Genomic DNA, 271,739 nt, shown 5'->3' with positions numbered 1-271,739 from the left:
CAAATATTGCACTCACAGATATACAAGCAAAAAGAATCGAATCATGGAGCGTAATTGATCAAAGTTTACGGAATGCAAGTTACAAAAAAAATCCTTATGATGTGTTAGAGTTGTCACACTGATACTGAATTAGACATAGGCTTCGCATCAAATCTACCTGGAAAGTACAAATTTTGGAAATTTTTGTTGATGGCAATTAGGCAAATACATAGTTCAAAATGTATCAACACAATCAACAACCGAACAATCACGACCATAATCACACAATTCATCGTTGTAGGTTAGCGACGGGAAACGCGGTCTTTCTCGCGGCTCACTTCGAGATGACTCAACCTTTCACGAACATTTCGAATTATTGTTAATTAGGCGATTTAGGCAAATTTCAAATCTTAACCCCAATGACGCATTTACGGTCTGTTGCGTTTGCGAACTACGTTGAACAATTGTCTTGACCTTGACGAGGTTCAATGAGCTTGGAGGATGGATGGGAGATCAAGCTTCTCATCTCTTTTCTCCAGGACCCCCCGAACAACCTCTTTCCTGAAACTGCTCCACTCCGATTGTTCCTCCAACTGATGACGTATAAACTCCTCCGTCGGGTATCTCCCAACCATTCCGTTGACCGTGCGAAGAGTCTCCGCTCCTGCGTGTCTCTGGAAGAACTTCTTTGAGATGAAGATGCATTCCGCTCCGTCACTGAGCAGAGATAACCTTAGCCGTGTCCTCTTCATCAACTCTTCCATGCCCTTATAAGGAAGTAAGATGTTTTCCAGTGAAAATACGTCGACACTTTATATTGTGACGTAATGATGTGATATCAATGTACATCTATCCAGGTAACACTGCCTTAAATAAGTCGATAGCTTTTCATCATCGTTCACTTACAAACACTCGTCTCGCGGGTAGGATCGCGATTTGGGCGAACTTCGGTTCCGATCGAGACGAAGGTAATTTCGTCTTTTCACTGTTTGAGGACTTCTTCCATTTCTCAGAAATCAGGGGAGACGTCTTCTTCTTCGCAATTGCGTAAGGTGTGTCTTCGAAGATACTAGAAGCGCGAATGGAACGCCTCATCCTACTCAATCTACGGAATCAAAAGAGTTCAGTAAAATTAAGCATTGTTTGAGATGTTGCACAAACAAACGAACCTCTCAGTAGCGCCCACGTGCGGCAATTCAAGTCTGTTCGGAACAGACAGAGTGTTTTCGTGAATATGGGGCAAAGCGAGGCTGGTGCGATGTGGTCGTTTTAGGTTGCTTAAAGCATCAAGGTTTCTCTGCAAATAACTATTATTTTTTTACAAAATATTTTTTTAAGAAAGCATATTTGTTAAGATTTGTAAGTGAATGTTAGTTTTAAAATGGAATAAAGTTCTTACCGCTGTTAGTCGCCTTTTTACGTTGTTATATGAGTTTTTGACGTCATAATCACTTTTAAATTCGTGTCTAACTCCAGATTCCCGCTAAAAATATTTTAAAAACTTTGTATAACTTTATAAACAATAAATTTTTATTTAACCAAACCGGCAACTGCAAATGCAGAATGTACTTACTCGTTGTCTGGGAGTTTTCTCATCGACATCAGATAAATTATCTTCATCTCTGATTGCAGGGAGGTTGTTGCGGAAGGTGGAATGAAACCTGCTCTTCCCAGGTACGAGGGACACTGAAAAATGAAGAAGAACTGAGCAACAGAGATCCACAGAGATGATAAGATGGTGTCGAAAAGAAAACTTACTACTTCTCGACTGTAGGATCTCGGTCCGCGCGTTTTCGTCCAGAAGAGGAAGAAGAGTTCTGGAATTGATGCTTCGACTTCGCGGTTTCGTCGCGAACTCGTCACAGGACACTTGTAGAGTGCACACGACACGGCACTGCAGTTGGAGACATTATGACATAATAATACGTACCATACAAGGAAATGACGTAATAAGCTCACCTCCCCGGACTTAATAAAAACGAGAAAGTTTGACGTCATATTATCCTTGACCACTACAGCGCCAGGCCTGTAATATTGATACTGGAAGTTTGCGATGGACGCCTTGGTCAAAAGGTCAACTGGCCAGTTCCTGTTACAAACAATCAAGTGATTATGACAAACTTATTTATCGCTTGACGTAATAATTTACAAATGACGTGATAACGAGTTATATGAAAGAACATTCGGGTGTTGTACCTGTGAGGTAAACGATGAGATAATTAAATAATTATGACGTAATAATGAAAGTCTTACTTCAACAAGGTAAGCTCTTTCAAGTATTGCACAACTTCTTCGCGTTGTTTGTAGATGGGACCGCGAATTATGGCGTCAAAGTCGTCCTTGTAGATGACCAACAGCTCGACGTGATCTTTGCACACCACTGAAGCGGTTCGAGTTGTTTTGTTCAACAGCGCCACCTAACGAGTATAAATTGACACCCAAAACAGGTTTTTATAAGGACAACGACAACGAAAGAAAACGCTTGTTAATGAAATTGTAATAACTGGATCATTCTATAAAAATATCGTAAGCAACAGTTAAACTAAAGATATTATTAAATACAGCCAGCACCGTTTGAGAGAAATGGCTATACCCAAGTCAACCGCTATACAAAACAATCAAAGTTAAAGATATGGCTTCTCTTAAATAAGTTAATAAATGCAAGAAAGGAATCAAGTTACACAAGATACAGCATAAAATGAAGGTAGGTCATCAACACAATGAGATGGATGTATATAAGATATAGGATATGTAAGAGAGGGATATATATGGGATATAGGTTACATACGAGAGGGGTATATATAGGATATCTATGAGAGGGATATACGCCACTGCAACTACATGTCGCCCTTATCATCAGGGGGTGCCCACCTCCCCAAACACCTCGCCTTCTTTCAGTTCGTTCACGGTCTGTGTGGTCTCCCCGCCCTCCTCGTTGCTCTGCTCCTTCGTGTTGATCAGACAGGTCCCGGATAAAACGATGTAGAAAGCGGATGGCGGATGTCCTGGCAGACGACAACGCGATTGGTTAATTCCAAAAACAACAGCTATATTGCATGAAATACATCCCGGATGTACCTTGCTTTATGATGACTCGGCGGGATTCGTAACTTTGATAAATCATGACTTGGCACATTTTTAATCGAATATGAGCGGGATGCTTGGAGAAGGCGTTCTTGTTTTGCACAAGCGTGTGGATCTGGAATGAAACGATGCTAGTTGCCGTACAGAAAAGTTCACGGAAATAGCCGTAGACTGTCGTTGTATTCGCTTGCAGATAAATTGAGCAAGTGAGGAACTTTTGTTGTTTTAGCTCAACAAAATGTTTCAATATAATGCACAATGTTGAAGGTAATCGAACAGTTTTAACGCTTTGACGCGTAGAACTTAGTGCAAACCGGCTTGTCCCTTCTGTCAAAATCATGTCTCTCGACACAACATCAAAACCTCATTACCATAACAGTAGATGACCAGGCATTGTGACGTAAAAATAGTCTCGAAGAAAAGTCTTGTGTTTACCAAACTCACCATTTTAATGTGTTTCTTTGTTCTTGCTTCGGGGGCAATGGCCAACATTTTCTTCAACTTGCTGCTTCCTTTGTTCGCCTGCCAAAGAACGCGACAGGGTCAGCGCTGAAGTGACAATGTGACGTCATAATCACTTACCACGTACGAGGCGCTGTAGTAATGGGGGTTAAAGGTCAATTTCTTGTCGAGATCTTCCTGCAAGTTGAGTTGCATCTCCATCAAAGTGAGTTGGTCCTTCTTCCCATTCTGCACATACCTGAACGGGAAGTAACCCGGAAGTTAATGACGTCATGGGAAATTGCTATGTATTCTGACGTCACTTAGGACAGGGTTAAAAAATTCAACACGCTTTATTTTCTTCAAAATCCACGTTAAAAAACGGTGATCGCAGCACGAGCGAGAAATAACCTTTTGAGGGCGAGGCAGACCTCCACAATGATGAGAATACTTCTGAGGAAACGCCGCAGCTTTTCTATTGGCTGCGAACAAAAGCAAGAAGTATTTAAACAAATCGAACAAGATTTATTGACACTTGTTCAAGGGAAATGTTTACATAAAGACAGTTAATCCCATTTTAATTAAATTGGCTTTTTCCATTGTTGTACGTCAGTAGATGAAAATTCTATAAAATAAGACTCGACGTGTTCGAAAAGAAGGGGATAACCCGCGTCAAAGTGCCACTGAACGAATCGACGAAAACAAAGACAACATTGTGGCAAAGAGCTTTTTTGTTTGACTGAAGTGTCCAGGAAGAATGGAGCCTATATTACACTTTGGCCTTATAGGTTACAAAGCAAACTTTTTTATGGAAATGTGGCCCCGCCAAAGAAAACCTGAGGTTGCCACCGCAAACATGATTATACCTTCGTTTCCTTCGCCATATCCCCAGGTACATTCCGCCTTTCCGCATACGCTATTTTCCACATTTTCCGCCATTTTCGTGTACCTGTCGCAGAATTCCCGCTTTTTGTCGTAACGTCCGTGTTAGATCCGCGCGTCTCGTTTCCTTCGCAATTTATCGACGTTTCGCTTTCCGGACGTTGGCGTCGGTGTAAGGAGTCGGAAGATTTGTTGGAGCGGAGAGATGACTGTTTCGGAGTTGTTTTAAAACCGGATCTCGCTCTGACTGGAGCAGGCTCATGCGAAGGTGTGGTTTGAGCGGATAAATTCGTAAAATACGAAGAAGAAGCATTTTTTCTATTGCTAACGGCTCCGCTTCGAGTTTGTTCCGTCGGGAAAACTGACGAAGTGGATGCGGGAAATGCCTCAGGATCTGCATCGGTTGCAATTTCGGAGTTTGTTATGCTTCCAATAATGACAGGTTTGGAAAGACCAAACCCAGGCATCACATCCGCACTACAGGTCGTGGTCCGTCGGAGAAAATCGTCCCAAATTTCCGCCATGAAGATTGCCCAGTTTTCAAGTTGTGGACAAATCCTTATTAGCTACAAATTCCATAATCAACCAGCTCGTTACAAGCAGTGACATCAGCAAACAAGTTTGAAATATGCTTCATACGTTGTAAGACGGTAAATGTAGTAAAAAATCACAGCCAGACTGCACTAAGATAACTGGATCTAGCTAACGCAATGGTCGTGCTAACACAAAGCCTACTTTTAAGCCTTCCTGGTATACATTATGACTTCATAAAGCTAAGATTTAAAGTTAAAACCTGTGCTTTGCGACGACTGAGATTTTTATAAAATTAAAATACTCGGCTTAACCTTAAGGCAGCTGCATTCGAATAACTAATTCGCAGAACAATTACCATCTCGCGATGTGCCATAATGGCGTCCATCCCGACAAAATTAATATTTACCCAACTTTTCGCGTGTCGTTTGAACAAATTTAAAGCGATCTGTCAAAGCGTTACGGAACAGTAACCTTTATTTGTAACAATGACATTATAGAATTTCTTTGATCCAGCAGAGAACAATTAACCAGCAAGTGAACACGTTCATGAGATTTTAACAAAATTCAAAAATAGTAAAAGACTCAAGACATTTGCACTAATGCAAATGTCTGCTTTCACGTTATCTACAAGTACACAGTCGACTGACTTCCTTTAAGCCCCAGTCTTCAAAGAGTCGAAAGTATGTTTCAAAGCCGTCCGTTACGTGATTTTTTAGCATTTTGCCTTGAATTTGGACAGCCCTGTTAAACAAACATCAAAACCACAAGTTTTTGCGTCCACCACCAACACCTGGCAAAGTTATTTGAACAAAACAAGGCAGTGGTGCTGCTAGTTTGCGGCATTATGAAGTCATAGAAGAGCAATGAAGTGTGAAGTTACGTAAGAATTTGTATTATTTGCTAACAAGTGGAAAGAGAAATGAGATCCCATAAATCAATTATCGCCAATTTTTATTGAACAACCGAATTTGATATCAAGAAAGAGGTTTAATGAAAAAAGCGCAATTGTGACGACACAATTTCAGCAGAAAGCTGTCACAATCGCTTTCTGTATTGCCAATCAGTAAACAACAAGGTAGCAACAATATCAGCCGCACCAAAGCAACTTTGTGCGCTTGAATAAATGAAGCTGGTCAACGCAAAGTGAACAGCTTTCTCAAGTGTACAACGATTCAAACAAATAATACATACTTACAGATAGCTGCACATCTCGAAACGATATGAATTTCCGCTGCGATAATCTTCGGCGCCGCAGCCCTCCCTGCCTGCTGTGGTGGGGTGACGTCACTGTGAGAGAAGCATGACGTATTATGGTTATTGTTTATGCCAGTGAAAGCGGTAAAACAATTTGGCCTCAAAAGTAGGGGTGCGCCGAATCGAGTTTTTTTATCCGGACCGAAGCCGAATTTGGGCAATTTTTACCAGGTTCGACCTGTGACATTTCTATGCCGAAAATAAACATCACCTGCTGCTAATTGCCCAACTGCAAGGCCGTATTCCATCAAAACGCTTCAACTAGCTACTAGCCTACCACTATCTGAGTTCAAACGCTATGATCATCAAGCACGCTAACTTTACATTGTGACGTCATAGTTTCTGCCACCTTGTCATAATAAGCAGCAATTTTTCGATACATTTTCAGCAATAGCTGCTTAACCACTAAATACAATTAAACAATTCTGTCTCCAGTAAAGTTACTGACAACTTTTTTTCTGTTCAAGGTCAAATTGTTTTAGATCTTGATCACTTGAACCTTACTTTGAAAAAAGCAGACGTTGTTAGCACGGTTACTCACGTGATCCCAAGGAGCTTCGTCTAGTAAATGGATGGGGCTTGTTTGAGGGAACCATTAGTCTGTGTGACGTCAGCAATCGATCGCTTGATGACGAAACACAGGGTGTTGAAGCAACAGACGCGTTGCTTCTTACAGACATGTTGATTGCAATTGTATGACGTCGAAGCTTTTTGCTGCAAAGAACCTATAAAGTTTATGTCTAAAGCAAGTCACAAACTATTTTAAAAAGTAAATATTTTTATCGGCCATAAACAGCTGACCTTGCAAGAAAGGTTTTGGGTCAAGGAAAGCTGCAAAATATCTACTTCGTCTACTTCAACTATCCTTTGTCAATATAAAATTTACCTTATTCGACGTCACGAAAATACAGGAAAAGTGTAATGAAAGGGAATCTGATTTGCAAAATCTAAACCGGCTGTCAAAAGAACTAACTAGAGTTGTAGATGCCACGAATCCATTTAAAACTAGATAGTTTTTTCGTCGAAAACAACTCGCAAACACGGTGGAGATTGCTGGGATGTCGGCAAAACTGCGATTTTATTCGCTTCAATCAACGGAAAATTCGCGTTTCCAATCTTATTATAATCCTCCTTTCATTTGTGGCGTCACAATATCTTAAGCGGTTATTCACAAATGCTTGTGATGACAGCAGTCTTGTAGAATGTGATAAAATTACAAGATAGACAAGATTCTATAAGTTCGTGTTTACTCAGCGAGAATCTGAACGAGCGGAATGTTGATTCAGACAAGGCGTCAATTTTATAATCCGCGCGCTTTAAAGACATTTTATGCTGTCAAAATAGAGAATTTATATCGCACTATCTTCGAAAAAGTTCCTTTGGCAAGTATGGTGATAAACTTGGCAGCGTTCAGTATTATACTATATGTCGTTATGGAAATGTTACGAAACATCAACAAACTTCCAATAAATGGCGCAAATCTCATAATCCAAAGCATTGCTTGTGTACACATGCTTTGGAACATGCTGTGGTATTGAAGCGCTCTCTTCCTCCAGGTAGCGACTGCGAAAACAAAAAATATTTCATCAAGGTGACGCTCTGCAAACAACTGGCAAAAAAGTGGTGAAATGTGTAGCGGTTCGTGATTTTAATGCTAAGTTTGCGCAAGGATGCATCAGATAGAGCTCTATGGGGGAATAACTGCGGCAAAAAACTAATATTGTATGTAAGCCTAAGCGTTTGTGAATTCATATTTCATGGTTTTCTTTTGTACTTTCAAATAAACCGTCTCGGAACCGGATAAAAGTTACAATCCGTAAAAGCCTTTATAATTAAAGAAATTGATGAATAAGATAAATGAAGTGCCACAAACAATTAATTTCGTCTGCGAATGCAACAGAACACAAAGCACACAACGGGAACCCAAGTCTTGTTTTGCATTAATAGGCCAACGAGAGAGCCGTAGTAACCATATATACAGCAGAATAAGTTGTTCTTAAAATACGTTTTTTTTTTTTTACCGCAAATCACTTTACGTAACAAAAGTATGCGAAGACGATTCAATATGAGGGTTGGACCCCCTACAAGCGTTGCTGTGTAAGATTAGACGAGGCTAATTGTCATTTTGAAATCGAACACTTTTGTTCAAATCAACCAAAACATGTTCAAACGCATTTTTAAAACGACTGAGAAAATCCCTGCAAGGATTTCTAAATCCAAAGCGCCAGTCGTTATGAAAATGCGAGAAACGTAAATATTTAAATCTTGGATTTGTATATGTTGGTTGTAGCCGGCTTGTAACTATTCAAAGAGGGGCTAGTTCAGCTGGACCAGCAGACCAAATAGTCTGTAATCTATGGAATGACTGTAGACGGCCAAACAGTTCTAACAGTGAAACATAGAAACAGTGACAGCCAATGTGATTTTTATACGTAATTGTCGTGTGTTCGATCACAGCCAATTCGCACGATTTCTAAAGAACGACTGCTTTTCATTTCTGTCAGGTTCGGATCAGCCGGATCAAATAGTTTACTTTCTGCCAGCTTCGGGGTCAGTACAGCGAGGTTACTTGTGAAAAAGTCTCTCTACGAATATTGATTGTTGAAATACTGAGATTTACTATTTGAGCCGATAGAAGACGAGATGGAATTTGTTACGTATATAGAATTAGAAAAATGTTTTACTTCACAGTCCCTCTTTCTTTCTCCTCTGCCTTGTTCTGTCTGCGTTCAGTTCAGTTTTGTTTTTGTTTAAGAGTTAAAACGAGTTTGATAAATAAAGATTTTTCGTCATTGAAGAAATTTGTGGATGGAGTTTACTTTTATATTTTGCTGTTATTGTTTTAGTTTAGTATGGTTCACTCACAATAACTAATATTTTATCTCTTTACAGATTGCTGTATGTAAAAACACTGACCTTATATTTTGTTCGCTGATATATTTCCGCAACTGTAATTCATTGCGATTATTAAATGGCTTTTTTATTAAACGATTTTGCCCAGCGGAACGAGCTTTTTACGTTTTTTACAAATTTTTTACGTTAGCGGTTTAAGCCATTTTCATGTAAAAAAACTCATTCAATTTAACTTATTATATTTGCGTAGAACAGTTTTCTAAATAAGACAATTTTATTTACCAAGTCAGTTTCATAAATTCAACCGCTAGATGATGCTACTGGCACAAATCAATATCGACGTGTTTCTCCAAGAATGAGAAATATCAAAGTTTTTGCTCGGTTCCGTCGTCTGTCAGTCAGTAATGGTTCAGCGGAAATGAAAAAACTGATCTCTATTGATGCCTATTATGACGTAGGCCTAATTAATATAACAAACAAAGAAACAAGCAAACAAACAGCAAACGGCTACTATTGTTACACAACACGATGATATCGCGACCATTTGAAGAGGCAGACAGTGCCAGACATGCGCAGAAAGTTTGTTGCTAGGCAACAGCGCATGCAAGAAGCTACAAGATAGTTTGTTGATGGAAAGTTCTCATAGAAGTGACAAGTGATGAATTGTTCAACAAAACGACCCTAAAGAGACAATCCAAGTCAAAAGGAATTTAGTTAAAGCGCTGTGGTTCTGGGTCAGTTGACTCCAACGAGACAAAGAGTTAATTATGTAGCCCCTCTGTGTACGGGCCCATATTCCCCCTTGCTTTGGTGATAAGAACACTCGAAATGGTGTCGCGCTTGCCCACTATTATGTCATAGTGTTTGCCTTTCTCTTGAGAGCCTCATAGAGAGACAGAGTGGATCGTGATCCAGCAGCAAACAGTCAGACGCTCTCATTCCAAACTTGTAACATCTCATCGCTGTAACTCGTCGTTGGATAAGTTAAACCATACGTCACACTAAGCCGATTATGAGGTCATAGATGTATTACATCAGGCTAGAAGACGATTCATTCCAGAGTTTAGCTTAAGTCCCAGTTGACGATAATTACTTAGGGAATACCGAACTGGAAAAGTTAGTTAGTTGTGACATCATAGTAAAAGCATTATGACGAAACAGCAAGCTAACAACAAACGGAGTGAGTCGAGAAGACAGTCTTTGAATACAAGAGGTTTGTTGAATTATCGTTTTAGTTGAGCAAATCAAACATTTGTAGAAGTTAGAGTCCCCAAAAGGCTCATTTGCGGCAAACATGTCTTCGAAATAGCGTCAAAAATGTAGAATTGACTCAATTCGTGGATCGTTTTGGGATAAAATAAGCGAAGAATATTTAAAACGTTTTAAAAAAATGGAATGAAGTAATTTTGAAGTATAGAGGCCATGGTGACAATGACAATTGTGATGCAATAAGGAAATCAGCGACGGTGTGATTTTCTGCTATAATTCTCTGTTCGTGAGAAATCGCCGTCGAACACTTCCTAGAACGACAGATTGACAATCGCCTAATAATCAACCATTGTGACGTCCATTGTCGCTATCACGTCTCAATCGAACCATAATAATAAACGCACCGAGATCATCCGGATATGTCAGGTTCAGGTTACGAGAAAACTTGGACGCTAAAAGCCTTAAAATACATGTAAAAAGGTTCTAATTTTCATGACGGTGGATATTGTCACCAATATGTCCAACAACGATGTTGAAGTATTTGCGCCACCGACCCCGGTATCGTTGATTGATAACATCGAGTTTATACAAACAACGCAATATGTAGCGGTCGTAGCTTGTATTTACGTACATTGCTTTGTAATAATACTTAAGTTATTATTGACGCAATAGAGCCCAACAAGCGGCATTGTTGCGTCCGATCGCTTTGAGCATATAAATAGTCAGCATCCGAGCCATAAACAAATTGATATTTCGATGAAATTTCTATGGCATCCAGTGTCGTAACAAAAACATTCCCCTCTTAATACAAAGTGTTAACAGACGCCACAGCAGGATCGACAATGACCATTATGACAACAAACGGGTCTGTCCAGGTGTCATTCGAGTCACGTTGAACATGACTCCACGAAATGGAAAATTCGAAACAGAAAATGTTTTCAAGATTATTAATTTTTTTCGGTTCTCGCTCGGGCAAAATCGTCATCTGTATGTCAAACTCTCAGTTCTGATTGGCTGATATACCAATGACGTAGGAAGATGTCGTAGTTATATTTTACAAAAAAGAGCAATAAAGAGCGTCATAATGGGGACGCGCGGTGAACAATTCAAACTGCAATCAACCCCAAGGGGAGAAATGCCCCAAACTCCGGTTATCAACATAAATTCCCCATCCCCTCAGGGCGAGGATCGAACCCGGCACGTAAAATTTGTCTCGTATCCTTCGTCGAGCGACTTAACCAAGAAAGAAGATGAAGAACTTCTGCAAATAAGTGAGTTTCTTCAAGGGACGCAACAATATGGTGGAAGTGACGCAACAGTATGGTTGAATTGACGTAATAGTTGAAAATTGTAGAAGGCGAAATAGCGATTCCAAAAATAGGTAATCGAAATCGGCGTTAACGGTTGGCGCGCTTGTTTGGAACGTTCAAGAGCTCTCAGCTTGAAAGCGACCGCGAAGCATCGCGTCGAGAAGAACTTACCGCACTTGGCATTATTCATCGGGTGCCATGGCAACAAAATATTCGTCATCAAAACGCGCCGATCTGTGATTTAGAATTCCTGCTGTTAAGATTTTTTTCATTTATTGTCGATCTGATTATTGGGTCACGACCTTAATTAAAGTTAAAAATCTCACAAACAGAACTCTGGAATTTTTACTTTTAGCCGGCTATCGAGTTTCCCTGCTTTTTTGAGCGAAAAATACCCCGCCCCTTTCAATTCAAGGTGTCACAATATAACATTGTTTATAATTTAATCCGAGTGATCAAAACAATGTTGGAATGAGATTGATGAGTTGTTGACTCCTTGTTTTGAACAATAGCAAGGCATTGTGAGCTGTAAATACGTAACAATGGACAAACACAAAAGGGCACTAAAGTTTCCTCTGCACGTAGTTAGGTGGATGATGACTTATTATTCTATGGGGCCGTTGCTTCGCTTAACTTTTGCTGGAAAAATTACCCATCCGTGAACGTGACGTCATTTTTGATGACGTAAATGATTATCGACATCTTCTTTGCAGCATCGGGAGAATCCCAAAGAAGATCGGTCCCAAATATCCATGGACCCCCTACGACCCGGAGAGCCTTCGTGGGGTCGGTGGGAGGGGCTAGAAGGGCTTCGATGTTCGCCAGGAACTATCACCCCTCCGACAACGTCAACAAACCAATCACGTGCATTCCGGTAAACGTCACAAAAGGATCCGTTTTTGTTATAGAAACGGTTTTGAGGCGTCATAAGTATATAATTCTATTTCAGCCGATTTTGAGGTTTCGAAGAGCAGCAAAGATCGTGCGTCTGCTCTGCATGGTCTGCATCGCTTGTAAAAAGTGAGTGCGTCACTTTTATTCTATTATGACGTCATTAGTTTATTCAGTTCTGTCGAATTCACTTTGAATACATGAACAACATATTGCTGTAGGAGCATGACCTTTTCTGTTTCGCAAAACAACTGGGTGGCGCTAAAGGAGGCTTTGTTACGTGAGAGTGACGTCAGCAAGGATCAAGACAAAGAGAAATCCAAAGGTGGAGTCGCCTGGTCAAGTGCTCTAAGAAAGGTTAAGTCTAAATACAACAAAGTTATTTTTTATTGATCTTTCCAGGTTTGAACACCGATGACCCCGAGCTCACCTTTGACCTGAGCAAGTTCAAAAGGGCGAGTAAGGATCATGACGAAATGCCGCTGAAAATCAAAGAACTTCTGCGAAAGAAACCGAAGGACAGAACGAGCGAGGAAAACAGCAATGTATGACGTCATTTTAGTAGGGATATAAAAAAGATGAGATGGAAACCTCATGCATTTTACCACAGATCGTCAGAAACATGCAAAAGTTGGAACTCTTCGCGCGTTTTCCGCTCAACGTCCAAAAGAGATTGTGTTCCATGGCCTGGCTCGAGTCGTTCGATTCGAACCGCGTCATCATCCGGGGAGGACATCGACCCTCCTGCTTCTATTTCATCATTTCTGGGAGACGTAAAAAGCCTTATGACGTAACAAATAAACTATGACGCAAATCTTAATAAAACAGCAAAAGAGCGGGAAAAACACCTTTGGTTGATTCTATTGAAGCAAAATTGTCAAAATCGCCTAACAAAAATATGACGAAATAATGAGCATTGTTATGTTTCAGTGGTGGCCAATGAGGAAGAAGAAGGCGGTCACACGGTGACGACACTGCTCAAGCGCGGAGACAAGTTCGGAGAGGAGGAGCTGGCTTTAGGAGAGAAGAGGAGAGCAACCATCATGAGTCAGGATGACGTAGAACTCTTTGCCGTTCACGGTGACGTAAGTCTGACGTGGTCTGTGACGTATTGCGAAAGAAAACACTGATAATAATAATCTTTGCAGGAATACAGGGATATTTGTCTGGCGAAAGGGGCCAAGGATATCGACAGTTTAGAAATTTGCAAAAAGAATCCGGTTTTTAATCACTGGCCGTTTAAGAAACTGATCGAGAACCCAGGGTCGTGGACAATGCAGAACTATAAGCCAGGTGCCTTGCTCCTTTCTAACATCATATCAAGTTTGACTGAATTAAGCACGTCATAATATTTTCTTTTATGACGTAACAGGCATATTGATAGTGGAAGACAGTGGGAGGTGTGAGTGGGTGTACGTCATAAAGTCCGGTCAGTGCAAAGTGGTGAAGTGCCTGAGACCAAAAGAGCCGGAAGAAGACCCGGCCCAAATCCGGAAGATCATGGCAAAGCGGGCCCGGGACCAACTGGTAGAACAGATCAAGTCGAACAGCGTGTCTAAAGCAAACGGTACGAGCCTATCTGCCCGCCTTTTATTTGTGGAATTGTAAGTGACGTTTGGGATGATGTCATCAACATTGATTTCACAGCTGATGACGTCAGTGGGTCGGGTCTAGCACCGTCTTCAACATTTTTCACAACACCGTTGTCCAGACCCCAAACTTTCGACAACCCCGACCCGGCTGTACAAGCCAGCATCCGGGTAAGTTAACGTTTGATGACGTAATCGCGAGATGACGCAAGCAACCGGTTGTGAAAAACACTTCCTACTTGCCCAGGAAGCGATGCGAGCCCAGATAGCAACCAATATGGGGAATTTCCCTTTTCTTTCTTCTTTATATGGATTTAACCTCGACCAAGTTGCCTACGTAGCACTGGAAGTTCTTGGACCTGGAGACAGCTTTGTAAGCGCTCGTGTGACCTTTAAATGACGTCACAATTGCTGATGACGTAACTAACGTGTGTTTTTAGGGATTTCTGGCAGTTCTTCCGAAGGAGCAGCGTGGATCGAGCGTAAGTCTTATCAGTTGTGGAGCGGAAGTGATCCAGATAAATAAGAAATTCTTCCAGAAATTTGCAGATGAAACGGTCTACAGTCTCATTAACATGAAGGTTCTCCTCCACGCTTTCTCCGAAGCAAAAATGTTTCACAGCTTTTAATTATTTTTCTTTTGCTCTTAGTTTCCGCCTTTTCCGAAGCAGCACGACATCTTGCGGAACCTGAAACAATCGTTTGAATGGAAAGATTACAAACGAAGAACAATACAGGACGCCCTGGGCAGACTTTACAGGCCGCTTGTCAAGCCATGAACTTGATAATTTTAAATATTTATTTCTTTGACACAATTATTTCGTCATCCCGACCATTTTTATGCATTTCCCTTGATATCAGACAAGAAACAGTTCGTTTTTTTGTAATCATTCATTCTGTTAATTTCACGGTGTCCTAACAAACTGACATCACTTGGAAAAGAAAAAATTGTTGACACTAACCGCTATAAAAAAACCACCTCTATGTGGTCATTGTCCACTAGGCACGAGATAGCAATATTTCATGTCTGTGACCGTCGACTGAAACAAAATTGCAAAACCTTTCATAACAGCGCAACGGGTTCATCATTATTCGAAGGTATATGGGCAGATTAAGAACTGAACAACCGTATCTGTAGCGCCACGCAACGATTGGCGACTAAACTTATTATAGACGGTAGAAGTCGCTAAAATGGGTGTGCAGAACAACTTTAAGGTGTAAGTTTGGAAGGAATCAAATTTCTTCGTCTAGCTACGACGAATGCAAAAAGTTTGCTAACTAAAAATCGAAGCAAAATGTTACTTCAGTTCAGCAGGAAAAAAACACAAAGCACCAAAGAAAAAGTATAAAGTTTTATTTTGCAAATAAAATACGTCATCCTGGGAAAGATGAAATTCCATCCAGATCACATGGAGACGTCCTTGGATTTCTCAAGAAGAAGTTCATCAATTTCAACGAAAAGATCACAGTGAATCGATGACATCATCAATACTGTTCAAGCAAATAGTTTAGGAACTGGGTAAAATTACTGGGAAGAAAAAGACATTAAACAACCGTTGAATGACATCAAATTGCTGCTTTTATACTTAAATTCAGGAAAAATAAAGGGGGCCAGGAGTCATTGGCATAAAGCCTTACAGTAGATATTTTGGTCTGGAATCGTATCAACGAGCAAAATGTACCACGTTTTCTGCAATTTATCGTTATTTGTCATCTTTTACTGAGCACAGGCAACTGCTCCGGATATTTATCACTAAAGTTCTAACCTCATCCACAAAATGATTTTCATGATGATCTCTGGGAGGAAGAGCGACGTAGATCCTTTGCTCTACTTCCATCGGAAGATTGCTCTTCAAGGCTTCCCGAACCTTCTTCGACGCGTGCTTCTTGTGATACAAAACATTCTTGGAAATCTAAAACAACTTGGCAACATGAAGAACTCCACTTTACTTTATGGAGTCGGTTAGAACTCTTGTGGAACATTAAACATTTTCTATAAAAGCACGATAAGAGCAATCAAAATCAGAGCGCGGTATGGTTGCTGTCGTTTCAAGCATGGGGATTACCCCAGCAGTTGGCAGGTTTCCAGGTTGCATGTAGAATGTCTGATAGTAACAAAACGGCACGAACATAGGTGAAATGTTTTTTTTGACCAAAAAATCCGCTACAGAAGATTGAGGTATGTGATTTCTGACCGAGTTTCATGAAATATTAGCCTTGCCCTAAGACATGCTATAACCATGTGACAAATTTCACAAAAACCCCATGTGAAGCATTTTGAGTGATAGATTTTGTAGTAATTTCAGTACGTGAACAAACGAGAAAATTAGCAATTTTTTATTGTTTACTGAGATCATGTAAGCATCAGGTATGTTCCTACTAATGGCAGCATGTAGCTTGCTGGCAAGCAATGTTCAATACACTCACCAATGAAGCTGAGTTGTAAGCACTAACTCCAATTGAATTAAAATATATTCATTCAGTGTTTTGACATATCCCATTTTCACACGATTATATCTGTCCATAGTTTGCAAATTAAAACACACAGGAAGGTTAACAAACAACGCAGCCACGATTTGGAGCAAACTCACCTTGTACTGTGGAAAGAGAACAATTTCTCTCATTGTCACTTTTGCAGGACAGTTTCGTTTAAAGGAAGGCTGCAAGGATGATCTACTTTTGTTCAGGAGTTTGTTCTGGAAAATAACTTGCTCATTGCAAAGATTGAAATTCAACATAATCGTGACATACTGAGAATATCAAGCTTGTGGCGCTACCGCTACCTTTAATTTCTTCTCCCGTTTCTGTTCAAAATGTCTGTCGATGCCATACTGACACTCATACACTCGACTTGCAAGTGCGATGAATGGTATTCCAAGATAAGGCACAGTTGGAACGTTCGTCTTTGAAGTTATCCCTTCAAAGCGTATCTGATGATTTGCAGCGTTGATGTCTGGAATGCAAGTGATGATGATTGACGAAACGAAACAGCCACGAAGCCTATATCAGGCATTATCTTTATCACAGCGGTGTGATATGTAGATTACCCAAATCACCAAAGAACTTTTCTTTTTTCAAAACCACAAATTTCGAGCTGGTGGCTTGCTCAAATGCTCGCAACACTCTTTGGGCATCCTCGACGGTAAAACAATATCCGAAGTACGGTTGGTGCTCTGCTTGCACACCGTGTACCCACCATGAGGTTGATTTCTGTTTTAATTCATCTGAAAAATATCACAAAGTTACTTAGATATAATCAAAAGTTGAAAATTCAGCATTGCACAGCAGTTTTGTCATAACAACAAAAGTAAATAGATTAACATAGATGTGGGTTGTACTAATAATAATGTGGAAAAGTTGTCCTAGAAAAATAAAGAATGGTTTACAGAAATAACTGGCTTCGAAAATTTTATAAGTAATCTGTTGCAAGTATGGGAGTTAATATAAATACTTGAGACCGTTGGTAGATGTTCCCGCTTCTCTGTGGTGTCATTTGTATCAATCTCTATGACAGTGACATTTCTTGAGATATCTTCATCTTTGCCGTCAATTTCTTCTTTAAAACTGTTATCAAATTGTTCATCATTCCCATCACAAAGATTAGAATCTTCCTCCATCTGGCATCTGTCAAACTTCTCTTCTAAAGTCTTTGCCATTCGCGTCGCTTTTGTGAAGTCCAGATCTTCTTCTTTTAACAACGTATGTTGGATTTTTTTATTCCATAAACCGAAAACAAACTGCTGTGTTATGGCATCATCATAAAAATCGCCATATTTGCAACTCTCAGCGAGTTCAAAAAGAGCAGTTTTGTACTCGGCGACAGTCTCATTGGGAAGTTGTTTTCTTTTAAGAAAAACACATCTTTTATGAATCTTTGTTGAATGGCAATGTACTGACATTTTCAGCAAAAAATGAAGAAGTTGATCAAATAATTACATAGTTGGTTGACTCATTGTACACCAGATATCCTCAATAATTGATTTGAATAATTTTATGTCCTATGACACAGAATGTAACACATGAATTGGATGGATTGACAAATCAAACTAACAAATTAACTCAAGTTGCATATATATACATTAGCCCATATGCTGGCCTACAGATAGGAAAAGTGCAATGTTCTTAAACAACTACAACAATGAAAGCAAACCCTAATTAACCTTAAAAATATTGCTGATTAGCAAGAGAGTGAAAATGTACATGTCACTACACTCGAGAACTAAAGGCTTATACGTTGACTGTGGAGCCATTATTATAAAATTGTCACTAAACAAATATATGCGGCACATATAAATATATACGGAAATGCTTGAAACATAAAAACAAAAAGTATTTCCCCTAGCTAGATGGAATTGTCAGTTAAATATTTCAATTTTTAACATTCAGTACTTCACAGTTTTTCAGTTTTACAATGTTTGTATAATATACTGTGTATACCCTGTACACAAAAGGTCACATACAAATAACAACATGTATGTAAGTCAGCAAGCACAAATTGTCCATCAAAACCAGAAATAAGAGAACAATGTTCACTTGATTCAAACAAAGAAGCCAATCCAACATTTCCTAATAACACCTAAACTGTACTATTTTATTAGTTTAGTTGACAATAGAAGAAAAATGTTCAATTAACGTTCAATGCACATTGCAATACCCATGCCACCCCCTATGCATAGGGAAACTACACCCTTTTTTGACCCACGCCCCTCCATAGCGTAGAGCAGGGTAACAAGGCAACGTGCACCCGATGCGCCAAGTGGGTGACCAAGTGCGATTGAGCCCCCATTCACATTCACCTTATCCATGTCTATGCCCAGTTCACGAACAATAGCTAAGCTTTGTGAAGCAAAAGCTTCATTTATTTCAAACAAGTCAACATCTTCGAGCTTCCAGCCGGCTTTAGACACTGCTTTTCTGATCGCTGATATGGGTCCTGTTCCCATTATCAATGGGTCGACTCCCACATGCGCCCAAGATGCGATCTTTCCCAAAGTTGGCAGGGAACGTTTTTTCGCTTCTTCAAGCGACATCACTACAACAGCAGCGGCACCGTCATTAAGTCCCGTAGCATTTCCAGGGGTAACTGTTCCAATGATACCTTTCTCCTTGTCAGCAGGACTAACAAAGACTGGTTTCAAGTGAGCAAGGCTCTCCATGTCGCTGTTTGGTTTTGGAAATTCATCTTCTTCAAAAGTGACCTCAGAGCGTTTGCTCTTAACCATAACAGAAACAATTTCCTTTTTAAATTTTCCTTCTTTCTGAGCTTGGCCGGCCTTCCTTTGCGAAGACAGGGCAAAGGCATCTTGCTCTTCCCTGCTTATCTTCCACTGTGATGCGACAGTTTCCGCTGTTGAACCCATGGAACATTTATGGAAGCAATCTGTCAAACCATCTTCCATCATACTGTCAATCAAGTTGACTGCACCAAGACTGATTCCACGTCTCATATGAACACAGTGGGGGGCCAAACTCATGCTTTCCTGCCCCCCTGCCACAACAACACTTGCATCGCCGCACTTAATGGCCTGGCTCGCAATGGCAACTGCCCTTATACTTGAACCACAAACTTGATTGATCAGACATGTCGGTACTGATACTGGCAATCCAGCCAATACCGCGGCATGCCGTGAGGGGTTCATGCCCTGCCCAGCGGTAAGTACTTGTCCCAAAATAACTTCGCTGACTTCAGCGGGAAGCAACTTTGCTCTCTTCAGAACTTCAGCAATCACAACAGATCCCAGCTGGTGGGCTGGCAAAGTAGACAACGCACCATTTATATTTCCGATCGCTGTTCGAGCTGCGCTAACAATCACTACCTCACTTGCATCAGATGCCATTATATTTGCCTGATCTGGTTCACTGTAGATGAAGAGTTGAACAGAGTCATCAAATGTAATGATTGCATGTGACCACATTCACTGGTGATTCTATGCATGTAAAGTGCTTTGAAGTCAAAATGATAAAACAATTTTGATGATATTTTTACCCATTGCCAAATCATGAAAATAACTACGTGAGAGTCAAAACAAAGGTTTAATGCGTTTAAAGAGGTGATTATCTCACTGTGATGTAGGTCACACAGGCCAAGGCCGAATTTTATACAAAATTCATTTTAGTCCAGCTCATTTTTAATAAAATTAAACACACACACACACACAAACTCAACTCTCTCATTATAATGCAGTCTAAGGCAGAAATGCACGGCCACACTATCGCACGATATATTTTGTATACTAGAATCCAGCCATTCAAGTTATTGAAAACGTGTATTATGAATTGGATTGCAAATATCGTTTTTTGTTGGATTTAACTAAGTATCAGTTTAGTGGCCAAGCTAGTTGTTACCAGCAAATATCAATGATATTTTTCTTGAGAACGTTTTAAGCCTTTTTGGCTTTGTCACTTTTTACTGTTCATTGGCACGTGTTAGTAACAACTGGCTTGATTTTTTGTCCACATCGCCCTTTTGACGAAAAATAAAATGACTGATTGATTGCATTTTTAACTGTTAATAGTGTTCCCAATATCATTTGCATGAATCCTTGTTGCTTGGAAGCAGTTCCACTCCGTTTGTAATCCCGTCTTCTGTTATCAGTTATCAAGCAATACAGCCCGACATTGAAGTGACCATTATCCATTTATCTCAGTTAGCTACGCAATAGACTGCTGACATGTAACCTAGTGTAAAGTAAAATACGTACAGATGTACGGTGTAGCAGCTGTAAACTCAAAACTCAAACAGGCTCGTACAGTGGTAACTAAACACTCTCCCTATTATTTCAACATGGATAATTTTACAAAATGAAAAAAGTTGGCCTACTGGTCAATTTGGTATCATAGGCCTACCAGTTTTATTTAGCATTAACTCAATACCTGACCGTCTACTCAGCATTACGCCATTAAGTGGCTCATATCTTTTCAGTGAGCCATGGTTTGTAAACTTTATTCACAAATCACTAAAATATGAAGACGACGTAAAACATGGTACAGACAAGAGTGAGGAAACCTTTTCAGCAAAAGCAAAATGCGCAGCAATTGTGCTTAAAACACGTCTATACAAACATAGGCGTAACTAGTGTCTATACTCTATCTCAGTGGTTCTCAAACTGTGGTACGCGTACCACTAGTGGTATGCGAGAGCTTTTTAAGTGGTACCGCGTACCGCTGAACATGATTTTCGATGTGCTGTGAGTAATGTGTTGCCCCGGATAGACAAGCTTGTGCAGAAGAAACAGTTGCTTCTATCAAATTAAATTGTGTTTTCTTGCTATTCATTGGTGTTATAGTATAGTAATAACGGTAATAACTAATAAATACCGGTACATTTGAGTAAAATAAGTCATTCAGGAGCCAGGTGGTACGCAGTGTAGCAAAAAAAACGAACGAGTGGTACGCGATCGCAAAAAGTTTGAGAAACACTGCTCTATCTATAGGATTCTGATTTGCTGGCTACGCCACTGTACACCAATGGACTTCACTATCCATACTACCATAAGACCATACTAGTAAATGGTAACTGCCAACATTGACAACTGTAAAACTGATTGTTAGTTTTATGGTAAACTATGCTGCCAACCAAAGGTGCGAGAGTTTATGCTCTCCACGCAACAGCAGTTACCAATTTACCATCGAAGTCTCTCTATAAACATTTCTACAAATTTTGACTATGAGATTTCTATGATCTTTGGTTACGAAAATTATTTACTTTGCATAAAGGTATATTTACTAATTCTTCAGTAGCGTATGGTTTAATTTTAAAAGGTTAAAAGCGTAAGGCAAAAAGCAGAAACTAGAAGCTACTAGTATATAAAGTACAAATAATTTAAAATATTAAGGTAAAAAGTATTTACTTAAATTTGTTCAGAAACTTTATATTTATATAAAAAGTTTGTTGCACTTCTTTTACTTTATGTTAATTTATTGATTTGTAAAACTTTATTTAAAATTACCAAATGACCCATACAGTCTGGTAAAGGTACTTGATTACACAACAAAATTGGAAGTTGAAAATCTACGAAACTAAAATCATCAGAAAATTTGTTTGATATTGTCGTGGGGGCTGTTAAATGAAAACAGCTTAAAATAAGAATATTTTCCACCCATACCATAGATATCTATGACCCATACGAAGTTAAGTAAGGACAAGTACACAGAAAAAACATAAAACTTGTAAAATTCAATTTAATTTTCCTAAAAATAATGTAAAGTGTATTTATGTAGCCTAATTGGCATATATAGTTTGATATAAGTTACTGTGTAGTTTTTACAGACTACTTGTCTAATCTAATATAACTACTATTCCAAAAACATATGAAAATTATTTCAACACCTTACAGCCTACTTATATAAATGCTTTTGAAAATTTGTGAACATTTTTTTACTTTTTCAAATGAGACCTTTCACTGTTCCACTCCTGAGAGCAGTCCAGTCAACTTATTTACAAGGATTAATTATTTACATGCAGGGTCTAGGGTTGATTTTTAGAAGACAACTTTTGCACCATTTCGTTCCGCTACTATTCTAATAAATCATGTTTTGCTGGAGATTTGCGACAAATTACCTCAAAAGGTTAACAGCAGAAAGAAATGAAAAATCAGGTGATATATTTCTATTTGAAAGACAAAGAAATTTTAAAGTTATGTAAAAATCTTTATTAGAGGCCAAAGGAGCGATAAGTCGGATAAGACGAATAATAATATCGACTTACGTACACACACACACACACACACACACACACACACTGTATCCGCACATAGGCTGCTGTGCTTTCGTGACTAATCCCGAATGATACAATTTGCATTGTTTATCGCGCATATTAGCGTGAATGTGCACGCGCGAGAATATGCTTATGCGTGCGTGTGCGCGCTCCTCCGTTTTACTTTGTTTAAATTACATGCCATGTTCGGTTGTTCGAAAACAATCGGAATTGTTCAATTTCCGCAATCCGTTAATTAAATCACGTTAATCAGGCGTTGGTTTGGAGCAGAACACCTTTTAGCAAGATAGCTGGGTAGTAGTATATTGGACATTAACAACCCTTTTCACTGACTGAATAAAATGGAGGTTTTAGGGAACAAGATTTTTGTTTGAAAACTGTCATAGAAATGGGAGAAAAATTTATCACAACACAAAAAATTCGCGACCGACAGAAATAGCGTATTTTCAAACAGCGCTCTCTCGGCAGATATGCATTAAATATTGGTGTCGAAACGTAAACAAAAATAAAACAAAAAGTTTGTTTTTTTTATCTCAGGTAGGAAGTCACACGAGCAGCACAAAAGCATTAAACTATTATACAGCAGCTTATTCAGTCGTGACGAAAGGAAAGTTAAAACACATCAGTTCCAGAAATTCCGCAAGATTCGAGTACATTCTCGTGGTCACTTGGTGTTACTACACACAGTACAATATTTCGCAGATAAGTTAGGGAAAGGATATTTAGAGAATGAAGAAGTTTGTGATACTTTGGTTACTTTTCGTCAACGCCAAAACGATCAAAGGTACGGCTCCGTTTTCTTGTATGAGCTTTGCGGGTTTCAAATGAACTCAAAGTAAACTTGTGCACTCCAGGTCAAACGCCAGGTCAAACACCATGCGAAATGAAAGGATGTGACAACTGTATATATCGAGGACCCAATACGGAGGCGGAGTGCGTATGTCCCTGTCCTCAGATGCTAGCCCAAAATGGGGCGACATGCGAACAGGCACCATGTGACGTTGATCTTTATGCCTTGATTGATTCGACAAAACACTCTGATTATACGAATTGCCTTATACCCTTCCTCAACCCGACTTATACCAATTGGCTGGTAACCAGCGTTTGTATTTTGCAAAGCATAAAACATCATACACATGCATGTATTGAATACTTATAAAGCATTCCGAGCATTTCTGGAGCCTTCATCCTAATTACCTTAGTGCCAAGTCGTTAGGTTAAAGTGGTCAACATAAGGTTCTTGTTCCAGAGCTGGAGAGATACCTTCGTGACTTTCTTTTCTACTTTTGTGAATGACACGAACATACGAACTGGGCTGCAGTTGTTGGGAGAGCAAACGCTGGAAACACAAAACACGTAAGTCCATTTTACAAAAGCGTGACAATTTTGAATTAGCTACGACCTCAGTTGTTGAAAACAATTGAGTAAAAATTATTTACAAATAAACAATATACAATCAGTTAAAAATTAAGTAATAATTGAGACACAACTGCAACTCTGTCGTTTGGCTTTCTCAGTTTTCTGTTCGCCGATCGAAACATTTTGCACTTAGGCAAATAGAGGATATTTTGTCTGCCAATAATTGATTTTGCTTGAAGCTGATCGATGGACTTGTCAGCATTTCTTACGCATTCTGCTGAATTTTACAGTTACAGTCAGTCCCTTCAAGTCGGTCTCGATCTGGTTTCTTCAAAAGACAGGCCGATGTGTGGAGTGGCCAGTTACATCAGATTAATGGAACAGGTGGTAGAGGTCAGAGAAGTGGTCGCAAACAACCCGTATAACGGACCAGGACCTCGTCGGGACAACAGAACCACGACTAGAGTAGGTCGGTCATTTTGATATGTTGGTTCAGTTGTTTTGCAAATGTACTCACTAGACGTAGCTATTCATTTGTCCGATAAAACGACCAAATGCTTTTTCCGTAAAGAGTGCATTTTATTAATTTAATTGCTTTAACATTCGATTTATTTCATCGTCACAGCCATCGTCGGCGTCGCGGGTTATTCTCTTATTCAGGACGATCCTGCGGCAAGGTTTCACACAGAAGTGAGCAGTCAGTTTGACCGCATCATCGTCATTTCCAAGGACGCATCTGACGCAAATGCGGACAGACTCAACAGGTAGATTTGCAAATGCCACATCAAACCAGATAACTAAAAGCGCAGCTTAATTGGAAGGCATTAAATAAATGGAATAAACGGAAAAAATCCAGGTTGGTGGCTTGTGGAGATTTTGATTCGACGAGTTGCAAGTACTTATTTTATTTGGATCGGGAGAACGATTTCGGGTTAGAGTTCAATAGATCAAATGTCGACTCCGTGATAAACTACCAAGCTTGCACTAGCAGACGTCCGAATACTTTTGGTGAGTTATCATGATTGTGAGTTGTCACCGACATGATTGGCTAATCACGGTTTCATGCGGTGAGTTTATGAAAAGCGAGTACCTACACAATTCTTTTCCAGTTATACCGAACGCGACATACGAGTGCGGAAGCAATTCCATCGTCGTCACCGTCCCGAAATGCGCCCTCGGTGGTATGGTACCTAACGACCTTGAATTGCTTGACACGACTTGCTCTATCAATTACGTGACTGATGCAACAGGCGAATCGTGGCTGGTGACCGTTGGTTTGTTTGATTGTGGGATAATCAGCGAGGTCGGCTTACTAACCCTTGCCCATTGTGCTTAACACTCGGAATTTTTTGACAGCTTCACGCTTGCATTGTTTTCAGATTGTCGGAAGCTCCCTCCGCTTAACGCAAGTTCTGAGCACAAGAAATTACTCCGCAGACCAGGTGTTGCCGGACATAACTATCTCGATGGAATGTAGCTACCCTTCACCTACTCCAATACGCCGTCCGCCTGCAACTATAAGCGGTAGTTTTGCGGCACAAGGTGGCGCGGGTGGAGGAGATTCGGTCCAAATGTCGGTATTTTCCGAATCGTCATTTAGCTCAGCTGTCAATCTATCCTCGCAGGTGAATGTCGGAAGCAAAAACGCGTTTAAGGCGTCAGTTGTTTTTGATTTGAATCCAGGTTGATGTCAGGCATCAACACCATTGATTGTTCTGCTCAGGTTTTGGTGGGCGAGGCTCGTTATTTCGAAATCAACACCGACATCCCGAGCAACTTAAGAGCTAACCTGTACAGCTGCCTCGCCACTTCGACCGAAAATGTCACGGGAGAGCCTCGGTACGAATTTATTTCCGGAACCTGCGTTTCAGATGAAACTTTCGAGCTTGTAGAAGTATCCGGTGGCACCATCCGCTTTAAGATCGACATGTTTGAGTTTGTGCAGACGTTTTCAGAGGTATTTCTCTTGCCAGAAATGGTACGCTTATTTCCCACGCAGAAATGCTTTGGTTGATGCAAAGTTTTCTGCACGCAGATCGACGAAAACAAACTTCCGGTATTCTTCTACTGTTCAGTAGCGTCGTGCATCGACAGTGATACGACCGATCGCTGCGTCTGTGCAACCAGAAGGCGAAGATCGGTCGACGTTTCTCGTCTCGTTTCGCGTTCGCTCATCTCGCCAATGACCGGTTAGTTCCGACAAAATCTTCGTGTATTCGTTCTAGAATGATCTTTTAAGCTTCTTATTCCCAAACGCAGAGTTGGAAGAGGATGTGAAGAGCCTTGAAGAAAGAGCGGAAGACGTTCTCTTGCATCCAGAAGATCGAATCAAAAACATGTTGTCAGAGAATCAAACCGTCATCAACGGAATCATCTACGTGTAAGTCCTCGAGATCCGCATAAAACACAAAACGCTTTCAAGTTACAGGTGAAGTTAAGTTACCGCGCCAGCATCCATGCGCGTAAAAACACCAATGGAAAGAGATTTTTTTCAAAACTTTTTTAAATAAATAAATTTATCGCGAATTAAGCCGATAATGATGTTTTCAAACCATAACGCCCGATCTGTTTAGGACGGTACTTATCGTTTTGGTGCTGATAGCACTCAAGTGGGTAGCAAATGATGAGGACTACAACATCGGTGAGTTCCTTAGGAAGAGTCCAGAAATTTTTCATTCAAGATCAGCCAGGAAATTCACTTTCTAATGTTTTTGTAGATCTCTCAAAGCAAAAGGCATCTCTTGGTTCAGTCCAGTCCGATGAAATGAAAGCGTGAAGTGGTGGAAATGTTAGAGCGAAATTAATTCGTGCGATGTAATATGTTGCTTTAGACGGAATAAAACCGACCGGTTGTACATGTTGTGCGACAGACTTACATTTGGGCGATTTGCGCGGCACTGCGTGGAATGACATGGGTGAGAATCAACAACATTAGTAAAACCCGCTAACCCACCTACTTGTTTGCATTCATTCGTGAGGGGATTAAGTAATCACACGAGACATGTGCAGCAAAACAACCAATTGAAAAAGTAGCGATTGATTGAGTCCCCGTCTATAAGGTCACTAGCCAGTCGTTTAGCGGCAGGAAAGAGCGTACGATTAAATGGATTTATGTCCGACAATCTACGTCATAGGTGTCAAACTCCCGGCCCGCTTTACAATAAAACTTGGCCCGCGTAGTTATTTTATACATTGAACTATTTCCGGCCCGTGAGATCATTGTACAGTTTAACTTGCTTTTTTCAAGCAAGAAACAAGATTATAACAAATCGCACAATACAGCAGTTGCCCCACCATGCGATAGAATAAATCGATTTATTCTAACGCTTGGAATCTGGGCTGCTTTTCTCTTTATTGTTTGTTAATTATTTAATGCTTTTGCAAGGAAATGAATGAAACATAATGATGTAAGAGAAGAATAATCAAAAATAGCCCAGTCAAAAATCATCAAAAACTACAAAAATTTGGCGTTGTTTCGCTGCATGTTCCAATTCATGTACTCGTGTCACGAAACGTTCAATCAAGATTTATCCTTACGGCCGTGGCGTTAAGTAAGTTTTGAGTTTTGGTCCCTGGTGCGATTGAGTTTGACACCCCTGATCTACGTGATTGAACGTGAAAGCTCTTCTTGATGAGTGCTTCCCAGGCAGAACAAACTTTCAACACTAAGCAATAAAAACTTTATTTGCAGCCGGATGAAGGAAAATTGAGACTATAAGCTTTAAAGCAAAGCAATCAACGAAAGAATTAGGCGAAAATTGAGAAATGAAAGAAAACGTTCTAAGGAGGGAACTCACGGTCTTGGCACTGGCCGTGCAATAATGATGATAATGAATAATTTGTTGTAGCAAGATACCCTGCATTGCCGGAGTGCATGGCTTCTTGTGTTTCAACAGAAGTTGTTCAATCGAAGAAGCATATCTATTGGAGACGGGAAATCTAAATTGTTGTTCAATTCCAGGATCTTGCAGGCGAGAGACATTAAAACATGGTACACTGAATCATGCGTTACCTTCGAGTCATAGCTTTAGCTTAGTAACTATACCAGAAGATGACTTTCATTGCCCAGCTCAACTTTTTGTAATCGACAGTTGGAGGTGGGAGTTCCCCTACGGCAAGACAGGAATATGTTGTCGATGGCTTGCGCGTCCTACCAATACAAAACCTCAGGTACAGGGATGCTTTCTTTGCATAGTTATCTGCGACCAACATATCGTGACAGCCACAGACAGATAGGAGACGGCAATTAGATGCGACAAAATTTGAATTCATTTACTACTATACGTGCTGTTGCCTTGTGGAACCAAGCAACTGAAACACGGCCACAGCCTACCAGCAATTTAGAGTAGGGTTACCATATTTTCGTGGCCTAAAATCCGGACACTCTTTAGTGCCCACTAGCGGTTTTTTAAATGAGGTATGAACACATTGTCTGTCAATATGACGTCGCACTAGCAATGCTTTGCCTATCCATTGTATACCGGAGTGGATTTTTGAACATAGTGTCGTTAATTCACTAGGGTATTGGGTCATCTCTGAGTTGACCTCCGGTGATCTCAAAATTACAAATTAAATTACAAAACAAAACATACAAAACAAAATTAAATCTTAGCACTTAACATATTCGGCTCGCATCTTCAACTAGAACAGGGGTTCTAAAACTTATGGAGAGGCACCCCACCTTGACGGTGCGAACAAAACCCGCGGCCCACTTCGAAATCATTAAGCATTAAACAAACGACAATTTCCTTGGTATTCTCATTTGGTCTGCAACAGACTTGTTGTTGCCCTAATTTTCTACTGCTTTATAATTTTCTTCAGCGAATATACGCTCTTATCGTTTCAGACATGTTCTAAATTTTGCAATATCGACCAAGATATAAGGCCTTCAGCTACTACCGGTAGCCCAGCTCCACTCATCCATGTAGCCCAGGGGTTCTTAAACTTTTTGGCACACGCCCCCCCTTGACGGTACCTAAAAAATCCGGGCCCCACCTCATTACAAAATAAAAAAGCATTAAACAAAACAACAATTTCTTTTCAATTAACTTTCATTAATGTGACGGATGTGAAGGATGTAGTTGTTTTTGGGAAACCAAACGTTTAATTCGAGGCTGTGTAGAAGATAATTCACATCTTTAATGAAGAATGTAGAAGATAATGCACATTTGTTATTTATCGCGCCCCCCTTATGAATCTTACACGCCCCCCAAGGGGGGCGCACCCCCCAGTTTAAGAACCACTGATGTAGCCTATCATTGTATCCCAAATAGAGCGCTGTATTGTCGTTTATGACGTAACAATGAAATTATTACCCGTAACGCAACAAAAAATTTAAAAAAATTCCGGACATTTAAGCATATTTTAGCATTTCCCCCCGGACGCAGTTTGAACACTAAAATTCCGTACATGTCCGGGGAAATCCGGACATATGGCAACCCTAATTTAGACACTCATCGCAATTTTTAAAACAATGTGACGTCCTCGGTTGATCTTTAATCATGTTTAACTCCTAAGAAATGGACCTAATGGTACACAGTAATATCTCGGTTTGCCTAAGCGCCGAAAAAATTTATTACAAAATCTTTATTTAACTTTTTCCGAAGTGTGTTGATATTTAAAAAAGGAATTCATGGATTTAATTATCAGTTGATGAATCTATTGTGCATATTTTGTTAAAAAAATTTGTAGATTGTACGTAGGAAAGAGTTAGGCTAGTTTCAGTCAAGGCGTCCATCAGTATTACTGATTACCGCATTCAGCTTTGCTATTTCTGATACATACATTACGTAGTAATTCGCCTATTGTATAGCTACTGTATATACAAAACTATAACTTGTATCGACACATTTGTATTTTTAGCCTCTAATATCTTGTGAGGTGGTCGGTGCGGTTAATCCTGTTTAGGTGTAGGACATGTGGCTGGGTTCCCATATATTTTGGCGTTCATACTCACACCTATAGAAACATCAACCGCATTTTGACAGCAGAAGCGTATGGAGTCACAATCTACTGAGTGGTTCAAACCTGAATTGGACACTGGGCTTTAGAGCAATAAGAGTATGACAGAATGTGGTTAATATTAAATTCAAACACCAAGTTTCTTCAATTTGACCCATTTTAAGACTTAGATCACACTGCTCATGCAAGCAATCATGCTAGCGGAGATAGCTTTATGATGTAACAAATCAACGATCGTGGCATACCAACGTTTAAAGCGTCAAAAGTTGGCGTTAATATTTATTTCATATTTGGATAAACAAACCTGAGGCCAAACGGGGCGTAACGAAGGCAATGCAATCTCTATCACTGTATTTCGCGAACCGGCTCACGGCGGAAACTGCTCACAGTGGTTGCATTGTTCTGTAAACATTTCCGTATTGTGACTCATAATGCCGATTATTGGGCAACACATGCGCGCAGGTGATCCGTATGCTTATACAGCTTGCAAAAGATAACAGAATTGTAATAATGTGTTCGTACGTAAGGGACCGTCATAGTATTTTACTAAATTAGATGGAGTGATCATGATGAAAATAAAAGATAGTTCTTCATAAGTTCGCCTGAGACCACAAGGCATCGTCTCATAAGAAAGCCTCCCTTCATAGAATAGGGAAATGTCATATTAAAATATGCTCAATATAATTCTGAGGGTAATTCGTTCTACAATTCGACGATGATAAAACCACAAGAAGCAGCATCAGTGCGAATAACACAACACACTTTAACGGTTTTGTTTCCAATTTACAGTTTTCCACCCACATTAAGTTAACAGCAGTTGAAGTCAGGGAAACTTTTGCTTATTTGGAAGTTGAGAGCAGTCGGACGATGAGGCTTTTGTTTTTCGCCGCTATCACTGCGGCATTGATCGTATCCGTCTTGGCAGGTAAAGGACTGAGGACGCAGGCCAGAAACATTCGGTAATTGTTGTTATATGTTGCTTCAAACTCTGTTCATTGCTTCTACCAGCCGATCCCTGCCTAACCGACAACGGAGGTTGTTCTTTCCAGTGCTTATCCAGGGGTAACGATGACGTCAGATGCGGGTGTCCCTGTGGCTTCACGTCATCGGACAATGGCGTCACCTGTTTGCCGGATGTCCCTTGCGACCTTGACCTTCTTTTCTTAGTCGACTTGAGGAGCACCATCGACGATTCGTGCTTGCAATTTTTTCTCGGACCAGCAAACTTGGATTTCTCCCAGTTCGAGGTTAATATGCTTGTTCTGATATATCGTAAAAGGCTACTGTGCTACACGGAGGATAGCATCATACTTGACGAATTAAGTCTGTTCTGTAAAATGCAGCACTAACCTTAGTCGTACGTAGTATGAAGGAAGGTAACGTTTGTTCCACAGGCGTGGCGAGATAGGGTTGCTCCAATCCTGAGCGGCTTCACCAGCGAGGACGACACCGCGCAAACAAACGTCGGTCTCCAGTTTTTTTTCCAATTGCAGAATCCACTGACTGGCGCAAAGTACAGAAATTCTTACGTCATTGCAAGGGATAGGTGATTTCTATGGGTTACCATCGGCTTGTGTTTCAGCTATTTATCGTCACCCACGCTGACCGATGCTGTGACGTATCTGTCGGCTCGAGAATACCCTGAATGCCAACACAGTAACGCCGATTTCGTCACCGCCTTGGAAGATGCACTCAGGGTACATCCCCGACTTACGGGTCAACCCTTCCGTGGCCCTACAGGGGGGCGTTATGACACAAATACGACAAGATACCGTAAGTATTACACGGAGTCGTAGTCAAGTCATCAAAGTTGTGTGACAATTAAGTGAAGTACTTTCTTAGACCGAAGTTAGGTCGAGTTTTTCGGAAGAATTGACTCGAGTAAAGTCACTGGCTAGATTCAGTACGCCTTCGGTATAACATTTAATTATCAATATAAAACAGATCTAATGCGGTCAATATGCTACCATCATATTAATCGACATACTTTTAGTTGTCATTTTTTCCCACACCTTCGCAAGTCCCGATGTTGTGGACCTGATGCGAGCCAGGATTGAAGCTATGAAAGATTTTGACGGGATAATCTTTATAACGAGGGAGCAGAGAAACGACATGTTGGACGAAATGAGTAGAAGTAAAGGCAGGTGAGGTCTTAAATAAACGGCGGTAACAATTGCACAGTCGTCTTGATTTTTTCTGCTTTTTAAACACTACAAGATTGCTTGCGTGTGGCGATTCAACTCTTCCCTGCGAGAACCTACTTTTTATCGACCAGCCAAACGAATTTGGCGTCATCACCAACGCACAGACGATTGGAGCCCTGATCCAACGAGACGCGTGTCGTCTTCGGCAGTTTGAGAGTGAGAAATGCAACACCTGGCGGCTGACTTGTAAAACTGTGACCGCACTACCTGAAACCTAAGTCCAGTCCAATTTTTTTAGATGTGATGTTCGTGTCTAGTTTGACCTGTAATGGCGCAATGGTCATCGTTTTGGAGACCTGTCCGCTTCAAGGAATGACCACCGAAGATCTTTCCTTTAATGACGTAGCGTGCAACGTAACGCAATACGCTACCTACTCCGCCGACGGAACACAAATTACCATCGAACTGGAGTTTGGAGCATGCGGAATGACAACGGACGTAAGAATGTTTTGGAATTTTTTTTGACGTAACTGGCGGTCTGTATGACGTCTAACGCATTGCAGACAGACGTGGGGAATACCACCACGTTCTCTCAGCAAATAAGGACCCGGATGTTCAACGCAATCCAGACCCTAATCGACGTTGACATCAACGCGACGTGCTCGGTCGTCAACGATTTCAGCTACAACTTTCAACTTCGACCTCTCTCAAATCGCGTCAAGGCCAACGCAACAGCAGTTGGAACTTTTCCACTGGATCTAAATTTGTTCCCCGACAACACATTCGGCAGCGCGTTTACTGAACAAGCGACGGTAAGATGTCTATTGTTTGGTTTCAACGCGTGACCTCCCGTGACGTGGCATCCCGTACCACCCGGTTTGAGAGATTTGTGTCGGCGTCTTATTTGTGGCCGAGTTTATCATTTTCAATGCCATCCGTCAAAGACTTGATAACACTGTGACGTCATAACTGGCATTGTTAGTGGATTGGTCCCAGCATACATCCGGGAAGTTGCAATGTGTCGGCGTAAGTTGATTTTCTTTCCGTTCCAGATCAGAGTCGGCGAGCGAGTTTACGGGGAGCTGTCTAGTGTTCTTCCCGCCGATCTGAACCTAGTTCTCCGGTCTTGTGTCGCCACGCCGAGTCCGAATCCCAACGACGCGACAAGCTATACATTGGCGGACAACGGCTGCCCGGTCGACGAAACTTTTTTGTTCGAGTCCGAAATAATTAACAGCGCTGTTCGATTTTCCTTTGAGATGTTCGCATTCGTTTCCGGGGTAAAGAGCAAAATAATTCCGAGTGTCGCGATGTCCGGAGTTTTCGAGATAGTCTCATTTAATTCGATGAAATTTGCAGAACGGTACCGAATCAGCTCTTTACATCAATTGCGCCGCTCTCGTCTGCGAAATGTCCGATGCGTCGGCCGCTTGCAACCCGAGTTGCGGGAAGAGAAAGCGCCGAGACGTGGCCGACGAGGACGAACAAGCCCTGATCTCCAAAACCATCGGACCGTTTAGAGGTAAAAATAAAACCGCTGTTTTAATATTTAATTATTTCTGCCTTAAAAAAGTTTAACGAGCGTCTTCACGATAAGTAAGTTGCTTTTTCAGTGGTATCGAAAGAAACACATGTCGGGAAAAAAGCGACCGACGACGGCGAAGCGGGCGCTGACAAAGATGATGACGTCGACAATGACGTATTCAGGAGAGCGAACCCGATACAACTCGTCATACCGAAGGCGGCAAACTCTACGTTTAACTTCGTTTTCAACTTCGTTATCATGTAAAGAGTTTCTAAGTTTTTCACAATTCATTTTAACTAACCGACCGTGTGCTAGCATATAACAATGACGTCACAATCGGCAGGAAATAGGAAGACGATTGTTTGCAAACAAAGCAGTATTTGTAAACGATTGACTGCAACTCCGCCAAACGCAAACCTGACCACTTGTAAAAACGCACAAGAGCAGTTTAGAAATAAATCTCCAATTACGACTTTTTGCAAAATGGCGAAACCGCTTAAGTTTTAAGACGCGACTATGTCGATTAACAGGGCGGTCGGAGTTTTCGGCATCGCTTACCTTTTCCGCTCGATCAACCGCCGTCTCCAGCTCACGTTTGACCTCTTCCACAACCAGCCGGGGGTGGTCCCGTATTTCCACTGCGCCAAACACCAGGTCGAGCTGACAAGTAAGTATGACGTCATATTCACGCAAGCGTGCCCGGGTCACGTGATTATTTAAGCTAATTTGTTTTGAAAGCCGCATCGGCTGGAAATGGGACTGTATGCAGGGCTTGCGCTCAGCACGACGCATCCGCTCAACGCGTTGAAGGCGAGGAAGTGACGTCAGAAGAGGAAGCACCTCCGGAATACAGAGCTTAATCGCGACCAGCAGAGAGCGCCCGAAAGACGATTTCGACTGGAATTTGTCCAGAAAATATAATAAAAGAAATATTTGAAGACTCTAACTACCGTAAAAAGAAACTTTCTGTTTGTGTATATTCTTGAAAGACTGCTTTGTTCATGTTAATCGGATTCAACAATAAATAACGTCAAAAAACTTTTCTCCTTGAAATCTCCATCCAAATGCTGCTGCTGCTACTGCTACTCGCAACGAAGACAATGAATCTTTACGTCACTGTTGATTGTTATTTTCAATCGAATATTGAATATTTTGAACCTTTCGGCAAAACATCAATTACGAACAATTTACGAACGCTTTGAAAAAAACGAATTTTAGCACATATGACAATAACTATGACAATTAACATATCTAACACCTGGCCATCATTGTGATTAACTTAAATTTCTTTATGATTATTAGGCCACTCATAGGCAGGTTGTAGTGTATCGTAGGCCAACCATTCATAAACAGAATATTTTCGGGAAATCCCCCTCGAAATTTTTTTCTCGCCTTTTCTTGTGCATTTCACAAAAAACATGCTCGCAGGCATCGTATCAAAGAGGCTTGCTTGGGTAAATGGTGATTAATATTGCAATATGTAAAGCAGAGGTGACGAACCTGCGGCCCGCCAAACAATTTTGTGCGGCCCACCAAACGATTTGACAAACGCCCATACATGCAAGGCATATAGGACTTATAGGAAATTAGGGTTGCCATACCGTCCGGAAAATTCCGGACATGTCCGGAATTTAGGGTTAAATTTTGCGTCCGGGAGACCAGCAGTCTTGAACGAAGCGTCCGGTGAGACCAGCAGTCTTGAACTTTCTTTCACCTGTTTCTAATCTTTGCGCAATGCGATATCAAAAGCTGATAGCACAATTGAGTCGCAGCAGTATGTCTTCAATAGATTGCCGCACTCAATCGATGTATTTTTTGCGGCCGCGGGAGCAGCTAAAAATCTGCCAAATGAAGCGGTTGTGCTTGAATGCTAACTATTATGCAAAATGTTAAAAAAATTGTGCGGCCCGCTTGCTCAGCCGTAACTGACAAAGTGGCCCGCGTCATCGAATAGGTTCGTCACCCCTGGTAAAGTGACATTGTTAGTTGTTTTTGCGTCACATGAGCTTCCTTTAAACGGACACACACTTCATCCGTCAATTTCGTGGCTGGACTTGGATACGGCACTGGCTTGTTGAGTGTCCATAGATCTCCGTTATGCACTTTTAAGGAACCGATAAGGCTTGAGTCTTGCGTCACTGCTTCGTTAACGTCTGGAGTGAAATGTTCGTTTTGCAACTTCAGTCTTCAACGTCGCTCGCGGGGTATACAGGTGTATGGCTTCAATGCTTTGCGTACGCTTGGATCTTTCGGTGACATAATGTTTTAATCACGTGATGTACTGGTTGAAAACGTCACCATCAGTTGCTCAAAGGGATAAGTGGAGCGGATGAACAATGACTTGTTGCGTAAGAAGGTATCTCGAATTGATCTCGATGTTATAGCACTGATACTATATCGTGATTGCAACAATACGTTATTAAATTAGGGCGATTATTTTTTGACTTGTCAAAAAAAAAAAAAAATTTGTCAAATTTACAGCGTTAGGTCAAAAATTGTTAAAATTATTTACAAAGTCAAAATTTTTTACCAAATCAAAATTGTTTACAAATGCATTTTTGTGGTGTCATAGAGGTTGCACTGTAGGTGAACATTTTACATTGTACGCTTTGTAGCCTACTTTATACTGTTCTAAATGGCCCATTGTCTACTTATTGTAAATCAGCTCTAGCTTCGGTTTTGCTTTAGAATTTAGATAGTTCAATAACTTCATGTATCTTTAGTTTAGACAAATGTATTGAACAGTTTTTGTTATGTCTTAGTTGCAGTTTTTTTGGCAGTGATTTGTAATTAGCTCATTTCCCTTTTCAGAATAGGCTAGGTCTGCGTTCACATTTTTGCTCTTCTTTACTACAATAAATTTTCAATTTTTGTACAATAATGCGTAATTTAACTACTTGAGTTCTTCATATGTCAAAATTTGTCAAAAAAAAGTTTTTTAATATCAAAATCTGTCAAAATTTTCAATTTTTAGGTCAAAAAATAATCACCCTAGTTATTATACAGTATGTTTTTAATGACTCCGTAAATACTAGAGGTCATGTCATCAATACATTTATTACGACATAAACGAGTTCAATTGTGAACACAAAGATGGTGGATTTCATAAGAATCTATGTCTGCGGGAGATACAGCTGACATGGAGATATTTTGCGTTAAGATGCCGCAATCTTCTTAACACAGATGCAAACTAGCTTTTAATACCCCGACAATTGCAGATATTATGCGTCATCATCAGCTGTTCACCCATTTCCATCCATTCACTCGTCACAAACACCCAACCTAAACCTTTCCACCACACACTGCTATTGATTGAAGCAAAATATACGAAGACAAAAAAATCGGAATTTAAAAATGAAACTATCGGGGACAGTTTTATTGCATTTATGCTTTTTGCTTGGACGTTGCATGAACTCAGAAAATGGAAATAAATCGCGATGTTTTGATTATGACGACACAAACCCGCGCCGTGGAAGCCAAGTCCGAATCGAGGAAGTTGCCAGAAATAAAATTCAAGTATGACGCAACAAACCAGGAGCTTTCGATTGGAACAATTTTTGTGGAAAGTGCAGTGAAGTTTTGCCCAAACAAACAGGACCATTGTGACGCAAAAGAAAAAACATATTATGAGGTAATATTACATAAACATCTATAAAAGTAACAGTGCTCTTTCCTATAAGTAACCTTTTATATTACAAGAAAGTGTATTGCTTTTTCCCGAAAGCTACAAAACTCCAGTAATCTGCTAACTCAAAGTTAACAAAAGAACATTTCTTCTTTGTCAATTACGCCATAGGCTGTTTGTTCTTGGCAATGGTCAATGTGAACACGTTCTAGGTTTGGTGGCGCTGCTACACCTTCTGCCGTTAGTGCAGTGTAGTTATTGCCTTGCACGCTTCAAAACGGGGGGCTAGTCCAAATACAAGTTCGCCTTAAATCAAAGAGTAGTTTATCGCATATATATTGGGAAAGGATTTGTACTAATATGTCGTGGTTAAGCAGTCATTGCCATAAACAAGTGGTAAAAAATCATCTTATTGTCAACTAATCTTTGATTTAAGGACAACTTGTTTTTGGACTTGCCCCTCGCTTTAAACTTCCGGGTTTTTTATTGCTTCTTCCATTGGTTGATCGACTGTGAGCATCTTTCTTGTTAAGTTGTATTTTGTTAAAACAGGGTCGGTGCCATTCCTTTTGCTCTCCACAGACAATGGCGAAGAATTACTAATCGATACGATTTTTGTATCAGATGGCTGCGTTCATAAACTCTGATTCTGTTGTTTTTTTTTTAACAGAAAACGTTTAATTTGGCCTTTTTTTGTGAATTTGAGTAAAGACAGTCATACCTTGATAAATTAGGAAAGTTAGAGAAGATGTTTTTTTTGAGACCGATTCTAGGAAACTAAATGTCAAGATACTAAAATTTCCAGCCAAAAATGTTCCTACAACGAATGAGTGTAAACAATAATCGAATATTTATTTATATTTCAACAAAATTTTCAGCTCGATCCAGTAAGCTGGGACCGCAAGCAACATTGTCAGCTTTTTGGAGACTGGGGCTGTGACATTGGTCAGTTGGTATCGCATAACAATGACACATATTATTGCGTCACTATTGCTACAAGTAGCAGTTGAAGCATCTCTTAAAATCTTTAGAAAAGGACTTTCTCAAGTCTATCTCCAACGACAATTACCTTGATACACTGACGTCAGCACTACAAGCAACTACATCGGACGGTGATTTCCCGAAGGTGACGTCATCACAACCTTGCAATTTTCGAGATTATGACGTAAGAGAAACCGTTAACTCTTTAATTAGAGAGACTCTATGTACACTGGTTGGCAGAAAGCGGTTTTGTGCAATAACAAATTTGCACATTTTTAGGGAGGAATAGGGCTTCCTCACGCAACTTCAAAAGTTACATCGCCGTTAGTGGGCGCTCAAAGGCAACAAAGTAAAGAAAGACGCATCTCAAAGAGGTAACACGCGATGATTCTCAATCAATGATCTTTAATAATTAAATCACCGCTTTTTCTAAGGTCACAAAAATATAAACAGAAATACTCCAAAATTGACGACACAAGCAAAACGTCAGCCAGCGTTCGCGAGCGGCGACGAATCCAGAACATCAACTCAGCGTTCGAGAACCTTCGACAAAGCGTCCCGCGATTCCCGTACGAAAAGAAAACGTCAAAGGTAAAACTTCTACTATTGGGTATAATTGCATTACAGGTAAGTTGCCAGATTTAGTGGCAACAACATTCTCTTTTTTACTTTGCTTTAAGATCATCCAGATTAAGTTTAACTGAACATTCGACAGATCGACACTTTAAGGCTGGCGATCACGTACATAGCTTTGCTCAAAGACATCCTAGAAAGCGGCCAAATACCATGGACTTATGTTCGACAATGTCTAGACGGGTTCCGAGATCTTCATCCTGATTGGATAACGAGTGGTTTGTGCAACAATAGCAATATTGTGACGTAATATACAAGGAAACCTTGCATGTCATATTTCAGGTTTATCAGCAAGGTTACCGTGGATTGGTTGGTACAGCGACATGACGTCAACTTGGCCAACCAATAGCATCCCGTTTTCGAATAACTTCAACCTTATTGGCGACAGAAGGTGATGTCACTTCCTACGTCATAATAATAAAAGAACAGGATTCGTTCTACGGCTTAACAATGCAAAGAATTCTTTCACTGCAATTATAAGCTGATTGTGTGGCCGCTTTCCTTAAACTGCGTCGTCTTATTTAATAAAGGAAATTTGACTTTATAATAACAGATCTTTTCAACTTATACCGCTGTGCTGTCATATTCTTGTTGCGTTACGTTTGTCAGGATTATTTGAAGACAATTCACAGTGTTGGGATATTTATGAAAAGTTGAAGATGTGTGAAAGAAACGCTGTGACGAAAAGTCATCTCGCGGTGGCTTCGATTAAATCGCGGGAGCCGCCCATAAACACAGACTCCTCACTAACCACACCCCTATTCCGCCCCAACTGTGTCTCTTCGCGTCTTACCACCCTCGATTCACCCCTCTGCGACCCAGAAAGCAGGGGAATCCCCTTGTGTTGGGGCTGACGCATTCCTATAGACGACGACCTGGTTAGCGAATACGGGTCAAAGTTGACGGCAGTGGCCCCGTTGGGGTGTTCCCCCGAGAACAGGGGATTCCGGGAGTGGGGGATGTTGGCGACGTCGATCTCAGACACGTTGCTGGTCGCCGACTCCTTCCACACCTCGAGGTAGTCGTCGAAATTAAGCGCCGTCGTCCACTGCAAGAGTTCATCGACCTGAAGTAGAAACTCGGTTAAAAAACTTGACCCGGCAATCGGACAGTCCTGTGGCCACCTGTCTCTACTTTTGTAACCTCATGTGAGGTTTGTATATTCAGCAATTAGGATGTAATTTTCTTGTACGCCAATCGGCTCACTACGTATGTCGGACTCAATACGAGCCATACTCTCAGAAAAGCGGCCGGGAAAATAATTAATTAATCGGCACTTATTTTGTTAAGACTGTTCCACTGTCAGCAACTCACGGCATTAGTCGTCTGTGGGTTGTGATCCATCTCTGGGATCAGTCTGTGGCTGTTATTTAAGTAGATTTCAGCAGCTCTGCGCGTATCTAATGGCATATGCTACCACACTACGTCATCAGAAAAATTATATCACCTCCCAATCCATGACGGCTTCCGATCCTTGCGTGTTGACGGTGTTGACCAAACCCCGGGCTGCTTTCTGGACAAGCTCGGTAGTATCGGAGTCGTTTTCCCGCGCTTTTAACATCCCTTCCCTGATGTGCAAAGCGTGGTGTAAAATAAAGCCCGCCATAGACTTTCAAAAACAAGGCAGAGACTTACTTGTACATTTTCTTCATCCATTCAATTTTTCTTTGTCTTCTTCGGTGTTCAACGTCCGTCTTACGTTGCAACTTCACGTGGTGAAATTGCACTTTTTTCCTTGAGCTCTCCCAAGTTACCGGGTCCTAGATAACAAAAACAAATCACTGCTTGTAAATGTTCCTTGCCGGAACAAGACCCTTAACAGCAAGGACCATTCCTCTCCGTCTCACCATCGAAGCATATATGAGACGATCTGATACAAGCCGCCAACCATTATTCTCATATCTCTCATACCAACCGTCTGCTTCTGTGTATGAATGCATGGGAAGGTTCCTGGTGAGGAAAGAAAGTCGTGAAAGGATTCGTGAAGTACGCAAATGCTTCATGTTTGGTTATTCTACAAAGTAAGGGCCCTGGCGATGCCACGGACCATTTATTAACTTTAAAAAATTCGGGCAGAGTTGAAATGCTTACCAAACAAAGACCACAAGCTGATAACAGTTGTTACTTCAGTAACTAACCTTGTATGAGTTTGCTTGGCTGTGGCTGTCTTAGTGCCAGGTTTCGTGTAATCCTTAGGACTGTTGGCGCACATGTCCACAATGTGCCGATGTGTGTAAATCTTGTAATAGATGTTTGGGGGAAACTTCTCCTAAAAATGGAATTAGCAAGGACTTGCTTGCGGAAGAGTTTAGCCAAACAATTTGAAACAGCGATGATAAAACTCATACTCCTGCCAGTCGAAAACGAACATGAATCCCTGACGCTGCATCCAGAAGCTTCGCTTCATTAGGATTTATGCATCGGAGCATAAGAGCTGGATCACCCTGACCTCGAAAATTGATCAAATCTCGATAATATCGAAAGACTTGCATGTCCTGTAATTGCATTACATTTACTTGCAGTTTAAAGGAATTATACATATGTGTTGGTGTAGGAATAGAAACATTTGACCAGCTAAGAGCTCTTAGCAACTAAATATTTTGTTATCATTAACTGAAAACGTGTATCAAAGAATTTGGAGCAAAATGTTTGGTAATAAATTAGTTCAAGAAAATTTGTTACTCTGTTATTCGTTTTAATACTTGAATAATTTGTTTTCTTGAAAGACTTTGTGGTCTAGCGCAACATGAGTTGCTGATGAAACTTTTTTCATCCAATTTCTTAGTAACAAATAACAGCTTTGCTGCAGTTAACCATGTGACATGACAATTAACAACTATGGCAGTTAACTGCCAGCTGACAGATATTCGGCCATCGAGCTAATGGCTGAAGAAAAGTGGTTAAATTTCGAACCCGAGAAGGCTACCTGTGCACCAGACCACCACAATATTATGACGTCATAATAATGTGTCAATTGACAGACCGAATTAACAACTTACCGTAATAACTTTTTGACTTACTTTTAATTAATTCTATCCACCAACAATTGCTTAGCATATACATAAAAACTTACAATATGTCGTCTCCAAGCTCTCTGAATTACAGTTGCAGCATCTGACTTTCCTGATTTGGTCTTAAACACTTTCTTAGACTTTGGTTGGGCGTCTCGTATTTGTTCTAAATTAATGATAACCTTATTTATAATATGCATTACGACCACCTACAGTGAGCATCACTCATCTAATTGTGATCATCAAAAGAAATCTTCACAAACCCGGGGCAACTGATTTTGCTGACGTGACTTTAATCACTTCTCTAAACTTTGGTGGAGTGTCTTGTCTTTGTACTAAAATATATGAAAGCAACATTATTAGCAGTTATCATACACATTCCACTATTTAAGCAGCACCATCTATCCAAATAAATCTTACTGACCTTGGGTATCTGAGACTTCACTTTTTCCATCTTGGGAAAGCACCTTTGATCAAAAAGAATACCGTTTTGCAGTTATTTTAGAATGTTTAAAGAATTAAAGATTTAAAGACTATTTTCCTAGAAAAATTCACCTCTTCATGAAAATGAAAACTTTCGTTTGAATGTTTCGCATCAGGCAAAGCTGGTGACTTTCTTTCTATTTCAAACTTTGTGACTGGTTGGGTTGTGAAATCCTCATCTGATTTAAATTTTATTTGACCGCTTTGTTGGTGATGGGTGAAAACTTTTTTACACTTTTTCCTGGATTGTAATAAAATATGTATTGCTCAAACAGGCAGAAGAAAGAATAATTTTAGTACAATTAATTAAAAGCACTAGTTCAGATTTGTTGAATAAAAACTAGAAAGCATGAGTACTAATTAAACTTTTTTATGGTCACTAAAGTTCAGACAATGAAAGTGAAGTAAAGTTCCTGAAAAAAAGGAATCACCTGCAACTGTATCCTCTCCATATCCTTGATATTTCGATGGCTGCACTTACCAGCTTTTCTAACACATCACCATCGCTCAGAAAGTGCTTCTGTCTTTTCGTTTTTCCCGCTCGAGCCAACGCAAATGTAACTGCATCCACATTATCATGTGTCGACTTGAATGCGACTCCCGCCAATATTGATGTCGCTTCTTTCTTCTTCATCGTAATGATCAAACTTGTTGCATGCTAAAGTGCTTGGACCACATCAGTACTTGACAGCATGGGGATAATTTATTTCATGTATAACCCGAAGCAAATACAGTCAAGCCATGGACTAAGTGCAAGTTAAAATCAGTGCATAATACTGTAAACAGTTATAGTATTGATAATCGTCACGAGCAAACACCTGTCAACAGCAGAAAGTGGGTGATGTAAGTTAAGCCAACATGCCTACAGCTTTCTTCAGAGTTTACCAGACTCTATCCAGTCTGGGTTGGTTTTCTCTTTAGTATTGGGTTAAGCAAATGGAATGTAGACTGCCACGATAAACTATATAGGGTTAAGGTTTAAGCGTACAGCCTACCGCATGCATAAAAATACTATTCTGATTGAAAAGTATGGCAGTTTTCAACAAAAAATGCAAATACGATGCGTTCAACATGCAAATTATGGTGTGGCAGTATGCACTGAAAGATAATTTTTTTGTTAATTTATTATAAAATCTATAAATAGACGTGAAGATAAAAAGTTCGTCGTTCTTGTTGGTGAATCTCGTGTGTGCAGGTGCCACACTTTCCACCATGGCATACGCCATACGGTGTGACCACATTGGCCAGACAGCATTTTTTCGGCGTTTTCAACCAGATTTTGGGTGGGCAAAATATCTGAGGTTTCACTTCAAGTGCGCACTTACGGGCAGCCCGGTGCTGGTTTTAATGCTTTAGCAAGCCTCTGTCAGCCTATGTATTTCTAAAACCCATGCTATATAGGCTACAAATCTTGTAAAAATGCATAAAGACTGTGTCCAAAAATGGTTAAATATACACAAAATTCAGCTAAGCGCACATAATTGTGCACCTGAAAAGCGCTAATTAATGTAATTATAACCGCACTTGAGTATGCTCTTGCCTATATAAGCCTAGCAGTAAGACACTGGTAGGCTACCAGTGGCTGGTACAAAAATGTTGTACTGAAGTTAGACCAAAAACGATGGCAGATGTCCATCTTTGCATGCAATGCAGTATAAGATCAAGTAGCTAAGCTTTAAAAATATTCTTAAAGAGTAAAAGTTGATAGTTGCGCATAAACTTAAGCCTAAATTTGTTTGCCGTTAAACAGGTCATAAGAGTTGCTGCTAACACCAAGTTTCTTGTAGAAATCGGCGTCACTTATCTCCCTGGGAACTTTTCTTGTGGTAACCTGCACGTAAATTTTTTACAAATTTTAAGGGAAAATTTAAAAAAAATATACCATATGAGCGGCAATAACTTTGTTTAGTTAGCTTTTATTTTTTGCCATTAATTGTGAGGTTAACTGTTGTTAGAGCACTAATGAAAAAATGCTCATACACAATTAATGGGTGGAAAAAAGTGATAAAGCTCCGAGAACTCAAAAAAAAAAAGATGTAATAGAAGAGAGTGACTTATTTCACTGAAAGGAGATCACGCAGCCCATGGTTAAAGTGTTTCTGCAGTGAAATCTTTTTATTTCTTAGTTAGAAAGTACTAGTAGTACGGAAAATAATGATCGGCCGAAATTATTAAAATCGGTTGAAAATCACCAAAATAATACAAATTCTAAATTCAACCAACTGCAGCAATTCACCTTTTCGAGCGTGGCGAGAATGTTTGCTTGCGGCCGAGGCTATAACGCCAAGTTGCCCAAATGCACCTCGATGAAAGGCCTTTTTATTACAGGTCCAGGTAGGGTGTGTTCCGATAAGTTTACAGTTGTAATTGCGAGTAATTGTCTAATTATTATCATTGTACTTATTTGCATTGCCACATTAAGAAGGCAACACAGACGCAAAGTCTACGCAGCTTATTAACGTATATGTTTGATCATTGGTGATAACTACCAAGGTGTTAGTCGGCCTCATGTCTTTGGATAATATCAAGCCCAATCACTACAACATAAAAGTCTTCTTTCCTTAAAGACAAGAAAAAAGATTGTACAAGAACACGTGTTGGTAGTTAGGAAAATGTTTAATTTACGAAACGATGACATCTTACAAAGAGTCAGAAAAGAATGAAAACTGGCAATGAATAATAACAACACGAAAGCAGGCTTCAGAATAAAGCAACAATGTGTTTCACAATACTAAAAAATGACATAGAACTTGTTCTGCTGAGAAAAATCTTAAAAAATCTAGCCACTGAAACTCAATTTAAAATTGGGCAGAATCTCTAACAAAACCAAGCCAATATGTTATCAATCTAAAAAAGGACAATAATTATGGACATAAAAAAATGCATAGAACAAAAGGAAAAATCGATTACAAAAATAACAACTTATTAAAAAAGTGAGACGAAAATATACTTGAAAAAAACAGAAATAAGAAACTTTAACACCATTATTTTAGCATTTTGCATCAGAAATCTATTATTAATTAATAGTGTGAAAATTTTTTTGCTGTGAAGGCAAATGAATGATCAATGCAAGCATAATAAGGCACGATAGAAATATGTCAACACAATCTGACATGCTGGCAAGAAAAGAGAAACGATAACGAACAAAATGTGAAGTTTTACTGCCTTTCTTCATCCCTTTTCATGTCAGCGATTAGGCATTCCTTTGTTGCAGGAGAAAGCCTCGCTACCATTTCAATGCTTTGGGCATAGTCCTGTAATTTGTCGTACACCTCTCTGTGTTCTGTCTTCCACGTGAATGTGTAGGTTTCACTGCCCGGGTTACTCTGTTTTGGCTGACTGCCACTTATGGCAGCTGGGTTTGGTCTCTTCAGCTTTTTGGTCTCTTCACTTCTCTTCTTGAACAGTTTCGTTTCTTCTTTTGTGCGATCTCGGCCCGGGCATGTGCAGATGCAAAGGTCAACGACCTGCCTGCCTAAAACATCACCAGTCGGTGATTCAAGATGAAACTTCAAGACCAGTGGACGGCGATTGATACCGTCTTTACAGCTCGAGAGGCAGGTGAATTTGAAATGGAGCACACTAGTCATCATTCCTATCTGTGGTGGTTCATACGGCATGCTCACATATTCCCGGCCTTCGGTGGTCAAGCCGTACTGAACATCCGACAAATGAGGCATGTTTGCAAGCACAAGGTGGTTGGGATTTTCCCCATTGACGTCAGATGCTCTATGGTTGCTGCATTTAGTTACCAACTTGCTGATATCTGCTGATTTCTTATAGACGAGTAATGCTTTGATTCTGCAGTTTTCTGGAGGAGGAAATGTGCACCTATATTCAACGGGTACGATTTCTAGCATTTGAGCAAAAATCTTGTTTAATTGGACTGAATATGTGTAATGAACACTTTTTGGGGCATTCTCAGTGTGCTCTCCGAAGCTGATCCGGAACCCATAGTCCCCTTCATAATTATTTGTTGCTGGAAAATGGTTGACAGATTGCGGCCAATGCAAGTCCATCTGTAGAAAATCTTCTGCAACATGAACCTGATCATCCATTGTATCATTTGTATTGAGGTTTACATCAACAAGTTTTTCAGGTGGTTCACATTTCATCACCAGTTGACCAAATGGCTCAGAGTACTTTGCGCAGGATTGCACAGCATCAAGCTGAGGCGGAACAACTTGCTGGTAAAATGCATCCTTTGCATCAGCCGTTGGTAGGTAAGAAGAACTTGTCTGTGGAAGAGATTCTAGAGCTAACGACTGGGAAGTATCAGACATGACAGTTTGGGTGAAGTGTTGTTGAGATGTGTTGGAAGGATTCTGATAGCTCGGGGAAGTGTTGCTTTTCTCTTCAACTGGAGTAACATTACTAACATCTGGAAATAAATCCGCTTCTTCGTAATGAAATTGTTTCGACCAAATTGCAGAAAATGGAGTTTTATCTACAGGATGCCGACAGGATTTTCTCATGTTTTTACGCGACCTTATTCTCTTGAAACTATGAAAAAAACACTGCAAAAAAGATACAAATTAACATTGGCAAATAAATCAGGATTTTTTAAAAATAATTCAACAAAAACTAAAATAAAACAGAATAAGCCTGGCAACATGGCAGATATGTTTGAAGTGAAAAATGTGGCACAAACATCGAAACTTCCCACGATGCCATTGCACAACCCGTTATTTTCAAAGCATCTTAATAAGGAAAAATCGAAAGTCGTACAATCCTGCTCAACAAACTTGTAATTTTGTTTAAATCTACTGCTAGTCTATTATTTTAAACTTTGCTTGAAATGAAAATTGACAAAATTCCATGAGTCCAGAGATACCACGCTCTGTATGGAAAGTTAATATGACTTGACAAAGATTCCTAGCATGGTGAAGGAATAAAAATCATTACGCCACCGGAGTAAGTACAACCTTTCTAGTGTGGCATTATAAATCATGTCACAAGAAAAATGCATACAAAGATTATATTAAGTGCAGTGAAATTCCCTTTAGTTTTATTTCTTAAGAAACCATATATGCTGAAATTCTCTGATTTCCATGGTGTTGTTGGACGCTCTACGTAATGGTTAAAAATAGTGTGTGAGACCAATCAGAGGCCAGTATGGCCGGTGTTGTTCTTCAGTGCAGGGATCACCCCAGCAAACGACGCGTTAAAGACTTCCAGGTTGCATGTTTACACTAGCCTAAATTCTAGGTGAAAAGTGATAAAATTTAACTTTTTTGGCCTAAAATTGACAATTTCATTGTTCAACAATTGTTTCAGTCAACAATTTTTATCGTTAAGTACAGGGGATCGAAAAAAATTTTGCGACTGAAAAACAAGACGGCGGCATTAACTTGAGAAAGACCTGCAGGAAAATATGAGTTGCATATAAGACAGTTGACTACAAAGTACGGCAGTTTTTGACAAAAAAATCATGTGTGCAAACGCGCAAATTTAGGCGTGTACTGAAACTTCAATTCTTTCCTTATTTATTATAAATTGGCATTCAAACAATCAGTTTTTCTTTATTTATACACCAGTGTGATAAGTGAGATATTTGGAGTGCACATCGATGAATCTTCTGCGTACAGTTGCCATGCTTTCCACTAGACTTTGGCGGAACGATTATGCCATTGCTATTTCACACTGAGTCGATGTCAAGATATGCCCAGGGATCAAATTTACATGCCCATGGAAGCAAAATGATGAAACCAGACCAATGATCTCAGAATGGTCTTCTATCTTACTGATTTTGAATTACAAATGATTTACTTACTTATTTCAGTAACTAGCCACCGGTAAAATTATATATTCACCGGCGTTCGAAGCTTATCTCCCGTAGTTAGTGCCCAAAGCATAATTGCCGAATAAGTCTGGAAGTTACAGGCTTATACAGCCCCGGTACCGTAAATGTAGATGCCTGAGGCTAACTTGCCCTGTGTATGCCAATGCCATATTGATATAAAAGAAAGCAGAGAATTTGAATAGCTCATCCGTGGGGCTAAAACTGTCAACATTTATTCTTATGATAACGAAAACACCCAAGATTTTTGTCCTGAAATGGGCAACATTTATTTTGCGAGCTACCTTGCCAAGAAAAAAAACAAATACTGTACCACGAGGTGCACTTTTGGCGGGAAATGAAGATTTCCAATATGTTTTCAACAAATACCATACACAACTAAATTTTAAGCAAAGTAGATTATAGTTGAAAAAATACATGTTGTAACTTTAGTTTTTATTATTTTTGTTTTAATAGTTATTAAAATATGAACTTTTATTTGTTATCATTTGGCGGAAAATATACTTTGGCAACATGATTCTACTTGATTACGTCATTTCCTACAGGTTCTTTCCCTCGGGGAAGACAGTTGGGACCATAGATATCCTATAAAACACTAGATCGCTCAACTCGCCTCTGAAATTGAAGCCAAATTGAAACTTTGCGAATCCGCCATTAAGGGACCCAGTCAGTCAGTCGCAACAGTGGTGCTGAATTGTGATGGAGTTGTATCGACAATTGTCTTGTCTCCAGTACGGTATATTTGTAAAAATAGCCTAGTTCTAACGTTATGCAGAACTTATACGGGCTAGGACTCTTTATACATCGTAGGACACGCCGATGCCGTATGTAGCCTGGACTACCGTATACTTTGAAAATTCATAGCTTTAGCACGATATTATTTTAGAGATAGGCTACTGGAATAATCGGAGATGGGCATTGATACAGTACCTTCGTACATTACTTTGTAATACCATGTTCCGAATCCCAGACAGAAATGTGTTACATTGTAAGCTATACCGTCAATACCGGATTAATTTTTTCTTTTAGTCGTCTCAACAGCTAGGCTAGTCGCCATTGGTACTTTTATAGTGATAGTTTCAAGATTTTGAGAGATTTATGCCTACGCTAGTTTTGGTGCTATGTCAGTACTTTCAAAGTCAAAGTATTGACTGCCCACATCTGGAAATATGTTCAGTTAACTGTAGTCTATAGGCCTAGTTTTCTATTGTGCCACACTTTAACTACAAATAAGAATCTGATTTGTTGGACCATATTGTAAAACGTGTAAAATTTGGTAAAAAAGGACATAAACATTTAGCCAAATTTATTTACATGTACAATTTTACAAAACAAAAGAGATAAAACAAAACCATTCACTAATCACTACTACATACATTACTATGTCAATGACTGACATTTGAAATTAAACAGTAACGAGTCATCCACTTGTCACTACTGATGGCTGAATAGTACAAGTTTGTTAAATTTTTTTTGTATCTTTTTGCAGGTAATTTCTTTATTGTACTCTTTTCCAAGGTCGTAAAGTCGAATTTTGCAGTATGCTTTTGAAACTAACTTTATAAGGTCAAAGATATAGTTGTTGGTGACACTTGTGTCTAACATATGATATTGAAGATTGCAGAATGCTAAAGATAGGTTGATATTAGCCGGAACAGATGTTGCAATACCTTCTGATACTTCTTTTTCTAAACCGACATAACAAATTCAAGGTATATATGATACTGTATATAATCTTCTATATTTTTTGTAATTATGCAAGTAAGCTGTGTTTACATATATATCAGATAAATATAAATTATTTTGCTACATTTTACCTTGGGGAAGTTTTCCTCTTGTAGTTTTAAGAAGACGTTGAAAACTGTTTTTCAGTTTCCTCGCAAACTACTACTACACTTTCGGAAGGTTTAAATAATTTGCCTTTATCTTTCATTTGCAGGAAGTCAGACACTGGAAAACTGGTTGTTGAACCAAGAGCTTGACTACAATGACTCCAAAATATTTGCTTATCAACCATTTTGCTAACATAGCCAGCTATGTATGAAATGGCAGCTTTTATGTATTCAGACAAACCAAGAATGTTTGGAATTTCACTGAGGCTATGATCTTCGTCGACTTCTAGATCCTGTCCAAGTAGGTCATATTTTCTTATGATATGAGCACCTGATTCTGTCAGCTGAGGGTTACTAGTTGAAGCACCATTGAATATATATATGCAAAATTTCAATTGGTAACTTTTGTTCACAGTTACCAACTCCACCTTTAATATCACTTCTTAGAAGTAAGCACTTATAAGCTGCTGTAAACTGCTGGCTTGTCGGGTTGTTGTTGAAACCTCCTGCTGACCTTGCTAAGCTTGTAAGTTAAGATATATCTTAGTGGAGATTGATTTTGCCCAACTAAATCTTCAAACAACTCTTTTATACTTCTTATTGCCATCAAGAATCCCAGAAAGCCTGTTTTCCGTCTTGTTTTAAGCATTTGTACCCCAGCAGTGTCCTTCAACTTGAGAATGTAATCAAAAAAAAAATCAAGAAATGGCCTCCAGCTGGACTCATTGCTTCTTTTCAAAGGTGATTTGAATCCTTTAGCACAGGGGTGTGCAACCCGCGGCCCGCGGAGAAGTGACAATTTTGAACGGTGTGCGGCCCGCGAAACGAGTTTTAATTTAGTTTAGTCTGCTATGTGCAATCAATTCCAATCCCCTTGCAGTGCTGAATCAAACCTTGGCTGAATGTGTGTGACGCAACAATACCCTTACCGTTAGGGTATTGTTGCGTCACATACAGACGATTAGGGCCTAACGGCTAGCTTGTGCAAAGCAAGAACGCAATTCACAAAGATGTCAATTGCTGAGCAGTTAGCATTTCAAGGAAAATGTAGACGCTGTTAAATAAGTAAGAAAGGGCAATTGAAGGTTAAGCAATTAGTAAATAGTCTGAGAGATACAGTAGCTAAAGTATGTAACAGTCTTAACTAGCACCTTGAAATGACTGACTTACTGTAAACTGGTTTTCAGGTACAAACTTTTCACTCTGATTGATTTTGTGCTTTTAACTACGTGTATGTTAATTAAAGGTGTGGCCCGCGGTTTCAACCAGTTGTTGGGATCTGGCCCTCTTGTACAAAAGGTTGCACACCCCTGCTTTAGCACATGGATTTCTGGAATTGCATATATCAAATAAGCGATCAAAAATACGTAAAAACCTAACAGTTGCCGCCAAACTTTGGAACTGTTGTAGTTTCAATGTGTTGCTGCAGTACTCAATGGCATCAGCTACACTTGCACTTATTGCTTGAGCTGCCAAGTTAACCTTCATTTTTTGTTGTTTCCAGTTTATATGGGCCAACTTAAGTTTGTTTGCAAGGCGTAACCCTTCTTTTTTAAGTTTCAGCAGCTGAACCAAGTATTCCCATTTCACTTTCTTTCCTTCAAAATCTACAAGTATGCCACCTTCACCAAAGGTATTGCGTATAAGTTTAAGCATATGGCACACATCTAACAACATATATATTTTGGAATTTTCATCTGCAGGATGGTTAAAATAAGTTTGGAAGTTATCTATGTCTAAAGACAAACTAAGTTCATTCATCATAGCAAGATGACTGGAAGGACCATCACATGTCACAGAAGAAACTACTACTCCTATATCATGGAGCCGCCCAATACAAACATTTACAAGGTTAGCTTTCTCTTTACCAGTCTGACTGTCAGTAAAAAAATAGCCACAAGGAATTTTCCATGAATTGTTTAACGAAACAACAATTAGCACTAAATCATCTTTTGCAACAGGTGAGGAATCATCTGCTGGCATTTCCACACCAATATCAACAAAACCTCGGAAACGATGGCCATCCCAAGAAACATGCTTCTTAATGGCCATTTCATCCAGCATTAAAGCACAAATTACTTGCTTGTTTTTCTTCTTTTCTTCTTCAACTCGGCTGAATGCAGGTTCTGTAAAACCAGGTTCAGCCGACTCTTTGGTGTACCATTTTCTAATGGTTGATTGTGCTGGCAAAGCTAAGTTGAAGGTTTTTCTGACATACTCATATGCCTTGGAAGAGTAAAACTGAAGGGTTAGTGCAAATGCCTTCAATTCCGTGGAATACTTGCAACCTTTAGAAGAATGCAGTTGTTTCTATTACTATTTTCTGTTTAAATCTACGTGACTTTTGCTGACTGAGTTTTAAATTTTTTCGAATTGCTGCAATTTGTTTGCTTCGTGACTGGATTTTCGTATTCAATTTAGTGGGTGAATTGCTTATGCTGTATGTAATCACTTGTTTTATCTTTACTACCGGAACTGCATTGTGACCGCAAACCAGTTTTCGTATTTCGTGTATATGGTTTCTTCCTTTCATGACCAGCCTACAGTGAATCAATTCAAAGTTATACTGCCAGTATATATATTAGTATATTATATCAGTGCCTGTATACTTACCAGTATATTATAGCCAATAATTTCCAATAATTATTAAAATAACTGTCTTAATAATAATAAAATAATTTGTGACGATTACGTCACGACTCACGAGTTGTTTTCGAGATGTTTGAAATTTAATTTGGGATCTTGTAATTCAGTTGTTTACCAGACTTGAGTTTTCCTTAATGACGTCAGATACCTCGATTACCTTGCTTGAACTGGTGTGCCATATATATATCGATGCAATGTTTACAATCTTTCCTTTTTACGTGATTGGTTTCACTGGTTACTACAGCGCTATGTAACATTCAGTAAGCTTTGCCCGAAGGCAAAAGCCTTTGTGTTATAATAAATAAAATGGCAACTTTATAATTTAGTAATTTGTATAGACAGAATCAAGCAACTAACAGCATAGTCGTGCAATTTGAGAAATGAGAACTCATATCATCGAAGCGGAAGTAAAACAAGTTATCAATCGTCCTCGCTCATATTCTAACAATAACCGCCAGCATTCGCGGTCTTTATGACAGATGAGTTTATTGTGTAATACTTCACACAAGTAATACACAAGCAAACAAAAATTTGTCATAAACTTATTAACTGCCAATAATTACTGGAATTTATAACCTTACTTTTTTAAGATGTTGTGGAAATTTCTTAAAACGAGTTGGTACTGTTGTACATATACTTGGTACTATAAACATATGTTTTAATAAAAATATGTCATCGAATGTATCTGAGACTGTTCGGGTGCACTTTTAGCTGAGGTAAGTTATTGGTTGAACGCCATGCCAATACACAACAGCTGCAATGTTAATGAGATGTTCAGAACTTACAGCTCATTAAATTGAACGACTGGTGCAAAGACACGATTAAATAATAATTCCTGTTGCACAAAAACACCTGCCAGTACTAGGCTACTACACTATTGCTCTTTGCAACTCAGTTTTCAGCAACTAACCTGTAGCCTGTATACCTGGCATATAAAGGCTGTGGTTATCGCACCGCTGTAGTTGTTTAACATCTGCAGGTTTTAAAGTTTCATATGGGGGCCATTTTGCTGCTTGTGGTCTTGTTTTAGCAAGGTATAACAACATTAGCACCACTCTTTTCGAGGAATTTCCTGTCAATGGGCCACTGAGATATTTAATAAATAGACGACTTTGGAAAAAAATTGATCACTTATCAACTTCTATGTTAGCCTAGTAGTAAGAGAGTAGTTACTTTTGGCGTGCATTATTGGTGATGGTTATGGTGAAGAATGGAGTTATCAGCTTGAAAAGGCACAATACCGCCAATATGCCTCTAGGAAGCATGAAGTTGAATAAGAGGTACAGTTAGACTATAGACCGTATACATATAGACATAAGTAGCATATTTAACACCTTAAGCAATGAGAAAAGAGCTTTCAGTTACAGGACTTTATGTCAGTGCCAGTAGGCTAGGCTACGCTACAGTTTACATACGGTACCGGTATTAACGTTAAACCAAGAAAAACATTAGTTGTAGGTAATTATTATTATGCACAAAAAATGCTTACGCATGGAAGGTTCTTGGATGACAAATTTTCTTTCTTGTCTCATCATCCGAACTCCCTTCACTGGCACTTCTTTCCATTAACTTATCGCTTACTGTAGCGCTATTAACTCTTTTTTTCCTTTTTCCACAACCGTAAGCACAGTATTGAGTTCCCCTTTTATCCATGTTTTATATAGATTACAAATTGACGAAGAAATCTCACAATTTAACGTTGGACCTAACAGCTTAAAAGCCTTATAAAATCGTGTTCAAAGCCCAGTTTGGGTCCCTTACTGTTCCCGCCAAATCTGTTCAATTGGCTTCATTTTTGGTTGGTCGAAAACAGTAAGAAGAGCGATCTAGTGTTTTATAGGATATCTATGGTTGGGACTGGTTCGGGAAGATTTGGCTTGGTGTCAGACGTATAGTTTAGGAAACGAAACTTTGGAGAACAGTAGAGCATTTTACCGTTGTGATGTCATCAGTTCTGTAAGGGCTTATCCCCCACCTGAAACAATGGGCTGCCTCACCCTTAGCGCAGCTTTACTGTTTTTAAAACTGTCAACTTCTCACTCAGCTATTTCACAAAAAAAACGTACACGATTGAAATTCCTTTGCTCAGTTTTTTTATTAACCTCACGAGTCCTAATAAATTCATTTTATCCCATTCCTACCTCTTTGACCTTTTCGATATGGTCTTTGGTCATGTTGGAGATTTATTTTTGGCCAGATGCTGAATTTGTCAACTGTTTTGCATGGACGATTTTTTGTTTTATCTTACTGAAAAGTTAAGCATTATTTTAACATAAATATATACTTCTCGGTGTTTTGAGTTATCTAAAGTTGACAAATTCTGCATTGTTGTAAGAAAAAAAGCACTGTTTAAGTCAGGGATCGGGAAAATTTTGGCTAATGCAGGCATGACAGGCCGGCTCCATCTTGATGGTGACACAACGCTTATGTTCTACCAAACTATCAACGTAACTTTTGTTTTATATTAAATGTGTTTAATTTACATGTTTTGTGTAAAATTATGTTTTAATAACGTCTTTATAATTTGGGTTTGGTGGCCCTGCTGACGCTAATAACTTTTTTACATTCCCTCATCGGTTCGTAATGCACCTTTTTGCCTTCGAGGCCTTGTCACATTTTTCCCATCCAATCAGTGGAAAATATCGATAACTACTAATATGTTTGCAACAACCTGCGTCAGCACAATTTTTTTCGTTCCCTGAAGACTAAAAATGAAATGAATGAAAGCTTCATATTTTCAATTGTATTTCCGTGAGAGCCATATAATATTTTTCAACACTTAATGCAACTAACGTGTGCATTTATAAGCAAACCAACAATTATAGACAATGGTAAATGTCTGAATTTACTCTTTAATAACATGCTTCATGCTGTTAATGCGATTTACAATTACAGAAAAAGTTTTATATGTAACAATTGTGCTAAGAAACGCCAGCTTAGATTTATCTGCGAGCCAGATGCCGTCATCAAGATAACAACATCTGGCTCGCGAGCCCGAGGTTCCCGACCTCTGGTATAAGTAAAAATATTAATTAAAACATAGGCTAAGGTACTAATAAACATCATTATCTTCAAATCTTTACTTACCCAATTATGTTTTTTGTAAATATTTGCGAAGCTCAGATAATTGATTTACTTTTCTTACTCATATGTGCTTGTTTGATTGACAGACACGTCCAATTTGTTCGCAGCAATTTAAAAATGATTGCTCCAGACATAGCCGCTGTGCTTGATGAGGCTTTTCAACAGGAGAAGGATTTAATTCTAAGAATTCGCGACATTAACGAACACATCGTGTGTGCATTGTGTGCTGGATATTTCATCGATGCTACGACAATATCAGAGTGTTCTCACACATTCTGCAAGAGCTGTATTGTGAAGCATTTGCAAACCAAAAAGTCATGTCCCGAATGTGGACAAAAGATCCATGAAACCCAGCCGCTGCTGAGCTTAAGAAGCGACAGAGTAATGCAAGATGTTGTCTACAAGGTTGTTCCTAATCTCTTTCAAGGAGAACAACAAAGAGAAGCGGAATTTTATCGTTCCCGTGGAATCGACTTTGCTCTCAGTGGCAGTCATCTACTTAATATTGGAACTCCATTGAAGTATACACAGCAGAAGGTGATTCGTGAATCAATATCTGGACAAGAAGTTTATGACAGGGACGTTCACAAAATTCCAAACCTAAACACAGCACATCGTTATGAGTACGATGAAAAAATATGTTTACAGTTTTCTTTGCATGAGACGATGAAAGATAAACTCGATGAAAGTGGAGAAGTTCAACTTGAAAATTTTCATTTTTTTCCGATAAAAGAAAAATTTGTCAGATGCCCAACCCGTGCCACTGTGTGGCATTTGAAAAAGATTGTCTCTCATCTGATTAATTTCTCTGTTAATGATTGCAGATACGAAGTTTGTTTATCATATTGTGGTCATGATTTGCATGAATCAACTTGCGTGAAAAAACTTCTGATGCTTCACTGGTATAAAAACACAAACCATGAGAAACGATATATTCCAATGATTGAATATCAGTTGCTTGAAAGGCCTTAGTGATATTTTGTTGTACTTTGGAGTACGTACAGTTACAAATATGCCCAATTTCAGTTGTTTTTTTCATTCTTTTATTTTGGTGACATTAAGTGGAAATGAAGTTTTCCTTATATCAAAGCAGTTGTGTATTACATCATGTTTGCTAAAAATGTGTGTATTTGTAAACTTTTGCAGTACGTCATCATGGGTCTGTGTTTATAAGAGAAGAAAAAATGGTTAGATGTTGTGTGCCACAATGCAATAGCTACGATGAGAAAGTGTACGAATTTCCTGAGAACACGGCTTTGTGTCAGCTATGGATAGAGATGATCCTGGCCCAACATAAAGAGTGCAAGCACGCCATCGGTTGGAAGATGACGAGCGAATCCAGAATTTGTGCTCGACATTTTACCAGATCTGATTTCTCTACTCTAAAGCTTGGAGGTAAAAAACTTTTTGGAAGATCACAGCGATCTGATGTTCTTGAGTCCATGCATTGTTAGAAAACTTCTCATTGGTATCTTTTTGCTTCCGTCAGATGCTGAAGTACTGACTCACCAGCTAAACCCAGACGCAATTCCAAGCAAGCTAGTCAACTGTCGAAAAATTCGAAAGTGTAAGGTCCTAGCATCTACGTACAATGGTGATATATTTGATTACCTGGTCGACGATCCAATTCCTGCCACCCCACCCGAAAGTGCAGAAGAGTTTATTTTTGAAACTGGTCATCATTGCTTTCTTTGTTATCATAGAAACATTGTGGATAATGTCGTCTTTATTACATCTCACTGTTTTCTTGTGTAAAAGGAACCGCTTAACTTTAAATTTTCTGTCTAGGCGACAACCTCATCACAGTTAACACACAGCTGAAAAATGAGAACAACAAAATGGCCGACGAACATGCCAAGTTCAAGAACATGCTCGACTCAGCATTTATTGACAGGAAAAATATTACTGATGACTCTATACTGTGTGCACTCACTGGAGTTGCGTCGAACAAGGAATTCGACTGTCTACTTTGGAAGGTAGTCGGCCATGTAGAACTTGAATGTGATGTCAACTTGGGCAAGGAGACACAGATGATGCTCGTGTTAATCAAAATGAAAATGAACATTCCCGATGATCTTCTCTCCCTTGTGTACTCAGTTTCCATGGACGTACTTCACAAAATCTACATTGCGTGGATGAAAGCTTTTTTGAAAGTAGCGGAGGCAATGATACAGTGGAAATTGTCGACTGCGACATGTGTCAATCGTGACAACCCGTCATTAAGCCTTCTGTGGTATCTCTTGGCGGATTTTGTCGAAATTGCCCAAATAGAGGAATATTCACGAACATCAAGATCATCCTGGAAAAATGCTCGCAAAAGCGAGCCGGACACTGGCTCGGAAAAAGTGCTCTGTCTCTTTAGGCCGTCTGGTGCAGTGTTTTACATATCTGAGATTTTACCGGGGGACTGTACCCTGTTGTCTGCTCTGCGACAAGTTAAAGGCTTGTCAGAATTCACGGACCAACACAAAATATACTTCGTCTCGACCCGCCAAGTAGTCTTGAAGAAAGACATCGAACTGGGGGTCATGCTGGATAACGACGACTTTCAAACTGCGGTTTTAGTAAATCCACTTTTTCGAGCTTCCTTGAATAAAGTGGAAACTGTTTTAGAAAGTTTGAGAGCGTTTACGATTTTCACCTCTGGCTTCGATGCCCCTTTCACCGAGTATAAAGGAAGTCTTGTTAGAATTTGTATCACTGTTGTAAACGGTGGATTTGAAATTCCGAACCGAAGCGGTGGTCAAGCCATGAACCGAAGGATTTGAAATTCAGCAAAAAAAGCGACTCAACCTCAGATCGAAACTTGTACAGAAATGCTTACTAGCATTTGTGATTGCAACTGAAAATCAACATCAAATAAAAGAGTATTTCGTTTTATTGTGTAACAGATTGTTGTGACTTGTAAGTGTTTTTAATCGTTTCAACTAACCTTGAATAAGAGTAAGAATGCTGTATGTCGAAGTACAAATCTGCTAAAACTTAAAACTGGGCTGTTATTGCTGCATTTCCAAAGTCAAGAGCCCAACCAGTCGACCGCAAAGCCATTAGAAAAAATAAAATTTTACGTGTAACTGTTTGTTCTGTGAGTTACCAAGTAATTCAGTAAACGTTAAATAATTCGTGTTATTCATTTTTAACAGGCTTCTGTTGACAACTGTTCTTTGTTACCAATAACTAATAGGCCTATTCCGGCTGGTTCCAATTAACCACGCGTGTGGGACGATATAATCGATTACTTGTCATTCACTTTCCTAGGCTCGAATTATAATCGTAAAGCGGTATTTTTAATTCAAATACAGTTTATAAAATCGTTGCATTAGTTTCGACATCGCATGAAACATAGCTTTGCTTATGACAGGTGTTCTAAAATGTCACATTCAAGTGACAGGCGGCATTAAAGAGATACTGTAGAGTGAAAAAACGTCCGTCGACTATGGTTAGCCATATGTGTCAGAGTTCGCTTCTTCTGACGCGTTCGTAACTTGGAAACATGTTCATAAATTGCGTAGGCAAGTGTATGTAATTTACCAACGCGTTATTATGACCCTTGCGGCCAAGCAAAACACCTTACTTATGCGTTCGTAATTTGTGAACATGTTTCCAAGTTACAAACGTGTCGGAAGAAGCGAATTCTGACACATATGGCTAACCATAGTCGACCGCACCGCTTCTAACAGTTTTGTAGCAAACCCCCTTTACCAACTATTCATTTAACAGTGTTGCTATTATACTACGTAGGCACTTCGCGTTGTCCTGTGTTTGCCCTCACCAGGAGAGAAACTTAAATCGCGGGAAGGAATTCTATGCAAAGAACGAAATCGATTTCGTTGCTTTATCGCTTCTGCACGAATATCATTTTACCGTATTAAGCAATGATTGAATTTCTAAATAGGCTAAATGAGTTTCGTAACGAAAATTTTACATTTTCTATGTATGATGTATGAAGGAAAAGCGAAAACGATGTGTGTAGATTTGTGATACGCCATTGATGCTAAACTGGTTGTCCGCGGCAGGTCGGCTATTTAAAGGTCGCTCTTGAGGAAAAAAGGTTGGGCACCCTTGGCCTAAGTGGTTGGCCTGTGCAAACTTATATCCACACACACATTTCAAAAAGCTTGTCATTTGATAAGAAGTAACAAACAGGTAGTTAAACACGAAACCAGTCGACAAGTTGTGCGTGAAACTGAAATCACCGACAGTTTTAAAATCATAAGTTGCTGCAATATTGTGTAAATGATTTCGTGTAAACCTCTCTCATTATTGGTACTCAACATACATCAAAAAGTGGTTTGAATCGAGTTTCACGTGGGTCATCATTTACTTGCCAAGGTTCACAGCAGAAGCACTGAAACTGGAAGGCTTGTCTTACGTTGCCCATTATTCTGTATTCCATTTTATGCTGTGAGTGAAGTTGAGAACCGTGAGATCCACAAACAAGGGCAGTGTTAGCGATGAAAAGGAAATCAAAATCATGAAAAGGTTGAAAAAAGGTGTTGAACATTTTGTCGATCAAATTCTTTCAAAATTTTCCTCGCGGCGATCGTCGAGATGTTTTTCACAGATCGTTGCGTAAAGGTCACGTTTAAGCAGCTTGTACGCAGTGTACAATAACATCTTTGACATTTTGTTTAAGTATCTGCAAAAGAAACAATCTCACAAAAATTACATAACATCTTTCACAGAAATGCGACTCAATACCAAATAGTGGACATTTTGTTCGATTATCTCTAAATGTGTTTGACGTTTCATTGGTTAATTAAAAGCTTAGACAACAAGTTAATGCATTTTTAAGTTAATTTAGTAATATCAAGTAAAAATCAAAAACCAAGTTAATAGAAATTAACCACCTTGAACCATAACAGAAAAGGTCCACTCCAAACTCAAGTCCCATTCCATAGTCGCACTCATCGTTTGCGAATTGAATGTAATTGACCACTTCCTGGATGGGATCAAATGCCAACATCCTCTCATCATCATTCTTTGCGTCAGCAATCTTCTTTAGAAGCCGCTTCAGATCTCCTGTATCCAAAGAAGTGGGATTAAGATAGACTCTTCATCTGGATTAGACATCATTCTCACCATCATGATGATGCAGTGGACGGTAGCCAACGTCATTGACGATCGGAACAACGATCCCAGCTCCATGAAAACTTTTTGCGACAACTTTCTTCAGTCGATCTTTCACGGTGGCACTCTTCACTTCCAAACTGAAGCTCTCCTTCATGAAAATTTGATTAAAAGGAGCAATATCATGATCTTTTGAGCAAAACTACGCAACCAGTTTATTAACATAATACAGCAGTGGTTAGTGGTTACGATAAAACAAAATACAAGCCAAAACCATTCAATTGCTTAAACACACTCATTGACTACTTTCAAAATCCACTGGTTGCCGTAAAAACAAAAAAGATTAACAGACTGGATAAATTTATACTGGTTAACTGGTTTTGAACGGTACAATATTATATTTGAATTGTTGCTTTATGGAAATTACTTTTTCTGCAAACATTTCCAACGTTTTCTGTAAAGTTGAAAGTTTCGCTTTGTTACTTTTCTTTTCTCTTAAAGCTTTTTTAATTTCACCACTGCAAGGGAGAATGATTAAAATCAAAATTTAACCAAAACACAAAATAAGTTGAAGAATGAATAGAAAATTAATTTCAAAATAGAAACATTAGAAACTCCATTAACTAGTGTATTGAGACGTGAAGTTCAAATTGAGTTAAAGTCACAGCTGATAAGTTGCAACAGTATTTATTTTGTAAGAAATACCTGACAGCTGCAAACAAGTTATCCCCTACAATGTTTAATCTAGCATCGTTTCCGCTGTTGGTTGCCACGACACAGTTTTCTGGTGTATCCGGGTCATCACGAAAATAACCAATGTGAAACAAAGACTTTTTTGGATCACTTGATGTGACGGCTGTGAGAAATTCTGGGCAGTCGTAGAAGTATCTCCACTTCATATGGTAGTGAAACGGCCGTTTGTACGGTTTCTTTTCAGGTGTGTTCAAATAATGAAAGGGGCCAACCAACTGAAGGTTCAAAATGTCCAGCGCACCTTTATTAAACATACTACGGAAAAATGTCAGATCAAACGCGCAAATGAAAAGATCAAGTTTTAAGTTAAATACTAAGAACAAAACACCAACTGCACAATACCATATGCAACAATAATAAAAAATAATAACAATAATTCCTTTAAATAGTTAGCGTTAACAAAGTTCATGGTGTTACTCAGTGACCAAAAGCATTCAAACTTTATTGGGAAAGTAAGAACTGAAAACATTGATGTTTAACCTTTGGAGGCACAAGAAATAAGATGAGCATTGATTGTAGACATTCAAGCAAGCCAAGTAAAATAAGTCTATTTCGTTTAAACAGGAAAAAACCTACCACATGGGTCTTTCTCGTTAACTGTCTGACAGAATTTCCAAAAATGAATCAGGTCACGGGGCATTGTCATCCCATACATAACATTGATGACATCACAATCTCCTTTGCCAAATTCTGAAGATCGCTTTTGTTTTGCATCTTTTTGTGTCAGTCTCTGTGAACTTTTTCGCTTTCCAGGCATCACTAATATGATTTCTTTATATGACTGCAGGCAGGCTTGTTTGTACTGGAACCAGTCACAACCAAAAGAATGTAACCTATGGTAAGTTAACAATTGAAGATTTACAGAGTACAAGAGTGGCCAGCTTCATTTAAAAACAAAAAGCATTAATGCAAACATGGATCTCTTTGGTATTGTAACTTGGGGTGGGAGGAAATAGTTTTACCAAACTTTTGCAATCAATAAAACAAATAGAGATATTACATATTCAAAACAAATGTAAATAAACAGATGTATTTGCAAAAATAAAATGTTTCCAATTTTAACAAGTGTCATCAAAGTATACTCCGCAAAAACATCTTGGACAAAGTTTGTTGTGACAGATTTAAACTGTTGTATTGCAACAGGTGACATAAAAGATTAAGTGATGTAATGCAGTCTGTAGCAAGCATGTAAATACTTTGCACACGTTAAAGCCCTAAGCTTGCAGGTCAGGCGTAGTGTAAAGTATGATACAATGGCCAGAACGCCTGTAATTTAAACAAGAATCCAAGTGGGTCTTGATAAGTTTCAGTGTTAAGTATGAGTGATTGAAAAAATCTTGCCACCCAAAAAATTTGGGGTGGTAACTGGAAAAGGGTCTATACCTGCGTAAAGACATATGCTTGGCAGTCGGCTTGTAGGGTAGCTTATCCGCTTTATTTTTAGTCAAGGGTGGCACTAGAATCAGTCCGCAATCTTTCAGACAGGTTGTCGCAAGATTACAGGTTTATGTATTCAATTTCTATCATAACGCTGGTTCGCGGTTTCAGTATTTTGTTATTTTTAAGCCGACGCTCGAGTCTCATTTACATTACGGTTTTTGCCTATACCTTTACCCGTTTACCGTAATGTAACAAATAGATGGCTCTAGTCTAATTCTTAAATGTTGTGGTTGCGTTTATAAAGCTAAACCAGGCAAAAGCAAATGGTTAAGGTAGCAAGAATAATAAGGTAACTCCAATGGCGCGAAAGCTATCCGGGGAATAGTTCTAAATCCCGGTAATTTGTTATGAATTTATTTAGAAGCTGAAAAAACATCATATAAAGCATTTGATTACGGTTTAGTATAGATATTACATGGGCCTACCATATTTTCATCGCCAAAAAAGAGGACAATTTCTCCAGCAAGTACTATGCAAATAAAGTTTTACGTTTAAAGAATTTATCACATGTTTTTGGATAATTATACACATATGCACAAGTAATGCATTCAGCTTCAAAATCATTATGTCCTTTTCTGAAACAAGGATAGTTCTGCCGCAGTTCATCAGAAAACACAGTGTTCCTCTTTGGCATTATTGCTTAGCTTTATTTAGATTTTATGTTTTTCTAAATTAAAACAATGATAAGAAAAATGATTAGACCTCATGCTGTCGCTGAAAAGTCATTTGACTTGACTTAGGCCTCATGCCGAAAAGTCACATAAACATATAATTCTGTTGAAAATATAAGCAAGAAAGCGCAAATGCAAAAAAGGAGGACATTTGGGCATTTTTCATTGTCCTCGGAGGACAATTCATTTTTCTTTAGAAAAGCGAACAAATCCTCCTAAAAGAGGACATATGGTAGCCCTATTTAAATCATGTTCGACTATCCAACCCTCAATGAACGAATTAATAGATCTGTCGGTATCGTAGCAATTAATCGTTGCCCAGAATTTATCTCTTATTGTTAACAATAACTTTATTGTTGCGTCATAAAGGTGGTATCAAGTTTGTATTTAAAGGAAATTTCTTCGACCTTTTAATCTGACATAATTCACATTGATCAGATGACGTCATTACAACGCACCTCATTCGTCTACTTTCCACCCATTAAAATGATCCAGAGTACGGGAAGTTTTTCCCATTCCAATGGTTGAAAGTATGCCTTTCATACCCTAGAGAAAGATATATGCCTTTGGAATGGGGAGAATTTTACTTCGGCACAAGTATGGTTTGTTGTCCCCATTCGTCTATTTTTCCGCCCATTAAAACGAACCTGCTTTCAGCAATGGGGTTTCCCCACAAACCATATTTCTGCCGAAGTAAACATCTCCCCATTCCAAATGCATATATCTTACTCTAGGCCAGGGTAAGAAAGGCATACTTCCTGCCATTCGAATGGTAAATATTACCGCATTTTTACCCATTTTAATGGGCGGAAAGCAGACGAATCGGGTGCACAGTGACGCGGTTTGTTGCGCAGGCAGCAAAAAGCAACAGTCATTGTCTTGGTGACGTAATCCACAGGTTTATTAGGTCATAGAATCTATCTAGATTAGCAGAAATATGGGGAAACAAAGGTGGAGAGATGAATCTGCATCAAGCAGCCCCCATGCGTCGACCTATGCGTAAGTTATGGGAAGGTTGAGAATTAAACAGCGGATAGTGTTTCGGATGATAATTTGCCCACAAATCTGTCTTCATTAAGCTGTCACCTGCAATCATGTTGGTACTTACAACATTGTTTGAAATTCGTCTTGAAGACCAACCGGGTAATTTGCTATATGACGTAAATACAACGTAATAAAAGTGATTTGGTGATAATGAAGGAACAATGATTGACAATTTATCACTGTTATGTTATGATAGTTATGTGTTATGTGATGTTTATGAATGTTTTTGGGGCAGAATTTTTTGTTTAAACTTGAAGGAAAATTGAAAGTGTTTTAAAACGTCACAAGTTTTCAAGCTCGCAAGCATCCACGAGTGAAGAATTACCTTCGGTGTGTTTCCTTCAAAATGAAGGTGATCCGAAGTACGTGTTCCCATAAAAATATGTGATGCATTAACTTCGACGCTCCTGTGAGTATTGGGTTTAATTAAGGATTAGTGATCTGGCCTGGTTGTTTAGCCTCAGTAGTTTGTCTCAAAAATTGAAGTCTTTTCTGAAGACTTCTGATCTTCCAGGCTCGTTACTCTGCAAAGAAAACGATTTCGATAAATCACTTTCAAGTAAAGATTTTAAAACTGGAATGGAAGTAGCTGAGAGTGCGATGTGCCATAAACCAGTTTCAGCCGATCGTGTTGTCTTTGTGATTCCTCTGCTCAGCCGCTATCAAGCTCTTGAACAATTCATGTCCAGGTACGAATCAGAATTTCTGCAAAACCGTAAATCAAAATCGAGTCGGGTTCTCTTAGTTGTGATTTTATTTGGAAATAACGACAATGACGATGAACTCGGCTTAAATCGAGCAGCTTTGCATCTTCTCAAAAGTTACCATAAGCTCTACGGCCCTGATCTTCTGCAATATCATGTTGCCAACGGCGATAATCATAAATTCTCTCGAGGAGCTGGGATGCAACTTGGATCCCGAGTCTGACGACATCCTATTCTTCATGGATATAGACATGATTGTGACAGAACAATTGGTGTCTCAGTGCAGGAACAATGTTGAGTCAAATAGAACGGTCTGGTACCCAATACCGTTTAGCCAATATGACCCTAATAGACTCTGCATGGATGACACAAGCAGAAACGATTTGAATCTTTTTAAAATGATCCGTAAAGTCCGGGATAGCAATGGTGGGAGAAATGATGGAAAGAACATCATTAAGCAGACGCCTTTGCTGCTAAAGGAAAATCGAGGATTCTGGCGAGATTATGGCTTTGGTATAGCGTGTATGTATAAGTTGGATTTTTTAAAGGCTGGAGGATTTGATTTAACAATTGAAGAATGGGAGGAGGAAGACATCAGGATGTATCTCTCCCTCCTCAGATACGGTCTCGATGTGAAGAGGTGGAAGCAGGAAGACCTGGTGCACATCTTCCACACGAAAGTCTGTCATTCCACTTTGGTTGGGGAGCAGGCGTTATCCTGTCGTCGTACTATAAGCGAGTCATTATGCAAGCTTGAAGTGCTTAGCTCAACATTTCTTCGAACGTCACCTGTGAAATCTATTTGTTATTCAGTGTTTTTATTTGTTTGTTTGTGAAGAATTTCAATGTCATTATGTCGATATCATAATTTCAATGTAATGTTTGTGTTATAAGCATCGACATCTTATATGTCACAGCAACTTGCTTACCAAACACCGTGTTGCTGTGTTTTTTTATTGCCTATAGAGGCCTGTTACTCCTTTTTTTATCTGTGACTTGTTTATAAATAATTATGAATCTGTAATAGTTTACTTTGAATGTAATCATATGTTTCTTTATTCTTTCAACAGCCAGACTGTGTTGTCTTTGTGCTATTTTTATATCACTATGCACTTATCTAATATGTACTAAAATTTACAAACCAACACTCAGCTTCGTGCTTGCAAACTAAGTATATAGTTGCCAGAATAGCTTTGTACGCTGCTCACAAAATTTATCATGCATTGGTACTAGTTGAAGTTTTTGTTAAAAATTTGTGCTGCTTTTGACCCATTCCCACTGTGCATTACTTGCAGTGAATATGTTAAGGTTTGCAGGTCTTTTATCAACAGCAAGAAATGTTGCAAATTGTGTAAAGTATTGAATTTTTTTCGGGTAGTATCAGTATGTACCGGTGGTGCAAACATATCTTAAGGCCAGCTTGCATTTTTTATAAAGTGAATGCGCCATCAAACCTGCACAAAAGCTGTCTGCCCACTTTAATTTCACCAAGACAGTTCAAAGGTAAACCTGAATTGAGCACATAATCGTTTTCACACTTGCGTTCTATCATCTTCATGTGTTGTTCTAAGAAGGTGGTGTGAAATCTTACCTCCGTTCAGTTCTGTATTGTTATGTCGTAATCTGCTTAGTGCTATATTAATAGATGTCGGTTTTGATCACGAGTGTTTCATGCTTTGCCAAGTATTTTGTGAAATCAGGAAATTACTGTAAATGGTTGAATAATTCTGGCATTTTATTACTAAAAGGAATTAACCGCCAGAAGTAATTGATTAAGCGACTATAATTACAAGTTGCAGTTGCTCTTTATAACATGCATTATTTTTTCTAATTATTGTTATCGCCTTAATCATTGAACTAATCTTAAATGCTTCACGTGTCCACAATGTCAGTTACCATATTAGTAATATTTATATGAAATATTGAGTTGTTTTCAAAGTTTTATAACCTGATCTTAATATCGTACTTTGCATACTAGAATAAATGGTATTTATTTGGCTGTCCAGCAATATATTTGTAAATTGAGGTCTTAAGTAAGACTGCAGACTTTTTCCACACATGTGATAAGTTTATTTCAAATATGGGGTTGTAGTTTCTGTGATGAACATTCCTTGAAATACTTTTGAGTCAATATTTGTAAGTTTGTGATAATTAACCAGCGCATCTGTCTCATAGGACCGACAATATCTGTTTCAAGAAATAGCAAAGCGCCCTGGTTGGTTTATAACATTCCTGCTGCTTATATTAACCAATCAGTGAAGATGCCTGAAGCATTGCAAGGACAGAACTGGGATTGTTCGGCCAATGAAATTTCAGCAAGAACAGAGAAGTTGATTGATGTGACGAGAGCTGTATATGATAAAGTTGGAAGCATCCCGCTAGACGAAGTCAATTATGACAACACAATTAAACCCATTGCTGACTCAGATTGTTCATTTGCTGTTGAAAGGTCAAAATTTTGTCATACGTTGTTCCCTCTGTCATTCATTCAATTCTTGATAAATGTTGATATTTCAGGAACAACTTGGATTTCTACCAGCACATTCACCCATGCAAAGAACTCCGAGATGCCAGCACCACTTCCGATAAAAAATTGTCGGATTTTGAGGTTGAATTGAGCATGAGACAAGATATCTACGACAGGTTCATTAAATCCCGTCATCAAGTTTCTTCGTCGATGCTGTCACTTCAAACGATGACTAATGAAGAGGGTTTTAAATGTTCAGGGTTGTGGGCGTGAGTCAAATCCCAGATTTAATGTGTTCCACTGAAGGAAGAAGACTAATTGAAAGGATGATTAAGTTGGGAGGAAGAAATGGACTTCATCTTGAAAAAGACATTCAGGAAAAAATCAAAGTAAACCATTGCTTTCTGTCGTCATAAACAATCGTGACATTTATCTCCAACACACAAGCTTATTTCTAATTCTTTTAACAGACAATCAAAAAACGAATTTCCGAAATTGGAATCGATTTCCAGAAAAATTTGAACGAGGAAAACGAAACGTTCGAGTTCAGTGGATCAGAGCTGCAGGGTCTGCCTGAAGGTGAGCTGAGTGTTGATCCATGGTGGTCATTAAATGAATGAACAAAGCATTGAACGACTGTAAACTAAAAGCTTTTGTGTGCTCAGATTTTATTACATCTTTGGAGAAAAGTGACCAGGGCAAACACAAATTGACGTTAAAATACCCTCATTATTTTCCTTTGATGAAAAAATGTTCTGTCTCGAATACGAGGAAAGTGATGGAACACGCGTTCAACAGCCGATGCAAGAAAGTGAGAAATAATTCGGTTTATCGTTTTTGTTGCAACATAGAAGTTCCACTCAAAGTGTTTGTTACATTTTTCCCGTTTTCACCAAACTGTGATGTAATAATGAAATCTGTTTGCAGGAGAACACGGCAATACTGTCCGAGTTGGTTCGACTGAGAGCGGAGAAGGCAAAGTTGTTGGGATTCGAGAACCACGCAGCGTTCATCCACGACATGAGGATGGCAAAACATCCAGACAACGTTCGGGAATTTTACTCATCACTTGCAAGTAAGAATCCTTGGGATCAGATCATCTCTGTGATGAAAATTCACCAATGTGACACTTACTACGATATTTTCTAAAATTAATCAAAAGCAGAAAAAAAGCAAAATGAAAATGTAAATTTATCGGAACTTGCACAAAGGACAAGTCTGGTAACTGGGGCTCGAACGATGAGGAATCATCGTCGGGTTTAAGTTGTGCAAAGACTTTCCCCAACCTTAGAATGATGATTGTGGTGCCGTCTACTCACATGCTGTAATATTATAATATTCTGTTTAGGCAAACTGAAGCCTCTTGGTGATGCGGATCTTGAAGAGATGTTGCGAATTAAAGAGAAGGAGGCAAAGAGCTCCGGAGAAGAATTTGATGGAAAGATTAATATGTGGGACCTCAGGTTCGTATGTGAGATCATTCCATGAGATTCTCCCTCCTGATGTCAAACCACATCTTTGCTCCAGGTATTACATGACAAAGATCGAGGAGCAAAAATACTCAATCGACCACAACAAACTGAAAGAATACTTCCCACTAGATGTCGTCACAGTGGGATTGCTCGAGATTTACCAGGATTTGCTCGGATTAAAGTGAGCGAGAAGAATTACGAACAAATATTTATTGTTATGTCATAAAAGGCCTTGACTTGACCACGGATGCGTGACCAGGTACAAGAAGGTTAAAAATCCGCACATCTGGCATGATGATGTCACCCTTTATGAGGTCAGAGATACAGAAAGTGGGCATCTTCTCGGGCACTTCTTCCTCGATCTTCATCCTCGAGAGGACAAGTACGGACACGCAGCTTGCTTCGGTTTGGTTCCCGGTTGCTTGAAGGCAGATGGGAGCAGGCAGCTCGGTGAGTGAATGGTTAAGAAGGTTACATCGTGTTCAACTGTCATAGAATGGCGACAGCGTTCCTTATTTTTATTTGCTCTGCATTGTTTTATCTTGGTCGTTGCAGCGGTGGCGGCGATGGTAACAAATTTCACAAAACCGACTGAAAACGCCACGTCACTGCTCACCCACGACGAGGTCCAATCCTTCTTTCATGAGTTTGGTCACGTGATGCATCAGATCTGCGCACAGGTCGTTGTATTCACATGTTGTGTTTATAAAAGCTGGATGGCAACTTGATATCTGCTCAAATTTTAAGTTTGTTGTTGGTAGACAGAGTACGCCGTGTTCAGCGAAACGAACGTGGAGCGGGATTTCGTGGAAGCGCCGTCACAGATGCTCGAAAACTGGTGTTGGGAAGAGGAGCCACTGAGAAAGATGTCGAAGCACTACAAGGTATTGACGTCATAAATGAAGCTTTGATGACGAGTTGAGATAAAGAACTTCTCTGCTGACTCAGCGTTTCCTCCCAGGACGGCAGCGAATTGCCGAGTCAGATGATCGAGCTGTTGGTGAAATCTCGAAACGCCAACACTGGAGTCCTCTACCTTCGAAAAATCACTCTCGGAACTCTCGATCTCAACATCCACACCAGGGATCAGGCCGACGTCTGTCAGGTAATTTATGACGTCACCATACAACTCTGACGACACGCAGGTGAGGTCACAATGGGTGTAGATATTAGGAGGTTGTTCAGGTTTATGCGGACGCCTGTGATGAGTTTTTGAAGATCCCGGCGAGTCCCGGCACTTGCATGCCGGCAACATTCGGCCACCTCGCAGGCGGCTATGACGCCCAGTACTACGGCTATCTGTGGAGTAAGGTTTTCTGCTTCGACATGTTCTACACAAGGCAAGTGCTTACCATGGTCATTCATTGAAGGTCGCTTTCATAAAATAATTCTTGATTTTGTGAAATAATATTTGAATTCATCAATTGACTCGTGATTTTGTGAAATGACCCGTGATGTGATCCAGGTTCAAAGCGGAAGGTATAATGAATGCGGAGGTGGGCAGGGATTATCGCGAGAAAATTCTGAAACCAGGAGGGTCCATCGACGCGAACGAGATGTTGAGAGCGTTCTTGAAACGAGACCCGCAGCAAGACGCCTTCCTCTGCGCGAAAGGTCTCACAAGCACCGCATCCAAGGATTAGAACCGCTTGGTGGTGCACTTTACCGCATCTTCAGTCACGTGGTGGTCCTTAATTGCTTCTTGGTTCAGTGTATTTATGGTTATGCTGCTGTTGCGTCATGGTTACAAAACAATTGCTTATTTGGGCGAAGTAGCAAGAAATGCAAATCACAAGTTAAGCCGATGCTCATGACAAATCCACGTCACAGCAGCAATTAACTCAAATGACCTCCATTGATTTTGATCTTTAAAATATTGGATCAATTTTTTATTTCACGTTTTAAGGGCAATTATGTCGTCATAATTTTATGCTATTTCGCGGCGAACTGTTGATGAGGAAAGCTTTGGTTGTTTCGTTGCACTATGGGGAATGATGGTGTGGATTGCTTTTAGGCTGGCCTGAAGCCAAGCCTGATAGTCTTACTGTTTGACTCCGAAATGATTATCTTTGACTCCGTTGCGTTTACTGTCTCTGTATTGCTTCTTAAATCAACACCAACTTCATAAAGTCTAATTGTTATATTGTCCGAATAGGTTGTATCGAATTAGAAACATTTACACCATCTTTCCACATTTAAACCAAGCTATAACTCGAATTCAGTAATCATTCCAATTCCCAATAATTCAGCAATCTTCAATTCAGCAGAACAGAAGTACTAATTCAGAGAGAAGAGTAGAGCGAAGAACGATTTTACCCAAACAGTAGTTTTTATACTCTCGTTTTTGACCAATCAGAAAATAACATGTCATTTTGCATTTTGCTACGTAACCTATTTAAATCTAACATTATTCTATTGTCACCGAAGCTTTTGACCAAGTACCATCAAAACGTTACACTGTAAAAATACAATGCTACTTGAAACACTTCAAAGCGTCGGTTTTAGAACTCTTTGTTTGAATAAGAGCTTAGCACGAACTACGCAGCTTTGCAAACATTATACATTATCTAAACTGGAGAAAATACAAAAACTCATACAAAATGCCAATTTTGTATAAATTATTGCAATTATTAAATTATCACGAACGCCACAGCACAGTGACGTGACAGTGCTGGAAAGGTTTGATTGGTCAATGCATCGGCTTTCGTTTGTAGCCAAAACATAAAGAGCAATGAATGAATCCTGTCGGATTATTTTATTTCTCGACTCAAGTCAAGTAGGTGTTTCCGCTATTGTGCTACTGCGGAAATGGGAAAGCGAAATGACATTTTAGTGATGTCACAATGGACGTTTTGCAGATTCAGGTTATGTACAGGCAATGATTTCGATTTCCGAGCAGTTTGTCGTCACAGTGACTTGGTTTAAAATAAGCGCAGATAATCAGGGAAAGCAGCTGTGTGTAGTAGTTAATGGTTAAGTCGTTGTCATGCAATGATTACTTGGAAATATCGAAGTCTCATTTCTCAAGCATCGATTCAACCAATCCCAGCGAGAAGTCGAAGAAACAAGATCTAGACTTGAAAGGTGATGGCGAGAAATCATCGCAATCATCTTTCAAGTCTTTGTAAGTCAACTTCAGCAAAGGTCGCCACGGCTTTAAATTAGGCCTATCATATTTTCATCGCCAAAAAAGAGGACAATTTCTCCAGCAAGTACAATGCAAATAAAGTTTTACGTTTAAAAAATTTATCACATGTTTTTGGATAATTATACGCATATGCAAAAGTAATGCATTCAGCTTCAAAATCATTATGTCCTTTTCTGAAACAAGGATAGTTCTGCCGCAGTTCATCAGAAAACACAGTGTTCCTCTTTGGCATTATTGCTTAGCTTTATTTAGATTTTATGTTTGTCTATATTAAAACAATGATAAGAAAAATGATTGAACCTCATGCTGTCGCTGAAAAGTCATTTGACTTGACTTAGTCCTCATGCCGAAAAGTCACATAAACATATAATTCTGTTGAAAATATAAGCAAGAAAGCGCAAAATGCAAAAAAGGTGAACATTTGGGCATTTTTCAGTGTCCTCGGAGGACAATTCATTTTTCTTTAGAAAAGAGGACAAATCCTCCTAAAAGAGGACATATGGTAGCCCTAATATTACATCACATGTAATGTATAATTAATCTATGGGTTTAGAACCTACCAACAACGCAGTTTGATGACTAATCGAATAGAAAAAGTCGGATTGGACTCAGGTTAACTAATTCCGTATTAAAATTGAATTTACTACTTTGCCTGAGCTGCCGGCGCCTGACTTATCCAAAGTTGCCAGACTTATTTATTTCATAAAGTGTTCATAAAAGCACCCAGTTTCTTTAAACATGAAGTTCAACCTACTTAATTTTAAAAGCATTTTGATGATGAAAAAGTTAAAAGTTACAGAGAATATTGCAACATATTATCGCAAAAACTAATTATGAAACAAAAATTATTGATATAAATTAGAAATATTGTGGCAATATTAATAAGAAAGTTGTATTGTCTTTCGTTGGTCATCTCATTCAAACATTTAATTTTTAAAAGCGTAAATAGTTGCCGAGTTTCAATCAATAGATAGTTTTGGGAAGTGCTTTTGGTACACTCGGACTAAAACGAATTTAGAAGTGTTCTTGTTGACACAGCTCTGTGACGTAAATAGTGTTGTCAAAATGTTAGTGGTTACAAAGAAAATATTCTGTGACACATCGATGTGTAGAACCGATGGCCTTAGCTGATTGGCCATATCAAAAGCAATAAATAGAATTGATCTTGGTTTAATCATTCTTTTTATAAAATCTCTCTTCTGGAAACTTTGAAGTTTACTAAATTTTTGAAATATAAGAATTCGAACTTTAAAATTGTTACAATATTAAATCACAAATTGGATAAATTGACAATAAAAATAAACAGAAAACGGTATATGTCATAGGCCTACAAGAGACAAATGACCGTAATGATGCGGATACAAAAACAAGCCAAAATTGCTCAAAACGCAGCTTTACAAATATAGCGAGTTTTCAAAATTTCATCATCGGTGCTGTAAGTACGGTTTCGAGTCATTATAGTCGCGTCATTGTTTTACCGAAAACTTAAAAAAATGCAACTCTCAACGTTCTCGCTATGCATCGGCCTCAAATCCTCAAATCTCAAAGTCTCAAATATTGAAGTGAGAGGCAATAATGGCGTGTGTGCCACGTCACAATGTATCACGTTCAATCAGCCAGATTAATTCACCAAGTTGTGTTGTGATGTGGCCGCCACATCTTGTATGAAAAACATGGTTAACACTAAAAAGTTGAGAGCCCGCCGGCAAATGTGCTTTTCTAAAAACATTCTTGTTCCTTTTATGACTTGCATTATTAAATTCCTGTAGTGTTATTTACTTGTATGGATCCGGCCGTTGAAAACCACCCGGCATACGTTGTACAGTATCTTATGCCGTTGAGCTGCAAACTTTTCGCAGATATGTTAGCGAAATCATATAATTCAATACCCACAAAGATTTAACAAAGGTGAATTTTACGTTTGTTTCGTACACCCAGCTCGCTTCCTAGTCCGCTCGACTAGACTATAGTAAATCAAATGTAAATTCGCTTGCATGAAATCTGTGTGAATCTGCTGCCAGATTATTAAGTAGTTAGTTACTCGGATGTGAAAGCTGTCTGAATTAAACAATAAATTTCTGCATTACACGTCCCACCATCTTCTTGGTCAACACACAGCATCAAAATGCTCATAGATTTTTTTTATTATCAAGAACTCTGTAACCAAATAGCGAGCTAACTACAAACAGCTCAAAGTAACAGGTTGACAAACTGCTATGTGCTGTAAGTGTAAGAATTTGAAAAACACAAAAAAGTTATTAAAGCTTACGCATTCACAATCACGCCCTCCTAAATAAATGGTGTCAATATGTGACATTGATTACTGAGAACTCAGCTTTTGTATTGTAACGTTCGCTACCCTGTCCGCTAGGTAGCGGCAGGACACCACATTTATTTGCCGAAAAAGTCGTTATGTTTTTTTGTCTATTTCACAGTTTGCATTTCTAGCAACTCGTCGTTATGTCAAGGAGGAACACAGACGCTCTTTTTTTGAGACGTATCTTCGCGTCAAGTTATGCCTGTGCTTCGGAGATTGTTATTTGCCAATGAAATAATATCAAGTTAGCCGCAGTCATGGATCAGTAACAGCTTAACAACATACATATAGAATTTATAGATTATAGAGGAATGTTTTACGCTGCGCTATACTAGCACCGTTATGCCAAGCTGATAAATATCCGAGTTTAATTTCCAACTAAGTAATTAATGATCAATAATTCACGGAAAGCGTATCACTGCAGATCCCACTTTAGGCTTTGCTTAGGTCACGTATCAACTCTGATGTAAATTATTGTTCATGATGTCTATGCGATATATTTTCCATTTGAGTTTGGTTTACCTGGTGGATTTTAGGGGTTTTCCCCTCGGGGAAACACAACATATTTTTCCCCAAGATATTTCCAATCATACAATGTTCAATCGGTTCCTCTTTTCGCTTCCTCCAATTAAAGCAGATGTTGGTTAGGCAGCCACTGTAGATTTTATCAAAACCACTATCTAAGAGCCTTTTATAATTTTGTAGCAACGTTGTAATAAACATGACTTTTGTTATAGCTGGGCTATTATTTAATTAATTTGTACTGTTCCTGCGATTTGTTTTCTCGTTACCTCTTCCTTAGCTGCTTGGCCTAAGGTTCATGAGTCATCTTCTGACGTGTTGTATGTATTAGCTTTTTTAGTGAATTGTGCACTTTGTCAGTTTAATGCACATGATGTTAATACTATAAACGGAGGTGACAAAAATTGCAACAATCGTCTTGTTGACAACAAAACCACAGCACCGTCTACTTTATAAAGTTAACTCACTTTTTTTATCATTAGTAGTTGCAAAGATAGAGCAAAATATGTAGTATAACAGTGCTTATTATATATTTCTTTTTTGACACATACAGACATACGTTCTTGTGCTTACGATAGTGATGCAAAGAAAATACCATGGACCATATGCGAGTGAGTTGTTGTATTGTATTGGAATATTCATTTTTGAACTTAGTATAAATTGAACTTGGCAACGCTTTCTCGACTGTGCGAGCTGTGGTTATAGAGTTTGCATATCACTTTGTAATTTTCTGTGACCAGAATTTTATGAAGTGACCAATTTCTGTCAGAATTTCTTTCTCTTCCCCACAAAGCTGGATTTAAACCCTGGCTCAGCATCAATACAACTTTGACTGTAAAGGGTTGAATCAAACTTGTTTTGCTTACTTTTTAGTCTTTTTACTATGCAGATTTTTTGGATTAAATTGGGTTGTTATTTTGATCAATTCCACAATTAACGGAATTAGGTGCATTTTATTCCGAGTTAGTGTTTATTTCCTGACGTCATACATTTAAGCCTACTTCAGTTTTGCAAAATTTTCTTTGCTTTTATTTAGTAGACCCGCTTCACATTACGGGAAAAAGAGAATAAAATTATTTTGAAATCATCGTAATGCATGTTTTCTCTTTTTGCCTTTTTTCTTTAAAGCTCATTTTCTCTTTATTATTATTATTTATTATTTTTTTTCTCCACATTATGCCCACCCCTGATTTAACCAATTTTTTACTAAATAACATGTTGCTCTGATAAGAAGTGTGACAACAGACCAAAAGTTGCTAAGAATAACTGAGTTTCATTTTGCCAGTTTTAAAGTAACAGATTTCAACCAAACCCTGTAACTGTGTAAATGTTAATTTCATATCAAAGAACAGTACAATAATGCGTGAAGAACCGACAACGAAGTCATCCTGTGAACTTGAAATAACAAGTTATCGGCCTAAATTATAGATTTCAAACTATTTAAACGTCTTTTTCTGTGCATTGTTAATGAATTAATGCTTAGGTTCAAATTGGCACAAGGTATTGAATGAAACCCTTGATAAAATAAATATTTTGATTATCTTTTTTTTTGTTGATGAAACAACACAACTTCAATTAGGATCTATTAATTAGGATTCATCTATTGGTAGTAGTACAACTACTTTTTCTGGGTGCTTTGCACATAGGCCACAAGAAATTGTGAAACAATTTGGGCAGTTGCGGATGCACCTTTCAACTGATAAATTGTATACATTATAAAGTGTTGCTTTTAGTTAACAGTAACATATGCTTGTAGGTAAGGTTTAAGGCATTCACAGTGGAAGACATTAAGCCAGATGGTTTCAATTGGTCAGAATTAATGAAAAAGGTAAGTCTATTGCACTGATATTATAACTTTTGTGGCAAGCTGTGCAATTTCCAAATAAAAATGGTTGTTTACTGGTTCATTTATTTCAATACAAATTTAAGTTTTTTATACGTTAATGGATGTTTTCTTTATTAAAATGCTTTTTCTAATTCTATTTAAAAAAATCTTGATATTAAGTTCAGAATTAAATTTACTCTCTAGCTAAGCACTTTATGATTTTGATGATAAGTAAACCTAAGTTTTCTAAATACTTCAATAAATGTGCAAGTATGATAACATGAGAAATGAAGGTACTTTAAGCAGTACCCTTTCAACGAAAACTCGTACCATTATCACTATGATACTTATTTATCATATTGCAGTGCTTTCAACTCAGACATTCAATGTAGATATTACCGGGAAGGTACAGAATGGATACAGAGTATAAGTGGATTTTATAATGTCACGACTCATACAACATGTTTAGATTTATACCGTGTGTGTTTTTATCCCTCTGCAGAATTCAATTTTGATCTCCAATGACGATGCTTCTGATTATGACGTTTCTGGTGACTTGGCTAAAACTTGCTGCACTGGGCTGAAGCAACAATCTACCAATTTCAATGATTTGAAGTCCACTTTATTGCCATTTTCAGTTGTTTCTAAAACACTCAAAGCTCCTGAAGCCAAACAAAATAAAAAAAGAAGCTCTTATGTCGTGGAAAGTTTCAGTTTTGGTATAACAGCATGGAAAAGAGAATCAGGTAGTGTAAGATTCATCATTTTATTAAACTTAAAATAATGTGTGTTAGTGCAAACGAAAAACTCATGCCATTGAAAAAAAATAAAGGAAGTCAAAAATTGATTGAATTTGCTCCATAAATGTAAAATTGGTGTTTTCTGTAGGTTAACATAATCCTTGATGCCAAAAGATGACTGTAAAATGGTTGGCTAAATATTTCCTGTTATGATTAAAGCTTTTTGTCTTCAGCAGTTTTCTATGTATTGTGATCATTATGGAATGTCAATGTTGTGTCGCCATTGTCGTTTGAGTCAGATAGTTTGTTAGCTAAAATTTAGACATACAGTAGAATTCGTTTAATTCGTCACCTCTTTATATCTCCGAGAAACATTTTGTTCAGCTAATTCGTCATTCGCAGATTCGATTCATGCGTTCAAGTGTTATTGACAACTTTGTTAGTTACTGCAACATGGATTAATTCGCGCAGTGTCATTAGTTGGATCTGTGTACTGCATAATTTGTGTTTTGTATAAGAGCATTGTATTCAACAATAAACGTCACACACTGCATTAACAGCAAGTAAATGCTCCATGCATATGAGTCGTTAGTACAGTAGTTTTGACCTGTTCGCCTAATTCGTCATTTTTGCTAATCTCCTTGATGTGACAAAATAAGTGAATTCTACTGCATTAGTCACTGGTATTAGATTTTGAGGCAGGAATCGAGCCACTGGGCCGTGTTCTCATACAGAACTAAGTGCCCAGTATGTGCTTGGACTGGGGACATGGTGGATGGAGCAGTTAGATAAGACATCAAACTCTCAGGCCTTAAAGTTCCATTCCAGTTTCCATTCCTTATCTCTAAAGATTTGAGCAGAATTGGTCCATATCAATATGCAGGCAGTTGAGGCAATTTTGGCAACATAAGTCTGCTATGGTGAGGATCAGTGTCGAGGATAAAATTACAAAGTCTTGCAGTGTTTTCTGCCACAAACAGCAGCACTGTGGCCAGGAAAATAAGTGTCTTGATTTTAGTTGTCGATACGGAGGTGTCACAAGGTAAATTATTTAGGCCCACACGAACAGGACAAATCCCAAATATATTTCTATTAGCACTAGGGTTAGTTCGGATATCAATAATTTTTACTATCCGGATAACGGATATATCCGTATATTTGGAATTTATCTAACCGGTTAACCGGATAATAACTGCTAAGTGAGACAATCGATTTCACGAGGTTTGCATGGAAAATGGATTGTAAAATCATTACACAGTTTTATTGTAGATCTACGTACACGCGCAGTACGAGCGAATACGAGAAAAATCACGCAAATTTAATGTTCACTGCTTCTGCAACGCCCTCCTTATAAAGCACAATGCATCAATTGTGGAATCTTGTAGACGGGACCGGAGTTTTTTAGTAGCCCCAAATTGGATTATCACTTTTGAAACGTTTAAATTCCATCTCTTAAATTTAGTCACTTCAAACTAGGTTGTAGTCAAAGCTTTTCAACTGACACTTCACAGACTTTACCTTGCCATGAGAATGCAGTCTTCTATTAAAAGAATCATTCATTATGCTTTCTTTGTGACTTGTTAGTAAATTTCACTCGTGCATTTTACGAGTACCTTAGTTGAAAGTATAAGACAATAGAAGTGTGAACAAAGGTTTAATTGCGCTCAGCGGGAGTCAGCCTCTACGTAACAAAGAATGTTCAAACTTATTAAAAAGTGTAAAATGCATTAGCAACGGTACTCTTTTAACCGGTTAACCGGCAGAATTATACATATCCGGATATCAGGTAGAAAAAAAACCTGCGGTTAATCAGTTAACCGTTATCCGGATAATCCAACCCTAATTAGCACCAAATGTCAAAATTTCATGAACCTGAAGTCATTTATTAAAAAGCCTATGTAAACTAAGCCAACAAGCTACATCATCAAAGTCAGAAAATCTTTTCAGCTAGGCCAGGTACTCTCTGTTGGTTTTGTATCAATTGACTTCATAACTGCTGTTTCATTTTATACAGTTTTGAAAAGGATCACTCCCATCACTTGTCTTGGTGTTTGTGAATCTCATGTGCTGGGACTAAAATTGGAATATTGTGCCAGCGAGGTGGTTCGTATGGGTTTGAAGCCGGGATATTTTTGGCTAGCTCAAGATTTATTCCGCCAGATTGCTGATTTTGATGCTGGAGCAAAAGCGTATCAGTCCTACATCAGAAGTCTACGATGTAAACTTGCTTCCGGTGAAATTATCCCAACAAGTTGTTCGGAAACTTCTCCCTTCATAAACCATCTAAAAGCCTCGATGAAAAAGACAGCAGGTGACATATCAAATAAACCTTAAAAAATTTAATGAGATAATCATAACAGAAGTCGAAATATGTTTGATTTACCTGCACAAACGTTTTGTACTTAAGTTATTTGATGTGTTTTGTACTTGATGTAATAATGTAAGGTGGGAACCTCTGGAAAAGATATTTAAAGTGAATGCAATAATTGGTGTGAATCGGGATCTAGTTCCCTGGTTACTTATTCAATATCAGCAAATATCTTTTTTTAGAATAATTAAATAAATAAGTAACTATGTGGTCAAGTCAACTACACATGCAAAAGAAAAACTGAATAAAAAAACCCCACGATAGGTAACCAAAGTTATGTTTCGAATAAGTAACAAAAGGACCAGTAACCAGCTTCACACTGTTAATGCAATAAATCTGCTGTTCATCACAATAGACATATGTACGATATATAATTTTTCAGCGGTTACATTAAACTATTTGTGCTGTATTACTTGTGTCGTTACATTGCAATATTACTACTGTTGTTATTTTTTGGTTAGCACACTGCGAACGCAAGTCCAAAGAATCAGCTGGGGAGGCCCTGGAGTTATGGTCCAGTATATTTCAAAATTGGTGAGCAAAACTTGAATTAGTTCAAACTTAAGATATTTTCGTTTTTATCTGATCTGTTTACCCTCTACAGTATTACAATTTATGAGATTTTTTATGTAGGAAATATAGAATGGATGAGTTGGAAGCATTCGAAGATGTATTTGAAACTTTGAAGAGTTGGACAAATGTACATTGCAAAAAAGAGGTGATTACGGAACCTAAGCCTCAGAAAGTTCAAAAAGAGGAGAGTTTTGATCCTGACTGGCAGTATGACATGAGACATCGAGAAAGGGGATGCTTTGTTATTTTTAACCAAAAGGTACAATGTACATCATTATCTTTTTCCTCATGTTATTCTGCTTTGGTATTTCATAGCAACTTCAATCAATCTTGTATAAAACACCAAGTTTACGTTTTGGCTACGCCCTTTCTTGACATGACTTGAATCGTTCCTACTGTACAGTAGATCCATGTACGTAATTTCCATAACACACTTTGTATATTATGGCGTGTGCAAATAGTTATGGACTGACATGTCTATGCAACTATATTGGCATATCCTTGCCTTAGTTTAACGATTCGTGCCACACTTCTTTTTTCTGTGTCATTCAAACATCCTATCATAGACATTTTTCGTATTATTAATCACCTTCAGTTACTCTTACTGACGCTTGACTATTGAGCTAATTGTTGAAGAAACAAGTTTAGTAAATAGGTCATGTCTCTCTCATTTTATAACACATTTCATTTTCAAAACCCACTTCTTCCTCTCAGGATTGTGGGGGCAGTAGCTCTATAAGCTCATTAAACAATTCATGCTTTTTTGCCACATCTGCCATTTTGTCTGAGGGGCTCAACCTTTGAAGAGTCAAAGATTTAAATGCACCACATTTGATCTATTAGTGTTACGTCATGAACCACATTTCTTCACCTTATACTGCAAGAACACTCTATTTTTGAGGCCTTCAACTGTGTGTACTTTTTTGGCTATTATCCAAGATTCGAGATCGAATTATGACCTTGACGATTTTAGAAAGCCCTCACTCCACAGCAACTGAATGTTGGCAATATAAAAACAGAACTTGACTTTCTGATTCGTGTGACACCCTCTTTGAAATTTGGTGGCATGTGACATGTCACAGGTGACAACACACACTCTGGGTGGAATCCGACATTAACAGTGAACAGTTTTGATTTTTTATAAGACAGCCAAACAGCCTCATCTCCAAGCCAAGTTTATACGTACAATAATTTAATTGCTACCGGTAGTGGCTCTCCGGAACTGTTACGGAGAGACCCAATCATGAAAGCAGGGGAGACATCTTTTACATGCTCCTTAGACTTCTTACAAATTTGCTTGGGAGTGCAATTCCGAAAAAAAAATTTTCAAACAAAATTGAAATTTTTGAATTTTGAAACAACACTTTTTTGAAAATCCGTCTGTATCTGCATCCACACAATCCTCCAACTTGGGTTTTGAGAGTGCCTGGGCTGGAACTGTTAGGTTAGCACCCAGTTACAAGAATTTTCACTTAACAGCCAACTAAATAGTTCCAGGGCCAAGCCGCTTTATTCAACAGCCAGCCTACAATGTTTGTCTTTTTAACTAGTTCCTACACCTTTCTTGTCAGAAAAAATGCCAGTTTCCAAATTTCAGCTTTTGATAGATTTCTGAGCAAATCTGTGAAGAAGCCAAGAATAGAAATACTGATTCGTCACTTGTCACCAGTGCTGTAATCAGTCATTTTTTAAGTCTCGAGTCAAGTTAAGTGGTTTGGGAAGTTGACTTAAGTCAAGTCGAGTCAAGTTACTAATTTGATCAAGTCAAATCAGGTTAAAATATAATGTAAGTCAAATGAAGTTATGTCATTCGTTATACCTTTAACCGATCGTTCACAACAAAATCAAATGTCTGCAATTCAGTTGGTCAATAAATTAACAACTAAGATTTCATGACTTGCGTCAAGTTACTTTCCGAGACTAGAGTCAAGCCAAGTAATTTAAAACGTGACTCAAGTCAATGACTTCACTCGAGTCATTACAACACTGCTTGTCACCTCGAATGCATTGGTTGGCTTTCGATTACGGGCGGTTTGTAAAAAAGAATTTGCTTACTTTCTAACCGAGTCCCTTTATCTAGAGCTCGAATCTGTTCCTTGTTAACTCGGTTGGCACATAATTGACATCTTATTGTGTACTTGTTGTCGTTGGACCAATTTTTTTCAGGTCTACTACTTTTGAGACCCATGGAAATATATTAACTGTGTATTACATTTATTTTTCAGCGTTTTGATTCCCATCTCAGAATAAAGTTTCGCGAGCATAATGACTCCGATGCCATGAATCTTAAGAATACTGTGAAGAAACTTGGATTTGAACATGTTTGTATTATTAATGATGCAGGAAGATCTGAGATTTTGCATTTACTAAAAATCTGTAAGCAAAGTTTTTTACTGAGAGGGTTAAAAAAAGCACTAAGCACAGTTAACCACAAATTTCTGCAATTTATGACCTTCTTAGTCCATGAATTATATTCATAGTATCAAAGTCTGACCACTCTGATTATGACTGTTTTGGATGTGCCATACTGACCCATGGGGGTGATAATGACGACTTATTTGTGAGAGATGCAAAGATGAACCTAAAGGAACTCACCCAACCTTTTCACTCAGCGAATTGCCCAAGTTTGGCAGGAAAACCCAAAATGTTCTTTATCCAGGTAAATTCCAAGTTCAAGTTCATTAAAATCATATTAAAGCCAAAACCTTCTAACCTTGACTATGGCAGGCATGTCGTGGTTATATGTCTGATGATAAGGCTAAAATGAGGGACCAATCAGACGTAAAGTTTGATGAAGTACATGTAGCAGATCCAGCCAGTGACACCTGTGATAAAAATAACAAACTCTTTACAACTGCTGATTTTCTTATTGCCAACTCAGCTGTACCAGGTGATAGACGTTTGCCTGTATGTTTGTAAATAACTATGTTTGCACAGTTAACTAAGTCATATTAATATAACATAGCATACATACATTAATATTTAATGTTAATTGTGTTTATTATACACATATGATATACAAATGAAACTTTGAGGCATGGTCGAAACTTTTTCTTGATGCTTTAAGATTTTTAGGCCTAATTTTAGATTTAATTTTTGGACTTACTGTTAATTTTTCTTGTTTATCACACTTTTCAATTATTTTTACATGCTGCAAAGAATACTACTCATGGCGCAATAAAAACAATTCATCTATTTTCATCCAAAGTTTGTGCATTGTTCTAAATAAGTATGGAAATTCCATGGATTTGTTGCAGGTACGTTGTCTAGTTTCTGTTATATTACATCGTGTTCTTTATAACATGAACCGAGTTTATTTATGTTTGACGCTTGTTGCTTGAATTATAATTTGCAGATGCTGATCGTTGTCAATCGACTCATTGCGAAGCAACTTATTGATGTTAAACAATCATCGGAATGGAAGAAGAGCAGTCAAATTCCTTTTATATTGTCCATGCTAACTTCAGAAGTGTACTTTGCAACAGGCGAGCCTCAAAGCAAGAAAAGAACAAACCCCCAAAAGAAGAGCGGACCTCAAAAGTCAATTACCCAACCCCTAAAGGTATGTTAGTTCTTCTTGTGTGTCGGTGTTTTCGTCTTCTTGCAAACATTACGCCACAGTAAACTCTCTTTGAATCATTGAAGGGTTGTTTCAGTATGAGTTTGATTACTGGAAGAAAGCAACATTTTCAAAAGTTTTCTGGTCAATTAGTGGTTTGTATACATTGCTTACACCCAATTGCACATGTCAAATGATACAATTAAAGTTTTAGAAGGTATAAATTGTATTGTACTTTGATACCTTAGTTTGTCCTTGTTACACCAGTGTGGAAACTTAGCCAGGTGTTGATGTTATTTCGCTTTGTCATAAAAGGCACAAAGAACATTAAGTAAGTAGGGTGCATGGACACCTTGATGATCATCACAATCAGTTCTCGAAAGTCTTGTTTATTGATTAGCGATGCCAAAAGTTTTTGTTGCTCTGTGCTTGCGTGGGCCAGGGCAGATGCGGACGTCCATCCTTGGGGAAGCTTCTTGGGGCAGGAACATTGAGCAGCTGATGCGCAGGTACACTAGGAACCAGGCGGGCAACATGGTCAGGTAGGCTCATGTTACGGCGTCTGCTAATGATAGTCAGTGGCACAAGTTGGTTTGCTTGGCGTTCCACTTTGACATTGGGAACAAAATCAAACTGACGAATATTTAGAATTCTCTGGCAGCATCTGTATTGCAATGTATTGAGGTGAGAGAAAGTCCTAGCTGTCAGGATTTAGATGTCAGATGCATAAAATAGGACCAGCACAACGACAGAGTTTAACAAGCAAATTTTTTATTCACAGCTTCCATGTCTTCATTGTTAACAGCGATGGTTTGGGGAAGTTTCGAGGTGAAGTCAGACATAAACTGGATTTTGGTCTTTTTCCAGTGAATAGTCAGACCTAGCGAAGCCTAGCTTCCTTCATACCTTACTTCAGATAGTAAGGCATCAAGCACTCTGGCTAATAAATCTGCTTTTTCAGCGAAGATTACTACATCATCTGCATATCGGAGATCGGTTATTCAGCAGTGATATAATATGCCGAGACTGGTAGAAAATTTTGAGCATACGATACTAAGCCAATCGCAACGTTAAATCAGTTGTGTGCAGCAACACATCCCTGTCTCCCACCGGTTCTGGTAGCGAATGAGTTCGATGTGAGCACACCGGCTCTTACTTCGCAGGTGGTACATCGGTATAGTGCTTGGAGTATAAATATGTTAAGTAGCAGGAAGCATAGCCAAGTCAGGTTCATCTCTCGCTGCTGTCATATGCTACTGTCGCTGTTTGCTGAAACTCGCATCGACGCATCGTGTCTGTGCCAGGGTATTGTAAACGAATATGCAATCTGCTGTGGATCGTTTCGGCATGCATCCAAATTATTGAGGTCGTCTGTATTGCAGCAGGTGATTTTGGATACAATGGAGTATGACGGAGATTACTAACGTGGATGAAATTAAGAGTAGAGTAATCAGCATTCAACTACAGGGCGACCGGCGATCCCCTTTGTTCCTGTAGAACGGTTGAATGCTGCCTTCTTTCCAGTCTTCAGATACTTCTTTCCAGTCGTTAGATACATTTTTGATATTCCAGACACCACGCCCGAGGTTGGTTAAGCGAAGTGCCACATTGTCAAGTGCGGCTTTGAGCATCTTGGCTGTGATACCATATTGACCAGGAACACAACCTCTGGGAAGTTGCACGATGGTGCATTTCACCTCTTCAAGGGACGTTGGCTCCTGTGAGAGTTCTTCGGAAGGGCTTCCATTCTCGCTAAAGTCTAACAGACGGCTCTAGAGCAGCAAGTGGTTTGTTCAAAAGTTGGATTCACACCATCTCTTTATCTTGTCTGCAGGCTGTGAAGCTGCTCAGCTGCAGCTCTGCAGGCTTTTGCTTGCAGACTAGAAAGAACATTGCCTGCATTTTAAATGATACTATTGATACATTAACATTTAATAATTTAGTTATTATTTTAGCATTAAATTTCAAACTATTTTCTCCAGAAAAATGCAGCTGATACATTGACCAAACAAGTCATGGACACTTATATAAAGGTGTGGTGTTTGATTAAATTTGTAAGTTTTAAAATTATTTTAAAACTGGTAGTCATACATCTCAAAAGTAGACAAACAGACAACTAGACCTTTTATTGTATACTTTAAAGTATCATATGACCTCGGTTGTAAGACATGGCTTATAGTTATTTCCATGTCGCCCTTGTGTGTTTCACCCCAATACTTGAGTTAACACATTTAGCTTACTATATTTACACAGCTTATAGTCATGTATGTAGTGTACAGTGTCTTTATACATATCTAAAACATTTACGTACATGCCTTCCATATACTTGTATCCATATCTTTCAACTTATTCTTTGTTTTTGCACTCTAGGACATAATGACGGAATCCCGGGTCAAGTATTTTGACCCCAAAAAAATTTTCATTCCAATCAGTGTTGCAGCTGCTACAAACCAAGAGCATACCAACAGTTCTTGCGTTGGCTTTCATGAAATGTTTGGTGTTTTAGGCTTGAAACGTCTAGATAATCAAGATTTGTTATGGACGAGTCGTGGGTTTCGTTTAAGGTACATACAGTTTGTAGAAAAATATAGATATAATGATAATGCGTTTCTCAATCGTTGTGTTACTTTTTGTAGATTGAAGGAGTGTCTTACTACCTTAGCGGAGGCATCTCATCCAAATGTGTTGCGTTTATTTGGGTTTACGTTGTGGAAATCGTCAATTACAGCTGTCACAGAGTATCCAGCTGCAGGAAACTTGGAAGATTTGTTATTCAGGAAGATTGGAGATCAGTTTAAAGTTCCCCATATCCCTGCCTTGACAAAGCTGCGTTTCTGCACGGAAATTATACACGGCATTGCATTTCTGCATTCATTAGATCTGAAACTGTACTCAGACTTAAGGCCACGACGCATTATGTTAACAGACAGCCTGCGTTGTAAGATCAGTTATTTTGATGGGGCTTATCAGCAGCCTGCTTTCACATCCGACACCTTTTCATCTTATTATCCTGAAATTTTGGAAAAGCGTCGTCTTGCCTTTGATAAGGCATGCGACATATATTCCTTTGGTTTGCTCTTATATGTAATTTTAACACGCCGAGCCTGCTCAAATTGCTCTCATGATATCTTTCCTGAGGGTGGAAACCTCCAAGAAGAAGACATAATCTCCATCCTGCGTGATGAAGTGACAATGTGCAGGGCTGAACCTGGCAGAAGACCAATGTCGCTTGAGATTTACAACCGATTGTCTAATTGCCTTTCAACAAAAAATCCATGTCTTATATATCAACAAGTTGCAGACATTGCACAGAACTTTGCTGCATCTCATCCATACCAAAAGCAATTTCAGTGTGTTCCACTGACGTAGAGGGAACTTTCCACTTTCAATTTTTGCTCACTTGATGCATTCTAGCCACAATGCTATTCTAGTTCATGATTTGAAAAACAACACGATTGTTTTTTCGATTAAATCTGTATTGTTTTTTGACTGATTTAAATATACTTTAGTTTTGTTTTATTCCTTTTTAATGCTTTTAGCCATTAATGGCACTATTTTATTTGATTAACATAATTTCAAGTTTTACAGTAGTTGTGGTGTTGTTGTTAGTTTAACTTTTGAAATTGTGTGCAAATGTATTGTGAGCTCATTTGTTACCACTTGTAATGATGATACATTACGTTTTACAGCTTTCTTTTTATTTACAGGTATTGTGAACAAGTGAGGCTCAATGTTTTATTTGATTGCAATTATGTTTTTGTAACATTATCTGAAACTTAAGATCAGTTATAAATTTGTAAATTTCTCTCCACTTACAAAATTTGTAAATTTTCAAATTTTTATTGTGCACTAGGTGTTTAAGGAAGTTTAATAATCATTTTATATATTTTTGGTGCTAAAGTGTACTGTCATACTAACTGCTGGTCCAAGTAAGTATGTTTCTGTTTCATGAAAATTGCACCATAGTCTTACTGATATGGTGTCTTAGTTTTTGTTTCTCATAATTACTTAAAATATATATGTAACCTAATATTTAACAGCACTTTTTAATTGTTCTTCATAAAATCATGGATCTTGGACGAAATAGACATTTATAAACAATATAAAGTTTTGCTTGTTATATGTGGCATTACTTTGTAACAGATAACAAAAGAGTACGATGTCTGACGCAAGTGTAATGTCCACTACCCAGATGCAGGTGAGCCGGTATCTTGTGAACAGTTTTATTGCTTTATGAAGTCCATTTTTAACTGTTTATCAATTTCAGGATAAAGGAAACAAGCAGTTGGCTCTAGTGTGGGGTAAAAGTATCTGGTTATACAAACAACACATGAAGAATGTGAGAATATGAACACATTGTAGCGTTTATAACGACGAAAATTTTTCATTGAATTATAAAAGTGCTTTCATACCAGGGGTGGGCAACCTGTGACTCGCACAGCTGTAATTTTGCCGTAAGTTTTCTCCTGGCTCGCCTGTAAAAATTTAAAAACCAAAGCGGCCCTCAGATTCAAAACGGATGTCCACCTCTGTTTTATACCATCTGGAAGGCTCTTGTGATCTATCATAACTTATGGTTTGAAGCACGTGGGACTACTGCTTGATACAATGTTAGTGATTTTTCTAAATTTCACTAAATGTAAAAATATTTCGTTGTTATTATGCAGGCATTATGTAATCAGCATCTTTGCCATGAGGAATTTCTGCAATCACACGAAGATGCCATGGAGCTGGCATACCGGCATCTTCAAAACAATGGTGAAGTGGAAACATGGGGCCAGCTGAGAGAACTTATTTTAATGGAAAAAGATGACTTTCAGAATAAAAATGAAGTATGCAATATGTGCGGTTGATGAGCATTGTAGTAACCATTCATGTACTGCTGTAGATGGACATAGTGTGTCTCTATTCCACTTGATGCTGCCAAAAATCCTTACCAATTGTAACAATTTTTCAATGACAGAGGGTTTTGTAGTCCTTATCCAAGTGTGTTACCGTACAGGCCTTAACTGGGTGGTCCGTGCCCTGAACAAGGGCATTACCTATAGGGTAGTTGGGAAGATTTCTTTCTTATATTTCATGGACTTAACTGTGCATTTTTTAGCTCGCGTTACTTTAATTCCATTGGTTTTTTAAAACTCAGTTTTTTTTTAAACTAAATGATTATCTTCCTACTGGTTGATGCACAATACTCATTTTAAAAACGATTTGCGTTATCTAGATTTAAAACTAATGTTAATACTAGTTAAGTCAAAAAGTAAAACTTCTTTGAATTAGTGGTTATGATGTATAGTTAATTACTTCACCAAATAGAAGCTATGTGTTAAACAATTTTAATGTTGTTGATAATATAACCAGTCAAATTTATGCATAACTTGTATGCAGGAGCAGCTTAAGGATGAACAAAACAAAAAACAGCTGGAGAAAGCACGAGAAGCAACCAAACTCTGGGTGAAGGAGCATTATTTTTTAGTTATGAAATTCTAAACCGTACATTGTTTATTATTTTAAGTTTGCAAGCTATTCCAAAATCTGAAACAAAACTTTTTTAAAACTGACTGTTTAACTTTTTTAGAACATCGGGAGATTTTACCCTTCTGATCAGATTGACATAAAATCAAACGGGCACGATAAAGGGGTGAAGATTTCTACCAAAGGGGCAATTGGTCATTTATATGAAGCCTACGATAGTGTTCTTACCCCAATGGCGTTAAAGCTTATACTACCTCAAAACAAAGATAAATTTACTAATGCAGAACTAGACAAGTAAGGGCAATTACATTATTTGCACTCAGATTTCTGTATTTTGAAATACATCTTCATATGAAGCAATATGTTGCAACTAATACAATAAACGCTGTAATATTCATAGTGTTTTTACAAAACTATCATTTTTTAAACTATGAAAGTTTCTCATCAGAGCACGCAAAGTTAAAATATTAGAAGGATAAAGCGTTAAACTGGTCGGGGGTTATTCATCGCTTAAGCCCAAGTAATCAAGCAATTCTTAGTTTGGTTTCTCATTGATAAAGTAATGTTATTTATTTGGTTTTAGAAATGCATTTAACATGTATTCTTGTTATTCGTTAATCAAGTCAGCCGAGGACGCAGCAACATAACACCGCTTTCATAACGTGTCCCATACTTGGGTAACAGTGAGATATAAGTTGTAAGCAGGAATGTACAATTTGTCCACGACCAATTTAAGCTAAGCATGCCAGTATGCGCACGTGCTTTTTACAAAGTCACAAATAATTTCTGCAATAAATCTTCTGCGTCCATTGCATTGAGGGTGAGCAAAATTTTTCAAAAGCCAGGTCAAAAATATGCAAGTTTCTTCCTTACATTATGAATATATCTGCATTCGTTGTATTAATTGCAACAATTTGGTTCAGCAAAATTACTTCAACCTTATCCAAGTTAGAATAAATTGTTAATTTGTACCTGCAGTTGCACTTAAATTTGTTGTAGTTACTTATTGCTTGCCTTTTTACTGCCTGTAAATTGTTTAAAATATGAACAATTTGTACATCGTATAGATTTCGCAAGGAATGCAAGATAATGATGCTTGCCGCACATCCTAACATTGTCCAGTACTTGGGATGGACATCTAGAATGGGAGCATTAGGTATTCTCATGGAATATCTTCCTGGGGGCAACCTGCATGACTTCTTGCTAGGCGGAGAAAAAAAGAGCATTCAATTGGTGATGAAGCTACAATTTATAGCCGATATTGCCTGTGGCCTTGCTTATCTCCACACTTGTTTCACCACGGATCCCAACATTGTACATGGTGACATCAAGTTGTTAAATATCTTGCTGAGTTGCGATGCGCACTGCAAGCTATGTGACTTTGGTGGAGCCGCATGCTGTGATGACTTGAGCTCCACTTCCACTGGTGGCAGCTATGAATTTACCTCAATTTATGCTCCTCCTGAAAGACTTAAAAACAATCAGTTAAAACCAACCAAGGAAATGGACGTTTTTAGTTTTGGCATCCTTATGTTGACAATTCTGCTGAGCGAGTTTCCGTGGATAGGCCAAGATCTTACAACACATTTGCAGGCCATTATAAGAGGTCAACGTCCCGTTCTATGTGGTACTCAAAATTTTCATTTTGAAACTGACAAGATGATAATTGAACTTTTGAACAAATTAATTCAAAATTGCTGGCACCAAAATCCAAACCAAAGGCATAAAATGCAGGAGCTGTCTTCCAAAATTCGAGATCACCTTTCAATGATTCAAAATAACCCGGACATTGAGTTTAATAAAAAGCGTCTAGATACCCTTCAGCAATTGGCCATTGTGACGTACCAACCAAAATCTTCAATTTGTAAACTTGACCAGATGCAGTTGTTTTAAATTGTTGCAAGCAACCATTGTTTTTCTGGTTTAACGTTAATTGCCTGAATGTCAATGAGTTACATTAACTTATTATTATTTATTTTGGATGTTCGGTACCTTGAAGTAGATACTGTTCTGTGATAACATCAAAATTCCACAGACTCGTTGCATCCGAGCAATCGCATCACTATTTCTATGCAGTATTACTTGTGTTCTTAGAAGCAATGACTTATGTTAGGCAACTTTAAACAATCCATAACAAAAGTTTTGTTTTCAGCCATCAAATGTATGGAGTGAAGAGGATACGGTGCTGACCTCTGTAGCACAATAAAATTATGCTCACTTTAACAAAAAGTGTGATAAATGTGCCAATTTTTATTGATCGTAAGCTATTTTCCTGGGATATTTGACCACCAACTGAATTGCCTTCAAATAAAACTCTAACATAACAAGGCTCAGTTAATGGTATTAATCAAAATACTTCGTTTTAGTCGGGAATAAAAGATAGATTACCTCATTCAACCAATATCAGCGTAGAAATAAAAGATGCCGGCAGAAAATTCTGCTTCGAAATGGTAGTCTTCAATGTTTTCGCATTATTCAACAGCAAAAACTATAGCCTTACGGTTACAAGATAACCTACACTCTACCCACAAAACTCTTAAAAATGAATGTATTTTAAATATACAAACGAAACCTACAATTCTCTAAATACACAACAAACAATTTTCATCTGCGTTACCGCGCATGGCCAGAGTTACTCTAAATTACGGCAGTTAATGCCTTGGCCAAAAAGTAGCAATGCTGGGAAGCATGAGGAGGAATCGATCGCTTGCTTGCCAATCTGACACACTTACCACCCTTAATAAATACGTCACATGGATTGCACGTTGTGTGTCTGTGTGATAAAGGTCTGTATTTACATACATTGCTAGTCAATCGATTCTTCAAGCAAGCCGTACTTGGCCGTTACGAGAAAGCATGTTTTTGCTCTTTGTCCGATACCTTTTGTTCCATAATAAAACAGTTATAATCTCCCCCCCACTATATGTCGGTCATTTCATGGCCCTGACGGTAGACCCAATAAAACGACTGGAAGATAAGTATGTGATATTCTAGCGATCTGCAAGTCATCTATATTAGAGCACTAATAACTAATGAGCATTTACCACGCTTTGAAATTAGACTCGTTAACACCGAGGGACAGCTTGGATGTTACTGCAATACGCCAACTACCACGATACGCAACCTACATTTGTAGTACGCCGCACGATGGCGCCAACGTTAACCTGTACAGCCCACTGTGTAGAATTAATCAAGTAACAACATACATTACCGTACGGTCAACGTCTCATCGTCGTGCTTGTAGAAGGCCATAATAGCTCCTTTACACCGAACGCCATTTCGCTGCGTTCAATAACTTTGTCCGACCAACCGAGGGATGCAAAGAGTATTTCTGGCGAAGACCACTACGTCACTTTCAAAATATATCAAATATTTTTTTCATCGGGCAAATTATTCGTAAGCGGGCCAAGCCTTTATGAGACCCACTTTGTTTTGGGCTTGTATTCAGTCGTTTCCGTGTTTGACGTTGTCAACATGGGTAGTCTGTGGTTGTTCTTCGGCAACATGTCTACGTTTTTTTGAAAACGTGTTCAAAGTACAGTACTAGGTCAATAATTAGGTGATGGTAAGAATTTAATAATGATGTTCTACAGCAGACATGTGCAACCAGTGGCCCGCGGGCCGCACTGTGGCCCGCCAGGTTGTTACGTGCGGCTCGCGTGGTGCTCAGCAAAATGTTAGAACTTCATAGTGGCCATCACTATTTCATGCAGTTTACATCATTTAGTTTCCTCATCTTCCATCGACAATTATTCACAGTTTTTCAATAAATTGTCGCACAAGTGTGTCGTAGACTGCATTAAATCTATTTCTTAACTACATAAACTGCATAGGAAAGTCGTTTTACGATACTAATTTTTTCTGAAAAAATCATGTGGCCCGCGTTGTCATTCAAAATTTTGTATTTGACCCTCCAGTGAAAAAGGTTGCACATGCCTGTTCTACAGCATTACATAGACCTGGTAGTTTGAATCAACCCAAGTAGTTACAGTATTTTGTAATGGACTGTCAAAAGTTCTGAGCGCTGGTCAAATCAAATTAATGTTTCGGATTTGCTGCAAGCGAATAATATTTAACCCTTGTTTCATTGTGGACTGGTAATCCGACTTCATACATTTAATCCTTAGAATATTTTGTTGCTAAATTACTGTACAGTGTAGGCTACAGTTAACTTGTATTCCTGCCGAAGAATCGTAATTTACTTCACCTAATGGCGACTTTTTTGAAGACGAAGTTTGACATCACTGTCACAAAAGCTTTTAGCATGACAAAGCAAAAAAGCAAAACAATAAATTTGAAAATATTTATTTTGGCGGTAAAACTCAGAACATTGTCACACAAACACGTCATAAAGGTATAAAACTACTTATCAGCAGCACGCAGCGTGCTGACGTCACATCACAAAAGGCACCACGAATATGTTTACGTCACCAATTTTCGTTGAAACAAAGCGCCTGGGAAACGTTTTATTGTAGATCGTCGAAAACGATTCAAGTCAAGCAGGTTTGGAAGAGACAATTAGTCTACAAAGAGAAACTAAATTTACTATCTATTGGTCCCATTACGTAATGGTACTGAGGTTTTTGAGTTACTCCGCCGAATTCTAGTTTTTGTAAAGTTCAACAAAAACACGTCATCCGCACCGGGGAATCACCGCAAAGAAAAGTTAAAAAAAATCGGTAAAATTTTGAGGTTTCTTCTTTCGCTTTCGATACAGCACAGCGCGACTCCACTTCATACCTGTATCAACCTACGCGCTTGCTTTAGGCATAGTGGCTGTATTACCCATTATGAGGTCACGTCGCTTGTTTATAAGGCGAACGCCGCTGTGGAAACTTCTTTGACATTCGAAGACGAGCAGCGCGATTCATCTGCACGCTGCTCCGTAGCGCAGGGGAGCCGGCCGGCTGTTTGAAATCGTCAGAAGCGACGGAGAGTCTGTCGTCATTGAGGTTTGTTTCTTTCATGATCCGGGAATTTTGCTCGTCGACTTCCTGGGATGGGTCTTTTTTATCGGATCCCGCAACGTCTGTATCTTTCAGTTGCTTTCTAGCGCCTCCAGCGGGCGTAAAAGTTGATTTTGAATAACATTTTGCAGTGGGTTTGTCGCAAGAAAGTTTGGTGACATTTTTAGAAGTTTTCGGAGTAAGTTTATTTGCTGCCGTTGTACCAGGTTTGGAAACCCGGCTGCCTTTGGCTGGAGTCGTGGTTTCCGCACCACGCTGGGTACCAGGTGACGTGAATCGGGATAACGGTTTCACGCCGGGAGAAGAGGAGGGTCCCGGAGGTTTCCTTTCTCTTTGATTCTGACTTGGGGTCTGGGGAGCTACGAGACCGGAAGATCTAGAGGCCGGTCTCGATAGAATCGGTTTTGATTTTGGGGAATTAGGTGAGATAGCTGGCTTGTGGGTCGACGATGAAGTTGTCTTTATTGGTCTGCTAGGTGATGAGGACAGAGTCATGTTAGGAGCTGAGTACCTACTGGGTGACGGGGTTTTTCTGGACGATGGTGACTTTCGTCTTGGGGTGAGATTAGATTTAGATGATAACGCGGTAGTAGGCGAGGGTTTTCGCGTCTCTGTCTTTGCCCTTGTTGGCGTGCTGGTATTTGATTTCGATGGAGTCACCGATGTGACTGGTTTTTTGTTGTCACTTTTATCCCTGACATTAACATTTTTCTTTTTCTTCTCCTCATATTCCGCCTTTTCGGTTTCCTCCTTAACTTGTTCTCCGTACTCCGCTTCCGTTTCTTTCCTTTTTCCAGACTGCGCGAGTTTTTTTATGAAAGTTTTTACTCCGCTGCTGGAAATTCGTCTCGACGGAGACTTGTCAACCTCCTTCTTTCCAATAGGGGGCTTTTTTGCCAAACTCGATGACGCGCTCGGCAGCGACGTCGTGGATGAAGTCATCAGGCGATCTGGTGAAGTCCCGGTAGGTGAAGTTTTGGGCTTAGGGACGCGCCAGGTGAGAGCGGAGCCGCTTTTATACAAAGTGCTTTTGCGCCTGCGCAAGGTGGGCACGGAAGCTGATTGGGAGGAGGGAACTTTGGATTCGGGGGATTCTGGAGTTTCGGAGATTTTCGACTTCTCATCGGCGACTTGTTGATGTTGAACCGCAATTTTTTCCTCGTGTTCATCGTTGATCATTTGTTCTGGAAGTTGCTTGTCGGTGACGTCACGATCGTTTTCTTCCGAGTGTTCACGCATGGATGACAATCGCGTCGTCGACAATTTCTCGAATATCCGGGATCTTTCACCCGCGAAGGTTGCCCGTCTGCTCAGTGAAGATCTTTTCCCCTCTGCAATTCCATCGCTTGATGACGTGAGAGTGAGGATGTTTCCCGTTGAAGCTGCGGCGGAAGTGACGTAATGATACATTTATAAACGTAAAATGGTGGTTTTATCGCCTCATGTAACCTACCAACGAAAATCACAGATCGTTAAATATATAGGAATTGTTACGTCACATACCTGCTCGGTCGATGGCGAACTCTGCCAGTGAGCTACTGCTGCTGCTGCTTCTTCTACTACGATCCAGTGAGGAAAAGTCTTCGTTCGATGAAGCCGACTCCTTGTAGCGCTTGATGCGTTCTCTGATGTCACTATGACGTGTTGGTTTGTTGACGTCATCAAGAACGCGAGACGCAGTCTCCGAGTAGACGTCAACGTCATCATTAGGTGATAGCGAAAACGACTGATCGGATATGGAAGCCAGGGGAGATGTTTTTCGCTGCCATGTACGCCTTCTTCCGTCTGATGACGTCATCAGAGCGTCTTCACTTACGTCATCAGACTTAACAGTCTCAGTATCGCTGAAATCGTCGGATTGGCTTCTAGGAAGCAGGGTGTATGACCTTCTGAGCTGGGTTCTCTGGAACATTCGAGTCCTTTCTCGACTAACGAAGCGATCCATGGACGTCTCGAGGTCGTCCTTGGATGTTTCCTCTTCCTCCTGGGTGTTGGATCCTACCTCAATCATGCTGCTCGGCCTCGCCCGGCTCCTCACGCTACCGGTCCTACGACGTAACATCACCGGGGTGTCAGCCTCGGTAATGCTGACGTTATTGGATACGTCACCGTCCTTTGATTTAGACGCAGGGGACGCGCTTGACTTCAAGTGATCCGTCTTGGTTTCGGGAGATTGCTCCTTCCATGCTTCTCTGCGTTGGCCAACCGGAGGTCGATCTTCCTCGTAGAGTCTGACCACCTCGTTCGGTGACGGTTTCGTTCGTGACACGCGACGTAAGAAGGAACTGTCCTGTTTGCGTAATCCTGATGACGTATATTTTACGTCATCGGACTTCTGTCGCCGGGAAAGTCCCTTATATCTTTGATGAGGAGTCACCAACGAGTTACTCCTCTTCAAAGGACTGATGGTATCGATTAAAATGTCTTTTGTTCCGTCTACTGTGAGGATTGTTTGTGACATGTCCTGTTGCTCGCTGCCCTCTCGTTTGTTCCTTTGTTGGGGGTTTCTGTTATTGTTCAAGTTGTTTTCTCTGCAGGATATAACGAACGTATCAAAAAAGTTCCTAACTTAATACCGATGCCGGAATAACAAAAGCTAGATAATGCGAATCATAACTAAAATTTTTTGGTGAATTCTTCTGTTTAAAATTTACAATATATCGCCTGAACTGTCCCAAGTTCTCAAAAACATCCAAAAATTTTGAATCATTTAAGAAGTTTCTATTTTGAAATTGCTATCTATCTTGCCCAGTGAGATTATTCCGGTCCAGGTACCTTGCTCGGCTTCCACGTAAAGCCCGAGCTATATACTCATATGAAGCCTATATCTTGGCGGTGAATGAGAATCACAAATACAGCGCAATGCCGAACTTATACGAACCTTGATTATTGCGTAATATGAAAAAGACATTCTTATATCATACTCTAACCAACCACCGTCCAATCATCTTCAACCATTTATTTTATGAAAGTAAAAGGTTGTGACGTCATACCTCTTTTTCGCGACCTTTTCTCTCTTCGCGTTATCCTCGGCCGCTTTCTCGAATTTACTACGGAATTCTGTGACCATCTGGAAGCAGAAATTGAGGGAAAAACGGTCGGAATTTTCGCAGAGGTACGTGGCAAGCTCTTTGGTGGCATCCGCGAGGCGTCGCGCTTGTGTTGCCACGTCACCCAAACGCGAAAGTGAATTCTGTTCAAGGAAAACAAACATGTATTGTGCATATGGATCACAACAGATGAATAAGTAAGTTTTTGTTAATTAGAAAGGGCCGATATATTTCGAAATTTAGCTGGAATTGAAAGTTGCAAGCATTTCTATCGTGAAGCAAGAATCATTGCGATAAGACGCTTTCGATAGAAGACCCTGGCATGGCGTGGCGTGGTCACCTCGAGAAAATCTCCGGCATTTTCTTTCAGGTCATCGTCTGCTTCCTCGAGCACTTTCTTCTTTAGCGACAACACGCGGTTTTTGTAGTTAGCAATTTCTTCTCTCACTTCCTCTTCGGAAATTCTGTAAGCGTGCTCTACTGACGTAACTTCCTTTGTCCATTGCATCATTTCCGGGTCGTTCTTCTTCAGTTCCTGATAAATGTTCGATATGAAAAGATATGACTTGTATGTATGACAGCGTTAATTCAGATTACGACCACGATATCAAAATTAGTTTCCAGCCAGTGCTTTTAACCGGTCTACGTCATACCATGGCGACGTAATGCATGAGGGTAATTCCCGGTTTATTCGCTTTTGTGTCTGTGAGGGCTTTTAGGGCCGTAAGTCTGAACCCTGAGGCGTTTCCGAAAGAAGCTCCTCTGTTTAGGTAATTCCCCGCTTGCAGTACCAAGTGCAGGATTGTGGGCAGGGCGTAGCATTGACGTATTTCTGAAAGGACGTATTTGATGACGACACGGTTATCTTCAAAATTATGAATGATGACATCATAGGATTGATGTCATATATTGATTTCACCTTTTATCGCTTTTTGAAGATCTTTGATTGACTGTTCGACTTGCGCCATCGCGTGGTCAAACTCTTCTCTCAACAAAACGACATCAATCCTTAATTTATAATGCGGAACCGAGATTATGCAAAGTAGGAAGTGGTCTGCGGTGTCGAGATGGGAGGAATTCCCCTGAAAATCTGATATTAAATTACATAATTGAAAACAAAACAATAATGGCCTGTAGCCAAATAATACGTAATAAACTTGATCGGTGACGCACTATTACACAACAATACCTTGTAAAACCTTCAGTTCCTGTTTATCCGGAAGTAGTTTACGTAATGCTCGAAGTTTATCTGAGTTCATGAAAGATACGTCACAAGCGCGGATGGAATCGGCCAACACGGTAGTCGACCTGGAAAAATATGATGTTTCTATGGTTAATTATAAGTTGAATGTTTCGTGCAATTTTACTTTAATACTCATCAAATATAAGGCACTAGTGGGCACAACTTTATTGTCTGCCGATGTTTCATTAACCCATTCGAGTTAACTTCATCAGTTGGCAAACTGCCTGATTGTAACCATAGTATATTCACTTTAATATTTTCAACTCATATTTCTAGAAAGAGTCAAATTATCAAAATCGCTTTTAAGATTCACAATTGCTAAAACCTGACGTACACAAATTTATATTTGACGTTAATGCTACGTCACATGAAATAGCAATAAAACAACAACCTTTGATTAAACGAGAAATCTAGATTACAAGGTTAATCATTGACCAGCAGCACGTTTGTCAGACTGCACGTCTACTGCTATTATGATGCCATAATGTGGACCAGGCAAGGGACCAGTTAACTGTAGATTTTCCAACATGCTCCCATAAGAATACAACAGAAAAAGGAAAGCAAAATACACTCAGAAGTTACTACTTAAAAGAATGATTTTTCATAGTTCTTCTAATGAAGACCAAACTATCTCAGTGAGTAAATTATATCAACAAACCATTCCAAGTAGTTTTTGCCAACGGTGGAAAACCCAGATAACGTCAATTTTTCTATTGAAAGTTGGCAGCACCTGTACATTGGGTTAAGCGCTGGAGTGCAGCGACTAGGTTTAGAGGCGACCACCGATGAATTACGACTGTTTGATGAATAGGTGGTGGCTGATCGATCGGGTTTTAATTACAAGACGCTGCGAGATTGACGTTCTTTAAACACCGCGTCGTGATAACGCGCGCGCCGATACAACAAACACCATCGGAGGGGCGTTTATGCACGTGACCCGAAACAAAAAACAGCTTCAAAATAACACAGCGGGGGTTGCCTATTAAGAACTCGGATAAAAGCAACTGTTTGAACTCGACGCTTTTTATCTTTCAGAGTTTCCCACGTTAACCGGTAGATGACGCTGTATAACATAAAGACCTCAAAGTGAACTTGCCCCGACTTGCTTTGAACCTCGTCATAATTACATGTGTTTGTGATGTCACAGAGTTGTTTGCACGTCATGAGTTTCGTTCCCAAAACTCGCATGATTTATGAGATGGACAAACATAGTTAGATTACAGAGTCAGACATTTAATATCGCGCCATGAGCATTGTGATGTAATAAAAGCAATTTAAATTTTTTACCTTTCACCAAACTGGTCATGTTTCGTTAATAACGGCGGAAAGTAATTCTGATCGAAACAACGGACGCTGGGATTTTATTATGTCATAATGATGCGCCCTCAAACGCCAAACTATGCATTACTGCGAAGTCGTGTAATAAGGTTCCTTTAATAAAATAGTGACTTAATAATACTGCACCTGGGCAATATTAAAACGTAATGAATTCCTGAAATCTTGATAAAATAATCACTGATAAGAAATTCATTCATCATGACTTTCAAAGAAAGTCTATAAAAGTTCAATAAAAGACTTGCGGGTGAAACTCTTGTCTCTCTAAGTCAAGTTGAAAAGGCCCACACTTATTAGCGTCGAATCACGCAGCGCCTCCCAGCGGGATGAAGCACGCAACAATAAACGCGGAAACATGTTCTAGGTCATTCGGAAATCGAAGCAATGTTACGTGGAGATTCGCAGGGAAATTTGTCTGGAAGTTGAGGAAATATTCACAATCTGCTTCATACAGAAGCTCAACGCAATAAAGGTCGAGCCGCTTATGTGTTGTCGCGAACGCCACTATTTTATGATAATCACCATGGCAACAATCCAACTGTTTATACAAATGTGCTTTTAACAGATTTCAAGTTTACACAACGTAACAATACACAATTGTTACCCGCAAACCGCAAACGCTTGGCCAAGTGTACATTTTTGACGCGACCAAGTTCCAAAATCTCTATCTTGTCATGTTGATCGCAAAAATAAACAGGACATTGTATTAGACAGAGACAAGCAAAATGACGTGTCGAATCCCAAGAGCGTCGTCGCCAGTCTACTATGGCATCATAATATTTATGTTATGACGTCACAATAGCACAGTAGTAGAATTTAACCGGACAAAAAGTTGTAACGGCAACAACATAAACGGTGGTTAGCGGACGACAGCAATAAAATTTGACTAATCTGAGTAAGCTCAAAGCTACTCTCACGCGATTCTATTATGATGTCACAAACGAAGTGTTAAAGAAAAACAAGAAAAATATTTTGTTTTGGTTAAACAGAGATAAACCCAACGTGCCTATACCTGCGCATAGAGCAAGTACTGGGTCGACCAAAGGGTTAAAGAAAACACAATGGACATTATTGCGAAGTGATAAGCCTTTGTGAAGTCATGTAATAAATTACTGTTAAATTGATCCACGTTAAAATGTAATAGATTTCGAAATACTTTCAAATGCTACGGTTAAGGCAGGAACCGGAACCCTTTGATATTTTCACCTCAAAAAGCTGCGACCACTTAAAGCGCATATCCTCCAAGCCCCTATAAACCCCTTAAGCTGATGAAAAGCTGGCGAATGAGACAAGTGCTTTGCGTAATCCACTATCAAGTTCAAAGTTTGGACAGTAACAGACTTAAGCACTTGAAGAAACCAGGCTATCTTGGGTGCGCTGACGATACATATGAGACATATAAGCTCGCTTGATTCTTCTGGACGCAGATACAGGAAAGCGCTCGCGTAATCGCGTCCTTTTTAGACTTGATTTTATGAAATGTGCAAAATTGCTTTTGGGATTTGAGTAACTGGAATATATTGGTAAATGGTGAAACTGTGACAAAAATGTCTTGCATTCGTTACAGGCGATGCGTTACGCTACGGACAGCGTTGCGCGTTGTCATGTTTCTAGGTTACCAACTGCATGAAAGAATGGACGGAAAATCTCAAATAAGCCAACAAGCTGTTGTCACATAATTATATAATTAACTCGACAATGAAACTGTTTAAAAGAACAACTTAAGTGGCCTCGCTATAGGATACATTCAGCTTTGTCAAAATCTTAGGTTCCACTCAAAGAAATCTTATAACGAGACTAACCTGGGCCTTTAATTACAAAAAAGCGATAATTAGAAGCAATTAACTCTGTGAAGAGGTTTTTATTCAGTTTTTATGACGTCATGTTGAGCTTTATCACCCCGCTTTAGAAGCTGGGTAATTCAATACCCCACTGAAAGGGTGAGGCGTGGTGACGACACAGCCCCTACATGGGAGCGTGTGATGAAGGGTTAGTTTGGAAATTAGACCAAATTTACGATTTTTAAAACGGCTGAAAACTTGACTGTTCTGATTTAACGTAATAAAGTCGGCTTGGCCTTGACCATGTATAGACATCCACTTAAATTCCTACACTAATCGGAATCGAGCAAAATTTTGTCCTTTCTAAACTTTTAATTTCATTTAAGAAAGAGAATTAAAACTTACCTTTTAAACTGACGTAGAAATATGTTGACATTGAGGCTTCGCTTTGCATCGATAAGGCAGATCTGAATGAGAAAGAAAAAACTTGGATTAAATCGAACAACTTCAGGGGTTTAACACAAAAACCTTTTCATATGTTTTTATACTAGAATTATCACCCAAACAAACTTGAAACGCACAACTTGGACTTTTGCCGATCGAGGGGCTTTTAACTAACTTGAATGAAATACAAAACAGTTGAGTCATAAGCAAGGGCTGATTGAATTATGATCGAACAACTGATTATCATTGAGTAGTTTAAGCACGTATTTAAGTAGCGCAAAGTGGAAAAGTTGGAAAATCTCTAAAAAAGGCTGAGAGTATCCTAGAATTCAGGTGAAGCTACCTTTGTAACCGGCCAGTGAAAGTCGTTTTCAAACTTCAAACAATTTCAAGACGAACTTCTTTAAGATCTAACCCGCGATAAGTATTTACATATTGTTACGTCATCAAAACATTCTAGAAAAAAAAAACGTTTACCACGAACGACCAACACTTCAAAACCATCCTGTTAATTACGCTTTTAAAGCCGAAGTTAGGGCCGGTACACGAATTCAAGTGGTGGGCAAGTTGTAAGCCTTAACAAGCTTATTCAGAAATTGTGGCAAATAACGATGGCAAGGAATATGACACAACAATGTTATCTTTATTACCGAATCACACATTATGGTGTGACGTCATATGGCTTCGAGTAACTTCAGTCCAAGACGACCAACAACAATGAGTTAAAATAGGTCGCCCCCCTAGATCACACTCCGATTTTTAAAAGCGGAGAAGCATGTCCATTGTAGTGCTTTGATTGTAGGAGAAATAGGAAGTTTATTTTGGCAAAACTCAACACCGTGGACCGTTCCTCAACATTTCTCACTCGCGTTAAATTTTGTCAGGTTTGTCCTGATTCGGGACAGTAGCCTGAAATAACCTTTAAGCAGTAGTGACGTCACTTGCCTTTGAAAATAACCAGTTGAAGGAAGACGTTAATTAAGCAAAGTCTTTTGTGACGACATAAAGCGGTTTTTGTTGTGTAATGCATTGATCTTTTATAAAGGGGTGATCTGGCAACGATTCGCACATAGGTGGGAAATGATGTGGGTCTTGGATTACAACTTTGAAAATCAAGATTTTCAAACAATAGCGAGCGCGCGACAGCAAATCGATGAACAACTTCGAGCTCGGTGACGTGCTGATGCCATGTTGGTGAGTATTAATTAGTAAGTTACATGTTCCAAAACCAACCAAGCCGAATGATTTTAAACTTAATGCAGTGTCACATAATAATACAACCTATAATTAGATACAAACACCCATATAAGCAAACAAACGCGATTATGAGGTCACACAACGGAGAGTGGAAAAGAATGACGCAAAACGACCCGGTGTGCACATATTGCTGCCAACTCCATGTTGGGAGAAGCAATCGTCATAAATGGGAAATAGGAATAAAGCACGGTCAGACGCATCTTTCCACACTACGGCTTACATAATTAATTATCTTGCTCCGGAATAACGGATATTTCCCATATTAAGTTAAACAAGCTTGATGACGTCGTCCCTACCTTGCCTTTGACGTCATCAGAGTTTGACGAATCGGAATCGTTTTGCGTTTGTGAGGACGGAGGGGCGCTGGGAGAACGTCTCCTGATTGGTCGATCTTCTACAGCAAACAGATCCTCAATCGCCTGAAAATCGACCTGGATATGGCCTTGGCCTCCAGCCCAGATGCTGTTGTCAGCTTTCATTATCTGAACATCCGGGATCTTTTCCCAGTTTAGCCTGCAATGAAATACGAGCGTGACTTGCAGGTTTATCGGTCGTCAACTGCGGCATGCTGCGTGTTTACGATGAATAAACACAGGTAAATAGTGAGCGACGCCCTTTCATATTTGCCCTGACCAGCGCTTTCTGCCCAACCTACCGTCTTAGTTTGGTTTTCGTAGGCTCATCCCTTGACAGATGCGGGCTTCGTATTCCAACATTACTCAGGGGCGGTATACCCAACAACGGAGGGGGCGGTGGAGGAGGAGGGGGTGGGGGAGGAGGGGGAACACCTTTAACGGACGAAATATTGAACAAGGCCGGGCGTGAGGTAGTATCGGGTCCGGTTGAAACTTTCTGCGGCAAGCAGGCGTCGGATTTCCGGTCAAAGCAATCTGAATCGCTTGGGCTGCGATGCGAGTCCGTTTCAGTGGTCGAGTCAAAACTGCTTTCCAGGGAGGTAGATGTGGTACCAAGGTCCGGGGCAAGATAGTCATTCTGGGGTAGAATGGACGGCGCTTCCATCCTGTTAACTTATACACCTTACCCTAGCATAGTCGCTGCAAAACATAGAAATACCCACATTATGAAATGCATCTGCACGTGTACTGCATTTATTAAATTGTATGGTATCGGAATTTTTATTCTCGAACTCAGCAAAGTCTTTGCACAACTTAAACTCGTGGCATTACAATTGGACATTCGTGGAAACAACTAATATATTATAATATTTTAACGTATTCCTTAAATGGCTTTCAAACTGAATATCTTGAGCGTTTACCAGCTATCATCAAACCTAAAGCACCGTGCTATAACAGAGTAGCCTTCCAACAGCAAAAGCACAACGCCAATAAACAACTCAAAGTTCTGCTAAAACTCACGCAAATCTATCTGCTGAAAAATTCATATTAGGATCTTTTCCCAACTCTCCGTCTCCCTCTGGGCACGACAAAATGTGTTGCTTTATAATCCGATTATTACATCACGATGCAAACACAATTCGTTTTGTTTATAAACACTTTGGATTTGAGCGAAAACATTCAAAAGAAAAACATTCCCTGCGGGACAACAGTAACTTTAAAAACTTCATAAATACCGATTTTTTGCAGTTAGACACTTTTTAATGTCCGTAACAAAATAAAAGGCTACTGCTCGGCTGGTTTAATAGCCTGGCAACAGAAAGATTGCCAAGCGTCAACCAACGGCGCCCGAATAAGGCGTTTAATTTAACCTACATAGGCATGTACCGACCTATGACACAGCTGATTACACGCAGGACACAGCACGCCAAATATTCAATCAAGCGAAACGAAATTAAAAGCGAAATTCCTGACCGGTTTCACCTATTCTCTGCAAATAACAAACTGAAACATTTAAATTACCGTACAGGTACGTTATTTCGTTACGTTTCTTTTGACTGATAAATGAAAGTAACGTCATCAGAACTCAAATTAAACCACAATTCTGCTCGTAAAGAATTAGTTTTAACCTAAGGTTTTGATTATTTAATGTTGAACTTATTATCATTTTCATAACTTGCCATGATTTTTTCCTCTTCTCTTTACTGGGCCATGAGTTTTTTTACCAGTTTTTACATCATAAAGCAGCCTGTGCCAAACAACTTTGGAATTCGTCCAAGCATTGCTAAGTTATTTTATTATGGTGTTAGCTATCGTTCTAAGCCACTCCTACAACCCTAAAGCTTATTTTATCGATGACAAACGCGCTTTTGTTATTTCTACGTGTCTTTCATCTAGGCTACAAGTACAGGGAGCCTTCAGCAGGCCCAGCTCAGCAATTCGAATTTGTTTGTTTAACGCCAATATATTGAACCAAATTGTTGCCCGCTCAAGTAATATATCGCCAGTTTCATAACATAACTGCATGGACATCTCAAACGTCCATTTAAACTAGAACAACGGATTAAAAAATTGAAATGAGCAAAAAACGTGTCACACATCGACAACCCTTGCTGACAACACTCCGCACCGGCTCATGCACCATTATGAGGTCACAGAAGTATATTTACTTTGTAATCATAACGATTAAAGTATTCCATTGTGTTAATCGGTTTCAAAGGCAACAGAATAAAAACTACGGTTTTGAAATGTCGCTTTCGTAATTAATGTTTAAAGTTCTAAAATTTTAATCTTAGAAATTACAGACTACAATTTTTCCTTAAATATAGCAGCGCTGTGAAGAATGACCTTAGTTAATATTAAAGTTCTACTAAGTAACCAAAAAACACAACTCCAACCAGATGCAGCTGTGGTCGGAGTTAATGCTCTTAAAACAACACTCCTTTCTTAGGCACAAGTGTATTTGTGATGTCATAATAGCCCTCAACCTTTGGTGACTTACATTTTATTGGGATGACAATAGCTATGTGACTACCAATGAAATATTTGTAAACATTTCCTAACAGCTTCTGGGTGTGTGTCATATCCCCATGGCAACATTTTCTTTCATGATCAGTCGTTATGAGTGCACCTCTTTAAAAAAATCATTTAGCGTGGTAGTTAAAAATCTTTACTGATTTGAAAGCTTTCAATATCTGAATAAGTTTAAATTTTATCAAGATCTACGCAAACGGTAAATGCAAAAAACAGCAAGAGTTGACAGGAATATGTTTTCCAGTATTGGTGAGAATTGCATCACTAAAACATCGGCGATAATTATACGTACCGTACCGTACCGTACCGTACCGTACCGTACCGTACCGTACCGTACCGTACCGTACCGTACCGTACCGTACCGTACCGTTCATACCGTTCGAACCCCGGAAAGGCAATTTTCGATGGAGGCTTTCACTTTTTTTCTTGTGCCCTTCCCGGTTTCATTGATTCGAAAACCGGCAAAAAATAACTTTTGCGATTAGACAAGGATTTCAAATCAACTCGTGATTTGTGGCGTGATTTTTTAATTGCAACCAATTTCGTTTTGCTTAAAAGCCCAGAATAAAAACTTTGGGTATAACATAGCAAGCGTAGCATTTATTAAATAGAATAATAATGGATGGTCGGCTAGTTCAGGGCTCCTCAACTTTTTTTTTGACTCCATTTAAAAAAATAAATTTCTGTGCGACCCCTTGATGGGTAACCTACGCGTTAATGATGTTAAAACAATAAACGTTCCGTCACACATTTCAAGTGATATTTTTGTCTCCAGCGAAATCATACAAATGCACACAATCCAGGAAAGTAAATTTACAGTAATAGAAGAACCGCTTAATGGAAGCAGTAAAGCGAATAAACAAAAACAATTCAATTCATAAAAGTTTAGTTTCTTTCACGACCCTAAATTACATCTTGCAACCCCAAACAGGGTCACGACCCATAGTTTGGTAAACCCTGGGCTAGATGATATATCTGTGCATCACCCCGGACGTAAGTTGAACAAGTGTCTATTGCGTTATTGTTGCCATTATGACCACAAAAGGGTCATTCTTTTTTAACCTACCTTGTTAATCACTAATTGAGATACTTAAGCAGCTTAAAATAGAGCAGGCCTAAATTTAACCAGTGCCTGTTTGCAAGTTACGAAAACCAACTCTTTCGTAAAGGGTTTGTAACAACTGATTCTATTAGTTCATAAAAGCGTCGAGGAGGACCGCTGAGATGCTGGGTGCGACCTCTGAGAAGACAATTGCTGTAGCCTAATAGCTAAGCTAAACAATCAGCAACTAAATAAACGTGATGTAGGAAGTTACTGCATGAAGGTAGAGAGACGCAGGAGTGTGTAAAAAAATATCAAAGGAAGACAGTAAATCAAGCGACAAAACGAAAAGTTAGAATGTCCAAGTGGCGTGGCGCTTGCAGCCATTAGCCCCGTGTACAAATAGATATTAACTGCCCGCGTTAAATCTGGTAACTTTCAAAAATAACTTAAAACGATTCACTAACAACTAAAGTAGTTACTGATGTCCAATGTGCAACTATCACAAAATACACAAGGTCTTAATACTACTGCATGTAAGTGTCAGAGCTTGATTATAATTTGCAACATATCACGCAGCAAAACTTTTTTGTAGTATCTCGCGTAACTCGCAATCAGGCAATGTCTCCGTGCTGTTTTCTAGCGGCCAACTATATTTTATAATTTAGTCACGAAGTGTCGCTCCTGTCATTTTCAAACCCTAGCTACGAAAAATGTTTTGCAAGAACGTTTTGTGTATTAATAATATGTTGAAAGAAATATAATATTAAAAGTGTTATAAAAATAATTTTAATTTTGTGTATTTTTTTATTTTGCATTTGAACTTTGCGGTTGTGAAATGGTTTACATTAATTAATTAAAATGGAATTATATGATTTAGTTTCACATAATAAGCAGCTGACAATGACGTCATAATTCAGGAAATAAATGTTTACATCGGCAGAGCAAGGAAAGCGACGCAACCAAAAAAAAGCGATGGAAGTTTTGTATTTTGTTGAGAGGCGGCTTAATCAAGCCAGAATTAAACATTTAACTAGTTTAGCCGGCAAATTTCCCGAGTTTAGAGTTACCCAAAACCCACAGGATGCAACTTTGTGGGTTGCCCAGGAAAGCAATTGTGAAGAGGTGATCGAATTTCTTGTGAAAAAGAAGAAAGTTTCCGGAAATACGATTGCTGAAAACAAAAAGCTTGTTGACATTTCCTGGTTCATTGGTTGTATGAAGGAAAAAAAACTTATGGATATTCAACCTAGTCAGCTTCTCAAGCGCAAACTTGATGTAGACGATGGACCCTCAACAAAGAAATCTCGAGATTCGGGAGACGAAGTAGGCATTAAAACAACCGTGTCTATGTACGCTTGCCAGAGATGTACACCTCTGAACCATTTTAACAAAAAGTTAACCGATGCTCTTGAAATATTAGAAGAACATGCTTTGTTTCGAGGCGATGCAAACGCAGAAGCTCGGGCACTTGCCTTCCGTCGCGGTTCAGCAACTTTAAAGGCTCATCCAAAAGAAATTGTGTGTGAAGAAGATTTGAAAAATCTACCCTACATTGGTTTAAATAATTCAGCGAAGGCAGGCCACTGTAAGATGGTTGCGATGGAGATTTTAAGCGAAGGTTTTTCCGACGAAGTTGAAGATGTTTTAAATGGTTCATTTTATAAAAGTATGAAGTTATTTACAGGAATATTTGGCATTGGGCCACAAACTGCACGGAAATGGTATCATGATTTAGGCATGAGAACACTTGAGGATGTTAAAGGCAAAAACATCTCTCTAACTTATGAGCAAAGCTTGGGAATGGAGCATTACGATGATCTCAACACCCCCATAAAACTTGAAGAAGCTGAGTGTATTATAAAAATGGTCGAAAAAGCTTGTAATGAAGTCTGTGATGAGTTAACCATGACTTTAGTTGGTGGGTTTCGAAGGGGGAAATCCCAGGGTCACGACCTGGACTTGTTTATTTCTCACCCCGAAGATGGAAAGGAGAAAGGAAAGTTGGTATTAATTATTGAGAAATTAAAAGAACATTTCATATACACTGGTCGTAAAATGGATGTCGGCAACAATCTGAACAAGGGCAATTTTGCTTCTTCAACAATGGACAACTTTGAAAAATGTTTCAGTATTTTCAAGTTTAACAAATCGTGGTTAAATTCAAACTTGGAAGGCAAAGCTGAATGGAAAGCGGTTAGACTCGATTTGATTGTTGTCCCTTCACATCAGTTTGCGTATGCACTCTTAGGTTGGACCGGTACGAAACATTTCGAACGGGAAATACGCCGATATGCGAGGACTGAAATGAAGATTGTGCTAACCAGTCACGGAATGCATTCACTGGACACAAAGCAAAACTTTCCTGCAGAAACCGAGGAAGAAATATTTCAGAAATTGCAGTTAGAATATAGAGCACCCAGTGAACGATGTTGCTAATTTGTTATACAAACTGGTTTTACTGTGAAGTAACTGGGGATCCTTCTTGTGGATTGGATATATGTTTGTTAAATTTAGTTTGAATATTTTTTAATTCTCTTTTGGCTTTTCTTCTACTTACTACCAGAGGTGTATTGCGCTTAATCCATCTACAATCAACTCCTTTGTGCAAAAATATATCTATTTTATCATAGAAACTTATTAAGAAATTCAAAACTTTTAAAATGATGCATACAGATTATTTTTATAACAATTTACAGGTTTTTTCAAATGGTAAACCAGTTTGTTAACAATGAAGATGTTTTATTGCTGACAGTTGGTTGCTTTATGTCACTTGTTCTAGAAAATTCAAGATGGACGAGGAAAATGAGCCTGAAGGTTGGTAGTTTTTTATTGAAACAGCGTCTTTTACTGAGTTTAAGGTAACATAAGCGTTGATATTATTGCTCACTAAAATAACCGTCAGTTTGCCTAAAAGTATTCCATATCGTTGAGAAGCACAATGTCATCATTTTTTTCTGTTTAGCGCCAAGTTCACGGTTGATTCTACGAGGTTGGAGATATTGGATACGACCCATTGTCATCGTGATTTATCTTCTCATATTACTTGTTGCATTGCCTTTGCTTGTTGTAGATCTCATTGACAATGAAGTAATATACTGGCACCAGTTTATCTGGCCAACAAATTTTGTTTTTAAAGTCGTTATTGTCGGATTAATGCCGTGATGCTGTGAACTGAACTAATAATATTTGAGGACATTGCATCCCTGTGGCGTTGAAAATCAGTAACGCATTAAAGCACATTTGGCAGGGTGGAATAGATAGATTTTAAGTCCAGTCAAAACTATATGTGTTAAACAAAGTAGCTTAAGTCACCGCTAAAGAACTTTAAAATGTTGTTTTAAATTTTTCAGGCCAAGCCACACACAGTGGCCTGGTTCATTGCCGGGATATTTGTCATCGTTACAATTCCAATCTCGCTCTGGACGATTTTACACCATCTCATATACTTCACCCAACCAGAACTCCAGAAGCCAATCATGCGAATTCTCTGGATGGCCCCAGTCTACGCAATCGACAGTGTAAGTGGAACGTTGAACTTACAGCGACCTTATGTTTGCGTCCACTTGACACACATCCTTGTAGTAGCTGACGTTAAGTAAAAACTTTAAAGTGGTTGGTTCAATTGTAATATAAACAATTCAACAGTTGCTTGTGGTAAGGGTACTGTAAGATAATGGACCAATTGACAAAAAGTACACAACATATACAAACATCAGATTATCTAAAGGTAGAGGCACCGGCGCATATAAATGAAATGCAATCAAACACAAGCAATGAATTATTTATCAACTTTTTTCAATAGTGGTTTGCAATTAAATTCCCGAACGCAGCAATATATTTTGACACGGTACGAGAGTGCTACGAAGCTTACGTCATCTACAACTTTATGGCTTACCTTTTGAATTACCTCACCAGGGAATACGAACTTGCTGGGACTCTTGGAAGCAAACCTCAGGTTTATTTTTGTGTTTCACAGCATTTGTGTGAAAATAGATTACATTTTATCATTTTGCACATTTCTCCACCTCACTTTAACACCTTTTGAATGTTTACAGCAAAAACACATTTTCCCATTCTGTTGCTTTCCAGTCTGGCCAATGGGTGGGATATTCATACAGAGATGCAAGCAAGGTGTTCTGCAATACACACTTATTCGACCAATCACAACGCTCATAGCCTTGTAAGTACAGTAAATGGAAATTTGCTGTTGAAAATTCCTTTTCCTATAGTTCTCAATAAGCTATTTAGGACTAATTGTTGTTTAGTGATTGCAAATTATGTTGACAGTATTTTCGATTTCAGTATCTGCCAGATGACAAACACTTACCATGAAGGTAAATTTGAAACAAAGTATGCCTGGCTCTGGCTCATGATAATCAACAATATGTCACAAATCGTAAGATTTCACATCAAAGTTTTGCTTGCATCTGCCGAAAATGGACGTATCAGTAATGCAGTCTTTTGTTTCCACTAGTGGGCGATGTATTGCCTTTTCTTATTCTATCTCGCGACGAAAGAAGAATTGAAACCAATCAAACCAGTTGGAAAGTTTATCTGCGTTAAGCTTGTTGTTTTCGCATCTTTTTGGTATACATGTTTGTGTACAAATCATGGCAGATTGTGAAATGTTGAAAAGTTTTCAGTTTTCGATAATATCGAAAGCAAAATGTAAAATTTCTGAATATTCTTTGTAAGTGGTTGAACCTAGTCTTAGAAATGCAGAGATACATTGAAAATGTGTCAAATCTCACCTTTGTTCCACACCAGGCAAGGTATTGCAATCGCCGTGCTTGTTGAACTAATTCATATCGATATAAAATGGGGATGGAGCACCAAGGAACAATTTGCAAATGGGATCCAGGACCTGCTCATATGTTTCGGTAATATCAATTTTTCACCAATCACTGTTATTCAATACTTGCGGAAGAAACTATTGTCACCTGATGAATGCTGTTGACTAAAATGCTATGTAGAAACTTTTACAACTCTGTGTGCCATTAAGGATATTTTTATCACCAGATTTGTCGTGGGTGGTTATATTCTGATCTAATGCAGTCACATTAATTAATTATTCATGCAAAACTTTGAGTATTAAATTGTCACTTTGCCCTGCAGAGATGTTCTTTGCTGCAATAGCCCATCACTACACATTCTCGTATCAACCATTCGTCATCGCCGGGCATAACATACCCTGGTATCGATCGATAAAGAACATGTTTGACATATCCGATGTCCGTGATGATGTCACTGATCACGTGAAGAGAGTCGGTGAGTTTTTTTATTGGTTCAGTCTATGACGTCATAGTTGCCAGGTGTTGTTATCATATCTTATTGGTCTCTCAGGGGATCAGGTTCGTGAAGTTCGACCTCCATGGAGAAGAAAACCGAAAGATATTTCATCTGTCGATGAAAGGACAAATTTATTGACCCCATCGTCTTCAGACGGGGAGATGGCTAATGTCCTGGGGTACGGACCCAGCCCATATGGGTCAAACTCGGCCTTAGCGTCTGAAGAACCCACCAGTGTGGTCGATGATGATCCCCGCATAGATGGTGAGATCAAGGAAAATTAAGGCTCCAGTTTTTCCTGAGGTTCACTGCAGCACAACAGCACAGATCAAGCAAATTTTTGAACACACTGTTTTCAGAATTATACAACAATTTGCATATCGCACTTTAATGTCATCGAGAGTGTTAAGTGACACCATGCTTGATGGAAACAGACTTGCCAGACTAATTTCGCCTTAAAACGATAAACTAAGATTGTTTGTCAAAATATTTTTATTGTCCTTTTGTCGATGATTTTTTTCTACACAAGTTTAAGTTGAATTTTTTGATATCTATTCAACATACAACCCACATTAAAATAGTGGCATCACTTGGGGCCCTGTAATGCATTTTGGTTGGACATAGTAGGCAGATATGGGCTTCACAAACCTTACCAAGTGTATGTAAACACTATTTTTAAACACAGTTGATTGAAGTCGTTTAATTTTTTTCTTCCCGTTATTGGAAATTATGGTTTTAATTTTATTGAAAATTTTAACCAATTTGAAGTTTCCAGTTTTGCATGAGACCTACTACGCCGTGACTGTGAATGGATTTAATTATTTGCGTATCTTATATTCACTGTATACTTGTACATTTTTTCGATTACATGGAATAGAAGCATTCTGTACCAACTACTATTTGCTAGTATTTTGATGTTAGGAGTGCATCTGATGTTAGGACAGCGTGCAATTTAATCATTTGTGTTCTGTGTTACTTTCCCTACAATGAGATTATCCATGTATTGATATATATTGCAAGCATACAAACAAGGGTCTTTACCTCGGAACCTTTCGTTTGCAATTTATCAAGTATCTGAAGCTTTATTTGTATAAAGATCATCAATACTTAAAAAGTAAATCTTGCCAAAGAATTATGGCCGATAGGCACACTTGCATTTCACCTTGAATCTCTAGCAAAAAAAACGTTGAAAATTCTTTTCTTTAGTCGCCAGTTAAGATGGAAATAGTTTTTAATGGCTTCTGTCTACTGGTATGCCACATTATGAAAGGAACATATTGAGATTTAGAAGAATACATTTGTGATGAACAAAACGTGGTATATTGGCTATAATGTGTGCAATTGTCTTTTGAAGTACAATCCTACTTTTACAAATAAGTACGACAGAAAATGCTGTTAGAAATGTCTCCAGATGTAATATTTAATAAAATATTTTAAATATTCTCACAGCACTGTGAATCTAAGTTATACAACAATTTCAATTTGGGGATTTCGCAAAATCAGCCCACATGTATATATTTCTGAAATGAAAACTAAGGGCTTACGAGCTGGGTCAAAAAGTAAAAAATTTTCAACCAATTTTTTTTGCAAATTTAGTTTGGGTTGAAACAGAGTGAAATTAGTCTATTTAACTTGTTAAACATGCCCAAAATATGAACAACCCTCCAGCCTGTAGGCTATAAGAAAGTGTGGCGTTGACATCACTTGGAATGCGGTTCGCATAGTTTAGAGTCCGGCGCTCTAACCAGTGTTTTGGGGGACCGAAACGGTCCCCCAAATTTCTCCAGCGGTTTCCCAAAATTTGGACTTGCAAATATTGCTATTTTTTGGTATTTAAATGAAACACTTGCGGTCTCTTAAAACTACTTAGCGGTCACCCAAACCAAACCTTAAAAAAAAACCTGGCTCTAACCACAGCATTAGTGAGCTGGCATGCACAGTCTACAGATATTGTGTAACATTCTGTACAGCAACAACCAGTGCTGGAAAATATCACACATCAACGTCACCTGATGGTGGTGACGGAAGTCATGAACTTCTTAGAATTTTTATTGAACGAACCATGTGAAATATTTCTAAAAACAAGAACTTCAAAACGAAAATCATAAACATTTTTAAAAACAAAAACAGGAAATATGTACATTTATGATGTCAATGTTGATGATGACAAATTTGTAGAATTTGGTAAAATGCTGGTGTGTGTATAATTGTAAGAATATCAATCAAGGGTCATATAAGAATCGTTGACAGTTTAAGTCACAACATTGTAAATTCCATTTATTGTATATGCTTGTTTAAAATTAATTGAAGAATAATTTGAAGAAATGATATAAAGAACGACTCTTGAAATTATTTTCTCACATAAAAATATGTCGCCTATTAAATCTTAAAATCAAACTTTATCGTAGCGATTTTTAGATAAATGCATTAGTTGGATTTGGTTAGTCCAATGTGATTGCAGTGATCAAATTACATCCGAATATTTCAGAAAGCTGATTATTGCATGTCCAGCCGTTATTAACTATTTTATCTTCGATAAAAACAAATATGATTGTCTTAAAAATTGTTTGATTGAGCAAAAATATCATTGACAACCGATCGTCGATCAGTGTTCGAACTAACGAAGTAAAATTTCACAGAAAATTTCTATCGGAACGCTAAAATCATTAAAAACAAAAGCTGTTGAAATAAATTGCAAACGTTAAATCTGGCAAGTTGAAATTCAAGCAACCTGTAGAGTTATAGAGTAATGCGTCCATCGTAGTAGCTCACAGGCCACCACAAGGTGGAGCTAATCCATTGTATGATGAAGCGCGTCTTTGAAGAAGGCCGATCGCATCAGATATACCGGGAGATGAAGTGAGGCTGTCGGTAAAGGAACAGCCAATAGATTGCTGGGGAAAAAATTAATAACATTAAAACAACTAATTTGCAAAAAACTGCTTTCAAACTACCTTTTTGTCTATTACACGGAATGTGAATAAACAAACAGCTAAAGCAGTACTGGTAGAAAAACAAGAAACTTTAGCAAATAATGCATCTTAGTATAACTTAAAGGTGGGTAGAACTCACAGAGAGCTGCTGCCCAGCGCTCCCCTTCATCTGATTCCAGACGCTATCCACAAGTTTAGATGAAGATGACGTTGTGTTGTTTAGGAACTTGCTTGGCGGCATTGTGAAATTCCCCAACAAACTACCAGCTAGTAAGTTGTTTGTTGAAGCATCTTGACTCTCACAAAGACTGTTTGCGCTTGGAAGCGTAATGTTTCCTAGCAATCCATTTGCACTCCTAGCTGGTTGAGTACCTAGCAATCCATTCGAAGCAGAGACCTGTATACCGCTTAGCAACCCATTATTAGATTGTGACAATGTTCCAAGTAAACCGTTGCTGGTGGGTGGTGGCAGACTGGCACGAAATCCATTATTTCCATTAAAGTCATTCGAAAGAGAAGGTAGTGGCTTCTTGATTGCGTGACATAAACAAAATAAAATTCTGTTGATAATCTGATTTTTTTGATGGAGAACATAAAATGTAAATACATTTGCCATTCCCCAAAGTGCGACAGCATTAGAAGTAGGTTGCCTTGCATTGGAAGGAGGTGGTTGGGTTTTAACAACATTGCTCATCACCAATTCTGACATTTTCTTCTTCAACCAGGGATCTGAGAGAAAGAAATTGTGAGGAATTCAGAATTATAGCAGTGTTGTTTTCATCACAAACAAAATGGCTGTAGAGTGTTTGCTACTAAATTTACAGTGACTTTTGGCTCATGAACACAAGGATATTGAATTGATATTAAATTCAAGTTGGCTCTGCTTTAGACCAAGACCCAGTGAGATGAACAGTGAACACCTCAACAATGAAACCAGTTTTTCTAGCTACCAAGGGTGGTCGTGTAACTTAGGTTTCCCTGTACGGCCAAGACTACAAGTACTTAACAGTTAACAAACATGAATTGAACATATTGCACATACAGATACTTTAGAGATATATTTGTATTTCACAATCACAATATATTTATATAATTATATGTCCATGTGTGTGTTCACAAAACTCTAACCGATATCTATGAGGGACTAAGTCGAAAAATACAGACTCACCAATCTGTTTGATGACGTATTCTGCAGCGATCATTCTTGCTTCCGACACATCATTTGAATACTGGTTGGTGGGTGGCATGTAACGCTCCCCAAGGAAAGTGATACGATAAACGTATCGTGCAATTCCATTAGAATTTTCGCAATACAATTCATAAATAGGTCGAATACCATTGTTAAATCTTGTGCTAATTTCATCCAAATATACCTAAAATCATACAGGAACACTAGTTAAAGACAAGCAAAATTGTAACACTAATTTACTGCAAATCCAGCAACACATCTAGCAGCTTATTTAAACAAATAAAATTTCCCACTACACACACAATGTAAATTCACAAGCGTTAAAGTTTGAACAGTGGTGCAATTAGACAGGAGTTGTATAGCAACACCGTTTAGTCAAAGAAAGAATCTGAATAGGTCACATAGATTTACTCATAAAGCTCTTGTAATATTCTCACCACAGGGCATTGGATCTTTGCAATGTGGTCCAATGTAGATACAGGAGTCAGTTCATTTGGGTTCACCACCTGTCTACCATTGCAAATACACTCTATTGTACTTGCAGTGCCAGATGCCTGGCTGCTATTTACATATCCTGGAATGGTTGAAGGAATGCTCCTTGAAACTGCAGTTGAAGACTGGAGTACTGGGGGCGGGAGAGACCTCAAGGATTGCTGCAACTTGGCGGCCGTTTGCTTGCAAAGCACAACATTTACTTCCAAAGTTGAAATAATCACAGGCAAGACAATGCTTTTATATATATATACACACTATGTAATATTATTAAAAAGTCAAAAAATAGCCTAAAGCAAGTGCTGTGCTGTCATTTATCGATTAATCTATTTACCCAGCTCATTAAACAGTGACTGGAAATTAAACCAAAATCGCAAACCGAAGTATTGGGTTTAATCGACTTTATTATGACATTTTCTAGAATCCACAATTACACAGTAATTTAAAAAAGTTAGTCCCGCTACTTCATGCAATTCATACCGCTCTAATCAGATTGTTGTAGTCCGATGTTGGCTGGCTGTTGTATTGTTGCAGAGGGTTGTTCTGTATCTGTGAGGCTTGACCAGGCCGGGTCATCATCAAACCATTAATTCGACCGAACGCTTGCGATTGGTTGATGCCTGTGACATCTAAGAAGGCTCAAAATATTTTCTAGTTTTTTTTCAAAATAGAAACTATTTCATTGGTACAACTTTAAGTTACTCATGGTGAGGAAAATAATGCGAGCTACTTACTACTGGAGTGTGTGAGGGTTGGAAGAAGGGGGTTCCCGGTGTCGTGTTTGTTGGAAGGAGGTTTGGCAAGCGAGACTTGCACCTCCTGACCATCTATCTTCTGACCATTCATAACCTGTCCCACAAGCACATACTTTTAAATGAAGCTGAACAAACTGAAAAATCGATATTCGGCTTACGTAGTTAAAGTGATTTTTACGCATGGATTGCAATTTACGTCACTTTTTAAGCTTTCTGTTCACATCCGTTCCAACTACCAACTTTATATTATCATTGATTCAAACTATCTCCTCACAAAGCTAAATCGCAATAAAATATAAACTGCCTGAACTAACTTACACTTCATTCGTCACTAAGTTTCTCATTATATAATATCGATAACCTGAACGGCATATAATGCATCTTCACGATGAAGGAAATGCACAAATGCATAATCTTTATCCTCTATCTTCTTAACTTTCTCAATTGCTCCTGGTCTCAATACATTGAATGCTGAGAAAACTGTGTGTTCACTCGTGGTAATCTTGAGGTTCCGAACATAAACATTCTTGATTCTGCTTAGACTTTCATTTGCCTGCACAAGAAGCTTTTACATTCCCGATATAAAATATTACATCATAGCGACCTGTAAAACTACAGAAGAATCATTTGCTTACGTCAACTTCTGGTTCTGCCCAATCAGTTACTATTTCATTTCCAAATAAAGTAATTCGGCCTGGAATTAATTTTCTTCGTGCCATTGCAGCCGATCTGTGGGTTTTATATTCCACAAATGCAAAACCTCGATTTTGTTCATCTAAAACAAAAGCAGCTTTTTGTTACTTTCGCTGAAAACGGTGTGTGCCATTTTTATCTGTGTACTTTTAACTAAAACAAAAACGCAAATGAACATAAACTAAGATTACTACTCCTGAATATGAGAACAAAACAGATAATAAATTCTGAAAGGGTTTAAAATTCTCCTGAGTTTTCAATTTTTGTTCCAAATATTTAACTACCCAGTTCACTTCCTGGATATACTATGACATCACTGACATCTTCGGAAATCTCACACATGGCTAGTTTGATCTCATGCTGAGTCTTGTTCTTTGGGATGCCGCCCACAAACAACCTATGTAGCAAATCCATCCAGGTTCATGCTAACACACTCACGTATGATTTTACAATTTGTTTTTTTAAAAGGTATGTATATACACTTTGCAAATACAAAACTTGAAACTTGCTACAAACTACACATTAGTGGGATTGATTGAATTAAACCAGTTTAATTTCATGCTTACACACTTTCCACTGTTATACAGTCGATAACCTGCATTACCTGCAATTGTCAACACTTCTGCAAACCCCAATCCTCATTCCAGGACGAATTTCATAATTATCAAGACGACTGATTGCAAGCTGTGCATGCTCATGAGTTGTGAAGCAAACAAAAGCATAGCCACGGTTGTAGCCACTAAAATCCATCATCAATCTCAATTCATATATCTCTCCCATCTGGCATAAATATAAACATTAGCAACAAATTGGTGGCATACGAACCTTTTCATTAGTAAATATACCAGTGGAGTACTAATGGTCCCAATGGCATAAAGTTAAGGTTGCGATATGGTGACTTTGAACTGACTATAAACTACGGCATGCAACTGTGCTGCTTTGTTAATCATTATCAATAGTAACACACAAAACCTAGCCTGGATGTAACTAGACAACTGCTGCTGTTACATTACTTTTTCAAATACAGGGACAAGTTCATCTTCAAAGAGATTTCTTGGAATTTTTCCAACAAAAACTTCACATCCTCTAGGTGGCGTCGGCTTGTCCCAGTTCGGATTCCAAAATTTGCGTTGACCATTGAATTGTTGCATTCCTGTTAAAATTGACAGTAGATAACAGGATAAAATACAATAATATATGTTGAGCAAAGTGGGTTGGCAATAATTTGTGGCGTTACTTCAAGCAAGAGCACAGATGTAACATCAAGAACAATGTTTTTGAAAATACGACATGTTAAGAAAGATATGACAACTTTAAATATCAGCATAATTATTCTGCTAACTTACGATATCCAGTCCTGTTTTCAAGAGCCAACAACTTGGCCATTGTCTCATTGGCATCGATCGCAGGATTCGAAGACATGATTATAGAAATAGTAATGATTGATTTAAAATCAAATTTTATTTAGTTTCAATAAAATTTATCAAACTTGGGCTGTCATTACAAGGAAATCATAAAGTTTTCATAGCAAAGTATATACATGCGAGGAACATAAATATAGAAAAAGTAGAGTCTAGGTTTGAGTACACACTGTCTGCATTATTTCAGCCACGAATCAGTACTACAGTGTCACATGATCAAAACCTACAGCCAGTACATATCTGTGATGGGATGTTCCCTATTCATTGGGCTTTGTTCTCTCAATATTGAAACTTGCAATATTGCCTAGTGCTAGTTTCATGTCATTTGTCAGAGGTGCAACTGGACTTTTTTCTTTAATTTCAAACAAAATTTCTTCACTCCACCATATTACCGGTATGTCCTTATTTAACCAAACAAAATTAATATTATGTTGCATATTCTGCGTTGTAGTTATTGTATGGTGTTTAATGATGCATTTGAGACAGAAGTGGGAAAAGTGTGATTTTTTCGAGAGGTTTGTGCAGCCTTTTGCTTCCAAAAAAAGAACAAAACCAACCTTTGCACTATTTAGTGTGGGAGCTACAGCCTAACTGACCCAAAGATAACTGAAATGCGTCCTTCGATTAAGAAAGGTTTCCCCACTTCTGATTTTAAGATTACAGTAAACACTCATTAACTGGACTTTGGTTTACAACAGGGGTGACGAACCTATTCGATGACGCGGGCCACTTTGTCAGTTACGGCTGAGCAAGCGGGCGCACAATTTTTTTAACATTTTGCATAATAATTAGCATTCAAGCACAACCGCTTCATTTGGCAGATTTTTAGCTGCTCCCGCGGCCGCAAAAAATACATCGATTGAGTGCGGCAATCTATTGAAGACATACTGCTGCGACTCAATTGTGCTATCAGTTTTTGATATCGCATTGCGCAAAGATTAGAAACAGGTGAAAGAAAGTTCAAGACTGCTGGTCTCACCGGACGCTTCGTTCAAGACTGCTTGTCTCCCGGACGCAAAATTTAACCCTAAATTCCGGACATGTCCGGAATTTTCTGGACGGTATGGCAACCCTATTTCCTATAAGTCCTATATGCCTTGCATGTATGGGCGTTTGTCAAATCGTACAAAATTGTTTGGCGGGCCGCAGGTTCGTCACCTCTGGTTTACAAGAATGTGTCACGTACCGAAAGATTATTCGAATTCAAACCATGAATATAAAATAGGTCGACAGGAACAAGACTCAAATTACTTAGTATCATTATCTAACAATAAAAGTTCATCAATATGTTCCTTAACTGGCTTGTACAATAACGCAATCAATAAATAATTAAGTTTAAATATTATTGTTTCAAAAATATGATCAAAGTTTCGATTTGAGTACCAAAGTTCGTTATGTAAATGACATTCATTGTAAGGAATCTTATCCTTACCAGCACATAAGCAATTCACAAAATAGGATCGCCATTTTCCAAGTCAAGAAATCGAAAGTAGGCTGAAGATAATGTTACAGTTATGTTTGCCAGTGTTACGATTAAACTAAACTCTCCATTTGGATGGTATTTTATTTGTATCCTTAATCAAAAATATACTTTACTCAAAAATTTGAATAACAACTCGCTAAGTACCAACTTTGCTCGTCCTGGCAAAATGTCCATCAAAACGCATGTAAAGACGGTAAAGTGAGGTAAATTCGTGTTTGGTGCGGAAGGACACAACCCATGTCACAATTTGGGGAGCAAGGGTCCAGTAAACAAATATCTCAGGTGGTTGAGTATTTCTACACCGACACCACTAACATAAACCATAAATATTAACCCTTGAACCATGTGTCTTGCTGGAGCGGAAAGTAGGGCAGCTTTCGACAAGAAAATGGGCATGCAAAGTCATAGCATATGAATTTCTTCACGGTGTAAAGAAATTCATATGCTACCCACCTAAGCGAAACTTCGCAAGCCAATGCTTGGAACGTTTGCAATTTAAAAAAGTCAAACTGGATCAACAATTTTCATTGTTAAGTGAAGGCGATAGAAAAAATCTTGCCATCCAGAACAAGATGACGGCCATAACTCGGAAAGGGTATGGAATTGTATTTTCCAGTATGGAATGTAAGTTTTTTGTGCACGGAACAACGTAACTTTCAAAGACTACATGGTGTGTACCTGTAGGTAACAAATACTGTGCACCGGTATGCGCAAGTGTGCACCGGTATGCGCAAGTGTGCACCACAAGTCACTGTTTGGGAATTAGTTGGCCTACAAAATAGATCTTTTGACCCATTTTGTGCACCAGATGGCCTAGCTATTTTGCGCAAAGTGCGGTGCACATTGCAGTTGCACAACGCTTTCTTTCCATACGGGCCCGTGCTAAAGTAGGCCTAGGCTACCAAATCTCAAAATAAACTTGGCTGAAAAACCGAGAAGTATTTAAGATACTTCTACAAACTTGCTTGAAAGTGAGCAAATGATTCAGTTCTTTGACTCGTTGACTGCCGCCCCTGACCTTTCTTGGCAAAACCCCTCGACCGAGCCCGTAAAATAGCAAAATTATTTTAGGTGACGTCGTTGAGTGGCAGCGGACAAAAGTTCAAAGTATCTGTCATGTGACCTCTAGAATATGCCTAGATCATGTGATTATTAGGTAGAGAAATCGTATTGTTTATTTATTCCTATAAATTATTTTCAAATTTTCAACAAAAAAACAAAAGTTTCAACTTTGGGATAATATGTACTATTTTTTTAATAATAATCATATTTAAATTTTGTTTATTGCTCTCAATACTGATATAAATTGTCAAGAATCAATCAAAATATCGAAATTACCTATTAATTTGAATTTTGATTGTGCCGCCTGATTTGTAGTTGGATTATGTCGGAGTAGATTGCAGATATTTGCTTCCAAGAAAACTTGGTGTCTGGTCATTACGTGTTGTAGATGTTCTATGATTGTAGTTTGAAGACAGTTCATTCTATTGCACACGCATTTTAAAGTGTTTTTACCGTACAATCAAAATCATTGGGCTCGTTTGCGTATGTTATTGATGTAGTTAAATATATAGAATACATTTTGGTATTTCACAGAAATTTTAGTGATCCATTTGATGGTTTTTGTACAACTGCTTTCAAACTTTGCAATGCATGCACAGTCTGAGTCACTTCTATATAAATGGCACCTTACACCTTTTCAAGGCACAAACGTCCACCACGCCACGATAAACCCGGCCCCTCGATATTTCAATTAAATCATGTTGGTTCTTGAGCTTGTATAGCGAATTCGAATGATACAGGATATACTGTAAATGATATAGATAAATCTTCCCTTTTGTTTCCTGATGGGAGGAAATATGGTTTGCCAAAATAGAAATAAGATCTAGTTGCACGTTTTCAAGAAGTAGAGGGTATTGTGACGTAAATGTGTAAATAGAACACCGAGGACATTCTAGATATGGTGACTGGCCGTAAGCGGGATGAATCGGGCCAATAAAATTATGACTGACTGGAAAACAAAATGAGCAAACAAACCTTGACCAGGTGTTAGTAAATAGCACTGGATTATATATTTAGGCGATTATGATCAGCGCTATATCTAAGGTTTGCTTCTCATTTTGTAAACGTCTGTTTTCGTGTATAAGCCACAAGCTACTTTGATAGCGTAAAATATTACCTAAGTCAGGGATGTCCAACCTGCGGCTCGCGGGCCACAGTGCGGCCCGCCTGAGATTTTTGTGCGGCCCGCTAGTCATGTTCACTCCAAAAGTATGTACTTTATGTACCCATTTTTCTTGAAATTTAATAGGTTTTGCGGCCCATTTAATTATTTCAAGTGACAATGCGGCCCACTTTAATGAAAGGTTGGACATCCCTGACCTAAGTAATACAAAACGAATTTTCATTTATTTCGATTCCGCTTGTAAAAAAATGAAATTGGGTCATTACTCCGGTGATTTTGATTTTAAAGTATAGGAAAAAGCTTTCTTAAACATTTACATGACACAAAACAGCTGAGAACTTGCTCAAAACCAGAGTTAAATGAGCTACACCACAAATTAGTTATAGATATTTTATTTTGACTATCCTTCTCAAACAATTATGTCAATGGGTCATCAAAGAAATCAACAGAAGGAACCAGGGCAATCACAAGGTACAAGGTGAGTTTTATGAACGGTTAACAATAAAATAGATAAAGCCTGTGAGGCCTTTAAAAAGTTTCCGATGACCATGTTTTCGTGATTATATTTACCTGTTTCAAAAGCTATTTGCAGTTTCATGATATTGTGTTTTGTTTTTCTAAAATAGATTGCATCATATACAGTATAAGTGAATTGCGCGACAGTTTTGAAATAGTCTTGTTTCTATATTGTCATTTGACATGCATCTTTTCCATGAAGCCTTCATTGTTATAAAGCACTCTTCATCATTGTAAATGATGTAACATTTCCATTAAAAGAACTGTTGTTTTTTGAATGAGATCACGTTTCAGCTTAACACATGTTATAAAACTCTAGATTGTTTCGCTTTTGTTTCGCATTGTCACCTGAAACAATGTTGTAATATTATTCAAGCGTTTCAATGACGTAGGTTTTCCTTGGGCATGTAGCCTATAAGTCATGTTATTCTTTGTCAAGTTATGCAGAGCAGAGTTGAACCATCAATGAGCATTTCTTAAAAAATTTAACAAGTCAGATCCATACAAAAGGTTTGTACACTATAAAATCAATTATTATAAACTACGGAGAACTCAAACTTTGAAAAATTCGAACTTTAACTTCAAGCTTACGAGCCTTAATTTTATTTGTTTCATGTTTTATTTTAGTTCCATAATTTATAAGTTAGAAAACAGCAAAATGGTGCGACATACCTTTTCGTACGTTGAGAAGAAAGGAAAAACTTTCTTAAGTTTTTACAAAATGAATGCTCGCTAAAAGATGGACGGACGACAAAGCTGGACAGCGTGTACCGACAAGGCAAACGCAAGACGCCATATTTTGGGAAGATATTGTATGTCATGAGTAAAACATCACGTCTGCGAGTCACCAGATATAACGGGATTGACTGTGTCATTTTTTATTCTTCAAAGTGAGTTGGATAACTCCTTTTTAGTTTATATAAGCATTATTCAGATAATGCATTCCGTCATCACATACTTTAACAAAATATCGAATCTGGTGCCGCGTTGTTTTACGTAAACCACAATATTAAGTCATCAAAAATATATCCATAAGTAAAACCAATAACTTACAACTCGGTCGTTGGAATTGGTGAACTGGTCGACTCAGCGAGTAATCGCTATTTTAACTCTTTGCAAATAATGTTCAAACTAAACAAATATGTACATATGCAGTATGTAGTTACAGATAGTAGTGCTGAAAGGATCCTACGCTTGACCCAAAACTGAAGACTTAAGTGGCGCTGGTGGTGATGTTGCAATCCAGTAACTGGTTCCAGTCTTTTATCTTGAAAATATGTAAAAGCGATCTGCAGTATTTGCAGTAAATATCCGAAATAGTTGTGTAAAAAGTGTTGTAAATTTACAAGTTACTTAATGAATAAACAGACTGACGTATAACTTTCTTAATCTGATTCAAAATTTCCAATACCATCATCTCATCAAAGTGCTTTATCAAAAGCTAGGCCTACTTGTCGTGCGCATGCTGGATGCTTACTGCCTATGTCTAGAGTTTGGCAACAACAAATTTGGTGGCAGGTGGTTGAGGAAAGTTTTAACCATTTTGAAGTTAAAGGAAAGACGCAGCAAGTGAATGCGTTTCCAAAATTCAGTGACACCTTGCCAACAAACGTACATTAGTGAAATACAATTGCAAATACATACATAATAGAGAAAAACAAGTGTATAGTGCAATAAAATATATAAAAGTGCTTGGTGCTGGAGTGCAGATTTACACAGCGCATAATTACAACTGTCGCATAGTGTCATGCAGTGTGACGATGAAGCAAAATAACTTTTTGATTTTTTATAAAAAATTGTCTTATTTTCCAAAAGTTTCAAATCATTAGGCAGAGAATTCCAAAATTTTGGTCCCATGTATCGAATAGTTTGTTGGGTTAAGGATTTACTGCAGAAGTGAAGGCAAACATTGTTTTGATTTCTTAGCGAATTGGCATATCTTGATGAATTTATTTGGAAATAATCTGAAATAATGGAGGAAGCAATTGATGGTTGGCTTTGAACGTGGGGGTGCATATTTCATTTTCAAATAAGCTATTTATAGATAAAAAATTGTAGTCCTTTAAAGGGTTTGAATAAACTTTGGTTTTATAACCACATTTTAGCTCGGCATACTTCTTGCGTATTTTCTGAATGTTTCAAAACAGATTGGTGGCCATGTTTCCAAACTGGAATACAGTACCGTAAATGACAGTCTATGAGAGTGTGATATAAAGACATCAGTGCAGCTTTATTTAAATAAGGTTTAAGTTTTCTCGTCATAACTAAGTTTGTTCTTAGTTTACGTAGTAAATAATTCACATGTGGCTTCCAAGATTGATTTTCCTTTGAAATTATTCCTAAGAACATGATTTCCTTAACCCTTTGAATTGGAGAGTTGTAAATCAAAAGCAGTTTAGTTTGATCAAAACTTTTTGACGAGGTTGAAAAGATCATATATTTTGTTTTGTCTATATTCAAAGATAAATTGTTTGCTGAGAGCCAGTTGGATATGTTTAGGTCCGGTACGGTCAAAAATTCTTAACCCGTCCAACTCATGTGGCGTAGGACTGTACAATGAACAGCCAAGCACAAAGCCTCCAGTTATGGTGCCTAATCTAGTAAGCAAAACAGTTGCTTAGAAACAAGAGCTTGCTTGAACTATCGAATAACTTTTGTATTCTAGCTGTAGTCTTGCCTATTGTTTGTATCAGTTATGACCGACACCAACCACTGCTTAGAACAACAAGCTTTCATCAAGGTGCATATTTAATTGTGAAAATACTTTTCAATACATCATTTAATAAATATCTTTGCCCAAACAACAACAAGTAGAACCAACGACGCAATTTCAGAGCAATCTCATTCAACTGCCTTTGCCGTGACTGTGACACGAATCAAGTTGTCGGAGGTGTCTCTTGCATCTGTTTGAACAACGAGGCTGCCGGTGTATGTGCCCTTGCTACGTGCTTGGAAGGTCACGGGAAGGTTAGCGCAATGCATTGCTCTGGTGAAAAATTAATATGAATTGAAACAATATTGTTGCAAGCATATTCAGTTTATCTGCACGTTACCGTATGGTGTGTCTTTGGTGAGTTATGTGGAAGGGCGGCCTGATATTGATGAACTGCACCTGGGTACATGACCTTGGTTACTTTAGAAATACAAAGAAGGCAACCGGCTGCCCAACATGATCGCAAATTTGTTATTTGCATAAGTTGCTAAAGTACAAGGTGGGTTTTGGCTCACTGTTTGCGGGGACTTCCCCTTATTCTTGATAGGAATTTTGATGACGGAAGATTTGCCGACGACAGTGTCCGGGAAGAGGAAATGATCGGAGATGAAAATGTCGCTTCTACGCAACAAACAGTTTGTCAACGTCACAATCGTGAGGTCATCCATGCATGAAATGAACTCCTAAGGTATAATGTCTCAAAACATGATTACGTCACAAAGACAAAGATTCATACTTGGTGGTGGTTGGTGGTGGCTTGTGGTATGATTCCACAACTTTCGGTGTCGTCGCCTGAAAGGTCAAAATGTTGGGATCGTGAATTATTCGAAAACAAACTAAAAATCGATGACGTCATACCTGCCCATGAAGTTCAATCTTTTCTTTGTTCAACGAGAACGCCGCGTTGTCATTAGCAACGTGGAACTTTAAACAAAACTAAAATTGTAACTTTTACATTCGTTGCTTTGGTGTAGAAAATGAAGTCATAATGCCTTCAGTTTCGTCACTATGGCTGCCTACGTCACCTGCAGCTCCCAGTGTTGCGAGTAAGTGCCAACGTTGAACGGGTTGAAGGTGACGGGAATCTGGGCGCCAGCTCCAGGCTCAAGTTGACCGGATTTATGGGAGAAGACAAACGCCGCGTAAGTTGAACGGAAAATTTTTCCCGAATCTGCATTGATTTTATCCATGATGTCACTTTAAATGAGGTGATTTGAAAATATGCGAAGCTTACCCGCGCCCGTCCCAGCCTTAACGTAAGGTGGCGACAAAGAGGCCAACACCCAACTCAAAGGAATTTTCGACATGTTTCGGAATTCAAGTTGTTTCACTGTAATAGAAAATCAACCTCTTAATGACGTCATATCGGGTCCAGCATAAACAACGTGGTGTTTGCCGGCGACCATTTCATGTTATTAACCAGCAGGAAAAGTAAGTTGACATTGAACATGGCATAATATGCGGCACATACTTGCATTTTTTCCTATCACCACATCCTCAAAGTTTATCGACTTCTGACCAATCTTCAGGGAAATTTTTTCTTCACAAATTGCGACGTCATTCAAACTCTGTTTTTCCATCTTAACACCCGCAAGCACCGCATCTTGGGATGGTTTGCTGGTGTTTTGTTTGATTTGGACGTAGATGGTCTTTGACTGGTTTCTGCCACCAGGGCCACCGCAAGTTGCCACGAACATGACCTGGCCGCACCATGGCACAATGTTCTTCTTGGTGGCGAGTGACGGATTTGCCGATACGAGAACAACCGCCACAGACCTGCCATGAAAAGAACAATCTGGTTAATTTGGTTCAAATGAAACTATTCTGTAAATTTTTACGATCTTTAAAAAGAACTTTGTTGATTTATTTAAAAAATTTTGGATCAATAGAACAAATAATAGTTTTTTTTAAATCAAAGATAAAACTTTTTTCACGTGTCAAGGCTTCAGCAAATAGACTGCTGTTTGTTTTAGGCACAACTTATATGTTGGACTTACTCAGGTTCCACACAACCACGGTTCGGTGTAATGGTCAAGTAATGACCCGGCCACATGACGTCATAAAGCAGTGATGCCACTGATCTGTTGATTATTTTCACTCGAACCGGGTCATGAGTTCTCAATTTTCCAAGCAGGTCCGGTGGGGGCACATCGAGGGTGATGTGGGTGGGAGATACATCCCAGGTTGTCGTGGGTGGGTTCTCGTGCAAGGGCTCAATCAATCTCGGCTGTGTGGATAATTTGGGCTGAATATTTCATGTATAGTCATTAAGAACGGGAAGCAATGAAGAAACACAAGTTTCTATTATTAAATATTTTACACCCACAATTTAGGCCACTCAAGACCGTGGCTAGCTTAAAGCCAATAAATAGAAAACTTCATTGTTATTTAGTTGTGTAATACAGGAAAGTTTCAGGAACATCTTCAAATAAATGAGACAAATTTTTCACCTTTGAACTTTCCGCAACAAACAAACCGACATCTCGCTCCGGTTCAAGGCTTCTCCGTACGTGGGAAGATTTCGGTGTCACTCCACTTGATGTCGACGAATCAACCAATCGTTGTTGAGTGTCGTGTGAGGTTGAAGCGACAACTTCGATCTTCGTCATTCTGAGGTTGTTATAGAAGAGTTGCACATCTGAAGGATGAGACTCAAAACTTGTCAAATCCTCCTCGGAGCTCGCATCTGGAAGACACGGACAAGTGAAGTTTACAACGTGTGCTAAAAAACTACAACCACTGATAATAAATGTTTTTCTCTCAACGTTTTGAGCAAAGCATGGAAGTAGTCTATGGCGGTGCATGATACATCTACGCTTCACTACGAACCTTCGCCATCAAACGTTTCGTCGAACGAGATCTTCCTCAAGAATGAAAAAGACTTCGGCACACATCTCGCCACCAGTGACGAATGATGACTCAACGATAATTTCAAAAGTTGTCGTGACAACTCGTCACCATGCCTACGAAATTAGTTTGTTGTCAAATTTTTCAAAAACCATAAACCATATTGCAATAGGAACAAACCAAATGCATATGAATGGAGACTTGGAGGTTCTCGAAGCAGACTTCAGGTAAATGACTCGCGAAGAACGATCGCGAAGAACAAATTGGTCAGGTGTGCAAGTCAGTGATGATTTCTCCATTGAATTTGAGTCACTGAAAATATGCTTTGTAAAAATTACCTCATATTACAAGAAGCTTGGCTTTATTGAGCCCAATTAGTAAGAGTTTATTCAGCAAAACTATTTTGATCGCTTAACTCAGTAAAAAAAAAACAGAATAACTTAAAATTTAATCAACATTATATGAAAATACTCATAAAGCAGGATCTTCACAAATGCTATTCTACATCCACGATTGGCCAAAGTGAAACCTGCAGAAATATTCCCAAGGATTATCTCATTTATTCAACAATCTGTGACATTTGAGTAATTTATTTCTGGTTAAAGCCATCGCTAGGTACTGCAACCATATATATATAAAATTTAAGAAGCACGACATGTTTTGGTGGAAATAAAATCATAACTTAACACAACAATTTACTACGAGGCCGCTTACGCATATTCCAGTTTTCTTTCGCCGGCATCTCATAGACATCACACACATTATCATTGAACAGCAAAGTTGGTTTCTTCTCACTTCGTTGCAAACCATCCACCACGACCTCACTTGAGCCACCATATCCAACCAACGGGATGGTGTATTTTGTGGTTGGTAGCTCATCTGCGGACATTCAGATTTTATGATGGAATCTCAGTCAACTTAACAAATTAATTTTAATCAAAGCCATCTACCATCTGAAAATCTTACCAATTGGTGTCTTGATTTCAAGTTTGGCACGAACCATTTGTTTGCGGGTTGGTGCAAAGAGCAGCGTGATGGTTTCATCCAGACCAGGTTGAATGGATCTATCGCATTTTTTGCAAAGTTCTTCGCTGCCAGACTTTGTAGTAAGTATCTAAAGAGGAGTAATTCATTAAATTATGCTTTGGCAGAAATAAAACAACCAGCTTTTGTTAAGTTCTAATAATTACAGATAATTTGGTTTAAGCAGACGGCAAGTAAATAAAAACACATGAATTTTTTTCATCACAATTAAATTTACTCAACCAAAGTTATTTAACCCAAAATCTCCCAAATAGCGGTCTCTGATTCTGTATTGATTTATGAAGTGATGGTAAAAAAATGACCACACTGAAAGCATCTCTGATCCACAGCAGCCGAAGCAAAGAAATTGCAGTTCATGTGGTTATGAAGGAGCCATCGCAGGCGATATCCAAGTGAGCAAGGTGCAAACCACTTGGACAAATCATGAAGTTGTGCCGTAACATTGACATCAGCAATAGAAGCAATGTTGGTGATGATTTACCTGGAAACTTGAGCCGTCTCCTTTCACTGAAGCTCGGACTGTGGTTGGGACTCTTCGCTCTTCCCTGCATTTCAACATCAACTTCTGTTTGGAGGACTGGCCCACACTGACTCCTCCCCACCTGAGAGAGGTCTTGTTGGTGAGGAGACCCGGTCCTTCCTGCACGGATTCGGATGTTTTCAACACAACAGCGGTCACATTCACTTCAAACTGGGGACCGGTTGGCAAAATCTAACAATAATTGCCGTAAACATACTGAAGCAATCCCACGACATTGATACAAGCATGGGTTGAACAAAGCAAGTAGTAGCTCCGTCATTGCTTTCACGGCAATCTTTCAATTACTATCAAACATCAACATTCTTACATTCATGACGATCAAGGCCGAAAGCTCCTCGCCAACTCTGGTTGGCTCAAATGTTAACGGAGGGCTGCATTCCACGGTCAGCTCAACGTGGCCACCAGGTGTTAGTAAAGCAGTGGTGGGCTTAACACTGAAAATCTCGGAATGGTTATCTGGGGCAAATGCAACTTGGACGGGGAGGTTTCCGGCGTTTTTGACAGGAAAAGTTTTGGATTGTTTGCGACCTGGAACAAGAGCGGGAGATTTAGAGAAAATATCGAAAAGTCGTGAGCAGCTGACTACCTTTGTTGACTTGAAACGACAGGAGTTGTTGACTCTTCGGAGCATGCAGTTTACCGACTCCCAACAATGCCGACACCGGAACAGAGTCGAGTGAAAGATTTGGTACGATCGGAGAAGCGAGGATGACTTCAACCTGACCATCGACTTTGGTTGGCTTCTCGTCTGTCATTTCATTCAAATTGAAAAGTTTGCAGCAAGAGCCGAACCGTAATGCTAAACTGCGCAAAAATTACCCAATGATGCCCTGCCGAAAGAAGGGTGAAAATGGAGCCACACAGTCAGCGGTTGAATGCTAACCGGCAGAGTTTTGTGGAGTGTGTTCCGGGCTCCCGTGTCTTCATGAAAAAACAAAAATAAAATTATCTAAAATGAGTTAGCGATGAAGAAAAATGCCATCTCAGTTAAAATTGAGATCGCTGCGGCAAAAACTCACCAGAGTCCTTGACATAAGTCGATGACATGGAGAGAGAGAAAGAAGATCGATCGTGGAAAGAAGACCAGAAAACGATTCTGACGGCAGTTTCCGCTTTACCCTCGTTCAAAATCCTGCAGAAAATATATTATATATTAGCTATATTAACTTGTCTAGTCTTGTCTGTCTAGTGAGTGGAAAATAGTCTAATTAAACAAAAAACAAGTAAAGTGTGTCCGACTGCACAGTGTTACCTAATTGACAGAGACTTGGTCGAACCATAGAAAACATCACCAAAGTCGGCCGATTCGCTCCGTTTCTTGTTCTTTGGTGAATCTGATCCAGCAAACACAGAGACAGCCGGTGCTTCAACATTAGCGCAAATACTCATTTGACTCGACCCAAATCTTGGGTCCAAGGGCTGAATTCCCTCCACGGCTATAAACATGCTCTCAGCCTGTGGTTGAGCACAAATCATTGCTCAAATGTAGCGGGTAGCTTAGACTTTTGTTTAAGTTGCTCTGGTGGTTATTAGTATTTATATGGATTAATTTAGCAATGATTTCTGGAACCATTTCAAAGTTTGAAGAAAACAACCGAGTGCGCAAAGTGGTCCACAAGCCAAAAATAATTCAGAAGAACAAGCACAGATCTGGTCTAAATGACTTGAGCCGCACCCACCTTGATGGTGATGATGAACCTTCCGGGCTTGCACCCGTTCACCACCACGTCGGTCACCTCAGTGGAGTTCGGTCCGATGATGTGCTTCGTCTTCATCGAGATCAAAGTTTCTATGTCGATCATGACATCACAATGGTTGATTGTCACAGACAAGGTGCGAAGTTCAACCTGAAACATTCAACTTAGACTTGTTTACACATGCTTGATATGAAACATCAAAAATGATTTTATGAAACTAACTGTCACAACATCCAGTGGTTTGTATCAAAGCACCTGCATCCATCTTGATGTGCTGTTCCTCAATGGGATTTGTTTCGTGGCCGGGATTCCAACACACAACGTTTCATCGAACTCGACTTGGCTCGGCAGAACAAGGGCAGGTTGTGAAACTAAATAAATTGATGTGTCTGCTGTCAACCTTGGGTAGACTTAACTTGAATTTAACTCAGTTAAAACACAATCAGCATCAACTGATATTCGCACACTGCATGAGGTTGAGCAGGATCTCACCAATGTTCATTCCTCTCATGGCAGGCAGGTGTTGGCATGGAAGCATGTGAGGATAAGAGATGTCCACTCCTTGAGATTGAGCTGCACACAGCGCGGTGTCAAACGCACGACTGTCGTCCATATAGTGACCTATAAACCACATGACTATGTGAAGCGACCAATGGACAGATGATTCTATTAAGCTTGGGGTTACGGCAATCGTGAGTATTATGTGGTGAGAAATCGGGCAAAATTGAACTATGGGAAATAGCTTTGCAAGTACGACTGTATCTGGTGAAATATCAAGAAAACTGAACCAGGGACTTGTAAATAACAATCATAATCAAACAAAACCCTTCTGCACCAGTTTTTCTGCAGAAAACGACGCAATTAACAAAGCAACGTTTTACCATCAAAGCTTTAATTTCTAACTGAAAACCAAAGTGACATTACGGATATGTGAAAAGTTTTCCAAGAACAAGGGTGAAAACCTTGAAACACTTATGCAATATATTTACATGACGCTCAGCTCTATGCCGACATCATCAAACAGCAAAGCAATAACAATATCACTCATCGACGAACCCACCTGTGGTGCTGGCTTGTTGCGATGGGTGGTTCCCCCGCATGATGGGGTGTCCGTGGTAGAGGGGACCCCCCTGGAGCAAGAGCGGCTGATTGAAGTACATGGCCGGCAGGGAGGAGAAATGTGTGATTGTGTTGAGGTGGCTGAGGTGTGCGGACGGTACAAGTCGAACCGAGTCACTACCCAATGACTCTTCTTTAGAGCTAATCGACTCCACACTCGATCGACTTTCTTCGATTGTTGTGAGATGTCTATGGCCTGTAGCATTGTCATGGTCGTCAATCTCACTTTCAGCCATGGTCATCATCTCACTGAAACTCGTAGAAGGGATAAGTTGGTGGAAGGCAGAAGACAACCGGGTCAGGTTAACGTCATTTTCCATCGTCTCGTCGCTACGAAGTGATGATCTTGAGACTGGCGGCACCATGTGGCTGATAAAGTTCAAAACATTTAATCCCTGATAATTCAGGTGCATGCGTTTAGATTGTGACAAAACGGGAAAATATTGTTCATAGAAATCAAATTCAATGCAATGCTTTCAACAATAAGATTGTGACGAATCAGAAATCAGCTCACTTCACCGGAGAGTCCTTCAAAGTTTGGTCATCGCTTAAAATTGGAAACGGCATTGTTGCCTTCCTGGTTGCAATTGATGACCGGTTTGAAACAACATCGGGAAGAATGAGATCTTGATCGAAGCCTGATAAGGAACAAGATTTTATCAGAGTAATATTCGTATAAGATGTTTATGGAAGCATTCGAGACCTACCGTAAAACCTCTATTTGAGCGCCACCTCTAATAGAACGCCACTTTTAAACAAGAGTTGAAAAATAGAGCGCCTCCCTCTAATTCAGGGGTGACGAACCTATTCGATGACGCGGGCCACTTTGTCAGTTACGGCTGAGCAAGCGGGCCGCACAATTTTTTTAACATTTTGCATAATAATTAGCATTCAAGCACAACCGCTTCATTTGGCAGATTTTTAGCTGCTCCCGCGGCCGCAAAAAATACATCGATTGAGTGCGGCAATCTATTGAAGACATACTGCTGCGACTCAATTGTGCTATCAGCTTTTGATATCGCATTGCGCAAAGATTAGAAACAGGTGAAAGAAAGTTCAAGACTGCTGGTCTCCCGGACGCAAAATTTAACCCTAATTCCGGACATGTCCGGAATTTTCCGGACGGTATGGCAACCCTATTTCCTATAAGTCCTATATGCCTTGCATGTATGGGCGTTTGTCAAATTGTTTGGTGGGCCGCACGAAATTGTTTGGCGGGCCGCATGCGGCCCGCGGGCCGCAGGTTCGTCACCTCTGCTCTAATTGAACGCCACCTCTAATAGAACACCACTTTTAGTATATACCGGTAAATGTGTTTGGTGTTTTTTCTTTTCATTAATAAACTTTATTTCAAAATTCTGACCAGCTAGTCGAAAAATAGAGCGCCAACCTCTAATTGAACGTCACCTCTAATAGAATGCCACTTTTAAACAAGAGTTGAAAAATAGAGCGCCATGGTGGTGAAATAGAGGTTTTACGGTATATTACGATGAAGTCGTCGTATCACTGGGCAAATCATATAATTGGTCTAACTCGCAAACAGTCAAAACTTAGGTGAATAATTATAATGTTAGCAAATGTTGTTATCAAATAAAACTATACAAGCTCACCAGACTCTGTACTTGTGGCTCGTCCACGCATCCTCAACTTCTTATGCAACTCCTCTATGCTCTCCCTGTCAATAAGTTAAATATAAACCACAAATCCCATAAACAAAAAACAATTTCATTGACTTTATCAATCTCATTAAAGTGAGGGGCAAGTCCTAAAACAAGTTGGCTTTAAATCAAGGAGTAGTTGCCAGTAAATATACTGGAGAAAGGATTCTTAATAATATGGAGTGGATAAGCAGTTTTAGTCGTTGTATTTCAAATTTGGTCTACCGTTATGACGAGTAGAGCGGTCATCATGACGTTAACAGTTAGTTTGGGCTTATTTAACGCAAAATGTTCCTGCTATACAGTCAAACCACCACTAGCGCCATCAAGTGATGACAAACCTGCTCAAAGATCCTCGGGTGAGGGAGAGGTTAGATCTGGTGGAAGAAAGCAGCTGCCTGGATAAAAAATCGGACGAGATCGTAGTTTCATGATTTGGCAGGGGGAAAACTTCATCACAGGCTTCATTATGGTCAATTCTCCCTGTCGGTCATAAAACGAGGTGTTATATGATTTCTATTAAGCATTACATGGTTCCATGTTCAACGAGGTACTTTAGAAATCACCATGAATAGGTTGCTGCCTTTGTGAGGAATCAGATGGCACTGTTTTTGAAATCGATATCTCGTTTTCAACTAGCATGTTATTCACATAGACATCAGATTCTCTCAAAGAAGTGATAGCAGACTTTTCCAAGCTTTCTCCTCTGGATTCGAATGAATTGACTGCATGAACAAACAAATTCTTGTGATAAGTCACGTGGCTGTTGTTTGTTCTACCTCACCGCACGACAGGAATGGAAAAGAATTAGCAAACGTACCAACACTGGATGGCGCTTCATTCAAATCATCTTTTGTTTGTCTGATGAAAAGAATGAAAAGTGATCAATGCACGACCGCTTCCAAGTGGAAGTTATGACATAAATAAAATAATTAATGAACTTTCAAAAATATATTGCTCACTGTAAACTTCGTTCTTTAGATTGAGTTTGTTGTTTTTCTTCAATTTTTTTATTGGAGAGCGCGATGATTAATTTAGCGAGCTCCTCATTGTTCAAGCTGGTTGACATTTCCGATATTGCCTTTGATAAGGTTGACATCATCGATTGGTCAACCGTCTCATCTGCAAATCACAACTTCACTATGACGGCTTAAGTTACTCAACCAACCAAGTTTCAATGTGACCCAGGGCAAGAATATAAATTTTTTATGATTATTTATAATTACCGATGGAAAGGGAACAGAAATTTTTCTCCAGGATGGAATTGGCGTTTGTGATCGTGGTATCTATGGAAGTCTCTTGCAGAGTTGATTCTAATAACCACAGTAAAACATAAGGCAAGAATGAAAGATCAATATTCAGTGGCACTTGCACAACAACTAATCACCAGGATCAAGTGCACTAAGTTTGGACGCATCTGCAAGGTTGAAAGGTTTCTTCGGAGATGGCGTCTTTATTTTTAGCCCAAAACTTGGTCGTTCTTTGGAGACGTCCCCTCCTAAATCACCGAGCTTGCATGATCTTATTGCCATGTACGCACCAATCGACACTTTCCCCAGCTCGTCTACACATTTAACAAATTATTACAAACATGTTCGTGCATAAAACAACTGCAGCCATTCATGTAAGTTTGCAAGTATTGCTCTGACATCTGTTTGGATCAGCTGAAAAACTCCTTTGTAGTTACAAACTTCTAGAGTAAGTAGTTGCTTGACTCTTTCATAATATTCCAATGCTTAACAATTGCATCAGAACCCACCAGCAGTTTGTTCGCTCATCATCGAGGTGCGATAGTCCGAGAAGTCATTGACGTTGCTGCTTGATTGCTCTTTTCCAGCAAAATTATCCTCCAGCTTCAGATGATTCTGTTCTTCAAATAACTTTTCCTCCTGGTCCATTATATGGAGAGCATCACCTGTTAATCATCAACAATGCAACAATCACCTGTCAATCAACAATCCATAAGAAATTCATTCGATGTTATTAAACATAAACCTGCATTCACAGTGATATCTTAGAAATAAAATTTTAAAGAGCAGTGAACAACAATTACTATCATACTATTTGAAGTGATCAGTTGAAACCAAACAAACTAACATAGTAAGCACTTTGCATTCAAAAACAATAAAGAGGAGTCAAAATGCACAGTCACTGACTTTCTAAAAAATTTTCAGATCCAAACAATTGCTGTTGAAGTCTGGAGTCTTGTTCAAATTCAATGCCAGAAAATTCAAGTGGTGCTGTACACTAGGAGGAACAATTCCAAGGTTAACTGGTTGTAGTTGTTGGATTCTAGTCACACAGAGACTGCTAGAAGGTGCAGGCAATACAAGATCCAAGAAACACAAATGTGTTTGCAGAAGGTTGAAAAAACTTTCATTTGCATCTTGCTTCATGCAGGCGGCAGGTTTATAAAGCATTTGAGGAATTTTTATTTTAACAATGTCATTTCATTTACAATTACACATCAATATTTCATTCCATGCCACTTACAATCAGGTAAATGCAACAGTGATTTATTTAGCCCTGCTTGTGTAAGCGCTCGTGTTTACTCAAATCGCATCTGTTCAATTTAAAGATCAAAAATACCTGCCAGTTGTCGAAGGCATTTCTCATTGATGTTGATTGTTGTTGTTGATGGGGGGAGGCTGAAAAAGTTGCAGCACCACCTGCTGGCACCTGGTGATGAAACTGCTTTGATATTAGACTTTTAACTCTTCCATTTCTACCTCCGTGATTAAGGAGTGTTAGCTCATTGGGATGAACCAAAGCAGAAGTAACATTTAATAAGGAGGAAGGCGGCACGTTGTCGAGCTACTTCGCTTTACCTTTAATGTGGACGGAGTCTGAGGAAAAGTTATTCGTTGGAGGAAGTCGGAAGTTGTTGTTCCTGCGCTTTCTGCGTCATGAAGAATTCTATCTGCTATTGTTGACAAACGAGAAGAGGTATTTTTTATTATAAGAAAACTTTGATTCTTGAGCAAAAACATGACGGAATATAAACCCTTAAATGTCTATCTGGGTGCTCAACAACTTGAGAGTTCTTGAGAGAATTTAAAAAATCTCACTTTGCTCAGTGATGATGTCGCCATCTTGTGGTTCACCCTTCATTGTTTCATCAAGTTCAGTTTGTACTGGGATGTCAAAGTCAATGTCACCGTTGAATTCATTGTCCTACGACAGAGGTTAAAATACAATTATCTCTCTGCACACATTGACATAAAACAATCAAGCCATTCATTCCGGCCAAAGTGATGATAAAATTCTTTACAACAAAAATTCTCACAGAGTCGTCACTCTCAGGCTGACATTCAACTTCCAAGAACTTCTCATGATCGTCAAATCTAAAAGCAATCAGACGTGAATACACCAGGAAAGATGCTCACAAGACATGCAACAAAATTTAAAGATACCATTTGTGCAAAGTCATGTACAGTCTGATTTTGTTCCTACCGTCAGCAAATAATCACATCATATGACATCACAATGGTTGGATAATCTTGACAAACTAGACACAGAAAATTACCTCGACATAACGGTGGGATGGAGGTTGAATTGACTGGAAGTTGCAGCAGGGCCTCCCGGATGCTTTGAATCGTCATCAAAGCACTGATCCAGCCAACTTCCGATGCTGCTGCACTTGCTGGTCACGTGAACAAGACTCACTGACTTCCGAGCATCTGGATGGAATGCTTCAAGTTATACTGTGCATTCGATATAGAGAAATATGGTTATTTAACCAAACATAATGTGAAACTAACCTGGCATTGCGTTAAGATCCAGTGCGCTAAGTGACGAGTCATCTCGGAAGTTACTTGATAAGCTTGACTCATCACTTTGAGAATTGGGCCTGAGAAAATGATATGTTATGAAGCCACGTTTAACTGCTTTACATGAACTGATACAGTGAAGTTCCGACCTTTATTTCGACTTCTAGGTCAATTAAGTCAACTAAAAAAACCAACATTTCAAAACAGTAAAAAATTTCATACCACATCAGGCATTGTTCGCGTGGAGCGTAACTTCCTCTAAAATCTGCGTTTGGAATATTTGTGTTTTCGCCTTCATCACAAACTGATTCAACATTTCTCCTGGAACAAAGAATTTATTGTCAATGTGCAACAAACAAGGCTCCAGCATTTCTTAAATAACAATATGTGGCCAGTGCAGTGTAACTGTAAAGTACCATCTTCGCCTCAAATGCCACTTTTCTACAGTACAAGTATTTTATTGTGCACATGTTTCAGGCGATACTACAACTGCTGTTAATGTACCAGACAATCAGCTACACAGCAAGGTTTTACCAATGCCGACTAAAGTGACTGGAAAAAACTATAGACAAGGACGGTGTCATGACTTTAAAACATAGAAGCATTAATAGCACTAAACAGGGCCTAGCCTCTCTGAGGTCATTGTTACAGTATAGTCGTCTCAACTGTGGTTATCTTAGTCAGTGAACCAAAACGTGAATTGATAAACATCTCCCGTCTCTCTTCACTCTCTCGTATTTCAACAAAATTGATTAAACAAATTTTGGGGTCGGTCTAGATTGGAAAATGGTTTTATGGCACTTAGTTTTAGTTTCAAGTAGAACTTTGATGAACTTCTTACTTCACTTTGTGAGCTGTTGAAGCAAATATTGGCTCAGGAATTTCATCATTTAAAAGACTCAACTCTCTGAGGTTCTTATCCATAAAATCAAGAGAATTTTCATCAAGAGGTAAATTATCCAGCTCCATCTAGGCTATATCTCTATATGATATTCTCCTTTAAAACAAGTGAGTAATATTTTCAAAGTTAAAGACATCAATCAGACCATTGTCCAAATTAAGAGTGGCACAAACAAGACTCGACAAAACGCACATTAAACACCACCCACTCGCCAAATCAGCTGTCAGCTCCGTTGAGGACAAATCTTGTTCAAATATAATTATACAGTCCGAGCTCAATACCCAGTTATGTAACCTTGAGCAAGGTATTAACAATTTGCTTCTGTTTAGTTGTCCAGTTGAGCAGCTCAATTTCGGGAAAAAATAATATAAAGAAGCTGTAACTATGCGAGCTTGCAATCGAATGCAAAAGGAACACCGGCCACACAGCAGAGTATGAAAATATTCACGGTATTTAGCACGACCACTAAACCTATACTTGGTTAAATCCATAAAACATAAGTTGAAAAAGCGAAAATTAAGCGGACGAGCAGGTGGTGTGTTCAAGCAACTGATGAATGAAAATTCTTTCAATGCTGTACATACAGTATCTTCCTCTTAATCTGAGTATTATATGTAAGTATGTATGAGTATATTAATCTGATTAATCTTAAACTCCAATAAACCTTAAACAGATTAAATCAGCTTTTTTGCATACCCATTCTCTCAGCTTATCTTTAACAAAAGGCTGCGTTACCTAGGCTATATATAAGCTGTCGGCTATAGATAAGGTGGCCACTTCTAAATTTTAATCAACATTCTTTCGAACTCGCGCGAGTTCAGCTTCGATGTTTCTAAATGCAAACCAACACAGACACAGGCACAGCAAAGCACTTTTCGAACACGGTCGACGGACCATTGTTGGAGTGAAAACTATTTTATTGGCTCCAGAGAGTTTTATTAAACTTGTGATAAATATATCAATTAATGTAATATAAAATTGTGTAAAACATAGAATTCTCGTCTATCGAATCAGCGAAGCATAACACTGCGTGACGTAATCGATTGCTTCCCCTGTGCGTGCATTACGAGTTATCACTTTTTCAGTCGTATGTTCAACGCCGCAACATGTCTTTATGCTGTTGCTGTTACAATGTTCTATCTTGATTTATTCGTTCAATGAAGCTTCAATATAATCAAAATATATAGTTGTCGAGGTGTACAATTAATTCTAAGATTAAGAGAAGCGAAACAACGACCTGAGACTCATTTACCATCGAGGACATTAAACAATTCAACAGACAAACTTTGTAATTGAAGTGGTCGCCCTCACAGGCTAAGGAACGATAAACAATCATTTCATTACAAACTACTACAATAATTCTTAAACACTATTTTAAAATTAAAATTGGACGTAGTAGGATAGCGAAAGATATTAAGATTATCATAGCCAAAATGTTAAAATTTTCGATAAGATGCTTCATACTATAACAGTATAACGTATAAGGTACCTGTACCGAATAAGGCCCGGTCCCTAATAAGGCCCATTGCTCATATTTCGCAAACCCGTGCAAATAAATGAAAGATTTTGTCCCTACATAAAAACTAATATAAATTCATGATGGTTTACCAGATTTCATCCTTGTCACGTGATCAACCGATTCGCTAGAGCACAACAAAAATTTGATATTTGCAGTTAAGGTGGTTTTGTTAATTTAGAAAAAAAGTAAGTGAGAATTTGGCCGGTTAAATGAACTGTTGTCAGCCGGCTGAAGTTTTCATGTAACAACCAACTTAGTATTGAAAAGGATAATGCACTTTTTTTGCTAAAATTTTTCTGATGATAAAAATGTGACATTTTTTTCGTGGATGCCACATGCGCCTAATAAGGCCCATACAAGATGCTTGGCTAATTGATGTCCAGACTTCAAGAGTGGTTCCAGTCATCAGTTGGCAAATTGTTGCAGTTACTTTGATGCGCCTAGTGGAATCTTTTTAAATGTTTGTACAACTTAAAATGTGAAATTTCTAATAATGTTATATGTTGTCTATTACTATGTTTTGAATCAAAATACTCACAAAATTGGTGGGCCTTATTAGGAGCCTATGCTCCTAATAAGGCCCATTTTTTGGAATTTTTAATTTCTTTATAAAAATTTTTTGGGGGGTTGTCAGGTATTGTGGTTTTAATATGTTGTAGTCATATACCCTCACTAATAGAATACGATTTTTCAGTCTATTCTCATTTATGGTTCTTGAGTTATTTTCAAAAAAGTGTTAGGTGGGCCTTATTCGGTACAGGTACCTTAGACTTCAGAGGATGATTTCACTAGGAATTTTTTGTAGCCGAAAACATTACGTCCAATATAATTGGGTGTGATTTCTTGGCGTCTAAGTGTTTGCTTGTGGATTTATGTCTTAGGTGTTTGACGAAAGCCTCAAACACGGCTTACTGTACACCAGACAACTCTTTTTCACAAACTTCGCATTTTTCTGCTGATGCTGAACAGAGCCAACCGAGTAACGAGTTTGACTTTGTTTATCAGAAATATTCGAAAGTATTTGACATCACTAATTTTTCTCAACGTGCAATACCGGGCGTGACTCACCATATTGTTACCGATCCTCAAGCAGCACCAATCAAGCAGAAAATGTTTCGTTTCTCAGAAGTTCAGTTACAAGCTGTGTCATCTTCAAAGACAATCAGCATTTAAGCCGAACAATTAACTCAGAGGGCTAGAAAATCATTACAAACTTTTCCGTCTTGAAATTAAGTCACTAGGTGTGTCAATCCACAACAGGGTGCCATGTCCTCTACTGGTAAGGACATGTCTCCATGACACAGCAACATGCATACTTGGCGGACTTATACTGGTTCCCTTCAGTTGCAATCGCATCAACACATTGCAAGTTGCTCGGGATTCATTTAAAACTTGCGCATGCTGGACGTCCAAGTAGATGGCCGAGGACTTCATTAGGGAATAAAGGGCCTATGACATAGAAAATGTCAGCCAGAAATTACTGGATTTGGCATTCTAAGTAATGGATATCACTCGTGAGATGATGAAATGCTTATTTAGTGAGATCTGTTGCTTCATTCAACAAATAAGCTTCTGCAGCATACATAGAAAACTATGTAAAGGAATCGCAGTTTCGCAAATTTCTATGTATACGATATAACTACACCCTGACCAGACGCCACAATGACCCTCACTCCATTACTCCGTCCTTGGTGAATGTAGAAGCTTCAATGCCCACCCTTGATTTCTCTTCAGTCATCAACTTCTTTCCTGGCAACATTGATGGACATGATGATCTCAGTGGAATTCTGGAAGTAGTCAGTCAAACACGCCTCATATGGGATAAGCTTTACACTTTTCTTGGGGGCACACCCCAAGCTAATACCCAAGCTGATTTATCCTATATTCAGAATACTGTTTCTAATACCTTTAAAAACACCTTTTTACAAATGATTTCTAGTATTATCTCCCCAGTCATCAGTGGTATTTTCTCGATCTTGCTTATTTTATCACTTGTCTGGACCATTGTTTGGACTTTCTGGCTTTTCAAAATTGTCATTCTCTTTTTGGTGAAATTGACATGTAATAAGCTTTCTCGCCTTGAACGAACTCCCCAATCCAGCTCTAATCCCAACTCCCACCCAACAACTCCCCAATCCAGCTCCTCGGTTCTGGAGAGGAGCAAATCCCTCTAGAGTCTGGATCAGCGTGGTCCAACTGCAGGCCCGCGGGCCAAAGTTGGCCCGCGAACTGATAGTCCGCTTTGATAGTCGCTATTGTTGAGGAAGAACCTCGACCGCAGATGTCACATTGATCAGCATTTAATAGCTAAATTTTGAACTATTTTAATTTCAGTTTTAATAAAAAAGAGAACTTTTTTCAGTTCTAATATCAATGTCACATTGTTCTTCAGTTCTAATTTAAAAACATTGGCCCGCAAGATAAAAAAATTTCAGATTTTGGCCCGCGATGAAAAGAAGTAGGAAGACGCTGGTCTAGATCAAGAGAATACTGATAATGATCGTACTGAAAAGATACACCAGAACTTGTCTGACAATTAAATGTGATGTACATACTTTTATTTATGCTTGAATATTGATGTGGTTTCGGCTCCTGTTACTCTACAAATATGTATCATGCCATGTATTATTACTTTGAGCATATTTAGGCTTACCATAATTTTGTGGCTTCAAAACGGGACGCTTTCAAACAACCTAAACCCCTTAGCTGTGATTTTTTAACTTGACATTTTTCGGAATTATTACGTAGGCCTACATTTAAAACCACCCTAGCTGTCTTCATTGACCATATTGCCATCGAAAGTTCAAGTGCTTGTTCTCTAAATATCGGTTTCAATTCGAAAAATAGGAAGGAATTGACGTTAACGATACAAAGATGTTTGCCTCTATTTCACCGGAAAATTACCGTACCAATTATCCGCTAACAATAACGTCACAATAACATTTTTATCGAATACAATGAAATAAATAACAAACAAGATGTCGAATTCTTCTTCAAGAAGTACCGGTACGCTACACAGCAAAAACAATAATAAGAACATGCTAATGTTCGTGTATGGCTTCTATGCGGTATGCCTATGCTGGCTGACTGAATGCCAAACCGGGACGTTTGGCCGACCGATCGGGACGCCGGGACAAGACGTTAAAAAGGGGGACTGCTCCGGCTAAAACGGGACGTATGGTAAATCTAAGCATATTCCACATTCCATATATGTTATATTTCCATATTCCATATATATTATACCTGTAACTATCTGCTTGTGTTTGTGATATTACTAGTCGATATGCTTTTGAGTTTCAGACATTGTATCTTAAATGTTCGCCTACGTCGTGAAGGAACCTTGATTACAGAGCGATGCTTCTTCTCTTGTGCTATTCATTGATTCTTCCGTCCTTTTGCTCCGGTTGCCCGCTCCCTCTGCAAAAACGTTCCTACGTCACGTTCCGGTCCAGGGTGGAGAGTTATGTGACAACCGAACCATAACCACGTAACTCTATGCTACGTCATAAGCCACGTTTGGAAAACATCTGCTTCGGAAACGATCATGTGAAGACCTCGTGATCAAAAACGAAGAAAATAGAACCGGTACAACAATTTGAAAACATATGCGTCAGAATTGAGAGGTCAGGGTTGGCTAAGATGGTGCAACTTTTCGAAGTCAACAACGAAACGAACAGAAGAAAGATTTATGCATTACAAAGAAGTTAGGTGACCATATCAATAAGCGAGGCAGTCTATTTTCAAGAGAGAAGAAAAACCTGAAGCAATCGAGAGAGACGATTTATGCTAAAAGGAATCAATTATTATTTGCGAGTCTGCCAAGTTACTTTTTATATAGTGAACCGAGTACATTCAAAGCGAAACGTGATTACTTTGACAATATTATCGGGCGACTGGAAGCTGTAAATAAATGTGTATTCTGTTTGCTGCTGTGGTGTTCATTTCTTCGCAGGCAATCTAATCGGTAAGCAAGTGTACGTTAAATCGCATTTACATATTGATATATACGGAGCAATCACATTTCATGGTCAGAAGAGAGAGACTCATCACTCAAACTTTTGTTTCACCTGTATATGCCCTTTAAGCAAATCGAAACTTTAGTTTCACCTGTATATGCCCTTTAAGCAAATAACTCCTCGCTACCTTGAGCCAACATGCATTGAACTTTAAGAATGTTTTTTCTCGTCGTACAATTGCTTAGAAAACCAATAAAGCATGAACCCACACTAAGCTATGGCAACCATATATTGCACATGATGAGCTGAACTATTTTCAACAGTAGTTTAGCAAGTGAAGCACAGAACTGACATAAATGTTAGAAATTAGCGCACTATCATGCCGCAGCAAAGTTTTTACTGAAAAATCTAAGTTGGACATGCCGCAATTTTTTGCAGGTAACCAGAATATACGTATACAGCTGTGACATGCATGACGTCATGTCTCGAACAGATGTCAATCACATTAAAAAACTAACAGTATGTTTGATGTTTACTTATAGCTTACGATAAACTGGTACAAAAACGAAGACTGTGTTGTTTGAGACTCGAAATACAGCAGACAAAGAAATATATCATACAGATATGTCCTTCAAAACGAATGAGTATTGTATGAAAGTTAGGAAACAAATTTAAGCTTTCCATTCTGCTCTAACAGTACGTTTAGACTAAATCTGTAGAAAAATCGCTCAATTAGATGCACGATTTTGCCGAGGTAACATGGCTGGCAAAACAGAAAGAGCATACACGAGGTCATAGCCGGGAACAACTTTAGCTTAAAATTTGAACGACTGATTATATTTGCTGGCTGCGTTAAACATAAGAAATTATTTAAAATTGCGAACGCTGTGCTTAAGCATCTGTATCACAACAAAAAATTGGGATTGTTGTGATTGTAGTTTAAGGTTTAAAAGCAGAAAATGGGAAAATATTCCGACGATTTCGTTGCTAAAGTAGGAAAAAGATTTCTTGAATATTTGTGCGAAACAAATCAGCTGAGAACTTGGTCTAAACCGGAGTTGAATGAAATATATCAAGAGTTCAGAGAAAGCAAGTGGACAACACCATGCTTCAGCAGAATGCTGTTTATTGTCGCCAGGAAATCATCTTTGCTTATTGTCAAGAATGGTTGCGTCATTTTCAAGGGAACTGCTGATTGGTCAAGCGCGAAGTGAGTTTGGTACAAAATGTTCAGGTCCGATGTTGTAAGCTAAACGTTGTTCCAAACGTGTTCACCTCTTGGTCTTTTTCCAGCTCATCGAATCCAATTCGGAGATTTGTTTCGCACGAAATACAAAGTGAAAGACAAAAAATCATCATCGCCCTGCGAGAAGCGAAAGCTAAGTAAGTTTTGTTTATGAAGTTAATGAGCCTAAGTCTTGGATAATAATTTGCTTTTTAACCAGCCTATAAATACTTCACAACTACCAGTGTAGCCTATATAAACTTAATTAGGCTAAACACGACAAGAGTGAAATTGTCTTGTCTCGTACCTTGCTTTTAACGTAGCACAATAAGACACGTGATAACATTTTAGTGAGTCGTAGCGTCATGAAAGTGCTCAGTCTAGAGCGAACGTTTTGAAAAATGAAACTTTTGATGCTGCAACGCACGAAGAAGCGAAGACGAACATAAAAATTAGTCTTATTTATAAAATATTTACACAGCGCTATAATATCGACAAACGATTTTTTATTTGCAATTATACTCTAAAATGTAGCAGCAAAACCCAATCCTCCGTTCCTATTTTATCACACTGGTTAGACGAAAAAAGGATTAAATCGACCTATATCGCATATAGTCGGTTTAAAAATTTGTTACTGATTCCTCATTTCTAGTGACTTTTTTAATATACTCGAAATAAATAGCAAGTATGATTCCAACATCGTCATAACATCTGTCAATTTGGCCTAAGTGAGCCGAATGACATCATTTACTTCTATACAGGTTAAAGTTTGTAACTGTCTGCAGGGTTATCACCACAAATTATACACTATACAGCAATCTAAAAGGGAATTTACCAGTTTGGTTTTGCAGGGATTCCTTTCTTGTCTCATCTGAAGTGGAAATTTCGGCCGATCGTGGCGATGTGGAATCATCACCCGGGTATTTCGTATGTGATCTTGACGTAAGTGGTGGTCACTAGTCAATAAAAAGAGGCCTTTCCTTCGGCAACGTTGTGTAGGATTTTACCTTTTCAACATTTTCATTTCGATAATAATCTGGAGTGAAGTGCGCAAAAACTTCAATACCTTAATGCAAACAGTTATAGCGGGTACACCTTTGCAGGACAAAACTGAGACAACATTTAAGATGGTGGTCACAAGTAAGAGTGGAAGACGCATTCAACTTGAAAAATGTCTTTTCTTGAAAGAAAACGCGGCGATGACACTATCAGATGACTCGGGGTGTACTTCACTGACTGAACCACAACCTGTCATGATTGAACCATGTAATATCATTTTAAATTTGCTTATAAGCCAACATGTATAGCTTGGTAGTTTGTATATGACTTTAAAGTTGGTGTCAACTCATGTAATGAATAATGAAATAATGAAAGGGCGTTGACCAACTGCCTACAGTAAGTGAAAGACCACAATAACTGCTCTACTTTATGCGGAGCCGGCAAATATGTATGATTTCTCGAATTAAATTCAACGCAAAGGGAAAACTTTTAAACCAAACTGACATTATTAGCAGCAGTTGTGTTTAAATTTTGTTTCCCACATTAGGCTATAGTTGGTTCACGTCGTTCATTGCGCATTTATATAGTGGTACAACTGCAACAAAGAAGTGTTCGACGATTTATTTTCAAACTGTTCACAGATTCTCAGCATACTATCACCGTGTCTTGTAAAATTAAAGAAAATGTGGGTTCGTACTGTGGCGATGTTTTCTTTCGATGTCGTACGTACGGCTCAATGACGTCATTGTTGGTGATGCGCTACCTCCGCTGCTTTCGATCTGATGACGTCACCACAATGCTGATGCCAACATCTGCATTTGTAAAAAGAAGATACGCAAAAGATGGAGACGTTGAAACGATTCCCGGTGAAAGATTGGAAAGGTGACGGTTGTAATGAAATTTCTTAAATTAATTCATTTCTGTCAGTCATAGTCATACTATTATCACATACACGTGACACTGTGTGAATAAGAAATTACCCATTTTGAAAATGTTTTGATGCAGAGTTTTTTATGGAAATCAACTTACATTATCACGTGAATTAAAAACCTATGATGTGGAAAAATCCGTCTGTAGTGCATTCTGCAGACAAGTTTTTTCCCATAAAGCTGGTTACCTTCTTGAGCCTGATAAGCGAAAAATGTGAGTGACCAAAATCAGTTTAAGAACGCATCTCTAGCCTGTATTTGCTTCCTTTCGATTTCGATTTTCGTTCGATTTCGAAATTTTGATCTTAATCGACGGTAAGCTTTTCTCTGTTGCAGATCTTTGCTAGAAAAAAACTTGACAATCTCTTCCTATGCTGCAAAATTTTCTTTGCTCATACAAATTGAAGAGAAACAGGCAGAGCGTGACATTCGGTTTTATGACCTAACACAAATTACAGTTTCAAAACAAGGAAAACGTTTTTTGTTAAAGGTAAAAGCTACCGCATTGTTTAGAATAAATACTTAAATTACAGTTATATAATAAATATGTATAAACTTTTTATGTAGGTCCCTGGTTTGGCAGAAAAAAGGCCGTCTGTACTTAAAGGTGACAGAATTTGCTTGAGGCAATCAGGCCTAAATGGAGACTCGTATGGGAAGAGATACGAAGGTTTTGTACATAAAGTAAAACTGGATGAAGTTGAACTTGGTCTAAATAGCAAGTAAGTTTCAGCGAAAATACATTGCTGAAATACCTGACACAAATTCCAGCTATCGGTGCACAATATAATCATAAGTTATACTACATGTTGCTGCTACACGCCTGTTTCACTGCGTGTATTTGACGGTCAAGCCTATGTCAACTTTTTTTTATAGATTCAATGATGTGTTCGTGAACAAACAAAAATTCAACGTTAGATTCAGTTTCAACAGACTTCCAATTCGTCTGCAGCAACGTGCAGTGGAAGACCTCCAATATGAGTCAATGGAAAAACTTTTGTTTCCAAACCATCAAGGCATAATCGCACCCCCGGCAACTAAACTAAGGTTTTCAGACTGACTAAGCCCATACACGTTATTTTACTTACACTGATAACAACCAAAAAACTCAGTTACCACAAAAATATTTAGAATGTACAACAGATATATTGAAGGAAATAAGCAACAGTCAACTGCAGTGAAGAGAATAGTGGATGGAATATCAACGGATCCTTACATAGTGTATGGGCCTCCTGGAACTGGCAAAACAATGACAATTGTGGAAGCAATTAAACAGGTCCCCTTAGAAAACTCTACTGAATGTGTCAAGCTATTTTTTCACAAAAAGTAGTAAATCAATGACACTTTAGTAGTGAAGTCGTTATACGCTTTTTATCCAGTAAACTGATTAGTTCTTGAAACTAGCTCGCCTACAGTAGATCATAACATTTTATAAATGACACGAAGTGATTATTTTCGAAGTGATTATTTAAAGATTGTCCGAATGAAACGAAAGCGTGTTCTAGTTTGTGCGCCATCCAACAGCGCTTGTGATTTGCTCACTGAGAGATTGCTGGAGCATGTTGATAAAAAAGAGATATTTCGAATGCACGCCATGTCAAGACCCGTTATGGATGTTCCAGACGTAGTATTGGTGAGTATTTTCGACTCAATATATATGAAAACATTCACTGTGGGTACCGATAATCTTACGGGTGAAAAATAGTCACAATCCAATTGCATAAAAACTAACTTACAGAACATAGCAATTGAGCAAGCTGAAACTTTCCATCAAATAATTTTTAGGAAGTTTCCAATTATGACAAATTTACGGAGGACTACTACTATCCCTCGATACAAACAATCATGGATTTCTATTTGGTGATTACAACACTAATTACAGCTGGAAGGTATTGGCAAATCTCTTGTGTGTTTAACAAGCAAAAAAAATGACGTAATACAAAAAAATATGGCCATGGCGTCGTTGGCCATGGCAAAAAAAAAACATGGCCAACGACCAGACCCGTAATTGGCTTGGAGCACCAAAGGAAGCAAAGAATTTAATGAAGGAAGCTAAACATCAACTAGCTTACTGTGTGTTCCAAACACAGTATGCATTATACTTAAACATTACATTCTAGAATTTCCCCAAAGTGGGGAATGCTTTTTCCAAGAGGAGTTAAGCATATGGGACCCGTATAGTTATGAGCCTGTCAAGTAAATCACTACAAAAAATAAAAAATAGACTTGGCGCAATTTTTGTATGCAGGTTGTCATCAGCAGAAATACCGAGCAATCATTTCGATTACATTTTCATTGATGAAGCCGGCCAGTCGGTGGAGCCGGAGTGCATTATTCCCATTGAAAGTTTGTTGGTAAATACGTAGTAAAATAAATTTTGTGCGCAAATATAAAGGCAAAGGCTACAATGCATTATTCTCAACTTTACTCTGTACACTGCTAGGGTGGAGATGGAAGACTGGTACTGGCAGGTGACCCAAAACAACTGGGTCCAATACTTCGTTCGCAAGCTGCCATTGAATATGGTTTAGGTTTGCTATTTTTTGAGTGGAGCCGAAATTTTCTTGTATTTTGTCAAAACATAAACATGAAAGATCATCATGTACATGTATTACGTCAAAGTCGATGTTGTCTGAACCGCTGAACCGTGTTAACCAAATTTTAAAACAAAATAAAAAAACAGGATATAGTTAGGCACTCTTAAGGTTAACTTTATATTTTTTATGAAAAAAAAAAGAAATATATAAATATATATAAAGTTAACCTTCACAGTGCCAAACTATATCCTGTTTATCATTTTAATTCAAAGGCGATGTCTTTGTAGGCAAATCCCTCCTTGAAAGATTGATGGAGAGTGATGCGTATAAACCAAATGAGAGCGTTTATCCTGAGCAGAGAATTACAAAGCTGTTGAGCAACTACAGATCACATGAGGGTAGCTTACTTCTCACATCCTTCAGTGAATAGCTGCATACCTTGAATAAGATCTATGCTATTGTTTGTCTATGGTGCACAATTTCATGGTGTACTATCTCATGCCTCAGCAATTCTGAAAACATCAAATGAGTGCTTCTATGACAACGAACTCAAAGTCGAGGCAGATGTTTTCTTGCGTGAGCAATTTTACAACTGGGAGCACTTACCAAAGAGGGGATTTCCAGTCATTTTTCATGGGGTCAAAGGTGAAGATCAACGTGAGGAAAACAGTCCTTCGTATTTCAACCCACAGGAGGCTTCAGAAGTCAGTTCTCATTATTTTCCTAATTGAATACATTAATTTTGAGTGGAAACAGATTGTTTCGTGATTGGCAATAAACAACAATATGTATTTATTTAATACAGGTTTATAACTATGTGAAAAAGATTCTAGAAAGCCGTCAAAACCCAGTAAAGCCAAAACAGATTGGTATTATATCGCCATACAGAAAACAGGTTTGGAACATTTTATGATTTCATCAGATGGAATTTTTCTTTTTCTTTCTCATATGTAGCGCTAAATCTTGATATGGGTTGTGGCCTAGGTTGTGCTTCTGCTTATTGGTTTCCCAAACTTAGGCCGAAGCTTGTAATCAGGTCATGGTCGTGTGTTTCATGCGCAATTACACGTGCAATTTGATTGACCATTTGCTAGGTTCAAAAGATACGACAAGTGCTGAATCGTGAAAAGTTGCCTATCAGCAAAAAGATTAAGGTTGGCAGCTAAAATGGTATCATATCACTATTGTATGGAAAACAAATATTTTACACTTCTTGCAGATACCATGCATCACTGCATCTTGTAATATATTTTCCTTTCCACATGTCTTGTGATTTGTTAAGGCGCAAAAAATGCGCCGAGTGCCGGAGGACATGGAAGATAATTCTGATTTCAAAGAGATCAAGGTCGGAAGCGTGGAAGAGTTTCAGGGTCAGGAGAGAAGAGTCATCATCATCAGCACAGTGAGGAGTAATTGTCGGCATCTTCCTCAAGATGAAAAGTTTCAGCTTGGATTTTTAAGAAACCCAAAGGTCATTGATCCCAGTAATGACTCAGTCACGTTTTCAACTAGCCATTTGACTCGACTCGGAAAAAATTCTATTTGGTTGCAACTCTGGTTCAGCGATAAAACTCATTTCACAATGATTGGTATCCATTAATACAACAAAACTTTCATTCAGCCAATACATCTTATTTATATTTCTTAGATCACTTTTGTTTTAGCAATTTAACTTCTGATAAAATCCACAGAGATTTAATGTCGCCGTGACAAGAGCAATGTCACTTCTTATTGTTATTGGAAACCCTGAAATTCTTTGCACAGATGAGCACTGGAATAAACTTCTCACATATTGCATTGAAAAAGGAGGTTATACTGGAGCGAACTTCACACCAGGTAACCGAACCAAAAATTAATTTATTTAACAGATGTTTAAAAATATTTATAAACTTTACCTCATATGTTTCCATGACAACAGATCATCAAGATGACATCACAATGAGAATGAATTCCTTAGGTCTAAATGAAGAATTCCTGGATAACAATACGACGGAAGACGTCAGCAAATTACAAGGAGAGGTTGACCCACCTTGGCGTGATGATATTTAACTCTTTACTTATAATATTAAAGTTCGTAACATAAAATGCAGTCATCAATTTGACTTGATAAAGTGACAGTACGAACCCTGATAATAAAGATCTGCAAAACGTTTCATTTTAATTTTGCAAAATCCTTTTTTGTTGTATAAAAATCTGTCAAAAATACTGCGCATGACATGCAAGCAGCACTCTTAACTTCTTGTTCAACATGACGTCTTGTCGACGTTTTAAAAAATCCTATACTAACTGTATTAATCTTTAAAATTTTACATTGTACGAGTTTCGCACCAGCATTGATTCGGTTCATATGGTTTTGCTCATGGTCAAATTTAAAATTATTGTCTAAAAATATTATAATTTTCAGTGTGCAGTACCATGTCAGTATGGGCTTTCATAAGTTCATTTATATATAACTGTTTGTTTCGGTGTATGTGGAAATTGGGAATGTTTCTACGCTTAACATATCTTTTTTCTCATAAAGGTAGGCCTACAAACATTTGGCTGATTCGTGAAATGTACTTTTACATAGCATATTGTATATAGCCTAACTATTTTTCAAAATCTTATTGTCATTCATCTAGCTGTATATACACATAGTATAATATTTTATGAAGCTGTATTTTGTGCAAGATGCTGTATTGTATATAGCCTATACTGTTACTATTTTGTGAACTTTATTGTCATAGCTATCAGCAGCAGCAGCTAACAGAATTCTTCAACATTAATAAAGATGCTACTAATTTCTGGAAAGTAAAGATGTGCAAGAAATTACAGAATATTTAAGTTAAATTTTTTTTGTAGTTGCGATGCATACAAGTATCACACACTTCAGTTTTAAAAGCTTTTCCAAAAGGTTTCGTTTCGGTAAAAATTTGTCTTTGTATCAAAAATATCTTTTTGGCACAAGCCAACCATAATTAAGTAGATGCTGTTTGTGGTGTGTTACAGTGGAAACTTGAATGATAAAGTAAGGCCAGCCTCCCATCTGTCCCTATGTTCGCAGTTCGCCAGAAAACATGACACATGCCACTTAGCCGGTTATTGTCATGATTGTGTTAGTTACTATAGTCACTCAGCAGCATGCCATTCAAGTAAGGTGAAGTATTGGTATACGGTTTAACAAACAACATGCACTCTTGGCTTTTAAACGGGTTGCAAATTAAACAATTAGATGTGATAATTTTACGTTAGATTTAGAGCTGACGACATCAATGTACAAAATGAGGGGATTACCCATACAACGCCGTATGATAGAGTAGAGCAGGGCTTCCCAAACTTTTTCGCTCGCGACCCCTTTCAAATTTCTGAAGTTTTCCGGGATCCTTCACGTTTAAATTGATTAGCAGTGCGAAATATACATTAGTCATTAGTGACATTTATTGAGATGCAAAGACTTGTGATAAATATATCGATTAATGTAACATAAAATTGTGTACTACATAGAATTCTCACACGTTGTAATGGAATGATTGGTTATTGTTGTTGAACTTGACTGTACCAGTCACTCCAATACAATCTTTGATTGTCTGAGTGTTTATTGTCTTCGATATAATGAGCCTCAAGGTCGTTGTTTGCTTAATCAATCCTAGACTCGATTGTTCAGCTAAAAGCTGATTGTCTTGTGAAGCCGACAAGCAGAGTTGTCTGACTTAACACTGAGCTTATCTTAAGTTGTACTGTTCAGTAGTTTGCACAAATTTGTTGTTTGTATAAACTGGTTATATTGTTTCTTCGTTATACGATTACAAATTGACAGAACATTGGCACATCAACAGTACTTCATTCAACAGTTAATGTAATAGCATTTTGGCTTAGCTATATTCAACTGCATTAAATTGCTGATTATTCACAAACTTGTTACTTCGTACTGTCATACGCTAACACAGTAACATTTGGCAAACGAAACGCATGCGAGAAAGGCACAAATATTACGTCACAACAATAGTACAGGAAATGATTGTGTCTCGTGTTACTCTTTGCTAAAACGACACATAAAGTACGAGAATTGTAAATCTTACATAATCTGTATATTAATTTTGGTTATTATCACAGACTGAATTCAAGCAACCAGAACTCAAAGCCTACTTACTACTTTACACCTATGTAGGCTACTGGAAACAAAAAAGCACACACATTTATTCAGTGTGATTGGTGCGACTGCTTTCTGCTACAAAGCAAGTCCAGCCGTGGCTCAATATCTGTTAATGCTGGTCTCAAGGCGGTTTCAATGTTGATTAGGCTGGAACGATATTTTGTTTTGATTGTATTTTATACTTCGTGTAAAATTGGTATACGCTGTGCGACTCCTGAAGTTCGTTACGCGACCCCTTGCGGGGTCGCGACCCCCAGTTTGGGAAGCCCTGGAGTAGAGTACTTCAATTTCATGCTTCACGCTACAGACAGACTCAGATGCTGTAAATTACTAATTTTAGTGTGTCGTGGATCACTAAAATTGATAAAATACCGTACCTTATTTTACTGTTTATTGTTGAGGCATCTTTCCGCGGTGATAGGCTTCTTTCTTCCGCAAAAGTCAGCTGTCTTCTGACTCCTCAGAAGGGGCTGATTACTAAGCATCGCAATCGGTAATACGACAAAACTTACTAATAATGGACAATTGGAAGAGGTGTGGTTCACTCAGTTCAACTTAAACAATATTAAAAAAGTTAACTTGCTTTGAGCCTGCACATTTGTGTGAATGACTGCTGTTGAGAAAGACGATCGAAACAAAAAATGCTAAAATCGTTGCAGCGATAATAGACATCAAACCTGAAAAAACAAAAATGCCAAAAGCCATTTTAAGGGTAACCACCGGTTCTAGGTCGATCCAACCCACGGACGATAGAATTGAGCACTAGATCCAAAATAATGAAGCCAGTATTCAATATCGAGTAATGCTCTATTGCTGTAATGCCTTTGTGCTCCTGTTCAGAAGACCTGGTGCACCAGGTGGGAAGTGTGTGCACCCTGGGTTGAATCGTCCGACCACCGTAACCACCACATATATTAACTTTGATGAAGCACAACATATCTAGTGTAATGTCAGTATTAAAACATAAAATTAGTTTGGCCTTCTGGTACTTCCCGTTCCGCAGATAGGTGTTGTTAGCACATGGCCCAACTAGCTGTGGTTTGGAGTAACATGGATGTGAAGTGAATTTCTTTGGAAATGCCTTTCAAAAGTCAACACATAAGTAATGGCAGACAAAGCATGTTACCACATTTATCAATTCACTATAGAAAAGCTTTATAATTTTCAACTTTGTTTTGACCGCTTCTGACATCCCAGTTTCATGACTTCGTGAAATGTGCGGACGTTCGGTTGTGTAAGCCACTCCTTCTGGAACTTAAGTCAACCGTTCTTTTAGGATGAGCGCATTTATTACACAGCACTGCTCTCCACCTAAACCAAAGTAGCTAACCTTTTTTGGCATCGTTCGCCATAACATCGTAGTCAATCAATCCTAGCGCACACTAGTGTGTAACCCGACACTTTTTTGTATCTCAACATCGGAGCAGTTACCTTTTTAAAACATTTTTGATATCTGGATGTTTTTGAGACATAAATTCCCAACTTCATCCGGTGACTCGGAACTGGTATTTGTATCCAAACGCGGAGGAAAACTTTTTCCAAATCAAAATATCACAGGATTAAAATTATGCACAAGACACTTTTGTTCTAGGCTGGTAGAAAGAGGGGGTTCAAAATGTGGTACAAAGTATAGCATTCTTTAATACTGTTCAATTACTGGTTAACAGCTAGTTGTGAGGATAAGGCAAAATCACTTCCAAAATTACGGCCAGTGCAATGCAGCTTATTGTGATTAAAAACTTATAGTAAAGTGCTTGGAATAAATGGATGCTGCAAAAATCGCATCCGCTTTTATTGCAAGTATAAATCTTTTGCTGACTGCAACATTTACTCTGTTGGTGATGAAAAATCGAACTTTTTAAACCTTGATTCAAACTGCAACGTCCTCTTCGTTTGTTCACCCAACTCTTCCTCCTTTGGTTTTCTCCAGAGAAGAGGCTCTGCGCTCAACATCCCTCCGACAATCTCTCTTCCGAAGTACGATGGGAAACGAATCTCATCCTCAATAACGTGAGCAAATCCACCATCCATGCCAAAGTCGACTGCAAAATATGGTAAGCCCACCGGTACTTTCCCTTTTACACTCCTACCCCGAGTGTCAATCAAAGCTTTGTTCTGGGCCCACTCCCCTTCACATTCTTGGATCGCTTTCTTGAAGTAAATCGGAGCTAAATCCCCAATTTCTTTCGGCATCGGAATACATTCAATGAAAAAATGAGGCGAGTGTTTTAAGCCCATGCAAGTCTGCAGGAAAACACAATCTTCGTCTTCTTCCATGAACATCCTACACAACGCACGCATAAATTGTCTTATCTCCTCCCAGACATCTTCATCAAGGGAAGTTCCAGTAGCACAATGGTGCATCGGAGCAATGATACAGTGTCCAGGCTGAAGAGCACGGTGAGATGGCAGTTTGAGATACGACACTCTTCCAATTGCAATGATCAAGTGTTTCGGATTCTCTCTGTTTCCAAAGCAGTGTTTACATTTTTCCAAACGACGCATTAATTTCTTCTGCTCGCTGATTGCTCTTCTTCGATTTTTTTCCTCTTCCTGTGCTTTGCAGTTCACCTTCCCCGCCTGTGATTCAAACATGTCATCCAGTGTGAAGTTATCACCATCTGTCTTCCTGAAGAGTTTTGAGCTCAATCGGGATAAAGTTTCAGTTTGGTCTTCTGCCAAGCCATTTCTCTCTCGTTCGACCAAGTCCTTCAGAGTGTATCGGTCATCATCAGCAAAGTACTTCTCTCTCTGTCCTTCTTCATCGTGGACCTTCACTTTCTTGTGTTTCAGTTTTTTGGCCATTTTACTGGACAGTGGCATTTCACTCTCTGTAATTGGCCACTCCTGACCAGATTTGGTCATTCTGGTTAGAATGATGGCCCCGTCTTCATCAGAATCACCACTGTCTGAGTTGACACGCTTATAACCCGATTCACTTTTATCAACATTTCCACTTTTCATCACCGCTTCAGCTTCTTTAGACAACTCCAACTTCTTTTTTAATTTTTTCACAAGCTTGTCATTGCTCATCATCTCGGCCCTGATTATTTTTGCACCAATCACGTTCTTTTCTTGTTCGGAAAGAATTTTTACTTTGTTTGTATCTGGTGAGACTACAGTAGGTTGATCCTGTTTAGCTTTTTTCCCCTCATCAGCACAAGGAACAAGTTCAAGGACTTGGGATGGCTTATTTGTAGGAAAATTTTGATCTTCATTCTTCTGGTGCCCCACTTTTTCCGGCGGATCTCCCTTGACAGATTGTTGCAATGGTTTCTTCCATGACTTTGAACTGGTGTTTCTGCGCATATCTCGTCCACTTCGGGAATGATACCTTTCTTGAGGTTTGTAATCGTCAGATGGTTTCATGAATCTTCTTCCAGAAGATCTTCTCCTCTCAGACTCCTCCCTTCTTCTACTGCTTGACTTTCCTGCTTTGGTTTCAGCTTTATCCAAAAGCTGTTGAAAAGCCTTCCAAGAACCATAGCGTTCAGCTGCAATAGATTCGATGCCGCGTCCAGATTCCTTGCTTTGTTCCTGCATCCGCCTCAGAGATGACTGAAGCCACGATAGGTCTGGAATCATTTCAGGCTTCTTGGTCTCTTGCATCTCAGAGGGTAACCCGTCTCCCCCCATCTTCCAGTAGGGGTTAAGCTCCTTTTTATGTTGACCCATCTGGTCAATGGTCTGGAGACTTTTCAGAGACGGAATGTTGGCTTCAGTTTTCGCTTTAGCTTGCTCTTTTGCTTCCTTGGAGGAAATTGTCCGAATTCCTGACAGGAAGTCCTCCTGCATCCACTGCTCTTTGGGCAGAGGGTTCCCCTTTTCCACCCACTCGTCCTGATCGGACTCGTTACTTGACCTTGACTCTTCTCGGTGATTCTTCTTGTGATGCTTCTTTTTCTTTGTTTCAACATCCATTTTAAATGTGACTTTAATGAAGGAAGTTAGGTGGCCTTTTTATAAGTTCTACACCTGCCAAACCTGCAAGAAAAAATAATCAAATAAGATAATCACTTCCAGGTTAATACCGGCAAATGATAAATATAAAAATCTGAAACATTTCTCTTGTTTCAAGTCAGTACGAAAATATACAACACAGTTAAATCAATATTTAAAGCATTTTCGCATAGCTTGAAAAACTTTAATAAACTGTATATATATATACCATATTATACTGGCACAACACTACTAAATGTTCTTATAAAAAAGTTCTTGTAGATTCAGATTGTGTGACATTTATCATGTTTCGTTACAAAAACTGCTTATGGAAGTCCAAATATGCACTACATAGTTGGACCACTGACAACAAGATCAGAAATTAAATATAATACTAACATTGCCAGTACGTACTCTCTGTATACAATAACAACAATATTTCAAACAATTAAAGTAAGGAACAAATCTTATCCTTATAGGCAAAATTTTGAAACCTACAGAACTTTAAACATAAGAATTTTAAAAATAAGACAATTGTGAAATTTTTTTTGATTTTCTAAATGATTTTACTATTCCAGTGAAATTCCATCAGGTTTACTGTCTTAGTACTACGAATTCATCCCATAAAAAATTTCCTATAAAGTGCAATTACAGTTGAAAATATATAACCTATGCAAAAACAAATTGGCACAAATTAGTAAAGTTTGTAACCAGAATTCTTGTTATCTGGTTCTGTGTAAAATATGCTGAGTTAGATCTGCCAAACTCTCTCTTTCAACAGATGGCATAATTTTGTTTAAGTGATTTACTGCATAGTCACAATATTGTTTCGCTAAAATTCTTGTTTCATTCAAGCAGTCGCTATTATGGACGGCATTTAAAGCAAATTCGACGTCACCAGGCTTCTGAAATCGACGAAGAATCATCGAATGCAACTCTGGAAACTTTTCACATGCAAATAATACCGGAGCTGTAGCGAGGCCTAGTTTTAAATCTGCTGCTGATGGTTTGCCAAGATTCTCAGCTGTTGAAACAAAGTCTAACATATCGTCCACCAGTTGAAAAGCAATACCAATATTTTTGCCAAACTGATACATTGCTTCAATCACCGGGGCGTCAGAATTGCTCAAGTGGGCAGCTGCTTTACAGCAATTAGCAATCAGACTGGCAGTCTTTTTGTAGGTTTTCTTTAAATAATGTTCAAAGTGACCCTGATTGTCTTGTTGCATAAGTTCTCCACGAACAAGATCGCCGATGATATGTGATATTATTGACGTCACTTCAGTATCATCTATAGTTGAAAGTAAACATGATGCGTTTGAGACCACAAAATTTCCAGCCATAACCGCATTTCTGTCGCCACACATCGAATTAACTGAAGATTTCCCACGTCGAATGTCTGATGTATCAACCACGTCGTCATGTATCAGACTTCCAATGTGGATCATTTCCGATATTAAAGCAACTTTCTTTTGCTCATTCGAAACAAAACTCCTGCCAACATTGTGATAGTTACAAGCCCTAGATGTCCAAAACACTATCAGTGGCCTTATAGCCTTCCCTTTACCATCAAAGTAATAATGACACATTTGGTCCAATTTGTAGATGTCTGTTCGAAGCAGGCTTCTTATTTCTTCGTAGATTCCGGTGAGATCTTCATGTAAACCTTGCTTGGAATGTGCAAAAGACACTGGGTGTACTTGAGACATAGAAAAGCAAATCTGACGATTTAACCACTTCGACAAGAGGCCTTTTTGTGTAGAATTTCCAACTCTACAGATATTAGGTAGAATAACCGGTGGTTTATTGCACCAATTATGAAGTTCTGATATTGATGAAAAGCGTCTTGAACTGACAACTGATTCAGCCGGTAAGCCTCCATGTAGAATACCTTGACGAATTCTTCCAAAAACAGATCGTGGCAAAATCATTTTACATTCCTTCAAACACGATCTTTATTATGTTTCTAATGCTTTACCATTCTCACTCTTTAGTTCCTAGATTATGTGCAAATATATATATATGTAACAAGTTTATATAGCACCAAGGTTTTCCTTGAAAATGACATTTGAAGGAATGTAAGTTGTTGTTTACTGGTGTAGTAAAAATCAAACTTTAATAAGGGAATCAATAAATTTTTCATTACAACAACATAACATACACCTAAAACATGGTATATTAGACACTATAACACAATGACTGAATATGTACAAAAATTTCCATAACTAAATAGACGAGCAAGCAAAGAGATAAAAAATAGAATTATGAAAAGTAAAGTCAACTACAATTTCATAATAAGTAAATTCAGAATCAGAATCTTAGAATACCAGTAGTAAAACAGAACAAGGTGTGACTAACCTGATATAAAAGTTCCTAAGTTTAAATTGGCCCTATGGTCAAAGGCTATTATATTTAGCCATGTGCTTGGCAGAGTAACTGACAACTCAGAAAACTTTCTGCAATCAAATTTGGGAAATTGAAAACATTGTGAACAAAGATTACTTTTAAAATGTAGAAATTTTTAACCACCTAGGCCTAGTGTTTTCCACCATGTTTTTAAAAACCAAGATTTCTTTTTTAGCTTAAAATTGCATTGGCTTTAACCTGCTTGCATATATATTTATATTAAGACTGACATTGGCTGACAAAGCACTCGTGTTTAGATGCTTTCACATGGCCAACTAGCCTATTTCATGTTCGGAAGAATGTTGTGCTGAGATTAGAACAGATTTTGGATTCAAAACCAGTGTAAAATGTGATAATAGTCTGTCTACAGTCCAAAACAAGTATTAAGTCACACAACCTAGGTCTAAGGAAAAAAACCTACTTCTGTGCTTGACAACAGATTGCTTTTGAGCTAAGAAATTGTACGAGCAACTGATGAAGATGAGGACATCCTGAGGATGAAGGATATCATATTATTATTATCCTAGGATTAAGATTTCAATACCATACCATGGAGACGAAGAGATAACCAACTGATGGCACTTCATAAGGATAGTCAGATAGTGAAAAGTATGGCATGAACTTCATATATGTGCGAGACTAATTAATAAGAAAGTTGCACCTTTCACGTTCATAATGATTTATAATAAATAAAAAATACAAGTTACCGGTCGGCCTAGTTGTTTGAAATCCAAATGAAAAAAGAATTAAGGTTTTAGTGCAAGTCATCAATCAAAATTTGTGCCTCCACAGATACAAATTCTCAACAAAACCTAGGCTAACAGCCAATCAAATTGTCCAGTTTAAAGGCATATGGCCGAAAATAAGTAGGCTATCTTTTGCAGGCAAAAAATTTGCAGTCACGTTTTCAGACAATTTTACAAGTCTCTTATTGAACCATAATTCTTATATGGTCTGCTACAACAAACGTAATGCTGTTATAAAATTACTGCCATCTGACATATAAAGCATCACGTACTCACGTCGTCCTATCAACAGCTTAGCCTTAGGCTGTGCCAACGTCTCTGTCGTGATCTGTGTCCAGCGACACTCTTCGTGAATTAAGTTCGGACACGACTTATCGATTGTGGCTGGCGTCTTATAAAACCACTTCACTCCAAACTACGCTTGAAACTGCTTTAAACAAATGCAGCAATGCCGTATGTAGATAGCTTACGCAACTGCACAAAGCTTATTCCTTATAAAAACGTTTCCACATGATTTATTCAAATATTTTTACATAACACATTGTGGCGTCACAGGTGTCACGGATTCCCATACGTTAAGACACTGGCGCGTATGTTTATAGGCACACGTAGGCTTTGTCCCGGCGTCCCGCTTTGGAATTTAGTCAGCCAGCATTGCCCCACACTATTAGCATGCTCTGATAGGTCTGGTCTGATAGATAGGGTAATAGGTCCAGTAGTGAGTTGATTGTTAGCGCATTCGCTAGTTCAGTAATAGCAGGCTAAACGTGCAACAATTAACTGGGGAAATACTTTCTAACTAGATCATTCTTTGCTTAAGTGATGCCCACAAGGGCATCGGATTAAGATTAAGTGGTAGACTCAATAAGCAGCCACAACACGTTAAACATTGGTTTAATATAATGGAGAGAGCATATTAAAGAATGAGTTACAACACATACAAAAACATTTAATGATTACATGTGTTAGAAAGAGTAAAAATGTTTACATAAATATTGAAGGTTCGAAACGATTCAAAGTCACGGAACTATTTATCAACTAAAAGTCGCATCACTAAATGAGAATCAGTTCTATTGAATATGTTCAGCTCTTAAATTAAATATATTGGTAATCAACTCATTTAGTTGGGCCCAAGCTGCAAGCAATAATTCAACATCAGCCACAGATGTCATTAAAATATTATCAATTCGCAACTTGGCATTAAACAAAAATATGACAATTTAATCACACAACAGTAAATATTTCAAGCTATGGGTTGCATATTTATACATATATACAGCACTTTGAAAAGTTCTTAACATAAAAATAGTAAATTTATGAGATTAGGACACTGTGGTTGGGAACTATTGAACTGTTACGTCCAACAAATTTTAAAACAAACTGGAACTTGAGCAGAACTTACAGAAATCATCTGCAGAAAACTTGTACCATAAACATACCAACGCTGCACTTTGATGTTTGTGTGTAATTGACGACAGTTGCATTCATCAAATTCCTGGATAAAACACATGTTTCTAAAAAAAACACATTTGGGTGTTGGATAAGTTTTCATTGACAAATAATAATGGATCAGAAATCGTGTGCTTAACATGTTGGCATGTCTATGAGATGCACCATATAAAGATGTATCTATAACACACGAGCAAGAGAAAACAGAAAATGATTAAACTGAACACTGCAAATTCATGAAACCAAACAGGAGATAGGCTGACAAAATGTAATCTTAGAAAATAATAATTCTGTTGCAACCCTTTTCTTACCAAGTTTATTGTGTTGATAGCTTAAGGTGGGCAATTGTTCATCTAATAGATTCTAATTAAAAAACATAGCACTGCATAATAAACAAAGCGTACACTGCCGAGTTTGAAAGAATTACCATAAAGTACATTACAGTAGATGCCATGTTGGCAATTAATAAAAACAGCATTATCCGCCACAGGCAGATAAAAAGCGAATAAAAAACTTTTTTTTCAACAAGTTCTCTGGCAAAGATATGTGCAAGAAATTTGCTTTTAACGGTTTCTGTATGAAGTTACTTAGATAATAAAGTGTCGAAAAATACAAAGTTAACCTTAAGAATGCCAAACTATATCCTGTTTTTTATTTTACTTTAGATAATTTAGTAATTAAATTTTTTTCTAAACCTTAAAATGCTTTTAAAGGTATGACTATGTCGTGAGATATGCATGAATGCCAAAATTTTTTCAAACTGAGAAGCAGACCCATTGTAGTGACTGATTCAATTTCAAAGGCTTTAAATTGGAAACTTTAGTTAGACACAAAAAACTTGCAAAACACTGGTATTCTTAGCAAAAGAAAAGTGTAAAATATGTAATTAAATACGAGAACACATGGTAACCTGCACAAAAACCAATTAAGACAACATAACTCGCTTTCAAACACCCAGACAAAATAAAACAGTGATTTAAAACCACCCACTTCATGCATTTCAATAATTGGTAATAATACATTGAATTGTTACATCACAATCGACACAACAGCATTTATTTGTCAGGAAGCTGACTGGCAACAGTAGCTCTTTGATTGAGAAAAGCACTAAATTCATCGGTCACATTTTCCGACTCTGGGGGATTACCCAAAGCTGATCCATCGCTTGACAGCCATTGCTCAATTTCGTTTTCTGATGCACCAAGGTCAAGAACTTCCTTTGGGGTATCATCAAATGCTGCTAACTGCTCACTAAGTGTTAGCTGCGATGATGGCTGGCTCTTTGCTGGACTTTCCCCATTCAAGCTGATCCCGGCAACCTCACTGGACAGTTCCTTTTGGGGAATAGTGTTACTGGTGGGTGTGTCATCACCGAAATCGATCAAGTCACTAACAACCGGTGTCGGTTGTTCAGTGTCGGAGTAGCTAGGTGGTGGTTCAACTGGATTGGGGGTTGGGAAGTTATGAGCAGTGGATGGCACTGGATAGCTGGGACTCGCAGAGGCGGGAGGCTTGTGTGGTTCAGAGGATGCCTCTTTGGTTGATTTATATCTTTCAAACCTCTCGTGACGAAGAAAGACATTGTTAAGATCATCGTTGAGTCGAAGCAGGTCCACCGTAAGATCTTCATTGGTTACCTGGCCAATAAGCTCAACAATACGTTGTTGCATCGCACGACAGGTGCGGCTAAGTTCCTGCAAAAGTTCATATTCAGCGGGGTCACAATTTTGCGGGCTCAATTCGGTAAGCATCTCTGAAAACACCTTGATATTTCCATTCACAATCGCCATATCTTTTCGCAGCTTGGCTTGTTGTTCATTTGACATTTTAACAGGACTTCCAGGATTACTCGCAGCAGATCTCTGGGGTGGTTCTGATGGATGGGAAGAGCGATGCGGTTCTCCAGGGGGACGATCTCCTCTCGAAGTGCTTTGAGGTTTGGGGCCATATTTAAGCATTCCTTTCAATGAAGTTGTTTTGGGAAAATCGTAACCTTTCTCCACCAGTTCGTCATAAACAGCCTTTACACCAGACATCATAGGGTTGGAACCAAATGTTTCAGCATACTGCTTGATCAACCCCAACACCCGTTGTTGCAAAACTAGAGGCGGATTATTTTTTGGCTGAATAAGTTTCAGAAGTGTGTCATTGCAGAATTCCTTGCTTGTGACTAGGATATGGAATTGGCCTCCACAATTTTTCACACATGTTTCAAGCAAAGAAAGGGTGATGCTGATTTGATTGAAATTCTTGCTACTTGACAATCTCTTCTTTATTGCCCGTACACCATCTTTAGGACCCTCCGAATAGCTGTTTATTGTGTCGCATGCTTCCATGTTAATGTTCCATTCTTCTTCATTAAGCGCAGAGGCAGTCGCCTTATCCACCAGCTGCCCAGCTGGTGAATGGAAAGCATTACTAAACATTGAATGAACTCTTTCCATAGTTTCAACACTAAAATCTGTTCAACAAAGTTGCTTAAATTTCAGCCAGAGAAAAACACAAAGCCTGCAGCCAGAGCAGTATGCGCTATCGTAACCACAACCGAAGATTTACGTACAAATGTACACACACGAACCTAAATATAGTTTTACAAATAATAATTAAATTAAAGAGACAAAGAGCAGGGGAGCATCGGACTCATAAAAAATGCACTCTGGCAGCCTGCCAGACTACAGAGTATGGCCGTTTTCAGCAAGATCTTACATGTACCAAATAATGCAAAATGACAAGTGTGGTTGCAAAAATGTTTGGACGAACAGGAAGTGCGCAAATGCACAGTGAAGTGCTCAGTTTGACTTATTCATTCTCGAAATCAAACTAAAATTGGGTGCGTAGAAGCTCAGCCCAAGTTATTAAGCGCGCAAAAACGCACCTAAAGTCAGAAATTGTGCCACTGTATAACTCGTAATGGAAAATAGTGCTGAGTGCACCTTTGCCAAAGTCTGCATTCTGGGTATCAACCTGCATGTCTTTGATTAGGTGATTTGGCTACTATCAGTTAAGCTAGGCTTAGTAATGTTGTGAGTAATATACCCTTAGCCTTAGGCAAGGCATGAATAACACTTAATGCTTCTGTTTAAAGGTCCTGTTAAACAGTTCCCAACTTAGGAAATACAATATAAAAAACGTGACTATTTCACCGTATGGGTGATGCAGCCTGGTGTTAAAGATAGGCGGTAAGGTAAGAAGAATGGGTATGCAAACAGTTGGTTGCAGTTATTTAAGGTATCATTGGAGTGAGATTTAGATTAAAAGGAAGATTTCAATTAAGTTTAGGTTACAATGTTCTAACATACGGGTTAATTTAAGATGAAACTGAGAAGAATAGCTTCAAACGCACAATTTTTTTCCAGTGAAATAGTGGCATCCTGTAAAAAATCAAAAAGCAACTGAAAATGTTTGTCAATCAACCCTATGTTGCACAAAGGCTAGCTTAGGACACACTAAAAGCCTGAAGGGGCTGAAGTTGAAAACAGTGTTTCCCAACTAGGCCTATTTTCTTCGTTTCAGCCGTTCTTGATTTTAGTGAGATCCGCTAGCTTTTGTAAACAGTAACTTGGGCTCGAGCGATGAGAAATCATCACTGAGTTTCAATTGTTTAAAAACTTTCCTCAGTCCCGTTTTTCTATTTTGCATTATTTAGTGTAGTCTGAGGATAAAAACTGTGACAGCCTTCCCGACTAGGCTATACCTTAGACAGCATAAGAGGAGGCCCAGCGGAAGCATACGGTATGTGATTAGCTACCTAGCCTAATTAGTTACATCTGTACATTACGTGTATCAGTTACATACACCTCGCAACATTTTTTGTAGCCTAAATAATCCTGGCTCAAAGTGATTCATAAATACGCTCATCCGCAGAGCCTTATTAACAAGAGCTCAAAACCTCTGATCGCAAGAAAAACACGAAGTTGTAACCGTCTGGAGCCACTTAGGCGTTGCCATCATGTGGCTTATATCTTTTTAGTCAAGTCGCATTTATAATGAGTTGATTATTATAATCTTTTACCTTGGTATTACTTTGTTAGTTTTATTAACCTAATAATCACTTAATAGTGCTTTGTTTTCTTTACCGTTTAAAAATGATTATGTAACTAGAACTAAGATTGGTAAAAAACTGTTGGTAATTCGCCCGCTAGATAGCGACAACCAACATAAACTAAAGCTTGAAATCGAGCGGTGGATTTCGAATGATACAAGGCTACATGAAAAAGGTAAGCGACATTTAGGCCTACAGTAAACTTTCAGTTGTTATCCTACATCGACGGTAAATAACGTCTACACACAAATTATTTTCAAAGCAATTGTCTTTTTTTCGAATATTTTTTGCTTAGCAAAGCATTTTGGTGCAAAGAGAGCTCTGTGATCTTTGGAAATCAAAAGACAGCCGCATTTAAAATGAAAAACTTTCTAGACATTTATGACTTTAAAATGTTTATGAGTAAACAGACATAAAATGACTCATTTATTTCTGCGTCACAGTCTTTAATTGTTATCACAACAGAAAATTAGCCTAATTTTTTTTTGAACTGCTTTGAGGTCATATTCATGCCTTTCAAAACAATTTTATTTTCATTTTATGTTGTGATTAAGAGATTATTAAAACAGACTTCTAAGTTTAAACTAATCTCCAGCAATGTGACCTTGCTCTTTTGCCCAAATCTTTGGTTTCGATGAGATATTCTGATTCAGGGAAATATGCAGACTGCAATTACTTCAGTTGACAGCAAGTTAAACAGCGAATGGAAACAATTTTACATTAAATTACAACCCGTGCTCGTGGTTTTATCAAAGACAATAGGGTAAACTATTAGCATTGACGCAGATAGACTGGACATCCTTTAGTTTAGGGAAGGGTTGCCGATAACAAGTTGACCATAATTTACTAATTTTGACTCAGTGAGATAATAATGACAATATTTGTGTCATCAATTGGAATTTCTCGTTATTGGACGCAAATTGTTTATAAAGAAACACTCAGATTGAAATTATTGAGTTAAAAGGGACTTTTTATGCCTTATCGAGAAACTTTGTAAACCACATAAGCTTATCTTTTATACCACGAAAGTTTAGCTTTCAAAAGTCAAAGCTCAATCAGTTCGGGTGTTGTTGATGTTGCATTGATGGAACATTTGGTTATGTTGAAACAGAAGTTGTCTCCGGTAAGATTCAGAATAATCTCAGTGGGATTATGGCTCTTCGGAGCGCTAGCTTCGCGTGAAACAATTTTTTTGTTGCTATTTAGCTTCAAATGTCGCTTTGCTTTAATTTAACCACAGACTTTGCGGAACTTTTAGGTTTTTTTTTATCAAGTAACCACGTTTGGTGTTAGGTAAGAATAGCCTATAATATTTTTAATGTTTTGTGTTGAATGCGCACAGACCGTTTGGCGTTTCAAGTTTCAGCCGTTATCTGACGCCGTGTTACCGGCGGCGGAATTCTTTCTCAGCCGTGGTCAATGTCGCCGCTACCATTTGTGCCACCAACCTTGATTTCTTTTGTAAAAAGAATGAATAAAATAAGGTTATTAAGGAAATGTTAACTAAAAATATCTTTGGACTGCGTTAGCCATTTGCTGTAACTACATTCGTTTTTATTTGAGAATTGATCTAGTATTCTTTTTAGTTATTACTTATTAGTTATTAGTTATTACTTTACGTAATTGCATGTCCTTGAGCTTTATTCTTTCAGCGACTAACGATTTATTTTTCTTGACGGATGAAACAGATGATATAAGGACTACTTTAACATTATAAGAATTCGACAAAGTTGAGATGTCAGCGAAAATAAGCGGTTTTAAAGTACCCCGGAAACGGATGTAATTAATTTTTGACATCTCACAAATGAAGCGAAAGATTACCAGTTTGGAGTAATTTCGCATAGTTTAATAAATACTGCTACGTATTAACAACCGCCCATGATTACGGTAGTTTCAAAGCAAAATATATTTAAAGTTTAATGACATTTACGTGGCCATAAAAACATAGTTTTGATGCGTTTCCTTTTCAAAGTAATATTGCGATGATCTACACCTCACAACTTTTGTGGGACGCATGATTTTCGTGACGTGATTTTCAATGAAGCGTGACTGTGGTGCATGGCGTAAAATTTCCTGGGACCAGAGATGAAGTTTGCTTTCAAACAATTGCAGCAGGTATGACGTCACACATAAGATAACAATGAATGGGTAAAGTTTCCAAATATATCAAGCAGACCGTGAAATAGCAAAACATTTACTCTGCATCGCTGAGTAAAGGCCTATTTTTCACAAAAAAAGCTGGTCAATTCGATTAAGTGTGAGCAAAACGAGCAAAACAAGAGTATTTTTTGCAACTGAGAGTATTTTTAGGACGGTTTTAAGCTAGAAATTAGTTTTGCGCTATTTTAGTCCGGGTCCATTAGATCCGAAATTTAATGGAAAATTTTAAATCAAGTTTCGCCGAAACTTGGGGACATCTTAAGCGTATCTTAAGCATCGGCATTCAGAGCGAATTAATGTTTAGTCGATTTACCAACAACCAATGTCATAATTTCATCGTTTTCTAAAATTTTGTTGAACTTTTTTAGCACTGTGTGCTCGTTCAAAATTTATATACATACAAAATGACGATATAAGCGATTTTAGATGTGCAATATGCTTGCAATATGTCTTGACAAATACCTACAGACATTATTATATCATTTTATGCAACGAATGGCCACTTTCAAAAAGGATTACTTCACACAGGACCGTTTACTTCTGTATTATGACGTACGTCACATGCAATCGATAAAGTTATCGCCGCAAAATCAGTGGTCGTTTGAAATGGCGCGATTATGGCGGTTAATGGAGTAAATCACACTCATAATTGTGACGTAAAATGTTTTGTGACATCATAATGGTCTTCGGGCGGTGTTTTGTTTTGCTGGCGGCGATTTAGCGACGATCGTTACAAGACGAATCTTTCACAACAACGAACATGATAAATTCACGATTTTGAACACGACGTCAAAACATGCTCGGCCGCGACTTCATAAATTCATTTTCTCTCAGCTTCGCATTTGGAGGTGAAAAGACGTAAATACCCGAAACGTGAAAGACGGACTTTGCATTGTTCGCTAACAGAGCAACATTCTGACGTCAAATGCACTTGAATGTCGTCCATCTATTTTAAGCGTTGGCGTCTATTTAAGAATTCTGCTTCCTAAAACTTCTAAAGCGATGTGGTTATGGATGAAGGGAAAAAATAGAGCAACTTGTTTAAATGTATTTACCGCTTGCTTACTTGTTTTAGTTACCATTTGCATTTCGTGCACAAACTGTTACGTAACAAAGATGTACCGACAGATATAAGGCGAAATTAAATCCGGTAAATATGCTGGCGACCTGCCCCCAGACCTGGCCAGGCACAAAAATAAAAGGAGGTAGTTTCTGTTCGGCGGAGGGCTTTAGTTCAGTTGCAAATGAAATGGACGAGAAGAAAGCATCTCAAGCTAAAAAGACGACCAATGACGTGTTTTTGTGCGGTAACCTAGCAACAAGCAATCAGCAAGCTGAGTCATACTTTATCAGCAAAGACATGACCGATTTCACAATGGACGCAATCGCAAGAGGTATTATGTCGTCACAATCAACAGATGAGTCCACCGTTTTCTCTGACCCTTTGATGACCCCGCTCTCTGAGTCAGCCGGTCACGTGATACTAGACGAGAGAATTGGCGGCGACGACGAAGAAAGGAAATTGATACTGGCCAGCGTCGAACATGTTGACTGCAAAGACTTTCCATTCGAAGAGGTTTTATCCTTAGAAGACGCAGTCAAAGAAGAGATGCGTCATTGCGCTAACAAACGATTACGATTACGTAATAATGAGTCGGATCACGTGATCATTAGTCAGAAGGGCACGGGAATTATTAAGGAAAAGTCCATCGGGGGCAAAGCGGGCAGGGCAGGTAGAAAGAACAGGCCCCCGTTGTTAAAGTGTCCCACCTGGCCTGAGAGCTACGACCAGCAGATTGAGATTGCTGGATCCGACAGTTCGAAAAAAGCGACACAAGAATCAAAACTCGATTCCCCCTCTTTCTACTCCAAGACCGCGATCGACTTCTCAGCGATCTCACATCTCTCGGAGGAGCACGACCGGATCCTTGCGCAGGAGAAGGCGGAAAAGGAGGGCTCAAAATCGTCTCTCATCTCCGAAACGACAAAGGAGAAGCTTTATGGCAAAGCAACACAAAGGAGAAATTCCATGAATGGAAACGCCAAAGCACACGCCAGGCCAGATCGCACCGGGCAACAGCACGTGGTGTTTACCGTGAGTTCGGAAGCCATAAACCCGACCCTTATTAGCGGACTCGCCCCTGTGACAAATAAGAGGCATTCCACATGTGGAGTTCAGAAAATGAGTAATTTACTCTGCGATTCCGCAAAGAAAACGACAAAATCCGCAATATCTCCGCTCGAGAAGGCGTTTAGAAAAAGATATGCTTCGACGTCCGGTGTCACAGTGACGAGCTTGCCGCTATCATCCCTGCAGAATGAGGGGAAATCCCTCCCAAGTACCCCAACCCACCAAGCAAAGCCAGACATTGAATCTCTTTTGGTCCCTGTCGACAGAAGCGAAGGAGCAAAAAAGCAGCAACATGCCGGGCTTGAGAAGCAGCCTCTCCCGCCGGAGGGCTTCAAAATTAGCCGATACCCTCTGACCAACAAGAATCCCTCAACACCGAAAGTCGTCTCTCCGGATTCGTGTGAAAAGGTAAGGAGATATCCATGTAATTTTACAAGTATTTGGGACACAGCACATGCCCTGATTGTGGAGGAAACCGGGAAAGCCAGGGTTGGGATTTAATTTTATATTTGAGCGGAAAAGGTGGTCCGACCAGTAAAATGCCGAACGTGACATGTAATTATAACCGAGGTCAAAGCCAAAGTTGTCTCAACCGCTGATGTTTTGGTCGCTCGCCCAAACTAAATAAAATCGTTTAAGAACGCAGATGCCTTGGGGGTAAATATACGGGATTATATACTGCGCGAGACGAAATTTGGTTGAATAATTTACAGGTTTGTTTAATCAGTTCAAACACTTTACCTGCCAGCTTGATATTTTGGGTTAGCATAAGTCAATATTTATTAACTTGCAAAGGAAATTTTGCACAAAAGCGATTCCGGAGTGGAAATTTTTAAAACCGCAAAACAAAGCGGACCGAGCTTTCACGATCTTATCGCTCTGGTTCGCCGCAAGAGATTGCGATTTTGGTCTAATCCATCGCAATCTCGTGGTACTAACTCGCCCGATTTGTTTTCGTTCCACTTATCGGTATAAGGCGCCGTCGTCACGGCCTTACACTAATCGGACGGTGGAAGTTTCTCTCCTAATTCACTAAAATCCTGCATTATGCACGTCATGGCGTCGGGAGTTCAGCCACGCATCGCTTTGTGTAAAAATATCTTTGTTTTATTCTAGAATTTGTTCGGAGAAGCGGAATTGCTGCGGATAATATCGGAACTGCGGAAGCAGCTTGAAAAAGCGGAAGAGCGGATCTCGGAAGTGGAGAAAGAAGCGAAAGAGTGGAAGGAGAGAGCGCAAGAGATTTTTCGAGCCAAACAAACCGTCAAAGAGAGTGAAGCGGGAAAGGTGAAAACACTTGTCAAACGTCTTGATGACTTTATATAACTTATAATTAAACATGGTATGGAAATAACGTTGATAACCAAAAATCCCCACATGTAAATGATTTATGATCACTTATACACGCATTTCATTGAAAACATGTTTTTAACGTGAGTTTAATTCCACCGCAGAAAAGAGGAATTTTTTTGGATAACCCGAAGAACTGCGAAAGTGGAATTAAGTATGACGTCACTCATTCCAAACATTGTAAGATCGACGAAAGAACGAACGTGCGACGATGGAGCGACGAAACATTGTTTGTTAAACACGACGTCAACAATAACAATCCGACTTGTCTCCATCCAATAGATGGAAATTTACCCGGGAATTCCCCTGAAGTGAGCCACATTCGAGCGGGAGGTTGCCAGAAGAGGGTGGCCACGGGAGATGGTGCTTTCCAGAGGAAGAGACAAAGAATGTCGGATGTTAATCAACATCTCTCGGAGGAGAAACATCGGAGCATGTTAGAGTGGCTTTCAAATACGGAGCCGGATGAGGAAATCGATTACATGTCTTTCCTCGGAGCTTCGACTCCGCCTAATAAGGATAACCCTCCAATATCTGTCAACAATACCGCTACGGGCACTAAAATGTCAGTAAATTTTACCACGCATGCCACGCAGAGGTCGCTGTCGCACGAGGAAGTGCGGAAAGCTTTGAGGGCGAAAGTAGAAGGAACAAAATGTGAAGTGATGAAGCAAGACATCACAAAGATGCCGCTTAGACCTAAAGATTCTATCGACAGGTTCTTGGACACTCTGACCGCTTCGCCCATGAACAATTCCGAACGGGAGCAGCAAAAACAATGCCCCTCCGATTCTATGTCCCCCGTTTCCGATAAACTCCCCAGAGATCAGATTTCTGATGCATCCCCGCCGTCTCTACTTCATTCTTTATCCGACTCCGAGCTGCAGAGCATAGATGGGAGAAGGACATCCGCGGATCCAGCTCCGCCCACGGCTCCCATTTTTAGGACGATCAGCAACTCCGAGAGCTTCCCCAACCTCAGCAAAGCGACAGGGGCGACCGATTGTCATGAAAACGCCGATTTTCTCTCTCAACTGGGCTACATTCTTGACCTTTGACCTTAATATAAAGGAATTTTTTCCACCGACTGGATTTTCTCCATCATCGTAACATTCCACTCCGACAAAGATTACCTAATCTGCGTTTCGACTTTTTCGTTTTTTGCCTGTGGTTTTGTAAAATAAACAACTTACTTACGTCATCACCTTGCTTGGTCGTCTCACGATGAAAACTTCGCCAAACAGTTTGTGCGACAACTTTATCTTACACAACGTAGGTGACGTATTAGAGGGAGGGAGCGCCACAAAAACAAAATAACTGGTTTTGTGACGTCATCATAACGGGCGAGGCAGCGATCACGATCAACTTTGAAAAAATGCGAACTCATTCCGGGTCAATTGTGACGTAAGCAGACAAAATGGCGCATTTACGGGGAAAACGCAAGAGTTTATTTTGCGAAGATTGCAGCTAAAAATTTAAAACATTCAATAAAACGTAATAGAAATCATGCGAACGTGGATAAAAACAATATCTAGGATTACATACAAAATACACACGCACGAAATACGACAATACATCACAGTGCGCTACCGGTCCGACAGAAGCTTACAACTAACGCAATCACTAACGGTTCTGTACGGAACGATAAATGATTTCAGTTGATACGAGCACCGCATGAATTTGCACCAATCCCAGTCAACCACGTCATCGCCTGCGTCACACGATCATCTGCATTTCGCAGAAGTTGTACAACTGGTCGATGACACGTTTCGCGGCAGCTGACGACTTGGACGCGTAATATTGTTGATCTTCGCTGCTCAGCTTAGCGATGACGTCATGACAGACTTTGACGCAATCGTCCCCGTTGAACTCCAGACCAATCACGGGACCTGTGAGAAAACATGAGACTCTTTGAAAATTACAAACCTCAGTGTAAGCAGCTGTGCTATGATAATAATATTTATCCTTGGACTGAGTCTTTGCACGACTTAAATCCATGATTCGTCATCGCTCATAACCTTTGTACAAGTTCCGATTGTCGCATATTTCTTTGTTCGTTGTTTGTTTATAATTTTATAAAAGTGTAAAGTTAGTGTTGTATCTATTCGTCAGGTCCACTAAGCAGGAGCAAGCGTCGTTAATGCTTTGAGAAGGGTATCACAGCGATAGCGCCATTGAGTGTTGAACAATGACCGCTATAATGCAAACCAGGCGCGATATTATTAGAAGCCTTTCCTGATCTATCATAACCTGATGTAGATGTAATATGTTGCAACCGCTCCTAGGATGATTTAGTACAGGGAAATAACAGAGAAAAAAGCATTCTCCACAACCAAGAAAGATCTCATTAAGAAAGATTACTTGTTTCATATTCTCATCTGAAACTAGCTTTAAAACCGATAAACCTTGTAACAACATATTACTTAGTTAAATTATACCCTGAATACTTTCTAATCTTGGTAATTTAAAGAATAATGCTTTATGATAAATTTTCTACCTCTCTGGGTTGACTTCCACATGGATGGGGAGTCCGCAAAGATGCGGGATGCCTCATCCGGACTCAGTGTCGCTTCTTTCGTCTGAATCAGATCAACTTTATCTTTAACCGCTTCAAGAAAATCTTTCGAGGCCTGCACAAAAAGTAGATCTTACTTATCGGGAGCACCCAACATAACCAACCGATAACCATCAAACAAGATTATAGTAAATAAAAGTTTGAAATTTATTTAAAGTCGCCCGCTATATAACATCACTTGAATAATTACATTTGCTTTCATCACAGTATCTATTATCTCTGAATCAATGTACAAGTTATCAAGTATTTTTTTCTGTCTTTCACGACATTAATACGTGAGCCACTCGGCTGCTAAGGGATTAACTCGAAATGAATCTATTTCCAAGTTTTTCTTCATTGAAATCATAAAAACAAACCTTGAAGGAATTTGCTGAATGAAATACGACCACCAAGCACGAGTCGTCGTATCTCTTCTCTCTGGCACCTCTGGTGAGTGGAACAACACTGTCTTCATTTTTAAATGTAAGTTTCAACTCACTAACCCCATCTAGTGTTGAACCTACAAAAATAAAGCAAAATCACTTAACTCAATTTAATTTTTTTAATTGTAGGGCAATTCAATTTTATTTTGTCGGTAGGTTTTTGTTTACAGTAGTTATGAAAAGCACATCATAACTTAAGAGTGATAAAATAAGAACTTTATCTGGACAGAATTTCCTACCAACAGTATTATCACCATTGCCTTGCTCCGACCGTGGATTTGAATTCACTTGAAAAAGTTCCGACAAAGACACATCCTCATGGATCATTTTCCAATTTTTCGACTGCGGTGTTGGAGTAAAGTCGTGTATATTGCTCCAGTTATTGTTGTACACACTTAGCATAGCTTGTTCAAACTGCTCAAGCAATCCTTGGTATGCGAGCTGATAACAGCCAAAGCGCATTCGAGCCTGCAAGGTCAAAACATTTTTAAATTAGATTTCTATGGGATGACGTCACAATCTAGCTGCTACATCAAAATTCCTGTGAATTGTAGTGTCAGTTAAGTACTATAGATAGATATATTTTAATGATGCCCACTGAAGACTCCATGATGGGCTGCGTCGTGCAACTTAGAAAAACATCAACTTTCTGGCAATCTCTCGTCCGAAATTGTTGGCAAGCAACAATGCATTTGCAATCCTGGCAATCTCGAAGAAATATGGAAGACCTAAAATTTGAATTAAAATTGTATAGGAATAGATTTATCGATGCAATGTTTTTAATGATGGGAATTTGGTTAGTTTGCATCTTAATGAGAAATGGTATGTAGGATTATTGGATAGGTGTAACTTGGTATTTTATGATGTTAGAAGACCCTTGTAAAAGACATTGACCTAAAAATTGTAATAACGGTGCAATTACAGTTTACAATCTAATAAACAATTTCAAATAAAGCGTACTTGACGGCCCCAATAACAAAGACACAACCAGTGCAATCATCAACGGTAATTGTTGCAACGTGGTCAAGCAAATATATCTTTGAATTCTTGCAGTTTTGTACGACAAACTGTTGGCCATTGATGGTACCAGGTTTACGGATTATCGTATCATCAACTGCTCCATCAATGATGAAATCTTTCGGATCAATCTGGAGAAATTGGCAAGAAATGTTTGAAATTACGTTTCAAAAAACTGTTCAAATGTAAAGTTTAACTCAAACAAAAAACAGCGGCATGAAAAACATTGATTGCCAATAAAAAGTGATGGTGTCAGATGTGAGGTAGATGGCAACAATGTCAACTGCAAAATGTAACTATGCAGCATCATTGTGTCAACAGCATATCTAAAAGTATTTAAGTATTCTCTACTCAAAACAAAAATAGATTAATGCATATTTTGGGGAATAGTCATGATACTAATGGTAGTCACTAACTACCAGTTCACAAAGCATATATTTAAGGGCATATTTTGACTTTTGTTTCGTTAAGTTAACAGGAAAAGTTAGATCGACTGTAAAATAGTACAATCATATACAAATGATGTCAAACTTCGGTAGCAGGTGTCAAGTGCTTGTGCATTATTATTTACTTATAATAAATCATAAGTTATAATGTAGCAATCTGAAGCTGGTCTAAGTCTAGCTGCAACTGTTTGCTTTAAATCAATACTATTGATATATTCAAGTAAAATCAACAAATCACATACCAACTCGTTGCAACAAGTACTTACAATAAAATAATCACTTCCAATACTAAAACCCTGACATTGACAACTAAATCTTTGAATGTACAGTATGCACAAATAAAAGAAATACTAATAACTGCACGATTAAAAATATACAGTATCCTCTATAGTCACTAGATAGTTGTGTAATAACGCCATCTTGATTCTGAGGAGTTCCCGGCAAAGACTCTACACTGGGTTGCTCAGTTATCAGATCATTTCATAATTGCATTCGTACAGAACTTATATATATATACAAAAATAACCCAATTTGGTGGGTGTTCCTAACCATTTCATTCACAATTGCTTGCGGTATATCTATAGAGCTAATAGAAAATGTTAAAATTCTACCAAGTACTTGCAATGGAAAATTACAATATCTGATACCGGTACTATACTCTGGCGAAAGTGCCACACAATTTATGATATTTACAGAAGGTGAAACGCTGACAACAGCCGATAAGCTAAGATAATAGTAAAACAGCAAAAAATGACAATCACCTCATTATTTCTCTTATCCCAGCTGTATTGTTTTTTCTCTGGAATTTTATCCTTTGCTTTCATCTTTGAACGACAGCACCCCATGGTTTTAAGACGGTATTTATTCCAACTTCAGTGTAACTAAATTAAACTGATGTTGAACAAAGCTTTACATCTTTCAATGCATGAGAAATGACTACATATTGCCTAATACTACTAATTCCTATCAAGTAGCTAGTACAGTTAGCCTACTTTATGAAATTTCAGCATTTTCATATATAAGGATTAGGTTAACCTTTAGACATAAGCCCAACAGCCAAAACATGATTATGTTATACATGGTTCAGTGATTACACCGTATGCTGGTATTATTTCGTTAATTACATTTTTTACATGGTAATCTAGGTAGCCTACGCACTAATTGCTGTCAGTTTATGTTTGTCTATGGACTTTAATCTATAAAAAATTTATAACTAGCCTATCACAAAACTTACGACAGACGGGTAAGTAAAGCCGTTCCGTTGTTGTGAGCCTGTGAAATCGTTCCGTACCGTAGGCTAGGCTACTTGGCAAAATTGAACCACGATATCAATCAAATAATAGTTTCTTTCACTACGATAAGGTTTTGTGATATCAAACAAACTAGGTTAAATATTTAAGACATTTTTTGCGTAAACCACCTTACATAGGTTGCAATTCACTTCACAAAAAAACAACGGATCTCTAAGTTTAACAAAACACAACCACAACTACATTGGCGTCGGTGCCAACCCGTCAAAGTTAATCTTAACCATAACTTGCCACCAAATTGTATTACCCTGTGACGCTTGCCACTTGGTCTTTGTAACGTAACCAGTTGTTCAATTTTCGATATTGACTGTTTGGAGTGAAAATATTGTGCTTACCTTACTACAATAAAAATAAATTAAGTTCACAAAGAATCAATGAACGGGATAAATTTAGCAAGGCCCCAAAAGCTTAAATCGTTAATCTAAAATTGCCTGCAGGAATGAAATAAACTTGTTATCTGGTGATTGGTTGGTAGAGCTCTCACCGCATGAGAGCGCCATGGTATTTCACACTTTATGAAAAAGTTTTTATTGTGATTTCTATGCTTTCAATTTATTCAGTGTACAGTATATCCTTTTTTCAGAAACGGAAATATACAAACGATCTTTGCAGACGACTCTACAAATTAAGTCTGCCTGTGTTTCGATGCATGATGTTGTTTAAAACAGAATCAATGTCAATTATAACTTATTTGCAATAAGAGCATAACACGACTGACAAAAAGCACTGTGCAATATAATTTTTTCTATGGTCACAATATAATCATAAACGAAAATGCAGTTGTGCTTAAATAAGACCGTATAACAAACCCTACAGGCGTTCGATTAAAAAGTGAAATATTTCTTCAACGCAGCTGTATTATTTGGATTCATAAACAAGGTGTAAATAGGTTACCTAGTTTTTATATAGATGTGCATCGTGCAACAAAATGTTAAAAATTCCCGCAACCAGACCAAATTCCAAGCAAGGTTAATATTTGAACTTACAGCACATCACTAGTTTCAGCTAGCGTAACGGTGTCGCGTAAGGTTGAACCTGCTCCGAGTGCAGAAAATTTGTAGTACTGATTGGAAAAGCAATTACTTCCATGGTCTTTACAGCAAAATCGAACTGAAATAAACCTTATCACGAACAAGCAGATAAGTGTGCATAGCAGTGTCAAAGCAACGGCTATAACTAAGTCTCGCGTTGTGTAGAGTCCATTGCCGCCTGTTACTGTTGTCGGTTCTAGTAAGAATTGTTAGCGTTTTAGAAACATTTTTCTTCCAAATGAACATAACCACCTATTTCACTAACGTACCTGCGTTTTCACTGTGGCTATCGCCGTCACTGCAAGTGTAATCGGAAGGTTGTGTTTGGTCAGATGTTTTTCCTCTCATTCGCATAGGCCCCTCGCATCGAAATCTAATTTCGGTTGCTGGATCATGATGTTTCATCTACAGAATGGTATTCCATGAACATTGTGTTGGGGCCACGTAGGTATTCAGTGGCTTGTTTTAACTGAGTCAAACCAGACAAGATGCTTTGCTATAACTAAGTCAACCGTGGCAACATCTACAAAAAACTATCAGAAAATTTCATTTCAGGAATTGCCGGTACCTGCTTGATCCAAACAACAAACCAATGAATGTGGCAATCACACTGAATCGGGTTCTGCCACAGTTCAACGTGTGAGAGGTACTTGTTTACCGAAAATAAGCCTTGAGGCAGTTTTGTAAAGAAGTTTTCAGAGAGATCGACATGTTCTAAGTTTGGCAGCTGCCTGAAATGGATTATTTCATTTACGTTCTATTTCACGTTCATTGTAGGTTACCAATCACTTTCGCAAAAGCCAATAAGCAACGCTTGAAACTGGAAATAATTTTGAAAGAAAATTTACTTGAATACGTTTTCTTCAATAAAGCTGATGTTATTATTCTCCAACGAAATCTCCGTGATTGATGACGCATTCATGAAATCATCGTGATGCAATTTGATGACATAGTTATCACTAAGGTCAACCTTCACTAAGTAAACCTACAAAATGATAAACCTACGTCATAATCCGATAAGAATAAATATAAACACACTTAACAATAGATACAATTTGTACATAATAGAAACGTATAATTTTAATATGCATTCATCAGCACCTTATTCTTGATGAAGTCTGGCACAGAATGTAGCCCCATACCTCTTAAACCAACGTTCACCAAGACAGTGGAGTTTTGTAAACATTTTCCTTCGAAACCACTTACTGGGTTGGGCCCCAGAAACACTTTGCTTAAAGCCCTGAATTCAAAATTTGACTCTTTTGTCACCATTTACACAGTTGCAAGAAAGCGCATTATGACGTACGGGTTTTGAAGGAAGAGGTCGTCAGGAAATGTCTTGATTTGGTTATTAAAAATCCGAAGCTTTTTAAGTTTGGGAAAACTTGATAGAAACTCTCTTGACACAGAAGTGATGAGATTTCCTTCCAAGGACACAACTGTTACGTCATCAAAAACAACATCTTTAGCCGGAAGCAAGGATCGAATTTTATTGTCTGAAAAGTAATTGATGTCCATGTCGCGATTGCTGAACAGTCGAGAAAAACGTGATCTAGATTCTAGGGCTAACAAGCATGTTACACGAAAAAACAAACCGGGGCAAGAAATAGATCGGAGCGAGCGAAATTTGCTGATGGAACTAAGGTCAAGTTGATCCAGAATCCCGTTGCTCATAACAACACCGCTTAGATCTTGTCTTGCTTGGTTCGGTATCGATGTGTGTTTGCTTCCCATGCACCGCAGAAGTGGGAACCAGATGTCAAAATCTTCCGGTCGACCTGGCATAAATAAACACTTTGTTGGTAAACGTTTCCTTACCATGTCCTTTTATTTTTTGCCATTGGCAATGGGAACGAAAAGTTGGTGTTCTCCTTCTTACGTTGCAGTAAAACAATAAATAAACGCTCACAAACAATCAATAAACGAGAAAAGGTGACAAAGCTCCGAAAGGTTAATAAAACGTAGGCTGCGGTGCTATAACCGCATTGAAAGTCGCAGTACCACCACCAAACTCAAACACGGTAAGTTTTGCTTTGTAATTTTATTACCTACAGTACTCTGCGACTTTTCAAACTACCTCGATATGACAAAGACGCGTCAATCTTACGTGTAAAGTGCATGAGGTAATCCTGCCTGCTTGCATAGCATTCGCACTGCTCAGGACATTCAACCTTAAGCTGGAAGACATCACTAACAGGCGGAGGGGAAGGCCCAGGTGTGAGAATCGCTTTAGGGGCTGTTGTGGTTGTTGATGACGTCGTTGTAAATGTTGATGCAAAAACATTACTGCCACCTAGTATAAATTATTGAATAAAAATACTTAACGTTCAAATTTTGAAAAGAGCTTTAAACAAAAACTGCGCACCAGTCCACTTGGTGTCAGTAGAGAGACAAGTAAGGTCCTGGGCTTGAATTCCTTCGGGACGGGCTTGATAGGTGTGGACAGGGGAAAACTTTTTACCGTGGTTTCGCGAGGGATTGTGACATTTTAATCGGATGTCCGGGTAACTTCCGTATCGTGCTAACTAAAAGCAGAAGAAAATACTTCAAAAATAAGCTACAGTAACGACATTGCTTCCGGTGAAGGCGTTGTGTGATTCACGTGAAAAGTGACCCTTACATTCGTCGTCCAATCAAACAACCAAAGCAATTTGCAATCGCAGATGAACGGATTCTCCCAGAGTTCTACGGTAAGTTCATCGATCGGGCTATAATCGAATGTTCCCTGGTAGAGTGTTTCCAACTTATTTTCGGTCAAATCAATTAATCTCAAATTCACTGTTCCTGCAAGTGGAAACACGTTTTTTTCCAGAAAAAAAAAATGGCAAGAATATAATTCATCCCAACTTCATAATACTGAATTTAACTATGATTATAACAAGCGGATAAAAAACGCCACAAAAATACCTTTGAAAGCTTTGAAATGAATGTCGGAAATGTCGTTATTTGCCATGACTAATGTTCTCAAATTTGCAGCTTTCCCAAAGGATTTTGTGTCTATTCTTGTAATTTTATTATCGGAAAGATCCAGAAACTCTAAATCTAAATCGTTGGTTCAATGGGCAACGAATTCATGAAAAATAAGACAAACCTTATTATTAGTTATTTGTCATTAAATCGGTAAAATAGCCCAAGAAATTTTTACTTAATTTCACCACAGCCGCTTATGGGTTATCGTCGACCTACATTTCGCTTTCTTAAATGCTTTTGACACATCCATCCATCCAGTGGCGCGAAGGCTTAGACTTTTAAGATTGACAGCTGACGATAACCAAGTCGTGTTGACGACACTTTCATTCAAAGGGTTGTAAGCCAAATTAAGATACTGAAAAAAGGAAGAAAAGCAAACGATGAAATAAAATGTCGCAGCTTCAGCATCAGATTTACAATCGACTGCATGATACCTTAAGCCTGGGACACGTGATTAGGATATCCCCGGGAAGGCTGGTGACGTTGTTGCGTGTCAAGGTCAGCTGAGTGAGATTGGGAAAAGACTGGAGGAGGTCGGTCGGAAATTTACCCAAAGAGTTCTCTCTATAAGAATTCAAGACTACCGCTTAATGGTTGCCAAACACAAAGCGAAAAACGCTAAAAAGATACTGCAAAATACGTCATAACTTACGTAACAGTTAAACTGAAAACGCGATGAAAAGCTTGCTTTGTCTGCGTCGACCTCATCTCCATTCCTTCATTTCCACGAAACTCGACTGTTTCCAGGTTGGGGAAAACACCCAGATTATCGATGTCGAAACTCGTCATGTTTCCCATTCTTACGTCAAAAAATTTTGTTTGAAGAAAATGAATAACATATAGTTAAAGCGATAACGTGTAAAGCTATTCTTCACCTCATTGGTTTGCACAGAAGCCGAAGTCAGCAGACCGTGACCCGGTGAGATAATAATTTCATCAATAAGGTTATAGTTATTTTAATAAAGGAGAAAAACAAATATGCTCACTGAATCAAAAACCCTTGTACTTCTGAGTGGTTTAGTTGAGAAGTCTTCAGCGCATTTATATCTATCTGACTACAGTTGAGGACTGGGTAAGACCTTTCCGGCATTCTGAAGACGAATTCACAAAATAGGTTTTAGGCCATGCCAGTTGTTATCAACAGTTATTACGATTATTATTTTCGTGCACTTTTTCCCGCTTCTTAATTTTTTTTTCATCAGCGCATTGTAATAACAACTACCCTTGTTTTTTATTCCAACCGCGCTAATGTTGAAAAATATAATAGGTCATTGAATAAACTCCAACAATTAATGAAAGAGTTTTCTGCAGTTGATCAAATACTTACGCATTTTCGTCCGTTTCTTCTCTGATGTCACGCTCATCCAGTCGAACTAGAACGCATGAACTGGTAATTTGCGTGAGATTGAAACTTTCTTCCTCAAGGCAGTCAGATAACGCTACCAGCAGCACATAGGTGACAAGTATTTCCTTCCACCCACACTGCTTGATCCACATATTTACATTCACTACACTGTCCTAGTATTTGACAAGCTCAATTTAAAACTTTTGAGGGATTTTGAGATTTCATGCAAAACGCCTTGGGCCGGGAAACGGTTGTTGCTTTTGGCGTTGTTGCTCTGAAACTAACGTATCAATTGCGTTTGTTATCACACAATTAGTCATCTGCTGGTTAACGCGCTGACATGAGAAATACAGTTGTACTTTATTTCTATGTAGAAGACAAAAATTGGGCAATGGCATGTTTTGCTAAATTACACTTGGCCTTGTCGCTTTACCACAACCAAGCCCATGTTAAATAAATGCTAACAGTAACATAATCTTGACATTTCTAACTCAGCACCAAAGTCTCTCATGAAACTGGAAAATCTAAATCTGTCTACTTGAAGCCAGCTATTCACAAATATGGATTTATTTCCTAAACTTTCCCAGAATTTTGCCGAAACCTAACATGAACAGCCGTCACCAGACAGAGGAAGCTTTAATTCTGATCTTGTCGTGAAAAATCAAATGGCCTTAAGCTCTTTTACTCGATTCGACACCAGTTTACCAGATACGTCACGTCCCAGCATTGAAGACATTATTTACAAACAACTACGCTTGATACGTCACTTACAACTGCATAAAAAATACGATTGGTTAATCTGATAAAGACTTGTTGTTGATCGATCTGCAATGAATGTGACAAAATAAACTGCTATTGTTTATAGTCCGGAATAGACCGACGCCCAGAGAAACAAAAATCACAGCAATCATGGCACGATTTCTAAAACGAGCCAGCGTTAGCTACACAACGAAAGGAAAGACTTAGTTTATGTGTTCGTTCTCGGCAATAACAAATACTTGCTTCTTTGCGAGTGCACAGTTTGTTGTACATAAAGCCAACTCCTGGCGTTGGTTGAGGTAAAAATTAAAAAGCTGTTTTCATTTCTAATTTGAGAATTCTGTTTGCCACTATTCTTAAGCAGTTTTGGATTCGACAATCAACGTATTATTTTCGACTTTATTTCAAATCGCTGATGTCAACTGGAAATACTCCATGAACTATGAATCAAAACACTTGGTATCTTAAGAAGTGCCCGCTATAATTATAATAATTGAGCCTGTACATAGAAAAGAAACCAATTTACGAGAGGTTCAAAATTTTTTTAAAAAACCGAGCAAAATTTCCTGGTACGCCTTGAATGACGATGTAGCTATTATCCAAAAAAAGAAGTTGCTCATCGAAAATTTTTATTAAGTACGAGCTCACTCTAGCGGCACGGGAATGGTCACAAAGCAAAACTCTGAACCTAACAAACCAGCTACAACAGACAAAAACTCTTTGCAGAACATATAATGCAATAGATGACAAAGGTAGTAGAAAGATTGGAAAATTCAGCGGCATTCAAGTATTTTCGTAACCGCTTTGTGTAAAGCTTGCTTAAAAGCCGTATATAATAATGTCAAGGAACATGTGAATCTGCATGGTCACAATTTTGAATCGCCAATTGGTTGGGGGAAATCCCCACTATGTTTCCATTTTTATGACAGTAACGATCAGTTTTGAGATCTTGCCGAAGCGGTAAGACCAGTGTTGTAATGACTAGAGTCAGTGATTGATTGCATCTTCTCACGAATGGACTTGAGTTAAACGTCCTAAATGACTTGAGTCAGAGCCCAAAATGATTCCAGTCATTTTGGTAATCTTGGTAACGTGACGGTCGTGACGAGAAAAAAATGCAGGTTTAGGCAACAAAATCGAATAATTTTCTAAAAAATATCACTTGTTTGAAAAAATGCCAACCAAACTAATTTGGACACAGCGATGACGAGCCACTTAAATTGACCCCAGATCATTCAAATTTTTATAAGAACATTTCCAGCAATGGCAGCAGCAAGACTAGGTAAGTGTTGCATAATTATAATACAATCGGCTTCAAATATTCACAAACTGAAGAATACGATGTTAAAATTAATAAACAGAATTAGAAAAACAGTGCAGAGTAGATTATAACTTACGAGTGGTTCTTTCGAACAAACTGACAAGGAAACAAAAACACTTTCAATAACCTTAAGCTAGAACAAATGAACTAATTTGGTCACAATAGAATGTTATTGGCCAATCATAGCAAAGCCATAATTAATTGGAAAGGGAATGTAGTAGCGGTAGTTTAAAAAAATAATAATGCCTAAATGCCGCAATAGGGTTAGAGGGATAAATTTATAAAATATCGGGATGAAACGTAAGGTCATGCGAAGGGAAATCCCCTTGCACAGTGCTACCATGAAGCATCGTGGTTTGACGCAACCTGCCGCAATAAGGAGATATGATTTGCATATAGGTTCAAGTCTTTTCTTATGTCCATCCATCGCACAGAACCTGCGTCATCGCCTGCATTCAGCGGCAAACGCCCCGCGCTTTCACCTGAAACAGAAAGAGGACAAACATGGTGCAATAAGTGGAACCTCACATTCTCTTCACAACGGGCCTTGACGTGAGTTATTCCACCAAAGTGGTTCCACTCGCTCTGTTAGTGCACAATGAATATTCTTAATAGACACTACCTACTATTATAGGCATCCAGTGATGCTCTTCTACCACTGTGATAAATACGCCAGACAATTAATCTTGAGTCACATGAGGTTAATTTTAAGACTTGGGTTATCTTAGGAATTGTGACGTGGACATCACTGTTTGCCTTCTTCGAATGATGTAACTTCGCAAACAACTATTTCGCGATAAGCGTGCGCGTATGATGGAACACCGCACTGACATGTGTAGTTATGAATAGATAGTGTATTGTTCTAGAACGCAAAATTTCCACGAGATATACACTATGGCTGATACCAATGAAAAGAGTTTGCAGTCAACCCGGACTTGTCTCCAAACAATCGCCAGCTTTCCTGCCGAGATGTTTTTACAAAATCAGGATATTTTTTGTCCTGTCAACTTTTTGCTCGTTATTCAATGACTCATTTAATGATCAAACACAACACTAGTTCTTTTTCAACGTCACTGTCAATAAATATTGCAACCTGATAGTGCGGTAGTGACGCAACAATAGGAGAGTATGACTCATACCTGACTCATCGTGAAAATTGACTGCCACTGTCTCCATCCACGAGTTGTCTGTATTCCTGGGGTCATCCATATAGCCTTTGTAAATCTAACCACGAGAAAAAAATGATAACAGCAACTCCAGAGGATCTATGTTTGGTTGAAAAGCTCGATTTTCTCACCAATTTTCCTTCTTTCTCGAACAAATCTGACAACAAGGATTCGAGTTTTTTCTTTTCCTCTTGTGGTGCTTCTAACGTATTCAGCGCCTCTTCACCAAATTCACGCTTCAAAGTCAAGGACACAGTTTCCTCTGCATCCACCATCCCCTTAATAAGACGAAGATGTTTTCCTGCCGGATCATTTCAAAATAATCATTGTGTCTCTTACCCCGGGTATCGCCCAGTCTTGATCGCCATCCTTCCTTCGAATCGCAACAAACTGGAGGATCTTTTTCTTTGTCTTATTCTCAGTTACAGTGTTATTTTCATCATCTCGCTTCCACCTAAAGGGACAAGTTTTGGTTAAATTTCAAATTCGTCTTTATTCGTTGGAGTTGTAGAAATGAAGAAACAATGCCAGCTTTGAAAGCGCTACGCGTTCAAATACATGTAAAAATGAAATCAAGATCAGTTTAAACGGTGAGAAATTTCAATGGAAAATTGTGTTCTTCCGGCTGAAGAGTAACTGACCTTGTTACAATGGGGTCAGCTGCGTGGTTAGGTCCCCATTTACCCAATAAGCCTCGACCGCTGATTCCCGTGCGGCCTTCAGGATTTTGGGGTTTGTTGTCAACTATCTTTAAAGTGTTGACGAATGCAAATAAACGGAATATTAAGAGAGTAACAAAAACACAGGTTCCATACACATTGGTGAAAGTCGATAAATTAAATCCTTCTACCGAGGTCAGCACAAGCTTCTATAGTCTACAGACTATAGAAACTACTCTAATTTTCATTCCATTAGCTAATGACAAAAGCACCGAGCTTACACGGGAGTGATATGAAATTAACTGATAAAATGTACTCAAACCTCGTAATTTCCTGTAAAACTTTTTCTATTGACGGAACCATCAAGCGAGTTAAACTTGATATTTTCATAGAGGTCGTCTCTAGAAATAGAAATTGATGACGTTGATACAAAAAATTAAGACGATGAGACAACAATGAGCTTCATACAGGAAATCAGGGTCCGCCCAGGTTGGTCCCTTCAGAACAGATGGTGCCGTGTATTCAACAGGTTTATATTCATAGGTGACAGACCAATCCACTTTCTTATTCGGAACTTTGAATCGCTCAACGTCCGAGTTAGGATAAACCGGGGTCCGAGCTAAAACAGAGAGAAATATATTGAAATCTCAGTAAGGCAATTTCATAGGTTACGTGATTTCATATTTTTCATCATAATGCATTATTTTCCTCTTGGATCTCTGTCACTTTGCTTTCCCACTGCTTACCTTGCATACAAATGAACTTGAGAAACCCATATGTCAAGCGATTTAAGCAAAACCGTTGACGTGAGGTTTCAGAAAGATACGAGCTTAGATAACACAGAATAATTTTTATAGCTTAGACCAGGCGTCACCAAAATTTTTTCACAAAGGCCCAAATAATCATGAAAACTGACAAACGCGGGCCAAATTCCCACTACGATCAATAGGCTACCACACAATAAGTTCTTTGTGGTTCAGTGAGGCGGACAGGAGAAATAAAACTTAGACTAAACAGGTGACTAGTATACTCAGGAACATGTTTCTTATAAAATGTTAAGAAAACATTATTCTTATAGGCTACACTTGTGGGTTTGGTGACCACGCTAACCTACCATCTTATAGCACAGACGCACAGTTGTATCATTGCTATCTTGCATGTTTTAAATCCTTTGATTTGTTAATTTTCCTGTACATTATATTTTCGTGAGCAGGCTCTTCGTTGCACTATTGTGGTTAGCCTCGCACTTTTTCAAGGCTACTGGAGAAAAAGAATTGATTTGGTATGAGAAATCAAGTATATTTCGGTCCTACTAAGCTTAGCTGAAAGAGGAGGGACAGTGCCAACTACTTGAGTTAAACTCCCTTCTTGAAAAAGATTGCTCCAATACTAGTGTGTAACGCATGCCATCACTGAAAATTGGATCAAATTTAGGTTACTATTTAGCTTATCCACCCATGTTCTATTAATAAATTAATTCAACAGCTTTCAACGTTGTTTAAATTTTGGGAATCAAAAATAAAAGTTTGAGGCATATATCAGGGTGGTGTGTACCGCCCTTGCGCAAAGCCACAAACTTTAAATTGTCAGCGCGCACTGAAACTTTAATTCTTTGTGTATGTACTGCATATTGGCGCTCAAAGGATCAAGTATGCCTTGTTTATTTATAAGGAATCATCGTGAACAAGAAAAAGTTCAGCATGCACACTGATGTGTACACTTAGTGCATGGGTGTGGTACACTTTCCACTGTATATAGTATGGCTGTCGAAGGATTTAGTTGACTTGGCAGCCTGGATTGAATTGTCCTTCTCATAGCTCAAGTTCCTAGGTGTAGTATGGAAATGCACAACCATGTCAAAGTGCTCTGCTAGCCTATACACAGGTGTCAGACTAACTAAATTGTGACCATTCCTGACTTGTGGTGTCTTTGATGCAGTGGAAAACTTGACTGGCAGGTTTAAGTGTGAACGAATCTCATGTTTTATCATCTCCAGGCATGATTGTTTCTCACTTACCTCGAAAAAATATCATTGTACATGGAACTTAACTTTACGAAACATCGGAATTAAAAGCTGAAGACAGTTTTTTCTCATTAATAAGCCTAAAAGACCTGACAACGCCGTTTTTAATAAAAAATCGTGTACATAAAGACACACATTTTGGGGTGATGGCATGCATTGAACCTTCAATTCTGTGTTTATAAGTTTCAAACAACCAACATTTCCTTGTTTGTTATGAATTGGTGTAAAGATAGAAATTTCGGCGTGCACATTAGTCTACTATATGCTAAAGTACAAAATTCCGATTAGATTAAATTTTAAATTAATAAATACCTTTACTGTGATAAGACGTAGGCTTTTCCATTCCACAAAGTCTCCTGATAAACCCCGACATATGGAAATGGTGTTATGACGCGCCAGGTAATTAGTTAATCCAATCACAATAGTTTTCTTTGTATTATTCGAAATTCGTCACAACCAGGTCACAACTAGAGAAATGGTTATTATGGAATACCAGTGAATAAGCAAAGCTCCCAAAATAATGCTACCACCACACAATAGATTCTCTTGAAGAGAAAGATGGTGAAAAAATAGGAACTTTATTAATACTCAATTCGAAAATGTTGGGTTAATTTCCTTAAATTAATTTAGTTTGGGCATAGACACTACATTAACCGTTGATATTGTCTGAACCGTGTTAACCAAATTTTAAAGTACAGTAAAATAAAAAACAAGGTATAGTTTGGCACTCTGAAAGTTAACTTTATGTTTTTCGACACGATCTTTCGCAAGCATAAGCTTGCTTCTTCAGGTGTACTGTGAAAATGATTAACCGTGTTTAATTTACATTAACCGTGTTTGTGTAACATCTATGGTTTGAGCATGGCATGGGTATAGAAGCTACAGTAATATAGGAGTTTTTATTCTCCATAAAAATACCAAAATGAATAAATAAAATCTTGCTTTCATGAAATATGTAAGTTGCCTTTGAATGGAACCCGTAAAATTATTTAATATTAAGGTACAAAAAACTTTATAAGTCAGGGCTTAAAATCAAATAAATATATAGAAAGCTGAAATAAACAAACATCGAAACAATTACAATGCCGCAGAAAAAAATTATAGTAGAAATGTTAAACACGAAAGAAGTGTGATGCCTCCATAACTATGTAATCAGCAATCACAAATGACGCTACGATCGATTGAAAGTCTGGGTTTGTCTGAGATTTGTGTAAGACCAAAATTATTAATCAAAGTTCTATTGAATTTGATTTGCTTGTCACAAAACTTTATGATAGTATCTTAGTTTGCTTTTGTCGCTTTTAACCTATAATTAATTGACAAGATACCTTGTATCAAAAAGCTATCACATATTCGACTTAATCTTGCTGACAAACATAAATATCCAATTTTGTTTTGTTCGAAAAAATTAAATTAACACAATTATTTAAAACTTACACCGATTCTAACTCTTACTAATTGTAATTTAGCATGTTACCATTGCATAGAAAAGTGACTTACAGTGGGTTTATTTTCTATTAGTGCCAAGACAACATAGGCATGATTTTGGCGGCCAAATATGTTGGTGGCGCTAAAGGGCAAAAATAATCTTCAGGAGTGCTTGCATTACCGTTACTATGAAGGTCCGGCTTGGGGTTCTTGGCGATGGGGACGTTGTCAATAATTAATTTAATAAGCTTACTAGTTAAGCAGTTGCTGTTTCTTTACTCTATGGCTAAGATTAGTATTATCCATTTATCTAGATCAATACTGCGTGCGTTATTTTTATTTTGACCACGAGTTAAAACTTTTGTATATGCAGCATGATGCAAAGTACATCCTGCAACCTATAGGCTAGGCTACAAAGTGATGACAACTGTCAACGTGTCAACTGTTGTTTTGTTTGCACAGGATGCCGTGGATACATTTGTATACAGGACTCTAGCTACTCAAATTGTGACGCCGTTAGGTTGTGCGCTTCTGCACTATACCCATATAAGCATTACATTTTTGACTTGGGTTGAGTCACTCCGCAGAGTGACTATTTCACCTTATAGATCACGAAGCCTGTTGTTAAAGATAGGCGGTTACGTTGGGGGAATGGTAACATGCAAAAGTTGATTTTAGTTTTTTAAGGTTTCATTGAAAGTAGATTTCTAGATTGGAAGGTAGATTTAGGTTACTATGTTATAACATTTAAGTTAGTTTAACAAGAAACTGCAAAAAATAGCTTTGAGAGCACGATTTTGTCCGGTGAAATATTGACAGTCATTTATCCGACGCTCCGAAAAAAACTTTTCGATAGGAGGATGCAGTGTAGCAACCTGCAAGAAAACCTTCCAAAATGCACAAAATGCATCCAGTGCTATCCATGCCTCAGCAAAACAAACTATAAACCCCCATGAATAAACCAAAAGTAATTTCTCGTTGTTTAAACTTTTCCACAGGTGATAACAGTTGTAAATGTGATGCAGAAAGTTCAGCTTGAATATCGATGAATGCATCATGACCAATCAAAAATCACAACAACAACTGACACCAGAAAAAGAAGAAAGTATTGTTAAGGAAATTGTAAGTCTACTTGATGCCAATGTTTTTCAAAATTTAGTTTTTGTTTTTAATTGTATTTTTAAGTCTCTAATAAATCTATTAAAGCTAACTAATAACCAACAAACTTCTTCTAAAAATTCATCCACATTTTTAAAATACAACACAAAATTTATTCCGATTGTTAAGAAATGTTTTATTGCACACCAAGTAAGAGTTTTTTGTGTTGTAACCTGAGTATTTTTGTGACTTTGTATGTGAAAAACATTTATGAAAAAGTATTTTAAAAGCAGATGGTGAACCATCGATATTGTTCATCGAACCATTACTTTATTAGGAAATATATCTTGTTGCTTTGTTTTTGTTTAATTATTTAGTGATAATTCTTCGTAATGAACTTATCATTTCAGTTCAGTTTTATTATTCTCTTTGTATACTGATTGTTATTTCTTATTTGCAAAATTGTAAATAGTCGTTCACTCTAATTATTGTCTAGTGTGTTAGCAATGGCATTCAATATTCTCAACTGGAAGGAAACGGGCCATGCATCAAACAAATCGAAATGTTTTTCTCCGGTTTCCCGCACATGGTTGGTCTTCATCATTTTCCTCATCTCACATCCCTCGTGGTCGTGGGGCAAACTCTGGAACAAATCCGGGGCCTACAGCATTGCCCTGAACTACGAGAGCTCTGGTTGTGTGAATGCAACCTGAAGGTGACTTATTGTTATCTCAAAGATGTAAAAAATGCTCAAATTTATTTATTTAGACAAGAAACACATATGTTTTGTGTGTTGTGAGTGAATTTGTCTTTTATTAAATTTTTCAAGTTTCATTGTTCATCATTTCCTCTCTGTATAATATCTAATGTCAGAAATGAAAGTTATGTATGCATTAAATGCCTTTGTTCAGCATATCTATATATGTATAAGAATCTTTACAGGTGTTTTCTTGAATGACAATTGTAACATTATATATATGTTTATAACTTTGAAGGAAATCCACGGATTAGAGCATAGCAAGAGGTTGAACAAACTGCATTTGTACAGCAACAAGTTAAGAAAGATTGAAAATCTTTCAAACTTGCATCATTTAGATGTTTTGAACTTATCAAAGAATTTTATTGAAACACTACAGGTGGATATATCCATTGTATATACATCCATTGTACATGTGTCAATGTTACACATATTATTGTAAATGGCCAGGCAAAGTTATCGATCAACATTTTGTCTATCTGCTGTAGATTCCTGGATAAATGTATTTGGCTTAATTTGATTTTTTACTATAAAGGGATTAAGTGGGTTAAAATGGCTGCGTGAGCTTAACGTTGCCGGCAACAGGATTTCAACTATTGGTAAGATGAAAATTCTCCGTTAATGATGCAAAAACGTTCTTATCTGTTCACAAACTATAATTATATCTTAACTCATAATCAGTTTAGTATGAATATCTCAGATCGTGTCCGTGATTTTGTCATTTTAGGATCGCTGCTGGATTCGATGAGTCATTTGGAAATCTTGAATCTCTCTGGAAATAAGTTATCCTCGTTTAAAGACTTAACTAATCTGGCAAAAATCAGTCAACTTAAGGATCTTAATTTAAAAGTAATCTTAATTTTAATAAGGTGTTGTTTTACTATCTGTTTTTTTGTGAAATGTTCACTATATTTTACTGACAAAAATACATTCAATCTGCCAATTTGTATAAAGCCTAAGATTTTTTTTGTGGATTATTTAAGTCTTGTGTTTGTAGGATTCACTTCATCCAAACAATCCTGTTTGCCTTCTCTGTAATTATTCCACCCACGTGCTTTATCATCTTCCCAATCTTGAAAAACTTGATTCGTTTGATGTCTCTGGCTCAAGAATGCGAGACTTGGCCGAGGTGATATCTTCTATGATTATCTATGTTAGAACATGCCCACTGATGCCTGAGTTTTAATCATGACAAAATTTTAACGATGATCATTCTTAATTAAAACAAGGCGACTGTTGCTAAAAAGAAGATGTATTATAACATGAGGGTGAAAGTTGTTCGGAGAAATTTAACCGCCGTTACAAACAAACTAAACAAAGAGAAGAAACTTTTGCTGCAGATACCGGAAGAAAGACTGAGGACCATAAACTTTGCTCTGAAATCGGTAAGTTCAAAAGACAGGTTTATTCTAGGACAGAATTGTCAATGGAACTTGATTTTTAGATCGAGCAACAACAGCAGAGCGATGAAGCAGAACTCAATGTTGATGAGGAGAATGATACATTGGAAGTATGCCAAATTATTAATAATAATGATTCGCTCTTCTTTGTTGTACAAATCACTATTTGAAAATATCTGTATTAGCTTTTCAGCTTAGGTTATTAGTTACTACAGGCTTGGCAACAGTTTTGTAACAAAGCACTAGTGTTCTTTAATTTTCTGAGTTACAGATTACAGTATTGCTGTAATTAAAGGTTTGGTAGTATTCGAATAGTAAGAAACGTCACTCAACAAAGGTTAAGTGTTACAGTTTTCATGTTAATCATGTTTTGTTTGGTCAGACTGACGCGACAAAACCGACCAATGACGTGTCAGGAGGCAATGCAGAGGCTGGTGATAAACTTTCTTTAGCAGAAAAAAAGACGAAAGCTGATGACGGAAAAATTTCAATCAAGCTTACCGCTTTGAAAAATCGCATCAATGCTTGGAAAAAGAAAACATCGGAGTATGTGGTGCGATTTCGTCTGAAAATATTGACAGAGTTTAACAAAAATGTTCGACTTTTTTCCTAGAGTTGAAGCCTACTATGAGCAGGCGTGTGCTCTTCTTGGCACACTTGCGAATACATCCATTAAAAGGCTGACGATGGAACTTGACACCGGTGGGAACGTCCGATTCGAGCAAGGAACCCAGAGTGATGTCTGGTTTTCAACCTGTCATGACCTGGTCTTATCTAGGTTCTGTGCTTGGGATTACAAGGTTACTTATTTTGGATGAGCACATGCAGTGGCGTAATTGTTGTCATCAATCCACTTATTGCACTGCCACCTCGTGTAGGGCTACGGTGTAACAGGGATCAAGATGCACGGAATCACCCGCATCCACAATCGTGTTCTTCGAGCTCGTTTTGATGATAAAGTCCATCTTGCAGGCAGTGATGATGGTGGACTGCCAACCAATAAGTAAGATATTACTAAGCTATCCGCTGCCCTGTAGCATCCATGTTATACTTCTTGGGTGGTGACATTGCAGAAACTACAAGAAACTGGTTGATTATCTTTTCTTTGTCTGGAACCCTAAGCTCCCAGGAGCAAAGCAGGAACCCCATAAAATTTTAGAGGAAGGATTTTCTGCTCTGTCTACATCAGAGGTAGATCTTGAAACACCTATACCCACATATACTGTGTTTAACTTACAAAATAACCTGATTCTCGTTATGATATTATTATTTCTTACTTTCCAGACTGGCGACGAAGGGGTTCCGTTATCGAATAGTTTATTTATTTGTGAAAAACCACGAATAGATCACACGCAGTTTCTTACAAAGGACAAGCCCTATGCCGAACCGTGTCCATTTCGATATGGTGCGTTTTATTTAACTTGAAACATACTTGGTAGACTTAGTCAGTACAGGAATACAAAGCTTTGTTTATAAAAGTTAAACATGAGTAGAGAAACTAATAAGAGAAGTCATTTTTGCAGGTCAGGTGATAGTGTCAAAGGTGTATTTGGGTAAAAGCGCCCCTGCTCAAGGCACAGCCAGGTAAAGTTTTCTTTGTTAAATCGTGTTCTTACTCTAACATATTTGTCAAGATGTGACATGTTGTTTAAGGATTAGCACTGAGAAATATCACAACATCGACAGCGTGTACCGACCAAGGAAAGAATCAGCTGACTCCGCTTCACAGTCCACTAAAAGTAAGCAGCCCAATATCTGCCGCAAAACTCCAATAGTTAGTGGCATCTGTGTGGGATGGTGAGCGCAAACAGTGTATGAGGTAACCAAACTTTTTATCCACAGTTGAAGACTGTGAATGCAGCACTCGCCAGTGTGAATGGTTCGTCTTTGACCGTGACCTTGTGCTCCCAGAATACATCATTGATTTCGAATACTTGGCAAAGGTAAGCTGATGACGTCATATTGGTAGAAATTGCGTTACGTCACTGTCATTTGCAGAAGTCAACGTCTCCCCTTCAGCTGCGCGTCGGACAGTGGCTAAACGCCGAGATGCCAGGCTCAAATGCAGTCATCACCATGGCAACGTCAAGTGATCCGAGTGTGCTGTACGTCAATGAGGAGGAGGAAGATAAAAAAGCAACTGAAATCCCGCCACAGGTTCGTCCGCGGCCTCGACTCGTCTCGTTGTCTGAAGACCTCCTCTTGAAATTGGGCCGTGCAATGTCCATCTCTCAAATTACAGTGAGCGGAAAAAGTTTTCATGGCTTGTCAAGTTGTAGCAAAAATGTTGAATCGGTTGGGACCAAATACAATCTCTCTCTCACTTCCAGGTGCTCAACTTGCACGGGAATGGTCTAGGCAAGTTGAAGGGAATCAACACGTTGTCGCAGTTGAAACGCTTGGTTGTCAGTTTTAACGAGCTGAACAGACTGGACGACATTGCACAGATGCCGCAACTGGAGCAGGTTGATGCCAGTTTCAACAAAATCAACTCTTTGGAAGGCATGAGGGTGAGTTTTATTCATTCAAGCTTTTTTCTTGATTTTTGCTCTTGATGTTATGAAAATGTTTAAAAACTGAAAGATTTTTCTATTGTTTACTTGTGTTGTTCATGAAGCTCGTTTTTCTCACGACAGAATATGACTAAACTTCGTGATCTAAACCTAAGCTGGAATCAGCTTACAAGTGTTCGTGATGACCTCACAGTTCTCCGGAAGCACGCATCCTCTCTGACGACGCTGGACTTGAGAAATAATCCGTGGATAAAGGTCAGGACATTTTAACTGTTGAGTTATAACGTAGGATTATCACTTGATGGTGTCAGCTTTATTTCATTTATCTCTTCAATTTTCCCATATAAAGGCTGAGTACCTTTTCTTGCGTGTTATTGGTCGACTAAAGTCACTGACTCAACTCAACGGTGTGCCGGTCACTGAAACTGATGCTGCTGCTGCTCTGAGACTAGTTGCTGGAACCAGGATATCGCAGGTGATTTCATCGTTAAAAATTGCTGCCACTTTACTTTTAGCCAGTGGTGGGGTTCAAATATTTTAACATCCGGTTTTCTCACTAGCAGCACGCCATATTGACCCTGGACCGATATACACATAGGCCTATACATACGATTGTCAACAACCGGTTCACCGAGGTCATTAAAATTCCAAGAACCGGCTGAATCCCTCCACTGCTTATAGATTGGCAAATGCACCGTACAATAGTATGTTAGCAGCACAATTGTGTTGTCGTTGACGTTTGAGGAATAATAGGAGCATAAGGCAGTGGTACAGTGGTTTCCAACCATTTTAAGCTTGCAAAACCCTACAAAAGAGATAAATAGTTTACGGCACCCAATCGTAGTATATACGAACGCATTGTGCCGCTCTCACGTTCTCACAATGGGGAAGTCCCCGATATTTCCTTCGCCCAATAGATTTTTCGTTTTCGTTCAGAAAATTGACTTCAATACAAGCAATTATCCATTCATTTTATGAAATCTAAGCCCGCGTGCCGGAGCCACTGCTGACATAAAATAAGAGAACTCGCGACACCTCTGACTATTGGAAATGGCACCAAAGTGCCGCGGCACCCCGGTTGGAAACAACTGCACTAATATTTAGCTTTGCTGAAATCAGCTCACTTAATATTTACCTTTCGATTTTCAGGCCGTTTTAGCCGCGCATTCAAGGACAGACACAGAGAAACCATGCACTCTGAACTTACAGTCCCAAGCTCAAATATTAACGAGCGTTAGTAAAAACAAACCCGACCCAAAAGACCCAACTTGGGCGTCAAAGGTCAGTAATATTGACGTCAGAACTTGAAATCGTCAACAGACTGAAAACACTCTGTTGCAGGTGACGGTTTTAAATTTGGACGGCCAGTTCATTGGAAAGCTAACCGGTCTCGAAAAACTTGCAAACTTGAAATGGGCGTCGTTCGACAGGAATTGCGTCACGAAGCTGGAGGGGATCGAGTCATGTGCTCAGCTGGAAGAGCTTTCTTTCCGAGACAACTGTATTTATAAGCTTGACGGTAATACTTAGATGGTATACCTGTGGCAATATTTCTCGTGGAAAAAAACACAAACCATGTCTTTGAAATAATTTCAACGGGATGATTCTTCAAAAAAAAACACCAGGCCTTGCCCATATTACTCTTACTGACATAGAACGTCGGGGAACTGTATGCTTGATGTACCGCTAATGTGTGTGGCTCTGGTTTTCGAAACATTTTTGCGTAGGTTTGGTGAAACTGACCAAGTTGAAGAGACTCGATCTCGCCGGTAATTACCTTTCCTCGCTCGAAAACGCTGGATTTGACAAGCTGACGTCATTGGTACATTTATCCCTCGAAAATAATCGGTGAGTTGTGTTTTCTCCGAAACCAACAATTCCTCAATAGATTCATCCAGCCTGATCCAGCTTGCTTAAATAAATCGAAACTTACTTTGGCTTTAAACTGTGAAACGATAGTCAAGGTGAGACAGGAACACGTCAATAATAAAATGTGATAATAACACCGTCTCTTGCTCTCTGCAGGATAACGTCTTTTAAGGGACTTTCTCTTGCCCACTCCCTGGTCGAGCTCTACCTCGGTAATAATCGGGTCGGCAACATTCGGGAGGTTTTCCATCTCAAGGTATTCGCTTAACCGTCCGGCATCTATGACTACGGTCGCCGGCGATGAAAAACTTTTGACGACGAATTTCCTCCCAGGCCCTATCCTCCCTCGTCATACTTGATCTCCATGGCAACACGGTCGTGCAGTCGGACAACTACCGCCTCTTCGTCGTTTACCACATCCACAGCTTGAAAGCTCTCGACGGGAATGCCATCGAGTCCAACGAAGAAGGATCGGCCAAAGACGCGTTCGGTGGAAGGTGGGTGAATTCTGCGGCTTTTCGACAAACTTAACCCGGTAGATTTTTTGTTATTTTCTTGTGCCCGACGATATTAAACCGAACGTTACTCGGACGAAATAGTTACAAATGTATTACGTACCAAGTCATCATATTTACGAGGTCAAGGTTATTAAATAACCCCGCAGGTGACGTAAGCAATACGAAAATGAGCCGGATCACTCCAGTCTTGTTTCAGGTTGACCAACGACTTCGTCGCTGAGAGGATCGGCCACGCCAGCTTCGGCGAAGTCCGGGAACTCGATTTTCCGAACTGCTCGGTCCGAACAGTTGACATCGGGTCCGGCGACGTATTCAAGAATCTAAGAAGGTTCTCGCTAATTGCGACGCGCTCACGTGGCGTCGTGTTCAGCTGCCATAGCCCGAAATAGGTTTATGTATTCGGCTCGACAATCTGCCAGATTCGTTCGAAATCATTCGGAAAACTTATTCCAAACATACTTTGTATCTTATTTAATTTCGATTATTTCAGCGTCAACTTGGAACAGAACAATCTGACGTCATTTAGCGGCCTTGTGCATCTTCCTCACATCCGGGTTCTCTGCCTGAACCACAACCACGTCGAGTGCGTCCTACCTAGACCTAGAAACCAAAAGCAGCAGGTCTTTTTTTCTTCGCTTTTTATTTAATCTGTGCTGAGTGAGTCTGGTAAATGGTCGTTGTTGTCTATTTTAATCTTTTCTGTGAATGTGTATCCAAAGTTTCGAATCCATTCACTCTGGCCGCTAAGTTTTCAATTTTTCGACTTGCCAGGTTCGCTCTCAGTACGCCGTCGCTCATCAAGTTCATTCTGACGTCATGTCTGGGGAGATGCTCAGTCCGATCATGGAGAGTCTCGAAGTCCTCCATCTCGGCTACAACAGGATAAACAACATGGCCGCTTTACAGCTGAGCAGGCTGGTCAATTTGAAAGCGCTCTTTCTACAAGGTCGGCTTCCCCTCGCTTGTCTACTACGCGTCCGTGACGTAAAACCTTAGCCCTTTTGCGCCATCTACTTTTATTGTGTTCGATTTGTGACGTCACACTCTCAGACGTGATTAGAAACGATTTTGCATAAACCAGGCAACGAAATCAGCAAAATCGACGGCCTTGAAGGATTGCACGAGTTGAGGGAGTTGGTCTTGGATCGAAACAAAGCGAAAATAATTAACGAAAACTCGTTCGTCAGCCAATGGAACCTGCAGGTCGGTTGGAACACTTTCGACGAACGAACCCGAGTAAAACTCGGCGTGTTTGAAAATCTTCGTCATGTTCCCAGGAATTGCATTTGGAGGAGAATCGACTTCGCGACCTGAGCAACCTCCACCACCTGGAAAATCTCCAAAGACTCTACCTGGGAATGAACAGGATTCAGGTCGATGTTTAAAGCCGCGTTCCGACGTGACAGATTGGAAAACATTTTCTCGACGAGCGCTGAAGATTGCTCGTTATCTAGACGCGACTGTAAATTTCCTCTTGTTTCCAGGACATGCTGGAACTGGAAAAGCTCGGAACGCTCCCAAATCTCACCGAGGTGTCTGTCATCGGAAACGCGGTTTCTCGTCGTCTCCTCCATCGCCCGATGCTCGTCTTCCAACAATCGAACCTCCAGACCATCGACGGGATCCCGGTCACTCCGGAAGAGCGGACGAAAGCGGAGCTTTATTTTATGGATCAGCAGGTAACGGCGGTGTAAGTTGAATTCGGTAATTATTACGTCATTTCGCGATTTGTTTTGCAGCCGCTCGTCGCCGATTCCATCCTCCCCGGCATAACGCCCCAAAACAGAGCGGGACCCATAAAAGTGACCCACATGTCGATCGGAAACGAACGGCACGCCGTCCCGTACGCCCCGAGTCATTATGACGACACGGATCAGGGCAAAGGTGATAAGTTGAAAAAATCAGAACAAAGGAGATTTCCGAGATAAAACTTTTTATTTCCAGGCAAACGCAGCAGAGACAGGAGCAACCATCACTCGCTAAGTCACGGCGCGTTGTACAACCAGCTGGCCGGCATCAAATACCAACAGAGCGCTTACAGCAATAAATCATACAACGCAAACAACAGGTGGGTGAGAAGTCATAGATGCGATAAACGTTGCTTGTCATATTTGCTTGTTACAAAATTCGATTTGACAGGACGAGCGGGGGATACAGATGAAACGAAAGATGCCGAAGAAAGTCCCCCATCCGCCGATGATTCGTCGCTCCGTCCAATCAGAGGCCCCGTTACAGTTCAAATTTAGCTTTTTTTGTACAAAAGTCCAAATACAGTTTATTTCCGCAATAAAACGCGTTCACGGCTGCTTCTTGTTCGACGACGGGTCGTTTCTCTCACTCAGATCCATCCCCAGCACCAACTCCGGTCTTCTGAACACGAACAACCGCAACGCGCTCTAAAATATAAAGGAGAGTTGTTGCGACAATAGGGACAGAAGAAAATTGCCTTACTCTCCGCTACGCAATGAAAACCGAGAAAACAGAAATAAACCTGCGCAGCAGCTGTCAGGTCTTCTCGCTCCTGATTGGTCATATTCGCTGTTACGTCGGTCTCCGTTCGCTCACACGGATCAGCCAATCCCGGACCGCCTGCGCAGAAAATAACACGTCAGTATTCAATTAGCGCGGGAGGCTGAGTAAGTTGCTCGCAGACCTGGTAGTAATATTCCGGAGCTGATCACTTCGAGCACCCGCATGAAGGAGCCCCCCAAAGTGAGGGGTACCGGGGACGTGCAAAGCGACTTCTCCGTCAATAACTCAATCGCCTGCGCACAGAAGAAGTTCGTTACTTCGGCCGTTAAAAGTCATTAAAACGCAAGAAATTGAGAACAATTTTTACCCAGTCTGTGAGCGCTTTCCAAGGCTTGAGCGTCCTAGACATGTCTCGAAGGATTCTGATAATGACGACGCATGACGGAATTCCGTTGGCGCAGGCCTGTTTCAAAAAGTTGACGTTAAAAAATAATTTCTAAATAGACTTATCTGTTAGTTGTTCTTGCCGCCTCAAACATTCCATGTCTTACATTAACCTTTAAATGAAATTAATTAAGTGACATCATAGAGGCGAGCAATAACAACCTAATGTTAAAACTCACAAACTGTGTTCTCAGCATGTTCCAATTAACAACTTTTGCTAACTACTCATTAAATTAAGGCAAAAAGCACATGGACACGACAAAGCTTTATATTACAAGAATCAGTGAATTTCGTGTGTACTTGGGAAAGATATTTTAAGCTGGCACACAGCGTGTGAGTTAAAGAAGCGTTTAAGCTCCGACCCAACCTGAAACCACTTGGCGTGGCGCAGTAGTGCGAGTGCATTCAGACACTTTTCCTTGTTCAACGAGCCAGGGGGGTCTTTCTTCCCTTCTACGCGCGCACACACAAACGCACAACGTGTTGACGTATTGTGTGTGCCCGTGCGAGCCATGGCGGTTTATAAAAGATAAAAAGAAAAAGGTTTGAGTTTGGGAAGCGGACCAAGCGCCAGCAAAACCAGGAAACTTTAACCACAAATCGTCACAATTTGAAACAGAAATTCGAATTTTTTTCACAATTAAAGGCAAGTGTAAACTGAAAATAAATTAAGCTGATTCAACTGACCTTCGACGGGATTGCGTACGACTGGAGATGTGAGACTAACAGTGATGGAACACACAAGAGCCGGTTCATCTTCCTTTTCCACAGTCGTGTTGGTAATAACCAGGGCAGCACTTTGCATTGCTGTCTCCACATTGTAACTATCGCCCTCTATTGGCTGAAAAAAGAACATTTGTCACCACGAATCATTCGCTGAAAGTTCCAAGAAATTGACGAACCACAATTTTCTTGGGCAGAAGTTGGGCGACGCCGACCAGCAGTTTGGCGGTCGGTGCTTCTTGGCAGAGTAAAACAAGTCCCACGCTGAGGTCGCCGCTCAGCAAGAGACCCTTTGCAAGTGTTCCAACCCTCATCACTCCTTGAAGTTTGCGTTTCATTGATCTGGAAATAACCAAAACGACTCTGGTAAACTGAGCAGCAGTATGCAGAATTGAAAATCTCTGTGACATTACCGCAATGTAAACACATTTTATCAAGAAAAATTTAACTGTAATATAAGTACGACCATATATGTGACGGAAACCTGGAACTTAGAATATTGTTTGATAACAACGGCAACAACTCAGCAGCACTCACGGGTCACTTTCCGTCGTGGTCAGAAATGGGCTCTTCTCCACTTCGGGTTCTTCTTTTACCGTCACCTCTTCATCTTCATACATGGCCTCAGAGACATCTTTTAAAGCGAGTTCAACAGCGCGGACAGTTCTCTGCACCATATCAAGTTCACTCTCGGATGGGTAGATTGTCTTGTGCTTCTCCTGGAGGTAGTAATCTTGGGTGGGGGTCCGGCGCATGATTGGCTGTCTTCCGAATGGAACAGGGGGGCCAGGGTTGAAACCACTAGGCTACAATGACATCACAATGAAAATAAACACACTGGCTATTCGACAGATGTCTTTGCTTAAAATTTACTTCCTTTTTTCAGATCAGTTGTGATGATGAGTGAAAACAATAAAAGTCTGCAACCGATTACTTTTATGTTTTATTTGACGTTAAAAGCGGAGAAGTGAACTCACCCCGAAATGGAAACCAGGTTCAAGGAGAGGTTGAAGGTCATCCTGCTCACGCAAAAGAATTCATAATCCATCTTTTACGATTATTTCACAAGACGTTGGTTTAAAATTCAACTTACTCGTGCTCTTGACTGCTTCTTCTTATTGGGCTGTCCACCGCTGAAATTTGCTTCGACCAGTGTGAGCTTATAAAGCTGAGCGAGAAGCTGTAAAGCACAGCCCTGTGCGGCCACCTTTTTACTTTGGCCACTGGAGCGCGCCTTCAAATGCTTTTCTTCTTCGTTCGCTTTTACGTTAAGTTCGAGTGACGCCGTGTAAGTCTAGTAATAAATTATAATAAACACACTGATTCTCAGATGTCATTCGCATGAAATGCCACTCACTTTGCTGCTGGGAGTACCCTCTTCTTCGTACATGACGTCACACGAGATATTGTGATGCTGACAGAATTGGTTTAATCTTTGTCGGGAATTATCTACTGTCCAATTCCCATTTTCATCAATTGCTTCCATGGAGGGCTTCAACAGAGAAAAATATAAGATGGTCACAACTTAACTTCAACAGAACAACCTTGAGCAGTTTGAAACAGACTGGATATTAACCTGGTCCTCGGCCTTTCGCTTCTGTCCTGCTGTCACTGCCATGGCACCCGACCCATCCTTAGGTTTCTGACCTGAGAGCAAGACCCCTCTTGTAACATGCTTGATGGGATCTCCAAACTTTTCTATCAGGTTGGCTTCGTAGAGTTGTCGAACCATGGAGAGAGCACATATTGCGGTGGCCTGCTTCTTGTTGCTCCCCCGCTCACTTGCCGTGAATTCTGCATTTCAAATTTGTTGAATTTTACATAGACGAGAAGATGGTGTCGAAATATCTTGTTTTTGTTTGAAAGATCCCTTAAAACAACCTGGCATTGATTGACAGGTCGGTTACACTTTCTTTCAAGTTGATATTGCACAGGTCATGCTTAGCACAGTGAACTGAAACCACTGTGATATGGAGACTGTGCAGACTATACGAAGCCATGATTTAACCTACATTATTACCTTTCTGCAGTGCGTTGATGTTGAGTGTGAGATCGCAGATAAATATCCTTGCATGTTCTGGGCCGAGTGTTTCATGTTTGAAGACGGGGCTCGAATGCTCGCGTTGGCAGAATTGATTAAGTCGCTGCCTGGAATTGGTCAGTGTCCATCCTCCATATTTGTCAATCTACAATAGAAAGGAAGAAACAACTTCAAAACAGATCTAAAATAATAACAACACTAGAAACACAGAGATCTAATTAAAGCCAGCGATACGGATTAAAAGATTTGCCAAACATAACACTACAAAAAGCGATCTGAACTAACAGAAAAACCTACAGTTTCACTTGTTTCCGGGGGCAACGATCCAACCTGTCGACTGGTTTCACCTGTTGTCGTCTTTGGGGTTGGTTCGTCCTACAAACACGACAACTTAAGAGGAAATTAAAAGGAGCAGATACACTTGGGGCAAAATATTTTACTGGTTTGGGAGGAAGTTCGGATGCTTTCATGTACCCGGTCTTGACGAGGTTCTCGCAAAAATCCCACGCAGCTTTGCTCTGGGCGTCTTTCTTGTTTGAGGCCTCAACTTGAGCCACGTAATCGAGGCCAGTTATGACGAGCTGTTCATATCAACAACAACACACAACATCAAAAAACGTATGTCAGAGAAAGATCAGAATATATCACCCCAGGCAAGTAAACATTAATTTTGATGGCATTACAGTTCAGGTCCAAGTTCAAAGTGATATGTTCTGCTATACAGCTATATGAATAATTCATCATCTTATAAGAATATAATAACTTCAAATGCAAAAACAACTCAGTGACTTGTTTTAAGGAAACGCAGCAAAAAGTCAGATACCTTACAGCCAAACAAAACCTTCTTTGGTGGCTGCCCCTCTGTGGTGACCTCATACTGTGGTTTCAGTTTCCTCTGGCCACACCACGCGTAGAGGTAAGCCTTGATCTCTGTTGCTTTGATGGGTTTGGGACCTCCAGGTGTTTGTGTCTGAGTAAAATTATGGATTTACTTCTTTAAGATTATATGAAAACATTCCGTGGCATTAGTATCTGGTAAACATGGTGTGTGACAATAAAGCACGCTGCACTGCTTTCATGGAATGGAAGGTAGTACTTATGCACATGTCGATTACTGTCTGCATCGTACGTCGCTACTGTCTTATACCAGAACACTAGCCGGCTTAGTTAATGCAAAGCACTCCACCACTTGGAAAAACTTTTAGCGTTAAAGCTTCTCAAATACTAACATTCTGGGTCACATTGCGACCTCCACGACCCCTGCCCCTTCCGGCTGATCCACGACCTTTGCCAGCCCCTTGTCCTCTGTTGTTGCTGTAATATTGATTTGCCGCATTATAAAGCGCCTTCTCATATGATGAATGTGAATAGGAGTTGCCTGGAAAAAGTTATGAAATATGAACCTGAACCTGTGAACTCAATGAAAAACCATTGACAAGTAATAGCAGAAAATGGCTCAGATTAAGTTTTGTCACCACATTCTATGTCAGTGGATTGACAGATAAAATCAACATCATTGCCTATTGCTGTTTGAGTAATTTATATTAAATGCAGTGCCCACCTGTGTTTGTGTAGCTGTATGTTCCAGATTTTGCTAAAAAAATATTAAAAAATTAAATTTCACAACGTGTTCATTTTTATTTCCTGATACATTGGAATCAGCCAGTAGTGGCAAATTAAATAGAAGATAAAGCGACTCTGCAAAGTCAAACCATATAATTAGGGGAGAGCTAACAGATGAAGATTCTTATGTTATATCAACTCATAATATATATTCAGCGACTGAAATGTTTCGAACTTTGCCAAGTCACTCATCAGAACATATTACAATCTATAATAAGACAGTATTATTTAAAAAAAATGGTGCCAAAGATTACAAAAAAATAGGGATCTTTTGTGACAAAATAGGGATTGGACAAGTCAAATTAATTGCTCAGTTAACTCTGTCACAACTGAAGGGTCACAGTTACTGTCAATACGGGAAAGTTTTATCTTAAAAAAAGAATGAGTTGCAGAACAACTTACATCCACTGGCGGTGCTATAGCCTCCTCCAGATGAATTCTGGTAGTTGGGACCAGCGCCATACCCAGCCTCATTGCTGGGAGTCGTGTATGTTCCGTTGTTGCTATACCTGGTGTGTAGGACGACATTGTACTTCATTTCGGTGCATACATAATTGCTTATATATAAGATTTTAATTGGGTCAATTCACTCACTGTGATGGGTAATTGGATGAATAACTGCCACTTGGGGCGGGGGAAGCATCGTAAGCGGCATATTGCGTTCCTTGCCCTGTAAAAGATCAAATAAATGCAACTAGTTAATATAGATAAATAAAAGTCACATCTTGTTGTAATATGTTGGACATGACACTACTAAAGCTCAGCTAACGAATTTGTCTGCGGTCAATGCCTTAAACTATTGAACCAGTAAAGTCGAGATGCTTACCTACAGACTGAGATTGTGAGTTTTGGTAAGATGATCCTCCATAGTAAGATTGCTAATAATGAATAACATTCTTTGCATTATTGACATCATGAACATTGTTTGGAATATTGTATAAATGTACACAGTATACACACATTCTTTCATTTACAGTAGAGTGCCATTACATTGGCCCTTCATGGGACAAATGATCTTAAATGGCCATGTTTGTGAAACGGAATGTTTTACATAAAATAGAAGATATATGTATACACAAAATTATGCTTCGTTACTTACTGTTCCTGACGTACTCTGTTGAGAAGTGCTTTGCCCAAATCTACAAAAACAGACTTGTAAGCTGTGATTTACGATACGAGCAACATAAAGCAACTCCCACTTTAATCTTGAAAAACTGTTTTACACTTGCATCACATTTCCACAACTTAAGCAAAACCACAACAACTCACGGATATTGGGTTCCTCCATGCACAAAATATCCACTCATTGTGCTTTTGATTTAATTCTTTTGCCTGGAAAACAACAACAAACATTATGGGTTGGAATTTAAATTTCAGAATTTACCCACACTCTAAGTCTAAGCCATAGCAGTGTTTCTGTTTACTTCATAGAAATTAAAGCTTGAGATGGTTACGTTTTCGTAAAGCTTTGTTGTTGTTGCATCATAGCGGACGATAAATGCTTGGGCATCAATAATAAAAACGCAACATGAACAAACAATCTACCTTTCGTACCATCATGAGGACTATTGCGATAGTCTATGCAGTTATCAAAACACGCAGTGCCAGATAGTTTTTAAATTGTTTTAAGAACACGATCTAAAAAGAGTTCTCAGACTTCATGCTTGTCATTTTCAAATTGAAAATGACTTGTCGGATGGAAAAAAAAGAGACTTGAAACTGAGTTTGAACAAAGTAGCGCCATCAAGCCAGAGAAATAGTTTAGCAATTAAACCCGCATAACTAAGTTTTGGTAGCAAGAAACTACTACAAATTAGCGTGGCGGTAGCATCATTTTAAAAATTATTGGAGAAGTTAAATTTCACCTTTACTTTAAAATGAAGGGTAATTTCATAGAGTTTATTTTGAATAATTTCATTTAAGTTTGCAAAGTTAGATTTTGAAAGTATAAAAATATAGAAAGAAATAAAAAAAAACACATTTGAATAACTCTTTATGTCAGTATAAGCAAAAAAAGCAAATTATTACTGTCACATTTAAAAGAGTTATTTTGAATCATGGTTACCTTAAATGTATTACAAAAAATAGAAAAATTCAAATAGACATCTAAAATATCAAAGGGGGATAACAGATTAAACTTAGGTAGTGCTGATAACTAGACAGCAAAACTTAACTTGGAACTTATAAAAACAGTTTAGCTTGGTGATTAAAAATTCATTTTTTCAAGTTTTTGACTTCAGGAAAACGAGATTTTCGCATTCTCTGAAAGATACGAATGGTACGTATGCAACATAAAGGTTAAACTTTGCATAACTAATCAAAAGGACCTTATTCCAGCACTGTATAACATAACATAGGCCGCTAGCCAATATGCAAAAATTCCCAGTGAGCGAAATTTTGCCAAAAATTGCTAATTAAATTTTTAGTTTTGTATATTTTTAAATGATATTTTGTGTGCAACATTTGAAAGCCCTTCTCTGTTAACATTTTAATTTTCTACAAATTAACCTTCTTTTTCATCAAGACAACGACACAGTACTCGAAAAAAAAGCTAAATTTCTTACCGAGGCAAGAAATTAGTTCCTGTACAAATCTTTTAATTTTTCGTGAATAATAGGAGTTAGAGAGCTTTTTTTTGACACACTTGCGCAGCAGTTCCTCCTCTAACTCTCTTTAAATTTTCGTGCAGCTCTTTTATTTTTAAGTTTCTTTTTTAATTATTTTTTCTAAATCGGTCCAAGTTTGGCGAGGTAGCCAGAATGCGATGATATTTTCAGAGTATTGTAAAATCTTTTGAGTCACACGTGGTGGGTAGAATGTTACTACCTGAAAGATATTGATTAAAAACTTACGGTTTAAAGTATAACGTAGAAAATAAAATTACACGCATGTAACGATATAAAAACAATGGCTGTGTGATCAGTAGAACTTGTTTTATTTACGTTATACGAAGTTTTTTGTAAATTTGCTAGCCTACCCTATTTGTTTATCGAACTGTGCTTGAAAGGCAAGGCAAAAACAGTTGTAACGCGTCACAGATGCTCTGCAATGAAAAAATGGCGGCCATAACTCGATAATTTCTGAAGTTAGATTACAAATGTCTGTCCATGGAAAAACAAGGCTTTAAACATAATATTCTCAACTAAGCTATTCAATACGATGTCAAGCATCAATTAACGGCAAAAAAATAACATAAACATAAGAAAATAATACAAAAACATGCTTACACACTTACCTCCTGCACAATCTGCAAGTCGCGATACAAAATGTGTTTCTCTTCTTTCGGTTCTGCACGCGGCAATTATCAAGACTGGTTCGAGACTAAAGATCAGAAAAAATTTGGAGAAAAACACGTGTCATGGCTTATGTTTATTTTGTTGTCCAAAAACCGTATAAGATTTATCAACATTCTAAAAAAAACAAGTCATATTTATAGACCTTAAAACTTCGCAAAAAATTTCCTGCAAAAAATATTCAAGCTTTGTAGTCAATGAACAAAAGTTGGGTTCACTTTGTGCAGGGGACAGAGGGAGAAAGTTTTACGGACTGGTAGATTTGAAAAGGAACAACAAATTTCGATTTTAAATTAAGTCCTTTCTAGAAGAATCGAGGTAATAGCGGAAAAACATGGGCTTTTCACAACGCTTAGCTGCCAATGTCTATCAATATATCGAACTATATTTTGGAAAAACAGTGTGCCATTGCCATATCGCGTTTAGGGCTTGCCTGCCACTTCATAATATCCAAAGAGATGCGGCCGACTGACACCTCGGTAGTTATTACATATGGTCGAGTATATACACAAAAAAGCTGCGTAGAATTTGTGAGGCGCTACACCCAAACGCACCCTTGGTAAGCTACTGGATATCCGGGCTGTAAGAAAATGTGTCCTAAGTAGGATGGTTTCTTAGTCGACTTAACTTCTTTGCCTCCTTGTGACAAAGAGTGCAATAAATATTGTAAATTAAATTTTTTGATGTTGATTCATAGTGTTGCGTTCAAAAGTTTACCTGCTTTAGAAAAAGTTCACTAAGAAACCTTTCCGTTTATTTTTTTTTTTATCAAACAAAGGTAATTCTAGCAAACTCTGATTGTAACGCTTAGATGAAAAAAATGTGAAATTAACAAATGTTGTATTGATTGAACCTCATGCAAGCTGTTAAAGTGAAACAACTGTACAACAGAGTTTAAAGTGCAACTAAGGTTAAAGTGCAACGTGTAACAAGTTACTTTAAAAAAGTAAAAAGGTCAGGTTATAAAAGCATTAAAAATGGCAAGCATGCAACAACTGAAATAAATGAAAAAGCAACTCAGTTGACATACATGGGAAAATAGAAAATATCTCTGTGGCTTTATAAAATACTTGATTCCAGACATGGAAAAGCACAGTTACATCAAACATAGACATATGAAAAGTTTTCACAGTGATAACATCACTGTGATGTCGATATTGTGGCCTCTTCTCTACGAAGACCAGGACGAATATAGATAACAGTTTGATCAATGTTGTCGATACGATGGATTTCCACCTGGTCGTCTTCACCTTCTGATGATAGATCGGATGATGCAGCGATCGGTTTCATTTCGCCGTCAAAAGATTTGTCGCTGAGGTTATCGGAGACTACAGGCGATGATAAAGACGGATGAGACCTCGCGTGAGTAATTGGAACTATTCGTGAAAACGAGGCTCGATCCTCAATCTCTTGCACCGCTAGTGGTGAAACCGAGGGTTGCGATCGTGATAAGTTTTTGGCAGGGTTGCTTGCTACGTCGTTGAATTCTTTAATTGATCTTAGTGAAAGATTCAAAAATAAAAAACTCTTAAATCCCACAACACAGAATGTCTGGCATGTTATATCGTCTTACAGCTTTCTACCAAACATAACATAGACCTCTCCTTATCTTTACTTGAACCTCACAGAATAGTTTGATGTTTATGAATGCAACTTACTTTTTGAGCGATATAGCCCTCTCATGAGGTGTGCGCCACTGGTCACGAGCCCCAAACCCTGCCCTCATCACGGCTACCCCACTGACCCAGTTGGGGTTTGTTCGTTGTATCCGAATTCGTGGGGTCACAGGGGCAGAGCCACCTCCAGATCCCCGAAACGTAAAAGAGCGTGATTGTTCTCGATCGCTCCACAGCTCATCCTCCTGACGATGACGTTTCTTGTCAACAAAGTTGATCAAACAACTGAATACCAAAAAATGAATGCCTAAAATTACTACCATGACAATACAAGTAGTAGACAGATTGCACATAAAAACATTCCCTAGCTTTGACTTGCTTTGCCAAGTGTAACTAGACCAAACATAATGTTGTAATAGTCTGTAACGTTATCCCTTTACCTGCACGGAACCCAAAACAGAAGTGAGAATACCAGCACTGCACCAACAATATTGTCAGCAAGAAGCTCTCCGATTTTATCAGGAGCAATGTGTTTGAAAATATCCCAGACACGCTCGATGACGTCTTGAGTTTGCTTCACACAGACACCCTTCATAAAAGAAAGAAATGTTGCTAATAATAGCTTTGGCGGGCTGCTATATTAATTCCCAGATGAAGTCACTCACTACACTCACCTCATTGCAGTAACCCAAAGCGCAGGTTGAATTGTTGTGTAGCTTTTGCGGTGGCAATGTGCCGTCAGCAGTGTACGGCTTGCACTGGTCTATCATTTCCTGTCCTGTCGAATTTAACGGGGCGCAACAGCGAAAACAAAATTCTTCTTTCTTCAGTGAACATAAACACGGTTTGAGGTTTTTGGTGTAACAGAATTGTATGCACTTCCCATTTCTGCACTCCCCTGTGCAAAGATGATTGGTAGGTGAAATAATGTTAAGAAAATCAGACAAAAACTGATACAGGGCGCTTCTAACAACTTTACCTTTGTCCCCACATTCAAGCCCTTCATCCACTGGCTCAGATTTCGGACAATAAAAATGGACACCATCACAATAGACTTCTTTTTCACATAAACCTTTGATGTGAGCCCGACATAACTTTGTATTATCTGCAACCTAAAACAGTGTAAACAAGCAATACTTGCATAAAATCAACTCCAGACCAGTACACTTGGTAAAATACAAATTTTAGCTGTTACACCATTTACAGATTAGATTGCAGGACAGATTATAATATCTACAGCATAACAATTCTTAATTTTAGTGCGCAGAATTGCACGATGTACCTGGCAATGCTCAGTGCAGCAAGGATAGTTCTTATTGCTGCATTGTGCACCAGGTTTCAAAGTACAGTTGGACTGGCAGCATAGATCTTCTGTCTCTGATGCAAGGTAACCGCCAACATCACAAGTTTCGTTGTCATCTGCTTCAATCTGTGAAAAACTTCCATTCTTAGCATTTAACATATCGTATATTTTATTGTAAAATAAGAAACAGGTTATAGTTTGGCGCTCTAAAGGTTAACTTTATATTTTTCGACACGAGCTTTCGCAAGCATAAGCTTGCTTCTTCAGGTGTACTGTGAAAATCATCCTGTTCCTTATTTTACTTTAAAATTTGGTTAACACGGTTCAGACAACATCAACTTATATTTCATTGTAATATAAAATTGTTACAAAACCATCTGAAACAGCTGCAGGCAGTACCTGGTAGTTGCCACAGAAAGATTTTTTATCTTCTTGGAAGCAACGTGGAGCTTTATTTTCAAGGACTGGGCGGATGTTATATTTGCTGCACTTGGAGAATTTGTTGTTATTTTCATATTTACCACTGACAGCGAGTCGAAACATAATGTAATTGCCGTTGTTTGACTGAAAAATGAACCAACAAAACAAAAAGAAATTCATACTGTAAATTGATTACTGTTTTTATTGACGTTTTTTTCAATATCTTAAATATTCTATTGATTTTGCTACGATGTTTTGTTTTTAAGAATTATGAGGGATACGTTCAACCAATCTGTTGTTGAACCTGCCCCGGGCTGCATTCATCTGGATCTTCAGTCACGTCGTCATGCTCAGCACCAAAGTTATGTCCAAGTTCATGAGCGGTCACCAAATCGGCTTCCATTGTTAAGATCTTTTGGCCCCAGTTAGCAGTCGAAGTGAGGCCGGTGTTAAGATACAGAGTTGACTTTCCTCTGTGAGGGAAGATGAGATTTTGAAATAAAGTTTAACGAATATTTTATAGTTCATAAACTTTCTTTATCGGTTTAGAACTAAATGTTAGGCTGACCTTCTTTCAAAAGGCTTGGTGCAAATTCCACCAACATCATTGACCTGTTGCGAGCCAATGTGAGCAAGCCCTAATTTACCCTTGTCGAAGTCAATGTAAGTGAATAGATGGGAAAGACAATCGGAATAGTTTTTCTCACTAAAAGCTTTTAGCAAGTCCTCAGGGGTCCAGATCCCACGTCGATTATACCTTCAACGTTAAAACATAATGAAAATGCAAAAAACCAACCGCATTTTAATGCTGAATTCCTCATAATCGAACGCTATTACTCTTATAATAACCTTGGTTCAGTGGAAGGGTGGTCATGAACTAGAATCTGGTTAATCTGGAAACCATAACCAGTACAATCTTCAGAACCATCTTCAGACCAGTTTGTTGTTTTGTATATTTTATTGACCCGCTCGATGAGGTTAATTAAATAATACATGGTTTCAAGACGACTACTGTTGCCCATCACTGTATAGAATCTGGGGGACATTTACATGTTGTCAATAATTTGTCTGTTACATGTTTCCTTACGAGTGGACATAATGTTTTCCCAAGCAAACATTTTAAACAAAACTTACCTATGATCAGCAATCAATGAAATTCTACAGATTTTTTTTGTACTCGGTGCTGCTCTTCTCTCTCGATGCAACACATCAAAGTGCTTGTCATTTTTCACATCACTGTCGCCTTCCTGTTGGTAAACAAGCACGCCAGGTGAAAATGATTATATACATCAGATAAATATCTGGCAAATCATCTATAATTTTGCGGCAACTTGCGCACAAAGAAAATGCATGACGCATGAGAACAAAATATACTAATTAATTGCCTTTTAAATTCATTACTCACCAGTTGCTTCTATAAATAATCAATGTTCTTGTTCACAAAAATTATTAATGTAAATGGTTTATGGGTGAACAAGTTTGAGATAAATTTTTGTTCACTACCAAAGTTCTCAATATCAGGTCACACAAAAAAGAATTCGGACTGTTTTGCATGGAAAATTAAAACCTTGTGGCCTTAATGGATCAAATAAGTTCTGTTTAGGTCATTTTGTGCTCTATGGCCATGGTTCATTTGCATAAATGTGTAATACAAGGCCATAAAAGTAAAAAAACATGCATTTTACCAACATATATGCATATACATACACTTATTTTTCCTGTATACCTACTGTTAAAAATGAAATATAACAAGACTAACATAGTTTTCAAATTAAATAACATATACCGGTACTGTATATAAAGCAAATGGTTTCAGGTCAACTCAACCCAAGACGATTCAACCAACCTGTAATTAAACTCAGGAAAATTCAACCAACAGCCGTTGATTGGGATATCCTGGGTTTAATTGACCTGGAACAGAAACTAATACCTTTTGCCTGAGTCATTCTGTACTCTATGGTTCATTTACATACATGTGTAATGATTCTAATGAACTTATACCATCCTAAAACCTACCAATTTGACAAATATATGTATAGATGGTAACACAGCTCATTACAAAAACGAACACCAGCATATAAATTTAATACCTTTTGCCTGATTTCTTTCATCAAGCTCTCCGTGTTACAAAACCCTCTGTTTGAATGGGGATGTGCAAATTGTGTCAAGTTTAAATCAGAGCGTCTGTAAACAAGCATGTCGGTTGTGTGTTGGACCACACTGTTGCTCGATACTGCTTGTGGTTGGGGATGCTGATGTCTCCACATGGGCTCCACCATGTAAGTGTCCCCGTCTGTTTCAATCTGGGCTGTCAGGGATTTTCCATTTAACTGAGCCATCACTTCAGAATTTGGGTCGCCAAGAACTTTACCCTAATATAGACGGGTAATAATAACATCAGTATGACGTCATACAGGATCAATTATGAGCTCAACAAATAAACATTCGTCTGTTGATTATGGCAGAGAATGAGGGAGAAAGGTCGTTTAACCACGTCAGTAGGATAGTCATAAAACATGCACAATTGTATGATTTGACTCAACCAAAACATTGTACATATCTTATCTAAACTCGGGTGGGAAATTATTGTTTATTTACATTACACCTATATTATGGTCATCGATACGTGAAAATCTCCAGTACTGGTAAAAAACTTTGCACCTACCCTGTAAATCGAGGATCTGTCAAAATTGATTTCCTCAATTGCATTTTTCCCATGAACAAAAGCCTTGAAGCCAGGTGAGAAAATGTCAAGTGACGGCATCAGTGAGAGAATGAAACTTTTGTTGAACGCTTCAAATGCAACCTGATAAGCAAAAGTCAATTATTTATTTTAATCATCAAATTTTACCTGAACCTAATCATTTATCTTATGATAAACTGCTGATAAATTGACATACCATTATGTTAGTAAGCCTTGAGTTATAAGAACTTCAGAAGTAAACAAAAGACACCTCTCTGTCAACTGTTGGCATTGCATTATGGCTTCCAGTGCTGCGGCGATGTCGGCTTAATTCCAAATCTTCCATTTTCAAAGTGTGCCATTTTGTCAGTTTTTCATGAAGTGGATGATCACTTGCGTTGGCAAGCAGAAATGAACAAAACAATAAATAAACTGATTGTAGATTGTATTTCATCCTAACACATTTTATCACCTGCAGCTGGCAACACAAGATTAAATGATCAACCATACAAAATGCCTCCCAGCTTTAGATGAACCAGCCAGGGCAGTTGCTATGGACGGATAAAATTGTTCAAATTTAGCTGCTTGTGTATACTACTGTGCATGTTTAACATTTGCTGGAAGGTAGATAAGTTTTTCACTGAATCTTGTGGATAAATACATGCGAGCCATACAAAAATAAATATTTTCGTGCACAACAGCTTTAGTCAGATAAATTACAAACAACGGCAAAATGAACAAATCCACTATTGACAAGTATCTTTAGACACAGAAATATCATAATTTGTAACCAATATTAAAAATATAAGATTTCTCATAATGTTGTTTGTTTAAAAATTTTCTCCAAAGTTAGATTCTAAGATCAAGTTCAACTACGGATGAAATCTTATATTATACGACAGTTTACTTGTCATCGTCATTTATCACGAAGACACACAAATTCCTGAAAGGCCTCTTTGCAACAACTTTTAATACAACATTCCTTTAATAGGAGAATACTATGAAAAATAAACAAATCAAACAGGGATGTAAATATTGCACTTGGCACACCAAAAGTTACACTTAGAGAAATCTAAATGGTTATATACATTACATATCAACGACAAACCAAATTTGATTTAACATTCTTTTGTAATCGCTGAAGAACCAATCACTTATACAGTCAGACCTCATTAATCCGGACCACTTCGTTTCGTCATAAAATGTCGGTTTAGTGGGGTATCCGGATTATCGGAAAGCAAAAAATCAATCAATCTTGCAAATTTAGCACCGTGTTCAAAAAGCAGTATGCACCTTACTTCAATCCAAAGTATGCGTAGGAGTTTAAAGAGTGAAACTGCAACATTATTAGGCGTAGATAATTGGCTATTGTTTTCGTCAACTAGATACTGTATCTAGGACAAACGTGAATCATTTTCGCCTCACTCTTAATAATCCGGTTTATCGGATTTTATTGCTATTTATTTGGCACATTTGTTTCAAAACTTTTGTGTCGGAGTCAGTCAGCGGGGTTTCCGGATTAAAGGGGTAAAATGCATAGGAAGAAATCCGTTCCCATCTGTTTTGTATCGGATAATGGGGATTCCGGTTGTTCGGGGGTTTGGATTAACAAGGTCTCACTGTACATCAACACCTAAGGGATGTTGTTGTTTTGTTGCTGTTCTTAAGCTTTCAATAGTTTTACTGTAAGCGAGTGGGCAACTATTCCTTTTGACAACCATATACAAAATTCCAAATACTACAAAAAACACACGAATATTAAGCAAGAAGCAGAGGGATAGGGCAATCTGAAGTACTAATATATGAATGGCTGTGAAACCAAGCATAGAACGCAATATCAAAAAGAAGGCGTTAGATAGTAAAAGATTAAAAAAATAATAATCTAACAGCAACTAAAATTTGCCAATTTATTACATTACTTCACTGAATATTTGAGCCATACATCATTAAGCTCCAAGTGAAGATATAAAGCGTTCAGAAAAGTACCTGATAAGATACAATATCTTTATAAGCATCAATAAAAGCCTTGATAACATTATATGCTAAACTTTCCTACATATTACAGTCACTAATTTAACCGTTTTTAATCAGACGCTCGATTTCAATCGACTGTATTGTCTTCATTTCTATTTTCAGGTTCATCACCACTTTTGTTAAATTTGAATGGAAACCCTAAGTCTGAAACTTCCTCCTGCATGTAAATATAAGGAAGTTCGGCAACAAATAAATAATCTTCCAACGTTCTTATGGTACACTGTGCTATGAATCTCACAAACGGCCGTATATCACCATCATTTGCTGCAATCAAGCATTCATAATACTCCCATCTGTCTTTCACTTCAATGGAAACTGGTGGAAAACCGTGTTTCATTAAAATAAAATTCATGAGAAGTCTTGCTGTGCGACCATTACCATCCACAAATGGATGAATATAGACGAGTCTGTAATGCGCAATGGCCGCAAACTCAACCGGATGCAAATCTAAAACTTCCGGGGAGTTTAACCACTCTTCGAATTGATCCATGTATACGTCTACATCGTTGGGATGGGGGGGAATGTGACCTCCGACAAAAACTTGGTTGGTCCTAAATTCTCCAGCCCTTATGGGGTCGACAAAGCCAAGAACACGCCTATGTATGTTCTTAATGTCAGTGACAGTTATATTTCCTATTTTCATAAGCAAGGTGTTATTCAGGTAATTAAGCGCTTCCGTTACGCCAATCACTTCATTGTGCTCAGCAATACTTTTCCCAGCAATTGCCTTCCTGTGATCAATGATGCTACGAATTTCTTCAACTGATAAAGTGTTCCCTTCCAAAGCTATTGTGTGATAAACATGGTGATAATAGAATTCTTTCATCGCACTTCTTAAGGTTGGATGGTGAGCTGAGTATTTGTAAAGATCCTGCTTCATGGCGTCTATCTGCGAAAACACTTTTTTGTCATGCTCTGCCACAACGGGTTCGGTTCTTCGTCGATTTTCCAAGGCAGTAGTATGGCTGGGATCATAAGAAACAGCTCGCTGATAAAGCATGTCTGCTTGTACTACATTTTCCTCTTCAAGAAACTGACCAAACTCATTCAGAGCTTCGGAAAATTTAGGGTTAAGCGCCAACGCATGTTTGAAAAGCTTGTAAGCAAGTTTACGATTTCCATGTTCCGAAAATTCCACTGCTCTTTTCATGCAAATTCGAGCCTCTTCTAATAGAGCGCTGTCTTCGGCAGATTTTTTTGCCTGAGTCACAGCTGTTGTCAGTTCATGAGATAACTCTGGACCATCTATTGTTTCCAAGGCAACAACAATCCCAAAATTTTGGGTTGGAAAGTGGAGTTGAGATGATTTTTCATCTTTGTAATTACTTTGTTTGTCCTTCTTTGTAAGCAATATTAAGCTTGTATCTGCGGCCAAACTCCGAGATTTGTATGGATTTAGAAAAGAGAAATACCCCAAAACTTTTTGCGTTGCGCCTTCCCACTGCACAGAAACAAGCGTTGCAGCCAAGGCTACAAAAATCCCAATAATCAATGTACTTTTACAACATGTCTGAATAACCATTGTGCTTTAAGATCTGGTGTAATCATACTAACAAATAACAGAGTAGAATAACTCATTAGTCACTATTAAACTTAATAGTACGATCATACCTGCAAGAATAAATTAAAGTTGCTGTTTATATGAGAAATTCACCAACTAACAATAATCTTATTGGGTGGCTGACCATAAGTTGTGGCGCGCGGGGTGTAGCTGCTGTTGTTTTTTCGGGTTTAGTGCAGAAGTGCACAACCACTGCATACTAGACCCCAGCTACTCAAATAGTGACATCATCTGGTAGTGCACTTCTGCACTAGACCCCTTTTTTCTGTATGATTGTGATTTTAACCTGATTTTGCTAGACAACTGAATATCTATATTACATCATGGTCTATGGCAGCCGCAATTCTTCGAGTCGAACAGTCGTATATTGAAGTAGGAACAGTCAATCACTTGCTTCAACGCTCGTCAGTCCTGCAAGTGCAACGGTTCAGTCAGTCCATCAGTAATCATGACTTAGACCTTTCTATCAAGAGTCTTAAGAACAATATCGGCTATCGGTAGACGCATCTGGCTGTGAATGACTCTCATGACGAAAGAATTGAGACCCTTGACTAAATGGCCTCAAGGCTTTAGTCAAGGCAGATCAGAGATCATCATCGTACGCGAATATGATTGTGACGTCAGGATCAATGAATCATATCTACATGTCCTTGCGTTACAAGTCTATGGAAGTTAGGCAAAAGCAACCATAGTTTTATGCATGTAATAGGTTAGGACAGTGGTTCCCTGGAAGCCTTAAACCACAATATAAGGGACCACAAAACGAAGTGAGAATATATGTAGACATAAAAAAGGGTCTATTTCACTGCAAGTAGGTCAAGCCGGCCGTTGTTAAAGATAGGCGGTTAGGTTCTAACCGTTAGAAGAATGGGAATGAAAAGGTTGACTTTATTTATGTATCGTAGATCTTAAATCTTAATTGAAGTTAGATATAGATTATAATGCAGATTTAGGTTAATTTTAGGTTACTATGTTAGCGTCTCTTGTACTTTCAAAGATCATAGCAACCCCAAGACCAACAAATCAAAGACCGTAGAAATAGAGGTTAATATGAAGACTTTGTTGTACTTTTGCACTCCGACTTGAAGGTTTGAATTGGAGTTATGAGCGGCTATGAGGTAATACAAAAAAACATGATGTATAAATTTCTTAAAACTCGATCCTGATATGGGAGGAGACTCAGTTATGACTACACGCCCACTCGCTTCGTCAAATATGCGCCAGTTTCACGGGAATATGGAACATGACGTCATGTCAAGTGGCACATCAGGTCTTAAAATTAGGCGGCGCATCATTGAGTTTAGGCAGTGTTGATCTAAAGATCCTTCCGTTTGACAACTTATTGGCTGCTATTAGTGTACATATTGTTTAATTAATTAAAGTTTTAATTCACAACTTTTTTGTAATAAGTATCTAATGGTTTGAAATTTATTATTTGGCAGTGAACAACAGTATGCACTGTACAGTGAAATGCATGCATTAAAGAGGGTAGGGTATGTAGGCCTAAAGCTTCAAGCTGTCATACTTACTTTTAACTTTTGCGTATTAATGTTTTGTAAATTCAGCTTCTTCTCTTTATTAATACAGTTATAGTTTATGATATATCATGATGACATGTTATGTTTATGTATGAAACAGTATATAAGTAGGCCTATGTGAAGTTTGCGTAGCATAGGAACCTACTTGCTTTGTCTTATGCTCAACTAACCCCCAAAACAAAAAATATTCAATTGATTGAACTTCTATAATTCTGCCAATATTAATATGACCATAAATAATTAATGTGCCGGTTGAAGTTTCTATTTTGGTGGAAATAACTTATTTTAATATTTTCTCAGTTTATGCTTGTGTGATGATTTTGATTGTTCTCGATGGTGTCCCAGAGTTTGTGGTCAGCACACAGGTTTTATTTACTAACAACTTCTAAACAGTATACTATACAGCTCATTGAAATACCTTAAAAGCTGCCAGATTTATTTAATTAAAACATTAGCTCCCAGAAGTGATGACGAAACGTATATCATACGATACTGAAGTATTGCAATAAATAGGTCTATACCTTCATGCGAAGCAAATTAATTTTGTGCACCATAGCCTACGCACCATACTCGCCATGATGGTATGATGTCACGCGCCACACTCAAGCGTCACTGGCGCATGACGTCATAACAGGTGGCACGTTACATTGTAAAATGATGACTTCTATTGTGCCTGAAAATATTTACTTTGCCTGAAGGTATATTTAGCAATTGTACAGAAACGTATGGTTTATTTTTTGCTATCAAGTTTAGGAGCTAAGTTATATTTGCCTAACTTAGTCGTAACTTTATTGTCTGTTGTAGTTTATGATTTTCCCTCGATCACGTGGCGAAAAGCAGAAACTAGGAACTACTAGTATATAAAGTTTAATTAATTTAAAATTAAATATGGAAGTGAAGAGTAATTGCTTGAATTTGTTTAGAAACTTTATATTTATATAAAAAGTTTGTTGCACATCTTTTATTTTATGTTAATTTATTAATTTGTAAAAATTTACATAAAATTATAAACTGTATTTCTACACTTTTTGACTATGAGATTTTTATGATCTTTGGTTATGACCACCAGCCACATACTTTTGCGATAGTGGCATTTGAATATTGTTTACTTTGTATAAAGGTATAATTACCAATGCTATAGTAGCGTAAGGTTTTATTTTTCGCTATCAACTTTTGGAGCTAAGTTATATATGCCTGACTTAGTCGTAACTTTGTTGCAGTTTAATGAAGCGGAAATATGCTCACATGATTATGAAGTATTAAGATAATGTACAATGTTGTAACACTTAACACCACTTGTAAAGCAAACAAGCCTTAGGGCCCTACGAAGAAACGATAACGTATGGAATTAAAACGTTTATCAAAATCTATGCACTATACGATACTGTATTATCTAAATAAATTTTGAATATTTTTTATATTCCAATTGTAGACATGCATAAGTTAACTAATACTGCTGAAACAAAATAAGTCAAGCACACATCTTTTCACTTGTTCATCATACATGTGTGGAATATAAAACTTATTTTAATGTGCAGGCTATTAATATGAGACTATACATATATTTATGCTAATAGACATATCTGTCTGCCAAATACACTTTCACATCCTTTTCCGTGGTGACTTTTAAATTTATGTTACTGTAAGTGTGCAAAGTAGGCATTTCCTCCTATAGCATATTGTACAATAGAAATAGTTACGCCCATTATAACTCTAAGAAAAATTCATTGATTATGTTCTTTATTCTTATTATTTCTTTATAAAACCTTTCTTTTATTGGCCAGTTTTTTGGGACAGAATTGTCCCTTTTGCCCTACATTCTATTTCAAAATATTATGCACTTTTGCAACTATTACGATGTTACTAAAAGCCAATAAATCAGCGTATAGTTTCTCTGGCATGAACTTTGTATGAAATTGTTCTGTTGTTCTTTGCTTGTGTTTTTTCTGACAAACCTTTTTGTGCTTAAAAGTGTTTTTTTCGCCTTGTAGGTTTTTATCCACAAGATTCTTTCAAAGATTTATCTGCTTTTTTAGAAAATATTAACAATACCCAAGCAGCTAAATTTGAACAATTTTATCCGTCCATAGCAACTGCCCTGACTTGCTCATCTAAAACTGGGAGGCATTTTGTATGGTTGATCATTTAATCTTGTGTTGCCAGCTGCAGGTGATAAAATGTGTTAGGATGAAATACAATCTACAATCAGTTTATTTATTGTTTTGTTCATTTCTGCTTGCCAACGCAAGTGATCATCCACTTCATAAAAAACTGACAAAATGGCACACTTTGAAAATGGAAGATTTGGAATTAAGCCGACATCGCCGCAGCACTGGAAGCCATAATGCAATGGCAACAGTTGACAGAGAGGTGTCTTTTGTTTACTTCTGAAGTTTTTCTAATAGAAGACTTATTGATGTGAGGTAACATTTGACGATGACTGAAATAAATAATTGACTTTTGCTTATCAGGTTGCATTTGAAGCGTTCAACAAAAGTTTCATTCTCTCACTGATGCCGTCACTTGACATTTTCTCACCTGGCTTCAAGGCTTTTGTTCATGGGAAAAATGCAACTGAGGAAATCAATTTTGACAGATCCTCGATTTACAGGGTAGGTGCAAAGATTGTTACTGATGGCTTTAAAGCATTGATGATCAAAAAATAAGTGTAAATAATCGTTTGCAGGTTTGTTAGTGTTTGGTGATCTAAATCTACTAGTGCTATAGAATTTTAACATAGTAAATTCTCCTTACTAAGGCTAACTAAGATGTCAATTTAAATGAGTCAAATCATGCAGGTGTGTATGTTTTATGACTGTCCTACTGACGTGGTTAAACGACCTTTCTCCCTCATTCTCTGCCATAATCAACAGACAAATGTTTATTTGTTGAGCTCATAATTGATCCTATATGATGTCATACTGATGTTACTATTACCCCGTCTATATTAGGGTAAAGTTCTTGGCGACCCAAATTCTGAAGTGATGGCTCAGTTAAATGGAAAATCCCTGACAGCCCAGATTGAAACAGACGGGGACACTTACATGGTGGAGCCCATGTGGAGACATCAGCATCCCCAACCACAAGCAGTATCGAGCAATGGTGCGGTCCAACACACAACCGACATGCTTGTTTACAGACGCTCTGATTTAAACTTGACACAATTTGCACATCCCCATTCAAACAAAGGGTTTTGTAACACGGAGAGCTTGATGAAAGAAATCAGGCAAAAGGTATTAAATTTATATACCAGTTGGTGTTCGTTTTTGCAATGAGCTGTGTTACCATCTATACATATATTTGTCAAATTGGTAGGTTTTTTAGGATGGTATAAGTTTATTAGAATCATTCCACATGTATGTAGATGAACCATAGAGTACAGAATGATTTATATAGAAAATATTTGGCACACCACTAAGCTTAAATTCTACACAGCATGCAAAACAGTCATAAATCTTCTATGTGTGGCCTTAAATTAGGAACTTTGTTCATTAACAAAGAGTTATCTCAAGTTTGTTCGTGCATAAACCATCTACATTAATGATTTCCCCCATTTATGAATACAGCTGATCAGTGATCACTGACATAACTAATTAATATAATAAGGCAGTTAACTGATATGTTTTGAACTCATGCGTCATGCATTTTCTTTGAGTGCAAGTTGCAGCAAAATTGTAGATACGTTACAATATATATATTCTTTATATTTTCACTTGATGTGCTTTTTTACCAACAGGAAGGCGACAGTGATGTGAAAAATGACAAGCACTTTGATGTGTTGCATCGAGAGAGAAGAGCAGCACCGAGTACAAAAAAAATCTGTAAAATTTCATTGATTGCTGATCATAGGTAAGTTTTGTTTGAAATGTTTGCTTGGGAAAACATTATGTCCACTCGTAAGGAAACATGTAACAGACAAATTATTGACAACATGTAAATGTCCCCCAGATTCTATACGGTGATGGGCAACAGTAGCCATCTTGAAACCATGTATTATTTAATTAACCTCATCGAGCGAGTCAATAAAATATACAAAACAACAAACTGGTCTGAAGATGGTTCTGAAGATTATACTGGTTATGGTTTCCAGATCAACCAGATTCTAATTCATGACCACCCTTCCACTGAACCAGACGAACCTAGGTTAGTATTACAAAAATAGTGTTTGATTTTTTTTGTAGCAATTCGGCATAAAAATACCATCTTTTCACATTTTCATTATGTTTCCACATTGAAGATATAATCAAGATAGGTTCTGGGCTGCCAAGGATCTGTTGGAGGCTTTTAGCGAGAAAAACTATTCTGTTTGTCTTTCCCATCTATTCACTTACATTGACTTTGATAATGGTCTGTTAGGGCTTGCTTATGTTGGCTCACAACAGGTTAACAACGCTGGTGGAATTTGTACCAAGCCTTTTGAAAGAAGGTCAGCCTGACATTTAGAGTTTATTAGCTGATTGTTATAAATTGTAATTTAAGTAATCATCAAACTTTATTTCAAAATCTCATCTTCCCTCACAGAGGAAAGTCAACTCTGTATCTTAACACCGGCCTCACTTCGACTGCTAACTGGGGCCAAAAGATCTTAACAATGGAAGCCGATTTGGTGACCGCTCATGAACTTGGACATAACTTTGGTGCTGAACACGACGACGTGACTGAAGATCCAGATGAATGCAGCCCAGGACAGGTTAGTCGATTGGGATAGTTTGAAATTCTTTATCTTCTTTTCATGACATAAACATGGCATATTTCCTCTGTGTTTGAGCCACGGTTATTGAGCTCGTCTTTATAATGCAAGTTTCGATATTACACACACAGTAGTGTTTAGTTTTTTTATCGGTATAGCCTGATTTCGGAACTGTTTACCAGGACCACCGAACAAGAGCAAGGGTCATTTATACCTCAGACAAAGGCATTACAGTAGTAACAAAGGGATCTTACTGCTCTGCTACTAAACTGATTAATATTCACATTTACTCGGAGTTCTAAAAAATATGAAGTAATTTCACAGCCTAAATGTCTTTTTGTTCATGTTTTAGTCAAACAATGGCAATTACATAATGTATCCAGCCGCTGTTAGTGGGCAGTATGAAAATAACAACAAATTCTCCAAGTGCAGCAAGCATAACATCCGCCCAAGCCTTGATAATAAAGCTCCACATTGCTTCCAAGAAGATAAAAAATCTTTCTGTGGCAACTACCAGGTACTGCCTGCAGCTGTTTCAGATGGTTTTGTAACAATTTTATTTTATAATGAAATATAAGTTGATGTTGTCTGAACTGTGTTAACCAAATTTTAAAGTAAAATAAGGAACAGGATGATTTCCACAGTACACCTGAAGAAGCAAGCTTATGCTTGCAAAAGCTCGTATCGAAAAATATAAAGTTAACCTTTAGAGCGCTAAACTATAACCTGTTTTTTATTTTACAATAAAATATACGATATGCAAAATGCTAAGAATGGAAGTTTTTCGCAGATTGAAGCAGATGACAACGAAACTTGCGATGTTGGCGGTTACCTTGCATCAGAGACAGAAGATCTATGCTGCCAGTCCAACTGTACTTTGAAACCTGGTGCACAATGCAGCAATAAGAACTATCCTTGCTGCACTGAGCATTGCCAGGTACATCGTGCAATTCTGCGCACTAAAATTTAGAATTGTTATGCTGTAAATATTATAATCTGTCCTGCAATCTAATCTGTAAATGGTGTAACAGCTAAAATTTGTATTTTACCAAGTGTACTGGTCTGGAGTTGATTTTATGCAAGTATTGCTTGTTTATACTGTTTTAGGTTGCAGCTAATACAAAGTTATGTCGGGCTCACATCAAAGGTTTATGTGAAAAAGAAGTCTATTGTGATGGTGTCCATTTTTATTGTCCGAAATCTGAGCCAGTCGATGACGGGCTTGAATGTGGGGACAAAGGTAAAGCCGTTAGAAGTGCTCTGTATCAGTTTTTGTCTGATTTTCCTATCATTATTTCACCTAGCAATCATCTTTGCACAGGGGAGTGCAGAAATGGGAAGTGCATACAATTCTGTTACACCAAAAACCTCAAACCGTGTTTATGTTCACTGAAGAAAGAAGAATTTTGTTTTCGCTGTTGCGCCCCGTTAAATTCGACAGGACAGGAAATGATAGACCAGTGCAAGCCGTACACTGCTGACGGCACATTGCCACCGCAAAAGCTGCACAACAATTCAACCTGCGCTTTGGGTTACTGCAATGAGGTGAGTGTAGTGAGTGACTTCATCTGTGAATTAATATAGCAGCCCGCCAAAGCTATTATTAGCAACATTTCTTTCTTTTATGAAGGGTGTCTGTGTGAAGCAAACTCAAGACGTCATTGAGCGTGTCTGGGATATTTTCAAACACATTGCTCCTGATAAAATCGGAGAGCTTCTTGCTGACAATATTGTTGGTGCAGTGCTGGTATTCTCACTTCTGTTTTGGGTTCCGTGCAGGTAAAGGGGTAACGTTACAGACTATTACAACATTATGTTTGGTCTAGTTACACTTGGCAAAGCAAGTCAAAGCTAGGGAATGTTTTTATGTGCAATCTGTTTACTACTTGTATTGTCATGGTAATAATTTTAGGCATTCATTTTTTGGTATTCAGTTGTTTGATCAACTTTGTTGACAAGAAGCGTCGTCAAGAGGAGGAAAAACTGTGGAGCGACCGAGAACAATCACGCTCTTTTACGTTTCGGGGAACTGGAGGTGGCTCTGCCCCTGTGACCCCACGAATTCGGATACAACGAACAAACCCCAACTGGGTCAGTGGGGGAGCAGTGATGAGGGCAGGGTTTGGGGCTCGTGACCAGTGGCGCACGTCACAGGAGAAGGGAATGGCACTCAAGAAGTAGGTTGCACTCATTGAATTTCGAATGATTGAATAAATATATGGAGAGCTCTGTTATGTTTGACAGAAGGCTGTAAGACGATATAACACGCCAGACATTTTGTGTTGCGGTTGGTTTTATATTCTTTGTATCTTTCATCAAATAGATCAAATGAAAATCTTGTTGAAAATGTTAACGATATGGCAAGCAACCCTGTCAATAACTTATCACGATCGCAACCCTCAGTTTCACCACTAGCAGTGCAAGAGATAGAAAATCGAGCCTCGTTTTCACGAATAGTTCCACTTACTCACGCGAGGTCTCATCCGTCTTTATCATCGCCTGTAGCCTCCGATAACCTCAGCGACAAATCTTTTGACGGCGAAGTGAAACCGATCGCTGCGTCATCTGATCTATCGTCAGAAGGTGAAGACGACCAGGTAGAAATCCGACGTAACAACAACATTGATCAATCTGTTACGTATCGACGCCCTGGACTTCACAGACAGGAGGCCACGATATCTTCACCACAGTGATGTAGTTTGTATGTTTTAGTAACTGTGCCTTGCCCAATCTGAAATCAAGTATTTTATTAAGGCACAGATATATTTTTTATTTCCATTTTTTGTGTACGTCAACTGAGCTGCTTTGTCATATAATTGAGTTGTTGCATACTTGCCATTTTAACGCTTTTATAACTTGAACTTTTTCTGCTTTTTGCAAGTAATCTGTCACACTTTGCACTGTTAACTGTACTATTTTTGTTGTACAATTGTTTTGCTCTAACAGATTGTATGGGATTTGAGCAATACAACATGTGTTAATTCTACATTTTAAGATAGTTCTGTTGATCTTGTAAACGTTTGCTACAGTATGGATCTTACATTAAAACATGTACTTGCAGTAGTTGACTGTACTTACGATGCAATATACACTGTATTTGTAATAAACTCTAACTACGACAAAAAAAACATTTGTCCAAGAGGAGATCTTAATTAAGACACAATTTGCTTCAACGCATCATCTAGTTGTGGGTAAATAAACTTGTACCCAGTACGAAGGGTGCGTTTAGGAGTGACACATTGTCCTTCCAACAACATACTCGCTCTCACTGAGCCAAATATAGCGTTCACAGCAATAGCAGGAAGGCAAAGGATAGCAGGTCGATTGAGATTAGAAGCGAAACATTGTGAAAATTCCTTGTTTGTTGTTATGGCCGGGGCAACTCCATTTAAAACTCCAATTACATCATCGTTTGTTAAGATATGAGTAAATATACCCACAATATCGTCAATGTGGATCCAGGGGAAATACTGTTTACCATCAGAAATTGGCCCACCAAAGCCTAACCAGTAACTGGGCTTGAGATTCTGTATCACTCCACCATTTTTTCCAAGAACAATTCCTATAACGATGTAACTTAAATAAACAAGAGTTTGAAGTAGTAACCAATTACACTTAAGTTTGATTCTAATAAAAACATACCTGTTCGAACAATACAGTGCCGCACGCCCTTAACATCATCTGGAAGGACACTGGCGTCTTCCCATGCGCTCACAAATTTTGACCAATAATCTTTAGTTTCTGGAATGCTATCTTCATCATATTGCCTGGTGTTATCACATGGATAAAAGCCGATAGCTGACGTGGTCGCCCACAATTTGGGTCTCTTTTCTGCCTCGACAACTGAGTTTTTTAAAAGTCTTGTCGTATTTATTCTGCTTTTATAAATTTCATCTTCAAATGTCTTATTCCATCTAGAAACCAAGCAAAAAATGAAACTGATGCATTGGAACACGCAGAAAATTTCTTTGTACATAGGAGTAAATGTTTTTCACAACTAACATTATCTAGTATAATACTTGCCTGTACCTTTTTTACATGGAATGTATCTCTAACCATTTTATTTTTTGGGTTTTATGACCTAGGTGCAGAGTTAGGTAGGATTATAGAGTGAAACAGGTTATACTAAATTTCGACTTTTATAAAATTCAATAGCACACTTATAACTAACCGGCAGTATAGGCCTTGTTAGAGCTATAAAACCTGCACCAAACAATTTGTATATAGAATTTAGCAAGAACGCCAAAGATGTTGTCAAATGAGCAGGTCATCACACAGGGGCCACGGTACATTTCAGATATTTAGTATCAAATAACATTATTAAAGTAGGAATGGTCTAACTGATCGATGATTGCTGAGCCAATCAAAAACACAACACATAAACTGCACTCTGCACAACGATAAACACCTTTTCATTGGGTTTAAAACAGGTTCGCCGGCAAGGTTGATCACTGCCACTGTGTCATTTGGAAGTCCATTTTTCTTTATTTCTTCCTAAAAAAAAAAAATTTCAAATACATAAAAATAATAATTAAGAAATTTTACTAAAAGCAGAAACGTAAGAAATAAGACCTCACCCATGTGATCACATTTCTTCTGTCTCCGGAATTTCGTGAAACACTAACTGCTTTGTATCCTAACTTCTCAACTGCTACACAAAGTGACCGCCCAATAAAGCCAGTTCCTCCACCTAAACGAAGTTAGGTAAAGGTTCATGCATACAACAAGCACTCAGCATAAAACAATATTTTTGTTCATTTATTTTAACACCAATTTTAGCATCAGTTGATATTTTTTGATCTGGAAACGTCAAGTAAAATTGCAAGCAAGAAACGTCACTTATGTTTTGACCTGGTGTAACCTTCCCTGGGGGCATAATAGCGGCATCATTGCATTTGCAACATCATCTTTTACACAAAAAGTACCGGTACTGCTGTGCTTTTTTAAAATAGTACCAAATACCGGAAACGTCGGCAAATTTTTTGCCAAGTACCGGTATCGCTATCGACGGCACTTTCAAAATGCTGATTACCCACCTCTGAGTATAAAGTAATGTAGCAAACATAGTTTCTGTGTTAATGTAATCTTGTGTAAAATCTAGCAGCATTGAAGCTTTACAAAAGCATTAAGAGACCAAAGGAATGCAGATATTCGTAATCTTGATACATGAGACAAGCCTCTTATACATCCTTACTGTCTTAATTTATAAACATATCTTACCTATTACAACCGTTCTCTGCATGATAATCAGTGGTCTTCAATATTTATTCAAAGTCCTCAGAAATTTACGATGTGGGTTATTTCTCCAAAAACCTATTGTTTTAGCAACAAGCCAACATAACGCTCAGGTCTAAACAAAAGGCTTAAACCCCACCTTGTTTATTTCAACAAATCATGGATTCATGGTTATATCTCTGGTTATATAATACCAATACAACAACTACTATAGAAACAAAAAATGATATATTTCCAAAAGACAGGATAATCCTACCGGGCTAAATGATTTAGCTAAAATTATTATTAACCAACCTTCATTCAACTATAAAAATTTGGAATAAAATAAAACCATGAAAATGTTTTTAAAGTTTATTTTAATCATTAAAAATATCTTAGTTTTATGAGATATGCCTTGAAAGGATTTTGCTAACTAATTTCCCCCAAACCGCAATCCCAATTTTCACGACACAGGTACTGTGCTGTACAGTAGAATTGCTGTAATGTAGTAGGCTACCGCTACTAGCCTAGACTAGGCTACGTAATACTAGGATAGGCTGCATAGTTTCCCACGCGCGTAGTGGTACGGTACTGTAGTCGGTACACTATTATTGGGTAAAGATCTAGCTTTTAAATAATTTGCTAGTTGATCAAAGAAAAGTACATTTTTAGTTTGTCACATATAATAAGGCTATGAAGGCTGGCGGGCCGCGCGTATAGGCTTCCTGGCTCTAGTATATAAGTGCACAACCAGATGACGTCACCATTTGAGTAGCTGGGTCTAGTATAGAAAGGCATCCTGCGGTTGTGCACTTGTGTACTAGACCCGGATTCCTTGCTTGTCACTCTTCTATAAATTATATAACTTATGCCCTGGTCACAACAGCCGATCTCTACAGTAGGTCTGTAAGTGAGCAAATTTGAAGCGAAGATGAAAAATTCGGCGTGTATTGTGCAAGCGAGTGCGTCATCCTTCCATTATCTGACTATTACAGTATAAGCAGGAAACAAAATAAAATGATTTATGAAATGAAAAAATTATCTTTGACTATTTTACAGAATGGAAGAAGACAGAGAAGAACAGAACAATGAATTGCTTGCCCTTGAAAGCATTTTGGACGCTGCACAATTTAAATATGAACGTGACAATGGATTTATGAAGGTTGACCTAATCTTAAATGATTCTCAAATAGAATTAAGATCTCCTGATTCAGCCACATCTTCAGCGGATGTCAACAGACATTTTGTGGAATATTTGCCCCCATTTACTCTCAGCTTTACATTGCCGCCTGATTATCCCTCGACAAACCCTCCGACGTTTACATTGTCATGTAGCTGGTTACCAAGACAACAGGTATTTGCCTTATGTTAATATTTAGTTTCTTTAAATTACCTATTTTTTCGTTTAGCTCTACAGGTTGTGTTTGAAATTGGATGAAATTTGGTCAAATGACAGGGGAAGTGTGGTTCTATACCAATGGTACGATTTCCTCCAAAATCAAGCTCTTGAGCACCTCAGTATAAAAAGTTGTTTGGAAATCTGTAGCGATAGAAAAGTTCATGTAACTCTTATGTGTGATGATGAAGAAATTGACTCAAATATACTGCAAAGAGCTGTGCAGGACATTCAAAGTGAAAGTGAGATTTTACCACTTTTGCTCACTTATAACCAAAATCAACTCAAGAAAGTTTTTGATTCCTCTTTGTACTCATGTGAAATTTGCCTTGAAAGCAAATTGGGTGCGCAATGTGTTGAGATCAAAGGTAAACTTAATTCGGTAGCCTACACAATGTTACTATTAAGGTGAGCAAGCTTGTAACCTATTAATTTATTTAACAGGGTGTAAACATGTATATTGCAAGGATTGCCTCTCATCTTACTTCAATGTAAATATCTCAGAAGGTAATGTAAAAGGACTTAACTGTCCTGAACCTTCATGCGAAACACCACCATTGCCAAGCCAAGTAAGCTTTGTATTTTATTGACAAATTTTCTTTGACTTTTTGTCAGAATTGTAAAGACTCAAGTCGGTGATACGACTCACCTCATACCAAGCAAAAGCCTTTTAATTTGTTCGCTTTACTCCTTGAGATTATAAGATCCAATTTCTTCTTATAAATAACAAGTAATTGCATCATCTAGTTAGTTCTACTTCGCATTAAAAATGAGTTCAATTGTTACTCAAAATACATGCAATTGGAATGTCTGCATTTAGTCGGAGTCTACATCTTTTTGTTTTTTATTTCTATATCTTCCCAAATTTTTGCTCCTCAATTGATCTCAACATACCTGTATATGTATAAACACTGGATGAGACCTCAAAGTAACTTTGTTATTCGGATGATCCTTAATTATATAATTTAGTGCACACTACAAATGACATGTTTCAACTTAAATCAATCGTGAAAAATTTGATTTCAGCTGCTATGCCATATTGGCTCTACTTCTCTCTGGCTTAAGTTCTGATTGACTTCTCAGTTCTCACAGCTCTAGTTAAATTTGCTGCTTATATTTTATATAATTATATAATGTATATGTACTGAAGACTTGGATGACCAGGAGGGACTAGATCATCCTTACAGACGTTTTCTTTACGAATTAGATACGGGAATTAGTAAATCAAGAATTATACGCTCGCTATGAGAAGCTGCTTCTTCAAACCACATTGGATGAGATGGCTGACATAACATATTGCCCACTTCTCCACTGCCAAGCGCCGGTCATTCTTGAACAAAACTCAAAAATTGCCCAATGCCCTGCTTGTTCGTATGCATTTTGTCCATTTTGCCGACTTTCGTATCATGGCGTGACCCATTGCAAAGTAGCATCAGGTATATGTTGAATTATTTTTCTGTTTTCTACACAAAAATCTTGCATAAGCTCGGTAAATATTTACTGGGATAACAAGGCAAAAAGCTACAAAGAACATAAATATAACAGCACGTAAATGTAATTTGCCACGAATCTCAATATACTTATATTAGGAGAAATTGTGAAGCTCTGCAAGGATTACAAGGAAGCTGATAGGGAAAAGCAGAAGTATATGGAGAAAAAATATGGTGAAAAAGTGTTAAAGAAGGCAATCGAAGACGGCGAAACACAGAAATGGATGGAGAAAAACGCAAAGTCTTGTCCTGGTTGCAGTTCTTCAATAGAGGTAACAGTTTCATATTTATCCCACTTTTTAAACAGCGATGAAACCCTACTGTTTAGTAATTGAGCCTGAGCATGTTTTTAGCTGCGTTTTGTAACTTTTCTTGTATCATCATTAGACCTGGAAAGTGTCACATTTCATTCATAACACAGCAAAATTCAGCTGCTGAGCAGCAAGTGATAATGATTCTTATACTGTGTGTAACAGAAAAGAGATGGATGTAATAAAATGACGTGCTACAAATGTCGAGCCTACTTCTGCTGGCTCTGCATGCGACTCCTGAGCAGTAGCAACCCGTACAATCACTTCAACGATCCATCTGCGCCATGTTTTAACAAACTTTTTCAGGGCGCGGATGCGGGGAACGACAGCGATGATGAAGAAAATGAATTCTTAGTGTACTTTATATAGGTCAAGTTATTCTGTATGGCTGAGTGTACTGCACTTGTTTTCTTACTTGCCGCTTAGTATGCAATAATTTACCCTTGCACTGTGATTTGGTGGTGTGTTGATTAGGGCATTTGTGTGGTAGAAATCTTTCATCTAGACTTACAATTGTGAAGGATTTCTTTTTGTATCGGCAAAGGAAATTCGTTGATGTTGTTGCTAGCACAATTCAAACAAAACCTGTCGACAACAACAATTTCACTTGTGGATGGTGACAATTCCAAGATGTCAAAATTAGCGTGGAATTAACTTTTCAAATTAGAAGTCATTTGACAGTGATACTTAGTACATCAGTCGTCAACGTAACACAGTTTTCCAAAAAAAATAAGGGTGTCATTTACATGTCTGCAATTTAAGAAACCTATTGTCTCCAAGAAGTCTTACCGTTTGCTATAGAATAGACTGCAGTCTGTATCAACACAGACCACGTCTCCACAAATTGAACAATGAGCACCAACGACAAGAAATTCACCGTCATTTGATTTAAACGGATTTCTCATCGTGTACGCTTTTTCAAGTAATCTGAAACAGGGAAACAGTTTTAGGTCTTCACTAATGAATAGACATCTCTCAATTTCTTTGTTGTTGTTCTTTGTTCTCTGGAGTTCTAATATTTGCCTAGAAACTATGATTACAGTACTTTTTGCATTTATGTGTATTTATGTCAACGGGTTCTGACAAAAGTATATTTCATTGTCTATGGAATGAACAAATGAAGGACATGACTTAAAAATACAAATTTTTAATGGAAAGAAAACCGTGTACAGCAGTTTAATACCGGGTTCATCAAAAATAATAGTTTCAGTGTTTTTAATACTAAACTCACACAATATTTTTCTTTGCAGTTTTTAATGGAGTTTGCCCAAAATGATTATAATCCGCAGTAAGGCCACAGCTTGAACATTTAAATTTCTTAGGATCCATTACTATGATGACACCTAAGTACTAATAAAGAGAACAGTTTTATGTCTTCCACCCTGCAATATAACATATCCTAGCTATTTGTGGAACATGAAAATGCTTACGTAGACATTAGCATTATTTATAGCGAGAATGTTATGACATATCACTAACAGGCATCTACGAGAAGGGTGATATTGCGGTTATAAATCGATGAATTCAGACTTTGAAAACGATAATGTGTCCTTTATGATGACTGATGAGTACAAAAGACGCAGAGATAGCCAATCAGTACAAAGAAATAAAATTTGTAAAGTCTTAAACTGCTGAAGTTTAAGTTTTGGTATATCCGTTCGTTGTTGCGCAAGTATAAAACAGAGGAATGTGGAGAAAATAATGCGACAAAAATACAAAATTAAATGGAAATTGCCTAAATGACAGGTGTAACGTTTTGTAATGTGTACTGCGTTACGAGATGTGTAACAGTAACATCTGTCAATTTTACATGCTGGCTTTGCAGCTGTCATTCCTAAGTTGAGAGACATAGATTGTGAGGTTGATGCTGTTTTGCGGTTATTCCTCGATATTGACAGATCTTATTTTAAGGCGTGAATTATTGCTGATTAGTAGCTGTCCTAGGAATGACTTTCAGATATTAATTTCCAGTTGTTTTATTAGTTAGGACGATAGAGCTAAAAAGCGTGACATTTTAAAGTGGTCAAAGCGAATACTACATCCTGCGTTAACTTATTCAAAACTAGGTGTGTCACCTAGGTTTATGTATGTCACACAGGAAATAGGAAAATGAGTTTAGCAATATCCACAAATTAACCAAAAAAGTAAATGACCACGTGATGCATTACACAACATTCCTGTTCCAACAGTCTGTAATGTTTGACTACTTGTCCAGACTGCAGAGTATGGCAAAAGCACAACCACGATTTTTTTTCGAAAAAGGCATTGCACACCAGGACAAATTGGTCTCTGACACTACATTTAGGTATAATTTGAATTGCAAAATTAGGGTTTCAAAGCGATGTCTCTAAAAAAATAGGAAACACTGATTTTTTCCCCAATTTCTAATGTAAAATTCCCCGTCCTCGCCTGCACAAACGCCAGGCAGCCTTGGGCCACGAGTAGCAGTGCACACTAGAATTTTGCCTCTGCACCTACAAGATCTCGGCAAAAACTGCCATATTCTGCAGTCCGGCTAGCCTACTTGTAGCATCATGCAACAAAATTGCCCACTGTCCTTTAAACATGTGAGCAGTCTATACCAATCTATTACAACAACATAACACCAACTTTAACGATTTCTTTAAAAGGTAAATCATATAACCCTTTGAGCAATAAAAACAATACAATAAATTTTTAAATTGAAATCAATATATTAAAAATGACAAACGTTTATCATGGACTCATGGTCAAACAAGCCTTGGCTTGTAGGTATATACCGATTCCTAAATGATAAACTTGACATTAGCAATTAGGCTACAGAACTAAAGATATCTGCATTATTATCTTCCCATTTATTATGCCTTAAAATGGAATTTTTCTGAGTGGTAGTCTTGTGGAGTTGTATTACTCAGAAGACATTGTAACCATGGTCCATGCAACCATCCTTTACCACAGGGAATCTCCCTAAAACGATGTCTTATTCTTTCTTTTTACCAGTTTGATGGCAGACGCTACCTTAAGATTTTTATGACAAAATACTTCGGCTATCGAAATGGTATGGATGCGATCCAAAGGATTTTATAAAACTTTTATGCTTATTAGTTTGAATGTATATTAAGAAATACTCGTTTTAGTTCACAAAACCAAAGAAGAATATATTAGAGATGAAATTTATGAGCATTTTATTTTGAAAACAACTGGAAGGTCTAACACAGGGGTTCTTAACCTGTGGGTAATTACCCACTAGTGGGGAATTTGAGGATTTCAAGTGGGTAACGAAACACAATGTTAAATCTGGAATCAGATTTGCGTTGTGCAATCTCAAAAATAGAGCCTGACATTGACTCGATCGTCGCTGAAAAGAACAAAAATCGCATTGACGTTGTTTGAAACTACGTAAACGTTCTTTAATGCTATTCTTCTCATTGAAATTGTTCTTTTTGTTAAATACCATTGTGCTTTGGGATATGTCACACAGGTCACTAGCAATGGTCCCTCTAATTTTTCACGAGTCTGAGCAAACACACTAACTCCCTGAGCGGTCCCCTGGACCACTATGAGCAACATCAGACGTGCCACGTGCGCACTGTGGCCATTATTATGCGTTTATTTTATTTTTAATTCAGGTTGGATTTTTTTCTTGTGCGCAGCACAGATTTTCTGTGCGCGGAGACCGTGTCAGCAGTGCGCATTTGCGCACGCGCGCAGCTTAGAGGGAACATTGGTCACTAGGATTCATTTTGATTTTTCAGTCAGTTTTAAAAGTATGTGGGGAATATAGGTTTATTAAGTAGCGAAAGTGGGTAATGAAAAGAAAAAGGTTAAGAACCCCTGGTCTAACACAATGGGAATTTTACTCTTAAAGAGTACAGTTACATATGCACCATCCTTTCATTAACAGCTTTCCTTCATATTCATTACTACTTCTCCTATAAGTTTGCGACGAGGTTAATATAAGATTAACTACTTGGGTGTGATAGCTGACTCCAGTTAATTAACCTTCTGCAATGAAGCCTTAATGTTACACGCTCTACCAATATTCAGGCCTACACACAGCACCAAACACTCAAAGGCTTTGTGTTAAACACTTTACAGCCTAACCCGACTGACTAGCTAACTATATACGACTCAATTCACAGTAACAGATTGACAAGGCAGAATATGTTGTAAACCTGAACTCATGTAATATGAGCAGCGCGAAATATTGTTATGAGATTTCTGGATTACGTGTTCACACAACTCCTAACTATGGTGCTAACGCAAGCTTGCTGAGCCAATTACTGACTATTTCTAGCGACGTCATATTGTTCAACTTAAATCTGTTTTCCGTGACAACTATCTACTTAAATCAGGCAACAGCCACTCAGCGATTTAAAAGACATAGTTGTTTTCTTGTATTCAAACCGATTTACTTTCAAAGTAAGAAATTGTCATCATGTATTATCTTATAACGCTTTTGACAATTGGTTTCAAAGCTTCCGAAAAATGTACAATACGCCTATACCAATTACACTTTAAAAAGTGTACCTACTTGTCTCATAAGTAGTCCTGAAAACGAAGGGAAACAAAGGTCTGAATTAAAATTGTCATTGTCGCATTAAAAATGTGTAGAAGCATCCATACGATTTATTACCATATTTGGCAATAGGGACGCGAAAACAGCTTCATGATTCCAACTGCTGACAGCGAAATGTCGCCCTCCCGTACAAGCGCGAACAACTGTAACAACAGATGACGCGATGCCAACGGTATATAACGACGGTTGGTGAAGTCGAAGATCACATTCATCTCTGAACGTCTCAATTGGTTTACTCAGCTTATTTAGTAAACAAAGAAGCAAAAATGTCAGATTCTGAAGAAGACCAGGCCGCCCTCGTATGTGACAACGGCTCAGGATTGGTCAAGTCTGGATTTGCAGGAGACGATGCGCCAAGAGCTGTTTTTCCATCCATAGTGGGAAGACCAAGACACCAGGTAAGACACAGACCCGTAAAAATGCGGTTACGTATAACTTACGTAGAGACTAAAAGCATGTTTTGGTTTTAAATCACTGTCACAGATAGAACTTACATTGCGCTTTTCAACTACAGGGGGTTATGGTCGGTATGGGGCAGAAGGACAGTTATGTCGGTGATGAAGCCCAGAGCAAAAGAGGTATCCTCACGCTGAAATATCCCATCGAACACGGCATCATCACCAACTGGGATGATATGGAGAAGATCTGGCATCATACTTTCTACAACGAGTTGCGTGTCGCCCCAGAAGAACACCCCACACTTTTGACCGAGGCCCCACTGAACCCCAAAGCAAATCGCGAGAAGATGACGCAGATCATGTTCGAAACCTTCAACGTTCCAGCGATGTACGTCGCCATCCAGGCTGTCTTGTCATTGTACGCATCCGGAAGAACAACTGGAATCGTTCTCGACTCAGGCGACGGTGTCTCCCACAACGTCCCAATCTATGAAGGTTATGCGCTCCCGCACGCCATCGCACGGTTGGATTTGGCAGGTCGTGACTTGACTGATTATCTGATGAAGATTTTGACAGAGAGAGGATATGCTTTTGTAACAACCGGTAAGCAATCAACGCGCATTAGAAACAGTCATTTGACACGAAAATTTCTTCAAATTTTATGAATCATTCTACATAACTATATGGACAGTCTTGAAGTTCGTGTTCATTTTCCTTAATTCAATTTCCAGCTGAACGCGAAATTGTTCGTGACATCAAAGAGAAGCTTTGTTACGTCGCTCTCGACTTCGAGCAGGAGATGGCGACCGCTGCTTCCTCCTCCTCGTTGGAGAAGAGCTACGAGTTGCCCGATGGTCAGGTGATCACTATTGGAAACGAGAGATTCCGATGCCCCGAGACTCTCTTTCAACCATCATTCATCGGTAAGTGTACAAAGCTTTTAATTCATGTTTCCGACTTTACAATAACACTTTATCAGAGTATAAATTTCGTTGTTACTCGCATTTTATCTTTCATGCACGTCGTTAGTAAGATACTGTAATTATATACTCTGGTGATGAAGTGTGTGGTCTGTAATGTCCGAAACATCTGAGATTTCTTAATACAAATATCGGTATACCTGCACTTGCAGTTTTTGCAGTAATTTAAGACAGTAATTAACTAAGAAATTATCTTCTCGCAAAACACGTTTTGCTTACAGGAATGGAATCGGCGGGTGTCCATGAGACGACTTACAACTCTATCATGAAGTGCGACATCGACATCAGAAAAGATCTCTACGCCAACAACGTGCTCTCCGGAGGCACCACCATGTATCCTGGCATCGCTGACAGGATGCAGAAGGAGATCACTGCTCTTGCTCCGAGCACCATGAAGATCAAGATCATCGCTCCGCCGGAGAGGAAGTACTCGGTCTGGATCGGAGGATCTATCCTTGCTTCTCTCTCCACCTTCCAACAGATGTGGATCACCAAGCAGGAGTATGATGAAGCCGGCCCGTCGATCGTTCACAGAAAATGCTTTTAATTTTGCAAACGACTCTGAGACATCTTGATTATCTTATGTAGGATTAATCTTATGATCACGGTTTATGGTTTATGGTAAATGTTTTTTGGAAATGTCACTCTTGTTTGAAAACTTTAAGAAAATTAAACTTACAAAAATGTTCCGGTTGTCAAGCTAACTTTTTTCCCCTGTCTGTTATTTGTCTGTGACTGTCTTTTTCCATGTCTCTCTCTTTCTTTTCTTCTCTCTATCTGTCTCTCTTTCTCTCTCTCTGTCTCACTCTTGCTCTGTCTTTCTCTCTTTACCGCTTTCTAGAGCTCAACGCACCCTTTCAAGATGGTTGTGGGGTCAGTAACTCTAGGAGGTTCCTAAACACCTTTCTACACCTTCTTTCTCTTTACTCTTTCTTTCTTCCCCTCTTCTTTTTCTCTCATTTTCCCTTTTCATTTTTCCTTTTCACTCTGTCAGACTTTCTTTATCTCTCTTTTTTCTTTCTATCTGAGATCGTTCGTCTTGTTCTGCTTTCAATAAAATGTGAAACTTTCTCATGGCTAAATTTTAGTGATGAAATTTTAACCTTTCCTCTTTCCATGGTTTTATAAGTTTAAAAAATATCTGGATCAGTTAACTAAATCTTATTTTTTTTCAATAGAATACTCGTATATGTTTCACATGTTTGTTTTCATTAAACGATTAACAGTTTTTTTTCTTCAGGATATTGTAAGCTTTATAGCCTTTTTTCTTTCTGTGATGTCTTGTCTTTTTTCTTTTGTTTTCTCCCGTCTTCTCTCTCTTCTTTTTAACTTTCTTTCATCTTTCACTCTACTCTACAACTTCATCTTTAGAGTTACAAATATGACAACATTAATCTTCGAAGTTATTTATTTATGTTCTGTTGTTGAATTGAATCCTATAAATAAAGGTCGAACGTATCATAACATATTTTACAGCTTGTCACGTTTTCAGGTAACCAAGATCATAGAGCAAACGACACCAAAGATTTTTTTAAATATAAAAGTTTAAAGTGAGTATACCCAACTCTGGAAATCCATATTAGAATCCAGATTTTTTTCATTTTAAAACCTAGCTACGCATCGCTGATGTTATGCATCAACGTAAGTATCAGCATCAGATAATTTTTTGGAATTTTCAGGCTTTGAGTTGTCGTCGTGGTATAGGCGTTTAGTGCCATGATCAAAATTTTATTTTGAAATCAGCTACCACTAAGTGTCGTGCAAGAGTAAATATTACTCATTTCTAAGGCGCAAAAAGAATGCAAGTCAAAACAGGGAAAACACCGGAATTGAGTCAAATGTATAGGAACGAGTCGGTAGAGTAAAACCAATTCTAGAAGTACTTGCCGTGACTATGCTTCCTTCAATAAAGCAACTCTTCTTATTGAGCCTAATTTATTACACGTTTGATGTATTTTATGATTTCACGATTATACCACCAACTGCAGTTAAAATTTAGAGAAAGTTCTGTTTTAAAATTTGGCCACTTTTCACTATTACTACGCCGCTCATAGTGCAACTGTTAATTTCAATATAAATTTTCTATGTGAAAGAGATTAGAGTGCACCGTTATGACGCACATCCTACATCCGTGTAATGCTGAGTCTTATGAAATATGGGATAGCAATGTTGCAGTCATTTTATCAGTAATACGGTGTGGGTAGTCTATGACGCGTTCGACATAACCTACTTTCATTCATTCATTCATAGATATAGGGAGTTAGGTCAGTAGGTGAGGGAAGTGGACATGCTAAAAGTTGATTTTAGTCATTTAGGGTTTGCTTAAACTGAGTTTTAGATTACAAGGTAGATTTAGGTTTTGGTATTATAACGTTTATATTAGGTAAACGATACGCGGTAATATTGCCTTCTTTGTACGACTTGATTTGACTTGCATTGCATTTTAGCATGACTTGACTTAACTTGAGCAAATTAATAATTTGACTCGACTTAAGTCAACTTCCCAAATGACTTGACTTGAGGTCTTAAAAAATGACTTGGTTACACCTCTGCTAACGGTTGATTAACAACGCATCGCTGCATGCTAAGCGTTGGCTTTGAAACAGGGCCATTTTAACGTTTCAAACGATCACACTTTTTATGATTTCTACGATAAAATTCATTTTTATTTCATTAACATGTGATAAAGAAGCCTCATATTCTCAGCGACAATCACATCTAGTAATCGTCAATCACGCATTAGTTGCAAAATGATACGACGTGCTTACGTGCTTTATATAAAGGACATAAAAAAACTTTTAAAACACCACTACTAAGAAAAATTACGTATGTTATCAGCAATTAAAAATACAACTAGAAGAAAGGTTAAAACTTGAATGTATTACGCGGTTAGATACGAGATCGACCGCAGTTTGTTAAAATTCGTCTTTACACGTTCTTATTCCCCGGTCAACTCGACGATGGTCATCAAGACACCGGCTAGCAAGCTGAAGGGGAAGGCCGCCCACTTAAGCCCGAACGAGTAGCCATAGGAGCTGCCCGATGACAGACTAGTGAAAAGACCGACGCACGTCAGGCCAAAGAACGCTGAAATCGGAGCAGAATTTCGTAAAAATTGATGGAAAGTTTTTACAAGTAGAGTCAAAAAACTATAAATATTCATTCGCCAAGTTATTGCATTCTACAAATTCTTGAGAAAGTTTAAAATCGTTTCCCACCTGCCATCAGGAAGAGCGTAGCTGTTACTGAGGCGCTGATTTTCTTCATAAAAATACTCAAGACGGCCACCACAGTACCTAGTAAGCCCATGGTGACGGTGAGGACGCCAAATCCTCTCACCATTTCTGACAAAGCAAACAAAAGAATGTTACATACAACTCTTTTCTTGCGAGATTGTAATTTAGCGTTGCCAGCCACAAAACTTTTTAGTACAAACGTACAAAATAAACAGTCATTTCTCTTAGATCACTTACCGTAGTTTTCATAGCGTCGACTGCTTCCAATCCTCAAATCTTCGCAGACGCCGTTGGGACAAACTCTCCATAATCCAGATGAATCTGTGCCTAAACGTACAATCTTTCGTAAGAATTACAAAACCATTTGAATCATTTACAAGCATTTGTTGTAGAATATCTTAGCGAATAAGGCAGTTGGTCACTGATGTTACCATCTAAGAGCCAGTAGTTAGTGCAGATGGCGGCCAAAGCAAAAACGAATCCAGCCAGTCCCAAGAATGCAGCAATACCGCTTGCGATCTGACGCTTTGCCATGATTGGTTGATGGTATCTGAAAGTGAGTCATGCATGAGCGATGAAGAGGAACAATCACGTCATTAAAAGTGAAGTTCAACGTTAAAAGCTATTAATAATGCTTAGAGGCAGCGTCTTATTCTACATTTTGAAATAGACCAGCCTCATAGTAACTTAGCCTAGTTTAGATGTTTAGAAATGTTTTATGAAAGCGCAAATACTGTATGTTACGTTATTACGTCATAATCGGTCATGAAGAGTATTGTTTATTTACATTGCCGAGAGTGAAGATGATTTACTAACAAAGCAGAAGGTCTTGAAGCGGAATGCTTTTCTTAAAACCCACACTGAGCCCAACACGCGTTATGGACACTACAAACGATAGGTTAGCCGATGAAGCGATGAGGTTAAGTTGAACCTACACTTAATGTTTTCGTTTCGGTCATTGTGCCAAAGAAACGTTTTACCTCATCATAGCTAGCGCCTACCAAAAGTTACGCTGACAGAGACTCCGCACAACTACGCACACTTGCACTTGCTTCAGTCAACATCAGAAAAGATGACAAGAGTAATTTCATAAGTAACATAAAAAGTAAACCATAACATATATAATTCGACAAACACGTACCATAATTTAGTAAAATTTACCAAAACAAACTTTTTCAATACAGTAAAACACTTACTTCCGTCAAAGTTCCTGTCTTACAACCACACCCTGCTACTGATAAGTACAACTTAATCTACAGAAAACTTATTTGCCTCGAAGCGTTGGTTTATTTTTGGGAAAAAAGCTCTTAAGTTCCGCGTGACTGCGTCATAATGAGAAGCGTAAAACGTCTTCATAAACAAGGTAAGGCAAGATGTTTTGTTGCTCCAGGGCTTTTGTCAAACGAAGCGAAAAACAGAGCTTGGGTCTTTGCTTGAACTTAGCACCAGGCAGAGAATAGCGAATTGTGGCCGAGTTTCAACACACAGTCATGCATTTATGGTTGTTTTAATTACAACTATCACAAAACCCTGGGTTCGCTTTGGCTGTTCCGTATTTCATATAAAATGACCTCTGTTTATTGTTGCCTTTTCTCGCCCGCGTGATTCATGCGAAGCAACTATTCTTAAAACGAATTACGTCACAATGGTGATCGTTGATATACAATTAGGTGAGAATCGTGTGATGACTTTCGCTAACTTTCGTGAGAAATTCTTTTCATAAATTAAAACAAAAGTTAACAGACTAAAAGTTTAAAGCAAATGTGTTTGTTTTAAGTGTTATTTTCAACTTCTACTCATGGCCACTTCCAGCTAAATTTACAGTTAAGTTGCCAGTGAAATTTTGGGAATCGTCGTTACGCAAACGGAAACATTTTTGTCACACTTAGATTAAAAATTTCGCTTCGTCTTAGTTGCATGTAACATAATAGGCATTGTATAAAAAAGCTTTCAGCTTTTAAAATTTTGTCAAGACGAAGCGCTGTAGACTTTTAGAGTGTAGGAGAAATACTTTTACTTTAAATTTAACAAATACCATACTCCCATGAAAAGGATTTGGTAGACTGGCGGTATGGAACACCAGTAAAGTGTAATATCACCCCTTATGGTTGTAAGTTTTTTGAAAATACGACTGTGGTGGCGGTAGAGGGCTACAAAGAAAAAAGTCGGCAAACAGCTGGCATGAGCCAAGCTTGTTGTCTATCATTAGTTATTCTAATGACGTCATCCCGATTTACTTCACGATTTACTTCACGGCGGAAATACTAGTGCTTCAACGCACCAATAGCACAAACATTGGCTATATCTTGCAATTTTGGTAACATTTTTACCATACCATATTGTAGGCTTACATTAGACTTGCAAGATATTGTTGCCTGATGGTGTGAGAAGGTTATTAATAGTTATGTCAGGAAAACTTATGAACTGGGAAATCATATGTGCTTAGTTATAGGTCATTGCAAGTTTAGATCATAATAAAGATATTTGCAGTTATTGAAATGATGTCATGACAGTTGGTTGATCAACTTATATTCGCCGGCAAACACGGAAAACGAAGAGAAATTTGTATTCGACTCTCACTCAATAGAAACAATATATCGCCTTTAACAATGACAAATTTGAGAGAATTGCGAGAAATACTTTGTGTTGTCGTTCTCTTTGTTGCGTTCAAGCCCGGGCAAGGTCAAACAAGTTCAAATGGTGAGTTGCATCAAATCTATTTCTCTTCTAAACCATGGAATATTTCACAAACCCATGAACAGGATGAATTTCTTTTCAAAATGTTTTTCGTAAGCAAGGTACCGTACGGTCATGAAATTTGCCGAGTCTTACAAAAGCAAGCCAAGTTTTACTTTAGCAATCGTTTAAGCAAACTTGTAGCCAGGGTGTCAGGTCTATGATTCCATACAAATAGTTGTAGTTCTAACCCTCCCCCAATCTCCCCACAGTGAATACGTTCTTCTCGGCGATACAGCGCGTGTCCACATCCATCACTGACGTCATACCGGACTGGTACGAATATGATTATGATGGAGACGACCTGACTTCGATCGGTGATGGCGGCATCGATATGTTTGATGATGGAAACAGGGTATTGTTATGTCATACACGTCAAAGACGTGACGCAATAATCTCCGAGACTGTGAAAGGCAAAACGTCTTATCTTTACTGCTTCTTTCCTCAGATTCGATTTTATGAGGACGAAGGCGAAATTTTTACGCATTTAACGTACGACGATATTTTAAAGTAAGCCACATGTCCTAGAGACCTAGACCAATGAATTGCTTTTTGTTTTTACTGAGAAACAGCCTTGTAATTCTATTCCTGACCAGGTTTCAACAGGTGGAGTACGGCACTTCAGCTGGCCACCCCTTTCTTGCCTTGGCTTGGATCAAAAACCTAGAAAATGAGAAGCATAATTACAGCATGGAGGTAGAACAGATAACCCTTATCGCTGCTTTGTATGGTTTTATTTGAACTGCATTTTGCAGTTTGACGAGTTGTCAAGCACAGTGTGCTTTCATTTGCACATAAATGTGTCCTTTTAATGGAGTTTTTGATGTCGTTTGGGCATTATAGTTGATTTTCCTTTAATGGGATTGGGCTAGCTACAGCATAACAAATCACTCGTACAATATTGAAAGATATTGTTTTGATCTTAGGTTACTGGTGAAGCCGGGGCCGATGGAAGAGGAAATATTTCAGTCGAAAGCGGAAGTTTTTCACGGAAGGGGTTAAGGACGTCATACCACGTGTTTCAGATATACGACGCACGTGACCCCAGCATAGTCAATCTTCATTTCACCGTAGAAAGCGAAACGGTGAAATATTGAAATATTGCTATTACTAGAAGAACTGCTTCGAGGAAGATTAACAAAACTCTATAACTTGAACAGTTTTGCCAGTTTATACCACCCAAGGAATTACATAAGGCAGTTTAATTAATACAACATTGTTACAGTTTATCCATCATATGTATATGCGTAATTCTCCCAATATCAAAACCGTAAATCAATCGAAGGTTTCTGTTTATAAATTTCGTATAGGGTATATTGTGTGTTTCAGAAGTACAAGTCTGGCCAGACTTTTTGAGAGTTTTCGGACTTTTTTTCGGTTGATTTACTCCGTATCTTCGATTATTTTGGAAAACTAACCTTCTAGTTTATTCGGGTCTAAATCGGGCTTCAAAAATAAATCTTAGACTCGGGTCTTGAACAGTCGACCCATCCCTAATCTAAACTAATGGTTAAGATTTTTCTGTTTCTTCAATAATTGCAGCTGTGGAATTCTCAACCTGGTTCGTTTGAGCTGGTCAGTTATTCCCAGTCGACAACATACGCCAACAGCAGTGTCCGTTTGTCTGGTGATCCAAAAAATCTTTTAATGGGCTTCATGTTATTGTCCAGGTAAATATTAATATCTCATCACAATAGGTTAATTATGACGTTTTGTTATTTCTTCGTTACTTTATACATTCATAGGAGACCGGAAAGATTGCTAAACTCAAGTTTGGTCGAGCAAGTTCTCACCATTGTACTGGACAGTTTGGCTGATCGTAAGTCCAGCATCTCAATAACTTTACATTTCGACAGTGGCAGAGCAGTATTTGTCCAATAGCAGTATTTGTCCAAGTTTATTTACATTCCTTTTTTTGCAGTTGGAAGTTTTACTCCTGGTAAGCTCTTGAAATTTCATTTAACCATATCCTAACCAGGCTCGCGAGTTTACTAAAAAACTAGGTGTGGCCGACCCCGCACACACATTTTCAATCGTTAATTACTAGAAAACTATACGTCGTAAACTGATCGAATTTTGACAAGTAAGTAGAAAAATCATCTGGCTTCCTGTATACATCATAATTGTAAAACTAAAGAAAGTGAATTTAGTGTAAATTAAGTATTTCTAAAAGTCACACATTTCTAGAAATTCTTCTTGTTACGCCGCGCCCCCGCTGTGCGGAAAACCAGCTGACCGCGAGAAGAGAACGCAAGAGAATAGTTAGTCAAGTTATTGGTGCGTAAATGAGTAATACGCTTCAATGCTGAGAGCAGAGCAAAGCAGAGCAAAATTATGAAAATATCGCAATATCTCAAAAATTACAAAATCCAACTTTATCAAACAAACATGGACAGATAGCTGAACATTTTTTAGGAAAAGTCACCAAATTTCAAGTTTCTACAGCAAACAATGCAACTGTACGCCACGTTTTACTATGACTGTGTGCGGGAGAAGCCAAGCCTAGTTAGAATAGGGTTAAGTTACTGTAAAAAAGCTTGTTACTTTACTCGAAGAGCCTTGATATTTGAAAGTCTATATTTGACTGTATTTGATCCGATATTTTGCGTTTTGAGAAAGCTTTTCATGAAATACCTGCAAGATCAAAGGTTACAGATATGGCCTGTTGTAAAACTGAAACCTGTTGTATATTCATCATATAAGTTCGTTTGAGTGATTGCGGTTTGGCGTCTTTGACTGCCGAGGAAGATTGCATAAAAGTGCTGGAGTCGCCGGGTTACCCTAATCCGGCGGATACGGATTGCGTTTGGCGAATAACAGCAGCCGCAGGGTACTATATCCGCTTCAATCTCACCACAGTAGAAAACGATGAATCAATTACGGTCAGTAGCCTAATTCAAGCTGTTGCATTTAACTTTGAAAACAATTAAGAATTTTATGAATAATATCCGGAAAATATTTTGGAGGTTAATGTAAAAATTATTATGTCTTAGGCTGGTTTTTATAGGCTCACTTTTCCCTGTTTCAGCTTTTTGAAAGACCCAATTCACCATCTGAACTGCCAGGGTTAGATGATTCTATTTACTATTCCAGAGGCAATCTTTACCCACCACTCTTAACCACAAGAAACAATCAAATCTACCTCCTTCACCATAAAGTGTTTGCTACGAGCAACAATCCATTTCGTCTCACGTATCACAGCGTCGGTAAGTGAAATAAATTTTTAAAGTTTTGGAAGGGTTTTTGATTACTTTTTACTCAACTTACAGCACCGTCTGGAGACGTTGTAACTAAGCATCTGGATGCATTCTCAAAGATAACACAAACAATTATCGGCTTGGTTCCAAGCTGGTTCAACTACCCCTACACTGATTTCAGTCCCCCATTGAACAGTTTGGTAAAGGGAAGAGTTGATGGAATATTTCAAGATGGTAACAAGGTAAGTTAGCTCTGAACCTACAAACATCATAATGCGTCGCCTTGTACAGTATATGAAATACTCTTTCTGATTAAATGTATTGTTAATAGTAAAAGTATTGCTATTGTAATTTATTTTTTTTTGTAAATATATACATAAATAATTTGTTATATGTAACTTAATGTTTTCGCCAAGATCGCTGCCAAACAAGAAAACAGCGCCCCCTTGCCGCTAAACGTAAATGCTCTGTTTGAATAATTTTATATGTTTTAGGTGCAATTTTCTATAGATGGTAACATCACAAACAGTCCCTTGATTACATACGGCGATATATACAGGTATTCAAATTTGGTACCAAACACTTTCCTTTCAAAATATTCTATTAAATGTTAGACAGCGGCCCCTTTGATTTTGACAGGACTGGTCCAGTTCAGTTCATCAGTGCAATGACTCACCCATTTGTTAGTCTGATGTGGATCGATAACAACTCAACAGAAATGCACGACTACATGCTCAGAGTAAGCTGATGTTTGGAATGTGAAAAAGAATTTTTTTGTAAAATGTAGTTTGTAGTTTTTGGTTTGATATCACAAAATTAGCTCTGATTTTGGTTATATGTTAACAGCTTTTCCATTGTATAGGTTAGCGGAACTTATGAAGGCCCCGCACTTGTGTTCGAAAACCAGTCTGGTATAATTATGCAATCAGGTTTTACGGCTGTGTATCACGCGCATCAAGAATCCAGTTTTCGGCCAAGCGATTCCAAGCTGATATTTTACATTGAGAGTGAAACGGTTTGTTTAAATGCTTTAGGCCTACATTACTTAATTTTGATACAGGTTTTTGTTTTGGGAAAGAAATATTGTGCACAATGATGGCGCCAGAACAGTTTATTTGGAGGAGGAGGCCACGGAGGGGCCATAGTTAAACATATGTAGGACATAGAGGGTAACTTAATATATTCGGTTGGTGGCTGGGTAAACTCGTGACAAATGGGTAACTTGGGAGTTTAAACCTTCCGCCGCCGCCGCCGCCGCCGCCGCCGCCACTGATTGTTCGGGACAAAGGAATCGAATCAAGCCAACAAATGTTTTCTTTCTTTACCTAGGCTACATGCTATTTTCAGATATTGTTAAAATAAAGTTTTATTACTTAGCTTAAACAATTAGGATATTTCAATTTCAACCTTTCTGTAGTTGTGGGATTCGGTGCCAGGGACTTTTGCGGTTGTCAGTGCAACTGGCCTGAATTCCCGCAATTATGACTCCACCGTTCGCCTTTCTGGTCGTCCGCGCAACGTTTTAATGGGTTACATGCTATTGTCAAGGTAACGTAAGTTCATTAATGCAAGTAGGTCTATATTGCTACAAACATACATTGAATCAGAATTCCTAATTATTAACTATTTCTAACCATTGTCGAAAACTATTAGAAGCGTTTATTCGAGCATCGTTCCCGCCAGTGTCATTGATGAAATAATGAGGACATTAGTGAATGCAATGCCTCGGGGTAACTACAAATATTTTAATTACTTTGGCCTACATTATCAATTATTTAAATTATCGCAAAATGCTGTAGTCTGCCAGTGTGGAATCAGTATCTCCTTTTCTATGCAGATGTGACTGTATTTAACTCTACAGAAGAAAAACCTTTTAAGCAATGCAATGGCGCTGGTGAGTGCTGAATTATGGACAACATGTTGCTTTCACGACTTTGCAACACCGTATTTAACCCAATACATATCTTTTTCGCAGTTGGCCTAAGCATCATTTTCAAAACTTCGACTGGTCTTACAATTGCTTGGATCGCGATGGTATATTTGATGCAGATAATGTAAAGCGTACTTAAAGCACGCCGTGTTAACCAAATTTTGCTTGTTTTTACTTTTTAATATCTGACTGCAAAAACACAAAATATTTATGCCTGCTTCTGTGAACTACAAGCAGCATTGTAATGTTTTTTCTTTTAGTTTATACATAAACAGTTATCACTACTGGGTTTATCTGATGTCTGTATAGATTTTAAAAGTCATTGCATCCATAATTATGAGCTCACATGAATTATATTATAAAATTGTTGATTTTGTAAAGCATCGTTTTAAGATGTTTAAAACATATTCGTCACTTCATAAATGTTTCATTAAAGGATTCGTTCATGTCTTTCAAGTGTTTTCTTTTTATTATGTTGTATCGTTTAATATTAAGAGGCAAAAGTATATAAAAATTAATTCAAATGGTACAAACGTTTTCGTAAGTAAGGAAAGGGCTGGAAAATACCACAGAACCCCTTACGGCTGAAAAACCAACTTGTAACATGTTTCATGACACAAAGATGTAAAGTACTTAAAAGATGTTAATCCAAAATAGCATAAAATTGTCGTAAATACTTCCCTAAAATAAAGAAACCGACAGATATATTTTTTTGTACTTAACATGGTATCTCTTCTTAGTACGTAATTTTATTTTTAATCTTGTTGATGTATGATGTCACATGCGTGGATTTAGGAACTATGGTTTATATGATTTTTCCTGCACATTCTTTTTTTGCAATTTCTGAAATATTTTCATTAGAATATTTTAATTGCAAGTAACCAGTTCGAGTAGATTAAGTAATGCGACGTAATCCTTGAGAAATTCGTTAACGTTTGAGCTAATGATAAAACGAAGTACTAGCTTTACAAATTTGGACGCAATGGAAGCGCCTAATTGCTTAGTATTGTACACAATTTGAGCGTCTAGCATACAAGAGCACAACCAGACAAGGCTGCCACTCGTAGGGATTTTACCCTACGATAGGGTTTTTTGGCCCCTTGTAGGGTGTAGGGTGACCCTACGGGTTTTTCACCTTTATTCATAGATTTCCTTTTGTTTAAAGTAAAATTAAAATAAATTCAAATAATAAATTTACTGAATAATGACAAAAACATAGTCAAAGCCAGGGGTGGCCAAACTGCGGCATGCGGCTCTTTAATGAATTAGCATTGTTGAATTAGACATGCATTTTCCCAGTCTAGACGAGTTGTTTGATCAGATTATGAAACAATGCGTTCTATCTCCTGCAGTAACAATGGACTGTTTGTTGTAACAATAGACAGTTGGACACTTTAGTTAAGTAAATTGTCAGATTGAAGCTGTTCGTCAGGGCTGACCTAGTTTTAAGTCATGGTTATGGTTATACCAACGATATAAAGATTCTTATCTTACGATTATCCGATTCTTTATATCGTTGGTTATACTAATAAGTAATAATTGTAAATTGCAAAAAGAGTTGGAGAAGCCCAGCAGGTGGAGACTGGAGAGTGAAACAGCAGATGAGCAGAATCAGCAGATTGAACAGACAGGATTACAGGAATCAAGTGATCTTGTTTTGATCAAGTCAAGTGATCTTGAATACGATACTTTTATCATTAAATTACAATAATTCTTGTTGTTGACAAGTTGACAACGGTAATGCCCAAAGAGGTGAGATCCAAAAATTCTAGGTTTCGATCGCAAAGCTACAGAAAGGAATGGGAAAAGGAAAACTGGGCACAAGGATGGTTAAAAGTTTCGTCTCAGGGTGCATCAAAAGCATTTTGTCAATTTTGTGACAAGAACATTCTTGCTGGGAAATCAGAACCAATGAGGCATGCAAAAACTGCTCAACATTGTCAAAATGCTGCACAAGTTCTTGGAAGCACATTGATGGAGCAATATATCACAAGTAGTCAAGGCTGCATCAAAGCTGAATTAAATACTGTGGCCTTAATTGCAAGACGCAATATTTCTTTCAATTTCATGGCATACATGGTACCAACCCTGAAGCAAATTGCTAGTGATTCCAAAGCAATAAAAGATATGACCTGTGGTCGGACAAAAACAACATATCTACTAACAGAATGTCTAGCTGTTGATGCTCATGAAAGGTTAATTCAAGAGTTACAAGAAGCTAAAGGTTTTTCAATTCTCTGTGATAAAGCATCAGATATATCAATGAATAAAATCTTTTGTATAAACGTCCGCTACTTATACAATGGATCACCAAGAACACAGTTATACCAACTCATTAGGCTAAAAAGGGGAAACGCAGAAGCTCTATTTGCTGCCTTGGAAGAAGCATTGGTTAAAGACAAACTCACATGGCAACAAGTGGTTGGATATGCTTCAGATGGAGAAAATTTGATGCAAAGTGGTAGTAATTCATTTTTAACACGGATGTTAGAAAAGATTCCTGATATTTTTGTATTGAAGTGTTATTGCCACAGCATCCATCTAGTGGCAAATCATGCTTGCAAAAAGCTTTCAAAAACAGCTGAACAACTTGTGCAAGACATCTATAATTATTTTAAAAATTCATCCAGCAAACAGGAGTCATTGAAAGAATTTCAACATTTTTGCAAAACGGAACCACACAAGATGTTGAAAATGTGTCAAACCCGGTGGCTTTCTTTACAAATGTGCACCTCAAGGATAGTAGAACAATGGAAACCACTGCAATTGTTTTTTACTGCAGAGGTATTTGAGGATCAATCAGCAACTGCTGAAAGAGTGCTCAATGGTCTAAAAACACCTTATCTGAGGGCCGCTTTTGAATTCATGAACTTTGTTTTAGATGAACTCACTGGGTTGAATCGTCTGTTTCAATCCAATGAATGCCAGCTGCACAATCTTTATCCCGAAGTGGTCCGTGTCATGAAAATGTTTGCTTTGAACTTTATGAAGCGATCTTATATCAAAGATAGTCATATCCACCATCTTAATGTTGACGGCAGCTCCCGCTGGCTTTCTATCCAAGAGGTTTATCCAGGCTTGATGGCAAGTGACACAATCAAAGAATTGCTACCTCATCAGAAAGAAAGTTTCTTGGAAAGATATAGGGAATGGTATAGGGAGGCAGTGAAGCAATTATATCGAAGGATCAATTATCAAAGGATCAATCAAACTACTTTAGTTCTGGTGCTTTTGAACTGAAACTAAAGTAGTTATTAAGTGCCATAAAACTGCCAAAATTTCTTTTTTTTTTGTTTAAACTGCGTAGGGAGATGTAGGGTTTTTTTAGCTGTGCTGGTAGGGTTAATTTCTTATTTTGAGTGGCAACACTGCAACCAGATGACATCACAGATTGAGTATAGCCGGGGTATAGTGTACAAAGGCATCCTGTGGTTGCGCACTTGTATACTATACCGCAATTTAACTTGTTCAGTCTTAACAACAATCGAAAATTAAGTGCACAGAAGTTTTTTCCGAGTCATTAATTGTATAATGAAGGTAAAGCTCATAAAAAGCAGTAGAAAGTGCACCCATGCCAAACTCTGCAGTTTGGACCGACCCCAACTCTCAATTTTCATGATAGAAGAAGTATTTCTTTAGATTAGTGTAGGCCATTTAAAATATCAATTAGGTTTGTAGGCTGTAGTACAAACAATAGAAAGTGTAGCACCTATACACGCACCTGGACTGCAGAATATGGCCATTTTCAGCAAGATCTGGGTTTGCCAAACACCTGCTGGGTTTGCCAAACATTCAAACATGACAAGTGTGGTGCAAAATGCCCATACGCAATGGAAGTGAAAAGAACTTATTCAGTCTTTACATCATGCACGGAAGTTCTGTCCAAGTCATTAAGTGCAAAATAATGCACATTAAGTGTGACACTAAAGCTCATAAAAAGCAATATTGATTGTGTCTATGCCAAACTCTGCAGTCTGGACACGCACAAGGCTCATCAACATGTACGCCAAAGTTTGTAGACATAATATTTTCTATGAAAATAGGTTTCAATATACATGAAAGTGATACCGAGTGATAACTGTAAAAAGTTTATAGACATATTATGAAATGTGAAAAACTTTTGGTTGATACGAATATTAATTTAACAATTGTAAAAGCTCCAGTAGAAAGTGCGACACCTGCAGTGACGAAATTCATCAATGCGCCAAACTTTTTTATCTTTGCACTAATTTATAATAATAAAAAACCTGCTTGTTTGAATGCCAATTGATAATAAATAAATCAGAAATTAGGCTTCAGTGCACGCCAAAATTTATGTTGTTGCATGCACCGCTTCTCGTCGAAAACTGTCATACTTTCGAATTGGGTGAGGAACTATGTTTAGGCAAGCACAACCCAATCAAAAACAATAAAACATTCCCTAATTATTAGAATAATAATATCCTGTACATGATCTGATTGTCTTGTCTAAAACTGTGCTGACAGAAACCAATTGAATTCATAGAATTAAATGCATCTGAAATTACATAACTCACTAAACCGCAAGAAATAAACGAATCCTGTTTTCAGTAGAAATCACTAGGTGTCATGTTAGCGTGAAGATAATGAAGCCAGATAAAGCTGATAACGTCCGGGTTGTTGTAAGATGTCGGCCAATAAACGATAAAGAAACGTCTGCCGGCCATGAGCAAGCTGTCCGGGGTATGTTTTGAGAAATGATTTTTAACCCCCTACGCTGTGTTGCTAAAATGTTGTTATTACCGACTTGTTTTTTAAGTCAATTTACATTTTTTTTGATGGCTTTTCATCTTAAATTTTGCAGTGGATGAAGTTCGAGGCCAAATATCTGTTCAAAAGCCAAAATCAAAAGATCCACCGAAAACTTTCACATTTGACACTGTTTTCGGTCCAGACAGCAAGCAAGTTGACGTCTACAACTTGACCGCTCGTCCAATTGTTGACTCTGTGTTAGAAGGGTATAATGGTATGTCTATTTTCTAATTCATTATGGTGTGTTTGTCCAAGTTTGGTAACATTGACGCATATAAATATATTGCATTATGGCATTTACATGTACTGTATATACATATAAATACATATGTTTGAATTTGAAATTGCTGTACAATAGAATGAAATGGTCTTAACTGGCTTTGCATGACTCTTGCACTTATTCTTTCTCACTGCAAATATCTGTTAATAAAAGGACTTTTGGTTTGAGTTATATCAGTAGGCTAAGTTGTGAAAGCCAACAGATATACTTGCAGATGAATATGTGCATCCATTTTTGCATGTTATGCAGGGACCATATTTGCATATGGGCAAACCGGTACAGGCAAGACTTTTACCATGGAAGGACTTCGATCAATTCCAGAAAAACGTGGGATCATACCAAATTCGTTCGCTCATATCTTTGGTCATATTGCAAAGGCTGAAGGAGACACGAGATTTTTGGTGAGATGGTGGAAAAATTGATATCCTCCAAAATTGTGTTTTAACTACTTCTTGGTGCTTGTCTTTTAACAATTATACATTATAAATGTGACCAATTGACCAGGTTCGTGCCTCATATTTGGAAATTTACAACGAAGAAGTTCGCGACCTGCTCAGCAAGGACCAGACTGCTCGTTTGAAAGTGAAAGAACGACCGGACATCGGGGTTTATGTGAAGGATTTATCCATGTGTGTCGTTTATAACGCCGATGATATGGATGGCATCATGTCACATGGAAATAAAAACAGTAATTAGATGATTTTTTTAGCGTAGCGTGGCTATGTCTGCCATGTCACGGTTCAATGACTCATGACTGATTTCATTTGCAGGGTCTGTTGGATCAACAGATATGAACGAGCATTCGTCTAGGTCCCACGCTATATTCACCCTCACGCTCGAGTGCAGTGAGAAGGGGGTTGACGGCCAGCAACATGTCCGAGTCGGCAAACTGCATTTGGTCGACTTGGCTGTAAGTTAATCTTGATATGTGTTGACTTTTGGTGTGATGTACATTTTATCCGATTTCTTGAATTGAACCCAGCACTTGAATTACCATATTTTACATTGTATATATCTGATTGAGTTTAGCTATTTCAACCTGAGTTTACCAGGTAAATGTCCTGGTCAAAAGCTTCAATTTTTCAAAATATGTCTTGACCAGGGTTCAGAGCGTCAGGTTAAAACTGGTGCCACTGGTCAGCGTTTGGTTGAGGCGACAAAAATCAACCTTTCACTTTCCACGCTGGGAAACGTGATATCAGCATTGGTAGACGGTCGCAGCACACATATCCCATACAGAAACTCGAAACTTACTCTTATGCTGCGAGACTCTCTGGGTGGAAACTCAAAAACTATGATGGTAAGTTTAAGGAGATGAGTGGTGGTTTGTATGAAAGTACATAGAACTATTTGTAGGCTTACTTTATAATCTGCTATTTGTATGCGGATTAGGATTTTTTTAGTAATTTGATTTAAATTGTTCATAGTGTGCTAATATTGGGCCGGCGAATTACAATTATGACGAAACAATATCCACTCTTCGTTACGCAAATCGTGCCAAGAATATCAAGAACAAAGCAGTTATCAATGAGGATCCCAAGGTTAGTTATTAGCATAATTTTTTTTTTCTGACTATCAGTTGCCATTTTTCATTATATTTTAATGGTATTTCTATTTTTTCCCGCAGGATGCTCTTCTTCGTCAATTCCAGAAGGAGATTGAAGAACTCCGGAAGAAGCTGGCTGAGGAGGGAGGAAGTGGGAGTGAGGAAAGTGAAGAGGAGGTTGGGGAGGATGGAGTCGTGAGAAGGAGAAAAGGTTGGTACAAGATCATAGTACTGGGCTGAACTAAGCAAATTATTTTGTCTTGCAACCTGGCCAGGTCAAAATAATCAACAAACAAAACCATTTGGATCAACAAAGCTTTGAGAAACAATTAAACAATCCATGAATGACATGTAATCTACTCAATCTGCTTTTACAGTTCAGTGTATTGAGACCACTTGGTCTAGTTTAATGGCTGTGCAACTGAAGCTGGAATTCTAAGTCTCAAAAACATGATAAAAATAATTATATAAAGTACAGTATAAGCAACAGCTTACAACTAATGCAACAACAAATACACAGCCTAAGGGCGGTTTCTATTAAATTTCTAAATTTACGAAGACATTGCTGTAAACACAACACACATAGGGTTTGTGGTGCAAGAACATTTCACTCTTCCGTCATTCAGGTAAAAAAAGTCATCAGAGACGTGGCTCGGCGCACATGGCTGAACTCCGTAAGAAGATAGAGGAAGAGAGGAGACAGTTGGAGGAGGGTAAGGAGATGGTGGAGGAAGAAAAGAACAAAGCCAAGCACGACCTCGAGAAGAAAATGGACGAACTAAAGAAGGCTCAGTATGTTCCTCTGTGATGTAAAGCTAAAGGGGTGCTAGAACCTTGCTTCAATATAATTAAAGATATTTGTCGACTAACGTGCTGCCCAGGTCCTTTGTATCCCTTGTCAATTGTAATCACTGGTTAGCTGGGAGTCCGCATACTTTTAAGAAAGATGAGCTCCATGAGCATCATTTTTGTCTTCATCATTGTCCTCCAGACAGGAGCATGAGCAACTCCAGGAGAGGTTGAGGAGGATAGAGAAGAAGGTGATTGTGGGAGGAGTTGATCTTCTTCAGAAGGCGGAGGAGCAAGAAAAGCTTTTGGAGGAATCAAACATAGAACTCCAGGAACGCAAGGAGCAAGAAGTTGAGCTGAGACAACAAATTGAAGATAAAGAGGTCTTTAGATCACTTATATATAACCTGTGGCCCAGTTAAAGGGCATTATTTATTGTTTATCAACCACCCATAACGATGGTTAGCTTTAATTTTGCTGAAGAGCATGCAGTTGTTGAGAAAACTCTGGTTGATAGGAATTGAACAATTTTGTTCTGGACCATCGTGCTTAACTGCTTTTTGCTGAAGTTTATCGATTGACATTTTTGTGCCTATTTTTCTGTCAAGCAGAAAGTGCTGCGTTGTTCAAAACTTGTTTTGATTTGGTTGAGTTTTTTCCATAAAGCTTGTGTTAAACTCTGTCACGTGTAATGACGTTTTCAATGTTTCACTCTCATTAAAAAAGTGGCGTTATTTTTTACCTGAAGTGTATTTTTCAGCAGACATAGGTGCGTGAAACCTAATTGTAATTTTGGTATAAAGTACATAAGTTATGAGTTGTAGCTACTAAAAGTTGAACTTTCCATATTTTTGTTTCAATTTGAAAGTTAACTAGTGGAAACTACTGGCTAACTTTCTTAAAATTTTTCTTCTTTTATTGAGATTGTGAATTTTATTCGTTCAGCAAGTTTGTGTCACTGTAATCTTTTTCATTTCAGGCAGAAAGACTCGACATTGAGGAGAAGTACAGCGATCTGCGAGATGAAGCAAACGGAAAAACAAAAAAACTCCGAAAGGTTGGTTTAGGACGATAAAATTGGACACGCATGCAAGTTTGCTTTCCTGTGACTTCAAATTGTTTGTTGTCCAGTACCACACAACTCTCATGGGGTTACAGTCCGAGAAACAGGACATGCAGACGGAACACAACCGGGAAATGGAAGCCTTGCTCGATAATGTTCGACAACTTTCACACGAAGTGAAGCGTCTTAGTCTGATCATGGAATATTTTATCCCAGAAGATTTCCTTCACATGATAGTTGAGCACACGCATTGGAACGAAGACATTGGAGAATGGCAACTGGTACTGTACTTTGTTGCAAACCATAAAAATATTACTCTACTTAATTTGCTGCGTTTAAAATCTTAAAGTTTTTGCATTGGTCTAAGTAATTATTACAATCTATTTAAATTCATACCAGTTAATACTTAAAGCTTTCTTCTTTCAAATGCCTACAAACGTTCTTTGAAGACGGCTAAACTGTCGTCTGTTAGGTTTTTGATATTTGTGCATGACAGAATAGCCAGGTCGTAGATAGGATATGAATGAAATTTAGTCGAATTGATATTCCCTATTGAATGAAGTGCTCAAGTGTGAGTGAAACTAAAACGTGGTGGGACTAGGGCTTTGGAGCAGGTGTAAATGTTAAATTGCTCCAGCTCCGGAGCTCATTGATACCACTGCTCCAGCTCCGGCGCCATTACGTCAAAAACTGTGCAGCTATGAACATGTGACTGCTCTGCTGTCAAATGCCCAGAAACGTGGTTAGTTAGAAAAGGTGGCGCCAAAGAGGCAACAATTCTTAATTTTGCGAAGGGTTGCTGTTAAATTATGTGAATTCAGCCAATAGTAGTAGCATAGCTCCTTATGAAATACATCGGAGCCGGAGCTATATTTCAAACAACTGGCTCCAGCTCCATTTGAATTTCACATAGAGCTCCAGCTCCGTTGAAAATGCACGGCTCCGGCTCCAAAGCCTTGGGTGGGACAGTCTTAATTAAGTTTGTGCAACTTTTGGGAAACTTAACAACCGAATTCGAGTTTAAAGTTGGAAACTATAAGAAAACCTGTTGTGCTTTGTGGAATGTCAATCGAATGCATCAATCACATTTTGATTGATCTTACTTTAGAAATGTGTCGCCTACACTGGCAACAACATGAGAAAGCAAACGCCCATCCCAGAGAAGAATATTGACAACCAGGTCTGAGCCTAAATACAACAAATTTCCTGTAGAAATTTTTATTCGAAAACTGTGGAATTTACAACTTGATGAAAACATGAAACATTTTTATATTGTTCTTTCAGGATCTTGACTTGTCTAATTGTTATTATACTTACTCCGGAGAAGGTGTCAGGGACTCGTCACAACGACCCAAAACTGGGAAGTCAAAACTGCGTTACAAGAAAAAGTAAATAACTAAAAATTTTGTGATGTTTGAGTTTTACTGTTGCATAAGTTTTAATGGCTGGTACTCTTTCAGGAAAAAATCTGGTCTTACTGCTCAGGATGAAATTGATGCGCTTCTGTCGTAATCATCATTGTGATGAAACAATCCCTTGCAACCTAATCTGTTAAGTACATGCCTTGGCTCAGGCTCACCTATTTTGCATTGGTGATATGATACTTCAGCTAGAAATGTTCTTTGTGGTTCTTCAGTATTTTCAAACAAGCAATTCATCTCTCTCGTATTAACACTGTTGTTCAACGTGGCTGATGCCAGTATTTTTGCACGTGTTTTGCCTATTCTTAAAATTTTTAGAAAAATTTATTTAAATTCTACCCTACTTTAATCACTATATTATCTGTTTGTGGACCAGGCAGCTTGCTAATGCAAGTTGTGGTACAAATATATCCCACCCTTGGGCAGATGTCTGTATTCTAAATTGTTCCTTTTTTACTGCTGTATATGAGACCTTGTATTGACCTATCTTTGCACTGTGTATGATTTGTGATTAGCTGAATAAATTTATTGTTGTTATAGATCTTGAACTGAATACTTTGGTAAGACTCGAAATTATTTCATAGGCATTGCTAGGAAATATGGGTTACTTCCTCTATACCCAGTTTTGTTCTGCTTATTTCCCATTTACTTTTTACAACCAAGGAATGTGTAGTCACCGTATTGGGCCTCTCTTTCTATATGGAAATTGTTGTTTTGCGTTAAACTAATCGTGCCCGGGTGGAAAATTAAGTAGCAACAATTAATATTTTGACACTGTCCACACATACATGTGATTATTCGGTAACTTATTTTAACTTGATTTGACACAAAGAAGTGCTCGTTGTTATCAGGTTACTTTTACAATCCTAAGATGTTCAGCAACTTTTATATCAAACAGAGGAACTTGAATTTATCAAAGATATTACATCACCAATGCACGCTCAACGTTTAGTCATAGCGGGATGCCTGAAGGCGATCGTTGGCGAGATTCAATGTCATTTGGGCCGCATTGTTTTCAATTTATGTCTGAGTGACGACGTTAACTTTTCAGCTCAGTTTCCAAATCGCTGGTCATGAAATCATTCGGTTTATTTTGAGAAGCTGAAATGTTCAGAGAGATGAGCGAGCAAGATAATAAGTTGTCTTAAAGCTTACGCTTCAAAGGCTGCTTCAATTGATTTGCAAAATGTGTCTATGCAAGATATGTTGCCTGCGCTTACTATGAGTGTCGTCCTATGGGTGTAAAACTTCATTTACAGTACTATTTGAAATTTAATAAGACAGATTAATAAGAGCATTGTGCATCGTGAGACAATATCGAACCTAAAGAGCAATAGTAACTGATTTGGTTGTAACATATCAATCTACTGGAGTTTGCTATTTGCTTAGAAGGGCGTTCCAAGTTGCAAGAGTTTGTGAAATGCAATTCTGGTTAATTAACCTATTTTGCTGTTAGAATTTACCTGAAGTTTGTCTGAGGTGTTAGACTGCGATTGTTTAGTTTAGTGAGCTTGTTGTTCGGCTGTAAACGATACGTCAGTTATATTCAGAAGCTGTGACATTGCTGTTTAAATCCTAAAATCGGGAATTTTTTAAGTTGAACCCAACAATTATCATATAATGACACGTTGTCTCAAGTTTGTCACATTTGAAACTGCCAATTTAAATTCAGTAGTCACGACTTTTCTTGTTTGGATATTACCAAGACCATTATTTACGTTTTTCTTGTGTATTTTAAGATATTTTGTAATTTAAAAAGAAATTTCATGATTTAATTATATTCTGGTTTGTTTATTTAACATCAAGCTAAATATTTTTGTCAAATCGAAGCCGTGCTTATACAGTTATAGCTTTGTATGTTGTTGAAATATACAATAACTCCAAACAACTATCCTACTTCAGATCAAATTTATATTGAAGTCGTACATGCTGCATGTAAGTTATTTCAAAACCAGAGAGACAACTTTCAAAATGAATTGAAAACGTAATAGCCTATTGCCGGGAGCTGAACACTCACATCGCTTAAATCCGTGTTTGTGGTACATAATGAACAAGCGATTAACCAATGTGGTTGACCATAACCAAAACTTATAGCTATTTGTGTAAATTTGGTCTGCTCAGATTTTTTAATTCGCAGTTGAAACAAATATTCTGGATTTTTTACATCTCTTATTACAAACATAGCCTACTATAGTCTTGTTCCTGGACATCTTCCATGATGATTGTCACATGTCTGAAAGGTTGCCTTTTCACACAGCAAACTTCGTTGTCATCAGATAAACATTATCTGGTGCAATTTGCCAATTTATAACACACAAAAATGAAAATTGCATAAACTAATTCTGATGTGTAGCTTAGACAAGTATACCAACCGACATGGTGGGTTTTTCTAATCTACAGCCCACACTTTTCTCTACACAAGCACACTGTTGTCAACAATGTCCTGCCCACATATAGCCTTGGAAATCACGTTTTAAACATATTTTGAAGTGGAAACTCAATTAATTTGACGATAATTCGCAAATCTATGACAAAAAAGTTCTTTGATATGTAAGCTGAGTAAAAGTTCAATCTTTTAAGTGTTTAAATCAACTTTTTTCCACTTATTTCTGAACAAAGATTTGCTTCTGTGCACTCCCCACGCTTAGTGGGCTACTGTAAAGCTGAATGTGTTGAGCCTATAATTATGCCAAAGTCGTGTCTAACAAGATCTTCTGTGCAGGTTAAAAAGTTAAGAATTGAGGTAAACATGGAATAGAAAACGTTTGTTTAATTTTAGCAGATAGTCCGCACTCGTGCCGGGTGACTTAAAGATTTGAGCGTCATAAGACCATCTGAAACATTTTGTCAATCAGACGTTTTTAATTGAATAAAAGTGTGGCAGAGCTTCCACGTAGGTTGTTAAAACCAGCATATTGAAACTTTAGTAGCACGACGACAAGGCAATTTTTGTCAATTTTATCGTCACAATGCGTTTAAGACGCAAAACAAAGAGATCAGTTCTTCTGCTAACCATCACCTCGACGTTCATCGGCTTGACTCTGCTTCGTCGTTCCTCTTTCAGCAAGAACGAAAAGATCGGTCGCCATCTTATTGTGAGGAGGAATGCTGGTGAGTGGGCAAGTAGTTAGATTCAAGCTCAGAATTTTGCAAACTAATTTCTTCTTTGCAGAGCTTCCACCTTCATTTCTTGGAAATGTATTTAACGACGGTGAGTAAATCATCGTGATTGTTTTAAACATACGAATTAAAGCTCATTGAACTGTTTTTACACAGATAAAGTCCCCCTTGATGCATTGACAGGTAAGAGTTGTTAATTTGTTGTTGTTGATTGCATGAGTTGTTAATTTTCATGAATAGATTCTTTTTTGACTGATGAATGTTCTAATCTTTGAATGCCTATCTTGGTTGCATGTAGTTTTAGCATCAACTCACTTTTTGTAATTGTGCAAGTTTGCTGTGGAACGAAATTTGATTCGAATACTTTTTATAGTATGCTCCTTTTAAAGAAAATTCAAATTCCAAATCGAATCAGTTAAAACAGTTTTATTTCTTTATAAATATTACGGAACTCATATAATCATCAAAAGCTTCTGACTTTACTTAATTTCAGAAGATCTACCCGGAATGGAGCTAGAAGGTAGGGATCTAATTTTCGTAATAAACTTCGTCATTTTATTTTACCTTTAATGTTACCACCAGCACACGAGATATATGGGCTTACCATTAATCAACTATCTTTACATAAAGTGTGTGACCTGTCCAATATGCCACTTATTTTTCTGAATCCGTTCTATCAATTTCGTCGTATTATTGTGAGTCGCTTGCAAAAGCAGTGCTATGGTTGATTAACCAACATGCACTTATTAGTGAAGTGACGATAATTTTAATGATGATGATTCTTTAATTAGTTATATAGAGCTTGTTTCTATAGCTTGTTCTACTTAATCGTTTTCATTTCTTAGTCAACATAACATTTTATTTCAGGACCTCCACCTGATGTAGATGGCGGTATGTCATTGTTATCATATAATATAGATTGAGTAAAGCCCGGAATGTTTATAGATATTTGTACTTAATTAAATAATATATACTTCTCTACTACAGTCAAATGTAGAATTTACTGTTTGTTATTTGAACATATTTTATCTTTTACAGAAAAGCGCTTACCAGGTAATCTATTTGGATATTAATTTGTTCAATTTTATCACAAGTCAGTATTTTAAAGTGTCTTTCGCTCTTAAAACATTTTTAAGTGAAAATAAGAAAGGTTGACATTGAATTCATGGTTAATTTTAGACATTTCGTTTGAAACAAAGGATGTTGAATTTCAGGAACCTTGATTTGTGAACCCACGCCCTCAAAGCGGCCAAAAGCACCGAAGTCCAACAACAATAACATCCCGGACAAACCAGTCCTCGTTATTCCAAACAATCCAGTTCTTGTTGGACAAGTAGGTCCAGAGAAAAACATTGGATGTTGCCCGGCTGGGGACCGGAACGGGACCCCATACACACAGGGGGAATCCTGTTGCAAAAACATCATATACAACGCAACAAAAGACTTTTGCTGCTTAGAAAAGTCGAGGTTATTTTTTTAACACAAAAATGACAAAAGAATATTGGTTTATGAATATTTGACATTAGTTTATTCTTTTAATTTTTCGGTTAAACTATTAGATATATATTAGGTTTTATAATTACAGAGTTCTTGAGATAAATGACGAAAACGAACGCTTTTGTTATCCTCCAAATCGAATTCCATTTTGTCGTGTGAGAGATTTACATCTGGATCAGAGACCTCCACTCAAAGCTCAATGCAGGAACACAGCGGGAAAAAGCAAACATCCTAACCAATGCACATTCCTGTGTCCGCCAGGGTTGCAAGTAAAAAAGGATAAAAGAATAAAATGCAACGCTGTTGGAAATTGGGATCATTCTGACCCAGAATGTTGTAAGTTTTGCAACGTTTTAAAATCTTTATTTAGAACGCATGAAGAAATATTAACCTCATCACTTCCTACAGTATATGTCGCCACAACCGGATTAAACCTGAGTTCATTTTGTGGAATGTCCTTGATCATTGATCAGCTTAGCGTAACGTATACCCGTGTTTGAAGGTGGCAATTTACGCCAAAGTTATTTATCCATTGGTTTTGGTCAGAGAACCTGTTTGGTTAAAGGTCGATAATCATTTGTGTGAAATATTTAACAAAATAAAACATATTTCAGGCGAAGGTTGTCCTTCCACCTACACTCAGGATATTTGGTTCATTGTTGACATCGATCAATCAATTGGAATTGGAAATCTTTCAAACATTCGAAGTTTTGTTAAGTTATTGGTCAGTTACTTCCCCGTGTCGTCAGTAAGTTACTTGTATTAAAAATGAGTTTTGAAGATATATTTATCACTCTTACTAAAGGGTTCAAATCTCTCTTATACTTAACTAAATATTCAATTCATCGTTTTAAACTATCCTTGTAATCTGACAAATCAAGATATAAACTGTTATAAACTTTCCTAGCACCACAATGCCAAAGTTTCTACATCAAGGTGTTCACATTCAACTTTTAAAAAATGCCACTATTTTTCAGGATCGAGTTCAAGTCGCCCTCACAGCTTACAACAGCAAGTTGTTCACCAATGAAGGGACCTGGTACTTGGACACGTACGACAACCACGAAGCCCTGGAGAGAGCAATAAACATGATGCCCATGCGAGGTTGTCTAAATGCACGTTTAACTGCGTCGTTCAGTTGATAAAATGCAAAATATTAAACGATCGATTTTCAGGTTATGGAAGAAAAACCGGAGAAGCGTTGGCTTGGGTTGGTGAAAATGCTTTCGAGGGGCGACTTGGTGACAGAGTTGACGTTCCTAATACCATTGTACTCATAACGACCGGTAAGGAAATATTGAAATGACAAAGTACGATATAATGCACCAAGCTAAGTACTGTATGTTCCAAAAAGTGGCGTTTACAACCACAATGCTGGTAAAATCATTTCAAGTACTTAATAAAAGAAGCAAAGTCGTACAAATTTATTTTGTTTGTATTTGTGGCAACTTCTTGTGTATCAAAACAAGCTCGTCCATTCCGAGGTTATATTAACAACGATTCGAGAATTGTCTGCCCATTTTGTCTTCTAGGTCCTCCGGATGACTTTACTGTGGAAGAAGCTTCAGAGGTTATCCGGGGTCACGGTCGCTTTATAGTCATCGCTGCGGGACCGGATGCTACGTCATCAGAATTAGCTAACATCGCCACTCTTCCTCATGAGGTCAACTACCTCCGGGCGGATTACTTCGAAGAGCTTGTGGATCGGGATAAAAAGTTTTTGTATGAGAGGATGTGTGAGGAGACTTGTCTCGGACGGATCCCGGATAGTGTTGGGAAGAATCCGCGATCCAATATTGATCTTGGAGATTAACATGATCTCCTGATTGTGCTGGAAGAAAAATTAAAGATTAGAAATGGAGAAAAATCAATGTCGTCTGTTTGAGGCTGTTCGATATGAAATGATATGAAAAATGAAAATGATATGATATGATATGATACTGATATGAAAAATCCATCTGTTTTTACCCCAAAGTGTAAGAAGCCCTTTTAATTGCCCTGTTAAGATTATGAAAGAGTTTGCGCGACGTAGAATCTATTGTTTCTAACAAGAGCGATCACAATTGCATGTATTTTCGTAAAACGCCAGTACTTCTAACCCGTGAACTGTAGTATAGTATAGTATTGTATACTAAGATTTGAAGCAACAAAGTCACGTGTCATTCTTTCATTTGTGCGGATGAACAACAAATACAGGTTTAAGTTTATCTGATAACACTGGTAACGTGTTGGTTTGGTTATAATACTACTTTGCTAATAAATGAAAAGTTCACGTAAATTGTAGTAACTGTAGTAATTGTGTAGTAAAATATTATTTTGCAAACCTTTATTTCATTTAAAAAATATTATTAGCATCACTAGAGTACAGACAAAACAAAAAACAGTTTCGATTATTATTTGTTGCAGCAGTAATGTCATTTTTGCTTTTGCAGCATGTCGTTTGGTTTTGTGTATTCGAGATTAATTTTCAATGGATTTGTTAAGTCTATTTATCAAAGAATTATCAACCTTGATTAAGGGAGATTTACTGGCGTGTAGTGCAGTAGTCTTACTCGCTAGAGGGCGGAAATGAGTCCAATACAATGAACTTAAAACTGACATTTACGAACTTGAGAACTGAAGTAAAAATAATTTCGCGCTAAGTACAGGTGTGCCCGACCGCGACCTTCACCTGCCGCAAATTGCTTTGCCTAAAGGCTAACTTCGGTTAACAACATAGGCTTATCTTGTCCGCCTTGATTTGTGCACTAATGTGGGCGAGATGATGGGATTGAGAAATAGGGTTCGACATTTCTGGTCAGGTCACAGTCGGCCATGACAGTTTATGACATGAGTTATTTGTAAAGGGTTTTCAGTGAAATTTCTCAAGTAGGTTATGTTCATTGGTTATGCACTGATGTAGTGATGAGCAAACTTTTGAGTAGATGTTTTCATCAATGTTGTTGAGACACTATGCGTCAGATTTTAAAAGCCTTAACACAAACGAGGTTAAATTTTGCTTCAATTGAGTACCCCAGAATTCTTATTTTTGTGGAAATGATGGATAAAATTTAGGTGATAATAATCAGTAAAAATATGTCTCGGAAGAACGTTGTTTTTTGCGGTTTGACCATCCTTCCTGTCAGCAGAGTAGTTTGATTAGACCGCAACAGAGTTTTCAATCAGTGGCCGGTATAGTCAGTTACACCTGTAGTTAACAAGAGCATTGCTAGGCTACATATTTTGCGCATGAATGTGTTTGAAAAGTTTCCAATAAACCATAGTTAGTTACGGCAAGTAAATAATATTGTTAATTATTATATAAACATTTTGAAACGTGCAGCTATTATGCGTGAAAGGTTGAAACTTAAGTCATAATTGTGATAAAAGAATGCCGATTGTTACAAAAAAGAAGCTTTTTTACGCCAGAGGCTTAACCTTGCTTGTAAAAAGAGAAGTTTTTTTTATTAATATACATCTATTTTATTCAAATCTTTAGATAAATTAAATATTTTGAATTTGACTGATGTCGCATGTAAACTTAATGGTGATTATTTGCAACGTTTTCGCAATATTTTTACAAAATTTTGATCATAAAAGAATTTGAAAATATTCAGAAAAGAATATTTTAAAGTTAATGAAGAAGGGAAAGAAATGATTTTAAAAAGAAGAGAAACGTGCAGTTAGATGGGAATATTTTAGACACATTTCGGTTTCTTCTCGTTGAGTTTAAATTTAAACTCTTAGAAAAGAACTAGAATTTGCTTATTTCAATGTGATGTTTTTTTATGGATAACTTTTGGAACGTAGATTACGGGTGTGCTCTTTTCATGATGAAACGACCATAAAGTTTGAAGGAATGGGAGAGCGCATAAAACTGTTATGGACTAATCCGTATCACCGAAGGCGATTATTTAATCATTAAAAAATACTATAGCAATTTAAAGCCAGAGAGTGGCCGGTCTGTAACGACATTCCTGTCATGTAAAACTATCGACATCAAAGGGCATTTC

The 271,739-nt window shown here is 38.4% G+C and overlaps 42 protein-coding genes and 2 long non-coding RNA genes across 79 annotated transcripts in view; 22 read left to right on the top strand and 22 right to left on the bottom strand.

The window, feature by feature from the left end:
• Positions 1-7,751, bottom strand: part of LOC143469669 (uncharacterized) — an 8,271-nt gene extending 520 nt beyond the window's left edge. Inside the window, exons 1-16 of one of the 4 annotated variants that reach the window (XM_076967446.1) lie at positions 7,061-7,751; positions 6,716-6,888; positions 6,116-6,207; positions 3,916-3,986; positions 3,646-3,763; positions 3,508-3,585; positions 3,058-3,178; positions 2,851-2,984; positions 2,233-2,396; positions 1,939-2,068; positions 1,738-1,873; positions 1,553-1,665; positions 1,379-1,462; positions 1,149-1,276; positions 886-1,084; positions 1-746 (exon numbers count right to left, since the gene is read on the bottom strand). The exon at positions 1-746 is cut by the window's left edge and continues 520 nt beyond it. In XM_076967446.1, coding sequence (XP_076823561.1) covers positions 465-746; positions 886-1,084; positions 1,149-1,276; positions 1,379-1,462; positions 1,553-1,665; positions 1,738-1,873; positions 1,939-2,068; positions 2,233-2,396; positions 2,851-2,984; positions 3,058-3,178; positions 3,508-3,585; positions 3,646-3,763; positions 3,916-3,986; positions 6,116-6,207; positions 6,716-6,854 — 1,989 coding nt within the window. In that variant the 5' untranslated portion in view covers positions 6,855-6,888; positions 7,061-7,751 and the 3' untranslated portion in view covers positions 1-464. Of the gene's footprint in view, positions 747-885; positions 1,085-1,148; positions 1,277-1,378; positions 1,463-1,552; positions 1,666-1,737; positions 1,874-1,938; positions 2,069-2,232; positions 2,397-2,850; positions 2,985-3,057; positions 3,179-3,507; positions 3,586-3,645; positions 3,764-3,915; positions 3,987-4,370; positions 5,906-6,115; positions 6,208-6,385; positions 6,655-6,715; positions 6,924-7,060 lie in introns of those variants that run through there. The other 3 variants (XM_076967454.1, XM_076967463.1, XM_076967436.1) reach the window with 3 other exon arrangements.
• A 1,317-nt stretch (positions 7,752-9,068) lies between these two features.
• Positions 9,069-14,918, top strand: LOC143448436 (uncharacterized). Of its 2 annotated transcripts, none has more exons than XM_076948205.1 (13): positions 9,069-10,240; positions 12,260-12,420; positions 12,496-12,566; positions 12,659-12,762; positions 12,840-12,982; positions 13,048-13,210; positions 13,368-13,522; positions 13,586-13,730; positions 13,810-14,004; positions 14,085-14,197; positions 14,274-14,399; positions 14,467-14,607; positions 14,677-14,918. In XM_076948205.1, exons 1-13 carry the CDS (start codon positions 10,177-10,179, stop codon positions 14,803-14,805), a joined length of 1,710 nt encoding a protein of 569 aa, XP_076804320.1. In that variant the 5' UTR covers positions 9,069-10,176; the 3' UTR covers positions 14,806-14,918. The 2 variants fall into 2 exon arrangements, with proteins under 2 accessions (XP_076804320.1, XP_076804312.1); XM_076948197.1 differs by lacking the exon at positions 9,069-10,240 and adding an exon at positions 10,259-11,507.
• A 445-nt stretch (positions 14,919-15,363) lies between these two features.
• Positions 15,364-17,939, bottom strand: LOC143448460 (uncharacterized). 2 transcript variants are annotated; one of them, XM_076948227.1, is made up of 6 exons: positions 17,478-17,939; positions 17,074-17,250; positions 16,810-16,979; positions 16,618-16,722; positions 15,793-15,939; positions 15,364-15,517 (listed from the first exon to the last, which is right to left on the bottom strand). In XM_076948227.1, exons 1-6 carry the CDS (start codon positions 17,923-17,925, stop codon positions 15,512-15,514), a joined length of 1,053 nt encoding a protein of 350 aa, XP_076804342.1. In that variant the 5' UTR covers positions 17,926-17,939; the 3' UTR covers positions 15,364-15,511. The 2 variants fall into 2 exon arrangements, with proteins under 2 accessions (XP_076804342.1, XP_076804349.1); XM_076948234.1 differs by having other exon boundaries at positions 17,083-17,250.
• Positions 17,940-18,186: 247 nt separating this feature from the next.
• Positions 18,187-21,630, bottom strand: LOC143448451 (acetyl-CoA acetyltransferase, cytosolic-like). Its single transcript, XM_076948215.1, has one exon. It carries the CDS (start codon positions 19,939-19,941, stop codon positions 18,655-18,657), a length of 1,287 nt encoding a protein of 428 aa, XP_076804330.1. The 5' UTR covers positions 19,942-21,630; the 3' UTR covers positions 18,187-18,654.
• Positions 21,631-23,270: 1,640 nt separating this feature from the next.
• On the top strand, positions 23,271-26,956 carry LOC143470199 (uncharacterized). Of its 2 annotated transcripts, none has more exons than XM_076968180.1 (13): positions 23,271-23,526; positions 23,609-23,835; positions 23,992-24,098; positions 24,392-24,570; positions 24,727-24,865; positions 24,958-25,109; positions 25,211-25,404; positions 25,481-25,726; positions 25,825-26,058; positions 26,137-26,290; positions 26,361-26,481; positions 26,675-26,742; positions 26,819-26,956. In XM_076968180.1, exons 1-13 carry the CDS (start codon positions 23,472-23,474, stop codon positions 26,875-26,877), a joined length of 1,935 nt encoding a protein of 644 aa, XP_076824295.1. In that variant the 5' UTR covers positions 23,271-23,471; the 3' UTR covers positions 26,878-26,956. The 2 variants fall into 2 exon arrangements, with proteins under 2 accessions (XP_076824295.1, XP_076824288.1); XM_076968173.1 differs by having other exon boundaries at positions 23,272-23,526; positions 23,597-23,835.
• A 3,712-nt stretch (positions 26,957-30,668) lies between these two features.
• On the top strand, positions 30,669-34,773 carry LOC143469592 (uncharacterized). The gene is made up of 13 exons (XM_076967342.1): positions 30,669-30,987; positions 31,071-31,309; positions 31,457-31,575; positions 31,645-31,835; positions 32,056-32,206; positions 32,280-32,422; positions 32,505-32,704; positions 32,770-33,018; positions 33,259-33,486; positions 33,566-33,728; positions 33,820-33,991; positions 34,262-34,398; positions 34,470-34,773. Exons 1-13 carry the CDS (start codon positions 30,930-30,932, stop codon positions 34,589-34,591), a joined length of 2,172 nt encoding a protein of 723 aa, XP_076823457.1. The 5' UTR covers positions 30,669-30,929; the 3' UTR covers positions 34,592-34,773.
• Positions 34,774-37,055: 2,282 nt separating this feature from the next.
• Positions 37,056-39,378, top strand: LOC143470559 (pancreas transcription factor 1 subunit alpha-like). Of its 2 annotated transcripts, none has more exons than XM_076968777.1 (7): positions 37,056-37,362; positions 38,235-38,301; positions 38,388-38,521; positions 38,617-38,711; positions 38,772-38,928; positions 39,053-39,188; positions 39,253-39,378. In XM_076968777.1, exons 1-7 carry the CDS (start codon positions 37,153-37,155, stop codon positions 39,363-39,365), a joined length of 912 nt encoding a protein of 303 aa, XP_076824892.1. In that variant the 5' UTR covers positions 37,056-37,152; the 3' UTR covers positions 39,366-39,378. The 2 variants fall into 2 exon arrangements, with proteins under 2 accessions (XP_076824892.1, XP_076824901.1); XM_076968786.1 differs by having other exon boundaries at positions 37,058-37,362; positions 38,388-38,482.
• Positions 38,726-43,302, bottom strand: LOC143470550 (uncharacterized). Its single transcript, XM_076968766.1, has 11 exons — positions 42,896-43,302; positions 42,537-42,705; positions 42,406-42,448; positions 42,245-42,316; positions 42,044-42,147; positions 41,319-41,465; positions 41,109-41,239; positions 40,818-40,920; positions 40,606-40,730; positions 40,418-40,538; positions 38,726-40,036 (listed from the first exon to the last, which is right to left on the bottom strand). Exons 1-11 carry the CDS (start codon positions 43,096-43,098, stop codon positions 39,659-39,661), a joined length of 1,596 nt encoding a protein of 531 aa, XP_076824881.1. The 5' UTR covers positions 43,099-43,302; the 3' UTR covers positions 38,726-39,658.
• A 1,759-nt stretch (positions 43,303-45,061) lies between these two features.
• LOC143469134 (cellular tumor antigen p53-like) lies at positions 45,062-47,023 on the bottom strand. The gene has a single exon (XM_076966711.1). It carries the CDS (start codon positions 46,937-46,939, stop codon positions 45,623-45,625), a length of 1,317 nt encoding a protein of 438 aa, XP_076822826.1. The 5' UTR covers positions 46,940-47,023; the 3' UTR covers positions 45,062-45,622.
• A 1,896-nt stretch (positions 47,024-48,919) lies between these two features.
• On the top strand, positions 48,920-53,063 carry LOC143463254 (uncharacterized). 4 transcript variants are annotated; one of them, XR_013118279.1, is made up of 7 exons: positions 48,920-49,976; positions 50,204-50,397; positions 50,512-50,622; positions 50,708-50,837; positions 51,654-51,729; positions 51,800-51,947; positions 52,058-53,063. It is a non-coding gene; the product is annotated as an uncharacterized LOC143463254 (long non-coding RNA). The 4 variants fall into 4 exon arrangements; XR_013118278.1 differs by having other exon boundaries at positions 50,512-50,837; XR_013118280.1 differs by having other exon boundaries at positions 50,204-50,837; positions 51,660-51,729.
• Positions 53,064-54,613: 1,550 nt separating this feature from the next.
• On the top strand, positions 54,614-56,972 carry LOC143451395 (polycomb group RING finger protein 1-like). 4 transcript variants are annotated; one of them, XM_076951907.1, is made up of 2 exons: positions 54,614-55,189; positions 55,934-56,972. In XM_076951907.1, exons 1-2 carry the CDS (start codon positions 55,152-55,154, stop codon positions 56,796-56,798), a joined length of 903 nt encoding a protein of 300 aa, XP_076808022.1. In that variant the 5' UTR covers positions 54,614-55,151; the 3' UTR covers positions 56,799-56,972. The 4 variants fall into 4 exon arrangements, with proteins under 4 accessions (XP_076808022.1, XP_076808014.1, XP_076808040.1 ...); XM_076951899.1 differs by having other exon boundaries at positions 55,913-56,972; XM_076951925.1 differs by lacking the exon at positions 54,614-55,189 and adding an exon at positions 55,196-55,755.
• A 38-nt stretch (positions 56,973-57,010) lies between these two features.
• LOC143451372 (uncharacterized) lies at positions 57,011-58,900 on the top strand. 2 transcript variants are annotated; one of them, XM_076951874.1, is made up of 3 exons: positions 57,011-57,221; positions 57,316-57,393; positions 57,615-58,900. In XM_076951874.1, exons 1-3 carry the CDS (start codon positions 57,011-57,013, stop codon positions 58,592-58,594), a joined length of 1,269 nt encoding a protein of 422 aa, XP_076807989.1. In that variant the 3' UTR covers positions 58,595-58,900. The 2 variants fall into 2 exon arrangements, with proteins under 2 accessions (XP_076807989.1, XP_076807981.1); XM_076951866.1 differs by having other exon boundaries at positions 57,316-57,501.
• A 605-nt stretch (positions 58,901-59,505) lies between these two features.
• LOC143451385 (histone PARylation factor 1-like) lies at positions 59,506-62,527 on the bottom strand. The gene is made up of 6 exons (XM_076951887.1): positions 62,226-62,527; positions 61,602-61,890; positions 61,324-61,414; positions 60,909-61,047; positions 60,677-60,848; positions 59,506-60,465 (listed from the first exon to the last, which is right to left on the bottom strand). The coding sequence occupies exons 1-6, from the start codon at positions 62,404-62,406 to the stop codon at positions 60,339-60,341; spliced, it is 999 nt and encodes a 332-aa protein (XP_076808002.1). The 5' UTR covers positions 62,407-62,527; the 3' UTR covers positions 59,506-60,338.
• Positions 62,528-64,493: 1,966 nt separating this feature from the next.
• Positions 64,494-71,247, top strand: LOC143466287 (thimet oligopeptidase-like). Of its 3 annotated transcripts, none has more exons than XM_076964956.1 (16): positions 64,497-64,903; positions 65,062-65,493; positions 67,684-67,957; positions 68,026-68,151; positions 68,235-68,364; positions 68,446-68,554; positions 68,641-68,786; positions 68,903-69,050; positions 69,324-69,438; positions 69,503-69,628; positions 69,707-69,897; positions 70,003-70,127; positions 70,209-70,331; positions 70,409-70,552; positions 70,633-70,787; positions 70,913-71,247. In XM_076964956.1, exons 3-16 carry the CDS (start codon positions 67,770-67,772, stop codon positions 71,088-71,090), a joined length of 2,004 nt encoding a protein of 667 aa, XP_076821071.1. In that variant the 5' UTR covers positions 64,497-64,903; positions 65,062-65,493; positions 67,684-67,769; the 3' UTR covers positions 71,091-71,247. The 3 variants fall into 3 exon arrangements, with proteins under 3 accessions (XP_076821072.1, XP_076821071.1, XP_076821069.1); XM_076964954.1 differs by having other exon boundaries at positions 64,497-65,213; positions 65,319-65,493; XM_076964957.1 differs by lacking the exon at positions 70,913-71,247 and having other exon boundaries at positions 64,494-65,493; positions 70,396-70,552; positions 70,633-70,784.
• Positions 71,248-75,576: 4,329 nt separating this feature from the next.
• LOC143445109 (uncharacterized) lies at positions 75,577-88,352 on the top strand. The gene is made up of 15 exons (XM_076943980.1): positions 75,577-75,754; positions 75,988-76,045; positions 77,191-77,262; positions 77,762-78,005; positions 80,014-80,310; positions 80,829-80,901; positions 81,001-81,199; positions 83,166-83,316; positions 83,421-83,599; positions 83,668-83,830; positions 84,100-84,197; positions 84,296-84,502; positions 86,482-86,532; positions 86,870-87,063; positions 87,136-88,352. The coding sequence occupies exons 2-15, from the start codon at positions 76,031-76,033 to the stop codon at positions 87,866-87,868; spliced, it is 2,676 nt and encodes an 891-aa protein (XP_076800095.1). The 5' UTR covers positions 75,577-75,754; positions 75,988-76,030; the 3' UTR covers positions 87,869-88,352.
• On the top strand, positions 88,291-92,299 carry LOC143445113 (uncharacterized). 4 transcript variants are annotated; one of them, XM_076943993.1, is made up of 7 exons: positions 88,345-88,428; positions 88,643-88,697; positions 88,767-88,838; positions 89,167-89,331; positions 89,885-89,950; positions 90,075-90,265; positions 91,039-92,299. In XM_076943993.1, exons 2-7 carry the CDS (start codon positions 88,659-88,661, stop codon positions 91,862-91,864), a joined length of 1,359 nt encoding a protein of 452 aa, XP_076800108.1. In that variant the 5' UTR covers positions 88,345-88,428; positions 88,643-88,658; the 3' UTR covers positions 91,865-92,299. The 4 variants fall into 4 exon arrangements, with proteins under 4 accessions (XP_076800132.1, XP_076800108.1, XP_076800116.1 ...); XM_076944017.1 differs by lacking the exon at positions 88,767-88,838 and having other exon boundaries at positions 88,291-88,428; XM_076944001.1 differs by lacking the exon at positions 88,345-88,428 and having other exon boundaries at positions 88,498-88,697.
• A 1,832-nt stretch (positions 92,300-94,131) lies between these two features.
• On the bottom strand, positions 94,132-105,099 carry LOC143468677 (uncharacterized). The gene is made up of 10 exons (XM_076966019.1): positions 104,704-105,099; positions 104,345-104,561; positions 102,753-102,814; positions 99,178-99,296; positions 98,908-99,078; positions 98,642-98,820; positions 98,329-98,523; positions 97,932-98,131; positions 96,442-97,469; positions 94,132-96,320 (listed from the first exon to the last, which is right to left on the bottom strand). The coding sequence occupies exons 1-10, from the start codon at positions 105,066-105,068 to the stop codon at positions 94,768-94,770; spliced, it is 4,089 nt and encodes a 1,362-aa protein (XP_076822134.1). The 5' UTR covers positions 105,069-105,099; the 3' UTR covers positions 94,132-94,767.
• Positions 105,100-108,919: 3,820 nt separating this feature from the next.
• Positions 108,920-110,677, top strand: LOC143459587 (DNA-directed DNA/RNA polymerase mu-like). Its single transcript, XM_076956806.1, has one exon. It carries the CDS (start codon positions 108,954-108,956, stop codon positions 110,415-110,417), a length of 1,464 nt encoding a protein of 487 aa, XP_076812921.1. The 5' UTR covers positions 108,920-108,953; the 3' UTR covers positions 110,418-110,677.
• LOC143459598 (transmembrane protein 184C-like) lies at positions 110,617-114,166 on the top strand. Its single transcript, XM_076956817.1, has 10 exons — positions 110,617-110,795; positions 110,944-111,068; positions 111,332-111,499; positions 111,784-111,936; positions 112,037-112,161; positions 112,284-112,377; positions 112,456-112,568; positions 112,749-112,861; positions 113,097-113,249; positions 113,325-114,166. The coding sequence occupies exons 1-10, from the start codon at positions 110,771-110,773 to the stop codon at positions 113,552-113,554; spliced, it is 1,299 nt and encodes a 432-aa protein (XP_076812932.1). The 5' UTR covers positions 110,617-110,770; the 3' UTR covers positions 113,555-114,166.
• A 1,145-nt stretch (positions 114,167-115,311) lies between these two features.
• LOC143471037 (uncharacterized) lies at positions 115,312-120,822 on the bottom strand. 4 transcript variants are annotated; one of them, XM_076969367.1, is made up of 13 exons: positions 120,679-120,822; positions 120,346-120,485; positions 119,937-120,112; positions 119,617-119,729; positions 119,275-119,414; positions 119,001-119,192; positions 118,619-118,733; positions 118,365-118,513; positions 117,830-118,066; positions 117,372-117,576; positions 116,811-116,932; positions 116,343-116,732; positions 115,312-116,164 (listed from the first exon to the last, which is right to left on the bottom strand). In XM_076969367.1, exons 1-13 carry the CDS (start codon positions 120,752-120,754, stop codon positions 116,039-116,041), a joined length of 2,181 nt encoding a protein of 726 aa, XP_076825482.1. In that variant the 5' UTR covers positions 120,755-120,822; the 3' UTR covers positions 115,312-116,038. The 4 variants fall into 4 exon arrangements, with proteins under 4 accessions (XP_076825482.1, XP_076825491.1, XP_076825499.1 ...); XM_076969376.1 differs by having other exon boundaries at positions 118,365-118,504; XM_076969384.1 differs by lacking the exon at positions 119,001-119,192.
• Positions 120,823-127,667: 6,845 nt separating this feature from the next.
• Positions 127,668-141,323, bottom strand: LOC143459885 (centrosomal protein of 192 kDa-like). Of its 2 annotated transcripts, none has more exons than XM_076957200.1 (43): positions 141,168-141,323; positions 140,549-140,647; positions 140,318-140,406; positions 140,083-140,236; positions 139,843-139,900; positions 139,625-139,730; positions 139,385-139,479; positions 139,146-139,247; positions 138,713-138,803; positions 138,316-138,471; positions 137,944-138,120; positions 137,783-137,869; positions 137,519-137,678; positions 137,377-137,417; positions 137,123-137,281; positions 136,898-137,039; positions 136,509-136,573; positions 135,413-135,536; positions 134,840-135,267; positions 134,272-134,400; positions 134,035-134,150; positions 133,762-133,929; positions 133,335-133,537; positions 133,102-133,214; positions 132,902-133,003; positions 132,669-132,830; positions 132,390-132,610; positions 132,023-132,253; positions 131,464-131,611; positions 131,212-131,376; positions 130,969-131,026; positions 130,678-130,809; positions 130,480-130,613; positions 130,101-130,336; positions 129,648-129,895; positions 129,122-129,426; positions 128,885-128,980; positions 128,676-128,821; positions 128,509-128,574; positions 128,387-128,442; positions 128,166-128,271; positions 127,991-128,049; positions 127,668-127,923 (listed from the first exon to the last, which is right to left on the bottom strand). In XM_076957200.1, the coding sequence occupies exons 1-43, from the start codon at positions 141,293-141,295 to the stop codon at positions 127,779-127,781; spliced, it is 6,006 nt and encodes a 2,001-aa protein (XP_076813315.1). In that variant the 5' UTR covers positions 141,296-141,323; the 3' UTR covers positions 127,668-127,778. The 2 variants fall into 2 exon arrangements, with proteins under 2 accessions (XP_076813315.1, XP_076813323.1); XM_076957208.1 differs by having other exon boundaries at positions 139,146-139,235.
• A 5,062-nt stretch (positions 141,324-146,385) lies between these two features.
• On the top strand, positions 146,386-155,248 carry LOC143447419 (putative helicase mov-10-B.1). Its single transcript, XM_076947512.1, has 21 exons — positions 146,386-147,912; positions 147,996-148,085; positions 148,779-148,869; positions 149,031-149,193; positions 149,568-149,808; positions 149,932-150,069; positions 150,192-150,345; positions 150,423-150,577; positions 150,732-150,902; positions 150,987-151,131; positions 151,330-151,488; positions 151,641-151,744; positions 152,104-152,209; positions 152,299-152,386; positions 152,680-152,790; positions 152,900-153,096; positions 153,198-153,287; positions 153,487-153,546; positions 153,675-153,863; positions 154,084-154,228; positions 154,311-155,248. Exons 1-21 carry the CDS (start codon positions 147,662-147,664, stop codon positions 154,439-154,441), a joined length of 2,979 nt encoding a protein of 992 aa, XP_076803627.1. The 5' UTR covers positions 146,386-147,661; the 3' UTR covers positions 154,442-155,248.
• On the bottom strand, positions 152,320-155,678 carry LOC143447448 (uncharacterized). 2 transcript variants are annotated; one of them, XR_013114094.1, is made up of 5 exons: positions 155,666-155,678; positions 154,288-154,366; positions 152,999-153,115; positions 152,831-152,904; positions 152,320-152,742 (listed from the first exon to the last, which is right to left on the bottom strand). It is a non-coding gene; the product is annotated as an uncharacterized LOC143447448 (long non-coding RNA). The 2 variants fall into 2 exon arrangements; XR_013114093.1 differs by lacking the exon at positions 155,666-155,678 and having other exon boundaries at positions 154,288-154,417.
• A 2,462-nt stretch (positions 155,679-158,140) lies between these two features.
• On the bottom strand, positions 158,141-163,863 carry LOC143447429 (CWF19-like protein 2). Of its 2 annotated transcripts, XM_076947534.1 has the most exons (4): positions 163,577-163,863; positions 163,291-163,360; positions 162,822-162,919; positions 158,141-160,508 (listed from the first exon to the last, which is right to left on the bottom strand). In XM_076947534.1, exon 4 carries the CDS (start codon positions 160,443-160,445, stop codon positions 158,352-158,354), a length of 2,094 nt encoding a protein of 697 aa, XP_076803649.1. In that variant the 5' UTR covers positions 160,446-160,508; positions 162,822-162,919; positions 163,291-163,360; positions 163,577-163,863; the 3' UTR covers positions 158,141-158,351. The 2 variants fall into 2 exon arrangements, with proteins under 2 accessions (XP_076803649.1, XP_076803640.1); XM_076947525.1 differs by having other exon boundaries at positions 162,822-163,863.
• Positions 160,509-162,826, bottom strand: LOC143447441 (all trans-polyprenyl-diphosphate synthase PDSS1-like). Its single transcript, XM_076947546.1, has one exon. The coding sequence runs from the start codon at positions 162,392-162,394 to the stop codon at positions 161,186-161,188; it is 1,209 nt and encodes a 402-aa protein (XP_076803661.1). The 5' UTR covers positions 162,395-162,826; the 3' UTR covers positions 160,509-161,185.
• A 628-nt stretch (positions 163,864-164,491) lies between the features above and the next one.
• On the bottom strand, positions 164,492-167,670 carry LOC143461413 (target of Myb1 membrane trafficking protein-like). The gene has a single exon (XM_076959245.1). The coding sequence runs from the start codon at positions 167,506-167,508 to the stop codon at positions 166,120-166,122; it is 1,389 nt and encodes a 462-aa protein (XP_076815360.1). The 5' UTR covers positions 167,509-167,670; the 3' UTR covers positions 164,492-166,119.
• A 2,073-nt stretch (positions 167,671-169,743) lies between these two features.
• On the top strand, positions 169,744-175,948 carry LOC143469225 (uncharacterized). Its single transcript, XM_076966852.1, has 4 exons — positions 169,744-170,229; positions 170,449-173,805; positions 174,514-174,684; positions 174,852-175,948. Exons 2-4 carry the CDS (start codon positions 172,423-172,425, stop codon positions 175,803-175,805), a joined length of 2,508 nt encoding a protein of 835 aa, XP_076822967.1. The 5' UTR covers positions 169,744-170,229; positions 170,449-172,422; the 3' UTR covers positions 175,806-175,948.
• Positions 175,949-176,167: 219 nt separating this feature from the next.
• LOC143469233 (protein XRP2-like) lies at positions 176,168-180,888 on the bottom strand. Of its 2 annotated transcripts, none has more exons than XM_076966864.1 (8): positions 180,442-180,888; positions 179,969-180,088; positions 178,705-178,892; positions 178,343-178,472; positions 177,984-178,212; positions 177,679-177,821; positions 177,245-177,377; positions 176,168-176,636 (listed from the first exon to the last, which is right to left on the bottom strand). In XM_076966864.1, the coding sequence occupies exons 2-8, from the start codon at positions 180,050-180,052 to the stop codon at positions 176,464-176,466; spliced, it is 1,080 nt and encodes a 359-aa protein (XP_076822979.1). In that variant the 5' UTR covers positions 180,053-180,088; positions 180,442-180,888; the 3' UTR covers positions 176,168-176,463. The 2 variants fall into 2 exon arrangements, with proteins under 2 accessions (XP_076822979.1, XP_076822987.1); XM_076966872.1 differs by having other exon boundaries at positions 177,999-178,212.
• A 141-nt stretch (positions 180,889-181,029) lies between these two features.
• On the bottom strand, positions 181,030-186,668 carry LOC143469218 (uncharacterized). The gene is made up of 16 exons (XM_076966839.1): positions 185,846-186,668; positions 185,505-185,609; positions 185,171-185,317; positions 184,953-185,082; positions 184,735-184,873; positions 184,456-184,590; positions 184,169-184,332; positions 183,914-184,073; positions 183,656-183,841; positions 183,144-183,326; positions 182,855-183,044; positions 182,650-182,788; positions 182,397-182,533; positions 182,117-182,279; positions 181,818-181,953; positions 181,030-181,744 (listed from the first exon to the last, which is right to left on the bottom strand). Exons 1-16 carry the CDS (start codon positions 186,013-186,015, stop codon positions 181,500-181,502), a joined length of 2,529 nt encoding a protein of 842 aa, XP_076822954.1. The 5' UTR covers positions 186,016-186,668; the 3' UTR covers positions 181,030-181,499.
• Positions 186,669-187,007: 339 nt separating this feature from the next.
• Positions 187,008-192,372, bottom strand: LOC143469245 (ADP-ribose pyrophosphatase, mitochondrial-like). The gene is made up of 8 exons (XM_076966884.1): positions 192,104-192,372; positions 190,237-190,387; positions 190,091-190,169; positions 189,751-189,857; positions 189,449-189,563; positions 189,241-189,387; positions 189,083-189,167; positions 187,008-188,425 (listed from the first exon to the last, which is right to left on the bottom strand). The coding sequence occupies exons 1-8, from the start codon at positions 192,162-192,164 to the stop codon at positions 188,280-188,282; spliced, it is 891 nt and encodes a 296-aa protein (XP_076822999.1). The 5' UTR covers positions 192,165-192,372; the 3' UTR covers positions 187,008-188,279.
• Positions 192,373-194,184: 1,812 nt separating this feature from the next.
• Positions 194,185-203,679, top strand: LOC143446349 (leucine-rich repeat-containing protein 9-like). Of its 2 annotated transcripts, XM_076945955.1 has the most exons (34): positions 194,185-194,341; positions 194,814-195,032; positions 195,313-195,453; positions 195,610-195,673; positions 195,802-195,923; positions 196,072-196,203; positions 196,304-196,459; positions 196,519-196,584; positions 196,857-197,020; positions 197,088-197,274; positions 197,353-197,477; positions 197,548-197,665; positions 197,759-197,879; positions 197,998-198,058; positions 198,128-198,213; positions 198,317-198,417; positions 198,473-198,715; positions 198,805-198,984; positions 199,111-199,242; positions 199,337-199,462; positions 200,137-200,268; positions 200,329-200,506; positions 200,715-200,835; positions 201,013-201,112; positions 201,190-201,353; positions 201,571-201,702; positions 201,865-201,994; positions 202,146-202,320; positions 202,456-202,577; positions 202,652-202,747; positions 202,859-203,053; positions 203,114-203,258; positions 203,319-203,442; positions 203,514-203,679. In XM_076945955.1, the coding sequence occupies exons 1-34, from the start codon at positions 194,276-194,278 to the stop codon at positions 203,533-203,535; spliced, it is 4,446 nt and encodes a 1,481-aa protein (XP_076802070.1). In that variant the 5' UTR covers positions 194,185-194,275; the 3' UTR covers positions 203,536-203,679. The 2 variants fall into 2 exon arrangements, with proteins under 2 accessions (XP_076802070.1, XP_076802062.1); XM_076945947.1 differs by having other exon boundaries at positions 203,319-203,679.
• On the bottom strand, positions 203,291-211,964 carry LOC143446363 (uncharacterized). 3 transcript variants are annotated; one of them, XM_076945965.1, is made up of 24 exons: positions 211,913-211,963; positions 209,947-210,009; positions 209,777-209,816; positions 209,504-209,555; positions 209,272-209,347; positions 209,080-209,186; positions 208,616-208,648; positions 208,284-208,432; positions 207,878-208,024; positions 207,495-207,635; positions 207,352-207,429; positions 207,034-207,199; positions 206,590-206,807; positions 206,371-206,505; positions 206,107-206,307; positions 205,991-206,032; positions 205,551-205,819; positions 205,193-205,355; positions 204,978-205,131; positions 204,658-204,743; positions 204,214-204,309; positions 204,028-204,139; positions 203,866-203,963; positions 203,291-203,770 (listed from the first exon to the last, which is right to left on the bottom strand). In XM_076945965.1, exons 2-24 carry the CDS (start codon positions 209,982-209,984, stop codon positions 203,672-203,674), a joined length of 2,700 nt encoding a protein of 899 aa, XP_076802080.1. In that variant the 5' UTR covers positions 209,985-210,009; positions 211,913-211,963; the 3' UTR covers positions 203,291-203,671. The 3 variants fall into 3 exon arrangements, with proteins under 3 accessions (XP_076802080.1, XP_076802088.1, XP_076802093.1); XM_076945973.1 differs by lacking the exon at positions 211,913-211,963 and adding an exon at positions 211,655-211,733; XM_076945978.1 differs by lacking the exons at positions 203,291-203,770; positions 203,866-203,963; positions 204,658-204,743 and having other exon boundaries at positions 211,913-211,964.
• An 829-nt stretch (positions 211,965-212,793) lies between these two features.
• LOC143450802 (ADAM 17-like protease) lies at positions 212,794-220,052 on the bottom strand. 2 transcript variants are annotated; one of them, XM_076951507.1, is made up of 14 exons: positions 218,264-220,052; positions 217,975-218,115; positions 217,400-217,681; positions 216,444-216,556; positions 216,159-216,344; positions 215,878-216,066; positions 215,614-215,782; positions 215,289-215,453; positions 214,869-215,015; positions 214,566-214,698; positions 214,261-214,484; positions 214,027-214,175; positions 213,629-213,871; positions 212,794-213,468 (listed from the first exon to the last, which is right to left on the bottom strand). In XM_076951507.1, the coding sequence occupies exons 1-14, from the start codon at positions 218,498-218,500 to the stop codon at positions 213,111-213,113; spliced, it is 2,736 nt and encodes a 911-aa protein (XP_076807622.1). In that variant the 5' UTR covers positions 218,501-220,052; the 3' UTR covers positions 212,794-213,110. The 2 variants fall into 2 exon arrangements, with proteins under 2 accessions (XP_076807622.1, XP_076807631.1); XM_076951516.1 differs by having other exon boundaries at positions 218,210-218,484.
• On the bottom strand, positions 218,471-221,656 carry LOC143450814 (protein adenylyltransferase FICD-like). Its single transcript, XM_076951529.1, has one exon. It carries the CDS (start codon positions 221,546-221,548, stop codon positions 220,094-220,096), a length of 1,455 nt encoding a protein of 484 aa, XP_076807644.1. The 5' UTR covers positions 221,549-221,656; the 3' UTR covers positions 218,471-220,093.
• Positions 221,657-224,205: 2,549 nt separating this feature from the next.
• Positions 224,206-230,943, top strand: LOC143458918 (ADAM 17-like protease). Its single transcript, XM_076955828.1, has 14 exons — positions 224,206-225,495; positions 225,597-225,737; positions 226,077-226,358; positions 226,862-226,974; positions 227,074-227,268; positions 227,363-227,551; positions 227,647-227,815; positions 228,168-228,332; positions 228,606-228,752; positions 228,923-229,055; positions 229,137-229,360; positions 229,446-229,594; positions 229,750-229,992; positions 230,139-230,943. The coding sequence occupies exons 1-14, from the start codon at positions 225,259-225,261 to the stop codon at positions 230,506-230,508; spliced, it is 2,757 nt and encodes a 918-aa protein (XP_076811943.1). The 5' UTR covers positions 224,206-225,258; the 3' UTR covers positions 230,509-230,943.
• On the bottom strand, positions 230,890-233,211 carry LOC143458925 (epimerase family protein SDR39U1-like). Its single transcript, XM_076955840.1, has 5 exons — positions 233,036-233,211; positions 232,393-232,505; positions 232,224-232,309; positions 231,458-231,729; positions 230,890-231,377 (listed from the first exon to the last, which is right to left on the bottom strand). Exons 1-5 carry the CDS (start codon positions 233,055-233,057, stop codon positions 230,968-230,970), a joined length of 903 nt encoding a protein of 300 aa, XP_076811955.1. The 5' UTR covers positions 233,058-233,211; the 3' UTR covers positions 230,890-230,967.
• A 308-nt stretch (positions 233,212-233,519) lies between these two features.
• LOC143464999 (E3 ubiquitin-protein ligase RNF14-like) lies at positions 233,520-236,595 on the top strand. Of its 2 annotated transcripts, XM_076963109.1 has the most exons (7): positions 233,520-233,991; positions 234,089-234,383; positions 234,439-234,793; positions 234,870-234,994; positions 235,633-235,861; positions 236,015-236,187; positions 236,392-236,595. In XM_076963109.1, the coding sequence occupies exons 2-7, from the start codon at positions 234,090-234,092 to the stop codon at positions 236,593-236,595; spliced, it is 1,380 nt and encodes a 459-aa protein (XP_076819224.1). In that variant the 5' UTR covers positions 233,520-233,991; position 234,089. The 2 variants fall into 2 exon arrangements, with proteins under 2 accessions (XP_076819224.1, XP_076819217.1); XM_076963102.1 differs by having other exon boundaries at positions 233,520-234,383.
• Positions 235,907-237,601, bottom strand: LOC143465011 (cysteine-rich DPF motif domain-containing protein 1-like). The gene is made up of 3 exons (XM_076963124.1): positions 237,458-237,601; positions 237,016-237,153; positions 235,907-236,811 (listed from the first exon to the last, which is right to left on the bottom strand). The coding sequence occupies exons 1-3, from the start codon at positions 237,553-237,555 to the stop codon at positions 236,724-236,726; spliced, it is 324 nt and encodes a 107-aa protein (XP_076819239.1). The 5' UTR covers positions 237,556-237,601; the 3' UTR covers positions 235,907-236,723.
• A 3,392-nt stretch (positions 237,602-240,993) lies between these two features.
• On the top strand, positions 240,994-243,626 carry LOC143457358 (actin, muscle-like). Its single transcript, XM_076955235.1, has 4 exons — positions 240,994-241,182; positions 241,299-241,785; positions 241,914-242,105; positions 242,384-243,626. The coding sequence occupies exons 1-4, from the start codon at positions 241,051-241,053 to the stop codon at positions 242,707-242,709; spliced, it is 1,137 nt and encodes a 378-aa protein (XP_076811350.1). The 5' UTR covers positions 240,994-241,050; the 3' UTR covers positions 242,710-243,626.
• A 1,171-nt stretch (positions 243,627-244,797) lies between these two features.
• LOC143471096 (epithelial membrane protein 2-like) lies at positions 244,798-246,743 on the bottom strand. 2 transcript variants are annotated; one of them, XM_076969458.1, is made up of 5 exons: positions 246,595-246,743; positions 245,830-245,948; positions 245,636-245,725; positions 245,381-245,506; positions 244,798-245,249 (listed from the first exon to the last, which is right to left on the bottom strand). In XM_076969458.1, exons 2-5 carry the CDS (start codon positions 245,930-245,932, stop codon positions 245,101-245,103), a joined length of 468 nt encoding a protein of 155 aa, XP_076825573.1. In that variant the 5' UTR covers positions 245,933-245,948; positions 246,595-246,743; the 3' UTR covers positions 244,798-245,100. The 2 variants fall into 2 exon arrangements, with proteins under 2 accessions (XP_076825573.1, XP_076825565.1); XM_076969450.1 differs by lacking the exon at positions 246,595-246,743 and adding an exon at positions 246,379-246,449.
• Positions 246,744-247,745: 1,002 nt separating this feature from the next.
• LOC143457341 (uncharacterized) lies at positions 247,746-253,794 on the top strand. Its single transcript, XM_076955234.1, has 18 exons — positions 247,746-248,098; positions 248,347-248,489; positions 248,583-248,644; positions 248,731-248,830; positions 249,061-249,219; positions 249,677-249,804; positions 249,880-249,953; positions 250,056-250,073; positions 250,838-251,016; positions 251,163-251,340; positions 251,404-251,573; positions 251,826-251,890; positions 251,971-252,070; positions 252,194-252,346; positions 252,749-252,879; positions 252,985-253,061; positions 253,169-253,225; positions 253,307-253,794. Exons 1-18 carry the CDS (start codon positions 248,008-248,010, stop codon positions 253,387-253,389), a joined length of 1,968 nt encoding a protein of 655 aa, XP_076811349.1. The 5' UTR covers positions 247,746-248,007; the 3' UTR covers positions 253,390-253,794.
• An 820-nt stretch (positions 253,795-254,614) lies between these two features.
• On the top strand, positions 254,615-257,659 carry LOC143458307 (uncharacterized). The gene is made up of 2 exons (XM_076955305.1): positions 254,615-256,045; positions 256,143-257,659. The coding sequence occupies exons 1-2, from the start codon at positions 256,012-256,014 to the stop codon at positions 256,499-256,501; spliced, it is 393 nt and encodes a 130-aa protein (XP_076811420.1). The 5' UTR covers positions 254,615-256,011; the 3' UTR covers positions 256,502-257,659.
• Positions 257,660-257,798: 139 nt separating this feature from the next.
• On the top strand, positions 257,799-263,669 carry LOC143458291 (kinesin-like protein KIF3A). Its single transcript, XM_076955303.1, has 15 exons — positions 257,799-257,962; positions 258,084-258,245; positions 258,561-258,712; positions 258,816-258,999; positions 259,082-259,221; positions 259,414-259,611; positions 259,739-259,852; positions 259,939-260,068; positions 260,484-260,649; positions 260,849-261,029; positions 261,626-261,703; positions 261,778-261,990; positions 262,818-262,889; positions 262,994-263,097; positions 263,170-263,669. Exons 1-15 carry the CDS (start codon positions 257,866-257,868, stop codon positions 263,219-263,221), a joined length of 2,043 nt encoding a protein of 680 aa, XP_076811418.1. The 5' UTR covers positions 257,799-257,865; the 3' UTR covers positions 263,222-263,669.
• Positions 263,670-265,653: 1,984 nt separating this feature from the next.
• On the top strand, positions 265,654-270,070 carry LOC143465686 (collagen alpha-1(XII) chain-like). Of its 4 annotated transcripts, none has more exons than XM_076964120.1 (12): positions 265,654-266,241; positions 266,303-266,341; positions 266,407-266,433; positions 266,747-266,770; positions 267,118-267,141; positions 267,289-267,303; positions 267,465-267,717; positions 267,836-268,083; positions 268,362-268,495; positions 268,725-268,851; positions 268,923-269,033; positions 269,280-270,070. In XM_076964120.1, the coding sequence occupies exons 1-12, from the start codon at positions 266,100-266,102 to the stop codon at positions 269,558-269,560; spliced, it is 1,425 nt and encodes a 474-aa protein (XP_076820235.1). In that variant the 5' UTR covers positions 265,654-266,099; the 3' UTR covers positions 269,561-270,070. The 4 variants fall into 4 exon arrangements, with proteins under 4 accessions (XP_076820235.1, XP_076820227.1, XP_076820243.1 ...); XM_076964112.1 differs by having other exon boundaries at positions 266,744-266,770; XM_076964128.1 differs by lacking the exon at positions 266,747-266,770.
• The last annotated feature ends 1,669 nt before the right edge of the window (positions 270,071-271,739 follow it).

Source organism: Clavelina lepadiformis, chromosome 1, assembly GCF_947623445.1.
Source record: "Clavelina lepadiformis chromosome 1, kaClaLepa1.1, whole genome shotgun sequence".
NCBI classification, from domain to species: domain Eukaryota; kingdom Metazoa; phylum Chordata; class Ascidiacea; order Aplousobranchia; family Clavelinidae; genus Clavelina; species Clavelina lepadiformis.
The sequence above is the reverse complement of the archived record's forward strand: the minus strand, read 5'-3'. Positions and strand labels throughout refer to the sequence as shown.

Coding starts and splice junctions, on each gene's coding strand:
- LOC143448436 (XM_076948197.1), top strand. CDS start 11,321: ATGGGGACGCGCGGTGAACAATTCAAACTGCAATCAACCCCAAGGGGA. Junction 12,983..13,047: donor CGAGCGAGGAAAACAGCAAT/GTATGACGTCAT, acceptor ATTTTACCACAG/ATCGTCAGAAACATGCAAAA. Junction 13,211..13,367: donor TTTCATCATTTCTGGGAGAC/GTAAAAAGCCTT, acceptor GTTATGTTTCAG/TGGTGGCCAATGAGGAAGAA.
- LOC143448460 (XM_076948227.1), bottom strand. CDS start 17,925: ATGTCAGTACATTGCCATTCAACAAAGATTCATAAAAGATGTGTTTTT. Junction 16,723..16,809: donor AACGGGAGAAGAAATTAAAG/GTAGCGGTAGCG, acceptor GTTATTTTCCAG/AACAAACTCCTGAACAAAAG. Junction 15,940..16,617: donor TTCTCTTTCCACAGTACAAG/GTGAGTTTGCTC, acceptor AAGTTGTTTTAG/ATTTCCAAGAATGTTTTGTA.
- LOC143448451 (XM_076948215.1), bottom strand. CDS start 19,941: ATGTGGTCACATGCAATCATTACATTTGATGACTCTGTTCAACTCTTC.
- LOC143470199 (XM_076968173.1), top strand. CDS start 23,472: ATGAAGAAGTTTGTGATACTTTGGTTACTTTTCGTCAACGCCAAAACG. Junction 24,099..24,391: donor ACGCTGGAAACACAAAACAC/GTAAGTCCATTT, acceptor TGAATTTTACAG/TTACAGTCAGTCCCTTCAAG. Junction 24,571..24,726: donor CAGAACCACGACTAGAGTAG/GTCGGTCATTTT, acceptor TCATCGTCACAG/CCATCGTCGGCGTCGCGGGT.
- LOC143469592 (XM_076967342.1), top strand. CDS start 30,930: ATGAGGCTTTTGTTTTTCGCCGCTATCACTGCGGCATTGATCGTATCC. Junction 31,836..32,055: donor CACAAATACGACAAGATACC/GTAAGTATTACA, acceptor ACATACTTTTAG/TTGTCATTTTTTCCCACACC. Junction 32,423..32,504: donor TCGTCTTCGGCAGTTTGAGA/GTGAGAAATGCA, acceptor CAATTTTTTTAG/ATGTGATGTTCGTGTCTAGT.
- LOC143470559 (XM_076968777.1), top strand. CDS start 37,153: ATGGAAATAAATCGCGATGTTTTGATTATGACGACACAAACCCGCGCC. Junction 38,302..38,387: donor AGACTGGGGCTGTGACATTG/GTCAGTTGGTAT, acceptor TAAAATCTTTAG/AAAAGGACTTTCTCAAGTCT. Junction 38,712..38,771: donor GAAAGACGCATCTCAAAGAG/GTAACACGCGAT, acceptor GCTTTTTCTAAG/GTCACAAAAATATAAACAGA.
- LOC143470550 (XM_076968766.1), bottom strand. CDS start 43,098: ATGAAGAAGAAAGAAGCGACATCAATATTGGCGGGAGTCGCATTCAAG. Junction 42,706..42,895: donor TGGAGAGGATACAGTTGCAG/GTGATTCCTTTT, acceptor ATTACAATCCAG/GAAAAAGTGTAAAAAAGTTT. Junction 40,037..40,417: donor AAGCCGTCATGGATTGGGAG/GTGATATAATTT, acceptor TTTCTACTTCAG/GTCGATGAACTCTTGCAGTG.
- LOC143469134 (XM_076966711.1), bottom strand. CDS start 46,939: ATGAGAAAATCCTGTCGGCATCCTGTAGATAAAACTCCATTTTCTGCA.
- LOC143451395 (XM_076951899.1), top strand. CDS start 55,152: ATGGTGACACAACGCTTATGTTCTACCAAACTATCAAC. Junction 55,190..55,912: donor TGTTCTACCAAACTATCAAC/GTAACTTTTGTT, acceptor TTTGATTGACAG/ACACGTCCAATTTGTTCGCA.
- LOC143451372 (XM_076951866.1), top strand. CDS start 57,011: ATGGTTAGATGTTGTGTGCCACAATGCAATAGCTACGATGAGAAAGTG. Junction 57,222..57,315: donor CTCTACTCTAAAGCTTGGAG/GTAAAAAACTTT, acceptor TGCTTCCGTCAG/ATGCTGAAGTACTGACTCAC. Junction 57,502..57,614: donor AGAGTTTATTTTTGAAACTG/GTCATCATTGCT, acceptor TTTTCTGTCTAG/GCGACAACCTCATCACAGTT.
- LOC143451385 (XM_076951887.1), bottom strand. CDS start 62,406: ATGCCTGGAAAGCGAAAAAGTTCACAGAGACTGACACAAAAAGATGCA. Junction 61,891..62,225: donor TAACGAGAAAGACCCATGTG/GTAGGTTTTTTC, acceptor TGTTTAATAAAG/GTGCGCTGGACATTTTGAAC. Junction 60,849..60,908: donor TCCACTGCATCATCATGATG/GTGAGAATGATG, acceptor CTTTGGATACAG/GAGATCTGAAGCGGCTTCTA.
- LOC143466287 (XM_076964956.1), top strand. CDS start 67,770: ATGCCTGAAGCATTGCAAGGACAGAACTGGGATTGTTCGGCCAATGAA. Junction 68,152..68,234: donor AGACAAGATATCTACGACAG/GTTCATTAAATC, acceptor TTAAATGTTCAG/GGTTGTGGGCGTGAGTCAAA. Junction 69,051..69,323: donor ATTTTACTCATCACTTGCAA/GTAAGAATCCTT, acceptor TATTCTGTTTAG/GCAAACTGAAGCCTCTTGGT.
- LOC143445109 (XM_076943980.1), top strand. Junction 83,600..83,667: donor CCAAAATGTTCTTTATCCAG/GTAAATTCCAAG, acceptor TGACTATGGCAG/GCATGTCGTGGTTATATGTC. Junction 83,831..84,099: donor TGCCAACTCAGCTGTACCAG/GTGATAGACGTT, acceptor CATGCTGCAAAG/AATACTACTCATGGCGCAAT.
- LOC143445113 (XM_076943993.1), top strand. CDS start 88,659: ATGTCTGACGCAAGTGTAATGTCCACTACCCAGATGCAG. Junction 88,698..88,766: donor TGTCCACTACCCAGATGCAG/GTGAGCCGGTAT, acceptor TATCAATTTCAG/GATAAAGGAAACAAGCAGTT. Junction 89,332..89,884: donor ACTTTCAGAATAAAAATGAA/GTATGCAATATG, acceptor ACTTGTATGCAG/GAGCAGCTTAAGGATGAACA.
- LOC143468677 (XM_076966019.1), bottom strand. CDS start 105,068: ATGGAAGCGCCGTCCATTCTACCCCAGAATGACTATCTTGCCCCGGAC. Junction 104,562..104,703: donor ACGAAAACCAAACTAAGACG/GTAGGTTGGGCA, acceptor ATTTCATTGCAG/GCTAAACTGGGAAAAGATCC. Junction 99,079..99,177: donor GGAACTGAAGGTTTTACAAG/GTATTGTTGTGT, acceptor ATTTAATATCAG/ATTTTCAGGGGAATTCCTCC.
- LOC143459587 (XM_076956806.1), top strand. CDS start 108,954: ATGGAAGTTTTGTATTTTGTTGAGAGGCGGCTTAATCAAGCCAGAATT.
- LOC143459598 (XM_076956817.1), top strand. CDS start 110,771: ATGGACGAGGAAAATGAGCCTGAAG. Junction 111,069..111,331: donor TAGATCTCATTGACAATGAA/GTAATATACTGG, acceptor TAAATTTTTCAG/GCCAAGCCACACACAGTGGC. Junction 111,937..112,036: donor CTCTTGGAAGCAAACCTCAG/GTTTATTTTTGT, acceptor GAATGTTTACAG/CAAAAACACATTTTCCCATT.
- LOC143471037 (XM_076969367.1), bottom strand. CDS start 120,754: ATGTCTTCGAATCCTGCGATCGATGCCAATGAGACAATGGCCAAGTTG. Junction 120,113..120,345: donor TTGTCCCTGTATTTGAAAAA/GTAATGTAACAG, acceptor TATTTATGCCAG/ATGGGAGAGATATATGAATT. Junction 116,733..116,810: donor CACTTTGGGGAATGGCAAAT/GTATTTACATTT, acceptor CACGCAATCAAG/AAGCCACTACCTTCTCTTTC.
- LOC143459885 (XM_076957200.1), bottom strand. CDS start 141,295: ATGGAGCTGGATAATTTACCTCTTGATGAAAATTCTCTTGATTTTATG. Junction 133,004..133,101: donor GACTTATGTCAAGGACTCTG/GTGAGTTTTTGC, acceptor TTTTTCATGAAG/ACACGGGAGCCCGGAACACA. Junction 128,981..129,121: donor GGTGATAGGAAAAAATGCAA/GTATGTGCCGCA, acceptor TTTCTATTACAG/TGAAACAACTTGAATTCCGA.
- LOC143447419 (XM_076947512.1), top strand. CDS start 147,662: ATGGGAAAATATTCCGACGATTTCGTTGCTAAAGTAGGAAAAAGATTT. Junction 147,913..147,995: donor GCTGATTGGTCAAGCGCGAA/GTGAGTTTGGTA, acceptor GTCTTTTTCCAG/CTCATCGAATCCAATTCGGA. Junction 149,809..149,931: donor CCCGGTGAAAGATTGGAAAG/GTGACGGTTGTA, acceptor GTTTTGATGCAG/AGTTTTTTATGGAAATCAAC.
- LOC143447429 (XM_076947525.1), bottom strand. CDS start 160,445: ATGGATGTTGAAACAAAGAAAAAGAAGCATCACAAGAAGAATCACCGA.
- LOC143447441 (XM_076947546.1), bottom strand. CDS start 162,394: ATGATTTTGCCACGATCTGTTTTTGGAAGAATTCGTCAAGGTATTCTA.
- LOC143461413 (XM_076959245.1), bottom strand. CDS start 167,508: ATGGAAAGAGTTCATTCAATGTTTAGTAATGCTTTCCATTCACCAGCT.
- LOC143469225 (XM_076966852.1), top strand. CDS start 172,423: ATGCTGGCGACCTGCCCCCAGACCTGGCCAGGCACAAAAATAAAAGGA. Junction 173,806..174,513: donor CTCCGGATTCGTGTGAAAAG/GTAAGGAGATAT, acceptor GTTTTATTCTAG/AATTTGTTCGGAGAAGCGGA. Junction 174,685..174,851: donor AAGAGAGTGAAGCGGGAAAG/GTGAAAACACTT, acceptor ATTCCACCGCAG/AAAAGAGGAATTTTTTTGGA.
- LOC143469233 (XM_076966864.1), bottom strand. CDS start 180,052: ATGGGGTGCTGTCGTTCAAAGATGAAAGCAAAGGATAAAATTCCAGAG. Junction 178,473..178,704: donor TTTGTTATTGGGGCCGTCAA/GTACGCTTTATT, acceptor TTCAAATTTTAG/GTCTTCCATATTTCTTCGAG. Junction 178,213..178,342: donor AGCCCATCATGGAGTCTTCA/GTGGGCATCATT, acceptor TTGACCTTGCAG/GCTCGAATGCGCTTTGGCTG.
- LOC143469218 (XM_076966839.1), bottom strand. CDS start 186,015: ATGTGGATCAAGCAGTGTGGGTGGAAGGAAATACTTGTCACCTATGTG. Junction 184,333..184,455: donor TCATTTCAAAGCTTTCAAAG/GTATTTTTGTGG, acceptor TTCCACTTGCAG/GAACAGTGAATTTGAGATTA. Junction 183,842..183,913: donor TACTGACACCAAGTGGACTG/GTGCGCAGTTTT, acceptor AATTTATACTAG/GTGGCAGTAATGTTTTTGCA.
- LOC143469245 (XM_076966884.1), bottom strand. CDS start 192,164: ATGTCGGGGTTTATCAGGAGACTTTGTGGAATGGAAAAGCCTACGTCT. Junction 189,858..190,090: donor GTTTTACAGGAAATTACGAG/GTTTGAGTACAT, acceptor AACACTTTAAAG/ATAGTTGACAACAAACCCCA. Junction 189,388..189,448: donor AAGACTGGGCGATACCCGGG/GTAAGAGACACA, acceptor CGTCTTATTAAG/GGGATGGTGGATGCAGAGGA.
- LOC143446349 (XM_076945947.1), top strand. CDS start 194,276: ATGACCAATCAAAAATCACAACAACAACTGACACCAGAAAAAGAAGAA. Junction 197,275..197,352: donor TCTGTGCTTGGGATTACAAG/GTTACTTATTTT, acceptor CACCTCGTGTAG/GGCTACGGTGTAACAGGGAT. Junction 201,354..201,570: donor AAAGACGCGTTCGGTGGAAG/GTGGGTGAATTC, acceptor GTCTTGTTTCAG/GTTGACCAACGACTTCGTCG.
- LOC143446363 (XM_076945965.1), bottom strand. CDS start 209,984: ATGAGTGGATATTTTGTGCATGGAGGAACCCAATATCC. Junction 204,744..204,977: donor CGTACGCAATCCCGTCGAAG/GTCAGTTGAATC, acceptor GTGCGCGCGTAG/AAGGGAAGAAAGACCCCCCT. Junction 203,964..204,027: donor CTCCGGAATATTACTACCAG/GTCTGCGAGCAA, acceptor TTTTCTGCGCAG/GCGGTCCGGGATTGGCTGAT.
- LOC143450802 (XM_076951507.1), bottom strand. CDS start 218,500: ATGGTTGATCATTTAATCTTGTGTTGCCAGCTGCAGGTGATAAAATGT. Junction 216,345..216,443: donor TCATTGATTGCTGATCATAG/GTAAGTTTTGTT, acceptor AATGTCCCCCAG/ATTCTATACAGTGATGGGCA. Junction 214,699..214,868: donor GCTGCACTGAGCATTGCCAG/GTACATCGTGCA, acceptor ACACTGTTTTAG/GTTGCAGATAATACAAAGTT.
- LOC143450814 (XM_076951529.1), bottom strand. CDS start 221,548: ATGGTTATTCAGACATGTTGTAAAAGTACATTGATTATTGGGATTTTT.
- LOC143458918 (XM_076955828.1), top strand. CDS start 225,259: ATGGTTGATCATTTAATCTTGTGTTGCCAGCTGCAGGTGATAAAATGT. Junction 227,816..228,167: donor ATGAATGCAGCCCAGGACAG/GTTAGTCGATTG, acceptor TTCATGTTTTAG/TCAAACAATGGCAATTACAT. Junction 228,753..228,922: donor GCTGCACTGAGCATTGCCAG/GTACATCGTGCA, acceptor ATACTGTTTTAG/GTTGCAGCTAATACAAAGTT.
- LOC143458925 (XM_076955840.1), bottom strand. CDS start 233,057: ATGCAGAGAACGGTTGTAATAG. Junction 232,506..233,035: donor GCAGAGAACGGTTGTAATAG/GTAAGATATGTT, acceptor AACTTCGTTTAG/GTGGAGGAACTGGCTTTATT. Junction 231,730..232,223: donor GTTTTAAACCCAATGAAAAG/GTGTTTATCGTT, acceptor CTTGGTTTCTAG/ATGGAATAAGACATTTGAAG.
- LOC143464999 (XM_076963109.1), top strand. CDS start 234,090: ATGGAAGAAGACAGAGAAGAACAGAACAATGAATTGCTTGCCCTTGAA. Junction 234,794..234,869: donor GCAATGTGTTGAGATCAAAG/GTAAACTTAATT, acceptor TTTATTTAACAG/GGTGTAAACATGTATATTGC. Junction 236,188..236,391: donor GTTGCAGTTCTTCAATAGAG/GTAACAGTTTCA, acceptor TGTGTGTAACAG/AAAAGAGATGGATGTAATAA.
- LOC143465011 (XM_076963124.1), bottom strand. CDS start 237,555: ATGGATCCTAAGAAATTTAAATGTTCAAGCTGTGGCCTTACTGCGGAT. Junction 237,154..237,457: donor ACTGCAAAGAAAAATATTGT/GTGAGTTTAGTA, acceptor TCCCTGTTTCAG/ATTACTTGAAAAAGCGTACA. Junction 236,812..237,015: donor AGTCTATTCTATAGCAAACG/GTAAGACTTCTT, acceptor TGTTGTCGACAG/GTTTTGTTTGAATTGTGCTA.
- LOC143457358 (XM_076955235.1), top strand. CDS start 241,051: ATGTCAGATTCTGAAGAAGACCAGGCCGCCCTCGTATGTGACAACGGC. Junction 241,786..241,913: donor ATATGCTTTTGTAACAACCG/GTAAGCAATCAA, acceptor TTCAATTTCCAG/CTGAACGCGAAATTGTTCGT. Junction 242,106..242,383: donor CTTTCAACCATCATTCATCG/GTAAGTGTACAA, acceptor TTTTGCTTACAG/GAATGGAATCGGCGGGTGTC.
- LOC143471096 (XM_076969450.1), bottom strand. Junction 245,726..245,829: donor TAACTACTGGCTCTTAGATG/GTAACATCAGTG, acceptor TTGTACGTTTAG/GCACAGATTCATCTGGATTA. Junction 245,507..245,635: donor TCGACGCTATGAAAACTACG/GTAAGTGATCTA, acceptor TTGCTTTGTCAG/AAATGGTGAGAGGATTTGGC.
- LOC143457341 (XM_076955234.1), top strand. CDS start 248,008: ATGACAAATTTGAGAGAATTGCGAGAAATACTTTGTGTTGTCGTTCTC. Junction 249,220..249,676: donor TCACCGTAGAAAGCGAAACG/GTGAAATATTGA, acceptor CAATAATTGCAG/CTGTGGAATTCTCAACCTGG. Junction 252,347..252,748: donor TTTACATTGAGAGTGAAACG/GTTTGTTTAAAT, acceptor ACCTTTCTGTAG/TTGTGGGATTCGGTGCCAGG.
- LOC143458307 (XM_076955305.1), top strand. CDS start 256,012: ATGGAAACCACTGCAATTGTTTTTTACTGCAGAG. Junction 256,046..256,142: donor AATTGTTTTTTACTGCAGAG/GTATTTGAGGAT, acceptor ACTTTGTTTTAG/ATGAACTCACTGGGTTGAAT.
- LOC143458291 (XM_076955303.1), top strand. CDS start 257,866: ATGAAGCCAGATAAAGCTGATAACGTCCGGGTTGTTGTAAGATGTCGG. Junction 259,000..259,081: donor GTCACATGGAAATAAAAACA/GTAATTAGATGA, acceptor TTTCATTTGCAG/GGTCTGTTGGATCAACAGAT. Junction 263,098..263,169: donor AAACTGCGTTACAAGAAAAA/GTAAATAACTAA, acceptor GTACTCTTTCAG/GAAAAAATCTGGTCTTACTG.
- LOC143465686 (XM_076964112.1), top strand. CDS start 266,100: ATGCGTTTAAGACGCAAAACAAAGAGATCAGTTCTTCTGCTAACCATC. Junction 266,342..266,406: donor TGGAAATGTATTTAACGACG/GTGAGTAAATCA, acceptor GTTTTTACACAG/ATAAAGTCCCCCTTGATGCA. Junction 268,084..268,361: donor TCATTCTGACCCAGAATGTT/GTAAGTTTTGCA, acceptor AACATATTTCAG/GCGAAGGTTGTCCTTCCACC.